This window comes from Leptodactylus fuscus, chromosome 7 (assembly GCF_031893055.1).
Source record: "Leptodactylus fuscus isolate aLepFus1 chromosome 7, aLepFus1.hap2, whole genome shotgun sequence".
Lineage (NCBI taxonomy): Eukaryota > Metazoa > Chordata > Amphibia > Anura > Leptodactylidae > Leptodactylus > Leptodactylus fuscus.
In genome coordinates, this window is record NC_134271.1 from 143,286,960 (window position 1) to 143,533,732 (window position 246,773).

At 42.9% G+C, this 246,773-nt stretch overlaps 2 protein-coding genes across 3 annotated transcripts; both read left to right on the forward strand.

Moving 5' to 3' along the window:
• The first annotated feature begins 2,138 nt into the window (after positions 1-2,138).
• KIRREL1 (kirre like nephrin family adhesion molecule 1) lies at positions 2,139-206,637 on the forward strand. The gene is made up of 15 exons (XM_075283208.1): positions 2,139-2,540; positions 170,702-170,848; positions 176,340-176,489; positions 179,074-179,234; positions 180,421-180,571; positions 186,672-186,777; positions 188,925-189,073; positions 191,135-191,262; positions 193,063-193,189; positions 196,258-196,358; positions 200,187-200,385; positions 201,780-201,887; positions 202,304-202,443; positions 203,802-203,876; positions 205,514-206,637. The coding sequence occupies exons 1-15, from the start codon at positions 2,489-2,491 to the stop codon at positions 205,982-205,984; spliced, it is 2,265 nt and encodes a 754-aa protein (XP_075139309.1). The 5' UTR covers positions 2,139-2,488; the 3' UTR covers positions 205,985-206,637.
• A 25,436-nt stretch (positions 206,638-232,073) lies between these two features.
• On the forward strand, positions 232,074-239,128 carry APH1A (aph-1A gamma-secretase subunit). 2 transcript variants are annotated; one of them, XM_075283234.1, is made up of 7 exons: positions 232,074-232,200; positions 233,333-233,503; positions 234,055-234,128; positions 234,213-234,335; positions 235,101-235,228; positions 235,331-235,454; positions 237,251-239,128. In XM_075283234.1, the coding sequence occupies exons 1-7, from the start codon at positions 232,088-232,090 to the stop codon at positions 237,313-237,315; spliced, it is 798 nt and encodes a 265-aa protein (XP_075139335.1). In that variant the 5' UTR covers positions 232,074-232,087; the 3' UTR covers positions 237,316-239,128. The 2 variants fall into 2 exon arrangements, with proteins under 2 accessions (XP_075139335.1, XP_075139336.1); XM_075283235.1 differs by having other exon boundaries at positions 237,298-239,128.
• The last annotated feature ends 7,645 nt before the right edge of the window (positions 239,129-246,773 follow it).

Consider the following 246,773-nt stretch of genomic DNA (forward strand, 5'->3'; position numbering starts at 1 on the left):
ACATGAGCGGATGATGATCTAACGGAGATGTCACACTGACTCAGCCGCCCGTCACTGTACGCAACGTACAGACTACAGAAGACCAGACTCGTCCTGGCGGAGAAATGTGACGCGTCAAAGACAAGGATTAGAAGTGAGGGAGGGCTTGTCTGCAGAGCTCACAATCTAATTGCATCACAACCACAGTCATTAACTACCTCTTGCCTGCAGAGCTTACACTCTACTATCGTCTGGTGCCTCAACCACCACATTATGAGGCAGATGTTGATTGTTTCTTGCCTGCAGAGCTTGCACTCTAATGTTTTCTGCTGCCTCAACCCCCCACATTATAAACCAGTTATTAACTATTTCTTTCCTTTTCTTTCTTGCACTCTTATTTTGTTCTGTTGTTTCAACTCCCCACATTATAAGCCAGTCATTAGCTACGTCTTGCCTGCAGAGCTTGCACTCTACTGTTGTCTGCTGCCTCAACTCCCCACATTATAAACCAGAGTTATTAACTATTTCTTGTCTGCAGAGCTTGCACTCTAATGTCTTCTGCTGTTTCAACTGCCCACAATATAAGTCAGTCGTTAACTATCTCTTGCCTGCAGAGCTTGCACTCTGTTGCCTTTTGCAGCTTCAACTCCCCACATAAGCCAGTCATTAACAACCTCTTGCCTGCAGAGCTTGCACTCTAATGTTTTCTGCGGCCTCAACCTCCCCCACATTATATGCCAGCTATTAACTATTGCTTGCCTGCAGAGCTTGCACTCTAACGTCTTCTGCAGCTTCACTTGCCCACATTATAAACCAGAGTCATTAACTACGTCTTGCCTGCAGAGCTTGCACTTTATTTTCTTCTATTGTCTCAACTCCCCACATTATAATCCAGCTATTAACTATTCCTTGCCTGCAGAGCTTGCACTCTACTGCCTCTTGCTGCCTCAACCCCCCACACTATAAATCAGAGTTATTAACTATTTCTTGTCTGCAGAGCTTGCACTCTACTGCCTTCTGCAGCTTCAACTCTCCACATTATAACCCAGCTATGAACTACGTCTTGGCTGCAGAGCTTGCACTCTACTATTGTCTTGTGCCTCAAACACAACATTACGAGGCAGATATTGATTATTTCTTGCCTGCAGAGCTTGCACTCTAATGTCTTCTACTGCCTCAACCCCCCACATTATAAATCAGAGTTATTAACTATTTCTTGCCTGCAGAGCTTGCACTCTACTGCCTACTGCTGTCTCAACCCCCCCCCACACACACACACACACATTATAAGCCAGATATTAACTATTTCTTGCCCGCAGAGCTTGCACTCTATTGTCTTCTGCAGCTTCAACTCCCCACATTATAACCCAGCTATGAACTATGTCTTGCCTGCAGAGCTTGCACTCTACTATTGTCTGGTGCCTCAAACACCACCTTACAAGGCAGATATTGATTATTTCTTGCCTGCAGAGCTGGCACTCTATTTTCTTCTATTGTCTCAACTCTCCACATTATAAGCCAGATATTAACTATTTCTTGCCTGCAGAGCTTGCACTCTATTGTCTTCTGCTGCCTCAACCCCCCACATTATAACCCAGCCACGAACTACCTCTTGCCCGCAGAGCTGGCACTCTACTGCCTCACCCCTCGCATTACGAAGCCGGAGGGATTAACTCTTTATCGTCACTGCTGCCGCCTTGCCGTCACTTTTTACAGACTCCGCATTAAAAGTTTCAATCACGTAAAATACAGCAGAACAAAAAAAAAGCAGTTCCTTCCAGCCCGCCCTGACCCCAAGAGCTTGCCATCTAATGAGCGCGCTGTCTAACAATAAGCAACAAGTCGGATAAAGCCTCCGTCTATAGGACAATCTCTATATGAGCCCTGAAATCTCTCCTCCAGACAAGATATGGAATGCTGGAGGGAGGAGGGAAGGTGCGGTGGGGGAGGGGGGATCAAAAAAAAACACAAAAAAAAAAGCCTCCCAACATAAGTAATTGTAAAATTCCCAAATTCCTTTCTTCACATCAGCAGATCCTGGGCCGGCTCCCCCTCTCCCGGCCGCCCCCTTCTCAGGAACTTTTTTTTTAAAAAAAAAATTTCTCTTTCTGTTTTTTTTTTTCTTCTGCGAGTTTGTTTTTGTGGTGCAGGGAGAGAAAGGGAAAAATGTGCCAGAGACAGAGAGTTTAGGAAAGTATGTTCCCTTCCCTCCCCCTCCTGCCAGTGGAATGGTTCATTCCCCTACTGGATCCATCCTCTCATTCCAAGACTTTTTTTTGTGCATGAGAGAAGAGAGAGGGAGAGAGCGAGAAAGAGAGCGAAGGAGAGAGAAGTAAGGACTGGAGGTTTGCTGTGGAGGCGACGAATTCTTCCCCCCCTTTTTGGCCGTTCCGCTCACACATCAGCCCTTTGTCTGGGATATGTCGTCTTAGGAAGCCCCGAGGAGCAGCCACTTGGATCCACAATCCTTGCCAATTGTCATTTAACTCCGGGAGACAAGGCAGAGAGCATGCTGGTTCTTGTCGTATGGATATTTACGCTGCCCAGCTCACTTTGCCAAGGTAAGAACCCCTTCTTTCTTTTTCGTAGAGTCCGGGGACCCTCAGAGAATACAGGGTGCCCCCTATGGTTATGGGTGATTAGTAATACCCCCATAGCCTAACGTACATAGCACGTAGCCCTGGTGTCCAGAGTGCATAGTAGCTGCCAGGGTGACTCGTACCCCCAAATCTTACGAGTACCCTCATCGTCCAAAATAGTCTTCAATGAATGTTAAGTATCGATGTACCCCATGAGTTAAGGGTTAACGATAGTTACCCAAAAGGAATGGAGCGCTGCTTTAACAGTGATATCCCTTTAATTGGTATGTATTGTAAGTACCCCATCAGTCCCCCGATTGTCTGAAGAAAATGGATGGTACCCCAATAATTTAGGAAGATGGTTGACTTCCCAAAGGGTCTGGGGTGATGATGGGTATCACTAGGGTCTAGGGTGAGCCCCCTCCCCTGTAGTCCTGTAGTCTGGGGTGAAGGTAGATCAGGGTGAGCCCCCTCCTCTGTAGCCCAATAGTATGGGGTGATGATGGGTATCACTAGAGACTAGGGTGAGCCCCCTCCCCTATAGTACTGTAGTCTGGGGTGATGATAGGTATCACTATAGTCTAAGGTGAGCCCCCTCCTCTATAGTCCAGTAGTCTGGGGTGAAGGTAGACCAGGGTGAGCCCCCTCCTCTATATAGTACCGTAGTCTGGGTTGATGGTAGGTACCACTGTAGACCAGGGTGAGCCCCCTCCTCTATATAGTACTGTAGGCTGGGGTGATGGTAGTTACCACTGTAGACCAGGGTGAGCCCCATCCTCTTTAGTCCAGTCTTAGGGGATGGTAGGTACCACTGTAGACCAGGGTGAGCCCCCTCCTCAATAGTCCAGTCTGGGGTGAAGGATAACCCCCACTTTACCCCCAACTCTCCAGTTTAGGGTGAACGATAGCCCCAATACAACATGAGCCAATGCTATAAGAAAGCAACATGTACCAGAACTGTGTACTGACTGCCGTATCCCCGTAGAAGTGCTGTATACTGTGCTCTCCGGGAGCGTATAGGCAGCACTGAATGGGGAAGATACAGAGATTGTAGAAGAAACAGATGTGTCACTTGTTCCTTTCCTCTCGCCTCTGGCTTCACACTTGGGGAGGGGGTTGTTTTCTCCTCGCAATGCTGGGCTGGCAACTTTAGGCTGGTGCAGGGCTGATGTGAGCAGATTTCTGCCCGTTGTGCTGGGGGCAGATGTTGATTTAATAGAGAACCGCAGACATGGCTAGAGAATGGATGAGCGTGGCATGAGTCAGGGCTACAAGGGGTTGCGATTTAACCCTTGTGGTGGTGAGGGACTGGCTGCAAAAACAGATGCTTGCTGATGTCACTGCCGTCTCTATGCATGCACAGTACGAGATGGATTGGGCTGCTGCAGAACCTCCTCCGAGGCAGAGCTGTCAGTTCCTCCTCGACTTGTTGAATGAAGCTTGATGGAGGGGATTCCCAAGAGCTGGCACAGCACCCATGTGACTCGCGCCCGCACCACAACCTCCTGCAAAGCCGTCAATCTGGCCTCTACTTGTTGAGCGTTGATGGACAGCTCTGCTTCCCAAGAGGCTCTGCAGTAGACGAAGGCATTGTGTGCGGAAGGGGACTTGGATGCCGTCCATCGTAACGTCAAGAAGAGTTGACTGCGCGTATTGTGGATTTGCCCCGGTTGCTGCAGCTCATTCATACTCCACGCGGAGCTGTTGTTTGTGTTTTTCGGCACATCATATTAACACGTCGTCTTCCTAAGAGCGGGTTGCCAACCATTCTTGGACAGTCCGTAAAGAAAGACTTGATATGTTGGCAATTTTCTTGGATTCTGGTGGAGCTTGTACAGATTATTGTTATAGAGCCATAGACCTATTTCACTTGCCATCTGTAGGGTTCATTATGATTGTGGTGATTTTTGGAGAAGTTATCCAGGTTGGCACCTCTGGCTCACAGAAAGACAAAAGTTCATGAAGTTCAACCTAATCCTTCCAAAAGAAGCAAAAACCCATAAAAATCCCTCAAAATATAAATCCGTCGCTATCTCGATCTACCCAAGATTGATCATAAAAGGGGTTGGAAAGGGGAAGAACCCTAAAAAATGGTGGTGATTTTTGTATAAGTTATCCAAGATGGCGCCTCTAGTTCTGAGGGTCACAGAAAGACATAAGTTCCTCCTAATATTTTCACGCCTTGTTGATCCAGAGGAAGCAAAAATCATAAAAATCCCTCAAACCCCCAAAACATAAATCCACCGCCCCTAAATCCTTTATCCCTATCTCGCGTTGCCCCTGGAAAAGGGAGGAACCATAAAAAAAATGGTGATTTTTGGATCAGTTGTCTCTTTTTCTGACCCTCCGAACCAGAGGTGCCAACATGGCCAAGTTCATGAATTTCCACCTATTATTTTTATGCTCTGTTGGTCCAGAAGAAGCAAAATCCATTAAAATGGCCCAAACCCCCCAAAGTATAAATCCCGTTCCCCATCTCGCCATCGTTCAGACTAAAAGTAATGAAAGGTTCAAAAAAATATATACGTTGGATAAGTTGTCCATGTTGACATCTCGGATATCGGGTCCTCGGAGAAAGATTCAAGTTCATCAAGTTTTGGGTTGTAGTAATGGAAAGTGGGACAACTTTTTTACAAAATGTGATTTTTGGATAAGTTCCAAGTTGGCAACTCTGGTTTGGTGGTTGGTGAAAGACAAAAGTTCATGGTGTGTTGATTCGGAAAACAAAAACCATAAAAGAAGACCCAAAGTATAAATGTATCGCGCCTATCTCGCCACCTTGCAGAGTGACGTAACTGAAAGTGCAAAACTAGGGAGGAATTAGGAGATTGTGGTGATTTTTGGAGAAGTTGACCAGGTTGACACCTCGGGTTCGGTGGTTGGTGAAAGACAAACGTTCATGGTGTGTTGATTCAGAAGAAGACAAAAACCCAAAGCATAAATATATCGTGCCTATCTCGCCACCTTGCAGAGTGATGTAACAGGAAGTGTAAAACTAGGGAGGAATTAGGTGAATGTGGTGATTTTTGGAGAAGTTGTCCAGGTTGACACCTCAGATTCGGTGGTTGGTGAAAGAAAAACGTTCATAGTGTGTTGATTCAGAAGAAGACAAAAACACAAAACAAAAATATATCGCACCTATCTCACCATCTTGCAGAGTGACATAATGGGAATTGCAAAATTAGGGAGGAATTAGGGGATTGTGGTGATTTTGGAGAAGTTGTCCAGGTTGACACCTCGGGTTTGGTGGTTGGTGAAAGACAAACGTTCATGGTGTGTTGATTCAGAAGAAGACAAAAACACAAAACAAAAATATATCGCGCCTATCTCGCCATCTTGCAGAGTGACGTAACGGGAAGTGCAAAACTAGGGAGGAATTAGGGGATTGTGGTGATTTTTGGAAAAGTTGTCCAGGTTGACACCTCGGGTTCAGTGGTTGGTGAAAGACAAACGTTCATGGTGTGTTGATTCAGAAGAAGACAAAAACCCAAAGTATAACTATATCGCGCCTATCTCGCCACCTTGCAGAGTGACGTAACGGGAAGTGCAAGATGAGGGAGGAATTAGGGGATTGTGGTGATTTCTGGAGAAGTTGTCCAAGTTGGTTCAGATGATCAGAGAAAGATAAAAGTTCAGGATATGTTCATGTTGTGAAATCCAGAAGAAGACAAAAACCATAGAAATCCCCTAAACGGCCAACGTATAAATCTCTTTCCCCTATCGTGAGTATCATAGTGTCAGAGGGAGGAACTGTTTTTGGAATCAGTTGTCCATGTTGGCACCTCTGGTTCGGATGGTCGGAGAAAGACACAAGTTCGTGAAGTTCTACCTAGTATTTTCATGCTGTGTAGACCCAGAAGAAGACAAAAACCATAAAAATTCCTCAACCCTCAAAGTATAAATCCTCACCCCTATCTCACCATCTCGCAGAGTGATAGTAACAGGACATGCAGGAAGAGGGAGGAATCACACAGAGAGTTTTCCTTCCTCAATATGATATGAGGGGAAGTTTCCAAACTGGTACATGTCCACCCCCCAGATGTGCCTCCGCTCTGCGTCCTGTCCTCTCTTGCAGAAGGCCACATTGCTGGCTCTGTAACGTACAACTCCCACGTTCTTCTCTGTCCACCCTCAAACACAGCTGGCTGCTTCCTTAGCATCTTGCAACATCAGTGCTGAGCCGCTGCTTGTGCCATGGCGGGAGGCGGGGGAGGGGGGGTAGTGTGCTGCTCAACAACAAAAAAATAAAACCTTCACACTATCCTGTTTTCCAGTTGCATTGTGTGAATTGTGAGAGATAATCTGTACAGTAATGCTTTGAATAGAAGGGGGGTTTAATCCTTGACCCAAGAGCTTGCAATCGGAGGATTGGTTGCTTTGATATATGCACGGTACGGTCTTTTTGTTTTTGGATATAGTTGTAGCTACATCATCATAGTTCACCAGGGTTTACAATCCTAGATCACTCGGGTTTCCAATCCTAGATCAGCAGGGTGTACAATCCTAGATCACTAGAGTTTACAATCATAGTTCACTGGGGTTTACAGTCCTAGATCACAAGGGTTTACAATCTTTGTTCACTAGTGTTTACAGTCATAGTTCACAAGGGTTTACATAATTCACTAGGGGTTATAGTTCACTAGGGTTTACACTCTTAGTTCACCAGTGTTTATAGTTATAGTTCACTAGTGTTTACAGTAGTAGATCACTAGGGTACACAATCATAGTTGACTAAGGTGTACAATCATAGTTCACCAGGGATTACAATCATAGTTCACTAGGGTTTACATAATTCACTAGGGGTTATAGTTCACTAGTGTTTATAGTCATACTTCACAAGGGTTTACAGTCACAGTTCACTATGATTTACAGTAATAGTTGACTAGGGTTTACAGTCCTAGATCACTCGGGTTTCCAATCCTAGATCACCAGGGTGTACAATCATAGTTCACCAGGGATTGCAATCATAGTTCACTAGTGTTTACAGTCATAGTTCACTAGCGTTTACATAGTTCACTAGTGTTTATAATCATAGTTCACTAGGGTTTACAGTCATAGTTCACTAGGGTTTACAGTCATAGTTCACTAGGGTTTACATAGTTCACTAGTGTTTACAATCATAGTTCACTAGGGTTTACATAGTTCACTAGGGTTTACAGTCATAGTTCGCTAGGGTTTACATAGTTCACTAGTGTTTACAATCATAGTTCACTAGGGTTTACATAGTTCACTAGTGTTTACAGTCATAGTTCACTTGGGTTTACATTCTTTGTTCAATAGGGTTTACAGTCATAGTTCACAAGGGTTTACAATCCTAGATCACCAGGGTGTACACTCTTAGTTCACTAGTGTATATAGTCATAGATTGCTAGTGTTTACAGTCTTAGTTGACTAGGGTTTACAGTCATAGTTCACTAGCGTTTACATAGTTCACTAGTGTTTACAATCATAGTTCACTAGGGTTTACAGTCATAGTTCACTAGGGTTTACAGTCATAGTTCACTAGGGTTTACATAGTTCACTAGTGTTTACAATCATAGTTCACTAGGGTTTACATAGTTCACTAGGGTTTACAGTCATAGTTCGCTAGGGTTTACATAGTTCACTAGTGTTTACAGTCATAGTTCACTAGGGTTTACATAGTTCACTAGGGTTTACAGTCATAGTTCACTAGGGTTTACATAGTTCACTAGTGTTTACAATCATAGTTCACTAGGGTTTACATAGTTCACTAGTGTTTACAGTCATAGTTCACTTGGGTTTACATTCTTTGTTCAATAGGGTTTACAGTCATAGTTCACAAGGGTTTACAATCCTAGATCACCAGGGTGTACACTCTTAGTTCACTAGTGTATATAGTCATAGATTGCTAGTGTTTACAGTCTTAGTTGACTAGGGTTTACAGTCATAGTTCACTAGGGTTTATAGTCATAGTTGACTAGGGTTTACAGTCATAGTCCACTAGGGTTTACAGTCATAGTCCACTAGGGTTTACAGTCATAGTTCACTAGGGTTTACAATCTTTGTTCACTAGGGTTTACAGTCATAGTTCACTAGGGTTTACATAGTTCACTAGGGTTTACAGTCATAGTTCACTAGGGTTTACATAGTTCACTAGGGTTTACAGTCATAGTTCACTAGGGTTTACATAGTTCACTAGGGTTTACAGTCATAGTTCACTAGGGTTTACATAGTTCACTAGGGTTTACAGTCATAGTTCACTAGGGTTTACATAGTTCACTAGGGTTTACAATCATAGTTCACTAGGGTTTACATAGTTCACTAGGGTTTACAGTCATAGTTCACAAGGGTTTACAATCCTAGATCACCAGGGTGTACACTCTTAGTTCACTAATGTATATAGTCATAGATTGCTAGTGTTTACAGTCTTAGTTGACTAGGGTTTACATTCATAGTTCACTAGGGTTTACAGTCATAGTCCACTAGGGTTTACATAGTTCACTAGTGTTTACAATCATAGTTCACTAGGGTTTACATAGTTCACTAGGGTTTACAGTCATAGTTCACAAGGGTTTACAATCCTAGATCACCAGGGTGTACACTCTTAGTTCACTAATGTATATAGTCATAGATTGCTAGTGTTTACAGTCTTAGTTGACTAGGGTTTACAGTCATAGTTCACTAGGGTTTACAGTCATAGTCCACTAGGGTTTACAGTCATAGTCCACTAGGGTTTACAGTAATAGTTCACTAGGTTTACAATCATGGTTCACAAGGATTCACAACTTCTTTTTGGGCTTCTGTGGGCTTGCCACAGTTGACATTTGCCCATAGCAGTGATTTTACTGTGCCATGATAACCGCATTAGAGGGCCACAGATTGGGCATGGGCACCCACAATCCTAGTGCATGGACTAAATTGACACCCTGGCATTGATAGCCTTGGCCTGTGAATGCACTCAGGAGTATCTAAGCTAGTTTGGCTATACATTGGTCAACATCCTCACAGTGCACAAGATTAGACTGACATCTTAGTGCCTCCAATTCGGCACCGACATTGACATTGTCCAAGAGTTAATACTCTTTATAGTAAACTTCAGGGGGGCACTTATTAACCCTCGCACAGTGCCAGTATCACCAGTGAGGGGTGCCATGCACTGCTTCTTAACAAGCCTTGTCTAGATTTTGTTATATTCTGTCGGACAGGATCATTTGCTCTCCCCGGCCCGGTTTTAATAGCCGTGGGCCACGGATGCACACAATCTGCACTACAATACCAGGATTAATCCTTCCTTCACGCCTGGCAGGCCGTAGGGCTCAGCCTGGTATCATTTGTTTGCCAATGCTTTTGAGTCAGCCGCCAACAGTGCAGCTCCACATCTGGCACGGTATGTTGGGATTTGTAGTTCCACAGCCCCTGCATAGCAATGCCTGCCGTAGGTGACGCCATCAGAAAAACAAAATCCCTCAGCTTGAGGGCAAATATCCAAAGCTGTAAGTGTAATGAAATCCATAGCGGGTGCGAGGCCGAGCATGTATGGAAGGTGGCAGCAATCCGGCCACACACTCCCTGATGAATATCTATTGATTTTCTTGTATTTTGCACAGAAAGTTGTTCTGTAATGTAGAAGCTCAACGTGGATAAAAAATGTGAGTGCAGCTATCACCGGGGGCGGGGTATGCGGACAGCTCTGATCTCAGGACTGCGAATAGTTAATCATCTTCTGCTCACCACAGGAGGCTTATCTAATATCTGTCCATACATCTTATCCATCTATTATCTTCTATCTATCTCCTATCTATCTATCTATCTATCTATCTATCTATCTATCTATCTCCTATCTATCTATCTATCTATCTCCTATCTATCTATCTATCTATCTATCTATCTATCTCCTATCTATCTATCTATCTATCTCCTATCTATCTATCTATCTATCTATCTATCTCCTATCTATCTATCTATCTATCTATCTATCTATCTATCTCCTATCTATCTATCTCCTATCTATCTATCTATCTATCTCCTATCTATCTATCTATCTATCTATCTATCTATCTCCTATCTATCTATCTATCTATCTATCTCCTATCTATCTATCTATCTATCTATCTATCTATCTCCTATCTATCTATCTATCTATCTATCTCCTATCTATCTATCTCCTATCTATCTATCTATCTATCTATCTATCTATCTCCTATCTATCTATCTATCTATCTATCTATCTCCTATCTATCTATCTATCTATCTATCTATCTATCTATCTATCTCCTATCTATCTATCTATCTATCTCCTATCTATCTATCTATCTATCTATCTATCTCCTATCTATCTATCTATCTATCTATCTATCTCCTATCTATCTATCTATCTATCTATCTATCTATCTATCTATCTATCTCCTATCTATCTATCTATCTATCTATCTCCTATCTATCTATCTATCTATCTATCTATCTCCTGTCTATCTATCTATCTCCTATCTATCTATCTATCTATCTATCTATCTCCTATCTATCTATCTATCTATCTATCTATCTCCTATCTATCTATCTCCTATCTATCTATCTATCTATCTATCTATCTATCTATCTATCTATCTCCTATCTATCTATCTATCTATCTCCTATCTATCTATCTATCTATCTATCTATCTATCATCTATCTATCTATCTATCTATCTCCTATCTATCTATCTATCTATCTATCTATCTCCTATCTATCTATCTATCTATCTCCTATCTATCTATCTATCTATCTATCTATCTATCTCCTATCTATCTATCTATCTATCTATCTATCTATCTCCTATCTATCTATCTCCTATCTATCTATCTATCTATCTATCTCCTATCTATCTATCTATCTATCTATCTATCTATCTATCTCCTATCTATCTATCTATCTATCTATCTCCTATCTATCTATCTATCTCCTGTCTATCTATCTATCTCCTATCTATCTATCTATCTCCTATCTATCTCCTATCTATCTATCTATCTATCTATCTATCTATCTCCTATCTATCTATCTATCTATCTATCTATCTATCTATCTCCTATCTATTTATCTATCTATCTATCTATCTATCTATCTCCTATCTATCTATCTATCTATCTATCTATCTCCTATCTATCTATCTATCTATCTATCTATCTATCTATCTATCTCCTATCTATCTATCTATCTATCTATCTCATATCTATCTATCTATCTATCTATCTCCTATCTATCTATCTATCTATCTATCTCCTATCTATCTATCTATCTATCTATCTCCTATCTATCTATCTATCTATCTATCTATCTCCTATCTATCTATCTATCTATCTATCTATCTATCTCCTATCTATCTATCTATCTATCTATCTATCTATCTATCTATCTCCTATCTATCTATCTATCTATCTACCTCCTATCTATCTATCTATCTATCTCCTATCTATCTATCTATCTATCTCCTATCTATCTATCTATCTATCTATCTATCTATCTCCTATCTATCTATCTATCTATCTATCTATCTATCTCCTATCTATCTATCTCCTATCTATCTATCTATCTATCTATCTATCTATCTATCTATCTCCTATCTATCTATCTATCTATCTATCTATCTATCTATCTCCTATCTATCTATCTATCTATCTATCTCCTATCTATCTATCTATCTATCTCCTATCTATCTATCTATCTATCTATCTATCTCCTATCTATCTATCTATCTATCTATCTATCTATCTCCTATCTATCTATCTATCTATCTATCTATCTCCTATCTATCTATCTATCTATCTATCTATCTATCTCCTATCTATCTATCTATCTATCTATCTATCTATCTCCTGTCTATCTATCTATCTCCTATCTATCTATCTATCTATCTATCTCCTATCTATCTATCTATCTATCTATCTATCTCCTATCTATCTATCTCCTATCTATCTATCTATCTATCTATCTATCTATCTATCTATCTCCTATCTATCTATCTATCTATCTATCTCCTATCTATCTATCTATCTATCTATCTATCTATCTATCATCTATCTATCTATCTATCTATCTCCTATCTATCTATCTATCTATCTATCTATCTCCTATCTATCTATCTATCTATCTCCTATCTATCTATCTATCTATCTATCTATCTATCTATCTATCTCCTATCTATCTATCTATCTATCTATCTATCTATCTCCTATCTATCTATCTCCTATCTATCTATCTATCTATCTATCTATCTATCTCCTATCTATCTATCTATCTATCTATCTATCTCCTATCTATCTATCTATCTATCTATCTATCTATCTATCTATCTATCTCCTATCTATCTATCTATCTCCTGTCTATCTATCTATCTCCTATCTATCTATCTATCTCCTATCTATCTCCTATCTATCTATCTATCTATCTATCTATCTATCTATCTATCTATCTCCTATCTATCTATCTATCTATCTATCTATCTATCTCCTATCTATTTATCTATCTATCTATCTATCTATCTATCTCCTATCTATCTATCTATCTATCTATCTATCTCCTATCTATCTATCTATCTATCTATCTATCTATCTATCTATCTATCTCCTATCTATCTATCTATCTATCTATCTCATATCTATCTATCTATCTATCTATCTCCTATCTATCTATCTATCTATCTATCTCCTATCTATCTATCTATCTATCTATCTCCTATCTATCTATCTATCTATCTATCTATCTATCTATCTCCTATCTATCTATCTATCTATCTATCTATCTCCTATCTATCTATCTATCTATCTATCTATCTATCTCCTATCTATCTATCTATCTATCTATCTATCTACCTCCTATCTATCTATCTATCTATCTCCTATCTATCTATCTATCTATCTCCTATCTATCTATCTATCTCCTATCTATCTATCTATCTATCTATCTATCTTCTATCTATCTATCTATCTCCTATCTATTTATCTATCTATCTATCTATCTATCTATCTATCTCCTATCTATCTATCTATCTATCTATCTATCTATCTATCTCCTATCTATCTATCTATCTCCTATCTATCTATCTATCTATCTCCTATCTATCTATCTATCTATCTATCTATCTATCTATCTATCTCATATCTATCTATCTATCTATCTATCTCCTATCTATCTATCTATCTATCTATCTATCTATCTCCTATCTATCTATCTATCTATCTATCTATCTCCTATCTATTTATCTATCTATCTATCTATCTATCTATCTCCTATCTATCTATCTATCTATCTATCTATCTATCTATCTCCTATCTATCTATCTCCTATCTATTTATCTATCTATCTATCTCCTATCTATCTATCTATCTATCTCCTATCTATCTATCTATCTATCTCCTATCTATCTATCTATCTATCTCCTATCTATCTATCTATCTATCTATCTATCTCATATCTATCTATCTATCTATCTATCTCCTATCTATCTATCTACCTATCTATCTATCTATCTATCTATCTCCTATCTATCTATCTATCTATCTATCTATCTATCTCCTATCTATTTATCTATCTATCTATCTATCTATCTCCTATCTATCTATCTATCTATCTCCTATCTATCTATCTATCTATCTATCTATCTCCTATCTATCTATCTATCTATCTATCTATCTATCTATCTATCTCCTATCTATCTATCTATCTATCTATCTATCTATCTATCTCCTATCTATCTATCTATCTATCTATCTCCTATCTATCTATCTCCTATCTATCTATCTATCTATCTATCTATCTATCTCCTATCTATCTATCTATCTCCTATCTATTTATCTATCTATCTATCTATCTATCTATCTATCTATCTATCTCCTATCTATCTATCTATCTATCTATCTCCTATCTATCTATCTATCTATCTATCTATCTATCTATCTATCTCCTATCTATCTATCTATCTATCTATCTCATATCTATCTATCTATCTATCTATCTATCTATCTATCTCATATCTATCTATCTCCTATCTATCTATCTCCTATCTATCTATCTATCTATCTATCTATCTATCTCCTATCTATCTATCTATCTATCTCCTATCTATCTATCTATCTATCTATCTATCTCATATCTATCTATCTATCTATCTATCTATCTATCTATCTCATATCTATCTATCTATTGTCTATCTATCTATCTATCTATCTATCTATCTATCTATGTCTCTCTTATCTATCTATCTATCTATCTATCTATCTATCTATTGTCTATCTATCTATCTCATATCTATCTATCTATCTATCTATCTATCTATCTATTGTCTATCTATCTATCTATCTATCTATCTATCTATCTATCTATGTCTCTCTTATCTATCTATCTATCTATCTATCTATCTATCTATCTATTGTCTATCTATCTATCTATCTATCTATCTATCTCCTATCTATCTATCTATCTATCTATCTATCTATCTCCTATCTATCTATCTATCTATCTATCTCCTATCTATCTATCTATCTCCTATCTATCTATCTATCTATCTATCTATCTATCTGTCTCCTATCTATCTATCTATCTATCTATCTATCTATCTATCTATCTATCTCCTTTCTATATGCTGTAAGGTAACACTTGTCTGTAGTGTTTATGACCCCATACTGCAGTAGAATAGCCCATGTGTGAATACAGGCTGATGTTCGGAGTCGCAGCCAGCACTGGGAAGTGATCACAATGTGGAGTTTCCTTTGTGACTTCTATTATTTCCTATGGAGAGTCTTGAGAAAAGGAAAACTGGCAGCTTATCAACAATAAGAGCCTGACATCCTGATCTGTACATGACAGGGCTGCAGAATACTGTAGACACCTCTGCTGTAGGGGGCGCTGCTGAGTCGCTGTATCTATACAGTGTGATACTGCTGAGCTGGTGTATCTAGGTCTATTGTGTGTGATACTTTATACTGAGCTTATATTTACCATCTTGGCATGTGATACTATCGGCTGACCCAATGTATCCAAGCCAGTCCTGTGTGATACTGTCTGTTGAGCTGTCTATCTAAGCCTATTATATGTAATAATGTCTGCTTAGTCAGTGTATCTAAGCCTATTATATGTAATAATGTCTGCTTAGTCAGTGTATCTAAGCCTATTATATGTAATAATGTCTGCTGAGTCAGTGTATCTAAGCATGGCATGTGTGATACTTTCCGCCGAGTCAACGTATCTAAGCCAATCATGTGTTATACTGTCTGTGTATCTAAGCCTATGAGATGTGATGTGTGCTGAATCAGTGTATCTAAGCATGGTATGTGTGATACTTTTTGTTGAGTCAGTATATCTAAGCCTATCATGTATGATACCATCTATTGAGTCTGTGTATCTAAGCCAATCATGTATAATACTGTGCTGAGTCAGTGTATCCAAGCGTATAATTTGTCATACAGTCTGTTGAGGCAGTGTATCTAAGCCAATTATGTTTTATACGCTGTTGGCCCAGTGTATCTAAGCCTGATTCATGTGATACTGTCTGAGCCAGTGTATCTAATCCTGCCATGTGCAATACTGTTGGATGAGATGGTGTATCTAAACCTACGATGTATTATACTATGTGATCCACTAGTGTATCTAAGACTATCATGTGTGATACTATCTGCTGAGTTGATATATCTGAGCCTATCATGTGCAACACTGTCGGGTCCACTGGCGTATCTCAGCTTATGATATGTGATACCGTTTCGCACTACAACCCCCATCATTGTCTAACCCCTGTATTGTAGTCTGTCCTGGGGACATGTGTAGTAGGCCGGACACCCTGTAGGGTAGGGGGCTATGCTGGAGGTCGGGGGTCTAGGCTGGGGGTATACGGACTCTTAGACATAGAATGAAGTGTTTCTCTCGCTTAGTCATGTACCTCGGTACAATATTGTACAATACGTCTTGTATTTTGGTTTGGGAAGGGTTAATCGGATGGGACAGGAGCCATGTCTGAGGGAGGGAGGAGGGAGCGCACAGACTAGATGTAATTGGAGAGTGAAGTGGGCAGGAAAAGCACTTTTTTTTTTTCTTCTTTTATTGAAAGCGGTATGACACTTCTGAAGCAGATCCTGAGAGGATTGAATTCCTCCGGGATGGGGGGCTGGAAATCCAGTCTCCGGCAAAACACCGCCAACATCTCACATATTCTCATTATACCGCAGACTACTGAATCCATAACTTGTCACTAAGTCACACAAACTTTCCTCTGCAGGGATACTAGAAATCCCAGCAGGCCTTACGGGGCCGGGCCGGGGTATACGGAGGCTTGTAAGGCCACAGTCGTAACCCCTAGGCCGCCCCTTTTATATTAGGGCATCGGTAGTGACGGTGAACTGGGTTGTTATAAAAAAAATAAGTCGTCAGACTCACGCGACATACTTCCTCGACTGTTTGAAGTCGGGGGGGGGGGGGGGCTTTTTTTGTAGGGGCTATAATATGGACGTAGAATCGGTACCGAGCCCCCAACTATAATGAGGAATGCCTTATGGGCCCCCTATGGCTCCAAGGCCCAGGTACGTTAGGCCTCTTCTCACAGTTCAGGCCCGAAGGACGTAATTTACAAAAAGTTTCTCCCGTTGGAGTTCCCCTTTAAGATCATAGTTGTTTATATTGTATTTTTTATTTGTTGTCGTATCACTTTTTTTGTTCTCCCGTTTCCCGCCTACCGCGCTCGGTAACGCACACTCTCTCCGCATTGCTGAACTCCCCATCGGCTTCTCTTGTGCCGCTTTTAATCCTGGTGGAACTAAGAGCTTCTCCGAGTGGAATTAAATTACTCAGCGAGTGAAATTTGGTTGATTTGTAGTTCTGTGCCAGACAGCCGCTTAAGGGATGGCTGCCAAGAAGTGATTTGTGAAATAAGAGAGAACCCTTATTTTATACTGCAAATATGCCGACTCCTCCCTCTTTAGGGTGGTTGCACCTTACGTATTATAAAACCCTAGTTCCACCGATGGCCAAACATCGTTGACTGGGCTAATGTGACCTAACCACTCTCCTTAAGTACTGACCCTTAACCGTGCCGCTAAAACCAATCTCATACCGTTTCCACTCCCTCTTGACCCTCTGGGGTTGTTGTCATGTCTCCACCACTTTTGGGCACATGGCGCGCCTCCTGTTCTGTGACCTGAGCAAGCAATGTAATAACCGCATTCCTCTATCGGGACATGACCAACACAAAAAGTAACCGAGCATTACGCCAGGCCCGGGAGATTTGCCCACTCTTCCGGGAATCCGGGAGGTCCCTCTTCAATTTAGAAACCTCCTGGACGTTTCTGGAGAGTTGGCAAGTATGAATTTTAGTTCCTATTGACTGAACGATGGGACATCTGGAACATGACTTACCATTTACTTTTTGTTGACCTCATGGATAGTGTAACCCAGTGGAACAGAATGAACTTTTTGGCAATCCACAATTTATTGGTCTCTTAAAGTGGCCATAGGTCTTAGATGGTTCTTGGTCGAACTTCAAACTTCCCTATAACACATACATCCTTGGCTTAATGGTTAATGGTGGCTTATCTTCCTTCAAAACAAATGAGCATGGTGAAATCTAACATCTATGACCCTTCAGTCCCTGATATTTGGAGGAGACAGGACCCCCTCATATATGTTAGATGGTTAGCAGGTTCCAAAATCATCAGAGTCAACTTGTGCATGGCTACTCTTTGAAAACCATGCCCTTTTAGGAATGTATGGAAATACTGGTTACCCGAAAGGTAGGCATCAGCACTTGGTGGTGCTATGGCAAGGTGTCTACTCCCTGGTGGGACAGCTGGATAGTGTCCATATTTTGATCCTTGATGATACTGTATAATAGCATCCTTTTCATGTGTAAGATTGATAGCTAATACTCGGTGATAATACGGTACTGGGTCCACTCCATGGTGGACCAGTTGGGTAGTGTTTCGTCTTGGTCCTTGGTGATATCTTGAGATAACATCCTTTCCATGCTCATTCTTGAAGAACATACTAGCTCTTCCTGCCACCGTTGGATTACCACCACTCCTAGGTGACTCTGTGGGAGAGTATCCATCATTCGGTGGCCTGATGATATAGTGTCACTCCTAGTGCCACAATTTTTTGAGAAATCAAGAGGTGAAATCATTTAGAAACTTATAGTCTTAACGATCCTGTGAAATAGTCTCAACTTGTTGGTATTTGCTCCTTGGTGACCCTGCAGGATAATATCTACCACTGTCTAGTGACCCTGAAAGAAACTGTCTACTCTCTGGTGACTGTCATCAATCAAGAAGGCTGAAATGTTTATCAATGGACTGCATTGATCATTGTCCCACTGGGCCATAGAATTGGAGTCTGTCTAATACAGTTGCCCTCACAACTAAGAGGGTTAAACAGTAATCAAAAACATGTTCGATGAAGATCAAACCATGTCATCCACTATGTAATTGGCACCCACTGATATACAGTACATTCCAAAAAGGTTGGTTAGTCATCCACTTTGTGGTAGAAGATGAGGTCAACAAAAATAGGATTCTGCTTTTCGTTAGTCTTTCATAGTTGAGTACTGGTTCTCATTAAGGAGACTCAGCTAAGGTATGGAGAATTTTTACAAGCAGTCCTCCATGGGCAAAAAGTAGGCCAACTAGCTCATGTCAGCCAAATGAAACACCCCTCAAAAAGAAGTAATCCCATCTGTGGACAACTTTTTGGGTATCTTGCTTCTCTAATGGTTCACTATAGGAGATATCTTAGGTGTAGTTCATGTCTACTGGCTTTCTTCAGAAAATGTACCCATTGAAGGCATGGTTTAGAATCACCATACTTTTTGTCCATGAAGTTAACCTTCATCGGTATGGATAGACCAACGGGCCATTGATTGACATAGTGTTGACTGAGGTTCCCCATATCCTCCAAATAAAATGATTTTGGAGGCCCATACTTCAACAACCCTTAGGAGAGAGACCGCAGCACTCTTCAAATTTGGGCATCTTCTGCTGCATCATTATTGTGTTAGAACCTGGAATCCTCTGGAGGATCCTAAATTACTCTAGTGGGTTGGTCCGACAATGTCCCACCATGACCGATCTTCAGGCCATTGACTATAGGACCAAAGGCAATGAAGATCCTAAATCACTCTAGTGGGTTGGTCCGACAATGTCCCACCATGACCGATCTTCGGGCCATTGATTATAGGACCAAAGGCAATGAGGATCCTAAATTACTCTAGTGGGTTGGTCGGACAATGTACTAACCATGACCGATCTTCAGGTCATTGAGGATCCTAAATTACTCTAGTGGGTTGGTCCGACAATGTCCCACCATAACCAATCTTCAGGCCATTGATTATAGGACCAAAGGCAATGAGGATCCTAAATTACTCTAGTGGGTTGGTCCGACAATGTGCTAACCATGACCGATCTTCAGGCCATTGAGGATCCTAAATTACTCTAGTGGGTTGGTCCGACAATGTCCCACCATGACCGATCTTCGGGCCATTGATTATAGGACCAAAGGCAATGAGGATCCTAAATTACTCTAGAGGGTTGGTCCAACAATGTACTACCCATGACTGATCTTCAGGCCATTGATTATAGGACCAAAGGCAATGAGGATCCTAAATTACTCTAGTGGGTTGGTCGGACAATGTCCCACCATGACCGATCTTCAGGCCATTGATTATAGGACCAAAGGCAATGATGATCCTAAATTACTCTAGTGGGTTGGTCCAACAGTGTGCCACCATGACCAATCTTCAGGCCATTGATTATAGGACCAAAGGCAATGAGGATCCTAAATTACTCTAGTGGGTTGGTCGGACAATGTACTAACCATGACCGATCTTCAGGCCGTTGATTATAGGACCAAAGGCAATGAGGATCCTAAATTACTCTAGTGGGTTGGTCCAACAGTGTGCCACCATGACCAATCTTCAGGCCATTGATTATAGGACCAAAGGCAATGAGGATCCTAAATTACTCTAGTGGGTTGGTCGGACAATGTACTAACCATGACCGATCTTCAGGCCGTTGATTATAGGACCAAAGGCAATGAGGATCCTAAATTACTCTAGTGGGTTGGTCCAACAGTGTCCCACCATGACCGATCTTCAGGCCATTGATTATAGGACCAAAGGCAATGAGGATCTTAAATTACTCTAGTGGGTTGGTCGGACAATGTACTAACCATGACCAATCTTCAGGCCATTGAGGATCCTAAATTACTCTAGTGGGTTGGTCCGACAATGTCCCACCATGACCGATCTTCAAGCCATTGATTATAGGACCAAAGGCAATGAGGATCCTAAATTACTCTAGTGGGTTAGTCCGACAATGTCCCACCATGACCGATCTTCAGGCCATTGATTATAGGACCAAAGGCAATGAGGATCCTAAATTACTCTAGTGGGTTGGTCCGACAGTGTCCCACCATGACCAATCTTCGGGCCATTGATTATAGGACCAAAGGTAATCTATTGGGCACCTGCCAAGCCCTTCATCGAAATCACAGCTATATTTTGACCTCCTAATTTAGGATAAGAACACCTGTAAGTAAAACATTAACGTATACAGGATGGGCAACAGGTGGCAGGTGCCTCTCCACAATGTGCCCCTCTCTCGTCTTTTTCGGCTCAGCGGGTGGTGGCGCGGTTTGTCTCTCTCTCCATATTAATCCAGTTTTTTTATGTTGAGTGCGGCTGTGTAGCTAAGCACCTGCATAAACAACCTTATTTCCTCCCCATTCCCAGCAGCAAACAAGAAGTCTTATTTTTTTCTTTTTTAAGCTTATTTTTGTATTTATTTTTGCTCCATCTCGCTCCCCTCCGTGTGACCAAGCAGCAGAATATTGAAATGTTTATCCTGGAGGTCTGATATGATAGAAGGGAGGATGAGGATAATAGGGGAGGTAATCACAGGAGGAGAGCGCGGAATAATAAGTGACTAACCCCATCCACGCTTCACTGAGCCGCGGAGAGCCAGAGACGTGAGGTTCTGCTACTGATATATCCCTGTTATAGGAGAGCAAGGCAAAGGCCAGACGATTCACAGACGAGGGGACCCGACACTCCAATCTAAAAAAAATTGTCAGCCCCAGGTTAAGATTAGTGACATCATCACTAGGGTGGAGCGATCGGGATCGGCCGGAAAATGATCGGAAATCGGATTTTGAAATCTCAAGATCGACTCAACCCTAAAGGTGACTTTTCCCATAGAGAAGCATTGACTAGGGTTGAGCGATCGGAAAAGTTCGGAATCCGATCGGCGATCGAGCAAATTTCACGATCGGGATCGGCTGGAAAATGATCGGAAATTGGATTTTAAAATCAATCCTGAAATCTCAAGATCGGCTCCACCCTAATAATCACCTACGTGATGTCATCTAATTTATCCAGCTGACCAATCCTAGAGGAAGGGGGTGCTGAGGGTCAAACAAGGGAACATTAAGCTTTTTTAATGAAATACTATATTTTATGTTTCACAAGCTAGAAATGGAAATTTCCAATTTTTTTTTCCACACAGCTCTGTTCCCAGTGATTTTATCATGTGTCATACAAAGGCCAAAACCAAAAATATTCATACTAGAATGCATGCATCCATTTGGTAGCTTTGTGTCCGCTGGCACTTTACGACGTCCGCTTTCTTTGAAGTGGGGACATCTGGCTCAAACCAGTTTATTTCCAGAACATCAGAGACTAAATATCATGTATGTATGGTGACCTTAAAGCTCGTGTGTCATGGAAAAAGCACAGATACCCCAATAGGGGGCAGTATTATAGCAGTTATACTTCTCAATGTGGCCTTACTATTCTAATAGTTATAGTCTTATACATAGGAAGTAGTATTATAGTAGTTATATTCTTGTACATAGGAGCAGTATTATAGTAGTTATATTCTTGTACATAGGAGTAGTATTATAGTAGTTATATTCTTGTACATAGGAGGTAGTATTATAGTAGTTATATTCTTGTACATAGGAGTAGTATTATAGTAGTTATATTCTTGTACATAGGAGTAGTATTATAGTAGTTATATTCTTGTACATAGGAGTAGTATTATAGTAGTTATATTCCTGTAAATAGGAGCAGTATTATAGTAGTTATATTCTTGTACATAGGAGTAGTATTATAGTAGTTATATTCTTGTACATAGGAGCAGTATTATAGTAGTTATATTCTTGTACATAGGAGTAGTATTATAGTAGTTATATTCTTGTACATAGGAGGTAGTATTATAGTAGTTATATTCTTGTACATAGGAGTAGTATTATAGTAGTTATATTCTTGTACATAGGAGTAGTATTATAGTAGTTATATTCTTGTACATAGGAGTAGTATTATAGTAGTTATATTCTTGTACATAGGAGGTAGTATTATAGTAGTTATATTCTTGTACATAGGAGTAGTATTATAGTAGTTATATTCTTGTACATAGGAGCAGTATTATAGTAGTTATATTCTTGTACATAGGAGTAGTATTATAGTAGTTATATTCTTGTACATAGGAGCAGTATTATAGTAGTTATATTCTTGTACATAGGAGTAGCATTATAGTAGTTATATTCTTGTACATAGGAGCAGTATTATAGTAGTTATATTCTTGTACATAGGAGCAGTATTATAGTAGTTATTTTCTTGTACATAGGAGGTAGTATTATAGTAGTTATATTCTTGTACATAGGAGCAGTATTATAGTAGTTATATTCTTGTACATAGGAGTAGTATTATAGTAGTTATATTCTTGTACATAGGAGCAGTATTATAGTAGTTATATTCTTGTACATAGGAGGTAGTATTATAGTAGTTATATTCTTGTACATAGGAGTAGTATTATAGTAGTTATATTCTTGTACATAGGAGTAGTATTATAGTAGTTATATTCTTGTACATAGGAGTAGTATTATAGTAGTTATATTCTTGTATATAGGAGTAGTATTATAGTAGTTATATTCTTGTACATAGGAGCAGTATTATAGTAGTTATATTCCTGTACACAGGAGCAGTATTATAGTAGTTATATTCTTGTACATAGGAGCAGTATTATAGTAGTTATATTCTTGTACATAGGAGGCAGTATTATAGTAGTTATATTCTTGTACATAGGAGCAGTATTATAGTAGTTATATGCTTGTACATAGGAGCAGTATTATAGTAGTTATATTCTTGTACATAGGAGTAGTATTATAGTAGTTATATTCTTGTACATAGGAGCAGTATTATAGTAGTTATATTCTTGTACATAGGAGTAGTATTATAATAGTTATATTCTTGTACATAGGAGCAGTATTATAGTAGTTATATTCTTGTACATAGGAGTAGTATTATAGTAGTTATATTCTTGTACATAGGAGCAGTATTATAGTAGTTATATTCTTGTACATAGGGGTATTATTATAGTAGTTACAGTATATTCTTGTACATAGGGGTAGTATTATAGTAGTTACAGTATATTCTTGTACATAGGAGTAGTATTATAGTAGTTATTTTCTTGTACATAGGAGCAGTATTATAGTAGTTATATTCTTGTACATAGGGGCATTATTATAGTAGTCATATTCGTGTACATAGGAGCAGTATTATTGTAGTTACACGCTTGTACATAGGACGCAGTATTATAGTAGCTAAATTCCTGTACACAGGTGAGCAGTACACTTATTGCTTCATTTTTAACTAAAAGTAATTTATCAATGGAATGACCCTTTATTACTTTCTACACCCTATTAACATAACGTCTATAGAGAATTATTTCACTCCTTTCAAACACATCAAAAACATATTTGCAGCAATGTTCTAAACACATGAATCTTTTATAGGTAATATGTATTCTTAGGTTGTGGTTTTATTTTACACCAAAGGCAATGAATTTATTTTCAAGTTGGGCGATCCCAGCGTGGAGGGTGGTGTGAGGGGTAGATGTTCAGCAGGAGATGGGATGTTGGAGTTCGGATTTACTAAGCAGACAGAATTCCTTAAGGCCTTTGTCTTTACGTGAACCTTAATGTGCACTGAAGCTTAGCGCTGGTCTGTGGTTCAGAAGCCGTATTAGGGGGATTGTTTAATATTGCAGAGGATTGGAGAGCATAGAGCAGAACTGAATGGGACGGTAATGATATACAACCATAAATTTGTGAAAGGTTGGCATTGAGGGAATAGAGTGAAGAAGGGCAGATATTACTGGCGGCAAGGAAGAAAAATACCATGTTAGTAAATGGCAGTGTACCACCTGTACATTATCCGCCACCATTGCCAATATTAAGATGGCTGCTGCCTCTATAAATCTCATTATATGAGGAGAAGGCTATTTTTTCTTGATTTTTTATCCTCACGTTCTAAGACTCATGACTTTGTTTTATCTTTCTGTCAAAACCATTTAGGGTATATTACTATAGTAGTTATATTCTTGCACATAGGAGGCAGTATTATAGTAGTTATATTCTTGCACATAGGAGGCAGTATTATAGTAGTTATATTCTTGTACATATGGAGTAGTATTATAGTAGTTATATTCTTGTACATAGGAGTAGTATTATAGTAGTTATATTCTTGTACATAGGAGCAGTATTATAGTAGTTATATTCTTGTACATAGGAGGTAATATTATAGTAGTTATATTCTTGTACATAGGAGGTAATATTATAGTAGTTATATTCTTGTACATAGGAGTAGTATTATAGTAGTTATATTCTTGTACATAGGAGCAGTATTATAGTAGTTATATTCTTGTACATAGGAGGTAATATTATAGTAGTTATATTCTTGTACATAGGAGGTAATATTATAGTAGTTATATTCTTGTACATAGGAGTAGTATTATAGTAGTTATATTCTTGTACATAGGAGCAGTATTATAGTAGTTATATTCTTGTACATAGGAGCAGTATTATAGTAGTTACATTCTTGTACATAGGAGCAGTATTATAGTATTTATATTCTTGTACATAGGAGTAATATTATAGTAGTTATATTCTTGTACATAGGAGCAGTATTATAGTAGTTATATTCTTGTACATAGGAGCAGTATTATAGTAGTTATATTCTTGTACATAGGAGCAGTATTATAGTAGTTATATTCTTGTACATAGAAGCAGTATTATAGTAGATATATTCTTGTACATAGGAGCAGTATTATAGTAGTTATATTCTTGTACATAGGAGCAGTATTATAGTAGTTATATTCTTGTACATAGGAGCAGTATTATAGTAGTTATATTCTTGTACATAGGAGTAGTATTGTAGTAGTTATATTCTTGTACATAGGAGTAGTATTATAGTAGTTATATTCTTGTACATAGGAGCAGTATTATAGTAGTTATATTCTTGTACATAGGAGGTAGTATTATAGTAGTTATATTCTTGTACGTAGGAGTAGTATTATAGTATTTATATTCTTGTACATAGGAGGCAGTATTATAGTAGTTATATTCTTGTACATAGGAGTAATATTATAGTAGTTATATTCTTGTACATAGGAGCAGTATTATAGTAGTTATATTCTTGTACATAGGAGCAGTATTATAGTAGTTATATTCTTGTACATAGGAGTAATATTATAGTAGTTATATTCTTGTACATAGGAGCAGTATTATAGTAGTTATATTCTTGTACATAGGAGGTAATATTATAGTAGTTATATTCTTGTACATAGGAGGTAATATTATAGTAGTTATATTCTTGTACATAGGAGTAGTATTATAGTAGTTATATTCTTGTACATAGGAGCAGTATTATAGTAGTTATATTCTTGTACATAGGAGTAGTATTATAGTAGTTATATTCTTGTACATAGGAGCAGTATTATAGTAGTTATATTCTTGTACATAGGAGGTAATATTATAGTAGTTATATTCTTGTACATAGGAGGTAATATTATAGTAGTTATATTCTTGTACATAGGAGTAGTATTATAGTAGTTATATTCTTGTACATAGGAGCAGTATTATAGTAGTTATATTCTTGTACATAGGAGCAGTATTATAGTAGTTACATTCTTGTACATAGGAGCAGTATTATAGTATTTATATTCTTGTACATAGGAGTAATATTATAGTAGTTATATTCTTGTACATAGGAGCAGTATTATAGTAGTTATATTCTTGTACATAGAAGCAGTATTATAGTAGATATATTCTTGTACATAGGAGCAGTATTATAGTAGTTATATTCTTGTACATAGGAGCAGTATTATAGTAGTTATATTCTTGTACATAGGAGCAGTATTATAGTAGTTATATTCTTGTACATAGGAGTAGTATTGTAGTAGTTATATTCTTGTACATAGGAGTAGTATTATAGTAGTTATATTCTTGTACATAGGAGCAGTATTATAGTAGTTATATTCTTGTACATAGGAGGTAGTATTATAGTAGTTATATTCTTGTACGTAGGAGTAGTATTATAGTATTTATATTCTTGTACATAGGAGGCAGTATTATAGTAGTTATATTCTTGTACATAGGAGTAATATTATAGTAGTTATATTCTTGTACATAGGAGCAGTATTATAGTAGTTATATTCTTGTACATAGGAGCAGTATTATAGTAGTTATATTCTTGTACATAGGAGTAATATTATAGTAGTTATATTCTTGTACATAGGAGCAGTATTATAGTAGTTATATTCTTGTACATAGAAGCAGTATTATAGTAGTTATATTCTTGTATATAAGAGACAGTATTATAGTAGTTATATTCTTGTACATAGGAGTAGTATTGTAGTAGTTATATTCTTGTACATAGGAGTAGTATTATAGTAGTTATATTCTTGTACATAGGAGCAGTATTATAGTAGTTATATTCTTGTACATAGGGGGCAGTATTATAGTAGTTATATTCTTGTACATAGGGGGCAGTATTATAGTAGTTATATTCTTGTACATAGGAGTAGTATTATAGTAGTTATATTCTTGTACATAGGAGTAGTATTATAGTAGTTATATTCTTGTACATAGGAGCAGTATTATAGTAGTTATATTCTTGTACATAGGAGTAGTATTATAGTAGTTATATTCTTGTACATAGGAGGAGTATTACAGTAGTTATATTCTTGTACATAGAAGCAGTATTATAGTAGTTATATTCTTGTACATAGGAGCAGTATTATAGTAGTTATATTCTTGTACATAGGAGTAGTATTATAGTAGTTATATTCTTGTACATAGAAGTAGTATTATAGTAGTTATATTCTTGTACATAGGAGCAGTATTATAGTAGTTATATTCTTGTATATAGGAGCAGTATTATAGTAGTTATATTCTTGTACATAGGAGCAGTATTATAGTAGTTATATTCTTGTACATAGGAGTAGTATTATAGTAGTTATATTCTTGTACATAAGAGTAGTATTATAGTAGTTATATTCTTGTACATAGGAGTAGTATTATAGTAGTTATATTCTTGTACATAGGGGGCAGTATTATAGTAGTTATATTCTTGTACATAGGAGTAGTATTATAGTAGTTATATTCTTGTACATAGGAGTAGTATTATAGTAGTTATATTCTTGTACATAGGAGTAGTATTATAGTAGTTATATTCTTGTACATAGGAGTAGTATTAGAGTAGTTATATTCTTGTACATAGGAGTAGTATTATAGTAGTTATATTCTTGTATATAGGAGGTAGTATTATAGTAGTTATATTCTTGTACATAGGAGGTAGTATTATAGTAGTTATATTCTTGTACATAGGAGCAGTATTATAGTAGTTATATTCTTGTACATAGGAGCAGTATTATAGTAGTTATATTCTTGTACATAGGAGCAGTAGTATAGTAGTTATATTCTTGTACATAGGAGCAGTATTATAGTAATTACATCCTTGTACCCAGGGAGTAGTAATATAGTAGTTCTATTTCTATCCACAGAAGGCCACTATAAAATAGTAATATTTCGGGCTAGTTGATAGTATGGACTATTTGACTTCTGAGTATATACATTTGCTCCTTGCTAGTGTTGATAGACATGATGACCTCATATAATTAGCTTCACACTTCTGTCATCCAAATCTGAAAGGAAAATGTAAATGCCCCCCCTCCACCCATAAGATCTTCCTGGCTTGTTTCAGACTCCTATATAATCCATAGTTACACTGGATTCATGACTGTTGCTGTAACTCCCTTTGCAAAACATTTGGAACCTAAGCAGTCTGAGACTTGTGGTGCTACTCTAAATCTACAAGATTCCATAGACTGCTTCTAAATCTACAAGATTCCATAGACTGCTTCTAAATCTACAAGATTCCATAGACTGCTTCTTCGGGGTTTATTTTACTATACTTTCTGTAAACTCATTTACTCGCTGCCATAACATGCTGAGCCTTGTAGTTCTTAAGTAGATACGTACGTCCTCTTTACATAGTTGTGATGATAATTATACCAGTTAGTTAATAATTCATGTCCGCCGAATCATTCCCGGAGCTCCTGCGGGCAATCTTTAGATTTTATTTACCTCTCAAAACTTCCTTAGGGTGCAGTAAATACATTTACGTTCTTGTTGTGTCTCGCGCCAAGTGTCAGCAGATTCCTGGATATATTTATCTAAAATACACAGAGCTGCGCGAGGATAAACTGTACTGTATAGCAGTGTGTGAACCTAATCAAATGAAATCCGCCATGTCCATCTACACCGCCAGAGACCAAGGGCTTCTCCATGTCTACCCCAGAGGTGGGATTAGTAAGGATCTACCATTCCCCAGACGATGCAGTCAAATCCCATGCAGGTTTTGTGTTTCCGTCAATTGCTCCAGAGGTTTTAACGCTGAAATTTCAAGACATTCGATGACAGTGGAAGAGCTTCTGTATCTCGGGGTGAATTTTTCAGAGGATGGGGTGCTACGTCATCATCAATAATTGATAATCAATTTAGGTGGGATATTATAGTGAGTGATCTGGTAAGGTCATGGGGTTAGGGTGGCCTTAACGGTCACATTAGGGGAATGAAGGATCAGGTTGTCGGATGCCGAATCAGGTCTCCGATGTCAACTCCTTGTTCCTCTTCCAATAAATAAGTCTGTACGTGGTAGTCCAGGATCCTACTGTAGACTTTCCAAAGTAGGTGGCGCTTGGCAAGTCTTCAGTCTTTGACTTCCGCCTTATTACTCATGATCTTCTTAGACCTTTAGCGACCTCCTTGCTTCCTATAGGGTGTATTTTGACTCTCAGCCAACAAAATGGCCATAGTCATCGTACAACGTCGATGCTATTATTACTCGTGATGAAAATGATGTTTTCTGACCGTAATGTGGTCTTTGCCCTTTGGTTGGTGGCGCCTTTCATGACTCCACGATTCCACCTTCTCTTCAGCGTGTCTTGAGCTTCTTCCCACTTCCTACCGGGCCATCGCTGTCCTTCCCGCACATATATCAGAGAGGCAGCGCGCACCTCGGAGTCTGCACTTATCTTATTTTTTCTCACGGTTAGTTTCTCCTCCAGGAGGTTGAGGATATGAATTATGTAATTGTAACAGGTGATTACCACATTGTGCAAATCTCTCGTTAAAGTACCTTCCACAATAGAAGCTGCCAGCCCTCCACTGTGCTGTTTTTGTAGCGTTTCGGTAAGCTTTCCCTGCGGCAGCTCAATGTTTGGATGGATAAGTGGAAGTATTTTTTGCCCTGCCGACAACCCTTTAACTGCTTGAACGCTGCGCAAGGCATTGTGGGACTTTGACAGGGGTCAGGGAAGCAGATAGCATGGTGAATTAGAGGGGCTCTACTGCGACGACTAAATCTGTCTAGATACAAATCTACAGTAACGTGAGATGGGTTCGCGAGAGTCTGGCTTTACTCTAGTTTCTTCTATTAGATTAGATAGTGAGGCAGCGGTATCTGATGGTGTACCTGCAGCCAAAAATGAAGACTTGCCAGTAATACTGTAGTTTGTTTTCCACTTCATGTAGCTGGTTGTCTGTATCGAGACTATCAATCAGTCGAACAGTCTTTAGAGACGTGACCTTTTAGCATCGCTTTGGCTTAATCGGAGCCTACCGTAAAGCAGGTACTAAAAAAGTACCAGGTACTTTTTTTTGGAACAACCCAGCCCTGCAGATAAATAGGTTAAGGTCGTCTAAATCAAGCCGTGTCTTTCCTCTGCTGCCGAGAAACACTGTTTTTATCAATATACAAGTGAGCTCTTTGGAGCAATGGCGCTTTGCCACTTACCTTTCAGGAGCAATGGCCATCCCCTCGTTGAACCAAAGAGCTCATTTCCATTTTGACAAAACCATCACTATTTGGACAACCGAGGCACTGATTCATAAGGAGAAAACACCAATTGATTCAGGTGACCCTAACCTAATCCACTTACAGCTGACTACAAACTCAAGATAGCTAGTTTGACCAATTCTCTCTACTGACCCACATACATGTTATTGGGCCATGTTAAAAATCCAGCTGTCTAATCCTTGACATGTCCTGTTAGGAGAGAGTCGAGGGGTCCCTGCCAAAACCCACTGGGTTGACCGACTTTGCTGCTTGCGGTTTCATAAGGAAGTAGCTGAAGACTTCAATCAGACATACTGGCGGACCCTTTAACATGTTGTTATGTCTTGACTCCGATGTTGAGAGAAAGAAGGGCTGAGCATGTTTCAATAGGCCCGATCCTTTACTCTCAGGGGCGATAAGTTGCCCACAAGTTGTCCCCTAAGGTGTCATTATTGTCCTTATTGAGAATGCGTCCACGCTCAGCCAACCTGAGTGTGCATGAACAATACTAGGTACAAAAAGACCAACAGGTCCAGTTGTGTAGGTCTTAGTGAAGAAGGAAATAGCTAACTTCTCCTCTTGCTCCAATATACCTGGACATTGGATCTTCACCAAATAAATGGCGCAATTACAGTGTCCATGTGGAGATCCAAAAACAGAGGTCTGAAGTCCGAAGTTTCCCTTTATCAGAGGTCCTTGGACATTTGGAGGATTCTCTGTGACTTGGCTGAAGATGGGGCCATAAACATGATGGATTTTTCGTAGTCAGTCAATAACCTTCCTGCTATAAGAAGTTAAGCAGATCTCCTTTAGAAGTGAGCCGGGGCGGTGGGGAGTGTGTGTGGCCGGAACTCATTGTGTACGGCTGAGTATTACTATAGCTTTTGGCTTTGTGTTGAATAGCTTCCTGCGGTTGTCCCACACAACGCCTGACTGATGTCACCTTTGTTTTATAATCAGCCGTATTCACAGGACCCTCAATGGCTCATTACCCGCAGCTGCCTCAAGAGCCTCTCATACAAGATGCCTTTTTATCACTTTAAGATCAGTATTTTTCAGCAATTTTTGTCATATTATCTCATAGAACCACACATCTCTATATCCCCCATCATGGAGCGCGTACTCCAGCCTATCATATGCGATACTGACTGTGGAGTCAGTGTATCCAAACCCGTCATGTGCAAGACCATATGCTCATCTGGTGTATCTAAACCTATCATGTGTGATACTGTCTCATCGAACCACACATCCCTATACTCCTTAATATCATGTGCGTACCCAAGCCTATCGTGTGTATCCAATATGGCTATTGTGTGTGATACAGTTTGCTGAGACGGTGTATCTGGGCCCATCGTGTGATACTGATGGTAGAGACGGTGTATTTAGGCCTATCATGGGTGATATTGTCTGAGGTGGTGTATCTAGGCCTATCATGGTTGATACTGTCTGCTATAAGTCGATGTCTCTAGGCCTATCATGGGTGATATTGTCTGAGTCGATGTATCTAGGCCTATAATGGATGATATTGTCTGAGCTGGTGTATCTAGGCCTATCATGGGTGATATTGTCTGAGGTGGTGTATCTAGGCCCGTCATGGTTGGTACTGTCTGCTATAAGTTGATGTATCTAGGCCTATCATGAGTGATATTGTCTGAGGTGGTGTATCTAGGCCTATCATGGGTGATATTGTCTGATTTGATGTATCTAGGCCTATCATGGGTGATATTGTCTGAGGTGGTGTATCTAGGCCTATCATGGGTGATATTGTCTGATTTGATGTATCTAGGCCTATCATGGGTGATATTGTCTGAGTCGATGTATCTAGGCCTATAATGGATGATATTGTCTGAGGTGGTGTATCTAGGCCCGTCATGGTTGGTACTGTCTGCTATAAGTTGATGTATCTAGGCCTATCATGAGTGATATTGTCTGAGGTGGTGTATCTAGGCCTATCATGGGTGATATTGTCTGATTTGATGTATCTAGGCCTATCATGAGTGATATTGTCTGAGGTGGTGTATCTAGGCCTATCATGGGTGATATTGTCTGAGGTGGTGTATCTAGGCCTATCATGGGTGATATTGTCTGAGGTGGTGTATCTAGGCCTATCATGGGTGATATTGTCTGAGGTGGTGTATCTAGGCCTATCATGGGTGATATTGTCTGATTTGATGTATCTAGGCCTATCATGGGTGATATTGTCTGAGGTGGTGTATCTAGGCCTATCATGGGTGATATTGTCTGAGGTGGTGTATCTAGGCCTATCATGGGTGATATTGTCTGAGGTGGTGTATCTAGGCCCGTCATGTTTGATACTCTCACACTTCTCTGTTTTTTACACGGCAAATGTAACTTGGGAGAAATCAATTCCAGGCAGTAAAGTATGCTTGTAATCCTATTAACACGGAGTAATCTTAAAATCCTAAAGTTTGCCGGAGGATGAAGAAGAAGATGTGAATAACAATGGCGGTATCCCTGGGTGGTCTGTTTTGGATGCATTCGGCGGCCTCACACATTGCCACGACTGACTAAACGTGTACGCCAATGACTATATTTGTGTGTACATGTGCGTATCCCACTGGTCATTCACCCTGCTGTCCTACTACATGGATGTCCTCTCCCAATGAAATTGGTGGATTCAGCCAATATTCATCAGGTGTGTCTGGGCACCATTAGCCACATCCTGGATTCCCCCACTCTTTGGTGGTACATTCCATCTTCTTGGTCTAAACAAGCCACACCTCTTTTGGGAATGAAGACTATCCCATTAGAACCAGGAACCTCAGAAGGAAAATATATTTACCGAAATTTATGGGGATAGTGTAAATAATATAAAATCTAAATATATGGTAATGAAGTCAAAGGGGCGTGGTTTAGATTAATGTCAAATGGGGTGAGGACTGGAACAACATTTTAAGGGGTTGTCTGTTTTGACTACTCCTTTTCAAAGTGTGATCCCTCCTAGAAGATGAAGATCTACCTTCTCTTGGTCTACTATCAATGGTAGTGGTATGAAAGAGTATTCAATGAAATACTGCAACAGCTGACCGCATTTTGGGGAGTCCCAATTCTCGGCCAAGCATGTGTGCATGTGAATGGAAGGGCTGAAAGGAATAACTTTTGGACGAATGAATATGGCTGACAGTTACTGAATATGTATGACCACCGTTAACGTCTATATCTGCTCTGAGGCACGCTTGCACTCACGAGCGATCTTCTGCATCATCCTCTATATAGATTTTGCTTGCTTTGGCATCCGTCGCTACGCCAGTTTCCTGGTGTCTTGATGCCATCATTAATCACCAGTCATTTTGAGCTCTCCCTCCTTTACAGCATACCCCCCAGTATGGCAGACCTGGCAGGAGATGCCTAGTATCGCTCTACAATGCCGTACTGTTTATTATGCCTGTACTCACATCCCCGCTGCTTCCTGCTGACGCTTTGCGCAAATAAAATCAACGGTAATTAGACTTCTTTTTGTCCCCAAACAAAGGCGGTTTAATGATAGTTGAGATAAGAGATGTTTATTAATATCCATCCTTGTGGATCTACAATGGACCTCCCTAATCGCCTCCTGCACGGAAGAAAACACACGGCCATCGCATTGGCTTGAAGATATCCCAGCCTTTGTTTTATGGTAGAATGGGCTGATTTCTGAACGGGGTTCTTCATCTATCTTCGGCTTTGATGTGCCGCTCACATGACTGGTGTCAGCATTCCTCCATGTCCTCGCTCTGTACGCACCTCTCTGTAGGCCACCTGCCCCTTCATATTAGCCTACCTTCTAATTCGCTGCTGGAGATTACAGTCCTGGCAGTCACATAGTAGCTAGGGTTGAGCGATCGGGAAAGATCGGATCCTGATCGTCGATCGAGCAAATTTCACGATCGGGATTGGCTGGAAAATGATCAGAAGTCGGATTTTCAAATCTCAAGATCGTCTCAACCCTACTGTATATATAATATACAATTAGGGTTGAGCAATCAGGATCGGGAAAGATCGGATCCCGATTGGCGATTGAATAAATTTCACGATTGGGATCGGCTGGAAAATGATCGGAAATCGGATTTTAAAATCGATCCTGAAATCTCAAGATCGGCTCAACCCTAACAGTAGCGACTCGAGCATCAGTCACACAATCCCACTGGAGTTCCATTCACAAGGAGGCTTTCGGGGGGCTTTTTGTACCCCTGATCATTGGGTGACCCAACAATTGGGCCCCCAATGATTGGACTCTTATCCCTGCGAATAAGGGATACATGTCTATAACAACATAACCCCTTTAAGGCCCTATTCACATCTGTGGTCGGGTTTCCGTTTGGGAAGTCCGCTTAGGGACCCCCCCAAATGGAAACTTATACGCATTAACAACATGCAGATGTGAACTGGGCCTTAGCTGTATGGCTATCCTTAAGTATATGTACATATTAGGGAGATTAAAGGGATTCTACCACTAAACTAACATTTTTTCTAATTACCACATTGAAATAGCCTTAAGAAAGGTTATTCATCTCTTACCTTTAGACGTGGTCTCCGTGGCACCGTTCGCAGCAATGGGGGCGGGCCCCAGCGCTCAAACCACTGCTGCCCGAGAGCTCACTCCAGCGCCGCCTCCATCTTCAGCTGCAACCCCGCCTCTTCTGTCTTCCATGTCGGTCCAACCTCCGACACCTGCGTAGTACGCTCCTGTATTGAACTACAAGAGCAAGAGGGGCCTCTCTTGCTCTTGTAGTTCAGTACAGGAGCGTACTGTGACCTCCCAAAAATGGCCACTGGCCGGCCGCAGTACGCTCCTGTATTGAACTACAAGAGCAAGCAGGCCATTTTTGGGAGGCCGCTCTTGCTCTTGTAGTTCAATACAGGAACGTACTGCGCAGGCGTCGGAGGTTGGACCGAGATGGAAGACAGAAGAGGCGGGGTTGCTGGTGAAAATGGAGGCGGCGCTGGAGTGAGCTCTTGGGCAGCAGTGGGGACGCCCCCATCGCTGTTTGAGCACTGGGGCCCGCCCTCATTGCTGCGGAGAGCTCATTTGCATACTGTTTAAAAACAGCATTTCTAAGGAACGGCGCGGCGGAGACCACGTCTAAAGGTAAGAGATGAATAGATTTTCTTAAGGCTATTCCGACGTGGTGATTAGAAAAAATCTTGGTTTAGTGGTAGAATCCCTTTAAAACGCAAGACAGTCTTAGTTACCCTTAGCCACCAATCCCAGCGCAGCTTTCATTTTGAATTCTACTCCTGAAAAATGAAAGCTGTGCTTTGATTGGTTGTTATAGGCAACTAAGTGTGTTTTAAGTATGTGATGAGTTCTTTATTGCGGGTGTGCAGTGTAGGATAACAGCCCCCAAAAACATCTAACATCATTTGATATGAATATATCTACGGCCGTCTGCCATCTTGAATTCCTGAAATTGACCATTATGGCCGACTTCTACGTAAATCTGTAGCAGTGAACAATTGAAACCCCGACCATCGGGTGGAGAGTCCCTTTAAGGCCATAAAAATGTGACAGGAGCTGTTTTTTGTGTAGCACAACCCCTCCCCTGCCATATAGCGGGATTTGTGGGGGCTGATATTAGCCATGACCCTTATTGACCCCGGCAAGATGCTGACAACAGTCAATCTCTGAACTTGTTAGACGCCGGCGTCACCCTTCACTTCATACCAAGCGAAGAATAGGCTCTCCTGGCGCGGTTATTAGAAAGCCTTCATATTTTTATTTTCTCAGCCTAAACCTCTTATCAACGGCAAACATGCTTTTATGAGCGCCTGAAATCCCCCCCCCCCCCCCCTTCTCCCCGGTGGCGTAACCCCCAGCATTATTTGTTTGTACACTGGAGAGTCTATAAAAGCCGCTTCTCGGTATGGAGATCTTTATTGTTAGGAAAGAGAGCGGAAAGGCAAGATGTGTATGGCGGCGGTGCGGGATTAACTCCTAATACACCAAATATTGATAATCCTAAAATATATAACCCATGTTGGAAGACTAAGAGACTCTGCTGTCCCGTAACATGACAAATAGGGGTCAGGGTACGTCCATTCCAGAGGGGCAGCCCATGTAAAGGCGTAGTGGGCAGCTAAACGTGTACTGACAGCTCAAACAGGTGCATGATTTGTAACAGGGCATCAGTCCGGCAGCTGCGTGAGCAGGACATGGTGAGGAAATTTATCAAACGTATCAAACATATCAGGTAGAGCGCGGATAAAACCGTATCAGGAAAAAGTTTGTTCGTTTTGGTGCAAATTTTTATATTTTTTAAAATTTTATGGAACAGATTTATTTAACACTAGCATATGCCCGCGATTTCGTCTGCGGATTGGTCTTGGCGCTGAGCCACTTATATTTAGCCAATTGCTGTTGTGGATGATCCGCCTGCTCCCGTGTCTCGGCTCTGCTACATCGAAGCATATGCGCAGCATACTCAGTTGTATGTATATCTCTGCATATGGAGAACGTAGTCAGCAGTGCTACAGCGCAGCTTAAGCTCTGCTACATCTGGCCATTTGGATTAGAGGGGTGTTCTTATGTCAGTGTCTGAGCAGCTTCTGTGTTACAAAGGGCTGAATGGCTGTTGCTGAAATTTGCCACAGTTCGATCAGCCTGCTCCCGCGTCTTGGCTCTGCTACATCGCTGCATATGCATAGGATACCCAGCTGTATGTTCGTTTGCATATGGAGAGCCTACAGAGGTGTGCTACAGTGCTGCGTAAGCTCTGCTACATCGGGCAATTGTGATTACAGGGGTTTGGTTATGTGACTGTCTTAGCAGCTTCTGTGTTACAAAGGGCTGAACGGATGTTGCTGAAATGTGCCAAAGTTCTCCCCCATCAGAGGCACAACAACACATTCCCTGTCGTATTCACTGAAACTCTACATCCGATATACTCCTCTTGCCCACACACAGCCTGCATGTTCTGTAGTATCCTGATCTTCCATTTTCATCAGCTTTCACACTGTTCAGCTTCATCCTATATAGCTCTGCCCACAAAATAGCATGTAACTCCGCCCACTGCCTAGCATGACCCTATCCTAGAATGGCTCAAGGTCATCACAGGTCCTTTAGTGTTGTGTGAATCTACATTCCTTCACTGCGTTCATGTAGTGATGTCATTTACCGGGATAAAAAGTAGCCTATGTTTTCATCGGGGTTCCTATCTATGTATGTGGCAAATTTCATGCAAATCCGTTCAGCCGTTTTTGCGTGATTGAGGAACAAACATCCAAACCCTCAAACTTTCACAATAGTAGGATTAGTTAATATTAGTAGGAATGATAGGAAGGATGTTTCACCTGCATCCAAACGGGGGCTCAGGCTCTAACACAATAAGGGTCCATTCTCACTGAGTTTTTTGGCGAGGATTTTGGCGCTGAATCCATGTCAGAATCCACGTGGGAAAAAAGTCTCCCCATAGAGTTCTATGGGTTCCGCTTTTTTTTTCCGCTAGCGGAAAAAAAGCTTCCTTCAGGCAGATTCCACCTGCGAAAACCAACGTAGTCAATGGGAGGTGGAAAATCCATGTAGCGGATTTTGGCACAGAATTTGCAAAAACCACGTGGAAAAAACGCTAGTGCTTTTTTTCAAGGTCCATACACTGTGTTGTAAGAAAAAAAACATGAACTAATTCCTGAAGCAGATTTTTTCCTCGCCAAAATACTCTGTTAATGGACCCTAAGGGTAAATTCACACAGAGTTTTTTGGACTGGAACCTGAGGCGGAGGCCGCCTCAGGTTACGGTCCATAAAACAGATAGCCGCGACTGAATTCCAGTGTACTGCATCGGCATCCAGTCGTGCGCCCTGCTCCGGATTAGACCCAATGAATGAGCCTAGTCGGGAGGAGGGAGTTTCTTCAGGCTGAATCGCGAGGCAAAACGGCTTGAAGAATGAGCATCTTGCTTATTGATCTCAATGGGAGCCATCTTTTTGGTCAGAATTTTGAGGCGAATACGACTTCAAAATCCTGATCAATTTTACTTCACTTCCACTCTGTCACGGTAAACATGGCCTACAAAATGGCCAGCTACAGAGTTACATAGCCAATCACAATCTTTTTATTTATTTTTTTCCACCTTGCCACTGGCCGGCATGCGGTTAAAATCCGGCTCTTCGTCCTTCCCTTGCCGCTGTTCGGGGAGGGGGTCAGTATACCATTTATTAGTCAGAGCAGAGAAGAGAATAATTTCTGGACGATGAGTAAGTACAAATGGCGCAGTTTGACAGCTCTTTCCGTGCGCTGCCGCCTGGCAGGGTGGCCCATTATTGTTTTTGTTACGGGAAGTCAACAGATAGATGCATTTATTTCTGTGGATTTTCTATATCACTGGTGCCATCATTGCATTGCAGCACAGTGAGCAGCACGCAGCGGGATAGCGTGTCCTTCCTCACAGCTGGTGGTGGGCACGGCACTCAGCAATCCCCTTTAATCACCGCGTCTCAGGATCTTTTTTTGTGTCAGGTTTTCAGCATTTCTTTGAACTCTGGAAGCTGGCGCCACCTATAACCATCTCCGATTTATCCCAGGTAAATGGCTTCCTTTTAATGGTTTACCAATATTCATCTTCTGCCTGTAAAACGGCAGCCGGGAGATTTTTTCTTAATCTGCTCTTGCGAAAAAAAATAGTAGACTGGACTGTTTCATCAAAATTGGTCCACAATTTCCTAGGCATTGGGTCAATCGATTTTCTAGGTTTGAAATTTGATATTGGTAAAATCTAGAAATTTTGGTAAAACAATTTCCGCATCTGACATGGTGTCTTCTTCTGGGTTATCCCAACCACTTTGATGACTGTCTTCACTGGGAGTTGGCAGGGACATAATGGAGGGTGTAGCAGGGTCCTGAGGCCCAATAGACCTTCTATGGATGGTGGGGCTTGTTTTAAATTTTGCGTTAGAGCCCAAGTGCTTCACGCCCTTGGATTGTTAGGTATGACAGGATACTATGGTTCGAGAGAACATAATCACATCTGGTGATGGGCCACGTCTTTTTGTAGTCTGACACCTTCAGGATAACGTTAGTTCGGCCAACAACTCTTTCTTCCCACCTTGTCATACACATGCACACGCAGTTAGGCCAATGATGGACATGTCCTCAGTGGAGAATTTGGAGTAAATGGTGCTGGACACCTTTGGTAGCATCAGATCAGGCATTTTGAAATCCAGTTGGTCCATCGTTCTCTGTCATGAAGAGTCAGGAGGTCCCTGCCGAGTCCTTCATTCCCTCAACACTTGATATCTGGCATTATTGGGGCATCCCTATATACATAATATCATCCGTTAGGCCTACCGAAATCAGCAAATTTGTCCATCTTCTATTGCGTATGAGGGCACTTGTAGCCTTATTGAACCAGGTTTAGCCATTTGTAAGGAAATTTTACGAATTGGGTTTGGCAATCTCACTGGGCACCTATATCCACTGTTGACCTGATGCCAATAGATAACATAGGGTAAGATTATACGTTATGGAATTTTTCCAAGAAGACCCAACTCTTGTAGATTGTGTACCCCATATAGGCATCACAATGTCTTTGTAGAATGGGAGGAAATCCACAAAATCACGGGGAGAACATATAAACTCCTCGCAGATGTTGTTCCTGGCAGGATTCGAACCCAGGACTCCAGCGCTGCAAGGCGTGTTCTTGCTGCAGGTTGACCACAGGTTTCACCGCTATACACTGATGGGTGAAATCTGAACTGAAAATGAGTGGTTTTTCTACATCAGGTTTGCGAATCAACAGCTCGATTGCTTGGGGTTTTTTTACACATGGAATTTTTCTGCTTCATGTGAATGGTGCTTACAAATCCCCAACTCCATGTATGGTACTGCAGATAATATGCACTGCCAATCTATACCAAATCCGCACTACATGAGGGTGAATTTAGCTCCTGTGATACTGGAGGGTGAGGATTGACTGACTCGCCTCACGCCTGAGAAAGATGGAACAGCTGGATAAATAGGATACGAAGCTGGAAAAGAGCAGAATCACATAATGACTGAGGAGAGTGTCCGCGAGAAGCCGATGATTGACACTGTAAAAGGACAGAGCCCCGTCTGCAAGAAAAAGGAGCAAACAGGGATCTTAAGACTCGGCAGAAAGTAGGTCATTAGACCCCTTCTCGTGTTCTGCTGTACATATCACACAATATCCAGCCTGTCTGTGGAGAACAGGGGTGCTGAGCCCATATAAAAAGCCATACACGTTATTTTAACCCTGTAGGTGATGGATCGGGTTGGTTATCCATTGTGGTCCTCCAGTATGAGTACCTTTTATAGGGTAGGGGCGCTAATTTATAGGAAGACTTGGCCTTCGTGTGCAGGGTAGATATCTCCATTGGTGTGTGTTGAATACCATCCTTACCATACTTCTCCCTCCTCCATTGCCGGCTTCAAGATTTGTGGGTAATATAAGATGCCCCACAACTTGGAGGGAGGAGTAATACACCCCAAAATCTACATCAAAGACATATGACCTAGTCAACTAGTGTGTATGTGTGTGTGTGTGTGTGTGTGTGTGTGTGTATATATATATATATATATATATATATATATATATATATATATTAGTTTTGTTTGTTTTTTTAACAATCCTGTAATATTCACTCTGGCCACTAAGCCTAATAAACCCCTACAAATGCCAATTCTGTAGGGTTTTTTTTTTTTTGCCACAGTCACCTCATTTACATCATAGACAGTATTACAATACAAGATAACACTCCTGAGCCACCATTGCAACCACTACTGACAATAGACAATGTCACAACTCATTTCCTCCCTGCACAGAGCATGTCTAGAAAACTCTCTCCAACTTCAGTGAGTCGACTCCTGTCTATTGCTGCCTATGGCCATGATTAGGCCGTAAAGCATATCACTAAATGCTGTTAACAGAACAGAGGCGACGCTCAGGCAAGATGGCCGCCCCGATAATTATTTTCAGAAAGCAGAATAAAAACATTTGGACAATCACAAAAATAAAAACAACTAGAAAAAAGTGATAGAGTTCACTGGTTAAGTAAATTGGTGATATATTCCTATTCTATAAGCACCGCCCCTGCTCACATACTGCATGAACATGCTAATTTGCATATCCCCTCCCCTGCTTAAGTCTTGCTGCAGGACATACTACATGCCCCTTGTGATATAATCATACAATCCTATCAGCTATAAATAAAATAAAAAAAAATTAAAAACTAAAAAACAGCAATTGCTTTTACTTTCGCACCCAACACTTTGCTTCATCCATAAATTTCTGATCTACTTATTACATTCTGTAAAGCATTTGGCGGCGTTTATTCCGTACGGAAAATAAATGACAATTTTCAAATTCTCCGGGGCCTCTTAATGGAGGAATATTAGTCAAACAATTTTTCTTTTGCTCCGTACGTGTCACAGAACAAATACAATTTAACATAAAAAAAAAAATAATGACATTTACAGAAAGCAGAGAAAATGTTCAATAAAATCCTCCATTTATCAGGAGCCGTATTTTGAGCGGCTGAAATGACGACGCCTTTAAGATGTCACAATTCTTAACATGAGCGGAACGGGGGGGGGGAGAGAAAAAAATCTAATTCGACGTGAAAGCTTCTTAGTTCAACTTAATTATTAAAAGTTTTCTTTTCTTGAAACTATAATGGATGGGAAGTTGTTTTTTTAGACGCGTGTATGCTAAATACTCCGGGGTAATTTAGAAGCTATCTGTATTATTAAAGGTTTATGCCAACCACTAGAGATAAGTGGTTAATTAGGAAGCTGGTAGGCTGGCAGGGGGCAGGCGGCGGAGCGGCAGGCGAGCGGTGACATCATCAGGATTCCAATAAACAGAAGTCTGTTACAACAAACAGAGGGCGCCTGTGGAAGATCAGCACGTGGCTCCTTTACTGCCCATTAGGGTTGAGCGATCGGGGTGGGAAAGATCGGATTCCGATCGGCGATCGAGCAACTTTCGTGATCAGAATTCCGACCCGATCGAGATCGGAGGTTATCTCAAGATCGGCTCAACCCCACTGCCCATGGATTGGGGGAATTCCGACCCGATCGAGATCGGAGGTTATCTCAAGATCGGCTCAACCTTACTGCCCATGGATTGAGGGAATTCCGACCCGATCTAGATCGGAGGTTATCTCAAGATTGGCTCAACCCTACTGCCCATGGATTGAGGGAATTCCGACCCGATCTAGATCGGAGGTTATCTCAAGATCGGCTCAACCCTACTGCCCATGGATTGGGGGAATTCCGACCCGATCGAGATCGGAGGTTATCTCAAGATCGGCTCAACCCTACTGCCCATGGATTGGGGGCTACATAACCCCTACTAATCATTTATTTTTGTTATTTTTGTTTCCATCACTTTTTCTGCTACAATTTTCAAAAAAGCTCCTTTTTGTAAAAAAAATATCACAAGTTTTGCCTCAAAAAGTTGCCAAAAAAAAATCGAATGATATAATATGTAAACTATTAGGAGGCATAGCCCCACCCGCCGTTGAATTGTACAGTGGTTTTTATTTCTCCTGCGCCAGCAAATCATCTCAAGTGTGTGTTTTGGACCCCTTACCTGCAGGGCTCCCTTTTGTACATGGCCGACACCCCCAAGATTCGTTTCAAGCTCGGATCCCTGATTTGTTTTGGTTCAAACAAGTTCGGATAGAACCGGAATTGAGATGATATAGAATAGTATAATAGGGGAGGTGTAGAAAATAAAAAACATCCATACTCACCTTCCTGCACCTCTTTTGGGCCTCCTTGTGTTTGACGCGTTTTCACAGTCTCCCTGGTGACATCACCCATCCGGGGTCACCGTTGAGGCCTTTGATTGGGTCTTAGCAGTGACATGAGCACACCGAGCATCTAGACACTCCCATATTACCGCTGTGACCCAATCACAGGCCTCAGCAGTGACTCCGGGGCGCATGATGTCACCAACTAGGTGATGGATAGTGCAAGGAGGCCCAAGAGAGATGAGGGTTGGTATGAATATTTTTTATTTTTCTTCGCCTTCCTTGGGCCTTCACTTATTATACTCTTGAAACCCCGGAGTGTAATTTATCACAATGTTTGTCACGGTTGCCATTTTAGTTCATCCGAGATGAATCCCCAAACAATTTGGGATATTCAGGTCAAACCCTGCTCGTGAGAGTGGATCACCCATCTCTACTTTACACTTAGGTCGGTTCATGTATCCAAGGGCTGATGAAGGGTGGAATGTCGAGAGGGAGGTTTTCCAGGACTGATACCCCTCAGTCTGATAGTTTAGCAGAAGATTTAGGCAGGGGTGAACTGACCATTTTCTACGTTCCATGGTCTTACTTGACAATTCTCTCAAAATATCCAGGAGGATTTGATGTTGGACCTCCCAGATTCATAGAAGATTTATGGTGGAATAGTCCCATATCCCCGGGCTCTCTCTTATTTCACGTGAGAAATGAGTACCTTATGGCCCAAAAAGGGGGCATGGCCAGAAAATTGTTTGTCACAAAAAAGGGATGTGTTATGTATAAAACGGGTATCCTATGGCCCTCAAAGTGGACAGGATCAAAATAGGGGTGGAGCGGACCATTCTCATAGAACCTCCAAGCCAAATGTTGACAAGTATCCCCATGGTCAATGTTATCAGGGTATCCTTGCAGGCCAGACGCCTTGGAGATCAAATGAAGAAATCCAAATATATTACTCATGAATCAATATAGGTCAAAGACGATAAAGTTGATCACTCACATGTTGACCAAAACTGATTTTGAGAGACTCGGATGACCGCCTGATGTGTATAACGCCTACAGACTCTCTCCCGATGGCAAATGTAGGGGGAAAGGAGGAGAAGGGAGTTGAGTTTCAACATGCCCGATCCTTTTTCTTTCGGGAGATAAGTCACCACCAGGGCTGGATGGAGAACCAGATACCTACAGATGTCTAGTAGGAACATCTCAGTCCGGGGTTCTTTTTTAATACCAAGAATACAATTATAAATATTAAATCCATGCTTGTATTTTATGATTTTCTAAGACCGGCGAGGGAATTTTATCCAAGTAATTGGCAGCTAGTTATGAGTGGCAGGTACAGAATGAATTTTGTGCAGAAAAAAATCCATACAATTTATAAGAGCCTAACCCGCACCGAATATTGATCTATGTCCTGCTCTACAAACCTGTCAGAGGCAAAGTGTACATGACGGGTCTCCCTCCAGTGATGAACCTGCCAGCATCTCCAGGTCTCCTGACTTCTCGTATAGGATCTCGGTCCCCGGCCCCCTCCTCATAGACAATAACCTGATGATTATTTGAATTGATTTACTCAAAGCAAAGTCTTTATTAAAATACAATGTTCCTAGATGGGATTATAGATTTTGTGGTTTACATCAGAATAAAGCAATTATTTGTTTTGTGGAACATCCGCTTGCTTTATGTCCATTAGGTTTAATGATCATATCCCATGTCCAGCCGTCATCTGATGGATGTCCTCATTCCCATACATAATGGAGGAATGATGGGGCTTCTTTACAACAGTTGTAAAGCATTCTAGTCTAAAATTTTGTGTGACATTCCTCTTAGTAAAACTCTAAAAATACTTCAGGTTACAACATAAATAGAAGGACTGAATGTAGTAATGGCAGCATAACTATATACAACAGATTTATAACTACAGAACTACTATAACTACTGCCCCCTATGTAAAAGAATATAATAGCTACAATATAATATAACTTATACAATACTGCTCCTATATACAAGAATAGAACTACTATAATACTACCTCCTATGTGCAAGAATATAACTACTATAATACTGCTCCTATGTACAAGAATATAACTACTATAATACTACTCCTATGTACAAGAATATAACTACTATAATACTGCTCCTATGTACAAGAATATAACTACTATAATACTGCTCCTATGTACAAGAATATAACTACTATAATACTACTCCTATGTACAAGAATATAACTACTATAATACTACTCCTATGTACAAGAATATAACTACTATAATACTGCTCCTATGTACAAGAATATAACTACTATAATACTACTCCTATGTACAAGAATATAACTACTATAATACTGCTCCTATGTACAAGAATATAACTACTATAATACTACTCCTATGTACAAGAATATAACTACTATAATACTACCTCCTATGTACAATAATATAACTACTATAATACTGCCCCTATGTACAAGAATATAACTACTATAATACTGCTCCTATGTACAAGAATATAACTACTATAATACTACTCCTATGTACAAGAATATAACTACTATAATACTGTCCCTATGTACAAGAATATAACTACTATAATACTACTCCTATGTACAAGAATATAACTACTATAATACTGCTCCTATATACAAGAATATAACTACTATAATACTACTCCTATATACAAGAATATAACTACTATAATACTACTCCTATGTACAAGAATATAACTACTATAATACTGCTCCTATGTACAAGAATATAACTACTATAATACTACTCCTATGTACAAGAATATAACTACTATAATACTACCTCCTATGTACAATAATATAACTACTATAATACTGCTCCTATGTACAAGAATATAACTACTATAATACTACTCCTATGTACAAGAATATAACTACTATAATACTACTCCTATGTAAAAGAATATAACTACTATAATACTGCTCCTATGTACAAGAATATAACTACTATAATACTGCTCCTATGTACAAGAATATAACTACTATAATACTGCTCCTATGTACAAGAATATAACTACTATAATATTGCTCCTATGTACAAGAATATAACTACTATAATACTGCCCCCCTATGTACAAGAATATAACTACTATAATACTACCTCCTATGTACAAGAATATAACTACTATAATACTGCTCCTATGTACAAGAATATAACTACTATAATACTCCTTCTATGTACAAGAATATAACTACTATAATACTACTCCTATGTATAAGAATATAACTACTATAATACTACTCCTATGTACAAGAATATAACTACTATAATACTGCTCCTATGTACAAGAATATAACTACTATAATATTGCCCCTATGTACAAGAATATAACTACTATAATACTGCCCCCCTATGTACAAGAATATAACTACTATAATACTACCTCCTATGTACAAGAATATAACTACTATAATACTACTCCTATGTATAAGAATATAACTACTATAATACTGCTCCTATGTACAAGAATATAACTACTATAATACTCCTATGTACAAGAATATAACTACTATAATACTGCTCCTATGTAGAAGAATATAACTACTATAATACTGCTCCTATGTACAAGAATATAACTACTATAATACTGCCCCTATGTACAGGAATATAACTACTATAATACTACCTCCTATGTACAAGAATATAACTACTATAATACTGCTCCTATTTACAGGAATATAACTACTATAATACTACTCCTATGTACAAGAATATAACTACTATAATACTGCTCCTATTTACAGGAATATAACTACTATAATACTACTCCTATATACAAGAATATAACTACTATAATACTACTCCTATATACAAGAATATAACTACTATGATACTACTCCTATGTACAAGAATATAACTACTATAATACTACTCCTATGTACAAGAATATAACTACTATAATACTGCTCCTATGTACAAGACTATAACTCCTATAATACTGTAATTTTGCAGCTATATGTAGATTGTATCTCCCTTAGTATATGAGAGCTGGCATGTTATAGCAGGGGTTTCTCAGTCTGCAGTCTGGCCCCTGTATAAGATAGTTAGGTAAATTATCTCCTACAAGAATTATCCTCTCCATCATTACAGGCCATTATCCGGGCCTAGAAGTACATCTCCGGAGCTCTCCTGGAGGATTCTGCGCCCCGTCTGATTTGATTTATGTAGGATTTAAAATTAATTTAAAAGTAGGTGTCAGTAATTCACTAACCCCCTCACTATTCAGCTACCCACAATGCACCGGGCTGACGAAATCTAGCCAGGCAAAGCGAGCTCAGAAGTACTCATTTGACAGATAACACTTTTTGTTTAGCCGCTAGCTATACGATAATATTTTATTGCCAAAACTTTTATGTATATCAGACATTATCACATATGATGGGCTTAGATACACCACTAGGGTTGAGCGATCGGGATCGGGAAAGATCGGATCCCGATCGGCGATCGAGCAAATTTCACGATTGGATCGGCTGGAAAATGATTGGAAATCGGATTTTGAAATCACAAGATTGGCTCAACCCTAAAAGTAACTATTCCCATAGAGAAGCATTTACTAGGGTTGAGCGATCGGTATGGGGAAAGATCAGATCCCAATCGGCGATCGAGCAAATTTCATGATCATGATCGGCTGGAAAATGATCGGAAATCAGATTTTAGAATCGATCCTGAAATTTCAATACACCACCTCAGCAGACTGTATCACACGTGACAGGCTTAGATACACCATCTGCGCTGCACAATTTCCCAGCAAATGATTACATGGTGAAATACAGCGATCTTTTCGGATGAGGTGACATATCGGTGTCTTCACAGACCTGGTCGTACGAGGTCGTACTATAATCTGTATCTTCCGATAATCCACACTCTGTACGGGGCTGAGGATGCGGATTACGGATCTTTTTTTTATATCTGATTTAATAGTCTATTTACTGACAACTGGCAGAAACTATTTAGAAGGCCGGTGACCCATCAGCGCCGCACCAGACCATGAACAAAGAAGATTATATTGCCCTGTGAAATGACATATACAGAGCTGTCTACGAGCTGCCGAGCCTCATGTCACATTTCCAGGAAAACCTGCCAGCCTTGCAGAAAAATAACAGAGGGATAATAAGAGAAAAGCTTTCACATAATAGAATCGGTGAGGACTGACGGTGCTCCTTTAAGACTTATCAAACACCCCCCCCCCCCCCCCCCCCCCCCCCGATCCCCCCGGGGACCGCCTATACATCACACAGGAATGGAGAAGCTTCGGCCAATATTTTTTGCCCATGAATTTTTATACTATTGGAAAAGGGCCGACTTTCACTTTTTGCTGAGCAGGTTTTCTGATCTAATATTTGGCATGTCTCGTACCTTGCATTATCCATTTAAAGTGACAGCACTTTAGTGATCCCGTAATATACGGCACCTCGACGCTAGCCAAATGATGATGGCAAAAACCGGCAACAAAAAGAGAGATTTCATGCTGTTAGTCGTAAAAAGCCAGCCGTCTTTATCTTACGATAATTAACGTTGTATTTTTTATGAGCTGAGATTATTCAGAGTCAGTCCGTAGTACCAGGCCCGGTGAGGCGCGAGATATTCGGTGTCTCATGCCTCGGTCAAGATCCATTGCGTTGTGTATCCGAAGTAGATGGGTAAACATATAGAGGACTGGTTCATTGTGCGGCCACCTTCTTGGGATAGATAACATAGCCCACGCCACCTCACGATCAGGTACCACACACAATGGCATTGAGACAGGAAAAGGATTTCATGTTATTCCTTTCATTTCCTGCTTAAAATTAATATTCTCGGTTTCAAGAGGATCATTATCTCGCACGCACTAGGCTTTGCCACAGAATCTCATTATAAAAACCAGCTCTGGTACCTCTGAGGTAAAGGGAAAAATGACTAAGCCTTTGGGTATTAATAGGTTGCGAGACATACCTCAAGGCAGTCACCGCCATTAGTGTACCACCTCCATCTCTTAAAGGGACCTCTTAGGGGTCAAAACGCAGTTCTCAAGTATCTTGACTGATCAAAATCGTACGGCACAAATATGGATTCCTCTATCTGGACAGAAGATCTTTGGAAACACAAAAATAGGAAACTAAGGGACGACTACATTAGACGAAAGTTGGCTTAACCCATCGAACCTCCGTTGAACATCCAGTCAGCGCCGCACCTCCCATGAGTCGACCTGAAGCAAGCGCTTCAGGCGGCGCTATGCCAGGGCCTCAGGGAGGGCGGCATTTTTGCTAACCTAAGCCAGTCCAGGACAAGCTGTCCTGGACTGGCTTAGCACCGAGCGGTGGTTTGGGGAGGCCACTGGAGCAGCGCTGCTCCAGCAGCCTCCCCTCACGCTCAGGCAGAGAGCAGGCAGTCTCCGGGCCTGCTCTCTGCCGGCGAACGGCGCTAAGCCCCGTCCCCTTCGCCACTCCCCTTCCGCTAAGCCACGCCCCCGCTCCACCACCTCCCCGGCGGGGGGGGGGGGGAGGCGGCTTTCTGTAGTTCGCCTCGGGCGGCGAAAGGGGCAGGTTCACCCCTGCATCCGACCAATAAAATGTTTGGATGAACACGTTGTCGAGTACATATTGTGTGTTTGTTGGTTTCGCTCATCGGGTTGATTTCTGGAGATTTTGATGGGGACATAAACATTCAGGCATATTAAGTTTCAAAGTTTCTGATCCTTTGTTCTAAAGAACGTCTGGCCAAACATGTATAACTCAAAGCCAGTACATGTGTATGGGGGGAATCATGTAAGATAACTGTAAGCCAATTAGGGCATTCAGCCATCAGCAATCACAAAAGTATGGCCAGCAGAAGTTTGACCGGTCCACAGATACGAGACATAAACTGGACACCAGATTGAGGAATGACTGTGATCAAGTTTTTGGGCCAAATGGATTTCCAATACATATGTCCATGGAGAGACACTTCTTGTATAGCATCGTAAAAATTGGCCACTAGTAACACAACTTCCGAGTACAACTAACAGTTGGCTGAAATACTCATTATTATTATTGTTTATTTATATAGCACCATTAATTCCATGGTGCTTTACATTTGGGGGTTACCTACAGTACACAAAATATACAGGTAGATATAATACTAACAATGACTGACTGGCACAGTGGGGTAGAGGGCCCTGCCCGCGAGGGCTTACAATCTATGGGGGAAGGGGGTAGAGACAGAAGGAGAGGGGGAGACAGTACAGATGGCAGTGCGGTGATAGTGTTATTGGAGGTTGTAGGCCTTCCTGAATAGATGAGTCTTCAGGGCCTTCTTTAAGACTGTGATTGTGGGGATCAGTCTTATATGTCTTGGTAAGGAGTTCCAGAGTATGGGGGATGCATGGGAAAAATCTTGGAGACAGTTGTGTGAGGAGCAGATGAGAGTAGAGCGGAGTAGGAGGTCATTGGAGGATCTGAGGTTACATTCATCATACAGATACATTTTTTAAGGCATTCTGTTGGTTTATAGGACATGGCCAATCATAGGTATAGCTATGAGAATGTTAAAGTAGCAGATGTACCTAGTCCATGGACCTGAGGAGACCATAAAAAGCCTCTATCACATAGTAGACAGTATTATAAATGACATGTAGTAGTGTGTTACTCAGTGGCGTAACTAAAGTCTTGTGGGCCCCAATGCAATCTTTTGTCCAGGTCCCTCTACCTCATCCCTACAGCGAATTCTTGATAGTGATGGTTATGGGAGATAAGTAGTTTAATCCACCTTAGTGTGGTTAGGGTAATCTGTGGATCTCCTTGGCATATGGGCCAGATGGAATCTCAATACTGATACCATTGCTTATGGACCCCTCTAAGGTTCCTGAGCCCTGGTGCAACTGCACCCTCTGCAAGCTATAAAAAAAACCATCATGAACTTGAATTTAGAAACATAAAATGGCATCCATAGTACATATAAACCTATATAAAGTGGAGGTGTTCTTCAATAAGATGGCGCACACGAAGCATACTTTGATGTTCTAGGTAAAGTTCTTTAATGTCCTACGAGTAGAGTAAACCTGTCCATAAAAAATAAAACGTCAATTGAACTTACAATTTTGGTAAAAAATGGCCAACCCTCTAATGCGTATGGATGTTACCCAAATTTTCTCCAATGGTAGATTGTCATAAGGGAAAGAAGGTTCGAGCTGTTCTCGAGATAAGCCACTGGCATCAGTTTATTCAGTCTCCCCATTCAGAACACGTCTACGCTTGGCTGAACCCAGCATGCATGGGCATGGGGAGGGTCGGGAGGAACTGCTGTTGACCAAATGAGCATTCGCAATTATCTACAACACCTAAGGATTATCTGTGTCTTGTTCTCAATAGCTTTCGTAAGATCCATCATATTCTCCAGCGATGCGAGGATAATTCTAAGCCTTGGTTTCCATTTAATGCCTAGGCCTTATTTTAATTCCACCTCATGACTGTCCTTTTTCTGTCCTCCTTAACGCTGGCCGGCTTCCGCCTGTGCAAAAAAAAAAAAACTTCTCTCTTCCTCGCCACTGAAATGTTGAGGATGAAGATAACTTGTGGATTATAGCTAACGCCTGATAAAGATTCCCCTAATTGCTTGGCTTACCTCGGTTTTATCATCAAAGCAAGGCGTTATTCCCTCTCCTGCCCTCCCCTCACTCTTTATTATCTCTTAATTAATCACTCTGGCTTCCACACTTAGCAGATAATTAGTGTCTCCTGGGCACCAGGCTCATTTTCATAACCTCCTCGCTCCAAGCCACAGAAAGACGGGCCCAGTAAGGTAGAAGCAAAGAAAAGCAGAAAAAAAAAAAAAGAATAAATCCAAACTGGAAAGCCATTCTTCATTGTGATTATTATTGTTATCCTAGAGACATCGAGAGCACAAGGGATATGTGTGTAGAGCGTGGGCTACTGAATGACGTATCTCCACCAGAAGTAGACATTCACATCTATTATGCCAGGCCTTTTCATCTTCACTTGCATCTGGAAAATCTTGAAGGCCAAGTAAACCAACCGTACAACGTTCTAGTCAAGACTTGATCTTGAAACTTCTCAGAGGAGATATCTTTGAAGGAATCATCCATCTCAATGGGTTGAGGAGGCACTTCAGTAGAGAGATCAAAGAATATTCATAGGTCACATGGTACATTCTGGTTCTCAGCTCTGGATGATGCATAGAATCAAGAAAATCTGCCACCTTGTTATCCTACAAATACTGAGAATCTAAGGGATGTTTGTGTAGAGCATGAGCTACTCCATGACATATCTACTCCAGAGGTAGACATTTATATTTATTATACAATACAATTTAGACCAGTCCTTTGTCATCTTCAATTGCATATGGTAAATCTTGAAGGCCAGCAAACCAAATTGTACAATGTTCTAGTTAAGACAAGGAGGCTAAGAATTGTCTAAGAAGATACCTTTGAAGGCATCATTAAGCTTAATGGGGTTGAGGAGGTACTTCTGTAAGGATTCAATAGGTTGAGGGGACACTTCAAAGAATATTCACGCACTACATGCTACATTCTGGTTCTCAGCTCTGCTGCCAATGGCCGTAGATGGGAAGATGCATAGAAACAGGACAATCTACTACCCGAAGGTATCATGTTATCACCGCACAGTGACTGGCCATGTGTCACTGGCCATGGCCATGTGTATTAGAAACACTAGTGGGCAACATAAAGGCATCCTTGTATTCTCCATTGACTACCTAACGGTGGACTCACACAAAGTACAGTTAATGAAAGTGGACAATCTCAACAATAACATTTTACAGGTGAAATTTATTGAATTATTTTATTAGCCAACCAACGACAGCCCATGATTATCTGGAAAGAAGATGTCCATGTTCGTGTTCAACATTTTCATCATATCGTTCCTAAGCCACTGCTTCCTTGAGAGAGTCTTTGCAGAATGATCCTCTAGATCCCTAAGAGAATGTTCCCGGGAGAGTAGTTAGCCCTTTGCCTGATGACATTGAAAATGTCAAGTTTCGACAATTTGGACAAAAATGTGTATGGCCACCAGTCATTTGTTCAACAGTTGCTTACCCATCAATGTGTATGACCATCTTAAGGGAACTATGGCCTCACTGGTGTATGTGAGATCATAAAACGAGACCGATGAGTTAGTGTACTGCTCGTGAACAAAATATTGTAATACTTTTTAGAACCTGACTTCTATTGTCGTTGGCTTGTAGTCATTGAGAACGTAGGAGACTCCAAACTGCTAGGTCCACGCTCTTAACAGCTGGATGCCGTTCATCTTGCCTTTTTGAAACAAGGCCAACTTGGTCAAGAATTCCATTGACCAAGTTAAATTCTCCAAGGGTGTGACTAATACGTTTTTGTCTTTCTCTTTTTTTGGTTTTTACGATGCCGTCCCGATAGAAGTGGAATTTTCGTGTTACACATCTATTCTCTTTCTCTCTTGGTCATTAGGAGAGGCTTGCTTCCCTCACCATCATCTCATTTACATGTTAATAGACATCATGTGGTCTCTCTCCACTCCGCAGGATAACTCAGACTTGTAGAGAGACCTCTTACTCTATAATGGCCTCCAACAGAGGCTTGAATTTTCTGATTGATTCGGAAAGCTTTTAAATGCGGATAAGTGGGTTTACCCCAATGCTCTTTAAGCATTGAACCGTCGGAGTGTGTGCATGAGTGTGGAGGACCTGGACCTGTTCCCTTGGAAACAGAACCACTTTTTCATTCACTAAGAGCTAAAATAGGCGATACAGCAAAAGGCTGATTTCCAGTTTTTTCGAATAGAATTTTCCAAATCTAACTCTTCCTAGTCCATATTTTCCAACCCTAAGACTTTTTCCAATCTCTCCTTCCATCATGGACTCTCTTCTTCTTCTTTTTTTCTTTTTTGTTTTTGACATCCCCTCCCGAGACCCATTCATTAATCGCTTCTTGTCCCCCTCTATTTTCCACTCATTTGTAGATAAGGAAAAAAATTACCGTATTTTTCGGACTATAAGACGCACCCAGGTTTTAGAGGAGAAAAATAGGGAAAAAAAATTTTCAGGCAAAAAATGGTAAAATATTTAATATATGGGAGTTGTAGTTTTGGAACAGCTGCAAGGCCACATTGACAGGTGACCCTGCAGCTGTACGGGGATGTATAAGGTGTTTTTTTTGTGGGGCCAGGTGTACTTTTTAGATATACCATTTTGGGAAATGTTTATTGCTTAGATCACCTTTTATTTAATTCAGAGGCAAAACAGAGAGAAAAACCCGGCGGTTTAGCACTTTTGATTTTGACGTTCACTGTACATAAAACTATTAGTAGACCGGGCATTTTCAGACACAGGGATACCTAATGTATATGTTTCACAGTAATGTTATACTTTTATATGTATTCTAGGGAAAGGAGGTGAACTTTTATTTATTTTATTTTTTATTATATTTTTTTAAGTGTTTTTTTTTTTTTTTTTACTATTTTATTATCCCCCGCCTAGGGGGCTTGAACCTGCAATCATTTGATTGCAAGTCCCATAGACGGCAATACAAGTGTATTGCCGTCTATGGGAGATTCTATACATTACTATCGCGGAGGGTCATAGACCAGCCGCGATAGTAATATATATCTATGACAGGCCTGGGAGCCTTCATTAGGCTCCCGGCTGTCATCGGAACAGGTCGGAGCCGGCCTGCATCACTAAAGGTATGGGGCCGGTGGGGACCGGCCCCGGGGCTAACTGACTGCCGGGACCTGCGGAGGAGGAGCGGATTTACAGCATGGCCGCGCTACTGCCACCGCTGGTTTTCTTCAGTGGCAGGAGCGTGGCAATCTGCAGGCCCGGGCAGCTAAGACCGTCCCCGGCATCTGCTGTAATAGACCGGCGGATGCCGGGGAGTGTCTTAGCTGCCGGGGCCTGCAGATTGTCACGCTCCTGCCGCTGAAGAAAACCAGCGGTGGCAGTAGCGCGGCCATGCTGTAAATCCGCTCCACCCCCCACATTCAGACTATAAGACGCACCCTCATTTTCCTCCGAAATTTGGGGGAAAAAAGTGCGTCTTATAGTCCGAAAAATACGGTACTTAAAGAAATGGAAGACATTTCTTTTCTTTTCTTTTTTTGTGCGTAAGGTCTAGTTTGAAGAGTAATGTCCTGTCATTGTTGCCTGGGAAACAGGCAGATTATATAAAACAAATGGAAATCAAAACGAGTGAAAGAGGCGATAAAGACGCCAAGTAGGGGGGCAAGAAAGACACAGTCAGCAAAAGAACAAAACTAATACTAGAAGGGAAAAAAAAAAAATTAGATCCAAACTTTTATATAAAATCCGTAGACTGGCGTATCGGGAGAAGGAAGGTCGTGTTGTCATAGGAACAGACAAGATGTAGAAATGGAAAAAAGTCAGCTCTGGGTATGTGTTGTAGAAGAAAACCACCCGAAAGGGGTTACAAGTGTTACAAGCAATAACAAAAACATCAGAGAGCAATTAAAAAGCCGGGGTTGTGGTCCGTGCCCTCCATTGTCTCCAGGAATTCATTACCGTCTTCATTACAGAATAATAAAACTCAGCGTGTTTTCCGTGCCGCCTCTTCCATTGTTCTATCTCTTATGACTTACGAAAGTCCATGTCTGAATGGAGACACAAAGGCAGGACAACTTGGTCAGAAATGCGTTTGGCTTCTGGTTTGATGTACTGGCAGACTGGTTGTCAAAGAGGCAATCCCATTAGTATATTCTTAATCCTGTCGTTGACTTCTATGACTACAACTTTTACTGGAGCTGAAGACTAATTTCTAGCAAGACCCAAACTTGCCTTAACCAGGTGACCACCGATAGAACAATTATGACCACAAATATCAGAATTCCATGGCTTCTCAATCGACTGACCATCTAAGGTGGGAGTCCAATTAAGACAGGATCCAATGTACCTGACCATTTGTTAGGAGGCCACCAGAAGTATCTAGCAGAAGTTTGTCACCCTTGTCAACACTGAGAACATATGCACTCTTGATCCAACATGGATAGAGAATGGAGGGAGGAAGGAAAGTGCGGTCATCTTAGGCATTTGCAAGACTTCTGGAGTTGTCTACGTCTTACGTAAAGAAATCCACCTAGGTTGAGGTTCAATGCACCAAGATTGACTTGCTTTTGGTATCTTCTGTACTCCTTCACTATGTCATTTGTCTTATGGTAATTTCTAGTGAAGACCACACTAGAAATGGCCATAGACATAATGTTTTTGTGTTCAGATCCTGCCAGGTTGGGTAGATTGTAGGCTAAGGACTAGGGTTGAGCAATCGTGTTTGGAAAAAAATCGGATTCTGATCGGCGATCGAGAAAAATTCGCGATTAGAATCCCAAAAACGATCTTTTTAGGTGAGATCGGTGATCATTTCCCACAATGCTTTGCTATCTAGTCTCCCATTCATTCTAATGGGAGACTAGCTAACATCTCTAGTAGCTACTTACCTGAAGAGATGGCTGGTCCGGTGCCCGGTCTTCTCGTTCTTCTTCGCCTCGCTGTCCCCTGCCTCCCAGGTTAGGAGAGTGTGGACGGGTTAGGAGAGTGTGGGCGGGTACTGGGAGGAGCGACGTCACGGCTCCCCACCTGTTCCCGCCCACACTCTCCTAAGCTACAAGCCCCGCCTTCCTAGCTCTTTAAACACTAACCTGGGAGGTGGGGGGCAGCGAGGCAAAGAAGACCGAGAACACCGAGCACCGGACAAGCCATCTCTTCAGGTAAGTGGACACCAGGGGGGGACTAAGTAGCCAGAGGATTTTAAAAAAATCCTCTAGCTACTTAGTGATTAAAAAAATTCACTACACAGCGCGGACTCTAACAATTAAAGCGTTCAATTGTTAGATTCCACGCTGTATAGTGAATAGGATTGCTTTTAAAATCCGATCTCCGGTTAGTAAAAAAATCCCATTGACTTGCGTTGGGATCAGAATTGGGATCGAGATCGGGTTCGAATGAAAAATGATCGGAAATCGGATTTCAAAATCAATCTTGAAAAGTCAAGATCTGCTCAACCCTACTAAGGACTGTTTTCAAAGGAACCAAAAATACTGCCATGTCGATGAACGAATTGGATCTGAAAGTGAAACAAATTGGAGTTGCCAAGGATGAGACTAAGGGGTCTGCTTTATTTCTCAAAATGGTGCCACTCTTGTCTCAGCCTCATTCACAGGAATGAGATGTCTCAGGAGGCACCGTCAGTGGATATAATTGGTCTTGTTTCTGGACAGAGAAGATCGTTTTATGGTCTATTCTTGGACATCCAAAAAAAATGCTTGAAATTTTTACAAATGTTCCAACAATTTTATTTGATTGAAGAGAGGTGGTCCCTTAATCCTTTAAGAAGAAGTTGTAGGCAACCGGCCTGTGGCAGGGAATTTCAATTCTTAAAGATGGTAGAATTAGGTCCACGCCCATCGCTGTCATGGTCGACTTACTCTAGCGAATGAGGTCTGGGAATTGGGGAGAAGGAATCAAATTAAAATGTAAAAATTCCATCCCGTAAGTGTGATCATTTATTAAATATGAACACGCTACACTGTATCTCTTTATGTTAAATCTCTGCATATCTAATATGCACAAAAGCTTCACATCAAAGCAGGCATTTTGGGGCGATAATATCCACCCTTGAAGAAAGTTCAACTTTTTTTTTTCATATTATGTACGTAATCTTCTCCTTCTTCTTACCTAAAAAAAATTGCAAATAAATTATACCTTGCTGCTAGAGAACAGGATGAGCTGCTTAATGTATCCTGACATAATTCTGTGCCGCTCCGTCCTGATATATAATGTAATGTTCTAGAGCTTCAGGGTTAGAACATCGCCTATCAAGAATATATCCAGCAGAGAGGTTGTATTAAAAAAAAATATGTCAAATAAGTCCTGGCAAGGGGCATATATTATCACCAGGACCAAGCGCAAATCGGTGCTGGTAAATAAAGTTAAATAAACTAAAAAGTTTTGAGAAATCTGTAGGAAACTTTATTTTGTGTTAAAGGGATTCTACCACTAAACCAACGTTTTTTCTAATGACCACGTTGGAATAGCCTTAAGAAAGGCTATTTGTCTCCTACCTTGCTCAGTCGCCTCCGGCCCGCCGTTCCATAGAAATACCGTTTCTTACCGGAATGCAAATGAGTTCACTCGCAGCAATGGGGGCGGGCCCCAGCGCTCAAACAGCAATGGGGGCGTCCCCATTGCTGCCAGAGAACTGTCTCCAGCGACGCCTCCATCTTCAGCTGCATCCTCCCCTTCTCTCATTGTCTTCCTTCTGAGTCAACTCTGATGCCTGCGCAGTTGGCTTTTCCAGTGAGACACAAGTAGAGCCGACTGCGCATGCCGGTCGGCGGCCATTTTTGGGAGGCTCTTACTCTTGTAGGAGTACAGGAGCGGCCTCCCAAAAATGGCCGCCGGCCGGCATGCGCACTTGGCTCTGCTGGTGTCTCACTGGCAGAGCCAACTACGAGGCGGTTGCAGCTGAAGATGGAGGCGTCACTGGAGACAGTTCTCTGGCAGCAATGGGGACGCCCCTCTGGTCCAGGAGGTGAAGGGGGGGATGTCTTATTTTCGGGGAAACAGGGTAGTATCTTTTTCTATCTGCTATGAGCTTGTATGGGTTCTTTCTTATAATATATTACTGTATTATCCATGCTGCTGTAACTCACTGAATTTTCCCATGGTGGGACTATTAAAGGATTATCTTATCTTATCACCAATGGCTTTGGCAGCTTTGGAACCAGACTGATAGGGGATCCTTGAAAGGCAAGAGTGTTTTGGGGTTTTTTTTCCTACAGCCGGCTGGGTACTTTTCTATAGATTTTTGTTGTTTTATGTTAACCTCAATTTCAGAACAAAATTTTAAAAACTCCAAAGTAAAATTCTACGTAAAACCTGGAGCAACTTCTTCACTTCTCGGCTTTGTTTCACTCATACTCATGCGAGACATTTTTTTTCTCTACATCTAGAATTCTGATCCTTTTCCTCTCACGGAGAGTAATTGTAGCACTTTATTACTTGGTCGTCCTATTTTTGGTATTTTTATAGTAAAATTGGAACAGAACTCTAGCGCACCATGAGGCCACTTTTTGAGGTGGCAGAAAATGGCGTCCTCCTGGGTCCATGGCTAATGGTCTGTGATTTAGGTAGCTTTATGAGTAGCCAAACTAGAAAAACAAGTATGAAGTATATATTTTTCTGCTCCAAAGAAGCCTCAGACTGGTTATTTAGGCCGCCCGGTTGCTTGTGCGTCCTTTTCCCCTGGCAGCCTGTTCTACCTGTATAATTTATACCTCAGAGTACATTCACCACTCGCAATTTCTATTTAAAGGTGCTGTGTCTGTGATGTCTTCCTGACACTCGACCACCATCTGCACACTTTACCCCTCCGGGAATTCCCTCATAAGACAGGTTCGACCGTAGGCGCGCGGTTTCCTTCGTTGTAAGATGAAAGTTTCCTTTTGAATTACCCACAAAGAAATAAAAAAACCGAAATTGCGTAATCCACTTATAAATTTTCACAAAAACAAGCAGGATCTCTCTTCGCCTTTCCATTTTCTTCACCTTTATTTTTTTACAGCATGAACTCGCCTTTGATCTCCGAGCTCCCCTATAAAATATTTGTGGGGATGGGAAATGAAAAATGAAGGCATTGTGAACGGGGTTTCTAAGATGTGTCGGCTGCAGGAGGATCAGAGACAGAGTGTCTGAGGAGTGAGGAGGTTTGTATAGAAGTAATGTCAGGAGGCGGCCATGATGTGATCAATGCAACTGAAATACACGGCTATGTTCACTAATATCCACGCGTTTCATGTACTGGGGAAATTATTCGAAGCTGTGTTCATTCAAGGATAGGTATAGATTTTGATATCCCACTGTCTTCGACACAGTTATGTTCCATTTTTGGAGTTTACTGGCACCGAATGCCGAGATTTATTTTATTTCTACTGGGAGAACAAAAACCTAACTGCAACTTGGGTGCACATTTTCACATCTTAAGGCCTACCCTTTTCTTGAGAAGTCTAGCCCAGTTCTATTAAACTCCACCCCATTCCAGATATGCCTCGCCCCTTACTTCTAAGTCCTGTAAACCCCATTCTCTTCCCGATCAACTTGGTACCTGTCTTCTAAGCCCTGTTCGCGATAAGCCTAGCCTATTTAATTTATGCCCCTTTCCCTTCAAGATAAGCCTAACCAGGGGCCACACGGTGGCTCAGTGGTTAGCACTGCAGCCTTGCAGCACTGGAGTCCTGGTGTTCAAATCCCGCCAAGGGCAAAAAAAAAAAAAACATCTGCAAGGAGTTTGTATGTTCTCCCCGTGTTTGCATGGATTTCCATCCCATATTCCAAAGACATACTGATAGGGAAAAATGTACATTGTGAGCTCTATGTGGGGCTCACAATCTACATAAAAAAAAAAAAAAAAAAAAAAAAAAAGATAAGCCTAACCACTTTCTTCTAAATCCTGTTCTCTTCACGACAAGCCTAGCTCGTTTCTTCTAAGTTCTGTACCTTCCTGATAAGCCTAACCCCTTTCTCCTAAACTCTGTTCCCTTCCTGATAAGCCTAACCCCTTTCTCCTAAACTCTGTTCCCTTCCTGATAAGCCTAACCCCTTTCTCCTAAACTCTGTTCCCTTCCTGATAAGCCTAACCCCTTTCTCCTAAACTCTGTTCCCTTCCTGATAAGCCTAACCCCTTTCTCCTAAACTCTGTTCCCTTCATGATAAGCCTAGCCCCTTTCTTCTAAATCCTGTTTCCGTCACGACAAGCCTAGCTCGTTTCTTCTAAACCCGGTTCCCTTCCTGATAAGCCTAACTCCTTTCTTCTAAGTCTTGCTCACGTCTCAATAAACCTAGATTTTTTTCTTCTAAGTCCCACCCTGCTCCCGATAAAGTTAACCCTTTTCTTCTAAGCCCCGCTCCCTTCCCAATAAACCTAACCCCTTTTATCGAAGCTCTGCTTCCTTCCTGATAAGTATAGTCTTTTTCTTCTAAGTCCCTCCCTACTTCCGATAAGCGTAGGCCCATTTTTCTAAGCCCTACTCCCCTATCGAGCAAGGAGAAAAGAGTGACTTAGACCCATGTGGTCCAAAGCATGTAGAACAGTTTTCGGCACAAACTAAAAGGGCTCTCTAGAAATCATACCAAACTTAGGGGTTGGACGTAAAACAAAAAAAACAAAAACATTCATGCCCACCTATCTCCTTTGTACAGTCCTGGTGCCCGTTCCCTAGAATGGTCACTGGTGAGGGCCAACTGACATGACTCAGGTACATCAGAGGTTCCACAACACTTGCTTCTGAGGTCACTGACTAGCTTCGGAGGTCATGTGAGCCCGTCCACTAACAGGCTGGCCTGGAACAAAAACAAAGAGATTGAGGACGGAGGCAGTGCAAAAAAGTTAAGGAGAATAGGTATGACTGTTTGGTTTTACACCCACCGAGTTTGGAATGTTTCCTGGAGAACTCCTTTAAGCCAGAATTCTGGCACATTCAGCTTAGTAAATCTGCCCCAGTATTCCCAAAATCCATAAAAACTAGTCCCTGACAATTTCAGTGGCCGCTTAGTGCAGAAGTAGTGACATTGCAGTAACACAATGCTTTGGTAACTGGCCACAATATGATGCCGTACCTTGTGACAGTCCTGTAATTTAGGCAGTTCTGGTCACGTTTCTCCTCCTCCTCAATTAAGGGTAAGCTCACATGGGGTTTTTTGCTTCCGGACCAAAAAAAACGGGTAGCCACGACTGAATGCCGGTGGACAGCATCGGCATCCAGTCGCACACTCTGCTCCGGAGCTCCGGATTAGTCCCAATGAATGGACCTAGTCGGGAGTGTCTTCTGACCAAATCGCCAAATCGGCCTGAAGAATAAGCATCTCGCTTTTTCCGGGACTTGACCGGCTCCCATTGATTTAAAAAAAACCTGACCAAAAATCCCCATGTGAGCTTACCCTAAACGGCTAACTCTCAGGAGGACCACCATAGTCAACGCACATGGATGGACCACTCCCGATACCAATGTATACATCTTTTTTCAAGGGTTGGAAATCTTGTTGCCAGATAATTGGCACAGTAGATTGTCCGTGGTGACAAAGATGGAACTTAAAACTTCCCGGCACGATTTTAGTGAGCACATCCTAAAAACGTGGGCGGCCAACCATCTACTGTCTATGGGGTACAAGCAGTAAGACGAAATATAAATTGGTGAGCAGATTCAACTTATCCTAGGTTTTCTCAAAAAGGTAACCGGCGCCACCGGTGTCTGGTCGCTCCTACATTGAAATGTAGAAGTTGGAGGTTTCAAAAATGTACGCCAGTCTCCGAAAAATAGCTTACAATTAAAGAGCTGAAGGGGGGGGAGCACATTAAACAAGAGTCACTTGTTACGCGACCACACATACTTGGCTAAAGTTGTTTTCCAGAACTGAAAAAAACCCAAGTGAGCGGGTCTCTTGTGATGTGAAGGATTGTATCTGATCTTAACCCTGTATTTGCCCCCCCCCCCCCATCTTATGGAGGCAACGTGACGGTACACACTGTGCACGACGAGAAGACGCCCGGCTTCTAATTGAAAGGCCACAGCCTCTATACAATATAGAAATATTTCCAGGCATTGCCTAGGAAACAATGCAAACCGCTGGAAAACGAGAGACAAAATACTCTTGTGCTGAACTTTCAAGGTTATTTTTTTTATTTAATATATATATATATATATATGGTAAAATTACAGCATTTTTATTTAACCCTTTCCAGCTGTTGCCACGTTTGTCAGAGTCTATTCGACTTACCAACTTTCTAGCTCCCAGCGGCCATTGCTCCGTCATGACTCCACGCTCAGCATGTTGTCAGTAACAACGTTCCAGCAAGTTATTTTAGATTTTTATTTTTTTTTGTTTCGGCAGCAAATTTGACCTCCAAAAGAGCAAAGTCAATGGAAGCTCCAGACACTGGTCTGCGTGATAAATCCGAAAGTTGGCAGACTGAAGGGTGCTAGTTAGCCCAAGGGGGAAGAAGCCTCCTGGGCCTGTAAAGACAGGATGGGGGAAAGTCTGGGGTTAATGACAAGGTCTCTGCAAGTCTTCCAGGAAGCCTAGCAGGAAATTCCTCAGATTCCTGGCTTGTGGGGTCATTATTGAGCAGAGGCTGCAGAGAGCGAGCGAGAAGGGGGGGAGAGCGGCGGGAATACAGACAGTAACAATACAACAGGGACTTATACAGGACGGGCAGAGAAGAAAAAAAGTGCGCCCTGTATAGTAATATATGCAAATGTAAAAAATATACGTTCCTGTCCTCGTCATACGTTCCAAGCCTCGTCATTGGAAAAAGTCTGCTCTGTGTTACAGGGGAGCGGAGTCTATGCATGAATATTTTTTTTGGTTTTGGTCATTGCTTTCCATGTCAGCTCTAACAAGACAGAGTAATTGGGGGCTGGCAGAATTTAAGTGCAGCTTTGGATGTGATTGGAGTTTTTTTTTTTTTTGCATATTTGCCAATTTTTGTAGATGTTGATTCGGGAGATCGGTACGAGGCGATAAAAATACTCAGGTGGGGGAGAATGACGCTCCTTTCTTGATATGGCATAGGCACAAATTGTGCTGATCGTACAACCCTTTTCGGGACGTGAACGGCAAAGAAAGTGCCAAAAGTCTTGATTATACTTGCGGAAGTCTGGGAGGTCGCCCATGTTTCGTGAGAATTGGTAAGTATGGCGCATCGTATATAGATCACGGATGGATCCTGACATTTGGTAAACTTTATCCACGTTGTGACGCGACGCTTGTGAGCACTGACTCAAAATGGGGCCCTACCGACCTTGTGGTATATTTAGGGCCCCAAGGGTCCAGGGCCTGGTAACGACTGCTAGCGCTGCAAACTTTATTGTTACGTCCCTGATCTTTGCTGGTAATGAAATATGCAAAGATGGAAAATTCGTAGAGTATCTTCTATTTGTGAACATACTCTTAGGCTAAGTTCACATGGGGTTCCGGTCCAAAATACCAAGATAGTTTGTAACCTCGATTAACACATAGGCTACTTTTTATCCTGGTAAATGACATGGCTTCACGACTGTTATGAATTTATGTTCACATACTATATTACACTGCTCCTGCAGCAGCCTTATCTTGGCCAGGGCTGTTATCTCTCTATGTAAACACTCACTAACCCCCAGTGGATTGTGTACATGCCTTTGCATATTATCTGATCTGCCCCAGGCAGTGCTGACACACTGGATGGGAAAACACCTTTAATCCAAATTGGCAGTTTGCCAATTTTAAACATGCCAGGAAAAAGGTAGCCAAAAGTCACAGAGGGGGATCATCGACGCCAACAACACGCTCATTATATGGCATCCCAGCGAGCTGCTAAGATGCCGGAACAATCACGGGCACAGCACGAGGACCAAGTTCAGCGACAGGCCAGCTTGACAGCTGTCGAAACGCCGGAGCAGGCGGATCATCAACACCAACAACAGGCTCATTATATGGCATCCCAACGAGCTGCTGAGATGCCGGAACAATCACGGGCACGGCGTAAGGAACAAGTTCAGCAACAGGACAGCTTAAGAGCTGCCGAAACGCCGGAGCAGGCAAATCATTGACAGCAACAATTTGCTGACTATAAAGCAGATCATTGACACCAACAACACGCAGACGAAGTTACGGGCAGAGGATAGTACCCTATAAATGTTATGGCTTCACCTCATTTCACCTAGCCTTAGCCTTAGCCTTAGGTAGAAGCCACTTCATGAAATGACATTCACTATAACTAACCCAGAAGTGAAGCCTGTGAGAAAATTAAAAAAAAAACCACCCACATGAAGGACAAAGACTTCACGACAAATAGGCAAGAAAACAGAAGTTGTCAGAAATTTCCAGATTCTTTCAAGGTTCGAGAATTTCACCTTCTAATCCTGCCGAGAAGTTCAAAATGTGCAAAATGTCTTTCAACCGAATGACAGCAAAAAAAAAAAAAAAAAAAATTATTAAAAAAAGGAAAAAAAAAAACTACAATAAAATGTTTACAGGCCGCATTAGTAATGAGGGAATACGAGTTCAAAAGTAAAAACTGGGTCGACATCTCCTTTAAAATGTTCTGCCGTGACTTTCAAAGTGGGAGAGAGGAAAGCAGCAGGAAATATTTTAAAGGGACATTTGCTAAAAAATCACTTGTTCAACTTCATTGTCAGGAATGACGGATGTTTTTTTCACAAAGACTCGTCCGCCAGGGGGCGCTATGATATAAAATGTAATCATTCAGTACTGATGTGTTCTGCACACAGGTTGGAGTCGCAACCGGAAAGTGAGTGATCTCACAAAGGTGATGTTAAAGAGATATTGTCGTGGGGTTTTTTGCGTGTGATACCGCCCTAACATGTGCTGCATCGTATCATGTTGAATCGTATCCTGTTTCCTATTAGTCATTTCTGTTAGGGTGGGTAGCGGCGATACATCCTCTGTGCATCACCTACACACATCTCATGGTTAGATAATATTGGGAAACGTACTGGGAATCGGTTTACATCGTGCAGAACTTGGCCGGTACACGGGGGCAATATAGTTAGGGCCTGAACATAGCATGGGGCAAAAGGAAATGAACTACATAGGGGTATCCACATCCTACTATGATATACTGTATCACTTATAGAAATCATAAACTGCTATTATATGGGTGCTGCATTTATGGAACACCATATATCAGTGTTATTTCAGCACTATTATGTGTGCACTGTATGGCAGTATTTTAAGGGTCCTGTACAGAAGATATTTTGTTGGCATTTGACATTATATGCTGGTATCATGTGGGTACTATGTTATTCGTATGACGTATATCAGTATTATTTTGGCACTGTTATGTGTACATGATATATCAGTGTTATTTTGGCCCTATTATATGTGCACTGTATGGCGGTATTTTCAGGGTCATGTCCAGGAGGTATTTTGTGGGTAGTCGAAACTGAATTATTTGAGAATTGCAATATTTTGACACTTTATATCAGTGTGATTTTGGCATTATTATGTATGGCCGTATTTTAAAGCCTAGTTCACACGGGCACGGGAATAGCGTATTTTGGTCCTGATTTTGACACGGGAAGCCGCGTCAAAATCGGGACCAAAATACACCTGCTGTGACTGACAGCCAAAATTAATGGGCCTAGTCCGGAGGGTGCTGCTGCGACTCAATGAGCCGCCGAATCCGCCTGAAGAAAGGGCAGCTCGCATGTTGCCGCTCACGGAAAAAAGATAGACCACCATTGTGAGGGGGCGGATTATGACGTGGATTCCACGCCAAAATCCGCCCCCTCTGTCCCCATATAAACGAGCCCTAAGGGTCCTGTACAGAAGATATTTTGTTGGCACTTTGTATATTGGTAATATTTAGGCACTGTATTATTTGATAACTACATAGTACTGATCTATGATCACAGCTTCATATTGACTATATAGCAGTATTACGTACTTGACAATGTATGTTTGTATTATATAGGCACAGTATTATTTGGAGAAGGTATAGCACTATTAGCTGTTTTCTGTATGACGACTTTTTGGGTACAGGTCAGGAGATACTGTATTTTTATGACACAAAGCAATGCATCTTGGTATTATTTAGACACGGTATTATTTCATGATATGTCCAATATATGGCAGCATGATGTATTTTGCACTGTATATATATATGGGCATGGTATTAATTGCAGACTGTATAGTACCGTTAGCTGTTCACTATATTTAGGCACTGTTTTATTTACTATATAGCATCATGCTGTATTCACTATTATGTAGTCACTTTACGGTACTATTACTTGGTACTGTTTGTTGGTTTCATCAAGACGCAATGTTATCTGTACACTGTATAGCACTCTTATCTGTTCATTGCATAGTAGTGTTATGTAATTACTTTATGATACTATTACTTGGTACTATATATTGGTATATCCAGAGGCAGTATTATCTGAACACTGTATAGCATGCTTATCTGTTCACTGTATTGCAGTATTATGCAGTTACCTTATGGTAATATTACCTTCATAAGCTGAGTATCTGGCCAAGCATGCGTGTCTTCTCATTGGGAAGACATCTGGCGGTCAAGACATCAAGTGGATCCGGCCAAAATGGACCAACCTTGGTCTTGTTTGCATCAGCCTTGAACCTACTTGAGCTTCTACCTTTTATCGGAAGGGTCTATAGATCTTTAGAAGATATTAACAAAGCCGACACAAAAGCAATTGACTTCTGCCCACATCTTGGGAACTGATCTCCTTGGAGACACGTCAGTCCATGTGATCCAATCTTATAGTACGGGAATATGTCCGCCATTAGTCATAGAAACTAGCTATATCTGTTCATATCGGTGTATACAGACACTTTTCACTAATCTCCAGCCAATCCAAGCATATATAGCTTTGGTATAATGTATGGCGTCACAGGCGGCTCCTTCTACTTGGTCACCGACCTCCCAGAATGACTTCCATGGAGACCATCAGTAGCCTCATTCTTCTCTGACGCCCCCACCCCCCTCCTGGTAGTGATTAGCAACTAGTCACTAAACTACTGGGTTCTTATCTTCAGCTCATTAGTTGTGAGTAAACCAGAAGCCATGGGGGGGGGGATGTGTATTACCCCCAGGCTGGGGCCAGGAAAACATTCTGCAACGCACTGGCTCCTCCATCCAGACTCCTGGAGAGAGACTGATTTATGGGTTACAGTCATGATGGAGGTGAGCGCAGAGGGGAGGCCGCACATTGTGAGGATTGTCAATAGGAGCCTCAGCTAATGAAACAGAGGGAATAATATAGAGAAGTCCTAAAGAGAGAGAGGCCGTAATCCTGGATAGCCGGTCATTTACTAATAGGACAAGGCCTAGAAAACACAGGACAGGATAATGACAGGCTGACACTTGGGGTACAGGACAAAGATACGCTGACACTTGGGGTACAAGATAATGATACGCTGATACTTGGGGTACAGGATAATGACAGGCTGACACTTGGGGTACAGGATAATGACAGGCTGACACTTGGGGTACAGGATAATGACAGGCTGACACTTGGGGTACAGGATAATGACAGGCTGACACTTGGGGTACAGGATAATGCAGGCTGACACTTGGGGTACAGGATAATGACAGGCTGACACTTGGGGTACAGGATAATGCAGGCTGACACTTGGGGTACAGGATAATGACAGGCTGACACTTGGGGTACAGGATAATGACAGGCTGTCACTTGGGGTACAGGATAATGACGCTGAAACTTGGGGTACAGGATAATGATACGCTGAAACTTGGGGTACAGGATAATGATATGCTGATACTTGGGGTACAGGATAATGAGAAGCTGATACTTGGGGTACAGGATAATGACAGGCTGATACTTGGGGTACAGGATAATGACAGGCTGATACTTGGGGTACAGGATAATGACAGGCTGATACTTGGGGTACAGGATAATGACAGGCTGACACTTGGGGTACAGGACAAAGATACGCTGACACTTGGGGTACAAGATAATGATACGCTGATACTTGGGGTACAGGATAATGACAGGCTGATACTTGGGGTACAGGATAATGGCAGGCTGACACTTGGGGTACAGGATAATGACAGGCTGACACTTGGGGTACAGGATAATGCAGGCTGACACTTGGGGTACAGGATAATGACAGGCTGACACTTGGGGTACAGGATAATGACAGGCTGTCACTTGGGGTACAGGATAATGACGCTGAAACTTGGGGTACAGGATAATGATACGCTGAAACTTGGGGTACAGGATAATGATATGCTGATACTTGGGGTACAGGATAATGAGAAGCTGATACTTGGGGTACAGGATAATGACAGGCTGATACTTGGGGTACAGGATAATGACAGGCTGATACTTGGGGTACAGGATAATGACAGGCTGATACTTGGGGTACAGGATAATGACAGGCTGACACTTGGGGTACAGGATAATGACGCTGAAACTTGGGGTACAGGATAATGATACGCTGATACTTGGGGTACAGGATAATGACAGGCTGATACTTGGGGTACAGGATAATGACAGGCTGATACTTGGGGTACAGGATAATGACAGGCTGATACTTGGGGTACAGGATAATGACGCTGAAACTTGGGGTACAGGATAATGATACGCTGATACTTGGGGTACAGGATAATGACAGGCTGACACTTGGGGTACAGGATAATGACAGGCTGATACTTGGGGTACAGGATAATGACAGGCTGACACTTGGGGTACAGGATAATGACACTGACACTTGGGATACAGGATAATGATACGCTGACATTTGGGGTACAGGATAATGAGAAGCTGATACTTGGGGTACAGGATAATGATACGCTGACACTTGGGGTACAAAATAATGACAGGCTGACACTTGGGGTACAGGGCAAAGATACACTGACACTTGGGGTACAAGATAATCACAGGCTGATACTTGGGGTACAGGATAATGACACTGACACTTGGGGTACAGGATAATGACAGGCTGACACTTGGGGTACAGGATAATGACAGGCTGATACTTGGGGTACAGGATAATGACAGGCTGATACTTGGGGTACAGGATAATGACAGGCTGATACTTGGGGTACAGAAGTGATGTATTCCATTGTCGGGCAGTATTCAGACCTTCCTTCCACACTACTATAATGCCCCCTGATAGATACAGGAGATGGCTACCTGGCTCTGTCTCTCCTAATTACAATCCTGACTTCCTCCGGTATAATTAATGCTGACAGGAAGTCATTTCTTTCTTACAAATATGCAAATTTCCCAGAGAGATAGAGCGGGGTGAGCACAAACACACCAATCAATGACAGATCTAATTGATTGTGTTATGAAGGCCGCGGCGGCAGGTGCCAGGTAGACGCCATGAACTCCGTTATTGATTATAGATCCGTTTATGGGATCAGAACATTGGACACCCCTGAGACTGGACAGGGGTTGTGTTGTCAGATTACCCGGATTATCAGAGCTCTATCATTTCTCCGAAGCATAACCCAGGACATATAGTAGCATATACAGTATATACACCTCTGCTCTGGGGACTGAAGAGAATAAATTTTAAAAAAATCGATATATCACGGCCTCCAGGTGGACACCATCAACAAACATGAAAGCACTTGACGATAGATTAACCCTGTCAACAGGAAGTTCCTAGTTCCTGCCGACAGCTGGTCGGAAGAGATGGACGCTGGCTGAACCTTGTCCATGTCCCTGTTCTGAATAGTGAGGAGCATTATGGGACTTATAGGGTTCCACTAAAACGCATCAACATGTTAGAATTACTTGAATGGGGCTGGAAACTATACAGTGGTTGCCTGAAACAGCTGAAGCGTCAGGTACATTCTGAACATCCCCTTTAACTCGGGCCATCTTTAGCTCTCATGGATCCCATGATCTCTCAAGTATCTGAAGAGAAAGCAAGTCTCCCAAGTATTACACTTCCACACCTCTCATCTTTCTCACTCTTCCATCTGCTCACCTTCATCAGGATCACGACTCCAGTTGGGCATGTCCGGTATAAATGGGTGGAGCCTAAGGAAGGTATCTTGTCTCCCTTTTGGATGTCCCTTCTCAAAAGTTTGCTACGCTTCCTCACTTCTCCCCTTCCACCACTTCCTTCTGTTCCCTGTGCTCATGAATGTAGCAGTGGCTCCTCGGGGGCGTGTCCTGAATAAATGGGGAGGGCAAAAGTCAGGATATTTTGTTTCCATCTTTAATCTTCCTTTTTAAAAGAGTGCAGTGTGTTAAAACACACCATAGTCTTTATGGGCAAACAGACTAGGATTCTTCCTTCTTCTTCTTCAGGTGGTTTTATCTGGTCTTCCCTTTGCTCCCCATCATCAGTACTAACACAGCGCCTCCTGGGGGCATGTCCTATGTATACAGGCAGGGCAAAACTCGGGAATTGTGTTTCCATCTTTAACATTTAAATCTTGGCCAGAACGGAGTACGCGCAGTATGTTTTAATTAGGGCACAAACTAGTTAAGACGCCCGTTGCGAAAGTTCGTCCCCTCTCCGCCACAAGAGGCAGCGCACAGCAGACGTTATGGGCCTGCCATTAATTAATTTGTGTAATAACCCAGCGAGGAACAATGGCTAATTGAAGCTTTTCTGAAGAAACAGCCGAGGATCTGTAATGATGGCTTGATAAGGAGACTTTCGCTTGCCGCTGTCTTTCTTTTCCTTTTCCGCTGCGATTCCCTTTTTACTTTGATTATTTTAATGAGGCCTTTTCTCAGAAATGTGACTTTTTTCGTGAAAATGAAAGGGGCAAGCAGATGGCGGATTTGGCCGTGCAATGATTCATCGGAGGTAGATCTGATTTAGCACGGGGGACGGCGTTACCTATGTCTGGGTCAGCTCTGTATAATCGCAGATCTGAAAGCGTGTTACAGTAATTGTTCATTAGGCGGGAGATGATGGAACGAAGACTTAATGGCAGAACATCATCCCCGTGCGACGCACGCAACGCTGTTTCCATTCTCTGTAGCTTCTGACGACAAGTTAATTTGCAAAGTAGTGAAGTCTTCTTGAAGGGAGTCTTGGAAAATGGAAGAAAAAAAAATGAACTGATTTAATTACACGGGATAAGAGCTTAATAGCATCACATTAGTCAGTGACTACATCAGGTTTGTTTCCTCTGAAGAGATGTGTAGAAATACTTGGAGGCGGCCATATTGTCTCTAACTGGGGGCTCTTCTTCCCTCGTTCTCCCTCCTTCCAAGGAAATCTCCTCACTGAGCTAAATATTATCTAAATTTCCATTATGTCCCCGTTTACATCCTCTTTAGATCTTCTAGATATGGAATCACATTAGTTACAGATCATATATATAGCGGCACTATAGTCTACTGCTAGTCCGCTATGTCTGATAGATCCAAGGCAGTGAAATGAAGAAATATTGTAATGTTCTCCAAGTCAGTTCTGAATGTGCTTTAGTTATCACAAAGAAATCTTTGTACATTTACCAGAAGGCAGAGAAATTCAAGGCTGATTTTTATTGGACCCCGGTAGAAAATGTCAAATTGCAGTTCAGTATGTGAGGACATCATGTTATAAAAATATATGCAGACTGAGAATCCCCTGCTATAACATGCCAGCTCTCATATACTAAGGGAGATACAATCTAAATATAGCTGTAAAATTACAGTATTATAGGAGTTATAGTCTTGTATATAGGAGTAGTATTATAGTAGTTATAATCTTGTACATAGGAGTAGTATTATAGTAGTTATTTTCTTGTACTTAGGAGCAGTATTATAGTAGTTATATTCTTGTACGTAGGAGTAGTATTATAGTAGTTATATTCTTGTACATAGGAGGCAGTATTATAGTAGTTATATTCTTGTACATAGGAGCAGTATTATAGTAGTTATATTCTTGTGCATAGGAGCAGTATTATAGTAGTTATATTCTTGTATATAGGAGTAGTATTATAGTAGTTATATTCTTGTATATAGGAGTAGTATTATAGTAGTTATATTCTTGTACATAGGAGCAGTATTATAGTAGTTATATTCTTGTACATAGGAGTAGTATTATAGTAGTTATATTCTTGTACATAGAAGCAGTATTATAGTAGTTATGTTCTTGTACATAGGAGCAGTATTATAGTAGGTATATTCTTGTACATAGGAGTAGTATTATAGTAGTTATATTCTTGTACATAGGGGGGCAGTATTATAGTAGTTATATTCTTGTACATAGGAGCAGTATTATAGTAGTTATATTCTTGTACATAGGAGGTAGTAATATAGTAGTTATATTCTTGTACATAGGAACAGTATTATAGTAGTTATATTCTTGTACATAGGAGCAGTATTATAGTAGTTATATTCTTATACATAGGAGCAGTATTATAGTAGTTATATTCTTGTACATAGAGGTAGTATTATAGTAGATATATTCTTGTACATAGGAGCAGTATTATAGTAATTATATTCTTGTACATAGGAATAGTATTATAGTAGTTATATTCTTGTACATAGCAGTAGTATTATATTAGTTATATTCTTGTACATAGGAGCAGTATTATAGTAGTTAAATTCTTGTACATAGGAGGTAGTATTATAGTAGTTATATTCTTGTACATAGGAGCAGTATTATAGTAGTTATATTCTTGTACATAGGAGTAGTATTATAGTAGTTATATAGTATAGTATATAGTAGTATATAGTATATAGTAGTTGTACATAGGAGCAGTATTATAGTAGTTATATTCTTGTACATAAAGGTAGTATTATAGTAGTTATATTCTTGTACATAGGAGTAGTATTATAGTAGTTATATTCTTGTACATAGCAGTAGTATTATAGTAGTTATATTCTTGTACATAGGAGCAGTATTATAGTAGTTAAATTCTTGTACATAGGAGGTAGTATTATAGTAGATATATTCTTGTACATAGGAGCAGTATTATAGTAGTTATATTCTTGTACATAGGAGTAGTATTATAGTAGTTATATAGTATAGTATATAGTAGTATATAGTATATAGTAGTTGTACATAGGAGCAGTATTATAGTAGTTATATTCTTGTACATAGAGGTAGTATTATAGTAGATATATTCTTGTACATAGGAGCAGTATTATAGTAGTTATATTCTTGTACATAGGAGCAGTATTATAGTAGTTATATTCTTGTGCATAGGAATAGTATTATAGTAGTTATATTCTTGTACATAGGAGTAGTATTATAGTAGTTATATTCTTGTACATAGCAGTAGTATTACAGTAGTTAAATTCTTGTACATAGGAGGTAGTATTATAGTAGTTATATTCTTGTACATAGGAGCAGTATTATAGTAGTTAAATTCTTGTACATAGGAGCAGTATTATAGTAGTTATATTCTTGTACATAGGAGGTAGTATTATAGTAGATATATTCTTGTACATAGGGGGCAGTATTATAGTAGTTATATTCTTGTACATAGGAGGTAGTATAGTAGTACATACATAGGAGCAGTATTATAGTAGTTATATTCTTGTACATAGGAGCAGTATTATAGTAGTTATATTCTTGTACATAGGAGGTAGTATTATAGTAGATATATTCTTGTACATAGGGGGCAGTATTATAGTAGTTATATTCTTGTACATAGGAGGTAGTATTATAGTAGATATATTCTTGTACATAGGGGGCAGTATTATAGTAGTTATATTCTTGTACATAGGAGGTAGTATTATAGTAGTTATATTCTTGTACATAGGAGCAGTATTATAGTAGTTATATTCTTGTACATAGGAGCAGTATTATAGTAGTTATATTCTTGTACATAGGAGGTAGTATTATAGTAGTTATATTCTTGTACATAGGAGGTAGTATTATAGTAGTTATATTCTTGTACATAGGGAGCAGTATTATAGTAGATATATTCTTGTACATAGGAGCAGTATTATAGTAGTTATATTCTTGTACATAGGAGTAGTATTATAGTAGTTATATTCTTGTACATAGGAGGTAGTATTATAGTAGTTATATTCTTGTACATAGGAGGTAGTATTATAGTAGTTATATTCTTGTACATAGGAGCAGTATTATAGTAGTTATATTCTTGTACATAGGAGGTAGTATTATAGTAGTTATATTCTTGTACATAGGAGCAGTATTATAGTAGTTATATTCTTGTACATAGGAGCAGTATTATAGTAGTTATACTCTTGTACATAGGAGGTAGTATTATAGTAGTTATATTCTTGTACATAGGAGCAGTATTATAGTAATATAGTATATTCTTACATATAAATCTTGTCAAAGTAGGCATTATTTTACTAGTTGCTACTGGTATAAATATTCCAGTTCTCACTTTGATGATAAAGCATTCATTCTTGTTACCCAGAGATTTTCTAGCAGTTTTCACATCTTCTCTTGACTTACCAGGGTGCGCCGATGAGAACAGGAGGAAAATGCTTCATGGATAAGATATGAAACACTTTCATTCATTTACTTTGGGGATGGTTTTACTTTCATAGATGTTAATATCAATTGTAACTGAAAATTGTGGTTTAAGAACACACAACACATTCCATTTTCCTCTTTTTTGTCTTCCTCACTTTTCGTCTCTCGCATATCTATTACAGCACACGACCTCATCTTACATTTCGTTGTGTAGATTTCTTAAATTCCTTTTGTCTGCAATTCATCACGTTCCCAGACAAAATATCAGTATGGCACACACAGGTTAAGGTCATCAGAACGTCGCCACCTACTGTTTAAAACTTGCCCTACAATGGAGGCTTCCATTCTTGATGTGTCTCGGCTGCTACTCCTAATATCTTGGAGGACGTGAATAAGGAGGATTTCACTTTTCATTCTAATCATCGCTCCCGCAGACGTACCCAAGGCTTTGTGCGGCCTTTGCGGATGATGGTGGGTAGCTCTAGCCCGGGGTATACACTTGAGCCAATTAATCAGCCCTTCATTTGTTAAGACATGCATAAAATTCCTGCAGGTATTTGTGGATCCTTCTAGAGAGAGAGAGACGTACAATAGCATCTTTTATTTCTCGGATTCCCGGACGGCCAAGTTTATATCATGGTTTCTCAGGTATGATCCAAGCCTGCTACAGGTCGCTGCTTGCTCAGCTGTCATGCCAGGGAAGTCTCCTGAGCTGGTGCTCCTGGTTGAGGTTTAGTGAACATGCCACTGATACTGTGCTACGGTACTTGGCTCCGAGCAGACTCTGAACCTGGCACCAGTCCAATCTTAAGTTCTCACTGAGTTCCCTAGAGAAATACGAGAGTCGGCGGCAGCATTGAGGATGTGAAGAGCCAGAGATGGTCTGCCGCCTCACAGAGCCTCATTAGGCCTTCACTGCAGACAAGTATATAGATTGAGGCCCCTACTTAATGTATATTGAGCTTTTATTATGGCAGATTTCAGACCACCAGATCTTGATAACTGCCGCTCTACCGATTCTGGCGCAGTTTGAATTTTTTCTCTAGCCCACACCATTCCCGAGCAATTATTAGAGTCCCTGTCTATCTGCTCCAGCCAAGGACCGCCCACCTGACAGCAGAGAGCCAAATTCACTGCACCGATTACTCAGGAATGGCAAGGGCTAGATAAAAAATTCTAATTGTGTCAGACTTGGTGGAGCAGGGCTTAATGGAGGACACAAAGAGTGTGGAGGAGATGAAAGGTTCCCTTTAAGTTGAGTCCATTTTGGGGAGAGCTCGATGACAATCAATATGGCTGCCGAAACAGTCTCCACAGCTCATATGGGCTGTGTACTGATCTCAGAGGGCTTGTACTGTTTCCATTTCAATTATATCATATTATACATATTAAAGCGGCTAAGATAGGCCAAGAATATCGGATCGGTGAGGGGCAATAGCGGTACAGGGTCCATTACACTGCCTTTTCTATACACAGTATGGAGTTGGAGGCAGCTGGCTCCATACCTTGCATAATGGCCGGCAGCTGGTATTGCAGCTCAGCCTCCATTGAAGGCAAAATGAGCTGAGCTGCAGTAGCAGCGCCTGACCACTATGCGGGTTATGGAGCCAACAGCTTGTGGCACCGCGCTGTGTATAGTATCGGGACTGGATGTACTCTCAAATAACTAATCCATGCGGGGGTTGACTGTTCTCCCCCAGGATTAGGATAGACCTTAAATAATGAAAATCCTTAATGACCCCTTTAATCGACCCCATAAATCTAACTATACCATATTTGCCAACTTTGGACATTGGGTCTGGACTGGATTTGAAAGTCCCTCATAGGATACCCCACCTTGGGGTTCCATTAACCATATCCCCTTTAGGCCAATTTTGCTGGGCCTGTAAATTAGGGAAATTTGTAACATCTGACAGCTATATGATATACAATCGGAGGGCAACTATTCATCCCGACCCCGCAAAATTCTGTTTAGTAAGTTATGGAATTCCACACGGCGTGACATCCTCAGGTATTTATTACCATATCCGATGTAGAGAAGGGAAATGCAAGGTAGAGAAGTGATGTGACAGCAAAACAGGAAGTGAAGACTTCACCGACAGGAAGTGACTGAGTGACATGTCCTCTCGATATAGGAAGTGGAGCAGGAGGTCCAATCCATTAATACTAATAGTGTCCATCAACGTCAGGCCGAGGATGCGGATAGGACAGGCAGATCTCAAATCTTCAGGATATTAACATTTGCTCTAGCCCTTTTATGCGATCTTATGTATCACACATTATAGGTTTAGATCAGATCAATAGATAAAAATCAGGTAACCAGACCAGTGGACAATATCACCGATACGCTATATTTTATATGACACAATTTGGTATGTAGGGTTAATAATAAATTATTATAGTATTAGGAAGATTCCCGTCCATTTTTTTCCTCCGAGTGCGAATTATCGGGCTCCATCTTGACGTCTGTATCCGCGGGCTCCATATTGTCAGTGTACACTTGGCTGGAGCCTGAGATAGGCTTGGCCTGTTCACCTGGTATCAGCGGGAAATAATGGAGCCCTCTTCTCTGAGACCTTTCTCCAGGAAGAGGTTTTTTCTGTCCCGCGGTCTATTTAGTTTATCTTTTGACCCCATCTCGGCATAGAGAGAGATAAAAAGCTGACGCTTAATAGAAACTGGGCTGTAATAGCTTCTGGAGGGATGAAAAGACACTGAATGCCTCACGTTTCAATAGGTGCCGGGATCTGGGACGCCGAGGCCATTTCCATCTGACTACCAATGATAGACTTACTCTGTATTGTCTTTTTTTATTTTATTTCTTAGTATTCTCTTCGCTGAGATCAATATGCGCTGGGTACAGTAAGGGCGCGGTGTTTCTTCCGATTTTCAGGTCCGTCGTAAGAACAGGTTAAACAGTAAAGATGGCAACACTGGATCCTAAGGGACCCTCAGACGCGGATGTGAATGTGGCCTATATACTATATATAATAATAATAATGGTAATAAGTGGACTGGTCACTACCTCCCAGCACATTCTTCTCCTGAAATACTTTGTGCTGCTGGGACTTGACTAATTTCGCTATGAATCTCCAGGCTGCTCTGTCTTCAATAACATTATCATGAGGGGACAGGTTATTTATTTGCCTTGGCAGCAGCTGCCTGGCACTGGTTACTAAAGTCAAAGGGCTTATCCGGAAAATAAAAAGTACTCGCAGTGTATTCATTTCAGTAGAGGTTCCTCCTATATAGAGATGAGCGAGTAGTGTTCGATCGAGTAGGTGTTCGATCGAATACTACGGTATTCGAAATACTCGTACTCGATCGAACACTACTATCTGTTTGAAATTTAAGGTTCGATGCAGAACCAGCATTGATTGGCAGAATGCTATACATTATGCCAATCAACGCTGGTTCTTCTCTTACCTTTCCGAAGTCTTCTCCACGCTGCGTCCCCGTGTCTTCTTCCGGGTGGAATTCACTCTGCCTAGGCATCCGGCCTAGACAGAGCCGACTGCACATGCGCGGGCATGCACGCGCATACACGCGCATGCGCAGTCGGCTCTGCTCAGGCGTCGGGCCTGGGCAGAGCTGCAAGCGCATGCGCAGTCGGCTCTGCCTAGGCCGGATGCCTAGGCAGAGTGAATTCCACCTAGAAGAGAACGCGGGGGCGCTATGCCGGGAGAAGACTTCAAGCAGAATCCAGCCCGACCGTCACTCGTGGACTTGGTAAGTATGATTTTATCAAATGTTGCCTACCCCTAAAACGAGCATTTCCCCCCATAGACTATAATGGGGTTCAATATCCGTTCGAACAGTCGAACAGTGTGCGGCTGTTCGAATCGGATTTCGAACCTCGGACATTTTAGTGTTCGCTCATCTCTACTCCTAACCAATATACAAGTTGCTCCCCCATCGTGACGATTCTAGGGATTTCCTAGTACTACCATGAAAGTCTTCTAGTTTGGCTCCCCTGATGATGTTCTGACTTTCAATCACATGACCACCTCTGCGCTACTCTAAGGACGATCAGGAAGAGTAGAGCGAGGTCGGAGGATCGGCAAGGGAGTCAAACTAGGAGACGTCTGCACTATTGCAGACTCTTAATCGGTAACTTGGACCTATCAGTAATTATGGCCTATCGGTAACTAGCGTCAGTCGTTAAATCACTGTATACCTTCTAGCGTTGTACCATCAGATGTAAAAAGATTTTTTATAATGTTTTTTGGAGTTAAATAAAGAAAAGAAATTTTTTAAAAAAATAAAATCTTCAGTCTGCTGTATTTCCGCTCTTGAACCTATATCGGTAACTAGGACCTATCGGTAATTAGGACCTATTGGTAACTAGGACCAGCGCCGCACCTCCCATGAGGCGACCTGAAGCGACCGCTTCAGGTGGCGCTATGCCAGGGCCCCGGGGAGGGCGGCATTTTTTGCTGACCTAAGCCAGTCCAGGACAAGCTGTCCTGGACTGGCTTAGGGTCACCGTCACTGAGCGGTGGATTGGGGAGGCCGCTGGAGCAGCGCTGCTCCAGCGGCCGCCCCTCACGCTCAGGCAGAGAGCAGGTCCTCTCCCTGCCTGCTCTCTGCCTGCTAAAGATGCTCGCGTCGCTCGGCCCTGCCCCCTTCCGCTCGGCCCCGCCCCCTTCCGCTCGGCCCTGCCCCCTCATCCGGGAGGGGGGGGCGGCTTTCTGACGTCTGCCTCAGGTGGCAGACACCAATGGTTCACCCCTGACTAGGACCTATCATAAGTAGGACCTATCGGTAACTAGGATCTATCGGTAAGTAGAACCATCTACTGCAAGTACTTTTTATTTCCCTTTAAGCTGACTGTCTACCAACTATACTACTTAATTCCAATTCTACTGAAATGTCACGGAAATATGGGAATTCTTCTAGACTCCCGGAGGAGGTGGAAAATCTCCCGGTCTCTCGTGGATCTCTTTTACTTTCTATGTGACATGGGCAGACCTTACCATAAGACCATGCTCTTTTTGGGAGTTTGCTAGTCAAGCACTTTTTTGAGACTTGAACAACACATTTTCGCAATAACATCAAAAAGGGACCATGGCCAAGTCCTTAAAGTGGTTGTCCAGAATAATCTGGTTTTGGCAAGGAGGCTGGGGAAGGTGGAGGAAAAAAAACCCAAAAAACATACTCCCCTGTCCCTGGCGCTGAAGTGTCTCCAACCACGGTCTATTTCTTCTCTGTTGGTCTTGTTCCAGTGTGAGTCCTAGCCACACGTGACGCTGGCCTCAGTGGTCATGTGAGGCTAGAACTTCCACCGTAGGAAGCTCTGGGGTGCTGCATGGACTGGACCACAGTAGGAGACACCGGAGCATCAGGGACAGGTGAGTATGTTTTGTTTCTGTTTTTTTTTCACCTTCCCTGGCCTCCTTGCCAAAAACGGTATATCCTGGATTACCCCTTTAACTTTACATGTATCCACTACATCTCACGCCACTGGAGCCACCGCTTTGTGATGTTGCACCAGGTCCGCTGTCACGGCCAGACTCTAGATTTAATATCCATCCCGGACTACTTTTTCTAATATCTTTTTAATTCTAACTAAAAGAGAATTTTTTACTATGAACCCTCTAAATCATCCTGGCGCCGACATGTCCACCAGACACGGCAGATTGAATTACCGGAGCGGCTCTAGCTACGCATGAACCCTGCCTAATTAGCACACCGGGGTGATATCATCTCGTACCCACTCCACGTCGGTTCCCAATCCACGAGGGTCCCCCTCCACTTCTACTCTCTTCTTCACGCCAGTCGTGAATATTGCAACGGGTTTCGCTGTCTCAGTCACGTTGGCGAAGCCGTCAAGGGATTAACCCGAGCTGTCAAGTGATCGCTTCTTCAGTTCAGATCAGAACTTTATTAGGAAAGATTTAATTTTCTATCATGCGCTCTCCTGCTGATGTAATGAGCACGGCCCGGCTTATCTGCGAGCTGTTAGTATCTATCAGAGATACAGCAAGGTATTGAAAGCACAGTGATGGATGGCGGCTCACCCCGGGTTACACGTGTACAGGTGTCACCAGGAAATCTACTGTACGTTCCAATTAATTATACGCCCATTGTGCTCGGGGATGTGACTGTTGAGCTGCATCCAAGGTCAGCAGCTGTGTGATATGTGAGGGAGATAAGAAGACGCTCCGCAGAGACGAAGCTGCCCATAATAACTGGAAGGAGATTGCCCACGATTATCATTGTGTGTGTGGAACGAACGTGCTAGATGGAAAATGGTTGCCCTGCTTGTTGGCAGAAATTGTTACTTGTCCATTACTGAAAGCTATTGTACATGTAACGCAACATGGCCATATCAATCGTTTTGATCACCAATGTATGGCCCAGCGTCCCCATAATGAGATTGTAAATTGACCCCTGTGTGTGGTCAGCTTCAAGAATAGGCAAATAAGGTCACCTTCTTTGGTGGAAAAAGGAAAACTTTCTCTAGCACCACCCTTTGGAAGGTAGGAGATACTCTAATTTGGCTTTAATCCTAGATCAGGTCATTAGGTTTCTAGAAAACCAGGCATTGATCTATAGGGAGCTACCTTCCGAAAGGTGGAACTAGAGCAAATTTTCCTTTTCCACCAACAAGAACTTATTAGTCTATTCTTTTCCTAAAATCCTGAGCATGGCATGTATGGTCTTGTAAGACTGCAGACCAAATGGTAGTTTCCTTAGGCATAAACGGTTCTCCTTCTGGCCCAAATCTATGGCCTCTCACCCAGCCAACTAGTACTCTATTGGTTGTCTCTTCCTAATGGAGGAAATATTTTGGTTAGGCTTCAATCCCAATCATTTTCACCAAGTTTGAGCTATAGAGCACAACCTTCCAAAAGGTGGCGCTAGAGCACGTTTTCCTTTTTTCCACCAAGGAGTACTTGTTTGCATATTCTTAGCATGGCCTGTATGGTCTTTAAGACACTGTGCACCAACTCTCCAACTGAAGCTCTTTTCATCTTTCAATAGATGCCCCACCACCGATTCCACTCCAGTTTGAAATATTGTCTCTAGCTCGCACCACTCGTGAGAAATCAGTGCAGTTAGTTTTGGTGCCTGATATGCTAACTAGACTCCCTAATGGTAAGTGGGTGGTGTCAGGCAAGAGAAGGCAAGGGGGCATGACTCTGAGCTCTGACACTAACTGCCTCTGATTGGAGTCACACCCTTTTGCCTGACACCACCCACATGACACCAGGGAGTCTAGTTGGCATATCAGGCACCAAAACTACCTGCTCAGGAATGCTGTGCACTAGAGAAAAAATTCCAACTGCGCCGGAATCGGTACAGAGGAGCCTATTAAACGATGTATAGAATTGGAGTTGCTAGAGGTAGTAAAAGGTCCTCTTTAAATTATTACAGTCAATTCTATAGCCCAAAGGGTAACTTGCTTAGGTAGAACTGGAAAGGATAGCCCTGAGCCGACATCACCACCCTCACAGCTTTTACGGCGTATACCTACTTGTGTACCTGCCGGATAGTTCATTCTCTGCCTCCATCAAACAGGCCGTTAAATGGCTTCTGCACATTGTATAAACCTCATTCTCAGCGAGCATATAAACTTCCAAGACAGAGCGTGATAATATTGAGTTACGACATGCGTCTGCGATTAAATCTCCCCTAGCAATTGCATCGCATTTACTAATGGAGCCGAGAACAGGGGATATCATTGTGTCCTATTTAACCCAGCGCTTTCCAGGGACACGCAATACGGCGCTATTATCTAACGGAACAAAAGAAAAATTATTTAAAAAAGACACTGAAACCTTTCGAGGAAGAAGAACAGGGATGAGCGCTGGTCAATGAAATCGCCAAGGCCGCGTGCTGACGGCTCCACGCACAACACCTTGCTCCCAGACTCCCATCACGTTGAGGGTTACTCCATGTCTGACCCCGGCTCTTACGACAATGCCGATGACGCTGAGTTAATTCCACCAAAGAAATTCCAATTATAGCATGTTACTGACCTCCATGTAGATTGACATTCCATTAGCTAAATAAGACCAATATTGCAATCACGGCGACAGCCCTGCCGGAGTCGGCCTGAGTGATAGCTGACAGCTATTGACAGCTTGTGTATTTCTTGGTAACAGATGGGCCGTCTTTACACTGTCGCACCTTGTACCCACTTGTATCTGATGGCTGTTCATTTATAGGGACATCTGTCTCTGTCCAAATGTGTAAGTCAGTCACAGGAAAAGCATCGCGGAGCCGGCCATAGCGGCAGCTATATAGCCACAGGTGGATGGCACATCCCATATTAAAGGGGAACTACACCTTTATCTTCTGACATTGATGGCGGCCCATGACTTATTGGTCACCATCTGTTGGGGATATTACTGGAAGATCCCAAAGATTTCGAGCAATTCAGCATGCCTGCGGAGAATTGGGATAGTACCATACAAATCGAAAACTAAGCAGGCAAAACTTTTGGTGCCCTTGTGGCCCCTTCATTCAAGGAATTGATGGGTTCCCATCTCATTCACTCTTACTGTTTTCTTCCAACTCTATGAGGGTACAGGACAATGTCGAGATCCACACGAGACAGTAGATAGAGATGGTGGAAATTTACTTTGTATGGCTTCCCATATTTTATAGACATGTCAAAAACTGGCATTACTGGTGGCCCATGAGCAAGGACCCCTGATAGAATGAACGGGTCGATGGCACTCTATAGCTCAGGAAGCCTCAGGTTTCCAAGCTCCACATGTACTGTTAAAAATACATGGGAGACCAGTTGGATCAGGACATATACATGGGTTCCCCTTCATTGTAGTCATTTTTGGGTCCTAGCTCATAGACCACCTGCTGATGCCACTTGGATCAGGACATATACATGGGTTCCCCTTCATTGTAGTCATTTATGGGTCCTAGCTCATAGACCACCTGCTGATGCCACTTGGATCAGGACATATACATGGGCTCCCCTTCATTGTAGTCATTTTTGGGTCCTAGCTCGTAGACCACCTGCTGATGCCACTTGGATCAGGACATATACATGGGTTCCCCTTCATTGTAGTCATTTATGGGTCCTAGCTCATAGACCACCTGCTAATGCCACTTGGATCAGGACATATACAAGGGTTCCCCTTCATTGTAGTCATTTTTGGGTCCTAGCTCATAGACCTCCTGCTGATGCCATCTTCTAACCATCTCATTGACATGTCAGAGAATTTCCACAATGAAAATTGAAGGCGAAGGATCATTTTGGAAATCGATGGGGTCCTTACACCATGACGAGTGAATCAAATTTTTTTCTTATGGGCCTAGTACTAATACGATGTTTTACACACCATGATAGAACGGCCAAGGGATCCCAGATAAGAAAACCCATCCTCCTCTGTTCAGGATCCTCATCTCTTGGCCAGAGTGAAAATTGGTCTTGGATGACCCGTCCTGTCAGATATCACATTGATTTGTATGGACACCGTGTAATACTTCATTTCTCCTGTGGTGTCACTGCAGGGAAATTGAACACTTACAACCAGGTTTCCATACCGATTGCAGGTGATGACTGGATATTTAAGGAGGAGGACACTGAATAACCTGAGGTAGGGGTTGTCTAAATTGGAGAACCCCTGTTTAGTAGACCTATTGTCCATCGAAAAAGAAGTTCTCCTTTAAAATAAAATAAAAAATCGGTTACGCCTTGTGGACAAAAGATGTTGAACGGACATTGGTACATGCTGACCTATTAAAGTTTATTACCGCGAATATTATTATCGGAGCGACCGATCTCGCTTTTCTAAGATCCTAACGGAGAGAAGATAATTTCCCTCACCAACCATCTTGGCGCCTTCTGAAGATGTAGATTAGAAGCCGTAACGAGACTTGCTCCCATAAGACATCACTGATTGAGAGGCAATAGACCTTATTTCTCCTATTACCGCTTGCTAGGCCATTTATATACATGTCATTATGTAAATAGGACATCGACTCCGAGAAAATATCGAAAATATAATCATCTCCTCTTCTGAATGAAATTGGCCCTGATTTACCACCAACATTAACGCTTCATATGCCACACGCCTTCCCCCCGGCGCCGTTCGTCATCCTCCGCTCTTGCTGGATTCGGTACAAGATGGCAGAAGAAGGCGCAGTCACAAAATTAACGAAATCTTTCACTAATTAGCGTTGATTAAAAAGTCTAATTACCCAATATAGTTCTGCATTTGGATATGGAAGACGAATGTCTCAATGTAGCTTGGCATATGTGAAGTGATTTTTGTTCAGTTGACTTGGCAGCGATTCTAGTGAATCCTTGTATTTGAGGTAGGAACGAAGGATGAAGAAAGGGCCCCGGAGCCAAATGACAATGGGCGATCCCTTCAATTGGTCATACCAGTGTCCTACCTCAGAACTTGCCACCTGCAAGGTGACCATACACTCCAGATACAGTAGCTGTCGGTCGAAGACTTGTTTGGCCAACAGCTCCACCTTCTAACACCCCCCATACACATGCATGTTTGGCTTGTCCACATGTGCATATTTTCTGAAGAAGGGAATAAACTGGTGCCAAACACTTCCAAAATCAACATGCTTGATCCTTCTTTCCCTTGATGTTTGCCATCAGGTTGGGACATCACCATGCACATCAAGATGATCATCTGGTCTCTGCAAAGTTGATGGATCTGTCCAACATTCATCCGATGTATATTGCCAATGCAACTTATATCATGGTCAAGATCATGGCCCTTGGAGGGGTTAACCTTTTGTAATGGGGGTAGATGATGCCATGGCCACTTGGGGAGAAAGATAGTTTGGTACAGGCCAAGAATTGGGGATTGAATTTATGCATCCGTCTATAAGGGCCATCTTATTCAGCAAAGATACCCAAGTTCTTAGACTTCTTCGAAACTTGATATGGTGGAATTTGGTACAAAGGATGTGAGTAGTAGGATAGTGGCAGTCTTCGATGACTGAGTTGATGGTGGATTTCCCTTTTCGTTCATACTTTGAAGATAAAATTTTGCCATTAGATCAAACTTTGAACCTTGATATCACCTTTAGGTCATACTCTGAAGGTCAATTTCCACTTTAGATAATTTGATATGTCACATTAAGACATCATGAAGCCCTTACTGGTGGACCCTCACATACTGATGGCTGAAGGGACCATCAGAACTAAAGCACAGTGAGAGATTTACATGACCACCAATTTCTAACATACCATATATACTCGAATATAAGCCGACCCGAATATAAGCCGAGGTCCCTAATTTTACCGCAAAAAACTGGGAAAACTTATTGACTCGAGTATAAGCCGAAGGAGGCTTTTTCAGCACAAAAACTGTGCTAAAAAATTTGGCTTATACTCGAGTATATACGGTAACTTACCACCAGTTAAGCCACCTGAACGCACAAGAAAAAAAGTCAACAAAATGGCCACTCTGGACTATTTCGGCCAAACATCATTTTAAAATTCTACATGAAAAATTCGACGTGAACAATCATGACGCCCAACAACAGACCATCTGAAAAGACGGTGATCCGCGGTGTTGGAAATTTTTTGCCATGTTCTTAATCATCTTGTTTTTTTTTAAAAAAAAAAACCCAAACCGGATTGGTCATACAAGCTATCCAAAGAACGACCACATTCTGACATTACGGGTTGGACTTGGGCATCTACCATAGTCAAGGATCCGATCGAGGTGGCGTTCTCCTTTAAATTAGGACGAAGCGATGGGCCTAATTGAAATCCCTGGAGCAGGAGCGTCATCGCGGGTTAATGTTCCCTCTTTTCTACCCCGTCAGGGCATACACAATGACGATCCCGGCAGCTATGAATGAATTGCCGGTGCTGTCGGCTTGCTCGGATTGTTATGATTTTATTCTGTTGATGCAATGAGAAATGTTTTTTCTCTTCATCTCTTCTTTCCATAGTGTAATTGCTGCAGCAGCGTGAATAGTCTCCGCTGTGCCGTTTAAGAAATGAAAAATAAAACATCTAAACATCTCCGAGAGAAGTATTCTTCCTCTCCTGTCAGATTCCTGCTACTTCCCTCGCACACTTAATTGCTCACAATAAAATTTACATATTCATTTTGCTGGCATTTCAGAAAAGCTGTTTTCTTTTTTTTTTTTTTTTTTTTTTGCCGGCATGTTATCAACCCTGCAAGCCACAAAAATATGAGCAAATCTGATTGAAATTCAAAATGGAGATTTCCTCTTTTTTTTTTCCCCTTCCCTTCCCTCTGTCTGTAACCCAGTAAGTGCCACGGGGGTCTCTTCATGTTGATCGAGCTGATGGCGACAGGTGAAAAATTTACGCAATTAAAACATTCGGCAAAACAGATCAACGTTTCGTCAAAAGCAACAGATGAAAGAAAAAAAAACATCAAGGAAAGACAGGAAAATATATAAATTTGACAAATGTTTGAAAGGAACAAGACGGAAGATCTGATGCTTGGAGGAGTCGCGAAGACGTGTGACAAAAACACTGCGGGTCTACAAAGGGAGAGAGAGGTAGACTGTCAGCCGTGTAGGGAACGCGGGGACGGGATGATGGGTTGGGTACAACATGTTTACTAGTCTTGTATTATTTGCACTTTGGTGATAGGATTGGACCATTCCATGGGCAGCGTCGTTGTTGTTCACACCAGTTAAAAACTTTTTGGGATGTCCCATTAGACACCAAGATGGTTATCACCCACCAGACCAGGAGACTTGTTCTTTTGTAAATTTGCTAAAAATTTTCTTCTGTTTTGGTGATGGCTTGTACAACATACACAGTATGGGTCCACCAAAATTGGGGGGTTCAACCAACATCTGTTGTAAAACCCTTAGGGTAAGTTCCCTTGTTTTTTGGTCAGGGTTTGGAGGCCGTATCCGCTTCAAAACCCTGACCAAAAAAGATGGATCCCATTGAAATCAATGGGAGCCACTCAGGTCTTTTTTTCCTGAGAAGAAGCGAGGCGCTCATTCTTCAAGACGAGTCACCTCGCAATTCAGCCTGAAGACAAACCCTCCTCCGGACTAGGCCCATTCATTGGGCCTAATCTGGAGCGGAGCGCGCGGCTGGATGCCGATACACTGCACCTGCTTTCAGTCACGGCTACCCGGTTTTTGAGGCCTCCGCCTCAGGTTCTGATCCAAAAAGCTCTTAAAATTTCGATGTTGGCCAAAAACTTGTTTGGGTAACAGCTATCCCACCCGACTCCCCCCATATGCTCAAATTAGGCCTAAAAATTTGGGTAAGGAATATTCAGTTCTTAGCAGGGCCCGTACTTCTATCCATAATGAGACACATACTGGCCTAAAAACGTTGTCAGTTGTCGACTCTAGCTGTACGAGCAGCCATGTTGGTTTTCAACCATCTTTATCGAAGACTATCCTAATTTCCAATTTGGAAGAAGTTTAGCACTTGCATTTCTAAGGGCGGCGAGAGGGATATGTGATATTTGTGTTTAGCCCCTCTCTAGTACGCGGAGTCCTGCGGCTACCCCTGAGGGGATAGGTTTTATGAAAGGGCCATAAGATACAAGAGGGGCGGGCGACATTCCTGGAGATGTTTAGGATTAGGCCTTACCAGAGCACATGATGGACTTGAGATTTCTCACGGCATTGTAAGGCCAGGACGGGTTACAATACGTAAGATACAAGAGAAAGCTACAAAACATGGAGGCAAATGCAAGGCAAGGTGGCAGACGGCATTGATAGTAGTGTGGATGTAAGGAAGCGCTCCGCTCATCACTAGGTCTGTGTATATCAACATATAGAAAACGCAGCCACACGTTAGGCTGGATCTACTTGGATACACCAGATAGGTTTAGATACACCAGCTCGGCAGACAGTATAGTGCAATGTAAGATTAGATACACCATCTCAACAGACGGCATAGCACATCCTAAGATTAGATACACCAGCTCAACAGACGGCATAGTACATCATAAGGTTAGATACTGCAGCTCAGCAAGAACAGGTTTAGATACACAGACTCCGCAGACACTATCACACATAACACGATTCGATGCAAACACTCGGCACATATTAGGATTGGATATACCGACTCTGCAGATAGAGTTGGTATATCTAATAGGCTTAGATACACCATATTTGCAGACGATATTTCACATGATAGGCTTAGATACACCTAAGTAGGATATAGTGTCGGATACTCACAGTATCACACATGATAGACCTAGATACACTGACGGAGCAGACAGTATCACAGGGATAGGTTTAGATACACAGGCTCAGAAGAGTTTAATACATAGGATTAGATACAAAGCACCGTATCCACATAATAGGTTTAGATATACGGATACAGTGGTTCAGTGGCTAGTATCACACATGATAAGCTTAGATACATCAGCTTAACAGACAGTATTACATGTGATAGACTTAGATACACTGGAAGAGAAGATAGTATCACACATTTAGGTTTAGTTACAGCTCGGAAGACTGTATCACACAACTCGCTTAGATACACAGCTCAGCAGATACTGTCATACATGATAATCTCTGGTACATCAAGGATGCAGATTTAGATACAGCACTCGTCAGATAGTATCATACATGACATACTTAGGTACACAGCTCAGCAGACTATCACACAGGATAGGATTAGATACACAGCTCAGTATACAGTATCACACAGGATAGGATTAGATACACAGCTCAGCAGACAGTATCACACAGGATAGGATTAGATACACAGCTCAGTATACAGTATCACACAGGATAGGATTAGAAGCACGGCTCAGTATACAGTATCACACAGGATAGGATTAGATACACAGCTCAGTATACAGTATCACACAGGATAGGATTAGATACACAGCTCAGTATACAGTATCACACAGGATAGGATTAGATACACAGCTCAGTATACAGTATCACACAGGATAGGATTAGATACACAGCTCAGTATACAGTATCACACAGGATAGGATTAGATACACAGCTCAGTATACAGTATCACACAGGATAGGATTAGATACACAGCTCAGTATACAGTATCACACAGGATAGGATTAGATACACAGCTCAGTATACAGTATCACACAGGATAGGATTAGATACACAGCTCAGTATACAGTATCACACAGGATAGGATTAGATACACAGCTCAGTATACAGTATCACACAGGATAGGATTAGATACACAGCTCAGCGGACAGTATCACACAGGATAGGATTAGATACACAGCTCAGTATACAGTATCACACATGGCAGACTTAGATACACAGCTCAGTATACAGTATCACACAGGATAGGATTAGATACACAGCTCAGTATACAGTATCACACAGGATAGGATTAGATACACAGCTCAGTATACAGTATCACACAGGATAGGATTAGATACACAGCTCAGTATACAGTGTCACACAGGATAGGATTAGATACACAGCTCAGTATACAGTATCACACATGAAAGGATTAGATACACAGCTCAGTAGACAGTATCACACATGACAGGCTTAGATACCTCAATACCGTACACCGTATTACACAGGATACTCTCAATTACATCAGCTCGTCGCACAGGATATGCTTAGATACGTCATCCCCTTTTCCATGCACTATAGTCGTCCATTTCCATATATAAGTCGTCCATTACAGTCCATTTTCTATGTGGCGGTGCCTCGGACCCCGCTGCTTTGTTTACTGTCAGCCATGATGGAGTTAAGCAGGCGGCAGGATTTTTCGATCCCATATTAGGTTAGGGAGTTTTGCGGCCGCGGCGATGATTCCTTTCGCTCCAGGCCGTTTGTTTAAAGTAAATATTCGATTGATTTCTATTACCTATTTCTCTAGGCGGCAAGTGGAGATTTTGTTTCATTCCTCGCTCGGCGGTGCGGCGGGGAGGCGGCTGACAGGATTGTGCGCTCCACTTCTCTCTCTCACTTCTTTCCTTCATTCTTGCCGGGCTAAATGAGTTTCTAATTGCAGATTGTTAAGTGTAATGTGTGCGTGGGACCCTGACAGCAACTCCCAGGGGCAATGGCCATAGAATCGCCTACTCATACCTGTCGCCCGCCATACAGGGCCACCCCGCAGGAGAGGGGAATATAGAGGGGCTCACGTCACGAAAACGTCCGCTGTATAATGTCTGTACCGCTATAATAGGGAAAAGGATCAGAAACAGTAACACAAACACAACAATATCATATAGTACATAAATAATACCGCCATACTGTGTCCGTAATAGAATTCTATAGAACACCATATAATAATGCTATCATCTTATACTACACCATATATATATATATATATATATATATATATACATATATATATATATATATAAAATATTATATATATATATATCTCAAAACAAAAAGCAGCCACACAGTGCCAAATAGTACTATAAATAACCATGCCACATGGTGCCCATTAATAATACCATATAGTCCCTGATTAATAATAGCACAATGCAATATTCTGTATAGGTAATATATTACTAGAATTCAATGTTTATAAATAATAGCTCCAGACAGTACCCAATTTATGCTGATACATAGTGCTCCATAGTGCCATATAGAGTATATATGTGATGGCTATACTATCCTTACTAATATTATAAATGTGAAAGTTTGTGTGTTTGGATGTTTGTCCCTCAATCACGGCCGAACGGATTACAGTCAGATTTCACACATACCTAGAATGGAGCCCGGAAGGAAACATAGGCGCCTTACCATCCCCGTAGGTTCCCGGTTTCCCCAACCGCAAGCACCGTTAGCACGGTTGGCGGAGGCTGAAGGACCCGAGATGACCGGGGTTGCGGGGGGTATGGGGGGGCCGGGGTCACGGGGGGCGGGGTCACGCCTGGCGGTGGGGGGAACAGGGTAGCAGATGGCAGGGGGGGAGGGGGGTGAGAGGGAAGAACGGGGTCACCAATGGGGGGAGGCTGGGGTGGCGGATGGAGGGGGCCGGGGTCGCAGGGGGGGAACGGGTAGCTGGGGTCGCGTTTCGGAGGAGGGAAGGCCGGGGTCGCGTTTGGCGGTGGGAAATGGGGAGGCCAAGGTGGGAGCGGTGGTCCCAAGATCGTGCATGTTGGGAAGGGGGGCCCGGGGTCGCGTGTGTAGGGAAGGGGGGCCCGGGGTCACGCGTGTTGGGAAGGGGAGGCCGGGGTCTCGGCGGTTGCAGGGCAATGGGGGCTGGCCGGGGCCGTGCTGCAGGTGTGTCGGGCAAGGCCGGGTATTGCTAGTATACTATAATATATAACCTATGTTATGGCCATACGATATACTTCGCTCAATACAGCCATACAGCTCATGAACAGTCACGCAGTACAGTGACCTACGTATGTAATATTAACAAATACATAAAAAATAAATACTAATATTAATAATACCATATATATAAATATATAAATGTATAATACTATATATTTATAATATTTAATTTTAATATGAATACATAAAAAAAATATAAATAAATATTATATAATAAAGTATTCAACACTGCCATATAGAATCAACAGAATAGTGCCATACGGTTCCTAAGTAAAACAGTGACCGTATAACTAAGCTTTTTTCTCTACAATACAGTTATGTATAATACCAACAAGCACTGCCTAAGTTATAGCGCTATACAGTGCCATGTAATGCCAGATAGTCAAGTGGCCATATACAGTAATAGTCTTCTATATACTGTATATTGTAATATAATGTCAGATATAATGGCACCAGATACTACCTAAATAGTGACATACAGTGCTTTATAATACTGCCATACGGTTCCCACATTATACAGTGTCCATGTAACAGTTCTCTACATATACCGTGTATAATACTGCCATGTATGATGGCACCAGATACCACCTATACAGTGATATATAATGCTCAATACCGCCATACAGTGCCCATACAACTGGGTTCCTAAGTCGTTCTACACGTGTGTGCCACGTATGACTTGATATATAAGCCACAGAGCACTGTGACTACCTAATTTTGTCGAAATGTACAAACTTTGGGCCCTGTACCTCTTTTGAAACATAAGCCTAAGGACTTTTTCTACGCCTCGTCTTTACAGTGAATCCTATAGCAAATAAACCTGATATATGGCGCCCACATTATACCACCATACAATGTCTATATAATAGTGCCATACAGTGCCCACATAAAGGTGCCGTATATTGTCCACTGTAAGTGGGGGGGGGGGGGGGCAGGGGTACGCCCCAGCAAACTGGTTCTGCATACCCTTGAAAGGATAATTGTTCAGCCCATGGTGCCGGCGACGTATTCTCCCATGTATTACGTCTCACCCCCAGCGCTGACCCGCTCCTACAGTGACTTCCATCAGGACCGCCGCTTCTATTCCCGGAGAAGTGGAAATCTCCCGTCCCTACATCAGCTGGATAATCGAGGTGGAATATTTGATGGTTCGGGAAATGAGGTGCTAAATTTGTTGTGAGATTGGTGTCACAGCCAATAAAGAAGTCGCCCAAGCTCCGGGACCGAGCGGCTTGATGAGAAATCATTAGGTTATTTCATGGAGGCAGAGATGTCAGAAGCATCAGAGGAAGAGAAAGGGGAAAGGTGAGTGACAGGCGGACATGATAGCAGGGGTTTAATGTAGTCAGATCAAAGGGACACTATGCATTGTGAACACACATCACGCCCCCATTTCCATAATGACACGTTACATAGCGGGATCAGAAGAGGACACTGCGACCGCTGACGTCACCAGGTGTCGGCACAGGCACGTGGTGAGGCCTCATCTACAGGGGCAGATATCAATACTAGTGTCGAGTGAATAGTATTATAGGAATGCGTGTAAGCGGCCGAATACCAAGGGGTTAAACGCATCGAATCTGTGACTGTTCGGCTGAAAATGATTCCTCGCGAGTTCCCCATTCACATGCATGTTTGGTTCTCAATAGGTAGATGTGGATCATCTAGTGTGGGAACAAAGGATTGAGCATACGGAAGTTCAACATGCCCGATCCTTCTTTCTTCTCAGCATAATCTCTTGGGTGAGAGCGGACACCACCTACATAAGATAGTTGGATGGTGCGGCCAAAATCAAAGGGTTCAACTCGACAACTTAAAGAGGTTTTTCAGGCAAACTGGGGTATGATAAAAATTGTCCTCCATTCTGGTGCTGGGTCCCGCGTTCCATCTCATGCCAACACGGTCCAGGCTCAGATCAGAGCTGCAGCCAATTACTGGCCTTGGCGGTCACATATTGGGTAATGGTGATGTCACTACTACTGTAGGATATCACCGGTACCCAACATGTGACTGCCATGGTCAGTGATTGGCCGAGGTCTAGGGTTGAGACGATCTTGAGATTTCAGGATCGTTTTTAAAATCCGATTTTCGATCATTTTCCAGCGTTTTCAATCGTGAAATTTGCTCGATCGTAGATCGGGATCTGATCTTTCCCAATCTCTGAACCTTAATGTTAACTTTTCCCACAATCATTGGCCACTAACGCGAGACTCGATCCCACCTAAAAAGATTGGGATAGCTATTCCAATCACGATTGTGAAAATTCCTCGATCACCGATTGGAATCCGATCTTTTCCGATCCCAACCCTACCGAGGTCACTTGAGCAACTTCTACCCTAACCAGCGCCAGTATGGAATGGAACAGGGGACTCAACGCCAGAATGGAGGACCCCAGACCCCTTGGGTTATCCAATTTGCCTGAACAACCCCTTTAAGACTTGGCATGGAGGGAAAGATTCATCTCTCGTTCAATATTCCATTTTCAGATGTTGCAAACAAGGCTAGGTTCACATCTGCATCGGGGCCTCTGTTTTGACACTCCATTGGAGTGCTCGTCTAAAGTCTTGAAAGCCCAACTTTTTCGTTAAAAAGAAAGAACCTCCGACAGACACCATAAGGACTTCATTATCATCAGTGGTATTCCTCTGAGTTATTCAGGTCCTCCGACAGACCAGATGACAGACCCTCAACGCTAGGGATAGCGGTATAAAGAAGAGGGAGCTATAAACATACACCAACTAAACCGAATATCCATTGGAGCTCCGGTCTACATGGTTCGAAATGAGGAAAATTTAAGTTTTTGGTGCAAACCTTCCCCCGAATTTCCATATATTCCATAAGATACTCATGGCCACCACTCCATTTATGGCGGCTCTATGCATCCTATGTAGAATCTGAGTGTCCGTGCAGCCGATTGATTATTGTGCACGGTGAGGCGGCTCGATTATTTATGCTAATCTTATTTATTTTAACACTATTGTGGCAGGATCCTCGAGGCGCTGTAAGTTAATTTGCCTTTCTCTTGTATTCATTAAAAATAATAAGTGCTTCAAACAATTCAGGAGGATTGGAAAATAAGAGTTTTATCTGGTACATAGGCCGTGTATAATGAGATGCGCACAGCTGCTCCTCCTGGGATACCCAAGGTACGATGGAAAGGAAAAGGAAATACTATTGTCTAAGGATAACAAAGGGGTTAATGGAAGGAGCTCCCCTATAATGGGAGAGTGGTATCTTAGAACCCCCTGAGATGTTACATGTCAATCATGAGGGGGATCAAGACTACCTAGTCTTACTGTACTGGTCAAATAAAGGCTTAAAGGGACTTGTCATGTTGAAAGTGTCGTCCAATCTGTGGGCACCATGTTATAGAGCATGAGGAGCCGAGCAGATTGATATATAGGTTTGTAGGAAAATATTCAGCATAACTTGTATTTCGATCATTTATACCTTTGCTTATTCTGGGCTTAAAAGTTCAGTGGGCGGTTCTACTCTGATCTCAGTAGACACCACCCACTGGACTCTTCAGTCCAGAATGACCATGTATAAATAACTAAAATACAAGTTCTTCTGGATCTTATAGCAAAAAACTATATATCGATCTACTCAGCTCCTCTTGCTCTATAACATACTGGATTGTAATTTCATGCAGATATGTTCCCTTAAAAAACCATATCGATAAAAATAGCGATATCTCGCACCAATTCACAAAGGGTTTCCGGTATCATTTGGTTTCCGGTGACCCGACCCTATCTGCGAGGATGGAAGATACGTTGGGTTCTGGTTTAAGGTGATCCTATATAAAGAGCTATGTGAGGTGTCAGTTCTCGAAAACCTATTCTCTACTTCCAAAATGTCCTAATTTGCTCTCTGGAAGGATCACCGGTGACATCATTGTCAGATGGCACCATCAGCGGTGTGGGCAATAAGCGGGTTAAACTGATAAGAGGGATCCTGTGTGACATTGTTCCCGGTGAATGGGTAATGGAAGACTTTGATTATTTCAGCTCCTTATCCGGCAGTCAGAAGCCAATTACCATATAGCGAAGCCGGGGAATGAGCGTATCTGGGGCTTGTCGTTTTATCTACCTATCAGTCTGACTCGAGAGCTGTGGTGAAGTCACACTGACATTTCAAAAAGGATTGTAAAGGTTCTCAAAGCTTTTACAAGGAAAAAAATAGAAAAAAAAGAGGAAATCACACACTATCTCTGCATAGAACTTCCACCAAAGCCAGAATGTGTATTATGGCCAATACTCGAACAATGCGGACATGGCACAGGCGCACAGCATATCCAATACATTCATTATCCAATAAGTGCACATTAAACAGACGGATCAGATGTCATATTACCTGTTATACATGTAACGTGACTCATAATGAGATCTCGCTGCGACGTACAGTCCATGGTCACGTGACATCACAGAATGCAATAATAAGCGCTTGTACTGGTAAATGTATGATGGAGGAAAGATCTCATGGTCTATATAACCCAGGAGGAGCTTCATGTAATGCGTATTATCGCACCCTGCTGAGTAATATATTGGAATGAGAAGAGTAGGGGGTATGGATGTGACAACTGCTATACAGTCCTATGAAAAAGTTTGGGCACCCCTATTAATCTTAATCATTTTTAGTTCTAAATATTTTGGTATTTGCAACAGCCATTTCAGTTTGATATATCTAATAACTGATGGACACAGTAATATTTCAGGATTGAAATGAGGTTTATTGTACTAACAGAAAATGTGCAATATGCATTAAACCAAAATTTGACCGGTGCAAAAGTATGGGCACCTCAACAGAAAAGTGACATTAATATTTAGTAGATCCTCCTTTTGCAAAGATAACAGCCTCTAGTCGCTTCCTGTAGCTTTTAATCAGTTCCTGGATCCTGGATGAAGGTATTTTGGACAAACAATTCAAGTTCAGTTAAGTTAGATGGTCGCCGAGCATGGACAGCCCGCTTCCAATCATCCCACAGATGTTCAATGATATTCAGGTCTGGGGACTGGGATGGCCATTCCAGAACATTGTAATTGTTCCTCTGCATGAATGCCTGAGGATTTGGAGCAGTGTTTTGGATCATTGTCTTGCTGAAATATCCATCCCCGGCGTAACTTCAACTTCGTCACTGATTCTTGAACATTATTCTCAAGAATCTGCTGATACTGAGTGGAATCCATGCGACCCTCAACTTTAACAAGATTCCCGATGCCGGCATTGGCCACACAGCCCCAAAGCATGATGGAACCTCCACCAAATTTTACAGTGGGTAGCATGTGTTTTTCTTGGAATGCTGTTTCTTTTTGGACGCCATGCATAACGCCTTTTTGTATGACCAAACAACTCAATCTTTGTTTCCAAAATGAAGTTGGCTTCTCCAAATGTGCTTTTGCATACCTCAGGCAACTCTATTTGTGGCGTACGTGCAGAAACGGCTTCTTTCTCATCACTCTCCCATACAGCTTCTATTTGTGCAAAGTGCGCTGTATTGTTGACCGATGCACAGTGACACCATCTGCAGCAAGATGATGCTGCAGCTCTTTGGAGGTGGTCTGTGGATTGTCCTTGACTCTTCTCACCATTCTTCTTCTCTGCCTTTCTGATATTTTTCTTGGCCTGCCACTTCTGGGCTTAACAAGAACTGTCCCTGTGGTCTTCCATTTCCTTACTATGTTCCTCACAGTGGAAACTGACAGGTTAAATCTCTGAGACAACGTTTTGTATCCTTCCCCTGAACAACTATGTTGAACAATCTTTGTTTTCAGATCATTTGACAGCGGGCTGTCCATGTTCGGCGACCATCAAACTTAACTGAACTTGAATTGTTTTGTAGAAAGAAATGGTCCAAAATCCCTTCATCCAGGATCCAGGAACTGATTAAAAGCTACAGGAAGCGACTAGAGGCTGTTATCTTTGCAAAAGGAGGAGCTACTAAATATTAATGTCACTTGTCTGTTGAGGTGCCCATATTTTTGCACCGGTCAAATTTTGGTTTAACCCCTTAAGGACCAGGCCATTTTTTGGTTTCGCATTTTCGTTTTTCCCTCCTCACATTTCAAGAGCCATAACTTTTTCATTTTTCAGTTCACAGAGTCACATGATGGCTTATTGTTTGCGGGACAAATTGTACTTTGTAATGGCATCATTCAATATGCTGTGCAATGTACTGGGAAGCTGGAAAAAAATTCAGAATGAGGTGCAATTGGAGAAAAAATGCATTTGCGCCATTTTCTTATGGGTTTAATTTTTACAGCGTTCACTGTTTGGTACAAATGACATGTTACCTGTGTTCTACGTGTCAGTACGAACGCGGTGATACCAAATTTATATAGCATTTGAAATGTTTTGATACTTTTAAAAAAATGATAAACTTTGCAAAATAGAAAAAAAAATTTGTGTCATCATGTTCTAACACCTGTAACTTTTTCATAATTCCATGTATGGAGCTGGTTGTGGTGTCTTTTTATGCGGGACAAGATGACGTTTCTATTGATACCATTTGGGGAAAGATCTGATGGTTTGATCACTTTTTATTCAATTTTTTATAGGAGGCAAAGTGTTGAAAAAAACGCTTTTTGGCGGTTTTTATTTTTTTTGCCGCTACGCCGTTCGCAGTACGGGATAAATGTTTTAATATTCTAATAGTTCGTGCATTTTGGAGCGCAGGGATACCTAATATGTTTATGTTTAATGTTCTTTAATTACTTTTATAGCTAATCTAGGGAAAGGGGGGTGATTTGAACTTTTATATTTTTTTTATTTTTTTAATACTTTTAAAAACTTTTTTTTTTCTTCTGTTACATTTATGATCAGACCCCTTAGGTACCTTGAAACCTAGGGAGTCTGATCGCTCATACTATTCACTGCAATACTACAGTACTGCAGTGAATAGCAGAATCCCAGCACTTCTATTAGACGATGCCTCTGGCCTCTGGCATCGTCTAATAGATCTAGTGCAGAGACAAGCCTGGAAGCCTTCAATAGCAACCGATCACCGCCCTCTTGTGACGTTCAGGAGGGCGGCGATCGGCGAAACATGGCGGCGCCCATGCCGCCTGCGCTGTTTACACACTGCGGTCGCGTTTGACCGCAGTGTGTAAAGGGTTAACAGCAGCGATCGGCTCGGGCACCGACCGCTGCTGTTATTGGCAGGTCCTGGCTGTATGATACAGCCGGCATCTGCCCTGTATGGAGCGAGCTCAGCGTGTGAGCTCGCTCCATACATCCCCATGCGACCCATGACGTACAGTTACGTCAAGGGTCGCTAAGGGGTTAATGCATATTGCGCATTTTCTGTTAGTACAATAAACCTCATTTCAATCCTGAAATATTACTGTGTCCATCAGTTATTAGATATATCAAACTGAAATGGCTGCTGCAAACACCAAAATATTTAGAACTAAAAATGATTAAGATTAATAGGGGTGCCCAAACTTTTTCATAGGACTGTAGGTGCAATGTCTCTAAGGGGCCCTGTCTTCTAAACCCATTCAGTCATGGCAGTCTGTAGAAATTCCTTTTAACAAAGTAAAGGCTTCAAAATTCATATTATGGGAAATGATACAAATATCGCCCATATGTTCAAGAATTTACATAATATAATACTGCCCCCTATGTAGGATATAATTACTATAATACTGACTCGTATGTACAAGAATATAACTACTATAATACAGCTCCTATGTACAAGAATATAACTACTATAATACAGCTCCTATGTACAAGAATATAACTACTATAATACTGCTCCTATGTACAAGAATATAACTACTATAATACTGCTCCTATGTACAAGAATATAACTACTATAATACTACTCCTATGTACAAGAATATACCTACTATAATACTGCTCCTATGTACAAGAATATAACTACTACAATACTGCCCCCTATGTACAAGAATAAAACTACTATAATACTGCTCCTATGTACAAGAATATAACTACTATAATACTGCCCCCTATGTACAAGAATATAACTACTATAATACTGCCCCCTATGTACAAGAATAAAACTACTATAATACTGCTCCTATGTACAAGAATATAACTACTATAACACTACCTCCTATGTACAAGAATATAACTACTATAATACTGCCCCCTATGTACAAGAATAAAACTACTATAATACTGCTCCTATGTACAAGAATATAACTACTATAATACTATTCCTATGTACAAGAATATAACTACTATAATACTACCTCCTATGTACAAGAATATAACTACTATAATACTGCTCCTATGTACAAGAATATAACTACTATAATACTGCTCCTATGTACAAGAATATAACTACTATAATACTGCCCCCTATGTACAAGAATATAACTACTATAATACTGCCCCCTATGTACAAGAATATAACTACTATAATACTGCTCCTATGTACAAGAATATAACTACTACAATACTACCTCCTATGTACAAGAATATAACTACTATAATACTGCCCCCTATGTACAAGAATAAAACTACTATAATACTGCTCCTATGTACAAGAATATAACTACTATAATACTACTCCTATGTACAAGAATATAACTACTATAATACTACTCCTATGTACAAGAATATAACTACTATAATACTGCTCCTATGTATAAGAATATAACTACTATAATACTACTCCTATGTACAAGAATATAACTACTATAATACAGCTCCTATGTACAAGAATATAACTACTATAATACAGCTCCTATGTACAAGAATATAACTACTATAATACTGCTCCTATGTACAAGAATATAACTACTATAATACTGCTCCTATGTACAAGAATATAACTACTATAATACTACTCCTATGTACAAGAATATACCTACTATAATACTGCTCCTATGTACAAGAATATAACTACTACAATACTGCCCCCTATGTACAAGAATAAAACTACTATAATACTGCTCCTATGTACAAGAATATAACTACTATAATACTGCCCCCTATGTACAAGAATATAACTACTATAATACTGCCCCCTATGTACAAGAATAAAACTACTATAATACTGCTCCTATGTACAAGAATATAACTACTATAATACTATTCCTATGTACAAGAATATAACTACTATAATACTACCTCCTATGTACAAGAATATAACTACTATAATACTGCTCCTATGTACAAGAATATAACTACTATAATACTGCTCCTATGTACAAGAATATAACTACTATAATACTGCCCCCTATGTACAAGAATATAACTACTATAATACTGCCCCCTATGTACAAGAATATAACTACTATAATACTGCTCCTATGTACAAGAATATAACTACTATAATACTACTCCTATGTACAAGAATATAACTACTATAATACTACTCCTATGTACAAGAATATAACTACTATAATACTGCTCCTATGTATAAGAATATAACTACTATAATACTACTCCTATGTACAAGAATATAACTACTATAATACTACTCCTATGTACAAGAATATAACTACTATAATACTACTCCTATGTACAAGAATATAACTACTATAATACTGCCCCCTATGAACAAGAATATAACTACTATAATACTGCTCCTATGTACAAGAATATAACTACTATAATACTACTCCTATGTACAAGAATATAACTACTATATTACTGCTCCTATGTACAAGAATATAACTACTATAATACTGCTCCTATGTACAAGAATATAACTACTATATTACTGCTCCTATGTACAAGAATATAACTACTATAATACTACTCCCATGTACAAGAATATAACTACTATAATACTGCTCCTATGTACAAGAATATAACTACTATAATACTACCTCCTATGTACAAGAATATAACTACTATAATACTACTCCTATGTACAAGAATATAACTACTATAATACTACCTCCTATGTACAAGAATATAACTACTATAATACTGCCCCCTATGTACAAGAATAAAACTACTATAATACTGCTCCTATGTACAAGAATATAACTACTATAATACTACCTCCTATGTACAAGAATATAACTACTATAATACTGCTCCTATGTATAAGAATATAACTACTATAATACTACCTCCTATGTACAAGAATATAACTACTATAATCCTACTCCTATGTACAAGAATATAACTATTATAATACTACTCCTATGTACAAGAATATAACTACTATAATACTACTCCTATGTACAAGAATATAACTACTATAATACTACTCCTATGTACAAGAATATAACTACTATAATACTACTCCTATGTACAAGAATATAACTACTATAATACTACCTCCTATGTACAAGAATATAACTACTATAATACTGCTCCTATGTATAAGAATATAATTACTATAATACTGCCTCCTATGTACAAGAATATAACTACTATAATCCTACTCCTATGTACAAGAATATAACTACTATAATACTACTCCTATGTACAAGAATATAACTACTATAATACTGCTCCTATGTACAAGAATATAACTACTATAATACTGCCCCTATGTACAAGAATATAACTACTATAATACTGCTCCTATGTACAAGAATATAACTACTATAATACTACTCCTGTGTACAAGAATATAACTACTATAATACTACCTCCTATGTACAAGAATATAACTACTATAATACTGCCCCTATGTACAAGAATATAACTACTATAATACTGCTCCTATGTACAAGAATATAACTACTATAATACTGCTCCTATGTACAAGAATATAACTACTATAATACTGCTCCTATGTACAAGAATATAACTACTATAATACTGCTCCTATGTACAAGAATATAACTACTATAATACTGCCCCTATGTACAAGAATATAACCACTATAATACTACTCCTATGTACAAGAATATAACTACTATAATACTGCCCCTATGTACAAGAATATAACCACTATAATACTACTCCTATGTACAAGAATATAACTACTATAATACTGCTCCTATGTACAAGAATATAACTACTATAACACTGCCATCTATGTATTGGAATATAAGATTTCCTATTATTCCACCACATTTTAGCACTGTCGCACTCTACATATAATCACCATTAGCTTAGTACACTTCCAACCACATACTTAGAATGTTATCATGTAAAATTAATCCTCCATTGCTGCGTCCCCCCATCACAGGCAGACAGCGAGGGCAGTAATAGGCGGTCGGGGTGATCACCTTTCTTGATTGTTAACCGCAAAAATTATTTTAACGCTTTAACCTTGTGCTCCGAGTGTGGAGAAGCTAAAACACACAGATGTAGATGTTACATCCAGAGCACCAAAGGTCTTCCGCGCCACCATCTCTAAATGTTTTTGCAGCTTTACCCGTAGCACACGGGCGCAGCAGTCAGAAGAGCGAGGGGTGACGGCGGGTCAGGGTAAGACCACTCTTCTGCCTGATAGACTTGCACTCATAAATACTGAAATTGATTTCCTCCGCTCGGTTTTCTTAAACCACCAGCTCTCCTCCCTTATCTTCCCTTCCAAAGCAGGCAGCTTTTTCTATTTCAATAGGTCACGGAACAAAGAAGAACATAGCACTGAGCAGAACGGAGTCTTCTACATGAGACTTCAAAGACAACCAGGGGGAACAGGCGTATAATATTCGAGCATTTAACAACGCCATCTGGGCTCCTCAACTCACAAGATGTTGTGACATTAACATTTATAGAAATCCTCCATATAAACACCGACGATGACATCAAAGAGTCATCTCCACCTAAGATGAGGAAAAAATCCCCCAAGTCCTTGAGTTGTCCTCTTCTGTCAGGTGGCTTAGTTGTCGGAGAGTTTTGTGACAACCATATACCTGTGTCCCCCACCTTTCCATATCACTTAAAGGGGTTGTTCAGGATTTGGGCTGGGGTGGTTGTAAAACAAAAATACAAAAAACACCTACTCGTCTATCCCCAGCAATTCATTGTCCAGTCTTGGTCACCATTGGTCACCATTCCCTTACATGACCACTGGGATCAGTAGGGAACCGATGGTGTATGTGAGTGACTTTATTGGTCGTGGCGGTCACGGAAGAGGGGAAAGAGAACCAATATTGGGCAACGGTGCGATGGGTTAAGTCCTTATGTTTGTTTTTTGTTTTACACCCACTGGCACCATTACCCATTGGCACCAAATTTTGCCCAAGGAACGACAAATGTCAGGTCTAAAAATACTGATGACCTATCCTAGTCAACAATATCAGATCGGTGGTGGTCCAATACTGGGTACATCCATCAATCAGATGTTCTTAGTATGTGACGTACAGAGAATGGAGCAGGAAGCAGACAGATCTACTCTTCATGTAGTGGTCAGACCAGGTTACTACAGATCAGATCTTGTTCCTTAAGCCTTACCTACAAGGAACTCCCTCCATAATATCCCTAAAGCATCCACTTTTGGACATAAACTCCACCTGTTTTGGAGTTGGTTAATAGGATTGTCCCGGGAAAATCAGTATTTTTGGAAAATATGATTCTTCTATTTTCCAAAAATACTGATTTTCCTGGGACAATCCTATGAACCAACTCCAAAAGAGGAGGAGTTTATGTCCAAAAGTGGATGTGTTAGGGATATTATGGAGGGAGTTCCTTGTAGGTAAGGCTTAAGGAACGAGATCTGATTTGCAGTAACCCGGTCTGACCACTACATGAAGAGTAGATCTGTCTGCTTCCTGCTCCATTCTCTGTACGACACCTACTAAGAACATCTGATTGATGGGTGTACCAAGTATTGGACCACCTGTTCTGTCATTGTTATCTTCACTGGTTTGGTCTTACACCAGAGACATGGAGACATGGACCCTTAATATGCCTTAATGTGTTTGGGTGGAGCCTAAGGCATCATTTGGTTTTTACCATTATCCCAGTCTAGGAGGTATGGACAGGGCACAAAAAAGTCATGGATTGGCAGTAGTAGAACTGATACAGTGGTAGTGTAGTCAAAAACAGAGCTAAGGGACATCATGAAGAGAGTGGCCAGGATGTGAAAAACCAGAGGACAACAAGGAAGAGCAGTCAGGGAAAGAGTCAAGGGTCATCACTAGGAAAATACTTAGGAGGCGACAGTCCAGAAGACGAGACAAGTAGTCAGGAACAGAGCCAAGATTCACTGAAATCTTGGGGTTGTCATCATGACTCTAGCCAGGATGCAACAAGCCAAAGCCTGGTCGAGAAAGGAGCCAAGGGTTGTCACCAGGAGAATGGTCAAGAGGCTACATGCCAGCAGACAAACCAAGAGCATAGTCAGGAATATAGCCAAGGGTCTAGGCCAGGAGTAAGAGAATAAGAACCAAGCAAACAATCCATTGGGTAAGGCAGGAGAAACATTCAGGAACAAGACTGAGGTCAGGGTTGATCAGGAGCCAAGGGTTGTCACCAGAAGAATGGTCAAGAGGCTACATGCCGGCAGACAAACAAAGAGCAAAGTCAGGAATATAGCCAAGGGTCTAGACCAGGAGTAAAACAATAAGAACGAGGCAAACAATCCACTGGGTAAGGCAGAAGAAACGTTCAGGAACAAGAATGAGGTCAGGGTTGATCAGGAGCCAAGGGCTGTCACCAGAAGAATGGTCAAGAGGCAACATGCCAGAAGACAACACCAGAGCGTAGTCAGGAACATAGCCAAGGGTCTAGGCCAGGAGTAAAACAATAAGAACCAGGCAAACAATCCACTGGATAAGGCAGAAGAAACGTTCAGGAGCCAAACATAGAAAGTAGCATCAAGTACATGAGCCAGGATAGGAATGAACCAAAGAGGCAATTAACCAACACACTCTTTTCTAGTTAAAAAAAAAAAAAGAAAAATAATGAAGGAGAATGGACAATCCCTTTAAGGTTTGTCTAGATCTCCCACTCCAATCACGTATTATTATTATTAATACAACCAAATGTTCCTTATACAGCTGAAGGATCATTGAGAACCAAGAAGAATTTGCTCTATATTTCAATCCAGACTATGAGCAACATTATATCACTCTTCACTAAGCAGGGGCGGGGCAGTGACAACCCAAAAAGGGGAGGTGTCGCCAATGAAAAAATGAGTATCGAAGACTGTAGTAAAATATAGTAAACGTATAACAGTAGTGGGAGCCTACTATATGCTAGCGAAGCGTTACAGTACGCTTATGACTTTGGTTAGAGTTGCCCTTTAAGAAAACAAAAATCTCAGTTCTGAACTTGTGGTGTGAACGGCGCAGTTAACTCGAAGAGACAGTTTTCAGAAACATTTTTAATCTTTTTCATTTTTTTTCTTTTGCCGTGACTTAAATCCATCGTCTTTGAAAATGAAAGAAATTATCCTTGCAAGTGACAGCTGCTAACACGCATCCTACATCGCATGCCCCTAAATATTTCATAACACCATATTGCACGCAAATTAAAAGTTGCTTAATTATTTAATCCTCCTATCTTTGTTATCCTTATTTTTATACATTTGGGGGAATTAACATTTAATGTCGTTTTTCGCCGAGCTCTTGCACACAATGAGCCAGAGAAGGAAACATATTGATTTTGGAGCAGGCCCCGCCGTCAAACGGATAGAACTGACCTGACCTCCCTTCTTAATCGCTTCAAAAAGTCAGCCCGCGTTCACTGCAATCTTATAACTGGGATTAATTATAACGATTAAATGTTCCAATTAGTGTTCCTAGGTAGAAGGGATTGACAAAGGTACCGGAAATCTATACAGCATGGAAGGGACGGAAGGGAAGAAAGAGGTAGAGATTGTAGGGAGAAAATCCCCCATGTAAAGGGCGGATGGATGGATGATGGATAGATAGATAGATAGATAGATAGATAGATAGATAGATAGATAGATAGGAGATAGATAGATAGATAGATAGATAGATAGATAGGAGATAGATAGATAGATAGATAGATAGGAGATAGATAGATAGATAGATAGATAGATAGATAGATAGATAGGAGATAGATAGATAGATAGATAGATAGGAGATAGATAGATAGATAGATAGATAGATAGATAGATAGATAGGAGATAGATAGATAGATAGATAGATAGATGATAGATAGATAGATAGATAGATAGATAGATAGATAGATAGGAGATAGATAGATAGATAGGAGATAGATAGATAGATAGATAGATAGATAGATAGATAGGAGATAGACAGATAGATAGATAGGAGATAGATAGATAGGAGATAGATAGATAGATAGATAGATAGATAGATAGATAGATAGATAGATAGATAGATAGGGTTAGATAGATAGATGATAGATAGATAGATAGATAGATAGATAGATAGATAGATAGATAGGAGATAGATTGATAGATAGATAGATAGATAGATAGATAGGAGATAGATAGATAGATAGATAGATAGGAGATAGATAGATAGATAGATAGATAGATAGATAGATAGGAGATAGATAGATAGATAGATAGATAGATAGATAGATAGGAGATAGATAGATAGATAGATAGGAGATAGATAGATAGATAGATAGATAGATAGATAGATAGATAGGGTTAGATAGATAGATAGATAGATAGATAGGAGATAGATAGATAGATAGATAGATAGATAGATAGATAGATAGATAGGAGATAGATAGATAGATAGATAGATAGATAGATAGATAGGAGATAGATAGATAGGAGATAGATAGATAGATAGATAGATAGATAGATAGATAGGGTTAGATAGATAGATAGATAGATAGATAGATAGGAGATAGATAGATAGATAGATAGATAGATAGATAGATAGATAGGGTTAGATAGATAGATAGATAGATAGATAGATAGATAGATAGGAGATAGATAGATAGATAGATAGATAGATAGATAGATAGATAGGACATAGATAGATAGATAGATAGATAGATAGATAGATAGATAGGAGATAGATAGATAGATAGATAGATAGATAGATAGATAGATAGATAGATAGATAGGAGATAGATAGATAGATAGATAGATAGATAGATAGATAGGGTTAGATAGATAGATAGATAGATAGATAGATAGATAGATAGATAGATAGATAGATAGATAGATAGATATGAGATGGATGAACTTGTTTACCCAAAATGATAAACCCCATCATGGTGCCCCCTGCAGGTAGTGAGTGGTTATTCTCCAGGGGTCCTTTCCACATAAGACACAAGTCAGTATCTCTGATTGTTTCTATGCAGATGTTATTGCTCAGGAATCCTCTTCCCTTCTAATAAGGCTTCTTATTTACTTTTGCCTGAGCCTCTTTAATGAGATTTGTGTATTGTGTTGCTCAGATCTGTGCAGTGTGTACAGGGCTGTATGACAGAGCACACGTGGTGGAGCAGCATACTATATATATATATATATATATATATATATATATATATATATACAGTATATATATATACGGCTTATTGATGGGGGTGCTGGTAATTCATTAGCTGTAATTGTGACCTGTGACTCGGCGTCCATAGAGATGTGATGGGAGTGATATTGCTTGTTCTTATTGCTTACACAATCTCCTGTCATTGGTGAGCAAAGTGATATCGGGACATGAGTCAATACCACCTGTCAGTGGCCGGCAAAGTTCATAGGTCAGTGCCCAGTGGTGATATGTCTTGTTTACAGGGGCTTTACCAATGATATGGAGTGGTATAGGGGGTTATATAGCTATGTATGGTGTAACAGGTAAATGCTGCCCCCTAAAGTCACCAACTGAAGATAGGCAAGGACCCACGCCGATCAGCTGTTTAAAGTGTATACAGCAGATGCAGCACAGCGCCGTACATTAGTATAGTGTCTGTGCTGGGTATGATAGCTCAGCCCATTCACTTGAATGGGACTGAGTTGTGAACAGGCCACATGACTGATGACATCACATGGGCTCAGTGAGCACCACTGCTACATCAAAAAGCTAATTTTGGGGGTCCCAGATTAGATAGATCAATGAATAAGTCCCAAAACCCTTTAAACTTTTGGTGCTGGACAACCCCTTTAAGTTTAAAGGGGTTGTCCGGCACCAAATTGATTTTTTATACTGATGCTGGATGCTCATCAGAATGTGATCTGTTGGGTCAGATATTCCCCGCCCCGCCTCCATCTTCGTCAGGAACGGCCTCTTCATTCTTTTCTTCCGGCAGTGTCTTCTTACTTCTAGGCGCATGCCCGCAGGCCCCGAGAAAATGGCCGATTACAATACTATGCAAGTGGCCATTTTCTCGTGGCCTATGGGCATGCGCAGTCAGCTCTGCCCAAGGCCGGAGGCCTTAGAAGTTACAAGCCACCGCCGGAAGAAGAAGCTGAAGATGACACTGCTGAAGAAGAGGAGGCAGCTCTGGAGAGAGTTCTCTCGCAGCATTGGGGACGCCTCCAGTGCTGTCTGAGCGCTGGGGCCTGCCCCCAGTGCTGTGAGAGAGCTAATTTACATACCGACAAGCATCAGGATTGTAGGCAAACGGCGGCACGGAGAAGGCGACAAAAGGTAGGAGACGATTAGCCTTTCTTAAAGCCATTCCGAAGTGGTACTTTGAAAAAAATCTCATCTGAATGATAGGATCCCTTTAAAGAGACATATCTGGGGCAAAAAAAAAAAACTCTCAAAAAAAGCAATAGCGTGTAAGTTATTTACTAAGCGACACAGCTGTAAGAGGTTGGAATGTGTTCTCCGTGTAGCCGTCTTATTGTACAACCCCGCTTTAGTAAATTTGTGTCATTATGTTTTTTTTCTTCGGTCCAAGCAATCTCTGTACTTACACGTACAATAAAGAGAAGCCCATGTAATATACTTGTGCGAAAATGAATTTCAAATCACCACCGAGAGTGCACAAACTTTAATACCTTCCATTTTTAAAAGGCGTGAAAAAAAAAATATTTTATTTTTTTTTTATTTTTATTTTTTTTGTTCAAGCAGCTTCTATTCATTAAAGCTAAAACGGTTATCCCGGGCCTCGAGGGAGCTTTGAAAACACTATAAAAGAAGGAAGAAAGGACAACACAAAAACAGAGATTGCAGAAAAAGCAATGAATAGAATGTCTGATACCTCCAGGACCAAAGGGAGAAACTGAATGGGCCTGGTTAACCCTTCAGGTTAATGAGATAGAGCTAAGCCGGCACCATCTTGGCCCAATGGCTGCCGCGCCTATTTACATGTTAGATAAGTTGGAGTAAGGATAATTCTTCATTATACTATAATAGTAACCAATGCCACGTGGCTGCCGCTAAAGCTGTCGAACATGTGGAATTCATCAAGATCAATAAGTAGTTTATTTATACTAATAACTAGACATATCACATATGGCATATTCTATGCCCATGATGGCGAACCTATGGCACGCGTGCCAGAGGTGGCACTCAAAGCCCTCTCTGTGGGCACCCATCTGTGGAACAGATTATACTGTGTGGGGCTAGTTTGCAGCAGAATACACTGTGTGGGGCTCACTGTGGAGCAAATTATACTGTGTATTGGCCACTGTGCAGCAGATTGTATTGTGTGGGGGGTCACTGTGGAGCAGATTGTACTGTGTATCAGTCACTGTGGAGCAGATTGTACTGTGTATCGGCTACTGTGGAGCAGATTGTACTGTGTGGGGGGGTCACTGTGGAGCAGATTGTACTGTGTATCAGCCACTGTGGAGCACATTGTACTGTGTGTGGGGGGGCCTTCACTATTTTAATCACATAGTATCTGTTTTACAGCAGACAAGTGATATTATTACAGACCATCTGTAACTGTCCACAATTGTGGATCCGCACAGTATTAAGGTTAAATTGCTGTGTTGGCACTTTGTGATAAATTAGTGGGTTTTGGATTGTAGTTTGGGCACTCAGTCTCTAAAAGGTTTGCCATCAATGTTCTATGCGCTCAGGTGTGGTTGGCTTCATTTTGGTTAGTGTCAAGAACCATAAAACATAACCAACCATCTATGGTTATAGGAATTATCCATGGAGTAATAAAGGTTACCAGTGCATTCGCTGCACTTCAGTCCTCTGGATCCCCAAAGTTAACTATGCGGAGGGCTGCTAGGGAGGCCAGAATTCTACTACCCCCCCTCCCTCCTTGTGACACTGTAACTAATATCACGTGACCGACTTCATTGTACTCAACAGGCCTGTGGCCCAAGTAGAAGGGAATCGGTGCCATCAGCGAGAGTTGAGGTGGCTGCAGCGGGCGACAGAGGAATAAGACTTCTGTCCTCCCCAGCTGCCCTCCTCAAAGAAAAGGAATAGAGCTCTGGGAGAACAAGGTGTATATTATAAAAAGAATAAACTTTATTATTCCCCAGATAACCCCTTCCATACCTATCACTTTTTTTAAAAAAAAAATTATTTTTAATAAAGTAACATGGCTTATTTTGGGGGGATCAGACATAGTAATGAATGATAAGCTTCGCTGGAGCAACCAATGTCAGACGGCTGCTGTAAAGGCATATATAATTATGGTATGGATGAAACTAAGCCAATATTCACACGGTCAAACATTTTTTAAAAACGACTAAATTAGCTCATAGAACATAACATATTACCATCGATTTTCAAAAATATACGCCCCAATCCTAACTTCATCTATTGTTCAAGTATTTGTGGTGAATTAAAGGTATATGCTATGGGAAATAAAGTTAAAAACCCATGGGTCAGATCTCCGGGGACGTTAGAGCAGATGATGGGACCGGGGAGAACCATTTGAAGACCTCGGTGTTGACCTACGATTTGTTTCCATGTGGTAATCGCATCATCGGTCAGGCCCCCCCATTCATAGGAAACAAACACAATTTGGCTTGTCTACCTAATTCAATATGTCCTTCCCTTTTATTGCATTTTGTGTTCTCCTCTGGATTTACTCTATGTTCTACGGGGCTGTTGCTTAAAGGAATAGTCCCATATTGTAGGATATGCCATCACTTTATGGCTTCTGGGTCCTCCAACAGTTCTGAGAATGAAATGGACAGTGGCGAATTAGTGCTGCAACCCTTTCACTGCTTTTCTCCAAAGAAGTGGACAAAACCCTAAAATCATCATTGGGTTACCCTTTATTCTCAGTGATGACATACTATAATTTGTAGAATTTATCACTGCTATGACTATACTAGAGGGACATAAAGGGGACTCACGTGATGCTGCTGCCCGTAGCCTTATATACAGAGGTCATACCTGTCCTGAACATTCCCCACTGGTGAATAATCTTTCTCACTGTAGAATGATGGACTTCAAATTGCTTATAAATGGCTTTAAACCCCTTCTCAGATTTATGGGCAGCAATAATTGCTTCTCTAAGATCATTGCTGATGTCTTTCCTCCTTGGCTTTGTGTTAGCATAAACCTTAATACTTCAGACCAGCCAACTGCCAAAACTTCTGCTTTTGGCAGTTGGCTGGAGCAAAGTCCAAGTCTATGCTCCTAAGGGATGAAAATATAGCTGAAGTTATGTCACCCTAGTGATCACATGACCACCTTTAATGAATGCAACAACCCAATGACCATTTTCTTCTATATTTTTGGATATCACAGATGGTTTCGAGCCATAGTCTCTAAATGAAGACAACTAAACATATGGGAAGACTCTGCGCTCCCTCTGCGTCCTCAGAATACTGTCTGATATTTTGTAATCTTATTATGAAAGGCTTCCAAAAAAATCATTACATGGCAACTGTTCTGAGCGTGTCATGTCTTATGCCCCAATCACATCCAAAGCTGCATTCAAAAACGTACTACCAGCACATATCCAGGTATAGTTAAGCTCTTAGGACTGTCGAAAAAACATGCCATGCCTGCCTATAGACATCACCAGGGTCTCGCGAGGTGGCACAGATGGCTGTACTGACTATGAGGCATTTCCTTGGACGATGCTCAAGACTAAAATCGGAATGTTGGCCAAGGATTTGCCCCATTCCATAGAAGCAGCCTGTATCCGACCTCGCTGCAGCAGGAGCCAGCCGCAATGATAATCGGAGGATGGCAGCCAACAAAGACGTCAAGAATGGTCAAGGGATAACAACATGCCAATGTCCCGGGAGCCTGTATTTTGTTGCCTCACTTCCCCAAACGTATAAAAGCAAATTACTACACGGCAAACAGTTGTGAATACTCGTGGTCCTGTAGACCTCGTAAAGACGGGGAGTGCGGAGGAACATAAAATCTGCATCCACAGACCAGATGGCACGATAGCTTTTTATTCGGATATGATGATTATTAACCATGCCAGTTGTGAAGAGAACCACTTTCTGTGCGACCCGGCCAAATCCTTTCCGTCACTCGTCGAGTGTAACCCGTTGGCTACCTGCAGAGAGGAGAACGTACCAGTGGCGATGCCATATTTACCGGGTGGATGATATAATGTAACCAGTACACATAGGTCCAGGGTTGGTCAAGCTAAAAGTTATGCCAGTATTTTGCTACAGGAGTTTTTGAGAAACTTAAAGGGTTCCTCACCGTTCCGGGGCACAAAAAGAAAAACTGGTCGTGAACCTTTACGAGTTGATTTGGTGATCTGGTAAAAGTTTACATACGTGTAGAGCGCAACGTAAACCACCGTACTGGTTGTTTTCAGAGTGTCTACGTATGTAGACCAGACATAGAACATCATAAAACTTGGTTAAAGATGGGCCTTTTAATTGACCTACAAAATACTCTCTTGGATTCTGCCAGATGGCGAACCATCATAGACCATCGTTGCCCTGACCCCAAATACCATTTAAGGGAACCATATGCAACCCCGAGTAGAATGCTTTCTTTTAAGTAGAGTTATGCTTTACTTCGTACATTTCCCCATACAATAGTTCACTCAGGCTTCAATATGGTCGCCTCCATTACAGGTAGAAGAGAAAAACCCTTTAAGAGGATGCAAGTGATCTTTTTATGGCGCTCTAGAAAAACGTAGATGCTAAAAAAGGAAAAAGAAGGATAAAAGTTGTAAAAACAATAAGAGGAGAGCCAGTGTTCTTCATAGGAATGGAGTCAGGAGGTAGAGAAGTGAAGGGGCTGCAAGTGCTATTGAAATACGAGAACATCCTAAGGCAGTTCAGGGCGAGATGGTAGAGCGAAGATAAAAGAAAACAACACAATAGCTTAATACAGCGTGGAAGAAATACAGTAAGCGATACCTCTTCTAGCCTTTTGTGCTTTGATTTGCTGCCAGCAACAACTTAACGGTTTTGTGTCACTATTTTGGCTGCCTTCGGCCATTTTGTATTCCTCTTTTAAAGGCGAAGTCCACTCAGCAATGGAGTGGTTGGTCGAAAAATATGTAAAGCTACAACAATGCCTGAAGAGATTTTGGACTTAAAGGGTTTTTTTTCAAAGGATATGTCATAACAGTCTTGGTAGACATGGGCCTTACTTCTAAAATGAGCCCCCAATACTTATCTTACAGAGAAGATTTTCAACTATGGTCAGGCTTTATAGAAAGAGCTGCGCTGCTTCCGTAGCTCCCGTGCACTTTTGTGGTTTGAGGGGTTGAAGGGTTTGTCTCATTATGGATACATCCACTGGACAGGAGATAAGTGTCCGATCACTGGGGGGCCCAATCTCCAGTGGATGTGGGATTGAAAGTTCTCCTAAGGCAGGGGTCCCCAATCGCCGGTCCACGGAGCACTAACAGGCTGCGGGGCATGTTGCACCGGTCCGCGTACCGTCCGCGAGATGTCAGCAGCTGCCCAGGGTTGAGCCAGGACCTGTCAGCCGGCTTCATTGACGCTTGGTTGTTGCTCATCGGGATAAGGTGAGCAAAGTGCGGGGTTGAGCCGGGACCCGGGATTCTAGTACTATGCAGGACATGCAGCGGCTCTTGGCTCCACCCCGCACTCACCTACCAAACTTTGGGCAACTAGTGTAGCTGTAGTGAGGGTGTAGTGAAGTTAATAGCAGCATTAGGAGTGATATCCATCATCAGTAGCCATCTTCATAACAGTGTCTGCCATCAGTAGCCATCTTCATAACCTGCAGTGTCCGTCAGTTTGCAGTTTCTCTTGTGTTTTCATATGTACATGATTCTAATCTACACCCCCATGCTTAACCCCGCCCCCAACCACACCCCTTCCCCGCCCTCACCACACCATTTCCCGCCCCCATCGGGCCATAGAAAAATTGTCTTGCTGAAACTGGTCCCTGGTGGAAAAAAGGTTGGGGACCACTGCCCTAAGGTATCCTTGTGAATTGAACTCCAGTGCACTTGTGTGAATGGGCCCCCTTGGATCTTACACTTATCTCCTCTGTCTGGATTAGGAATAAGTGCTCATAATGAGACAACCCCCTTAAGGAAACAGTGTAGCTCTGTGATTCCGTAATGCCCAACCATGGCTGAAAGTCTTCTGAGCGAGGTATCAGTCAGGTAAGTAGCGGGCCCAGAGGTTGGGGTTACTCATATTAAAGATAGGTGAAGGTCCCAGAAGAAGGGCCCACATCCATCTGTCATGTATGACATATCATGTGGATATCCCATAAATGTCTTCATTAAGATATTTTAGGTATCTCCATCCTCTTCAAGGCCATCTTGCTCCGTGGTTTCATTTTTTTTTCATATTCTGCTTTTTAAAGCACTTTCTACATCATACACCTTCTAGGTGTATATTCCAGTCTTCAGCTTTTGAGACAGGGACTACGACCACTGTCAGCCACGATAGTTTACATAGGCTTAATTTCTCTGTCACCTGATCACCTAGAGGTTTCTCAGATTTTTGGAATCTTCATTGCAGTCGTTCCTCCCATCCCCCTCATTGTGCAGAGACATCAGACAGACCAGAGACTCTGTGGTCCAGGTGTACGGCCACATACCAGAGATGTGGATTCTCTAAGACGTAATCCATTTGGCTAGACTAGAATGCAGAGTCTAAGGTCTTCAGTTCACCATTAATCCTGCAGGGAGGTATGCACTTTGCTGCAGGGAAATTTACAGGTCATGGTCCGTAGATTAGTCACTGACACAGTAGTAGTGCAGTCAAAAATGGAAACAAGGGTAGTTACCAGAGCAGACAAGACGAGAAAATTTAGAAGATGCAATAGGTGATTGGTCAGGAGCTAAGTCAAGGATCTAAACCAGGAGTAGAACATCAGGTACCAGACAGACAATCCAAGTAGTGAGACAGAGGCCAAGATCTAGGAACAGGACTACGTTCAAGATCAGGATCCAGGTGTCAAATCAGGAATAAGAGCACAAGGAAAGGGCCAGAACACGGAACGAACCCCACTTTAAATGGTGGCCGGACCTGGTATAATTTTCGGCTCAACTTACCTTAGTACTGGGACACCATTGTTAGACTAACATGGCCACAGGACAGGAAAAAATGCCATGGGAACGCTCAACAGAACGAAACCGAAGGGATATTTGGGTCCAAGATGGCTCATGACAAAGCAGTTTGTCCACCTCTAGTTGTGTCATGAATTTCCAAAAATACGGCATGGTGAGGGTGCACTGGGGCCGGGCTATCAGCTTCACCAAAAAAGTGGCATAAACGGTCTCTGAAACCCACGTCAGAAATAAGCTGTTGAAGTTTTTGGTGTGGATGAATGACCTGGCGGAGGCCTCATCAATCTCATCATGCTGAGTAATGTAGTTCAATGATGACATCACAGAGAGGAAGTAGCTAGCTTCTCCTCCGATTTAGGTTTAGAAGAAATCGACGTTGCAGGCTTCCTTGGACATAACTGTACGCAAGGAAAAGTGAAAATTAGGTTTATGGCCCAGTCTTGATCCTCCCGAATGCTCTTTTTCCATATCCCCATGATGTGATGGACTATTGTGTCACCTAGCCACAGTCCACTACGTGACGAGATAATTCCCGTGACATTAGGCCCTTCATTCTCTGTCGGCTTTCCGAGATTCATTCCTATAAAGTGCAGCTTTACGTAAATGTGCATTTAAGCAGAGAAAAAAAGATTTATAATCCTACGAGCATGACAGAGCAGAGGCTTTTTCTTCTTTTTCCTCCGATATGCAAGAGCGCAGTTAATTTCTTTTATGTACGGCCTTTGTTCGTGGACACGACGCCGGCCAACTCGATGGACAGGAGCCAAGACCTGAGCGAGAGTTGGAAGAATATTACTCGGGGGGTTATGGGGGTGACTGTGTAGCTCAAGTCACTGAAGAGACGTGTGGTCAGCTAAATTTGTCTTCTTCGTACAAAATGGCAGCCATTTTTCTGTCAGAAGAGTCTTTGGCATCAACGCAGACAGCGCCGTCTTGCCTTGCCACCTTTCTGCTATTAGGATGAAGCTCCCACTGTCTCTCTCTGTACTCTTTGGCACCCATTTTCCTGTCAGATGTTGGTGCATGCGACATGTAAACAACATAACTCCCGGTAGAACCTGTCAGCCAAGATGGCCGCCTTTTTATCTGTCAGAATCGCATTAGGCCCTCCACAGTTGTTTTTATTCACAGGACTCTGACGCGTCCCATTATTTCTTCAGCAACTTCAACATTTCGTGCGGTAGGAAATTCCCGCTGCTCGAGTCTGTCTTTTTTGGCGGCCATTTTTCTGTCAGAAGTTGCCAAGCCGACGATGCGTTATCCAATCCCGAGTTACCTCACAGCCGCTCGCCTAGCAGCGTGCAGCTGACTTAGCTGAAGGGCACGAAATAAACCGTGATGTACGGCTTTTTGTTTTGCGTGTCCTCGCCTCCTCTTTGTGATGGGTTTTTTCGCTCCTCTATCTCCGAGGGAAAGGAAAAAAAAAAAAAGGCAAACTTATTTCTCCGGACAGAAAATCATCAGCAGAACGACACATGCATTTACACACAAAAGCAGCTTAAGACGTCGCCATTCCCCGCCCCCCCAACATAAACCCGAAACAGCTGGAAATTAATCTTACACTGCTTTTTATTAGAATAAATCCAGCCCTCTCATACCTTGGTCTTGCCAAGGAGAAAAAAAAATCTACAGCTCAGGGCTAATCCCTGCAGAGAAATATCTTCTATTTTCAGGAGATTTTTTTTTTATTTTTTATTTTATTTTTATTTTTTTGCCTTTTTTTCCTACAGCCTAAGTGCTTAAATCAGGATTAATCCCCTCTCTTTGCTCACTCGGCGCCCCTCCCTCATCCTTTCCGTACAGTTCCTCTTCTTTCTCTGTATTTCTCACTGCAGAGTACAGATCGCCTCGGCCCGGACCTGGAAACGCGTGACTTCATAGGCCGCGACGTCTTTACGGGTCGACAGATCTTCCCAATGAGGTGTTATGTTTGGCCTTGTTGGAGGCTCACGAGTCTACGCGTGTTTTCAGCACCTCGGATCGCAGCGCTAAAAGGTGTTACTACCTGCTAGCAAAGTGCTGTGAAAATTAGTATGTAAATGAGAGGAAGATGTCGATGTGTAGTTCACTGGCTTCCATGGAGATTCGAGTGAGATGAATAGACCCCTTAAACATATACAGACCCCTAATAGAGATACCAGACTCCATTTACACCCCCCCGACCTCACCCAGCCAACATTGGGTTTGGTTTCTTTATTCCAGCAGCCAGCCCTCCATCTACACTGTCTACCAATAAGTATTTGGACACCCATGCAAATGAAGATATCGGCGGTCGTGATGTACGTTGCGCCTTCCGCCGTGAAATAGGAAACAGCATTGGCATTGGTCGCATGCAAGATGCTATGAAGCGCAAAGTTTTCCGATTTCAAGAAACGGGTAATTGTGGGGTACCACAGAAATGGTCGATCCCTAAGGGACATAGCTGCGAACTGAATTACCCAAAATCAAGAGTGGTCTATGTGATTACCAAGTGGAAGGTGAACGGTGATTGTCGGAATGTGCCCCGAGTCGGCAGACCCCCGAAACTGGGAGATAGAGACCGACGAGGGCTAGTGATGGGGTGATGGCTATGAAATGGGGTTGCCCACTAGCGTCTATTTTTATGGCGGAAAAAGGGGCTTGCCAGAGTATCCCCTGGTACTCTTACAAGACACTCCAAACCTGACAAGACCCCTCCCCGGGATGAGCAAAATGATCTGGATCAAAAGGGATTCAATACCAATTTTCCAAATGTTTGGGGCTTGGCCCAAGCCGTAATCTTTTAGGATTTATTACCCACAAAACACTATTATATTCTGGGTCTCCTCAGAATCCAGAGTAGAATAAGTGGAGGCCCAGTGGAGGTATAAAAAATAACAGATATACTCACCTTGCCTCAATTTTCCTTGGCATCTTCACGTCCCCTTCTGGCCTCTGGCTGACATCACGCACCCTGGGGTCACCATTGAGGTCCAATCACAGATCGTGGAGTGTAAAGTCTTTGGCCAAGCATATAATAATGATAGCACTTACGATTCGCGCCCAACAAGCTTGGCTGGAAGGATGAACCTTGAAATGAATCTTGTGAGGTTCACCCATGTCTACATCCAAGATTAGAACTCCCTGTATACAGACCCCAGACCACAACCCCCATTTATTATAACCCTGACCGGACACACCCTGTTTACAGACCCCAGATCAGCCATCCTTGTATAGAAATCCTAGATCGGACTTGCCTGTATAAAGACCATGCCAGATCCAAGCGCAGAAAGTTTTAGAGATGCATTTGGGCACCCTAGAGATATACTCTTTTATTGAAAGCCTCCAGGAAGTCGATTGTCAATTTGGATAAATCTCCTTCGATACGTCTTGAAAGGGACTTGCGCCCATTTGTACCCATGCTACAGGGATAGTCGTCTTTCTGGACTTCTGCTGTGTGTCACAACACAGAAATTTTTACCCTAAATTTTTGATGGAAAAAATTGAAAGTCCAAGACATTCCCTATATCTCATATCAACGTATTTAAAATGTATTTCGTATACAGATTTCAACGTGTTTTAAAAAAGATGCACAAAATTTTAAAAAAGAACGGGCATGATAAAAATAATAATGGAGAACCAATCCACCACTCTGGCACCCAAATGCCAGCACCTACCTCCACCATTAAGGGACTGATCTCAATTGTTGGTAATATACAGATGTGTATGTACTGGACTCCACAGGTATTAATGGGTACAAAAATCCCAAAAAGTGGAGTTACATTTTAAAAAGCAAAAAGGTGGAGGGGGTCACAGCAATTTTAGCCATCTGTATAGCTGAGACCAAATAAAAATCTTTTAAGAGCTTGGGAGGTGATAGCTGGGAATTGTAGCCATTATCACAGTGCTCCGAATGTTCGGTGAAATTCGAGCTTTTTGACTTTCACTAAAATCTAAAGCTAAAATGTCATTTTCTGAGCGATTACAAGGTGCCAGGTATGACTGCAAGGCAAGGGGGAAAAAAAACAACGCTTTTGTAAACGTGGCCAAAGCCAGTGGGTGTCCTGCACCAGTCCAACTCAGCAAGGTGTTTATGTAGTATTTTAAGGGGGGTCTCTGGTTATATGTAATTAAAGGACTTCCCAGGTTTCGTAATTGCTGAGCTAGCCTTGGGATTGGTCATCAATTGAAGATCTGTGATGGTTTGATACCTGGGATCCATGCCGATCGGCTGTTCTAAGAGACCACAGCCTTTGGACTCTCTTCTGGGAATATGGGTGTACACTAGGGTTGAGCGATCGGGATCGAAAAAGATTGGAATCTGATCGGCGATCGAGTAATTTTCACGATCGTGAACGGAATTCTGACCCAATCTTTTGCAGCGGGATCGAGATCGGAGGTTATCTCAAGATCGGCTCAACCCTAAAAGTGACTTTCCCCATACAGAAACATTGACTAGGGTGGAGGATCGGAAAAGATCAGATTCCGATCGGTGATTGAGCAAATTTCATGATCGGGATCGGCTGAAAAATGATCGGAAATCGGATTTTAAAATCGATCTTGAAATCTCAAGATCGGCTCAACCCTAGTGTACACTCTTCAACAACAGGAAGCTCCTCGAATTCTCATCAGCTTCAGACGTAAATCTGTGGTCCAAATTGTTCTAATTGATGTTCCTCACAAAGTTGTTGACGTTCTCCTCAGACACCAGAATGTCATAGATATACCATGGTTCAATGCCATGATTAAGGAGCTCACGCTCTGAAACATGTAGGCAAACGCTATTACAACATGTAGGTCAGTCTATCGTCTAATCATGCTTCGAATTTTTTCTTCACTTCCTGCACTGGTATTGCTGTATTTTATGAACATTTTTTCAATTAAAGGTTAAGTTTTATATACTTGGAGACCTCTGTGCTGGATTTTTACTATTTTGGATTTATACCAGATAAATAACTTCCACCGGCTGAGGTTCTCCGAGAAAATGATAGACCTAGAACAAATTTGCGTAAATTGGCACACAAGGGCTGCCCATCGTGATGTCCCTGAGATGGTGGTGGTAGCGTCCATTGGACATAAAGAAGTTTTTAGTCAAAGCTGAACTCCAAAACTTCCATCTCATAAATAATTTCTGGGGGGAGCTAGCAACGGCGGAGATCAGGAGATTGTCGGCCAATCCATCGACTCTGTCATCTATTTGTCCATAGCCCGACTCTGACTCCAACTTTTTCAAAAATAGTGAACAACCATGGTGCAAGAGATGCAACAAAATTCCTCTAGTTCACAAAAAACCCAGTGGCTAACTTTTTTTGTGACTTCCAACGGTTCAGCCATGATAGGGTCATAGGATATAGGTAGGCATTCCACCAAATGACACCTAGTCAACCAATTCAGATAGTAGGTGGCAGCCGCATGCTGTTTTGGAGCTACATAGGAGTGGCACCTAGCACCCACTACCTCAAAGGGACTCTCCTTGACTATAGGTAGGATAGGTCATCAAAAGTATATCAGTAAAGTTTGACCCCTGTTGATCAGTTGTTCAAAGAGCTTGTCATCGGAGGCCGATGACATCGCGTCCATTGGTCACATGACCATCTCACAGATCACTCCATTCAAATTAATGGGCTGAGCTGCAATACCAAGCACGGCCACTATGTAATGGATTTGGAAACCAGTGAAGAGGCCGCAATACTCAATATCGTAGGCCAGGAAAATCCTTTTAACCTCATGACTGGAACTTCGCATGGTAGGATGCCCAACCATACCTGCCGTAATCGTCATCTCTGGTGTAGAAGTGGTTAAGATCTTCCCTCTTGAGGATTCTCAGTTTTGCAATGACAGCAGACACTATCTCTGGCAGAAATAAAGCTTCAATTTATGCAGGAACTCTTTCCCAAGTCCACAGCCTGTCTCCATTCATCCCCCCCTCCTCCCGTCACTCTCATCCGCCCTAATGAATCCTGATCCTCTGGCGCTCCCAGACGCCTTTCCACAAAGAGCGAGGTTTTTTTTTCTTTTATTTTTGCCAAGCGCTGTACCTTAGCGCCATTTGCATAAGCCTGTCAGTTATATTTTGCTCCCGGTCATGTTTTTTCCAAAATGCTGAAGTGTATATATATTTGCACTTTACAGTTAAAAATGGTAGCGGCGAACGCTGAGGTTTGATAATTGACAGCACAAGAGCAATTCTGGATTCTTTTCCCCAAGAAACAAATGTATTTTCTCTACTAAGCATAAAGCCGGGCTAGACCTGACTGATGCATCGAGGCGGCTTACAGGAACCTGTCAAAATGTACAACAGGAGACTGGTCATTGGGAAAGTGATGTCTTCTCCAAGATATTCATCGGAAACATCTGACTTTCCATAATCCTTGTGGCTCATATACAATGCACAGTCCGATCTTGGTAACTATACAATACTGGTCAGTATACAAGGAGGACTGGAGTAGTGAGCAACCATAACTCCTACCAAGTGGAGCTTAAAGGGGTTATACATTATGAGTTGATCCTCTGTTTGACACCTTCAGTTCTGTCTAGCTCTGGAGGGCCTGTCCTAATAATCCATGGACTAATTTTTTCGACTGCGACTCGGCCGTAGAAAATGACTGCGGAGAGTGCGCCTTGCTTTGGACGATCTGTCCTGTCCTGTCTTGCTCAGACAACTCATTTATTTGAATGGATGCGGTGTAATACTTTGCTTACCCTGTGGTGGCACTACTGAGAAACAGCACACTTCATGCACAGATTAAGAGTGATCGCTGGAGGTTTCAGTATGGGGGCACTTTGCCAACCTTTCAACTCCGAAATAGAGAACCCTCATTATAGACAATTTCTGGTGGCTGGTAGGGTTGAGTGATCGGGATCAGAAGAGATTGGATTCCAATCGGCGATTGAGCAAATTTTACGATCGCGATTGGAATTCCGATCCCGATCATTTCCAGCAGGATCGAGGTCGGAGGTTATCTCAAGATCGGCTCAACCCTAAAAGTGACCTTTCCCATAGAGAAGCATTGACTAGGGTTGAGGATCGGGATCGGCGATCGAACAAATTTCATGATCGGGATCGGCTGGAAATCGGATTTTAAAATCGATCCTGAAATCTCAAGATCGGCTCAACCCTAGTGGCTAGTTCATAATTAAACCCTCCATTCTGGTGGCTACGAAGTCACTAAGACATCAAAATTTTTTAGTAGTCTAGTCGCCGATTACACATCAAGAGAATAGTTAGAAAGAGTGTCTCTTGCTCTGGAGGACCAACGTTCCCAAAACCAACTCAACCATGTAAAACCGGCCTTAGAAAGTGGTTACAAAGTGTGTGCATCAAACTGGAGAGCCTGTCCTGTCCAGCACTGCACAGACAACTAATTTATTTGAATGGACATGGTGTAATACTTCAATTGCCCTGTGGTGGCGCTGCAGAGAAAAAGCACACTTATTGTCTGGTTTCTCCACAAATAAAGTTGATCACTGGAGATACCAGCTAGGAAGATACTTTATGATCAATGTGAAGAGATACTTCCAACTCTAAAGCGATAACCCCTTTCATATATCATTTTGGGTGCTAGTTCACAATGAAAACCTCGGTTCTAAGCCCCGGTTCACATCTACGTTCGGGCCATTCCGTTCCGCTATCCACAAGTAGCACTTTTCTCTGCATTTTTCATGCCGAAACCATTTGCACCCCAATATAGTCTATGGGATCCAAAGGTTTTCTTAGATATCTGCTTTTTTATGTGGATAGGTTTCCGTTCGGGGGGCCCCCAAGTGGACTCCCTGAAACCCTGCTGTGAACTGGGCCTAAGACATCAAAAGTTTACACTAGTCTACTCAGAGATTATACAGACTACTCATCTGCTAAAAAGAGTGTCCCTTCATCTGGAGGACCTGTCTTGTCCTGCATATAATTGTATGGACATGGTGTAATACTTGACTTCCCCTGTAGTGGCACTGTAGAGAAACATGACACTTACTACACTACTTACCATAAAGTTTAGAATAGTCTACTCAGAGATTATAGAGACTACTCATCTGCTAAAAAGAGTGTCTCTCAATCTGGAGGACCTGACAATTCATATAATTATATGGACAGGGTGTAATACTTCAATTACTCTGTAGTGGCGCTGCAGAGAAACATCACACTCACTACACTACTTACCATAAAGTTTAGAATAGTCCACTCAGAGATTATAGAGACTACTCATCTGCTAAAAAGAGTGTCTCTCAATCTGGAGGACCTGACAATTCATATAATTATATGGACAGGGTGTAATACTTCATTTACCCTGTAGTGGGACTGTAGAGAAACATGGCACTTACTACACTACTTACCATAAAGGTTAGAATAGTTTACTCAGAGATTATAGAGACTACTCATCTGCTGAAAAGAGTGTCTTTCAATCTGGAGGACCTGACAACTCATAATTATACGGACATGGTGTAATACTTCACTTACCCTGTAGTGGCGCTGCAGAGAAACATCACACTCACTGTAATACTTACCATAAGGAGGGTATGAACCATGTGAGAACATTTTTCGGGGTAGGGGGAGGTGTTTCATCCGCGTAGGTCCTTCTGGGGCTACCAAACGAGATGATACTACATGAAGTAGAACGCGGAATACGTTGGCCCGATACATGAAGCCATTATTATTACTAGTATTGTTATTATATACCCTCCCGCAGTGACCCAGCCTGAGACGTCTCGCTCTTTGCACAGATCCAGACTGTGATATCATAGGAGAACCCTGGGAGCCTCCGTGTGTCTGGTTACAGCGATGCCCTCGGAGCCCTTGCTTCATTTCCACCAATGCACAGAGCTGGGTTTTGTAACAAGGCAATAAAAAAAGACAAAAAGAGCCAGAGACAATTCCCAGGATGGAGAGCCGAACGAGTTCTTGTTAGGAAATGGTTGTAGTTTCGCATTAGAGAACAACCACTCAGGGAACGGTTACACGTAAAGCTATTTTCCAAATCGGCTCCATCTATGGCTCTTACCATTTTTCTTTTACAAAATCATTTTAATCATTTGTCAGGGAGTATTTCGCGGCTGACAGTCGGCTGCGCTCCTAGGAGACGAGACAACGCCGGAGATACCAGTGTACCGCGCCGCTTTACGGAATATTATGCATCACTGATGAAGGATTTCTACGCCCGGCGTGAATACTTCATCATAATCGTAACGTAATAATGAAGGGAAGTGATGTCATCAAGGAACGTTAAAGGGGTTATCCAGACTTGGAAAACATGGCTGCCTCCTTTTTCTTCATCACAGGAAGTGACATCACATCCGCTGATCACATGGCCATTCTTCAGCTTGGGAAGTGATGTTACTTCCTGGGACAAAAAAAGCCAGCCATGTTTTCTAATCCTGGTAATCCCTTTAAGTGAAGCTTACTATTTCTTTTGCCATTAAAGGCGCCACTCCTATCCGTAGGTTTTGTCTGCTATTGCAATTCAGTGTCTTTGATCCCTTTAAAGATGAGGTGCAATACTGGACACAACCTGTTGGCAATGGTGGCGCTGTTTTTTTGTTTTTTTTTTAAGAAAGCTGTCTATGTTACACCACGGAGCAATTCAATAAGGAATCCATTTTGGTTGTCATTGAGGATTGAGAGTATTTTGATTAAAAAAAACTGTGAGGCAGTGAGTCCCTAGCAAACAGTCCGTCCTGACATTACTGAGGCCTACTCATGACTGAAGTAGCAACCGAAGGCATTTCTCAATGCCATAGTAATCAGATTTTTGGAAAATTAATATAGGGGGCCAACCCCTTTAAGGCCACAGAAATCTACTCATTAAAGGGGTTGTCCAGGATTTTTTATTTAGAGCCTATCTGATCGGTGGGGGTTAGGCAGATCGCCATAGAATGGATCGGGACCACTTCCAATGCCGTACTATACACAACACGGAGCTGGAAGCAGTTGGCTCTTTGGTCTGCATAGTGGCCAGATGGTGTAACTGCAGAAGTCAGAGTTGCAGTACTGATTCCCGACTATATAAGAAGCAGGGCAATCTACTTTCAAATAGTAATGGCTGATCTGTACAGGGGCCACTACTGAGCCAAAAAAAAAAAAAATCCTGGCCAACCCCTTTAAATACTTCACTGTAATCCGCGCTTGAGATTTTTCGGCCCAGCCCCACCCTTACGGTTATTGATAACCGTTTTCTATAAGCTCCGTCTTCTGTGGGTATTCAGCGAGAGGCCGCCGGTTACATAATTCGTCATCGCTTCTAATTAATATCCATCTACAGTCCGGTAATTAGGGAAGACCGATAGGGAGTCGTCTCCATCACTCTTAGCGTTAAGTCTCCGCTTCATCCTTCTTTTCGTGAATCTGCTGGATTGTAACCAACGTTTAACAGCTTTTTATACAGGTCCATTGCTTTTAAAGGTTGGAAAGCGCACTCCATGCTATAAATGATTAATATCGCTGTTACAGCTCGGCCCGTTCTCCTTCCTGGATTCTCTTGACAACCCCCAAGATAGAAACCCATCCATGTCAGCCGGTTAAAAGGTTTCACTGTAGCTACCGTTACACTCGTGCTAGGCGAGGCTTATCTGACTGCCTCCAACTACGTTGGGTTAACCCCTACGAGTTACTTAATACAACCGGTTTTACATTAGGTTTCATATTTAAAGGGGAAGTCCACTTTTGATTATCTAAAAAAAAAACAAAAAAAACGTGGATTAATAGTCGGGATCTTCCACCCAATTTTCAGTGCAAAGAGGGTGGGAGTATTAAAAGAGGTCTACGAAAACATGGCTGCTTTTTTCTTCACAGGAAGTGACGTCATGTCTGTTGGTCACATGATCATGCTGCAGCTTAGTTTCACTCATTTTAATGGGATGAGACATTGCCATGTGACCAATGGACGTGATGTCACTTCCTGAGAACCCCTTTAAGGTCTACAACAGTGGTCAACAAACTTTGTTGCACCAGGGTCCGGCATCAAGCAAGACTATGTTTCCATGACCTGGCAGGGTGGGGTAGGGGCCATTGGGCCTCACGCAGAGCGAACTGCAAATGCCGGCGGCCATTTTTTTGTGTACTGCGCATGCTTGTGTAAGCGGCCACAAAAATGGCCGACATCACCGAGGACTGCAGCGGAGCTGGGGATAGCTGGAACTCTGATTATTATACTCTGGGGTCTGGAAAGAGTATAATAATTGTTCATGAGTGTCCACAGTGGGGCATTAAACTGAGTGCAGGAGTCACTATGGGGCATAATAGTGTGCGCAGTGGCCACTATGGGGCAATAATACTGAATGTAGGGGCCACTATGGGGCATAATACTGTATGCAGGGGTCACTATGGGGCATAATACTGTGTGTAGGGGCCACTATGGGGCATAATACTGTCTGCAGGGGCCACTATGGGACATAATACTGTGTGCAGGGGCCACTATGGGACATAATACTGTGTGCAGGGGCCACTATGGGGGATAATACTGTGTACAGGGGCCACTATGGGGGATAATACTGTGTGCAGGGGCCACTATGGGGCATAATACTGTATGCAGGGGCCACTATGGGGCATAATACTGTCTGCAGGGGCCACTATGGGACATAATACTGTGAGTAGGAGCACTATGGGGTATAATACTGTGTGCAGGGGCCACTATGGGACATAATACTGTGAGTAGGAGCACTATGGGGTATAATACTGTGTGCAGGGGCCACTATGGGACATTATACTGTGAGTAGGAGCCACTATGGAGCATAATACTGTGCTCCATAATGCTCTATGGACGCGGTCGGTCAGGGCCTTCAGCGTCGGTTGGGGGGGGCATGTCAAAAGTTCGCCACGGGGCCCTAGTTATGCCACTGTAAGGGGGTGAGAGAGGGAGGGAGAGGGGAAGGGCATTATGGTAGTTGTAGGCTAGAAGCACAGGAAGCTTACTTATGTAAACAATTGCAGAAGATGCCAGGAGCTCCCATAGAAACCCAGAAATCACTCAAAGCACTGCTAAAGGTATATGGGTGCACTTATTAACCCATTAATAACACTAACAGATAAAAAATAATAATAATTTTTGTCTGGAAAACCCCTTTAAGTGTTCACAAAAAGATAACCATATAAGCCCCGCATTATTGGAAACTCCAGCACTCTTCCCCACTGCGGAGTCACACTGGGGCCATATAAATGCAGAGTTTTGCACTCTGCCTGACAGTATAGTGATGTAGTCAGTATAGATGAGATTACCTCACACTATAGATGAAATATTTAGTACAAGTGAGAACAATTAAACCAGTGAGATAATCATTAATGTCCGTATACGAGTCTGCAGAGCATCAAGAAACATCAACTTAATGCTCTCTCCATCACCGGCCACTTAAAAGTGTCAGGCGGGGGCTGCCAAATGTCAGTAGATATAAAGTGGACCTTTCGCTAACAAATCGGCTATAAGCTAATGATATCTTACAGACTTATGTGATGTAGCGGGTGCTTATCGTGCCCAATAAATGTTCCTCCCAATGCAATATTTTTTAAAACTAGAAGCTCCTCAGTCTTGACAAAAGAAGAAGAAGGAGCTGCCATATCCGACACTACCATTGGATAAGTACACTGATTTTTAGATGGCATCATGTATCGTCTCCTCAGAAAAAAAATTTGGGTTTAACAAGGGCACAATGAAGATTCTACTGGAAACACAACCATGGTTGGGATTCTAAATTTCAATATCGAAATTGTCTCAAGATTCGATATATTGCCAAAAGGCCATTTGATGTTCAGAAATGACCCATAATTATTGCGCCTTCCAAATATATAGTGGTTCCATCTTGTGAATCCAATTCAAATTCATTACCAATTGAATAAGAGGCATAACATTTGCAGAAGATTGCCCCACGAGTCCTTGGACAAAGACGTAGTACTGGAAGGACAACCACGGTTTGGATGGAGATCCTACATCTGAACAATGAAGTGTGTAATGTGTCTTAAGATTCAGTGTAGAACCTTATAAATAACAGGTCATTCAATATTCTGAATGTTCTACAGGATGACCTTTGAGGTCTAAAGACTATGTTTTCATTCATAAGAGTCCAATAAACGATTCCAGGGTCAACAATTTTAGAATAGAAAAGGACACTCAATGTTTTGGATTGACCCAAAACCATTACAACTTCCATCATGATGTCCTACTGAAGAACTACCCTTGACATCTCAAAACTATGTCTTCATTTCTAACCATCTCATAGTCAAAAAGTTATCATCCCGACGTAGGCCATTCAATATTCTGAAATGACTCTTTAACAACTGCATCTTCCAAACGCCTTGTGGGTCCATATGGAGGGCCTATTTAGAACTAATTTATTAAGAGGCACAATGGTTACAGTCAAATGTCCCATAAGCCATTGGGTAAGAGGTACTACTGGAAGGACAGTTATGGTTTGGATCAGTGGCGTAACTGCCGCCGTAGCAGCAGAGGCGCTGCCACAGGGCCCGGGACATTAGGGGCCCGGTGACAGCCGCTACCACTGCTATCATTATACTCAGGGGTCTTTTTGGCCAAGAAGAGGTAAGAAACATAAAAAACACTGTTACTTACCTCTCCACAATCGGCCTAGTCGTCTGACGTCTCATGACCCCGGTCTGTGTCCCGGGTCATGTGACGTCTGACATCATTGAAAATGGACTACTTCAGAGGCCGACAGCGTAGGAGCCGGGAGATAGATGAGAAATATTGTTTTTTTTATGTTTTTCTCCCCCTAGGTCTCCGATTATTATACTCTGAGTATAATAATTGTTTATGGCTGTCCACAGTGGGACATAATACTGTGTGCAGGGACCACTATGGGGTATAATACTGTGTGCAGAGGCCACTATGGGGGATAATACTGTGTGCAGGGGCCACTATGGGGAATAATACTGTGTGCAGGGGCCACTATGGGGGATAATACTGTGTGCAGGGGCCACTATGGGACATAATACTGTGTGCAGGGGCCACTATGGGGATAATACTGTGTGCAGGGGTCACTATGGGGGATAATACTGTGTGCAGGGGCCACTATGGGGATAATACTGTGTGCAGGGGTCACTATGGGGGATAATACTGTGTGAAGGGGCCACTATGGCGGATAATACTGTGTTCAGGGGCCACTATGGGGCATAATATGTGGAGGGGCCACTATGGGGGATAATACTGTGTGCAGGGGCCACTATGGGGATAATACTGTGTGCAGGGGCCACTATGGGGGATAATACTGTGTGAAGGGGCCACTATGGCGGATAATACTGTGTGGAGGGGCCACTACGGGGGATAATACTGTGTGGAGGGGCCACTGAGGGACATAATAGTGTGTGCAAGGGTCACTATGGGACATAACTCTGTGTTCAGGGGCCATTATGGGGCATAATACTGTGTTCAGGGGCCACTATGGGGCATAATATGTGGAGGGGCCACTATGGGGGATAATACTGTGTGCAGGGGCCACTATGGGGGATAATACTGTGTGAAGGGGCCACTATGGTGGATAATACTGTGTGGAGGGGCGACTATGGGGGATAATACTGTGTGGAGGGGCCACTACGGGACATAATAGTGTGCAAGGGCCACTATGGGGCATAATACTGTGTTCAGGGGCCACTATGGGACATAATAAAGCGCGCAGGAATGCGTAGGAGGGGATCGGTCGAGGGGATCAGTCGAGGTCTTCGGCGTCGGTGTCGGTCGGGAGGGGGGGGGCCATGTCAAAAATTCGCCACGGGGACCCGCCATTCCTAGTTACGCCACTGGTTTGGATGAAGAACCTATATTGGAATGTCAAAGTGTATGATATAGGTCAAGATTCAATATAGAACCTTATAATCGATATGCTATTCAATGTTTAGCTACGTTCCATCATGTTGACCTACTGGTGGATGACCCTTGAGGCCTTCATTAATGTTCTTCAAGACTATGCAGTCATTCTTATGTGTCTCATCGTCTAAACGTTATCATCCCGATATGAAACATTTCCAAAGTAAACAATCTTAGAACAGAATAGGCCATTCCCTGTTCTGAAATGACCCCCAACCGTTGCATCTTCCATCATGATGCTCCACTGGAGGACGACCCTTGACATCTCAAGACTGTATATTCATTCTTAACCATCTCATAATCCAAAAGTTATCATCCCGACATGAAACATTTCCAAAAGTGAACTATCTTAGAATAGAATCTCGAAATAATTTGCATCCTCCCCGCCAAAGTCTTACTTATCGAGTCTTCTGCAATTTCGCGTGACATCTGCTAACCACATTGAATGAAGACAAGGTTTTTTTTTTCGTAGACATGACAGGTCGCAAATGCAGAAAAGATTAATTTCTAGAAGGGGGGAAAAAAAAAAGAATAATAAAATTCTGGGCGATAACAGATTTCGTCGCGTACATGCTCCACTCTGGTGAGACGATAGACAATGTCTTACGGAAATAAGAGCTTGACGGGAAAGAAAAAAAACAAAAACTCGGTGCTAAAAACAAATATATTTGCAACAGATTGTACGTAGAGGGTTTGCAGTCCCCCGGGAGACGGGCAGCTTGCCTCAATCCTAGGTGAATTTCTTGCTGTGTGCGTCCAAGTCGTGTAGAGAAGATAAAAGGCTGGTTTTGTCCTCTCTAGACTACAGCAGTAACTGCCTTCTAATCACAGCCCCCGTGTTCAGAATGACCTTGTCAAGGCCCGCTACATACCGTACAATCTGGGTCTATTGTTGGCTGAGTGCGACAGGCCTGGACTTATTTGATGTGGGGCCCATACATCACGCAGCGCCGCTATTCTTTTGAGCTAAAACATGGTCTGTTTCAAATGGAAATAAAAGATGAGTCGGTGGCTGGTGGCGGGAACGTCGGATCACAGGTTACGCGTGCGAAGAAAGTCATTTTTGAAATATCGTTAAATATTTGTCTGGCCGCTTCCTTGTAAAAGCAGCTGTCACAATGAATTAGCATGCTGCGATCAAAAATACTCTTTGGAAATGGCCTGCATATCATGTTTGCTATTAGTCCCATCAAAGCTTCGTATTTAAACATATTTCGGAAAGTCTTTCTTCTTGTTAAAATTGTAAAAGACCCATATCTTGGTTAGAAAAATTACAATACATTTGCAAGCAGGACTGGCCTTGGCGCCTGCTGAGTATTATAGGAAGTGGTAGGGAGCGAGGACAATGCTAAAGTGGGGCACACGTTTTCGAAAGAGGGTCTCCAGTTCATGGTGGTTGACTGGAGAACATTGATGAGATGTTATCCAAGAGTAGACCCATACTTTGAACTGAGGACTTCAGGTCCAGTAACTAAGGTGGTGCAACGACAATGCTAAAGTGGGGGAACACGTTTTCGAAAGAGGGTCTCCAGTTCATGGTGGTTGACTGGAGAACATTGATGAGATGTTATCCAAGGGTAGACCCATACTTTGAACTGAGGACTTCAGGTCCAGTGCCTAAGGTGGTGCGACGACAATGCTAAAGTGGGGGAACACGTTTTCGAAAGAGGGTCTCCAGTTCATGGTGGTTGACTGGAGAACATTGACGAGATGTTATCCAAGAGTAGACCCATACTTTGAACTGAGGACTTCGGGTCTGTTGCCTAAGGTGATGCGACGACAATGCTAAAGTGGGGGCAAACGTTTTCGAAAGAGGTGGTTGGCTGGAGAACATTGACGAGATGTTATCCAAGAGTAGACCCATACTTGAACTGAGGACTTGAGGTCCATTGCCTAAGGTGGTGCGATGACAATGCTAAAGTGGGGGCACACGTTTTCGAAAGAGGTGGTTGGCTGGAGAACATTGACGAGATGTTATCCAAGAGTAGACCCATACTTTGAACTGAGGACTTGAGGTCCATTGCCTAAGGTGGTGCGACGACAATGCTAAAGTGGGGCACACGTTTTCGAAAGAGGATCTCCAGTTCATGGTGGTTGACTGGAGAACATTGACCAGATGTTATCCAAGAGTAGAACCATACTTGAACTGATGACTTGTGGTCCATTGCCTAAGGTGGTGTGAGGACAATGCTAAAGTGGGGGCACACGTTTTCGAAAGAGGGTCTCCAGTTCATGGTGGTTGACTGGAGAACATTGACGAGATATTATCCAAGAGTAGACCCATACTTTGAACTGAGGACTTGAGGTCCATTGCCTAAGGTGGTGCGACAACAATGCTAAAGTTTTCGAAAGAGGTGGTTGGCTGGAGAACATTGACGAGATGTTATCCAAGAGTAGACCCATACTTTGAACTGAGGACTTCAGGTCCAGTGCCTAAGGTGATGCGACGACAATGCTGAAGTGGGGGCACACGTTTTCGAAAGAGGATCTCCAGTTCATGGTGGTTGACTGGAGAACATTGACGAGATGTTATCCAAGAGTAGAACCATACTTTGAACTGAGGACTTGAGGTCCATTTCCTAAGGTGGTGCGACGACAATGCTAAAGTGGGGGCACACATTTTCGAAAGAGGTGGTTGGCTGGAGAACATTGACGACATGTTATCTAAGAGTAGACCCATACTTTGAACTGAGGACTTCAGGTCCAGTCTCTAAGGTGGTGCGGCGACAATGCTAAAGTGGGGGAACACGTTTTTGAAAGAGGGTCTCCAGTTCATGGTGGTTGACTGGAGAACATTGACGAGATGTTATCCAAGAGTAGACCCATACTTTGAACTGAGGACTTCGGGTCTGTTGCCTAAGGTGATGCGACGACAATGCTAAAGTGGGGGCACACGTTTTCGAAAGAGGTGGTTGGCTGGAGAACATTGACGAGATGTTATCCAAGAGTAGACCCATACTTGAACTGAGGACTTGAGGTCCATTGCCTAAGGTGGTGCGATGACAATGCTAAAGTGGGGGCACACGTTTTCGAAAGAGGTGGTTGGCTGGAGAACATTGACGAGATGTTATCCAAGAGTAGACCCATACTTTGAACTGAGGACTTGAGGTCCATTGCCTAAGGTGGTGCGACGACAATGCTAAAGTGGGGCACACGTTTTCGAAAGAGGATCTCCAGTTCATGGTGGTTGACTGGAGAACATTGACGAGATGTTATCCAAGAGTAGAACCATACTTTGAACTGAGGACTTGAGGTCCATTTCCTAAGGTGGTGCGACGACAATGCTAAAGTGGGGGCACACATTTTCGAAAGAGGTGGTTGGCTGGAGAACATTGACGACATGTTATCCAAGAGTAGACCCATACTTTGAACTGAGGACTTCAGGTCCAGTCTCTAAGGTGGTGCGGCGACAATGCTAAAGTGGGGGAACACGTTTTTGAAAGAGGGTCTCCAGTTCATGGTGGTTGACTGGAGAACATTGACGAGATGTTATCCAAGAGTAGACCCATACTTTGAACTGAGGACTTCAGGTCCAGTAACTAAGGTGGTGCAACGACAATGCTAAAGTGGGGGAACACGTTTTCGAAAGAGGGTCTCAAGTTCATGGTAGTTGACTGGAGAACATTGATGAGATGTTATCCAAGAGTAGACCCATACTTTGAACTGAGGACTTGATGTCCAGTGCCTATGGTGGTGCCTCACTTGGGGGCAACAGTAGTTACATATAAAATGAAAAAAAAAAAATTATTTTTGTTGCCCATCTTCTTTCCCTGGTGAGTTTTAGATGGAACCCACTGGATGGTGGCTTAGTAGCCACAATGCCCCTGCTGACTGTTGCTCTACCTATCGGCAGGAAATTTCTCCTCCTAGTTTCCCAAACACTCCTCATTTCAAGATTAAACCCAACCATTGGCCTGGAAGGAGATACCACCCTTGTCCAAATTATGTGGCCATTTGAGATGGATAATGAGGGACTATATGTCTAGTAGGTGGCTACTCAGTGATCCCAACAGAAGATCAAACTGTGCCAAAGCAGTCAAAAGTTGCAAATGGCTAGAATTCCTGCCACACATGGGGTACCAGGTGGGCAATACTGATCTAACAAATCCCAAACAGAATATGGTATGGCAATACTGATTGGAAGCAACACTTAAAAGCATCATTTCCATTGCGCTGAACCTCATTGAACTCCTGATACTATAACGTCAACAATTGTTGTAAGGTCATGCTGAAGATTTCACACATGCTATAAGTCCTGTGCATTTTCTTGTCCAGTCAGCTGGTATTTATTACCCTTTCCCTTAAAAACTGCAGCACAGACAATAAGATGAAGTACCTAATTTGGGAATCCTAAGCAAGTTAACCTCAATGGGAGCCGCTCGCTTCTATTTTCTGCTAGCTAGTAGCAAAGGAAAGAAGCGACTTGCCCTATCTTGTAGCGGACTCTGTGGCTGACTTAGCCGCGGCGTCCACGACGTGAGACTCCCTCCCGAGTCATTCGGGCCTAATCCGGAGCAGAATGCCGTAACGGCACGCCGGTGCACTGCATCAGCATTACGTCGCAGCTAGCCGCGCGGTATGTTCACACGCGGAATCCATTTTCCGCCGTGTGAACATACCCTAGAAGAGCCCATTTTGATACACACTAACTCGTGGGCAAAATGTAACTTTTTGAACCACTGTCTTTCCTATATGGTTGACTTTCTATAGAGGTGGAATCGAAACCATTCAATTCTAGATGGTTACGGTTTACTGCGACTTAGTCTCCAAGGCCCCCATGCAAATTATGGGTTGCCAACCTTTAATTTTCCACATAGAAAATGTACAGTAATTTGTACTTATTGCCGCCATTATGTGTGACAATTACATGGAACCTGCCAACACATTATAAGATCTAATTATGTTTAATACAGGTGCTCGCCTATAGGGTTAAATCGGGTGGGCAGAGACGCGGAGAAGCAGCGAGCGGAATAGTTGTCTTCCTCAGAACAGCACCAGAGTAACCTTGCCTGACTTCCTCTCTTGTTATAATAAATGTGCTCTCTGATGCCTGGGAAAGATAAAAAAGGCACATTTTCTGGTGTAATTGGGACAACTTTACACCAGCCCAGCGGCACATTTTATTAAGGACGAAATGTCAGGCTCCGCGCACAGTTCTCAGCACAAGTTATGCGCTGCCCTTGCTTGCTCGCTGGATGTTATAATTGCAATATTTTCTTGTGTTCGCCAGTCTATGAGCGGTAGCGCTCCTGTGATGAAGGAGGAAAACAAGAATCCCTCTGTCTTCCTTACACTTTAACCCCCTCTCTGTACCGCCGACACATCTCACAATAGAGGCACAAATTTATTTCTGAAATTACAGCAAACCTGCTGATATTATTCTGTGTGCAGGAAGAGTCCTCATTCAGTATGTGTGATAAACTACTACAGCTGTGTGTACCAGAATACTCTTATAGTATTAGAGTGGTTATATTCTTGTACATAGGAGTAGTATTATAGTAGTTATATTCTTGTACATAGGAGCAGTATTATAGTAGTTATATTCTTGTACATAGAAGCAGTATTATAGTAGTTATATTCTTGTACATAGGAGTAGTATTATAGTAGTTATATTCTTGTACATAGGGGCAGTATTATAGTAGTTATATTCTTGTACATAGGAGCAGTATTATAGTAGTTATATTCTTGCACATAGGAGGTAGTATTATAGTAGTTATATTCTTGTACATAGGGACAGTATTATAGTAGTTATATTCTTGTATATAGGAGCAGTATTATAGTAGTCATATTCTTGTACATAAGGGCAGTATTATAGTAGTTATATTTTTGTACATAGGAGCAGTATTATAGTAGTTATATTCTTGTACATAGGAGCAGTATTATAGTAGTTATATTCTTGTACATAGGAGCAGTATTATAGTAGTTATATTCTTGTACATAGGAGGTAGTATTATAGTAGTTATATTCTTGTACATAGGAGCAGTATTATAGTAGTTATATTCTTGTACATAGGAGCAGTATTATAGTAGTTATATTCTTGTACTTAGGAGGTAGTATTATAGTAGTTATATTCTTGTACATAGGAGCAGTATTATAGTAGTTACATTCTTGTACATAGGAGCAGTATTATAGTAGTTATATTCTTGTACATAGGAGGTAGTATTATAGTAGTTATATTCTTGTACATAGAAGCAGTATTATAGTAGTTATATTCTTGTACATAGGAGTAGTATTACAGTAGTTATATTCTTGTACATAGGAGCAGTATTATAGTAGTTATATTCTTGTACATAGGAGTAGTATTATAGTAGTTATATTCTTGTACATAGGAGCAGTATTATAGTAGCTATATTCTTGCACATAGGAGGTAGTATTATAGTAGTTATATTCTTGTACATAGGGACAGTATTATAGTAGTTATATTCTTGTATATAGGAGCAGTATTATAGTAGTTATATTCTTGTACATAGGAGGTAGTATTATAGTAGTTATATTCTTGTACATAGGAGCAGTATTATAGTAATTATATTCTTGTACATAGGAGTAGTATTATAGTAGTTATATTCTTGTACATAGAAGGCAGTATTATAGTAGTTATATTCTTGTACATAGGAGCAGTATTATAGTAGTTATATTCTTGTACATAGGAGCAGTATTATAGTAGTTATATTCTTGTACATAGGAGCAGTATTATAGTAGTTATATTCTTGTACACAGGGACAGTATTATAGTAGTTATATTCTTGTACATAGGAGCAGTATTATAGTAGTTATATTCTTGTACATAGGAGCAGTATTATAGTAGTTATATTCTTGTACATAGGAGCAGTATTATAGTAGTTATATTCTTGTACATTGAAGCAGTATTATAGTAGTTATATTCTTGTACACAGGGACAGTATTATAGTAGTTATATTCTTGTACATAGGAGCAGTATTATAGTAGTTATATTCTTGTACATAGGAGCAGTATTATAGTAGTTATATTCTTGTACATAGGGACAGTATTATAGTAGTTATATTCTTGTATATAGGAGCAGTATTATAGTAGTTATATTCTTGTACATAGGAGCAGTATTATAGTAGTTATATTCTTGTACATAGGAGGTAGTATTATAGTAGTTATATTCTTATACATAGGAGCAGTATTATAGTAGTTATATTCTTGTACATAGGAGGTAGTATTATAGTAGTTATATTCTTGTACATAGGGACAGTATTATAGTAGTTATATTCTTGTACATAGGAGCAGTATTATAGTAGTTATATTCTTGTACATAGGAGGTAGTATTATAGTAGTTATATTCTTGTACATAGGGACAGTATTATAGTAGTTATATTCTTGTACATAGGAGCAGTATTATAGTAGTTATATTCTTGTACATAGGAGTAGTATTATAGTAGTTATATTCTTGTACATAGGAGCAGTAGTATAGTAGTTATATTCTTGTACATAGGAGGTAGTATTATAGTAGTTATATTCTTGTACATAGGGACAGTATTATAGTAGTTATATTCTTGTATATAGGAGCAGTATTATAGTAGTTATATTCTTGTACATAAGGGCAGTATTATAGTAGTTATATTTTTGTACATAGGAGCAGTATTATAGTAGTTATATTCTTGTACATAGGAGCAGTATTATAGTAGTTATATTCTTGTACATAGGAGGTAGTATTATAGTAGTTATATTCTTGTACATAGGAGTAGTATTATAGTAGTTATATTCTTGTACATAGGAGGTAGTATTATAGTAGTTATATTCTTGTACATAGGAGGTAGTATTATAGTAGTTATATTCTTGTACATAGGGGGGCAGTATTATAGTAGTTATATTCTTGTACATAGGAGGCAGTATTTATCTTCTTGTCCAATAGGAGGCACTATTATATTAATGGTATTCTTGCCCAAAGAGGCCATCTATAATAAGTTCAGTTACTCCACTTCTAGAACATTTGAGCTATTGAGTGGAATTGCACTTTAAATCACCCAATCTATATATACATAATTCACCCCTAGAACAGATACTGAATTTGTCTCCTCGCCCTCATTTCTGTAGAATACCAGTATCACCGGAGAGGCAAAAGGACAAGAGAATATATGTCCTGACTATGTGTCCAGTGTGATATATGATCCTCGTACTTGCTGTTAAATTAAAAAAATCTGTGTTCACTGTGGCGGATACTTGCCATATATACTAATAGTGTTGTCTCCAGCACTTTTTTTCTTACATTAATGCCTCCAGAAGCGTGATTTCCCCTGAGGTCTGGTCAGCACATAAGCTCTTCAGCCCAGATAATTAGTAGCCGTACGGTTCTATATATCCCCATTCAGGGTTTCTCATTTAACCATTATTTTACGGAAAGGTCTGAGCTGTCTGAAATCCTTTTGTCCGAGGAGGTTGCGTCTCAGTCGGAGATCTTATCTCGTGCATCATTTTAAGGTCCGTCGCACATGATCACTAAGAGCGGAGCGTACAGATGTGCTCATTGTTACTTTGGTTATATATATATGTTTTCTTCGCTCTTCTGTTTTCTGCTTGGAAAGCTCGGCCCGTTGACGTAAATCTGGCTAACGATTCGCTTAGAACGGGGACAGCGCCTGATTAACAAGCTCCGAGCAGCCGGCAGAAAATGGCAAAGTACTAGAGCAAACAGCTCCGTGCGCAAATACTGGCTGAAGTGGCTGGTAGCGGGATCCTCCATAAATATTTTATCATCATTTTTTGTTTTCCAATATCTTCTTAGGTTTAATGGAAATATTAAGAAAATGGTTTGACCCGGTATGATAGATGGCGGAATATACTAATCTCACGCACAATGATAACCTGCTATATAATGTGCAGTGCAGACCGCGGTATGGGAAAGAAAGGATTGTTCTGAATTTACTGAGAATTTATCAATTTTATTCATTTATATAGCGCCAACATAAGCCGTAGCACTGAACCCAGATTGTTAGCGCTCACTGCCCCAATAGGGGTCACAATCTAAATTCTAAATGAACCTATCAGTATGTTTTAGGTGCCCAGTTGGGATATTTTTTTAGGGGATTGGTAAGTAAACACTGTTACATACTGAAATATAATCTAATAGGTAAAGGGAGAATTATACTGTATATGGGGGTGGGTGAAGAGGGCATTATACTGTATGGGGGCCACTAAAAGGGGCATTATATGGCCAGTAAGGGGAGCATTATAATGTGTCATGTCAGTAAAGGGAGCATTATACTGTGTAAGGGGCCAGTAGAGGGAGTATTATAATGTGTGAGGTCAGTAAAGAGGGCATTATACTGTGTAAGGCGCCAGTAGAGGGAGTATTACACAGTGTGAGGCCAGTAAAGGGAGCATTATACTGTGTATGGGGCCAGTAGAGGGAGCATTATACTGTGTGAGGCCAGTAAAGGGAGCATTATAATGTGTGATGTCAGTAAAGGGAGTATTATACTGTGTAAGGGGCCAGTAAAGGGGGCATTATACTGTGTGAGGTCAGTAAAGGGAGCATTATACTGTGTGAGGTCCAGTAAAGGGAGAATATACTGTGTGAGGTCCAGTAAAGGGAGCATTATACTGTGTGAGGTCCAGTAAAGGGGTTATTATACTGTGTGAGGTCCAGCAAAGGGGGTATTATACTGTGTGAGGTCAGTAAAGAGAGCATTATACTGTGTAAGGATCCAGTAGAGGGAGTATTACACAGTGTGAGGCCAGTAAAGGGAGCATTATACTGTGTAGGGGGCCAGTAGAGGGAGCATTATACTGTGTGAGGTCAGTAAAGGGGTTATTATGCTGTGTGAGGTCCAGTAAAGGGGCTATTATACTGTGTGAGGTCAGTAAAGAGAGCATTATACTGTGTAAGGAGCAAGTAGAGGGAGCATTACACAGTGTGAGGCCAGTAAAGGGAGCATTATACTGTTTAGGGGGCCAGTAGAGGGAGCATTATACTGTGTGAGGTCCAGTAAAGGGGCTATTATACTGTGTGAGGTCAGTAAAGAGAGCATTATACTGTGTAAGGAGCAAGTAGAGGGAGCATTACACAGTGTGAGGCCAGTAAAGGGAGCATTATACTGTTTAGGGGGCCAGTAGAGGGAGCATTATACTGTGTGAGGTCCAGTAAAGGGGCTATTATACTGTGTGAGGCCAGTAAAGGGAGCATTATAATGTGTGATGTCAGTAAAGGGAGTATTATACTGTGTAAGGGGCCAGTAAAGGGGGCATTATACTGTGTAGGGGGCCAGTAGAGGGAGTATTATACTGTGTGAGGTCAGTAAAGAGAGCATTACACTGTGTAAGGGGCCATAGAGGGAGTATTACACTGTGTGAGGTCAGTAAAGGGAGCATTATACTGTGTAGGGGGCCAGTAGAGGGAGTATTATTCTGTGTAAGGGCACTTAGGGTGTCCTTATACTCTGTGTGGATCCTAAGGGAGCATTATACTTTGTGGAGAGCACTAACGGGGCATTATATTGGATATCCAGTTAATTTGGTAGAAACTGATGAGATTACTGATGCATGGTGATGTCACCAACTACGTCTAAACAACTAAAAACACTCTGGCTCTCCCCAACTTTTTACTGACCCTTAACTACAAACTACCACTTTTTACCCTTTTTGAAAACCTTATGTTTCTTTGCACTTTTCTATAAAAATGACCCTTTTCCCTTACCATATAAATAGAACAAGACACTGGCCCCTGGTATATCGGAAAGAAGACACTAGTTGGCGTCCATTATTCAACAAACATTGAATAAAATTCTACAGATATCTTTTCAATTTGGTAGAGGCCGATGACAACACTGATGTATTGTGAAGTCACCAGCTTCTAATAAACCACAAAAAAACACAATATTTCACCCCAACCTTCTGAAATCCACTAATCCCCCATTTTACATATTCCCAATTTTCTTCCTATTTGAAAACCTTAAACTACTTATTGAAATATTTTTTTTTATAACATGAGTTTTTTTGTTCCTATAAATATAAATAGAATGAGACAGTAAAAAAAATGGTATCCATTATTCAACAAGCATTGAATTCCACAAATCTCATCCCAGGTTGGTAGAAACTGATGACATCATTGATGAATGGTGATGTCACCAGCCTCTACTAAACAGCTAAAAAAAACCTCTTGCTTACCCCAACCTTTTGCTCTCCACATTTTACAGACTTCAACTATTTTTTTCCAAATTGAGAACCTACTCTTTTTTAATTGGTTTTCCCTAATCTGGTAGAAACCAATGACATCACTGATGAATGGTGATGTCACCAGCTTCTACTAAACAGCTAAAAAACCACTATTGCTCACCCCAACCTTTTGCTCTCCACTAACCCCCCATTTTACAGTCTCCAACTATTTTTTCCAAATTGAGAACCTACTCTTTTTGAATTGGTTTTCTCCAACTCTGGTAGAAGCCGATGACATCACCGATGAATGGTGATGTCACCAGCCTCTACTAAACAGCCAAAAAAAATACTATTGCTCACCCCAACCTTTTGCTCTCCACCAACCCCCCATTTTAAAGTCTCCAACTATTTTTTTCCAAATTGAGAACCTAGTCTTTTTGAATTGGTTTTCCCCCAATCTGGTAGAAACCGATGACATCACTGATGTATAGTGATGTCACCAGCTTCTACTAAACAGCTAAAAACCCACTATTACTCACCCCAAGCTTTTGCTCTCCACTAACCCCTCATTTTACAGTCTCCAACAATTTTTTTCCAAATTGAGAACCTAGTCTTTTTGAATTGGTTTTCCCCAAATCTGGTAGAAACCGATGACATCACTGATGTATAGTGATGTCACCAGCTTCTACTAAACAGCTAAAAACCCACTATTACTCACCCCAAGCTTTTGCTCTCCACTAACCCCTCATTTTACAGTCTCCAACAATTTTTTTCCAAATTGAGAACCTAGTCTTTTTGAATTGGTTTTCCCCAAATCTGGTAGGAACCGATGACATCATCGATGAATGGTGATGTCACCTGTTTGGGCTAAACAGCTAAAAAAAACACTATTACTCACCCCAACCTTTTGCTCTCCACTAACCCCCCATTTTACAGTCTCCAACAATTTTTTTCCAAATTGAGAACCTACTCTTTTTGAATTGGTTTTCCCCAAATCTGGTAGGAACCGATGACATCATCGATGAATGGTGATGTCACCTGTTTGGGCTAAACAGCTAAAAAAACCACTATTACTCACCCCAACCTTTTGCTCTAAACCAATCCCCCATTTTACAGTCTCCAACTATTTTTTTCCAAATTAAGAACCCACTGTTTTTGTATTGGTTTTCCCCCAATGTGGTAGAAACTGATGATGTCATCAATGTATGGTGATGTCACGAGCCTCTACTAAACAGCCAAAAAAAAACCCAACAACCTTTTGCTCTCTACTAATCCCCCATTTTACAGTCTCCAACTATTTTTTTCCAAATTGAGAACCTGTTTTTGAATTGTTTTTTCCCCAATCTGGTAAAACTGATGACATCACTGATGAATGGTGATGTCACCCGATTGGGCTATTACTCACCCCAACCTTTTGCTGCTCTCCGCTAATCCCCCATTTTACAGTCTCCATTTTTTTCTAAATTGAGAATTTACTGTTTTTGATTTTTTTTTTATTATTTTTTTAGAAACTGACCTTTTTTTTCCCTATACATATAAATAGAACGAGACGGTTACAAAAAGAAAAAAAAAAGCTAACATTTTGTAGCGAGAGAGAGAAAAGAGAAGAGACGATGAAAAAAAAAAGAAGAGTATAGCACAGAGAGATTTAGTTCCATCTGAAAGCTGTCGACATGAATAAAAGGCTTTTCTTTGAACCTTGAGTTTAATAGCGAGAGGAGAGAGAGAGATTGGAGTTTGGAGCCCTAGGGTTTAATCAGAGCTTCATTTGATAAATACAGGGAGACAGAACCTACACAGTATGAGTGTTGATGCTTCGCTCCCTTCCCTGGTGCTGGCGCTCATTCTCCGGCTAGCCCTTTGTCTAATAAACCCTTTCCTCGCCCCCCGCTCTCGATACCCTCTACAACCCCCCCGCCCGCCATAATTTCATTTTTTATTCATGCCGAGGCTCACTGTATTCAAGGACTTTCCCTGTTCGCCTACAGTTAAAGAGGAACTCCGTCTACTTCCCCAAGACCGTTGAGTCTTTTTTTTCCAAAAAATTGGAAAGTTTTAGGAAAGAACGTGCAAATCTTGATGGGAAAAATAGGGAAAAGCCATTCTATTGCCGCCTATAGATCGGTACACGGCTTTCAGGAAGACTGGGGACGTGACCGGGGATTGCAGCCAAACCAGAACACCACCTACGCGTGTGTATACTCCATCGCGGCTGCCATGATGGGATGCCGATGCAGTGCACGGCATCCTGTCGCGGCTTTCCCCTCCAGATTAGGCCCAAATGAATGGGCCTAGTCCGGAGGGTGGTGTCGCGAGGGGGACACCGAGCCTGATTCAGTCGCGGAATCCACCTGAAGAAGGGGCAGCTTGCTTCTTTTTTCCGCTAGCGGGGCCTAAAGTGGGTTTTCTTCACCGAGGTTGAACATGAGGTTAACAGGCCTGTGTCCCCATGACAAAACTTCTGGCTATTTTTGAGGACCAATGAGAAGTTAGTTTGCATGTGCTCTTGTAAGAGGTGAAACACAAAATTGGATTGGTTGGTACCGGGCCCGACATCTTAGAGACTAGTTTTATACAGGTCACTGTACTTTAAGATGATTTCTGATACCGAACTATTGGCCTGTTACTATTCTAAAGGAAGGTTAGGCGGGTAGTATGACGTTCTGCAGCAGCTGAGGTCTGTATTATGATGTCCTGATGCAGCTGAGGTGTGTATTATGATGTCCTGATGCAGCTGCGATGAGTATTATGATGTTCTGCAGCAGCTGAGGTGTGTATTATGATGTCCTGATGCAGCTGAGGTGTGTATTATGATGTCCTGATGCAGCTGAGATGTGTATTATGATGTTCTGCAGCAGCTGAGATGTGTATTATGATGTTCTGCAGCAGCTGAGGTGTGTATTATGATGTCCTGATGCAGCTGAGATGTGTATTATGATGTTCTGCAGCAGCTGAGATGTGTATTATGATGTTCTGCAGCAGCTGAGGTGTGTATTATGATGTCCTGATGCAGCTGAGATGTGTATTATGATGTTCTGCAGCAGCTGAGATGTGTATTATGATGTTCTGCAGCAGCTGAGGTCTGTATTATGATGTCCTGATGCAGCTGAGGTGTGTATTATGATGTTCTGCAGCAGCTGCTGAGGTGTGTATTATGATGTTCTGCAGCAGCTGCGGTATGTATTATGATGTTCTGCAGCAGCTGCGATGAGTATTATGATGTTCTGCAGCAGCTGAGGTGTGTATTATGATGTTCTGCAGCAGCTGAGGTGTGTATTATGATGTTCTGCAGCAGCTGAGGTGTGTATTATGGTGTTCTGCAGCAGCTGAGGTGTGTATTATGATGTCCTGCTGCAGCTGCGATGAGTATTATGGTGTTCTGCAGCAGCTGAGGTGTGTATTATGATGTTCTGCAGCAGCTGAGGTGTGTATTATGATGTTCTGCAGCAGCTGAGGTGTGTATTATGATGTCCTGCTGCAGCTGCGGTTCGTATTATGATGTTCTGCAGCAGCTGCAATTTGTATTATGATGTTCTGCAGCAGCTGCGATTCGTATTATGATGTTCTGCAGCAGCTGAGGTGTGTATTATGATGTTCTGCAGCAGCTGAGGTGTGTATTATGATGTCCTGCTGCAGCTGCGGTTCGTATTATGATGTTCTGCAGCAGCTGCAATTTGTATTATGATGTTCTGCAGCAGCTGCGATTCGTATTATGATGTTCTGCAGCAGCTGAGGTGCGTATTATGCTCTTCTACAGCAGAAGTGTCATGGCGGCAGGTGTACGCCATCATCCTACTATGCAGTATATACAGCCTCCATGTACCTAGCTGTAGCACTGACTTATTATCCAGGTATTAGCACATATTAATAGTAGACACAGATGTCCAGATGCCGCGCTCATTTGCATATTCGCAGAATCTCGCACTGTAACTAGAACACCATCTGCTACGTGAGGAGACAATTGTTCTAACGACTTCCTATATGTCCCCTTAATAACGCCTGGCGGTCAGAGTGTATCTGTATAACCTGCGCGGCTGCCGCTACAGATCAGCGAGCATCAGCGCGTCCGGACGTCGAAAAATCCGTGAATAATTCAGCTGCTGCCGCGAGCCGCCAGGTCAGTACACAGGATGCCTTTTAGACAACAAAACTCCGTCAGTATCAACTTCTTCTTAGCATAATGTGTCGGAGGAAAGAACAAGAAAAGTGTTTTAACTCATTCTGGCGTGGCACAAAGGGCCGCGGGTTCACCGGTGGCTTCTTCCGAAAACGCGAAAATCAATCAGCAGACAAAAGCCTTTAGAAGAGGCCATTTAAGACGGATCTAGAAGGTTCCTCCGAGACGTGACAAAGCCAGTTCTTCTATAGTCGCTATATGTAGGACGTCATGGTGGTGACCCCTCACCTCGATAGGTGAGAAGGTCACATCAGTGGTCCGATTGGAAGAGGCCAAGGAGTCGTAAAAGAGGTCTAACATGATCCTAGTGAAGTATGTTGAGATGTCTCCTGCTGAGGTGTCCAGGGATGTCTCTATTGATTTCTCTAGTAATGTCTCTAATGGCGTCTCTTGAAATCTCAAGTGATCTTGACTCTGGAAATGACACATCAAGTGATGCACCCAAGTATCTTGAGGGTTTGTAGTCAAGGACCTGGTGATGTATGTGGTGGGAAGTATAGTGAGATACCTAATGGAGTCTCTAATGGATTATCTAGTGTTTTCTTTCGTAAGGTCTCTAGTGGTCTACTTAGTGATGTCTCTAGTAGGGCTGAGCGATCAGGATCGGGAAAGATCGTAGCAAATTTTACGATTGTGATCGGAATACCAATCCCGATCTTTTTAGGCAGGATCCAGGTCTCACGTTAGTTCCCACAATGCTTGGCTACTGGCCAAACATTGTGGGAAAAGCTAACATTAGGGTTGAGCGATCGGGATCGGATAAGATCGGATTCCGATCGGCGATCGAGCAAATTTCAGGATCGCGATTGGCTGGAAAATGATCGAAAATCGGATTTTAAAAACGATCCTGAAATCTCAAGATCGGCTCAACCCTAGTCTCTAGTGATCGAGGCCTCTGAATATGAAGGTATATACTGTTATCTCCAGAGGTGTACATAGTTTTCTCTCTAGTCGTGTGTTTCTATTGATGTCTTTAGTAATGTCTCCAGTGGTGGACTGTATCTAGTGATGTCTCTAACAATAGTGAACACATGAAGTCTCTGGTTGTAGAGATTGCTCTGGTAGCATACGTCTTCATCTGTAGTGAGCACATGAGGTCTCCAATTATGGTCATCTCAGTATATAGTGATGTCTCTAGTGATGTCTCTAGGGGTGTATCTAGTAATGTCTCTATCTATTGTGAACATATGAGGTCTATGGTCTTAGTAGTCTCAGTATGTAGTGATGTCTCTATCTGCAGTGATCACATTAGGCTTCCAGTAATGGACATCTTAGTAATGTCTGTCACTAGTGATGTCTCTATCTGTAGTGATCACGAGGTCTCTGGTTATGTCTCAGTATATAGTGATGTCTCTAAGTGTAGCTATTTCTTTCTCCAGTCACATTTCTTTCTACTGGGGTCACTAGTGATGTCTCTGGTAATATCACTAGAGTGTCGTCACCCATGACACTATGGTGATGATATCTCTGATCTATCTAGTAATGTCTCTGTAGTGCTCCGGTCTGGAGCAGTCTCAGCTGATACTAGTGATATCTCTGATCTATCTAGTAATGTCTCTGCAGTCTCAGCTGATACTAGTGTTATCTCTGATCTATCTAGTAATGTCTCTGCAGTCTCAGCTGATACTAGTGATATCTCTGATCTATCTAGTAATGTCTCTGCAGTCTCAGCTGATACTAGTGATATCTCTGATCTATCTAGTAATGTCTCTGCAGTCTCAGCTGATACTAGTGATATCTCTGATCTATCTAGTAATGTCTCTGCAGTCTCAGCTGATACTAGTGATATCTCTGATCTATCTAGTAATGTCTCTGCAGTCTCAGCTGATACTAGTGATATCTCTGATCTATCTAGTAATGTCTCTGCAGTCTCAGCTGATACTAGTGATATCTCTGATCTATCTAGTAATGTCTCTGCAGTCTCAGCTGATACTAGTGATATCTCTGATCTATCTAGTAATGTCTCTGCAGTCTCAGCTGATACTAGTGATATCTCTGATCTATCTAGTAATGTCTCTGCAGTCTCAGCTGATACTAGTGTTATCTCTGATCTATCTAGTAATGTCTCTGCAGTCTCAGCTGATATTACTGATATCTCTGATCTATCTAGTAATGTCTCTGTAGTTCTCCAGTCTGGAGCAGTCTCAGCTGATACTAGTGATATCTCTGAACTATCTAGTAATGTCTCTGTAGTTCTCCAGTCTGGAGCAGTCTCAGCTGATACTAGTGATATCTCTCAACTATCTAGTAATGTCTCTGCAGTCTCAGCTGATACTAGTGATATCTCTAGTCTATCTAGTAATGTCTCTGTAGTGCTCCGGTATGGAGCAGTCTCAGCTGATACTAGTGATATCTCTGATCTATCTAGTAATGTCTCTGCAGTCTCAGCTGATACTAGTGTTATCTCTGATCTATCTAGTAATGTCTCTGCAGTCTCAGCTGATACTAGTGATATCTCTGATCTATCTAGTAATGTCTCTGCAGTCTCAGCTGATACTAGTGATATCTCTGATCTATCTAGTAATGTCTCTGCAGTCTCAGCTGATACTAGTGATATCTCTGAACTATCTAGTAATGTCTCTGCAGTCTCAGCTGATACTAGTGATATCTCTGATCTATCTAGTAATGTCTCTGCAGTCTCAGCTGATACTAGTGATATCTCTGATCTATCTAGTAATGTCTCTGCAGTCTCAGCTGATACTAGTGATATCTCTGATCTATCTAGTAATGTCTCTGCAGTCTCAGCTGATACTAGTGATATCTCTGATCTATCTAGTAATGTCTCTGCAGTCTCAGCTGATACTAGTGATATCTCTGATCTATCTAGTAATGTCTCTGCAGTCTCAGCTGATACTAGTGTTATCTCTGATCTATCTAGTAATGTCTCTGCAGTCTCAGCTGATATTACTGATATCTCTGATCTATCTAGTAATGTCTCTGTAGTTCTCCAGTCTGGAGCAGTCTCAGCTGATACTAGTGATATCTCTGAACTATCTAGTAATGTCTCTGTAGTTCTCCAGTCTGGAGCAGTCTCAGCTGATACTAGTGATATCTCTCAACTATCTAGTAATGTCTCTGCAGTCTCAGCTGATACTAGTGATATCTCTAGTCTATCTAGTAATGTCTCTGTAGTGCTCCGGTATGGAGCAGTCTCAGCTGATACTAGTGATATCTCTGAACTATCTAGTAATGTCTCTGCAGTCTCAGCTGATACTAGTGATATCTCTGAACTATCTAGTAATGTCTCTGTAGTGCTCCGGTATGGAGCAGTCTCAGCTGATACTAGTGATATCTCTGAACTATCTAGTAATGTCTCTGCAGTCTCAGCTGATACTAGTGATATCTCTAGTCTATCTAGTAATGTCTCTGTAGTGCTCCGGTATGGAGCAGTCTCAGCTGATACTAGTGATATCTCTGAACTATCTAGTAATGTCTCTGCAGTCTCAGCTGATACTAGTGATATCTCTGAACTATCTAGTAATGTCTCTGCAGTCTCAGCTGATACTAGTAATATCTCTGATCTATCTAGTAATGTCTCTGCAGCCTCAGCTGATACTAGTGATATCTCTGAACTATCTAGTAATGTCTCTTCAGTCTCAGCTGATACTAGTGATATCTCTGAACTATCTAGTAATGTCTCTGCAGTCTCAGCTGATACTAGTGATATCTCTGATCTATCTAGTAATGTCTCTCTAGTGCTCCAGTCTGGAGCAGTCTCAGCTGATACTAGTGATGATACCTCCAGTAATCTGACTGATGATATGTACAGTCATGCATGTAGTAATGTCTCTAGTGTTTCCCGGGATGTCACCGCCAGCACTAGTCACGTAGCACGAGGATCCTGTCTTTGTTTATCACACGTTAATTGCTTGTGAACCCCACGTCCCTCCCTCTGGAGGCGACATCACTCCTGAAGCCAGAGGTGGCAGTTGTAGATTTTGATAATGACTTGCCGGATGGCCCGGCGCCGCCATCTCACAGAAGCTATGCAAATCAGCGCAATATCGTTTGTTTTCCTGGCCGGCTGTGCCGAGACGGGTAATGAATGCACCACACGAGTTACATGTTATTAATGGCCCGTCACACAACTGAGACACGGGGTGATTTCCATCCAACATCACCGGAGTGACGTCCAATAACAAGCAGCATGGCCTCCGCTTACCCGCCTCATCTGTGCCATTATCCTTCTAGTTATACATTCAGCTCACCTTATACCTGCGCTGCTCCGCCGCCAGCCGCCCCGTTATTTACAGCTGCAAATATGGCAGAAATGTCTATAGATCAATACTACAGCAACCCTACGTACATAAATCCACCGCGTACACAGAGGTACGAGGCACCGAGCGGCTCGCTGTGCTGTAGAAGTGTATCATGTGGTACAGCCTCAGAGAAATACACAACACTACATCAGCCATCATGGAAGGTATCCGCAGAGACAGCGGCCAGTGTACCCAATGTATCTAAGCCTAGAATATGTGATACTGTATGCAACCATAGGAGATACAGCCTGCTGGGTGGGTGTATCTAACTCTCGTGTGTATCTAAGCCTACCACATCTGACACTGTCTGCTGATCCAACGTATCCAATCCTATCCTGTGTGATATTATCTGCTGAGCTGTGTATCTAATCCTATCCTGTGTGATACTGTATACTGAGCTGTGTATCTAATCCTACCCTGTGTGATACTGTATACTGAGCTGTGTATCTAATCCTATCCTGTGTGATACTGTGTGCTGAGCTGTGTATCTAATCCTATCCTGTGTGATACTGTATACTGAGCTGTGTATCTAATCCTATCCTGTGTGATACTGTATACTGAGCTGTGTATCTAATCCTATCCTGTGTGATACTGTATACTGAGCTGTGTATCTAATCCTATCATGTGTGATACAGTATACTGAGCTGTGTATCTAATCCTGTCCTGTGTGATACTGTATACTGAGCTGTGTATCTAATCCTATCCTGTGTGATACTGTATACTGAGCTGTGTATCTAATCCTATCCTGTGTGATACTGTATACTGAGCTGTGTATCTAATCCTATCCTGTGTGATACTGTATACTGAGCTGTGTATCTAATCCTATCCTGTGTGATACTGTGTGCTGAGCTGTGTATCTAATCCTATCCTGTGTGATACTGTGTGCTGAGCTGTGTATCTAATCCTACCCTGTGTGATACTGTATACTGAGCTGTGTATCTAATCCTATCCTGTGTGATACTGTATATTGAGCTGTGTATCTAATCCTATCCTGTGTGATACTGTATACTGAGCTGTGTATCTAAGCCTACCATGCGTGATACGGTCTTGGCGGCCCACCCGGCACTTCTCTTCCCCGTAGCTATGACATTCTCACTATTATGACCTACTTATTAACATCTTCATCATCCACCACAAGCTAAGGAGCAGCCTGGAGCCTTGAGACGATGGCCCCCGCCGCCGCTGCCCCCACCGCCGCTGCCACCGCCGCCGCACAGGTTAAATGAAATAGTCCTTAAGTTTTGGCCTTGTCTGCAGGAGCTTTCAGAGACGTCTCGGCAGATATTCTTAAGCCGTTACAGACATGGCCGTCTTATTTTTGACGCCTCCAGATGCTGCGGTACAATAAGACAGCTCTGTGAAGATAACGCCGGAGGATTTTATTAAATAAAGAGCGGGCCGCTCCTTGGTCCTCGCCGTGGCTTCCCCTCCCGCAGTCTCATCATCTCGCCTCCGTATGTGACTTGCGTAGCCTCTCATTTTCTCTGTCTGTCTCTTTCCTCTCTCGTCACAATTACCCGGTGTTTAATCATCTTTATCTCTCTATCCAGTCACCTGCGCCGCGCCATTAAGAAGACGGAGCGACCGTGCTTGTCAAGCCCGCAGTTGTTGAATTTGCTGATTCTTGGCGCGAGTTGTGTAACTTTTTATTGTCAAGGCCAACAAGGTGGCAGTAATGGGTGGAGGGTCGATGGAAGGGAGCGCGTAGCCAAGTCTGGTCGAACGGGTGAAGAGGTCTTCTCCAATCTATCTCCTCGCTGGCCATGCTACTCCCTCCCCTTCCGCGTTGCTAAAACAGGTTACGTGATAATTCCCTGAAGCCAAGACGGACTCGAGATGGGTTCACGTCTTCTGATCTCACGAATGGAACCTTTGCGGGGTTTTGTGGGTATCCTATAGCCATTGTGCCACAATGGACATCACCTATCTTGGCCTCCAGCCACTAGAATGGGGTCTCAAACTCCCCAATTCCTCGTCACTACTCAACGGGTTACTCCACCCCATAGGTTAAAATGGTAGCAGGGAGAATATTCGGCCATCCATTGAGGCCGGGTTCCCACGGGGTATTTTGGTCAGGATCTTGGGACCGTATCTGCCTCAAGATCCTGACCAAAAAGATGGCTCCCATTGAAATCATTCTTCAGTCAGATTCGCGACATCCACCTGAAGACACTCCCGACTAGGCCCATTCATTGGGCCTAATCCGGAGCGGAGTGCGCGACTGGATGGCGGGGCACTGTACTGGCATCCAGTCGCAGCTACCCGTTTTCTTGGTCCGGAAACTGAGGCGGCCTCTGCCTCAGTTTCCGTCCAAAAAAACCCATGTGAACCCGGCCTTAGGACTCTGGTTGTAGTGGTCATTGTGGACCAAGTGGTAGACTATCAGATTAGTCAAATAGTCACGTGATTCATCCAACCAGGAGACATTGCCCCCTTCTTGACAACTTAAAGGGATTAAAATAACCTTAGATTAAATCGGTGGAGGTCCAACACCGGGGACCACCACAGATTGAAGTGGCCTTTTTGCAGCTCACTCCTATTTAACAGAATGTGGCTAAGCTGCAATACCAAGTACAGCCACTATACAAAGTAGGGCGCTATTCTAGGTAAGTTGTGAATAAGTTGCTGTGGTGTCTTCAAACACTTGATCGGTGTCAGACACCCACTCCAAGGATAGGTCATCAGTATTTTGGTCCTGGAGAATCCCTTTAAGTTCAGCTTCATGTGAGTAGGCTGAAAAGGCCTACAGAAGGTAAGATGGGGTAAATAAACACTTAGGAAACACAACAGCGCCCTCTAGTTCAGCAGAATTATTGCCTCCACCAGAGAAGGTATGAGGTGCTATGCCACACTCGCTCGCCATCCTCCCTTTAAGGAAGGTGGTAAAAAATGACCCAAAATTTAAAGTTTTGGAGGCAACTTGTGCAAAAATTTGCAACTTTTTCACGCCGTATATACCAAAAAAAACGGCGTACTAGACTTGATAAACTTCACCGACAGTTGAGTCCTTCTTCGCCCTATTAAGTAAATTCCGCTGCAACCATCGCCATCGACAGTCCCGCCTAATTCCAACACAGGCGAAGCCGTCTGTCCGAACGCTCCTTTGTCATACAGATAAGAGGACGGGGAGGATGAGACGTAACGAAGATGAAGACGACTTTGTGCAAGAGATCAAAGTATCTCCAAAGTGACTTGGATCGGAGGAATATTTAAAGAGACGTGACCTTTGTGTGGTGGTATTAGAGGCAGGAAAGGCGGTCAAACGCTAAAGTGAACTGACACGCGTCTCCTGGGTAATGAGGAGCTCGGGATGTTCTTCTAAGATGCCGAGAAGCGAACAGGCTGTGTTTTATTCCTTGTGTCTTTCTTTCATGGAAATCTCTATAGAAAATGGCATGAAGTCATGACTAAGATGACTCGTAAGGGTTGGCCAAGACATCTCGGAGCCTCAAAGACGGACAGGTTTTAGATTGGACGATCCATATCTTGGTTCCTGTAGGATTTCTAGCCTACCTCTACCCATCTGGTCCTGGAAAGATCCTAAAATTTGGTGTAACCGCAGCAGATTCTACCATGGCTTTAGATATTAAAATTTAGATATATAAAAATTAACCACACCCTTACTGTTTCCATGGGATTTAAGAGGTTAAGTAGTTGCCATGTGCTGTCAATCAAATGCCAAAAATTTCCAGCATGGCCGATCTACTTTTGATGTCAACAAGCCGCAATTGACCATTCGTGGCATCTACATGATCCACGGCTAACAAAAATCTAATGTGTGTGGTCGCCTTTCCAATCTTTGCAAGAAGAAGTTTTGGCAGTTTGCTGGTCTGGAGCTTCCCTTACTGTTTCCATGGGATTTAAGAGTAGTTGCCATGTGCTGCCAATCAAATGCCAAAAATTTCCAGCATGGCCGATCTACTTTTGATGTCAACAAGCCGCAATTGACCATTCGTGGCATCTACATGATCCACGGCTAACAAAAATCTAATGTGTGTGGTCGCCTTTCCAATCTTTGAAAGAAGTTTTGGCAGTTTGCTGGTCTGGAGCTTCCCTTACTGTTTCCATGGGATTTAAGAGTAGTTGCCATGTGCTGCCAATCAAATGCCAAAAATTTCCAGCATGGCCGATCTACTTTTGATGTCAACAAGCCGTAATTGACCATTCGTGGCATCTACATAATCTACGGCTAACAAAAATCTAATGTGTGTGGTCGCCTTTCCAATCTTTGCAAGAAGAAGTTTTGGCAGTTTGCTGGTCTGGAGCTTTTGTGTGTGTTAATGCAAAGGAGGAAAGACATCAGCAACGATCTTAGAGAAGAAAATGTTGCTGCCTATGAAATTCGGGAAGGGGGTTATAAGGCCATCATAGTACTCTGCGAAAAATTATTTTCAAGTGGAAAACATTTCTTAGGGCTAGTTGACACAGGGCACGGAATGGCGGATTTTTTTACTGATTGCGACGAAGGAAGCTGTGTCAGAATAGGACCAAAATGCGCCTGCCGCAACTGTTGCGGCTTCCCGCTCCGGAGTAGGCCAAATGAATGGGCCTAGTCCGGAGGGTGCTGCCGTGAGGCGGAAGCTGGGGCTGAATCCACCTGAAGAAAGGGCAGATCGATTCTTTTTTCCGTGAGCGGGAACATACCGTTCATGGAAAAAAGTAAGCTAGCGGTCTACATAGACCACCATTGTGAGGGGGCACATTCAGCACCAAAATCCACCCCCTCTTGCCCCGTGTGAACGAGCCCTTAGGATATCAGATGAGTGGGGGGTCTTACACTTAGCACCCCCACAAATCATCTGTTCAAATCAGTAGTAGTGCTCAGGGGAGCTCTGCTTTGGTGTCACAAACCATGTGACGTTACACTCATCGGCACAAGTCCTGTTTTCTGCTCAGTCCCATTCACATGAACGGGGCTGAGTCGCAATACCAAGCACTGCCACTATACAATGTATGGCGCTGTACTGCATAAACTGTGAAGAGGTTGAATCACTGCTGATTTTTAATGGTGCTGGGTCCCGGACCCCACCAATATGATATGGATGACCTAACCTAGTTATAGAACATCGATATCTAAGTCGCGGAAAAACCCCTTTAAGAGCCATTACTATACTGCTTGGCTTTGTCCATTAAATATGGCGTCTCCGCAGGTATTACATGTGCTGTAGATCCTGGCGCACACAAGAAGGATGTTAAAGGGAAGTGGCAATGATATGTGTAGGAACGACGTGACACCTCAGAAGATAGTTAGGATGAGGACGATAGATATTCTCCTGGCTCGCGATCGGGAAAGCTTAGAACATTTTTATTCATCTGCAATTCAGCTCCCAGGTGGAGCGCCTGTCTTGTTTGTGCTCTCCGCCAGCAGACAGGCACAAAGAGCAGCCATGATTTAAATGGGGGATGTGGGCAAGCAAGGAAGATATTCCCCTCAAGGGGGACACAAGACATAGCCTGAAAGCTGGGAAAATCGGAGGAGTTTTGGAGGGCGGGAGGGAAGCTGTCCTTGCTCTGAGGTGTGAAGTTTATTGCTGTAGATTTATATCTCAGCGCCGGGGAGCCATGTCTTACAGCTTGTTCTACGGTGGACGTCACCTCCATCTTAAAGGGGTTCTCCCACCGTATACAGGAGAAGAGCAATGGAGAGGCGGCCGCAAATCTTACCTATAGTATGAACATGTACAACAAGATTATAGTGACATTGGAAAAGAGACGTAGATGGAGATCTGAAACTCATGATTCTGATGGAGACGTGACAACTGCGGCCCCGAGACACAAGTGTCAGAGTGGTTGTCACAGCCCTCAGTATGACTGATGTATATGTGTGAGAGAAACTGAAGCAAGAGGGAGGCTATAAAATACCGTACTATACTACTACCATCTCTGTATTATGGTGCAACTGTTACATGGACATGATAGCAGTATTACAGTATATGGGCACAGTGGGAACTGTGTTTTGTAGTATGGTAGGTAGTTTTATATGAATATACGAGTATATATGGTACTATGACATCACTTTGTTTATTATCTCTGTACTGTGATATCACTGTGTGTATTATCCTGTACTGTGACATCACTGTGTGTATTATCCCTGTACTGTGACATCACTGTGTGTATTATCTCTGTACTGTGACATCACTGTGTGTATTATCCTGTACTGTGACATCACTGTGTGTATTATCCCTGTACTGTGACATCACTGTGTGTATTATCCTGTACTGTGACATCACTGTGTGTATTATCCCTGTACTGTGACATCACTGTGTGTATTATCCCTGTACTGTGACATCACTGTGTGTATTATCTCTGTACTGTGACATCACTGTGTGTATTATCCTGTACTGTGACATCACTGTGTGTATTATCCTGTACTGTGACATCACTGTGTGTATTATCTCTGTACTGTGACATCACTGTGTGTATTATCTCTGTACTGTGACATCACTGTGTGTATTATCCCTGTACTGTGACATCACTGTGTGTATTATCCTGTACTGTGACATCACTGTGTGTATTATCTCTGTACTGTGACATCACTGTGTGTATTATCTCTGTACTGTGACATCACTGTGTGTATTATCTCTGTACTGTGACATCACTGTGTGTATTATCTCTGTACTGTGACATCACTGTGTGTATTATCCTGTACTGTGACATCACTGTGTGTATTATCCTGTACTGTGACATCACTGTGTGTATTATCCCTGTACTGTGACATCACTTTGTTTATTATCTCTGTACTGTGACATCACTGTGTATATTATCCCTGTACTGTGACATCACTGTGTGTATTATCCTGTACTGTGACATCACTGTGTATTATCTCTGTACTGTGACATCACTGTGTGTATTATCTCTGTACTGTGACATCACTGTGTGTATTATCTCTGTACTGTGACATCACTGTGTGTATTATCTCTGTACTGTGACATCACTGTGTGTATTATCTCTGTACTGTGACATCACTGTGTGTATTATCTCTGTACTGTGACATCACTGTGTGTATTATCTCTGTACTGTGACATCACTGTGTGTATTATCCCTGTACTGTGACATCACTGTGTGTATTATCCCTGTACTGTGACATCACTGTGTGTATTATCCTGTACTGTGACATCACTGTGTGTATTATCCTGTACTGTGACATCACTGTGTGTATTATCCCTGTACTGTGACATCACTGTGTATATTATCCTGTACTGTGACATCACTGTGTGTATTATCTCTGTACTGTGACATCACTGTGTGTATTATCCTGTACTGTGACATCACTGTGTGTAGTATCCCTGTACTGTGACATCACTGTGTGTAGTATCCCTGTACTGTGACATCACTGTGTGTATTATCTCTGTACTGTGACATCACTGTGTGTATTATCTCTGTACTGTGACATCACTGTGTGTAGTATCCCTGTACTGTGACATCACTGTGTGTATTATCTCTGTACTGTGACATCACTGTGTGTATTATCCTGTACTGTGACATCACTGTGTGTATTATCCCTGTACTGTGACATCACTGTGTGTATTATCCTGTACTGTGACATCACTGTGTGTATTATCTCTTTACTGTGACATCACTGTGTGTATTATCCTGTACTGTGACATCACTGTGTGTATTATCTCTGTACTGTGACATCACTGTGTGTATTATCTCTGTACTGTGACATCACTGTGTGTATTATCTCTGTACTGTGACATCACTGTGTGTATTATCCTGTACTGTGACATCACTGTGTGTATTATCCTGTACTGTGACATCACTGTGTGTATTATCTCTGTACTGTGACATCACTGTGTGTATTATCCCTGTACTGTGACATCACTGTGTGTATTATCCTGTACTGTGACATCACTGTGTGTATTATCCTGTACTGTGACATCACTGTGTGTATTATCTCTGTACTGTGACATCACTGTGTGTAGTATCCCTGTACTGTGACATCACTGTGTGTATTATCCTGTACTGTGACATCACTGTGTGTATTATCCTGTACTGTGACATCACTGTGTGTATTATCTCTGTACTGTGACATCACTGTGTGTAGTATCCCTGTACTGTGACATCACTGTGTGTATTATCCCTGTACTGTGACATCACTGTGTGTATTATCCTGTACTGTGACATCACTGTGTGTATTATCCTGTACTGTGACATCACTGTGTGTATTATCTCTGTACTGTGACATCACTGTGTGTAGTATCCCTGTACTGTGACATCACTGTGTGTATTATCCCTGTACTGTGACATCACTGTGTGTATTATCCTGTACTGTGACATCACTGTGTGTATTATCTCTGTACTGTGACATCACTGTGTGTAGTATCCCTGTACTGTGACATCACTGTGTGTATTATCCCTGTACTGTGACATCACTGTGTGTATTATCTCTGTACTGTGACATCACAGTGTGTATTATCTCTGTACTGTGACATCACTGTGTGTATTATCTCTGTACTGTGACATCACTGTGTGTAGTATCCCTGTACTGTGACATCACTGTGTGTATTATCCTGTACTGTAACATCACTGTGTGTATTATCCTGTACTGTGACATCACTGTGTGTATTATCTCTGTACTGTGACATCACTGTGTGTATTATCCTGTACTGTGACATCACTGTGTGTATTATCCCTGTACTGTGACATCACTGTGTGTATTATCCCTGTACTGTGACATCACTGTGTGTATTATCCTGTACTGTGACATCACTGTGTGTATTATCTCTGTACTGTGACATCACTTTGTGTATTATCCTGTACTGTGACATCACTGTGTGTATTATCCTGTACTGTGACATCACTGTGTGTATTATCCTGTACTGTGACATCACTGTGTGTATTATCTCTGTACTGTGACATCACTGTGTGTATTATCTCTGTACTGTGACATCACTGTGTGTAGTATCCCTGTACTGTGACATCACTGTGTGTATTATCCCTGTACTGTGACATCACTGTGTGTAGTATCCCTGTACTGTGACATCACTGTGTGTATTATCTCTGTACTGTGACATCACTGTGTGTATTATCTCTGTACTGTGACATCACTGTGTGTAGTATCCCTGTACTGTGACATCACTGTGTGTATTATCTCTGTACTGTGACATCACTGTGTGTATTATCCCTGTACTGTGACATCACTGTGTGTATTATCCTGTACTGTGACATCACTGTGTGTATTATCCTGTACTGTGACATCACTGTGTGTATTATCTCTGTACTGTGACATCACTGTGTGTAGTATCCCTGTACTGTGACATCACTGTGTGTATTATCCTGTACTGTGACATCACTGTGTGTATTATCCTGTACTGTGACATCACTGTGTGTATTATCCCTGTACTGTGACATCACTGTGTGTATTATCCCTGTACTGTGACATCACTGTGTGTATTATCTCTGTACTGTGACATCACTGTGTGTATTATCTCTGTACTGTGACATCACTGTGTGTATTATCTCTGTACTGTGACATCACTGTGTGTAGTATCCCTGTACTGTGACATCACTGTGTGTATTATCTCTGTACTGTGACATCACTGTGTGTATTATCCTGTACTGTGACATCACTGTGTGTATTATCCTGTACTGTGACATCACTGTGTGTATTATCCCTGTACTGTGACATCACTGTGTGTATTATCCCTGTACTGTGACATCACTGTGTGTATTATCCTGTACTGTGACATCACTGTGTGTATTATCTCTGTACTGTGACATCACTGTGTGTAGTATCCCTGTACTGTGACATCACTGTGTGTATTATCCCTGTACTGTGACATCACTGTGTGTATTATCTCTGTACTGTGACATCACAGTGTGTATTATCTCTGTACTGTGACATCACTGTGTGTATTATCTCTGTACTGTGACATCACTGTGTGTAGTATCCCTGTACTGTGACATCACTGTGTGTATTATCCTGTACTGTAACATCACTGTGTGTATTATCCTGTACTGTGACATCACTGTGTGTATTATCTCTGTACTGTGACATCACTGTGTGTATTATCCTGTACTGTGACATCACTGTGTGTATTATCCCTGTACTGTGACATCACTGTGTGTATTATCCCTGTACTGTGACATCACTGTGTGTATTATCCTGTACTGTGACATCACTGTGTGTATTATCTCTGTACTGTGACATCACTTTGTGTATTATCCTGTACTGTGACATCACTGTGTGTATTATCCTGTACTGTGACATCACTGTGTGTATTATCCTGTACTGTGACATCACTGTGTGTATTATCTCTGTACTGTGACATCACTGTGTGTATTATCTCTGTACTGTGACATCACTGTGTGTAGTATCCCTGTACTGTGACATCACTGTGTGTAGTATCCCTGTACTGTGACATCACTGTGTGTAGTATCCCTGTACTGTGACATCACTGTGTGTATTATCCTGTACTGTGACATCACTGTGTGTATTATCCCTGTACTGTGACATCACTGTGTGTATTATCCTGTACTGTGACATCACTGTGTGTATTATCCTGTACTGTGACATCACTGTGTGTATTATCCTGTACTGTGACATCACTGTGTGTATTATCTCTGTACTGTGACATCACTGTGTGTAGTATCCCTGTACTGTGACATCACTGTGTGTATTATCCCTGTACTGTGACATCACTGTGTGTATTATCTCTGTACTGTGACATCACAGTGTGTATTATCTCTGTACTGTAACATTACTGTGTGTATTATCTCTGTACTGTGACATCACTGTGTGTAGTATCCCTGTACTGTGACATCACTGTGTGTATTATCCTGTACTGTGACATCACTGTGTGTATTATCCTGTACTGTGACATCACTGTGTGTAGTATCCCTGTACTGTGACATCACTGTGTGTATTATCCTGTACTGTGACATCACTGTGTGTATTATCCTGTACTGTGACATCACTGTGTGTATTATCTCTGTACTGTGACATCACTGTGTGTATTATCTCTGTACTGTGACATCACTGTGTGTATTATCCTGTACTGTGACATCACTGTGTGTATTATCCTGTACTGTGACATCACTGTGTGTATTATCTCTGTACTGTGACATCACTGTGTGCATTATCTCTGTACTGTGACATCACTGTGTGTAGTATCCCTGTACTGTGACATCACTGTGTGTATTATCCTGTACTGTGACATCACTGTGTGTATTATCCTGTACTGTGACATCACTGTGTGTATTATCTCTGTACTGTAACATCACTGTGTGTATTATCTCTGTACTGTGACATCACTGTGTGTAGTATCCCTGTACTGTGACATCACTGTGTGTATTATCCTGTACTGTGACATCACTGTGTGTATTATCCTGTACTGTGACATCACTGTGTGTAGTATCCCTGTACTGTGACATCACTGTGTGTATTATCCTGTACTGTGACATCACTGTGTGTATTATCCTGTACTGTGACATCACTGTGTGTATTATCTCTGTACTGTGACATCACTGTGTGTATTATCTCTGTACTGTGACATCACTGTGTGTATTATCTCTGTACTGTGACATCACTGTGTGTATTATCCTGTACTGTGACATCACTGTGTGTATTATCCTGTACTGTGACATCACTGTGTGTATTATCTCTGTACTGTGACATCACTGTGTGTATTATCTCTGTACTGTGACATCACTGTGTGTATTATCCCTGTACTGTGACATCACTGTGTGTATTATCCCTGTACTTTGACATCACTGTGTGTATTATCCCTGTACTGGGACATCACTGTGTGTATTATCCTGTACTGTGACATCACTGTGTGTATTATCCCTGTACTGTGACATCACTGTGTGTATTATCCCTGTACTGTGACATCACTGTGTGTATTATCTCTGTACTGTGACATCACAGTGTGTATTATCTCTGTACTGTGACATCACTGTGTGTATTATCTCTGTACTGTGACATCACTGTGTGTAGTATCCCTGTACTGTGACATCACTGTGTGTATTATCCTGTACTGTGACATCACTGTGTGTATTATCCTGTACTGTGACATCACTGTGTGTATTATCCCTGTACTGTGACATCACTGTGTGTATTATCCCTGTACTGTGACATCGCTGTGTGTATTATCCCTGTACTGTGACATCGCTGTGTGTATTATCCTGTACTGTGACATCACTGTGTGTATTATCCTGTACTGTGACATCACTGTGTGTATTATCCCTGTACTGTGACATCACTGTGTGTATTATCCTGTACTGTGACATCACTGTGTGTATTATCTCTTTACTGTGACATCACTGTGTGTATTATCCTGTACTGTGACATCACTGTGTGTATTATCTCTGTACTGTGACATCACTGTGTGTATTATCTCTGTACTGTGACATCACTGTGTGTATTATCTCTGTACTGTGACATCACTGTGTGTAGTATCCCTGTACTGTCACATCACTGTGTGTATTATCCCTGTACTGTGACATCACTGTGTGTATTATCCTGTACTGTGACATCACTGTGTGTATTATCCCTGTACTGTGACATCACTGTGTGTATTATCTCTGTACTGTGACATCACTGTGTGTATTATCTCTGTACTGTGACATCACTGTGTGTAGTATCCCTGTACTGTGACATCACTGTGTGTATTATCCTGTACTGTGACATCACTGTGTGTATTATCCCTGTACTGTGACATCACTGTGTGTATTATCCTGTACTGTGACATCACTGTGTGTAGTATCCCTGTACTGTGACATCACTGTGTGTATTATCTCTGTACTGTGACATCACTGTGTGTATTATCTCTGTACTGTGACATCACTGTGTGTAGTATCCCTGTACTGTGACATCACTGTGTGTATTATCTCTGTACTGTGACATCACTGTGTGTATTATCCCTGTACTGTGACATCACTGTGTGTATTATCCTGTACTGTGACATCACAGTGTGTATTATCTCTGTACTGTGACATCACTGTGTGTATTATCTCTGTACTGTGACATCACTGTGTGTAGTATCCCTGTACTGTGACATCACTGTGTGTATTATCCTGTACTGTGACATCACTGTGTGTATTATCCCTGTACTGTGACATCACTGTGTGTATTATCCTGTACTGTGACATCACTGTGTGTATTATCCCTGTACTGTGACATCACTGTGTGTATTATCTCTGTACTGTGACATCACTGTGTGTAGTATCCCTGTACTGTGACATCACTGTGTGTATTATCTCTGTACTGTGACATCACTGTGTGTATTATCTCTGTACTGTGACATCACTGTGTGTATTATCCCTGTACTGTGACATCACTGTGTGTATTATCCTGTACTGTGACATCACTGTGTGTATTATCTCTGTACTGTGACATCACTGTGTGTATTATCTCTGTACTGTGACATCACTGTGTGTATTATCCCTGTACTGTGACATCACTGTGTGTATTATCTCTGTACTGTGACATCACTGTGTGTATTATCCCTGTACTGTGACATCACTGTGTGTATTATCCCTATACTGTGACATCACTGAGCAGTGCGTTGTGTGAGCGCTGAAGGTCGCTGTTAGATCACATGTCTAAAACTGGGGTGGAGCTAAAACAACCAGCAAAAGTTAAAAATGCATAATGTATTAAAAACAACTAAACTGGTACAAAAAACAGAACAGAAAACCATCTGTGCAGTAACTTCATGTAGTTTTATACTGTGAAATCTGGCAATCTCGAGCCGTAAAATCAGCTTTGTGGGCCATACATCAGCGCTCGCCTAGAAATGTTTTATGTGCTACAAAATCAATCTGGTAAAAGAATCTGCCGAGACGTAATGAAGTGTGTGGTACAGAAGCAATTATATGCATGACGCCTATGTTACGCATAGCATCTGTGTTACGGACATGGAGACTGATTCATCGACACAATCAGCTTCTGGCCCCGGTCAGATCATGTTAGGAAGGAACCAAGTAAGATGGTGAAATTTTTGAATTTTTTTTTTAGATCAAAATTGTATTTGAATTTTTGAATTATTTTTTTTTAGACCAAAGTTGTGACAAACATATACCCCACCAACACAAACATTTTAAATCGCTCAAATGTCTCTTTCGGATTTGGAGGGACACACTTGTTGGGGTTGTCTCACCATTGAATATCATAGCTATTATACACATGATCCAGTGTAAAGATGTAACCTTTACTTACATGGTATGGCACCACCTGGTGTTCAAAGTGTAGAACAACGTATATGACCACCTAATGAGCAGAGTGCTGGTGGACGCACATGCTCAGATCTAGTCAATAGTGATCCATGGAAGCAAAAATTGATAAAAACTTAATTTTTCATGCTAAAAACAAAGCCTTTCGGGATATTTGTGTGAAAATAATTCACGGAATAACCCCTTTAAGTCTTTGGCCGTCTCCCACATGGGGCTGGCATTAGTCAATGGGGGCATAAAGCCGTTCTTTGTTCTAATAACTGATAGGCCCACCACTTGAATCACTTGCGGAATATTTGGGAACTTTTGAAACCATTAGAACATCTATTGTATCTGTTTCCGCCGAAATCAAAAGGATTTCGAACCCGTCAAGGAGAAAACACAATTTGGGGGTCACACTGTCTCCCCGTCTGTATAAAGAAGCGTTTGACTTCAGTGTGCGGCATGGAGTATTGTTCTAAACATGGCATTGTTCTCCAGACTGGTGGAAACATGTTAGTCCTTGACTCGCACGATCCCCACAAAGTTCTTTATAATAATACAATAAATTATCTGTGAGCTACCTCTGTGGCTCCCGGCTTTATAACACTGCGGCTCAGGAGTTGGAGAGAGAGAAAGATTCCTTAAAACCACATAATAATTCCTACTAGAAGGCACGCCGACGGCGGATCGGATTCTAGGCTGCTCATTTTCCTAAAGAAATTAGTTTATTGTCATGACTATATTTGGCTGTAGAACATTTTTCATAGAAATCTGACCACTAGGTGGCAGTGTGGTGTGGCTATAGAGTGTGCCAATATAGTTTGGGTTAATTTATCGTGTGGGATGGAGTAATACTTTACAATGACACCACTAAGAGTGAAACAAAAGTGAAGAGCCAGGAGTAGGACAACAAGTACCCGGTGAACAATCAAAAGGATTAGATAAAATTAATATCCAAGAGCAAGGCCGAGGTCAGGATCAGAACCAATCATCCTAGATCTAATATCCAGGAGTAGGACAACAGGTACCAGGTGAACAACCAAAAGGATTAGATAAAATTAATATTCAGCAGCAAGGCTGAGGTCAGGATCAGAATCAGTCATCCTAGATCTAATATCCAGGAGTAGGACAACAGGTACCAGGTGACCAATCAAAAGGATTAGATAAAATTAATCTCCAGGAGCAAGGCCGAGGTCAGGATCAGAATCAGTCATCCTCGATCTAATAGTCACCTATTGTAATGTGGACTCTCTAAGGCTAGACGCACCCTTTAGATTTTGGATTGCCAAGTTATCGTCCAAATGATGATGGGTTTGTTGGTACAATCGTTCCCACCATCAACATAAAAGCTGAACTGCTGGATCAGTGGGCCAGTTTAGTTGTTAAAAGTTGGCCAAAATTGGACTATCATGCCAAACACTAGCCACAGTCAGCCAAAAATTTCCAGCATGGCTGATCTACTTTTGATGTCGACCAGTCACAATTGACCATTCCTGGCATCTACATGATCCACTGCCTTTTCGGCCAACCATAATCTAATGTATATGGTCTCATTTCCAATCATAGTTTACCTGTAACTCTTGCAAGGAGGTGTTATCTTTGCCAAAATAAGATCCCGAGGACTACAGATACCAAAAGGATCAGACAAGGCCGAGGTCAGGATTGGAATCAATCAGGAGTCTATGAGATGCCTCAATAGCCCATGGACATCAAGTCAGCAGTCTAAGGTCAGAGCCAGGAGTAGGACAACAGGTACAAGAGCAATATCCAGGAACAAGGCCGAGGTAAGGATCGGAATCAATCAGGAGTCTAAGAGATGGTCACAGATTAGTGGCAGTGGTATAGATGGGCAATAGCATAGTCAGAAGTTGACTGGAGATCGGTCAGGACACAACTACCCATAGAACAACACAGGAGTGACGTCACGTCAGTAGCCAAAGGTCAGAGCCAGGAGTAGGACAACAGGTCCTGGAAGAGACAAGAGCAACATCCAGGAACAAGGCCGAGGTCAGGATCGAATCAATAAGGGGTCAATGTCAGAATCAATTGGCAAAGGAAAAGGAGTCAGGACAGGGTATGAACCTATGAATCAGCAGGCGGCGTGTGGCAGTATAATTTATATAGGTGGTTATCTCTGCATTCGACCCCTTTAATCTGAGCGGGGATGCCATCTGATAACTCCGTTGATGTTATCTTCTGATTCTTCAAGGTGAAAGTCCCCTTTAAGATACACTATAACAATATTTGATATTCGCCGCAGATACAAATGCTACTCCCTTCTACGTCCATCCTGATAACATGACGTGACAGATTGTTGCGGCTACGGCCATTAACCCTTCCTGTTCTCTCGGCCGCTCCTCCTGGTTCTGTAACTTTGATGGTGATCATAAAGGGTTACCGCGCAGAGTCTCCACGCCAAGTCCTCGCTTCCGCAGTACGCGGGTTTTTTTTATATCGTCAGTGATTTTTCTTTTCCACAATTAATTTAATTGACTGAGATAGGTAAGGAAGCGGAGCAAAGGGTGCACTCAAAGTATGCTTTTAGTAAATTAAACTTTTCGGGATCTGTAAATTAAAAAAATATATTTAGTGCTGCTAAACTTGTACGCTCCGAGAAGCGGCGGACGATAAAACTGTCCTATAGGTTAAAGGCGGAGATGGGAGAGACGTACAAGCTACTATGTGTCAGGATGGTCTTAAGGGGGCGGTCGTTCCTGGCAGTTATCTGCCCATTCTTGGTCCTTGAATACAACACCAGTCGTGGGTCAGGGTGACCACCGATGGTGGAAATGACTGGTAGTCACCGCTCAATGCCAGGTGTGTGTCGAGAAAGGCCAACCATAGGCAGAAGTGTGACCTGTAACGTATCAGCAGCTCTCGGGGCTGAAAGATTGTACTTCTCAAGTTTGATCTCTGGCAGGGGCACAACCTGCACCCGTCCGGAATCCAAAATGCCAAACAATGGCGCTTTATACTGGGAGGGATCGGGAGGGAGGTTTTTGGGGTTTTTTGCTCTGTTTAATGTGGGCGATGGTGTAATATATACCTGGGGGCACGTGTAACATTTGCAGCCTATACAAGGCTATGCTCGGTTATTAGGTGCCTGTCTGACACGCTACTGAACATGTGTCCAAAAACAAAAGCAAAAAATACAGAGCTGTCTCCTCTCTCAGTCTTAACTGCAGCTCTAGCATTATATTCATCAACCCGAAGGCTTACAATGAGCAGAAGTACAGGTCCCGCTGAGGGGGTACTGATAAAGTACCATTGCGTGTTCCTCACCATAATTTTATATTAGTTTTCATCTTTGTCAGTCTTAACTGCTGTTCTAGCATTATATTCATTAACCCGAAGGCTTCAAAGGAGCAGAAGTATAGGTCCCTCTGTGATTCATTGTGCAGCGCTGTGCGCTCCTCACCTGGTCTTATATTGCTCTTGATCTGTGTCAGTCTTAACTTCAATTCTAGCATTATATTAATTAACAAAAAGGCTTAGAATGAGCAAAAGTATAGGTTCTCTAAGAGACAGGTAGTGATACTGGCACATATAGTACGGTGCATCACTGAATTACCCTCACCTGGTTTTATAGTGCTCTCCATGTGACAGTCTTAACTGCAGCTCTATCATTGCATTCATTAGTCAGGGGAAATAGAATGAACAGAAGTATAAGTATCTCTGAGAAAAGTACTGATAAAGGACCATATACTATTGCACATCATTGTGAAGCATTGCACGTTCCCCATCTAGGCTTATATGGCTCCTCTTCTTTGCCAGTCTTAACTGCAGCTCTAGCATTACATTCATTAACCAGAATGTCTAGATTGAGCAGACGTATGGGTCCCTCTGAGATAGGTACCGACACTGGTACATACATCATTCTGCATCATTGTGCAGCACTACCCTTTCCTCGCTTGGTTTTATATCGCTCTTCACGTGTGTCAGTCTTAACTGCACCTCTAGCATTGTATTCACCAACCAGGGTGATTAGAATGAGCAAAGGTATAAGGAAATACCTCTGAAGTACATCATTGCATAACACTGTGCATTCCCCCCCTTCTTTGTCAGTCTTAACTGCAGCTCTAGCATTACATTCATTAACCAGGAAGCTGATATATAGATCCTTCTGGGGGGGTACTGATAAAGTCTCATATTTTATTGCACACCATTGTGTAACATTGCACGTTCCCCACCTAATTTTATAATGCTCATGTGTGTCAGTCTTAACTGCAGCTCTAGCATAGTATTCATTGAGTAGAAGTATGGGTACATGTAGATATATAATATTAAGACATTTTGCAAAAAAACAACAACATGCAATTGTTAAATTTACATTTTTTTTTTTTCACGTGTCCCCAAATTCCCTATGAGCGGTCAGGGTGAAGTCCTCCACAGCGGAGAGGCCTCCCAGGAACCCGTTGTAGCGCACGGTGCAATCGATAACCTGTTAGCCCCCAGGCAGCCAGCCGTTCTGTTTTTTAACCTCGGAGACTGAATCAAGCTGCATCTCTCTGGAAACATGACTGCTATTGATCGGCCCGAATGTTTCCTACAGGGGAGGGGGTGACTGCGTTTAGCCCTACAGTTAACGCCAATTACTCCCTGTGGGCTGCCTGCTGCCTGAGCCTGAAATGAAAGAGATCAGGCAGATTGCTGCCGCAGCACCTTGTTTCCCCCATCAAAATCCTCATTTCGGGAGCCTTCGCTTAGAAGATGTTCTCACTCAACATTCAGTCTTTGTTCCCCTATGAAATACTATTACTTAAAGGGAATGTGGCCCGCTCCCAACATATCAAGTCAGCCCCGCAGATAGATAGGGTAGGGTCACCCGAATCAAACGGTGCTTTCCCCTTGCGAATCGGTGCTTCCGTTGCCGAGATATCGCCAATTTTACAATATGCAAATGAGCTCTGGAAAAATGGCGGCGCCCTCGTTGCTCATTTGCATATGATAAAAAGGCTGATATCTCAGCAATGGAGGCTCCTATTCACAAGGGGAAAACACCGTTTGATTCAGGCGACCCTAACCTATCCATCTGCGGGATGGGATGCCATCCAATTTCTGGTGACAGACTCCCCCTTAAAGGGTTTTTTTTTTTCCCCAGAAGATTATAAGAATGTCATACGGCAATTGTGAAGTTCACGAGGGTCAACCCAAAGCACTGGGGGGTTGTGGTACCTCTAATCTCCCTGCGTTGTATCTCTGTAACTCATAGATGTTAGGTTACTTATCTCATGACATTTCGGATTTATTAATTCATGATGCGGGTATCATTGCTGGGTCACACGCTCGAGCTTGTGGTAACATCTGGGTCGCCGTAAGATCGATCGCCTCTGGTTTGGTCATCTATTATGTAGCGGCTGAATTTCATCCGCCACACAAAATTATATAGAGTCTAGGGGCCTAAGGGTTGCGATTAGAGTGAAGGAAAAGTCGCGCGTTGGCCTTAGCAAACAAATTTAATTCAATTTTTTTGTGTGTTTTATGTTTTTTTAGACCAAATTTTATTCTATGTTATGACATCACCTTCTTGACTTTTTCACATTTCAGCCCTACAGCCTCGTTTCCTCCAGGAACCCAGTGACCAGACGGTGGTAGCCGGGCAAAAAGTTGTCTTAACATGCGTGGTGCTCAATTACTCGGGGATTGTACAATGGACCAAAGACGGACTGGCGCTCGGACTGGGGAATCTAAAGAGTAAGGCTCAAATTTTTTAAAAAAAATTTTGTTCTTTTATTTAAATTTCAAAAATATTCCGTTGTAAAATTTCCAAAAACTTTTGACCCAGCCTGCTTTGTCGACCGACGTTTCCGGACTTTAAAGTGGCAAAGGGGGAAATGAGCGACGACCAGAATTTTTTCAAAAAATTGGACGGAAAACGAGGAATTCTAGCAAAGAATAGGTTAATGGCGGATTTGTTTAGAGGACGTACATGCTACATGGCGTCAAGAAGGCCCTAGCGAATACCTCGTACATCCCCGAGCCTTCCCCATCCATCAATTACTGCCTCTTCTGCCCCCGCCGCTCTACAAAACCGCAGGCAGCAATTTATCCCCCGGCCCTGCACACAGCTCCGGATTCTGCTGACTAACCAAAATTGCTCCAAATACTTCATTTTGTTGGCGTCCTGTTGACACAGTGATAGATGCCAAGAGCTCTGCAGCGCAGAGAGGCTCCGAACAGGGAGACCAGATAAGAGCCTGGGTTACATTTAGGTATAACCCATGTCTGACCCTCCCCTGCCGTGTGTCCGGCCTCAATGGACGCCTAAGATGACTATATTTATCCATATCTCTTCTGGGGGTGAAAAAACACATTTTAAGGACATTGCTATTTCTTGTATAGATGTCTATTAATGGATATTAGGTATTGTGTTCTCACATTATTATGCTTCACTTTTAGAATAAAGTGAACCACGGGCCTACACCGTAGATATGAATGTATGAAGATTACAGTAGAGTTAAGCAGGGGTGTGGCCCACAGCAACCAATCAGATTGCAGTTTGATTTTTCTAACCAGTGCAAGTAAAATATAACATAAGTTTTGATTGGTTACCATGTGCCTGCACTAGATTGGTTGGTTGCGAGGCGTTTTCTAAAGATTGATACCCTACCTAATAATCTGCAGTACCCAAGCTGGCCACTACACAGAGAATGGCACTGTCTCCTTTCTGTGTCATTCTCTGCTCATGTTCGGATGCCAGTAGTTGCTGTGAACAGATAGTCCGTGGGCATGGCAGGTGTGGAACTTCCACCAATCTTTAGTCTGGAAAATCCCTTTAAGTCGCTAAATTGGAGGGTTGTCAAACAAACTGAAATTTTATAGGTGACATGGGCACTTTATGTGGCAGTCACGTACCAAAAATGGGATGTAGGCACATTGCTTGCTCACCAAAAAGGGGAAGGACATTTATTAAAAAGGGGCGAGTCATAGCCCAAAAGTGGGATGAGGCAATGGTGAGAGGGACCCAAAAATTTTCTCCCAAATAAGAGCAATAAGAGCAATACCCTGCCAGTCCCATGGCGATGCTACCCTGGTATCCCCAACCTATCCAGCCCCGATCCCCGTTCTACAGTGATGAGTTCAGCAATCACTAGGGTTGAGCCGATCTTAAGATTTCAGGATCGATTTTAAAATACGATTTCCGATCATTTTTCCAGCCGATCCCGATCGTGAAATTTGCTCGATCACCGATCGGGATCCGATCTTTCCCGATCCCGATCGCTCAACCCTAATTGTATATTATATATACAGTGGGGTTGAGCCGATCTTGAGATTTCAGGATCGATTTTAAAATCCGATTTCAGATCATTTTTCCAGCCGATCCCGATCATGAAATTTGCTCGATCGGGATCTGATCTCTCCCGATCGCTCAACCCTAATTGTATATTATATATACAGTAGGGTTGAGCCGATCTTGAGATTTCAGGATCGATTTTAAAATCCAATTTCCAATCATTTTTCCAGCCGATCCTGATCGTGAAATTTGCTCAATCGCCGATCGGGTTCCGATCTCTCCCGATCGCTCAACCCTAATTGTATATTATATATACAGTAAGATTGAGCCGATCTTGAGATTTCAGAATCGATTTTAAAATCCGATTTCCGATCATTTTTCAAGCCAATCCCGATCGTGAAATTTGCTCGATCGTCGATCGGGATCCGATCTTTCCCGATTGCTCAACCCTAATTGCATATTATATATACAGTAGGGTTGAGCCGATCTTGAGATTTCAGGATCGATTTTAAAATCTGATTTCCAATCATTTTTCCAGCCGATCCTGATCGTGAAATTTGCTCAATCGCCGATCGGGTTCTGATCTCTCCCGATCGCTCAACCCTAATTGTATATTATATATACAGTAAGACTGAGCCGATCTTGAGATTTCAGAATCGATTTTAAAATCCGATTTCCGATCATTTTTCAAGCCAATCCCGATCGTGAAATTTGCTCGATCGTCGATCGGGATCCGATCTTTTCCTATCCCGATCACTCAACCTTAGCAGTCACATGTCATGATGGATCCCATCCCTGGAGACTTCCGGGGTTCCTGGAAAGTGTCAGCATGGATTGGCAAGATATTGGTGCGTATTACTCCTTATAATAATTTGCAAAAAATCTCATGGGGCCTGGACTACTGCAGGGGACCAGCCTGTCCGACACCATAGACCCCAATTGAAATTAGCCAGGATAATCTTATCAGAGTTATGAGGGGCAAATCGTGCAATGGCAGACGGATCATCTTATTTTATCTCGTGTCACCTATGCGTCATTTCCAAAAACACAACCACAGGAAATTCGCCTACACGGGAAGATATACATGAGCTCATAGTCATGATATGTAGCAGACTGAAACTCGTCAGCAAACAGGTAGAGCCACATTGTTACGCCAGTCTTTGCCCTTTTATGTTGCTTGGCCCCGTGTGGGCGCATCTGTAGGCCGGGGGGTTAGATATTCTCACACCCTGCTCTCCATATTTAAGATCTTTCCCACATGAAAGTATTGAAGGCGTCACCCTGACATCGGGTCGTTTTGGAGAAACGTAAAATATGTGACACAATGGTCCCATTAATATAGGTATCGCCCATGTAAACCGGGGGAAGACTTTTACTGGGCTGGACCTGCCCTGTCCTGCATTACACAGACATGCCATTGACATGAATGGACATTGTGTAGTACTTCAATTCACCCCATGGTGGCGCTGCAAGGAAACTAAACACATAAAATCAGGTGTCCCCATAAATTATAGCTTATTGTCAAGGGACCTTTCAAGAATCAGTGGCATCGAGGAAGCGGAGATATGGAGAGAAATTTTGGGGGTGAGATCACGTCTCCTATAGGGGGCAGCCAATAGATTTAACTGCAGTAATGCCTATCACATTATACAATGCATGTCCGCTATAATCCGTTTTTGCATCGGTCAGGGTAAAAGGCCAACGCAAACGATTACCGATAGATGTGTTCATCGGTGATCATCGGCAAATATGATCGAAGGGACGCGTCGCGAAAAATCAGCCTTGTGGCCCCATCATTCTCTACTAAGGATAAATGACACCGATAAGGCGCCGTTTCAGGTGATAGACTGGATTCTGCCTTCGAGCCACAACGCTCTATGACGGCCGAGCAACAAGACAAATGTCTGACTACAGACTTGGACGGTCAGATCAGGCCAGAGCCATGGCTGCAATGATGAGTCGGCTGCGGCATGTTCTTTATCAGCCAAGTGATATCAGAGACAATGAGCTTTCAGCCGGACTGAAATGACACCCCACATATAAAAAACATCCATCTCCCAGCTGTCTCCATACCTATAGCCTGGGCTAAACTAGTGTGATACTGCCACCTATAGACACCGAGAGGAACTGCATATATACACCAAAGGAGATAATGGCACGTCCAGACTCCGATAATTGTCGTCTATATAAAATTTCAGGGCAAATAAGAATGGGCTTGCAGGTGCCGCAATAACCCTGACCAAAAATCCACTCCAAATGTGTATAAGGAAGAAGATACGGTATAGTATGTCCATCGTCTGCGACACCTTATGTTCACGTAAAGGTGCATTCCCATCTGCATCGAGGTCTGTGTTCAGATCAGAGTTACAGTAAAAAAAAATTCTGCAAGCACAACTTTCTTGATGGTAAAAACAAGGGCCACCCGATAGACCCCATTACAGAATCCGTAGTGGTCCACCATTGTAACGTTTAGTCTATTCTTCCATTCCGACGATGGACCAGAAGAACAAACCAACATGGTGCAAGTATGAAAGCGCCCATAGATTAGGCTCCCTCGGGATCTGGTCTAGTCTGTCATTAGATGGAACCATTTTAACGCTTGGTCTGTTCTTCTACGCCTACGATAGGCCAACGCAACACAACCCTTAGATTGAGGTTCCTCAGGATTTGTTGTTGTCCTTTATTAGACAGATCTGTAATGTTAAGTCTATTCTTCCATTCCGATGACAGACCAGAAGGACGGCCCACACGGTTGCAGACGACCATGTGCGACAAGCTTGCCATGAATTAAAAGCATGGGCGGCACACGATGGACACGCAGATGTCCCCCATGTGCCGTCCATAGACAGGTCGTGCCTCCGCGGCCACTTTCATTAAAAGGATCCTAACATTAGAATCACTTTGTTTCTAACTAACACATAGGAATAGACTTAAGAAAGGCTATTCTTCTCCTACCTTTAGATGTCTTCTCCGCGCTGCTGTTCAGTAGAAATTCCGTTTTCCGTCTTTATGCAAATGAGTTATCTCGTAGCACTAGGGGCGGGCCCCAGCGCTCAAACAGCACTGGGGGCGTCCACAATGCTGCGAGAGAACTCTCCAGCACCTCCTCCATCTTGTTCAGGAACCGGCCTCTACGTGTCGTCTTCCGGCCTGACTTTCAATTTTCTACGCATGTGCAGATGGCTCTGCCAGCAGGCCTTGGACAGAGCCGACTGCACCTGCGAGCTCTTGTAGTAAACGGCCATTAAAAAATGGCCACGCGCAGGTGCAGTTGTCTTTGCCCGAGGCCCGCTGGCCGACTGCACATACGTAGAAGATTGAAATCCAGTCCAGAAGACGCCGTGTAGAGGCCGGGTCCTGAAGAAGATGGAGGTAATGCTGGAGAGTTCTCTCGCAGCATTGTGGACGCCCCCAGTGCTGCGAGAGAACTCATTTGCATAAAGACGGTAAACGGAATATCTACCGAATGATGGCACAGAGAAGACATCTAAAGGTAGGAGAAGAATAGCCTTTCTTAAGACTATTCCTACGTGTTAGAAAAAAAGGGATTCTAATGAAAGGATCCCTTTAAATGAATAGGATCTACTAAATAGGACAGGAATAGGACCGGTTCTATATTTTACCGCCCGGACTGTCAGCCCGCATACGGGACCATGAAATTCATGGTCATGTGTACAGGCCCATAGAAAAGAATGGGTCAGTGTGCCATCCGTGAAATACACTGAACATGGCCACTGTCGTCTGCCATCGGCCTTAGTTTGAGGTCTCTCAAGATGTGTTGTTGTCCGTCATTAGATGGATCCATTGTAATGTTTAGTCCTTTCATCCGTTCCAATGTTGGAGAAGAACGGACGCAAGCGTGAAGTCACCCCAAGATGATAGAGTTCTCCTTACGGTTGGCCGATATGTGCACAGTGAATTAAATATCTTCTCTCTCGTCTTTCTTCACAGTCTGGCCGCGCTATCAAGTTGTCGGAAACCCAGACTCTGGGCAATACAACCTGGAAATCACCAATGCCAGCATTTACGATGACGCCAATTTCGAGTGCCAAGCTACCGAGGCCGCCTTGAGATCCAAAGGAGCTAAACTGACCGTGTTAAGTAAGGATTTATAGATGTCCTCATTTCAGTGATGGAGCGCTGCTGTGTTTACCGCGCATCAGCAATCCTTAAAGCGTCCATAGTTAAAGAGTGATGACACTTTTTATTTTTCCCCCGCTGCCGTCAGACACCCATGCCGGGGGGGAAATATTGATCGGCTGAGTTGGATTTTTTTCGAGCCAGTTGTTATTGTTTCTACCTGGCGCCAAAGTACTTATGTAAAGTGAATGAAATATATGTTCATCCTGAGCTTCCGGGTTCATGAATAGTAAAAATCGGCAGCACTTGTAGGACATAAGTTGGCTAAGAGCTTCTGCAGCAGTTGGGGTTCTGCTACTTTAAGGTTTGACGTCGATGCTTTCTCACACCTAAAACGGCTTTGTGTTGACACAGTGGGTGCAGCTCCCACCCCACCTCGCCAGGTCGTCGTATTCGGTGCGATCCAGAACATGCTGTAGCCTGTACGGTGACAATTAGCAGTCAGCCAGGCAGAAAGGCTTCCAAGTGCTGCCCTCCCAGGAACAATCGAAAGGATGGAGAGCGCAACAAAGACTTCTTTGTCCAAAGTTTCTCCTTTGTGAAATCTCAGAATTCGTCTACCGCTCACCTATTTCACTGTACACAGCTCCCCGCAGTCACGAATCTTATTACCGACACCTCAATGCCCTATTTACTACTAGTAGACGGATAGTGTTTACTGGCTCTACCAGAGTCATCCCAAATACACTGATATTTAATGTAAAAATATAAACTTTATATCCATGTATTGTATGTCCTTAATATAATGCAAACTAAATAAGATACTACTATATCCACATCTGTATCAGAGGCTCCAATAAAAGCCCCGTCATAGATTCTATCATATATCATGAGGAAATAAAGCAGTTTTGGTATTTCTCCATCAAAACTATGATTACCTCTGAGAATCCAGATGGACTCCATTATAAATCAATAGAGTCAACTGTATGACACTGATATCCATCATGCAATGGATCAAAAAGAGCACCAAGGCCTCTAGTAAAAATATAACCTATAATGCAATGTTAACTACTATAATACCACTCTCTAGATACAAAAATATAACTACTATAAGACTGTCCTCTATGTACAAGAATATAACTACTATAATACTGCTCCTATGTACAAGAATATAACTACTATAATACTACTCCTATGTATAAGAATATAACTACTATAATACTGCCCCTATGTACAAGAATATAACTACTATAATACTGCTCCTATGTACAAGAATATAATTACTATAATACTGCTCCTATGTACAGGAATATAACTACTATAATACTGCTCCTATGTACAAGAATATAACTACTATAATACTACCTCCTATGTACAAGAATATAACTACTATAATACTACCTCCTATGTACAAAAATATAACTACTATAATACTGCTCCTATGTACAAGAATATAACTACTATAATACTACTCCTATGTACAAGAATATAACTACTATAATACTGCTCCTATGTACAAGAATATAACTACTATAATACTGCTCCTATGTACAAGAATATAACTACTATAATACTACTCCTATGTACAGGAATATAACTACTATAATACTGCTCCTATGTACAAGAATATAACTACTATAATACTACCTCCTATATACAAGAATATAACTACTATAATACTGCTCCTATGTACAAGAATATAACTACTATAATACTGCTCCTATGTACAAGAATATAACTACTATAATACTGCTCCTATGTACAAGAATATAACTACTATAATACTACTCCTATGTACAAGAATATAACTACTATAATACTGCTCCTATGTACAAGAATATAACCACTATAATACTACCTCCTATGTACAAGAATATAACTACTATAATACTGCTCCTATGTACAAGAATATAACTACTATGATACTACTCCTATGTACAAGAATATAACTACTATAATACTGCTCCTATGTACAAGAATATAACTACTATAATACTGCCCCCTATGTACAAGAATATAACTACCATAATACTACTCCTATGTACAAGAATATAACTACTATAATACTACCGCCTATGTACAAGAATATAACTACTATAATACTACCTCCTATGTACAAGAATATAACTACTATAATACTGCTCCTATGTACAAGAATATAACTACTATAATACTACTCCTATGTACAAGAATATAACTACTATAATACTACTCTTATGTACAAGAATATAACTACTATAATACTACTCCTATGTACAAGAATATAACTACTATAATACTGCTCCTATGTACAAGAATATAACTACTATAATACTACTCCTATGTACAAGAATATAACTACTATAATACTACTCCTATGTACAAGAATATACCTGCTATAATACTGCTCCTATGTACAAGAATATAACTACTATAATACTGCTCCTATGTACAAGAATATAACTACTATAATACTACTCCTATGTACAAGAATATACCTGCTATAATACTGCCCTCTATAGACAAGAATATGTGACTGGCGTATTATTATAGACATGGGAGGTGTGACAGTGTACAGTGTACTAGTCGTTCTTGTGTTATTCTGACGTATTCTTTCTATTTCCAGTTCCTCCAGAAGACCCTATTATTGAGGACGGCTCGAACGAAATCCTTCTTAGAGCTGGGACCCCAACTAACCTTACCTGCCGGGCAGAAAATGCCAAACCTGCAGCCTCTATAGAATGGTTCAGAGACGGGACTCCACAGGAAGGTGCTGTCACCAGCACGGTGAGTGGTAGCCCGGGGCCATGTATTCCTCTGTACTGTTCGGGCTGTGTCTTCCCTGATGGAAGGCTTTGTTCTTCGTGAAATCCTGCCCTATCGGTGTGATTCAGCCCTGTGGCAGACACACTGGCCCTGGAACGCACAGGAGATTTTGATCTGTACTGCAGAGCCGACATAAAAGGTCTTTGTGGAAGTGGATCTGTCTTCAGTTCTTCCAAAGACAGACATCTGAGGTGACCAGAGCCGCACTGTTGAACCTTCTAACAATGCCTCCTTTATTCCACACATAAACCGGTGGCCACCTCCATCTTTGTAACATATCAGAGCTGAGGAAAGTTCTATCACGCCTTTCTAATCAGTGTCGGAACGAACATTGTAGGTTCATGGAAACGGACTTAACACAAGCAGTTCCTCAGTAGAATAAAAATCTCTATTAATGTCCTACCACCCCTGACCGGACCATCGAAATAAGACTGGCAAGCAGCGTCAATCTTCTTCCGAGAAAGCCCAGATATAAAAATCAAGCAACATCTGTGACAGCTGGTTTTATTGGGGTCATCCACTGTTACCCGACAATGGTATGAACCAGTGTCGACCTGACGTTCCTTGGGTCTACCAGATAAAGCGATTCTTGGGGCCTACCCTTCAACAACCCCAAGACCAGTGATTCCCAAAGTGGTCCAAGTGGACCCCAAGTGGTCTCAGCCGTGACGCCCATCATTAGATCTAATCTTCACATTTTTTGACGAGTTTTGGGAATATGGTAGACATGTAGCAGCAGGGGGTCCAACGAAACCAGTAAAATTTTGAAAGTGGTCTACCAAAAAAAAAAAGTTTGGGAACCTCTGCCTTAGACTATAGCATCCTAAAAATTTGAAGATGGACCATTGTTGTGTTAGAGCCTGGGCCCACCGGAGGATCTTCCAGTCCAAAACAGTCCAAAACCCTATGAGCTCTGCAAAAAAAAGGTACTGTAAAAATGCCCCTCCAAGGTCTTTTATGGCCTTATAGAGGGCACAATGTTAAAAAAATAGAATGCCACTACCAAACCGACATCACAGGTTCAACCACGGACCTTGTGAAAAACATAGTAGAACTTTTCAGTCAGGTCCACCACCGTTATCAATGATGTGATTCTTATTCTGCCGTGACGTTTTATCGAAATGACCTCCTGACTTTCTCATTGCAGATGGTGTTGTCAGATGGAAAACGGGAGACCACCATGAGCTACCTACTGATCGTCCCCACTGACCAAGACATTGGCCGGGTATTTACTTGTAAGACGTCCAACTACGCCCTGCCAACTGGAAAGGAGACCTCAGTGAAACTGGATGTCCACCGTGAGTCCACCTTCTGTCATCTGTAGCATGTCCGCCATCTTTGTGTCTTCCGGCACTCCACACCTTACATTTCTCTTCTTTCACTTTACGTCCCCACTCTCGGTCGGGATTAGATTTCCCTACTATGGTGATAATTTAGCTTTCATATCACAGAACCCTTAAACATAAGCTGACCCCCCCCCCCCCATCTCCTCCAACCATGTCGTGTATCATGAGGTCAAGATCTCACGGTCATAACAAATAAGGACATCTCATCTATAGTCCCTATTATGCCATACAGACATCATGGAGTCGTGTTCTCCCCCCATTTCGGAACATTTGTGCTGTTTTTAGATGCCCATTTGTCGGAATGGTTGTCATGTTCTATCCATTTCCCCTGCAGCAAGCACATCTCCTTAAGGCTATGCTCACACTGCCGCTGTCTTCTCGCGGTGACACATACATCTCCATAGACTTACGTAGAATAACGTACGGCTGGAACCCAATTTGCACTGCGACCATTCCAGTCTGATATATAGAGACAGACGCTTGGTTATTACATAGGCCACTGAATTCCCGGAGCCTAGTTTTATTCTATAACATGCGGGTTCCCCTCCACCGACCAGTGACCTGCAGTAGTCGCCCCCCATTATGAGGCAGTGATTATCCTCAGCTAGATATATAATACAGTCCTATGAAAAAGTTTGGGCACCCCTATTAATCTTAATCATTTTTAGTTCTAAATATTTTGGTGTTTGCAACAGCCATTTCAGTTTGATATATCTAATAACTGATGGACACAGTAATATTTCAGGATTGAAATGAGGTTTATTGTACTAACAGAAAATGCGCAATATGCATTAAACCAAAATTTGACCGGTGCAAAAGTATGGGCACCCTTATCATTTTATTCATTTGAATACTCCTAACTACTTTTTACTGACTTACTGAAGCACAAAATTGGTTTTGTAACCTCAGTGAGCTTTGAACTTCATAGCCAGATGTATCCAATCATAAGAAAAGGTATTTAAGGTGGCCAATTGCAAGTTGATCTCCTATTTGAATCTCCTCTGAAGAGTGGCATCATGGGCTACTCAAAACAACTCTCAAATGATCTGAAAACAAAGATTGTTCAACATAGTTGTTCAGGGGAAGGATACAAAACGTTGTCTCAGAGATTTAACCTGTCAGTTTCCACTGTGAGGAACATAGTAAGGAAATGGAAGACCACAGGGACAGTTCTTGTTAAGCCCAGAAGTGGCAGGCCAAGAAAAATATCAGAAAGGCAGAGAAGAAGAATGGTGAGAACAGTCAAGGACAATCCACAGACCACCTCCAAAGAGCTGCAGCATCATCTTGCTGCAGATGGTGTCACTGTGCATCGGTCAACTATACAGCGCACTTTGCACAAATAGAAGCTGTATGGGAGAGTGATGAGAAAGAAGCCGTTTCTGCACGTACGCCACAAATAGAGTTGCCTGAGGTATGAAAAAGCACATTTGGACAAGGCAGCTTCATTTTGGAAACAAAAATTGAGTTGTTTGGTTATAAAAAAAGGCGTTATGCATGGCGTCCAAAAAGAAACAGCATTCCAAGAAAAACACATGCTACCCACTGTAAAATTTGGTGGAGGTTCCATCATGCTTTGGGGCTGTGTGGCCAATGCCGGCATCGGGAATCTTGTTAAAGTTGAGGGTCGCATGGATTCCACTCAGTATCAGCAGATTCTTGAGAATAATGTTCAAGAATCAGTGACGAAGTTGAAGTTACGCCGGGGATGGATATTTCAGCAAGACAATGATCCAAAACACCGCTCCAAATCCTCAGGCATTCATGCAGAGGAACAATTACAATGTTCTGGAATGGCCATCCCAGTCCCCAGACCTGAATATCATTGAACATCTGTGGGATGATTTGAAGCGGGCTGTCCATGCTCGGCGACCATCTAACTTAACTGAACTTGAATTGTTTGTCCAAAATACCTTCATCCAGGATCCAGGAACTGATTAAAAGCTACAGGAAGCGACTAGAGGCTGTTATCTTTGCAAAAGGAGGATCTACTAAATATTAATGTTACTTTTCTGTTGAGGTGCCCATACTTTTGCACCGGTCAAATTTTGGTTTAATGCATATTGCGCATTTTCTGTTAGTACAATAAACCTCATTTCAATCCTGAAATATTACTGTGTCCATCAGTTATTAGATATATCAAACTGAAATGGCTGTTGCAAACACCAAAATATTTAGAACTAAAAATGATTAAGATTAATAGGGGTGCCCAAACTTTTTCATAGGACTGTATATACACATACGCGCATTAGGCCAACATCCTTGTTGTTTCCCTCTGGGCCTGGACGTTTGCTCTCGTCTCATAACAAAATAGGCAATGCCCGTGCGATCAGCCCCCGCCACACTGCCACCCCCCACTGATGTCTATCCATGGCGGTGCAGGCCAGCATTTGCATAGATGTATGGCTGTGCGACTTAAAAGACAATTTACTTAATAGCATTTATGTAACCTGGGCTTATTCTCCATGCACAGCGTCCGACGCCAAATGAATGCAGATGAGGGGAGACAGACAATACATCTCTGTGATGGTGATTTAAGAGATTCTCAGCTATTTATCGCTGGCAGATAGGAAGGCCGGGCTGTAATCTCTACCTATCAGTCTATCACAGCAGACGGCGCACACTGACATCTACTGCTGCCCGCACCGCACACCTGATGTGTAATGTGCCAGTATATATACCCAGCGATTGCGGGTGACCCCGGGGTAATGACATCCAGAAGTGTCACCCACCAGTGGCTATGCTAAATGAGCCAGGACTTGTGGAAATGATACAGTGACCATCTACATACATTACATGTTGTGTTATACTCCAGAGCTATTCTGCTGGTACAGTCACTGTGTACATACATTACATTACTTATCCTGTATTATACTCCAGAGCTGCGCTCACTATTCTGCTGGTGCAGTCACTGTGTACATACATTACATTACTTATCCTGTGTTATACTCCAGAGCTGCGCTCACTATTCTGCTGGTACAGTCACTGTGTACATACATTACATTACTTATCCTGTATTGTACTCCAGAGCTGCGCTCACTATTCTGCTGGTGCAGTCACTGTGTACATACATTACATTACTTATCCTGTATTATACTCCATAGCTGCGCTCACTATTCTGCTGGTGCAGTCACTGTGTACATACATTACATTACTTATCCTGTATGATACTCCAGAGCTGCGCTCACTATTCTGCTGGTACAGTCACTGTGTATATACATTACATTACTTATCCTGTATTATACTCCAGAGCTGCTCTCACTATTCTGCTGGTGCAGTCACTGTGTACATACATTACATTACTTATCCTGTATTATACTCCAGAGCTGCACTCACTATTCTGCTGGTACAGTCACTGTGTACATACATTACATTACTTATCCTGTATGATACTCCAGAGCTGCACTCACTATTCTGCTGGTGCAGTCACTGTGTACATACATTACATTACTTATCCTGTATTATACTCCAGAGCTGCGCTCACTATTCTGCTGGTGCAGTCACTGTGTACATACATTACATTACTTATCCTGTATTATACTCCAGAGCTGTGCTCACTATGCTGCTGGTACAGTCACTGTGTACATACATTACATTACTTATCCTGTATTATACTCCAGAGCTGTGCTCACTATGCTGCTGGTACAGTCACTGTGTACATACATTACATTACTTATCCTGTATTATACTCCAGAGCTGCGCTCACTATTCTGCTAGTACAGTCACTGTGTATATACATTACATTACTTATCCTGTATGATACTCCAGAGCTGCACTCACTATTCTGCTGGTGCAGTCACTGTGTACATACATTACATTACTTATCCTGTATTATACTCCAGAGCTGCGCTCACTATTCTGCTGGTGCAGTCACTGTGTACATACATTACATTACTTATCCTGTATTATACTCCAGAGCTACACTCACTATTCTGCTGGTACAGTCACTGTGTACATACATTACATGACTTATCCTGTATTATACTCCAGAGCTGCGCTCACTATTCTGCTGGTACAGTCACTGTGTACATACATTATATTACGTATCCTGTATTATACCCCAGAGCTGCGCTCACTATTCTGCTGGTGCAGTCACTGTGTACATACATTACATTACTTATCCTGTATTATACTCCAGAGCTGCACTCACTATTCTGCTGGTATAGTCACTGTGTACATACATTACATTACTTATCCTGTATTATACTCCAGAGCTGCGCTCACTATTCTGCTGGTACAGTCACTGTGTACATACATTACATTACTTATCCTGTATTATACTCCAGAGCTGCACTCACTATTCTGCTGGTACAGTCACTGTGTACATACATTACATGACTTATCCTGTATTATACTCCAGAGCTGCGCTCACTATTCTGCTGGTGCAGTCACTGTGTACATACATTACAATACTTATACTGTATTATACTCCAGAGCTGCGCTCACTATTCTGCTGGTACAGTCACTGTGTACATACATTACATTACGTATCCTGTATTATACCCCAGAGCTGCGTTCACTATTCTGCTGGTGCAGTCACTGTGTACATACATTACATTACTTATCCTGTATTATACTCCAGAGCTGCGCTCACTATTCTGCTAGTACAGTCACTGTGTACATACATTACATTACTTATCCTGTATTATACTCCAGAGCTGCGCTCACTATTCTGCTAGTACAGTCACTGTGTACATACATTACATGACTTATCCTGTATTATACTCCAGAGCTGCGCTCACTATTCTGCTGGTGCAGTCACTGTGTACATACATTACAATACTTATCCTGTATTATACTCCAGAGCTGCGCTCACTATTCTGCTGGTACAGTCACTGTGTACATACATTACATTACGTATCCTGTATTATACCCCAGAGCTGCGCTCACTATTCTGCTGGTGCAGTCACTGTGTACATACATTACATTACTTATCCTGTATTATACTCCAGAGCTGCACTCACTATTCTGCTGGTGCAGTCACTGTGTACATACATTACATTACTTATCCTGTATTATACTCCAGAGCTGCGCTCACTATTCTGCTGGTACAGTCACTGTGTACATACATTACATTACTTATCCTGTATTATACTCCAGAGCTGCGCTCACTATTCTGCTGGTACAGTCACTACACCAGCATTACTTATCCTGTATTATACTCCAGAGCTGCGCTCACTATTCTGCTGGTGCAGTCACTGTATATATACATTACATTACTTATCCTGTACTGATCCTGAGTTACATCCTGTATTATCCCCCAGAGCTGCTCTCACTATTCTGCTGGTACAGTCACTGTGTACATACATTACATTACGTATCCTGTATTATACTCCAGAGCTGCGCTCACTATTCTGCTGGTACAGTCACTGTGTATTTACATTACATTACTTATCCTGTATTGATCTTTAGTTACATCCTGTATTATACTCCAGAGCTGCACTCACTATTCTGCTGGTGCAGTCACTGTGTACATACATTACATTACTTATCCTGTATTATACTCCAGAGCTGCGCTCACTATTCTGCTGGTGCAGTCACTGTGTACATACATTACATTACTTATCCTGTATTATACTCCAGAGCTGCGCTCACTATTCTGCTGGTGCGGTCACTGTGTACATACATTACATTACTTATCCTGTATTATACCCCAGAGCTGCGCTCACTATTCTGCTGGTGCAGTCACTGTGTACATACATTACATTACTTATCCTGTATTATACTCCAGAGCCGCGCTCACTATTCTGCTGGTACAGACACTGTGTACATACATTACATTACTTATCCTGTATTATACTCCAGAGCTGCGCTCACTATTCTGCTGGTACAGACACTGTGTACATACATTACATTACTTATCCTGTACTGATCCTGAGTTACATCCTGTATTATACTCCAGAGCTGCGCTCACTATTCTGCTGGTACAGTCACTGTGTACATACATTACATTACTTATCCTGTATTATACTCCAGAGCTGCGCTCACTATTCTGCTGGGTGATCACATACAATCATGTATTAAACCTATCATGTGTTCTTCCTCCTTGCAGACCCGCCCACCGTCACTCTGTCCATTCACCCCCAAACTGTACTGGAGGGTGAACGTGTCCGCTTTACCTGCATGGCCACCGCTAACCCGGCCATCAAGGGTTACAGGTCAGTATCTAATATTTACGTATATCAGATTACGCTTTGGCGCAGCCTTTTCCGATACGTCTTTCATATTTTGGCAACTATTCAGCTAAATTTTCTCAGACTCACAAGCCGGTGTTCATTTACTAATGGCTGAGCCGTTTTCCTCTGCAGCGGGGACATATTGGCTGTAGCCGAGCTCTGCCAACCGGTGTCGCTGCCAACAACGCCGACGCCATATTGAATAAAGTGCATCGCTGGAGAACCCAGCTCATCGGATTAATTATCAGAATGAGAAGCGGCTGATTTACCGACCTCCGCCTCAGCAGATTTCCTTCGCTACAAATAAAACGTCATCCTGTCATACTTTCTGGAAGATTTTTCAATATGGCGTCCGTGCGGCAGCTCTGACTGGAAGATGCTGCTTAGATACGCTACAGGATTTCTACTGAACGGCGGCGCAGAGAAGACATCTAAAGGTAGGAGAAGAATAGGCTTTCTTAAGGCTATTCATACACTTAAAGGGATCCTATCATTGGATTCCCTTTTTTTCTGCCTAACACGTATGAATAGCCTTAAGAAAGCCTATTCTTCTCCTACCTTTAGATGTCTTCTCTGCGCCGCCGTTCAGTAGAAATCCTGGTTTTCTTCTGTATGCAAATGAGTTCTCTCGCAGCACTGTGGGCGGGCCCCAGCGCTCAAACAGCACTGGGGGTGGTCTCCAATGCTACGAGAGAACTCTCCAGCACCACCTCCATCTTCTTCTGGAACGCCTCTCCCTGTGTCTTCTTCTGTCCTGGGATTCAATCTTCTAGGCCTCGGGCAGAGCCGAATGCGCTTGCCCGGGCTACAAGAAAATGGCCGCTTACGCAGTAAACTGGTGTAAGCGGCCATCTTCTTGTTGCCTGGGAATGCGCGGTCGGCTCTGCCCGTGGCCTAGAAGTTTGACCCCCCAGTGCTGGAAGAAGACGTGTGAAGAGGCCATTCCAGAAGAAGATGGAGGCGGCGCTGGAGAGTTCTCTCGCAGCATTGGAGACCGCCCCCAGTACTGTTTGAGCGCTGGGGCCCGCCCCCAGTGCTGCAAGAAAACTCATTTGCATACCAAAGAAAGGCTATTCCTACGTGTTAGGGATGATAAAAGGTATCCAATGATAGGATCCCTTTAAAGAAGACCTGTCATCTCTCTTGTCTGGTCTGTTTTACCAAAGAATTAGATTCTCCAGCATACTACAATTGCGGCGCCTTTTTTCCTAGCGCTTTGCATTGTGATATTCCTCTGTAACACCTCCTGGAAATGTAGGAATAACCAGGTTTTACCAGTAGGCTTACTCCCCTACATAACGACACTGCCCAATGAGAATGCCAGACTGTGCTGAGACACTCCCCAGCTCACTCGTAGATTTCCAGGAGGAATAACAAAGGAACGGCACAACACAAGACCCTCTAGACTTGCAATGTTAATGAGGTGACAGGTCCTCTTTAAGAAAGAGTCAGGGCTCCTATTGACTGAGGCTTTTTTTTTTCCATTTTATTTTGATGGTCTCTTTAACCTCCCCCCCCCCACGCGCGCCGCACTCCGCGGCGGCCCAGGCCATCAATCCCCCATGCGAATCGGCAGCAGCCGCAGCAGCAGTAAGTGTAGCAGAGGCGAGCCCTGGATGTCCATTAAACACCTTATCTGAGGAATTTAATGCCTTTTTATTTTACGATCCTGTTTACTGCCAACTGCTTCTGTTTTACAATCATGCATATTTAACCGAACGGGTGTATTAATGTTTTATTTATCGCTGCCTTCAAGAGCGCCTGTTATCCTTCGTGTTTGTGTAGTGTGGGCAATAAGTGGAGACGGGCTCCGCCGTGGAGAGGGGGGAGAGCAATCGCGCCAGCTCGACTATACCTTCAATTACCCTTAAAGACCGAGACGATTGTTTGGGTTTTTTTTACAAAAATTGGCCGTCGTGTACATCATTAGTCATTAAGGGGTTAAACAGACCTAACATCAACTATTCCAGGATGCCTAAGTAGTCCCGCTACCCTTTATTCAGTTTCTGAATAAAATGCCAGAACGGCAGTAAAGACTGACACAAGTAGAAAGGGGAAAAAATAAGCTGTAATTCTTATAATGTATCCTCATCTCCAAGTAACCTATAATATCGGATTTTATTCCTTAGGTGGGCCAAAGGGGGCGTAATCATCGAAGCGGCCAGGGAGAGCTCCTATGAGACGCAAGTGGATTACACGTTTTTCACGGAGCCGGTCTCGTGCGAAGTACATAATGAAGTTGGAAGCACCAACGTCAGCACCTTGGTGGATGTACATTGTAAGTGACGCGCATGCTGCTGTCGAACTACACTAACCAGCATGCCCTGTCCACTAGGGGGACATTTTTGATGTTCAGCCACCAGAGGGGTAGCTATAAAGGAAGCAGTCACACCTAGGCCCTAGTTCCTAAAGGAAACGAATGGATGCATAAACTTGGCCCCTCCAGGTGGGGGGGCCCTCTGACAGATTTCGCCTTGGGGCCTCATAAACTGGCAGTTGTACCTCTGTGTGACCACAGGGTGGCGACAGTGGGTAAGGCTTACTAACACTGTCATAAATTTGGCACATTTTTAGGCACCTTTTTATTTTTACATTAAACCTTTTTGGTCACCTTAAAGGGTGCGTCACCAAATCTCACCCCAGTCTACGGGTAGATAGGTTCCAGTCACCTTAACCAAACACTCTTTTCCCCATGTGAATCGGGGCTTCCGTTGCAAAGTTATTGCCATTTTTCTCATATGCAAATGAGTTCTTTGCAGCAACGAAACTGTTGTCACTTACCGCTCAGGAGCAATGGCGGCGCCCTTGTTCCTGAAAGAGCTCATTTGCATATGAGAAAATTGTCGATATCTCAGCAACAGAGGCTCCGATTCACAAGGGTGAAACATTGTTCGATTCAGATGACCCTAACCTATCTATCGGCAAGGCTGGGTTGGTATGTTAGATTTTGGGGACAGAGTCCCTTTAAGCCATGCCCCTTTTTCTTAAACCGCATCCCTTATAAAGGGAGGTACAAAAGAAAATGTGGTTTTCAAGGGATTATAACCTGAACAACACAGTATAAAGAAATTGGGCTAATTGGAGGGGTCCAACTACTGGGACATGAGAACGGGGGTCCGGAGTCACCCTACATGAATGTAACCGAAATCGGGTTCATGTGATTGATGGAGGTCCTGGAAGTTGTCAGAATTACATTCTTATTTGCATGACAATGGGCGCACTTTATTCTCTCGAGGACCTGGAACTTTTTTCAAAATTTTCCTTTCATGGAATAAATTTTCTGCTCATCGCTCATACTTGATAGTAAGTGGCCATACATTAAAGATTCCAGCAGTGGCCCACTGTGTTTGTGGGGTGGGAAGGGGGAAGAGGGGTCCCTAAAACCATGCCTTCTAAACATGGCCCCGCCACATATGGGGCCCCCTTACAGATTTCACATTCAGGTCTCCAAGTCCTTGCAGGTATACACCTGTAGACTACCATAGGTTGGTCACATGATTACGAAAACTCTCTTCTGCTTACGCTCAATGATAAATATGGCGCATCTTTAGACACCTTTGTCTAATTTTACTCATTTCAGACAAAATTTTCTTGTACCCACCTTTATGGCCCATCTTAAAGGGAGTGTAACACCAGAATTAAGCATATCCACCAGGCCTGTAGATAAATAGGTTAGGGTCACCTGAATGAAACGATGTTTTCCCCTTTCGAATCGGACCTTGCGTTGCTGAGATATCGCTGTTTTTGTCAATATGCAAATGAGATCTTTATCTCAGTAGAACAATGGCCGCCCCCTTGTTGCTTAACGAGCATAAGACAAAAATGGTGATATCTCGGCAACGGAGGAAGCGATTCACGAGGGGATAACACCGTTTGATTCAGGTGACTCTAACCTATGTATCTGTGGGGCTAGGTTGATATGCTGGGTTGTGGTGACAGACTCCCTCTAAGTCCCCTCACTCCAGATCAGCACTTTTCTTAGCTGTAATGCTGGAAGCCATGTTGTACTTCTCACAGGAAATAGAAAGCGCTCCTTAAAGAGGAAATGAGACCTTCTTTTGGAGAACTGATTAGAATAAAAAAAAGTACAATTCTGTTCCATTAGAAAACGCATTCCTTATTCTTTTGAAGACAGTGAGGGGATCCATCTCTCTGGTGATCCGCTTTTGATTTATAATGTTCTCTCGCTTTGGTACTATGGATGGTCATGAATAAGTAATGCTCAATACCCCTGACGTAGGACGAGGAGTTCTATTTTAAGAGCTTGCCTGAGCGAGTGCTTCACTTCATATGAACGCCTAGGGACCCCCACTAATGATGCCAACGCTTCTCTCAACAGTTCCCCCCAGAATTGTCGTGGAACCCAAACCTGCCATGACGGACATGGGCTCCGACGCAACACTGACCTGTATATGGACTGGAAATCCTCCGCTTACACTGACATGGACCAAGAAAGGATCAAATATGGTGAGTAAATCTTAAGGGGTTGAATGACCTACGGGACACAGCAGCACAGAGTATTTCTGTTCGGACCAGTGACATAAGTATGCTAGTGAAGAAAGGGCCGACATCATGATGTGAGGAGTGGAATGGAGACCTGTGATAGGTCACTATTAAAAGGGGGTTGTCCAGGACTATAATATATTGAACTAGCATCTGCCCGCGGGTTGGTGTTGGCGCTGAGCCACTTATATTTAGCCAACTGCTGTTGTGGATGATCCGCCTGCTCCCGCATCTCGGCTCTGCTACATCGCTGCATATGCACAACATACTCAGTTGTATGTACATCTCTTCATATGGAGAGCATACTCAGCTGTGCTACTGCACTGCCTAAGCTCTGCTACATCTGGCCAGAGGATTAGAGGGGTGTTCTTATGTCAGTGTCTGAGCAGCTTCTGTGTTGGAAACGGCTGAATGGATGTTGCAGAAATTTGCCATAGTTCGATCCGCCTGCTCCCGCGTCTTGGCTCTGCTACTTCACTGCATATGCATAGGATACCCAGCTGTATGTACATGTTTGCATATTTAGAGCCTATAGAGGTGTGCTACAGCGCTGCGTAAGCTCTGCTACATCAGGCAATTATGATTACAGGGGTTTTGTTATGTGACTGTGTGAGCAGCTTTTTTGTTACAAAGGGCTGAATGGATGTTGCTGAAATGTGCCAAAGTTCTCCCCCCTCAGAGGCAGAACAACACATTCCATGTAGTACACACTGAAACTGTACCCCCGATATAGTCCCCTTGCCCACACACAGCCTGCAGGTTCTGTAGTCTCCTTATCTTCCATGAGACTCCATTTTCTTCAGCTTTCACACTGTCCAGTTTCATCCTATATAGCTCCGCCCACAAAATAGTGTGTAGCTCCGCCTACTGCCTAGCATGATCCTATCTGAGAATGGCTCAAGGACCTGTGATGACATCATCACAGGTCCTTTAGTGTTGTGTGAACCTAAATTCCTTCACTACAGTAGTGTAGTGACATCATTTATCGGGATAAAAAGTAGCCTATGTTTTAATTGGGGTTCCTATCTATGTATGTGGCAAATTTCATGCAAATCCATTCAGCCGTTTTTTTGCGTGATTGAGGAACAAACATCCAAACACACAAACTTTAATAAGATGCTGTGACCTCTTAAAGGGGTTCTGCAGCCCCAAATCAAATTTTCATACTGATGACCGATCCACGGGATAGGTCATCAGTAAGTGATCTGTTGGGTCCAACACCTGGAATGCACACAGATCATCTGTACTAGTAGTCTCCAGGTGCTGGAAACTATTTGTGAATGAGGAGCACATGCAGCACAGCCCTTATTCAAATAATAGATGAAACACGGAAGCCCCATTCACAGTATAGTGGTGGTTCAGTGAACTGCAGCGTCATTTCCATCACTTCAAAAAACAATGCAGTCTGTCAACTAGCAATTTCCCACACCTGTTAGCTGCTAGACCAGCTGATCTGGACACATGATGTAAGCATAGAACTATTTCAACTGGGTTTTCCAGGGCCATTAATATGAGATTGGAGAAGGTCTGAGTCCCAGCACCCCCACTGATCATCAGATTGATGGGGCTGCAGTGTTCCACCAAAGTCTATGGACAGGCAGCTTCGGTAGCTGCAGTGTCTATTATTGCATTTCCATTCACATGTATTGCCGTGAACTGCAATATCAAAAAGTGTGGCGCTGTTTTTGGTGCCGATAGCTGAGCCCCGACTAATGTGATATCCTAAGTAGCAGAACTTTAGAAGTCTCAAATTCTTCTTTGCAGGTCCTAAGCAACAGTAACCAGCTCTTTCTGAAGTCTGTGAGCCAGGATGACGCAGGGCAGTACGTGTGCAAGGCCATTGTCCCCCGTATCGGAGTAGGAGAGAGGGAGGTGACACTATTCGTCAATGGTGAGTACTGTTACCCGGATATAACAGTTTCGTGGGTGGTTACTATAGATATTGCACCATACATAGGACGTAGTCCTGCAACGCCTGTAAACTTAGTTCTCACCCAGGACCCCCACAGATCAGCTGGTCACTTGAACACTGCGGCCTCTTCTCTGAATACCAGGAACAGCACCGTATGTTGTATAGTGGCTGTGCTCGGTATTGCGGCTCAGCCTCGTTCACTTAAATTGGACTGAGTTGCTGTATCATGCGACCAGTTATCATGACATCATCACCACAACCTCTTCAACAGCTGATCAGCAGGGGTTCCTGGTGTTAGACCACCACCGATCGCATGTAGACGAGCTATCCTGAGGATTTGTTAGATTGCATTTCACTGCCTGGAGCGTTGGTTACGCCGCCGACAGAGTCATCTCCCCATTGAGGATGATCAATGTCAAGGATATTGGGTGAGAGAGCAGTCACATAAACTGTACATAGGAAAACACATAGGATTGTTTTCGGGCATGGCGGACAGTAGCCCCATTCACGAAGTGATCTAGGTAGTGTCACCTCACCCTTACCCTGAAAGGGGTAAGAACCTTCCTTTTGCTCTGTCGCATACAGTCACGATACTTTTCTGGTGCCAACTACCCATTGGAGTTCATTGACAGACTTTGTTTTTCAACATTGACCTGTGACTATTCATTAACAGTTTCAGTACTGACACTCTGTCTACGATACGGCGTACTATGGCGAAAAGTTAGGGTAGTGTTTAGTGCGTCAATGCCGAGCTTATTGAGAAGAAACCCATTAATCCGCCAAAAAAAAAAAAAAAAAAAGAAAAATCCCAAAATGATCTCTGACCGTGGAGCTCGAGCCCTCCCAGAGTGACCTTTCATGAGAACTAGTGAAGTGAAGAAAGAAAGCGGCAACGTACGGGAAATGCAGCATCCATCAGGGTAATATCCACTTCGGTTAAACTGGCACAAGCAAATTATACGCAGAGATAAAAATCAGCAGATTGGACGATAAAACAAAGACAGATATAAAACAAATAGCGCATATTACGCCTAATGTGGTGGCAAATTCGGCAGGATTGCATTAATTCCCCCTGATGAGATAATGGGCATGAACATCGCCCTAATCTGTCTCACAAAGAGACGTCTGTCTGGCCCGACCACAGCCTTAAAGGCCCTTTTCATCAAAGCTGACCGAATATTCTACAAATCAAGGAATTCTCATATCTATATTGTTCCCGGGGGGAAAACAAGTTGGTCATTATCTGTAAAATGAGCCCCACAGCCCCTGTCGTTTCCGTAACTCCTGTAGAAGTGAATTTTTTTTCCTGACCCTAGTTTTGATCATCGCTTTGGGTACGGTAGTTCACCATACTATCGGCCACCTTTGAACCTGCTCAAGTTAGTTACGATTTCTAAAGGTTGTATGTATAAAGATGGGCAAACCTCGAAATTCGCAAATATTTCTAAGGTTTGTCCACCTGTTTCATTTTGGATGGAACTTGTTACTTCCGAAGCAGAAAAGCTATTAATATACTCTGTAGTCTATCCGTATATAATACTAGCAGTACCCACGACTTCGTCCGCGGCTCACTTCCAGCGGTGCCCGGCCCCGCCATCTCGTTGCCTTGCGTCCGCGGCAGACAACTTCCACACCATGGCACCCGCGGACCCCTGGCCCCACCCCTGCGCTCCCAGTCCCCCACGCTTATAATTTGGTATTTGCTGGTGTTTATGAGCCGCTGAGTGCCCCCGAAGCCCCTTCCCTCCCACTGGCCCCTGCAGCCTCCTCACCTACCACTTGTCCCCGGCCCCCTATCCCCCTTGCCCCTGCGCTCTTGCTCCATCCCGTGCCCCTGGGCCCTCTTCCCCACCGGTACCCACGTCCTGCACCCATGCCTCTTCTCCCCCGCACCCCCTCCCTCTGGCTGCAACCTCCCCCCCCCAACCCCCCCTTCCCCCATGGGGGCCCCCGGCCACACTCACCCACGGCCCCCAGTGCTCTGCTACATGGCGTGTCAACCCTGCTACATTGCAGCATACGCCGGTGTATGGAGGTACCTGCATCTGCGGGGCATACTGTGCGGGGCTGCAGCTTTCCCCTTACACGGCAATGTATTTACCAGGTGCAGCCGATACAGTGTTCGCGTAAGGCTGCCTGTCCAACCCTGTCCCAAGTAAGGCCGCTTGTGGGCTCCTCTCCCAAGCGTGCGTGTGCAGCCATTTTCTCCTGCATGCAGTCAGACCGATAGCTCCGCCCACTCAGCAGCGGCAGCTAATCGGGGAAGAGTTGAAGGGCCTGGGATGACATCATCTCAGGTCCTTCAGTTTAGGCAAACGGCAATTCAGCAGTTGTGGTGGCGAAATCCGGCCGTGTACCGGCAAAATAAGTAGCCTATGTATCATTCTGGCTGCCAATGTATGTATGTGTGCAATTGCAGGCAAATCCTTTTGGCCGTTTGCCCGTGATTGAGGAACAAGCATCCAAACACACATTTATAATATTAGTAGGATAAGTAAAGGCTCAAGAGAGGTAAATACTGATACTCACCTTCCCTCACCTCTCAAGGGCACCCTTGCAGCATCTGCCATTCCTTTGTGGTCTTCTTCAGTCATCTTCTCGCTTCTTCTGGCTTCCCAGGCGACATCATGGGTCTGGAGGACCACTGAGGCTTGTGATTGGGCCTCAACCATCACAGGGGCCACGTTGATGTCATGACATTGGAACACTTCACATGACTGTACTGCCCAATCACAGGCCTCAGTAGTCCCTGGGACCTGTGATCGTGATTTCACCAAAGAGATGACCAAAGAGGACCATGGTAAAGATCAGGAGAGGTAAGGGATGGCAAGCAACAGTGTTTATTATGTTCTGAAGAGATCTGTACGTATAAACGTGCTATTTGGTATTGAACCCCAAAAATTTTGTATTTGACGGAACTCAAAATTTTTGGAAAATTCACAACAAACTGGTCCATTTATTTGCCAACTGGTCCACTTCTGTGTCAGTCAGAAATATCTTTAAAGATTTGATCAAAAACATGACACCTCTGTCTCTTTTTCTTGAAGGTCCTCCAATGATCACCAGCGAAGGAGAGCAGTATGCCGTGCGAGGTGGAGTGGGGAAAGTGGAGTGTTTTATTGGAAGCACCCCACCTCCTGATCGGATTGTGAGTACATCTTTATGTCATCATAATTCATTCCTATTGTTTCCGTAAATGACCCTTACAAATGACCCGGTAGTGGCAAAAGTGTTGCAACCTTGATGGGATTGAGGACCGATCTTTCTATTGATGATCGAGTACGTCGAGCCTAAAGGTACTAACCTTTTGTGAACGAAGGGTCCTTGTAGCGGAGTCAAAAACAATACTATACATGGTCAAGAACAAATGAAGGATTTTCCATGAAGGGTGTCAATGGGAGATTCAGCCCCATAATATAATACTTTCCTTAGTGCACCCACACAGTATATTGTCCACTAAGTGTCCCTACACATTATAATGCCTCCTTAGTGGCCCACACATTATAATGCCCCCCTTAGTGCCCCCACACATTATATTGCCTTGTTTCCCTACACATTATAATGCCCCCCCTTAGTGCCCCCACACATTATATTGCCCTGTGTCCCTACACATTATAATGCCCCCTTAGTGCCTCCACACATTGTATTGCCCTGTGTCCCTACGCATTATAATGCCCCTTTAGTGCCCCCACACATTATATTGCCCCGTGTCCCTACACATTATAATGCCCCCTTAGTGGCCCCACACATTATATTGCCCTGTGTCCCTATACAATATAATGACCCCTTAGTGCCCCCACACATTATATTGCCCCGTGTACCTACACATTATAATGCCCCCTTAGTGGCCCCACACATATTTCCCTGTTTCTCCACACATTATAATGCCCCCTTAGTGCCCCCACACATTATATTGCCTTGTTTCCCTACACATTATAACGCCCACTTAGTGGCCTCACACATTATAATGCCCCCTTAGTGGCCCTACACATTATATTTCCCCGTGTCCCTACACATTATAATGCCCCCTTAGTGCCCCCACACATTATATTACCCAGTGTCCCTACACATTATAATGCCCCCTTAGTTCCCCCACACATTATATTGCCCTGTCTCCCTACACATTACAATGCCCCCTTAGTGCCCCCACACATTATAATGCCCCCTTAGTGCCCCCAAACATTATATTTCCTCGTGTCCCTACACATTATAATGCCCCCTTAGTGCCCCCACACATTATATTACCCAGTGTCCCTACACATTATAATGCCCCCTTAGTTCCCCCACACATTATATTGCCCTGTGTCCCTGCACATTATAATGCCCCCTTAGTGCCTCCACACATTATATTGAACTGTGTCCCTACACATTACAATGCTCACTTACTGCCCCACACACATTATATTTATCTCCCTATACATTATAATACCCCCTTAATTCCCTCACAAAGTATAATGTCCCATTTCAGCTCACACATTATAATGCCCCCTGGCCCCACTCAGAATGGGGCCTAGGGAGAATGCAGCAAGTATACTTCTCAATACTCAGTAGGGAGAAGCATTCTCACGGTTCAGACTCGGGGCCCCACAAGTGATGGAAGTGCCCATTGGTTTCTGGCGGTGCTCAATAAGGCACAACTATATTGGTGACCATCATTATCAACATTCAGGAGATTGATGGCCAAGCAGGGCCAGGAAGGGGGCAGTTTTAAACCTGAAAACACCCCCTTGTATACATCACCGCAGCCTGTGTGGTATATTGGAGGTCTCTGGATCCCCAGCGATTCCTCGGATCACTGTGGTTAACCACCCCATCGATGTTTACTCCTATACTCTCTGCAATGCCATAAATATGAAGTAAGCTGCCATATTGTACCTTTCACTGGAGCAGCAGACCTCAGTAAGCAATTCCAGGTCTGAACTCTACATGATTAAAGTTTCGACCACCCTTGGAGAGAAGGGGATATACGGCAATTATTTCTTTTATGGGCTTTGCTCCGCTGATGAATGATTATTCCAATAATCACATCTTGCTGAAGAGACAACGACCCAGCACTGGTGTACGCTTCATAACCCGTAGCCATCTCCTTAGCGATAGCGCCACCTATCTGGCTCTCGCAGTACTTCACTCCCCATTTTTGAGACAGGGGGACGTAAAGGATGAATAAACATATGCGAAGGTTTCAGATGCCAGAGCCCAGGCACAGATGAAGGCCGTGGTCGGTCCCACCTCTCCAAATATATATATATATATGTCTTTTTGCATTAATTAAAGTGTAGATTTGTGCTGCCTTCACAGCTGCCTCACCACACAGTCCCGAGGGAGACGCGTTCTCCAAACAGCATCCACTGCGGCTGAAATCATTTTATCACGGCTTACAAAATGAAGTGTTTAGCAGAGGAAGCGACTGAGGAGAATTCATTATAGGCTTTTCAGTGATTTGGATTTTCCAGTTAACTATTACACATCTGCGGAGCTCCACAGAGAAATTTCGAAGGTTCCCAAGGCTGCTCTATTAGAGAGGCCATTTAACCTGTGGTTATAAGATTATTGGGAAAGCACTGTATCTAACCACCTTGTCGGCAAGTGCATTGGAAAAATGACTATTAAGGAATATCTGTACCTCCGAGTTATCCTAAAATACCTTGGAGATATTAAAGTGTAAAGCACGAGGGGTAAGAACCTCAAAAACCAAAGCCTCCTTGGGTCTATCTGCCTTATCTTCTCCTATTTGCCTGACTTGAGACCAACTGGACTATGATGAAGTGGGCCTCCAAGTTGGGGGCCGAATTTTCACAGAATGCAGTCGAATGACACCCGGAGTGCTTTCCGTCTATGGGGCTTCCGTATTCCATTCCATAACAATGGAATAGGACCGGTTCTATAATCATCTGTGTTATCGGAATCAAATGGATCCAGAAGATCAACGGTTGTGTACATTGGCCCTTACTCTTATGTTTATAGCACGCTGGGTTGAAATCGCAGTCACAGAATCTGCCAAAAATTGGTGGAGAAAACAGTCCTACACCGAGGACTTTTTTCTCGAAAACTTTCAGTTTCAAAACGCCAGTCAGCCAAAAGACCTATTTATAGTTAATGGGGTCCAGTGGGCTTCTGTGTGAAACCCATCTTATATCATGTATATATTAATACATTATATATGTATTTATATTTGTTATACATCTTATATCAGTCTGCCCCTCTGTTATTCAGGTCCCCCAACGACTAGTGTGAACCCTACCATCTCTTGTTTGTCACAAGGACCATGCAAGATATGGTTTCCTTCTGAGGTCTAGGGTGTTAATTGTGTTGCCATCAATTTCCGCAACACAATCCAAACCCACCCCCCTTCTTCTGAATCTAGACTTGGGCTCTTTGGTGGATACGGTGTTGGTGGCCCAGATTGAAGGTAGGATCAAGATGGGCTCTCTCAAAGCTTTTGCAAGGGGAAGGCATTAATCCCTGTGTCTTACAATGCCTTCTGGCTTGTAGAGTTTTCGAAGGTCTGTAGGGGCCCATCCAATTTTGGAGAAGGTCTACTATAGACTGCCTTCTTGTGCATTTACTCTGTAGCACATTGCTTCTTATTTATGCACTTGGGTGAAAAATAGAACAAAAGGAATACAAAGGCCTCATAGACAATATTTTCTCTACAAAAATTTCCTGTGGATTCCTTCGAAAGTTCAAAAACATTGCGGGTGACTGACTTCCCAACACAACCTCGGTGATTATGTGATTTCCACTTTATTCTGTATATACAAATCCGCCTTCACGCGTTTCACAGGGTTGTAGTAAAAACTGTGGACAGTGATTGGAAGTCCCGGAATCATTATTGTTGGATTCTAGATACTTCTGTAGATTCCCCAGCTGTATAAATATGAGAAATATCCATCATCACCCATAAGATTATAGGCCTTTGCTTTTACCATGCACATGTGTAGTATTTTCCTGATGACTGATTTATTACAAACTTTAGGCCTGGGCATGGAAGGAGAAATATCTGGAGATTGGCACCATGGATAGGTATACTGTGGAACGGACTAAGACGGACAATGGCGTACGTTCTATCCTCACCATCAACAACGTCATGGAGTCGGATTTTCAAACCAGCTACAACTGCACGGCGTGGAATACCTTTGGATCAGGAACGGCTATCATCAAGCTCGTAGAGAAAGGTATGGATTTTTAAGTTCAGAAACTGGACATAGGTTTTCTTCACTACTTTTCATGCCACATTTGCCCTGTTTTGAGTCATAATGGAGGCGTCAGTGTTTTGGGGTGCAGGTGACTGGTTTGGGGATTTTCTGTTCTGCCCGATCTTTTTGTACTTCTATTATCCCTGTATATTTCCTTATGGCACTGACTAGTTGTTCAATATCCTAGCCTTGAAGGTGTTGTCCAAGAATTTGTAATTTATGATATCATTAGGATAGGCCATAAATATCTGATCGTGAATGGGCAATAAGGGGCCCTCACAAGGATCAGCTGTACAGGGCCACTTCTGACACCCATACTATGCACAACACAGGGCTAGAAGCGTTTGGCTCCATGCCCTGTACAGTAGCCTGGTTGTAGTACTGGTGTCCAGTCACTCACTATACAGGGATTGGAACCAACTGCTTCTGGCCCCATGTTGTGTACAGTACAGACAATGCCTTGTACAGATAATCTATGCAGAACCCGCCTATCGACTCCTCCCCACCCCCTCAGATACACAGTCCAGTCACATTAATGTGACCACCTGTCAAAATCCAAAATAACCACCTTTGGTAGAGCGGACCGCTACGAGACGTGCAGGAAGAGAGGGGATGTTGTACTGGGATGTTGAGCCATGCCGACTCCAGTGCCGTTGCCAGCTGCACTAGGTTACGCAGTTGAGCATCCATGGCGCGAACAACCCGATCGAGGTGGTCCCACAGATTCTCAATTGGGTTCAAGTCCGGGGAATTTGCTGGCCAAGGGAGTACGGTAAACTCATCCTGGTGCTCCTCGAACCACGCACATACACTGCGAGCTTTATGACACGTCGCATTGTCCTGCTGGTAGATGCCATCATCCTGAAGAAGAACAATTAGCATGTAGGGGTGAACATGGTCCACAAGGATAGATGCATACTTGTGTTGGTCCATCGTGCCTTCCACAATGATGAGTTCACTCAGATGGCACGTGCCTTCTGCGATTGGTTATTTAACGTTGATGTCAAAAGTAGGCGGTGGTCACATTACTATGACTGGACTGTGTATTTATGGCCTATCCTAAAGATAGACCATAAATTACAAATCCCTGGACAACCCCTTTAATGTGCTCATAAACCCTCAAGAACTGTCAACCAACCACTAGGCTGAGTATGCGTTTCAGACAAAAGAACTGGAGCTGAAACTTAACATGTGCAATCCGTCTTCTCCCAGTCTTCACCTGTCATGTGAAAGATGCAATTCACATAAAATAGTCGTGGGGAATCTTTCGCTAGAATGGGGGACTTTCGTTAAACGTGTCCTAAAAAAGTGCCTAAAAAAAACTACAAGCCCGTCAAGGTAATCATTGGTTCCACATTGTCTCTTTTTTTCAGAAGTGGTAGCGGTAGGGATCATTGCCGGGGCAACCATCGGAGCCGGGATTTTGGTCATTATCTTCTTTGTCTTCTTCATTTTCTTCCTCTACCGACGTCGTAAAGGCAGTGAGTACCAGTGTTAAAGTCTTCTGACAAATGTATGAGAAGCCCGTGGCTTTCCCAGCGGAGCCAATTAAGAGGCTATGCCATAGTTTGTGATAAGTGATGTATCCAATGACTGCACAGTTGCTCGGGTGCTTGTACGAGAAGAGACAGCACAACACTTGAATACTGAGATTCTGCTAAGATGGCATGTCAGTTTTTGTGGAGATGTTCTTGGAGAGATCATATGTTAGGACGAGAAAGGCAGGAAACCGCAAAAGCAAATAACATCCAAAAGTTTTATCATAGTTCTATCGCTGACAACAAAACTTTAGCCAACTCGGTCTGACTCATCTGAATAGTTTACATATTTGGTAATTAGAGACGTCAAAAGGGCATCCGGCTTCATTCATTAAGAACAATCACTTATTTCTCACCAGGCCGCAAGGATGTCACACTAAGGAAGCTCGATATCAAAGTGGAGACCGTCAATCGAGAACCTCTAACCATGCACCCTGACAGGGAGGAGGACACATCTAGTGTTTCTACCGCAACACGTGTCATGAAAGCCATCTATTCGGTAAGGAAAAGCGATTCTCATATTTTTTATACATCTACCAGGTGTTTGTCCATGTCTTACTTGACTACCTATTTCCAATTTTATGGAAGTTCAGCTTGAGTAGAGCGGTAGACGATTTCCACCGGTTGTGCTATCAACAATTTGTCATCCATGGATGGTTTGTGAAAGCTGTTGTTTAGGACAACAATGGCATCAGTCAGCGTAAAATCACGGATCAATCTCTGCCATAATGGGTTTCCATTGATGGGATACAGATATGTGGTTTGGTAGCTTGTCCAAAACAATCCAACACAATAGATCAACTTTTTTGCCATTGGCCGGCATCTGTCAATCTTCTTCATGTTGGACAGTTGCCCATCCAAAAATGTTGTCGTATGGCTAGCTAGAAATATAACATTATGGAGGTTTCCTAATCTGTTTTGGGGGCAGGTTACCTTCAAGGCTATGTTAAGAGATTGTTTCAGGTCTATGATGATCATTAACATTGTTTTGGTGTAGAACCCTTGATTACCAAGAGAATAAAAACTAATAATGACCTCACTGTTTTTGTGAGACTCTATTTGATGTAAGGATTTCTACACAAGGACTAAAAATATGACTGGCCTACTACAGGGTTGACATCAACATACATGACTTTTTGAGATCTTCACAGTCCATTCACATTAATGTGACCACCTGTCAAAATCCAGAATATCCCCCTTTGGCAGAGCGGACCACTGTGAGACGTGCAGGAAGAGAGGGGATGCTGTGATGATGATCACTGGGATGTTGAGCCTTGCTGACTCCAGTGCCATGGCCAGCTGCGCTAGCTTACGCGGTTGAGCATCTATGTTGCCAACAACCCGATCGAGGTGGTCCCACAGATTCTCAATTGGGTTCAAGTCCGGGGAATTTGCTGGCCAAGGGAGTACGGTAAACTTATCCTGGTGCTCCTCGAACCATGCACGTACACTGCGAGCTTTATGACACGTCGCATTGTCCTGCTGGTAGATGCCATCATCCTGAGAAAAAACAATTTGCATGTAGGGGTGAACATGGTCCGCAAGGATAGATGCATACTTGTATTGGTCCATCGTGTCTTCTACAATGATGAGTGCACCCAGATGGCTGATGGCACGTTCCTTCTGCGATTGGCTATTTAGCGTCGATGTCAAAAGTAGGTGGTGGTCACATTAATAGGACTGGACTTTGTAGTAGGCCTGGAACAAATTACCGACACCTCCGTCTTTTAGATGTTATAACAGATGGGATATTGTTTGTATAAAACCTATAGCCATAAACCTTTCAGATAATGTTGTAGATCTTTTACACAACTTCAGCAAGGAACTGGTAGTCTGACTCTTTTTGCTTATTTTTAGTCTTTTAAAGACGATGTGGACTTGAAGCAAGACCTACGCTGTGACACCATCGACAGAGAGGAGTATGAGCTCAAGGTGCGGCACCCCTATATTTTCAACCAATACAAATAAATTTATAATCCAAATATGGCACTTTCAGGATAGTTACCGCCTGACCCTGCACAAGTCTCGGAGCTGTGTAGCATTAACAAGATGATGCTGGTGGAATCTACCCGTGGCATCTTCTAGTCACAAGACTGTATCTTTGATTTGCACACTGTACTAAGCACGAACGAGTTGTCTGGCATGCAAGATCATCGAGTGATGTGTAATTTTTTGTGAAATGTGTAAATTATTCTGTGTTTAATACCTCTCTCTTTCTCTTCTTCTAACTTCTTCTATACCTTGGAGAGTGAAGCAAACATTACTATACAGTTGCATACTTTTAGGGATTAGACAAGTATTGCAGTTCAGTTCCGATTGTGACTTTTAAAGTGTTTGATGAAGATGGTTGGAAATCCCGATTACACTTCTGTGAAGTTAGGGGAGAAGGTGGCAACAGATTGTTGCAGGTGTATTGAGGACAACACGGTATAGGACACAGAGCAATTCTGTCTGGTAAAACACATGAACTTTAACTAAAGTCCAGTCATTCTGATGGATCATACCTTGGAAGTTCTGCCTTGACCCGTCGAGAAAATTTTTGAGCAAACTTGTGTGCAACTGTGTGGACTGTGCCTTCAGCCAATTGGAGTGGCCTTCACAATTCATATGGATTTACAAAACTGGTTCAACTGGACATTATGGACACAGACTTCTTACTGTGGATTGATCAAACGCTTCTCCTCCTTTATGTCGGATATGGAGCTTGGTGTACATTTCATCACCCATCCCGTGACCATCACTGCCAAAAACTTGGGTCTAGTCATCAAAGTCGTTCTTATTGAATGTAGTCACTCAAAGCGAGCCTTGTAAGTTGAGGAAATGAACAACATTGATATTCAGTAGTGTTGAACGAATAGTATTTGTCGAATACCTCGCCAGCATAGGAATGCGTGTAATCGGCCGAACACCAAGGGGTCAAACACATCAAATCTTCCAAGCGTTTAACCCCTTGGTGTCCGGCCGATTACACGCATTCCTATGCCGGCGAGGTATTCGACGAATACTATTCGCTCAACACTAATATTTAGGCGGTATAGTGTCGATCGATTGCCAACCTGTAACACTGACAGGACTTTTCTCATATAACACCAATACCGATGGGTTGTCCTTTCATCTCCATTGGTTCAACCTACAAAATACTTCCATCAAAACCCAAAATAATGGATAGAGTTTAACAAAAAATTTAGAAGACTTTTTGCTTTCGAGACTTTGATGAATAGACTTGGGCAGTTTCCATTTTTATATCTCTGTAACCAGGCATCACAACTGGGCTACCATGTTTTTATATACTGAAAGCTAATGTTTCTGTAAATGTCTGTAGTCCAAAGCAATTTTTGCATCAATGTCTTAATAAATGTATGCACCTGTATAGTGACACTTGCTTCACTGCGTATTTGAGCACATAAGTCTGTAAACACATAGCTGAGTTTTCAGAAACCGATCTCGACCTCTCTCAGGCTAGTCGCCCACTTTTCTACTTCTTTTCTTCCTTCTCAATAATCATTTTTCTTATTCTATATTCATGTCCATCATTATCTGCCATTGATCACGCTGCTCTTCTTCCCTAGGATCCAACCAATGGATATTACAACGTCCGGGCTCACGACGACAGGCCGAACTCCCGAACTGTGTTGTATCCAGATTACCGTAATCCTGGACCAGCACGTTTTGATGCGCGCCCTTCATCCCGTCTCTCTCACTCCAGTGGTTATGCCCAACTGAACACTTATAGTCGGGCTGCTACTTCAGATTATAGTACAGACCCAACGCCCACAGTAACACCGGCGACAACAGATACCACCAGTCAACTATCATACGATAACTATGAAAAATTTGGGACACATGGGTTTTCAGCTAATACTGGCTACCCAACATACCGACTTGGTTACACGCAGCCAACCACAACAGGTATGGATCGGGGACCATATGATACTTTTGATCCAGTCGGGAAGTTCACAGGTGCCACCAGGTTCTCATACACTTCCCAACATTCCGACTATGGACAAAGGTTTCAACAAAGGATGCAGACACATGTCTGAGGATTGTAAAAAAAGAAAGTAAAACTGGTGGGCTTAAAAGGGGAAATACCAGAGAGGACGACACTATTCAGTTAGATCTTCTCTCATCTAACATCTAAAGGCAAGAAAGGACTCCAGGAGGAGAAGCAAACGTGTCTTCTGATACTCAGGGACCTTAATGTCTTGATCTCAGAAGTCCCCAAGAAAACAGTCAACTTTGCCCGACCAGCAAAGCCCATTGGCTTTGACATGGAATATGATGCCAAACAGAAGGCTGGCCTTTTCGCACCTGATCATTCCTTGAATACCACTGATTTTTGCCATCTGGTGTATGGCATATGGTATGACTTAAAGGGTCAACTTGGTACCGGTGAAGGTTTTCTTTTTACTTTGATGAATTCCCCATACTCTTTTTGGGGCACGTCTGCTTTTTATTACTCTCTTCATTCGTCACCGAAAATCTGGTCTTACCATAGCAGGGTCTTTTTGTAGTTATACATTCCAACTGTTAGAAGAGAAGGCAAGATGGGTCATATTGTTATGTAACTTGTATGACATCTAAGGTCCTATCCTCTTGTAGAACAGGCTTTACAGTCTTGGCACGCGGACAGCCATTTTGGAAAGCAGAGAATGAGTAAATCGGACAATCAAAAAAATGGGAATTTTCATTCACATCTTTATAGGTTTTTTTGAGGTTTTTTTTTTACAAATTCCACTTATGGAGGGTTCTTATCTATGTACTGCTTTTGTCCAGCTCTTGGAAGGTATTGGTTTTCCTTTGCGGAGATCCAGCTAGTGTAGGAAGTCTTACGAGGAGAGCTAGTTTGCTGCTTTGGTCCTACATGGTCTACAATTCCCAACAAGCTCTGAGCCATATTACACTTTATATATTTTTAATACAATTTGTTTGAATTTTTGAGCACTTCTAAGTGAACATTACTCCATCCATGTGCATATTGTACATGTACTTAACATGAAGTCAATGGTATTCCAATTTACAACTATTTAATCCTTACCTTATATTCTTTGTCGTTAATTTCTAATCAGACCTTGATCTGTCCGAGTAGATCTCTAACATTGAGCTTCAGTAGGCAATAAGCGTTGCATCTCTGAAACTCCAGCATTGCTCTTTGGCTGAGAAAAATATTACTCAGGGATCAATGGTCCAATGGTGGTTGCTGATACAATGCAGTATTGAGTCTCGTGGACTTTCAGGTCCAGGTGGTACAAGGAGATCAAAAAATTGCTATGTAGATATGGTCATAGATATTGGAGTAAGATACTTTAGTATCTGGCAACTCTAAACATGGAGTAGAGCGTCCGCTTTGGGGAATATAAAGGTTTACAGGACTAGATTCCATATTAAAACTACAATCAACACAAGTTCTCATCGTAGTTGTATCCACACACGGTCAATTACATCAAGCAGAATTTACGTCCACAATACCCAACATTGATTTCTCATCATGATGGTGCTTGATCCACATCTCGTAATGGTAAAGCAATACTTTCAGAGGGAATACAAGAAACCCTTATTTTGTAGGTTGGATGTTCCTCACGTTCTTGTGACGACCACTAGAATTTTTGTCTCCAAAATTCTTCCAATTGGTATAACGGTTCATCAAATACTACCATGACACCCTTTGTTTCAGTTCTACCTAATACGACATTGTAATCAGGATCACTTTTTTCGTCTTATTCTGAAAGTCTTCTTAAATAGGAGTCAAAAATGTTTATTTTTATAGGTGTGTCCAAAAAGTTGTCTTAAAGGGTTTACTTCCAATATTTACCAAGAAAATTAGGGCATTCCTCTTGATATCAGTATATTGTGTTTCTACCACTTTCATTTCTTCCTCCTGTGCCTTGACACAATTGTTAAGGGTGGGTATTTAAAAAGAAAATGTTAAAAATAAAAAAAAGGAAAAAAAAAAACAAAAAACACCTGTATGTGCCAAGACCTGTAGATGCATGGTACTTTATATTTATTCATAGAAAGAAAAACAAGTCAGATTTTGATGCATAGTTTCCTCTTCACCCCATTCACATATATAAACACAACCACTTTATTCTGGAATTCTTAAAAAAAAATTAAAAATTAAAACAAAAACACATTTTGAAATTTGGAAAATAAATATTGATAGACGGCACTTACATTCAGAGTTAAAAGGAAGTTGTCTCTCTGATCTCAACTAAAGAACTGGTTGACCGAATGGTCGGGTATATTGACGACGTCTGCAGATTTTCTTTCGATAATATTTGGAAAAAAAATACCCATTTTTTTATGGTACAGTTGCATAAACTATTGCTGCTTCAGCCTTTACACAACCTCCATATCTACGTTACGATCTTTTATGTTTTGCCAAAGTCAATCAAGATAACACTGCTTAACCAATGCAAATTTGAAGCCAATTTCCACCATTCCAAAATTTACCCAATTTTTTAGTTTCCACCCTTAAAGTTTGTTAAACCCAAAACATGGTTAAGTAAATACGTATCGATTTCTTATCAAACTGTACATATAATTTTTTTTTCTTTTTCTTTTTTTTTACAATTTCAACCAAATGTATCTTTTGTACGAAATCTGTTCTTTTTGCAAACAGATCCTCGTAGGCAATCATTTTTGTACAGTACGTGTGTAAATATACATATATATTTTTTATATATCTTGTAAAACGTGAGAAGCATACACGAGTGACATTATCAGTATTATATTTTATGTTCTTCTTTTAACCGCACACCTGTTGACGTTTCTTGAGACAATTTTTTGTCAAGAAGATTTTTTTTTTTTTAATTTTCTTTCATTTGCTGTATTGAGATTTTTTTTTTCCATTACTCCAACAATACAATCTCATTTTGATATACTGTGTCACTGGTTGTTCTGATATTTTATAATTTGCATCTTTATTTAAAGGGATATTTAAAGGGAAAGCCACAAATAATGTATAGAATTAAATACAGTAAAATTCCTACAATCTGGTATCCATTTTTTTTTTGTCAACTCCGACAGTCTGAGACTAAATTGATCTTAAAAAACGGACCAAATGGACGTAAGAAATTAGAAGATTATACTTTAAAAACCTACTGGATGTGTTTACCCCTTTAAGAATTGAATTTTTTTTTTTGTTACGCCCTTCTGATTTAATGAATAAAGGAATTTTACTGTAAACTATTCATAATAAGGTGATTTACATTGTATTGTTATTTCAATGGGAGAAAAATAAAAAATGTGTTAAAGAAAACCAGGCCGTCACAATATACAAACACCTCCCCCCTATGGTAACCACGTATGTAACACTCTGATGCTCTGTTTAATAATAAAAGATTGCTACAAGCAATGTTTTTTATCTTCTCTAAAGCCCTCCCATGCTTATTTGCCAAGATCTCATGCAAGACTAACACTGGGTACCTACTATTCCACGATTTGGGTTGGTCCAGAAGCGAATTGGGGCAAAAATTAAAGGTTTTGTGCGAACTACTCTTATTACGGAGTTAGATCACATCAATATCCAGGGCCCGCAACAGGAGCAGGTCTTTGTCGACGAGTGTCTCGAGTCGAAGGTAAATAAATGTTTGTTTTTAAAACTTTATTGGAACCTTGTTAATAACGTGAATTCTGACCCTTTGCCATGAAAAGGATTGTTCAACCCCATCAAAGTCTCTCCAGGAAATGACCTATTGTTTAAAGGGATTCTACCATTAAAACCTTTTTTTGTGGATAAGATGTCAAAATAGCCTTTCGTCTCTTACCTTTAGACATGGTCTCCGCTGCGCCCTTCCTTAGAAACACCGTTTTTTACCGGTATGCAAATGAGTTCTCTCACAGCGATGGGGGTGTGCCCACCGCTACCAGAGAAGTGTCTCCAGCGCCGCCTCCTTCTTCGTCCGCAGCGTCTTCTTCCAGTGCAGGCTCGTAACTTCTAGGCCTTGGGCAGAGCAGACTGCGCAGGCGCACAGGCCACGGGAAAATGTCCGCTTGCACAGCATTGTTAGCGGTCATATTCCCATGGCCTGTGCGCCTGCGGAGTCTGCTCTGCTCAAGGCCCGAGGCCTAGAAGTTACGCGCCTGCGCCGGAAGAAGACATTGAAGATGATGCTGCGGACGAAGAAGGAGGCAGTTCTGGAGACATATACCTGACCCACCCAAAATATAATACCCCTCAGTGGCTCACAGTGCCTCTTTAGTGGCCCCATACAATATAATGCCCCTCAGTGCCCTATCACCCAGTAAACTGCCCCTACAGTGGCCCCATATAATAAAATGGCCCATCACACATTAATTTTTACCCCCACCTCAGACATTAGCCTGTCCCCCTCCAGTGGCCGCTTAGACATTAACCTGTACACCCACGTGGCTCCATCGTCAGGATGGTTGGGATATCAGTGGTTGGGTCCCCACAGAACAGCAATTTATCCCCCATTTTCATTACATAACCCCTTTAATAAATAATACAATATTTTTACCACCATTGGCATTCTTCATCTTGTTGGGCTTTTTTTTGAGGGTGGGCACAATTCTTTTGCCATGGGTCCCTATGACTTCCATATATGACCCCCCCCCCCCCCAGTGCTGCCGCCATTAAATGTCAAAATATCATTGCTAGAACAGGAAGAAGGGAGACCATCTAGGTAGTCGGAGAATTGATATTTTTGCTATTTGGTTGGACAAACCCTTTAAGCAGCCGATGTAAAAAATAGTAACATTCGCAAATCATCTTATTATAATTAAGTGGACCTTCGAAAACAAATATGGAAATTAATTTCGCCTTAGCGTGGTATTATACACTCGATAGCCGACTAATTAGAGAATTCAGAAGCGGATTAGGCAATTTTCCAGTCGGTAAACAATGCATGTTACATTATAGATTCATCTGAAAAAAAGGAGATAAAAAAATTAATGAGAGCGAGAAAAAAAAAAAAACAGGGTTATGGCCTCATTTGCATATAACTTATGTCTGTATTTTACAAATGGGAGTCATCATAAGAGATTCATGAGGAACGTAAGGAATATTAATGCCTACGAAACAAAAGCGATAGGTACTGCCCCCGCTACAACGTCAAGGTTAAGGTTGGGTAGAATTATCCCAAAAAAAAAAATCAAGGAGGTCACATGAGTTTTCCCTTATGAGATGCTTCACATAGCAGTGAATGATAAAAGCCAAGGGAAGATGGCTGTCATGTGAAAGCTTCCATCAACAATGGAGTTGATAAAGCCCATTATTAAGGTAACATAATAGATGAGGTTGGAAGAAGATACGGGTCCATCAAATCCAATCTATAACAACTACAGTGTTGTTCCAGAAGAATCCAAAAAAACAAACAAACCCAAGAGACGGATGCCAATTACCCGATGCCATGGGGAAAAGTTCCATCACACCTCCAAATCCAGCAATCGGTATAAATCGGTATAAAACCCTGGGTCAACTTCTCATCTTTGCAAAAATAGTACATTTCTACTGTGGAGGTGTCAGGAGTATGAAGACCTTGACTGGGTCTTGGACAAGTCAAAAAATACAAAAATCTACAAGATGTCCCCATAACCCTTTATTTGCTGACAAAATGACATACAGATAAGATAAGATAAGATAATCCTTTAATAGTCCCACATTGGGGAAATTTCAGCGTGTTACAGCAGCATAGTAATACAGATACAGGATAATATAGAGTAATATATTACAGACGTAGACACAGATAAGCTGAGAAGAGAAGATATACTAGGAGTCCATGGCAGCTAAGGAAAAACAGAAGAGAAAGAGGAAGACCTCATGGTCATCCTCATAATCATTAGTTCTCTGTGCGGAGAGCTCTTCGTTTGGTCTGATGTAGATTATACAGCCTGGTCGCGGTTGGAAGGAAGGACCTGCGATAGCGCTCCTTCTCACACTTGGGGTGAAGCAGACGGTCGCTTACAGTGCTGCCAAGTCCCATCAGGGTCCCATACATGGGGTGGGATTTGTTCTCCCGCATGGAGGTCACCACAGACAGTATCCTTCTGTCACCCACCACCTGTACTGGGTCCAAGGGGCTCCCCAGAACAGAGCTGGCCCTCCTGATCAGCCTGTCAAGTCTATTTCTGTCCCTGGTTGATATACTGCTTCCCCAGCAGGCCACACCGAAAAAGATGGCTGAGGCAACCACAGAGTTGAAGAAGGCCCTAAGAAGTGTCCCCCGGACTCCGAAGGCCCTCAGCCTCCTGAGCAGGTAGAGTCTGCTGTAGCCCTTTTTGTGCAGCGCCTCCAGGTGATCAGCCCAGTCTAGTTTATTGTTGAGGAGCACGCCCAGGTACTTATAGGTCCTGACTATCTCAATACATGTTCCTTGGATCTCCACCGGGGTCGGAGCACCTCTCCGTTTACTAAAGTCCACCACCATCTCCTTGGTCTTCCCAGCATTAATCCTGAGCTGGTTCTGCTGGCACCATTCAACAAAATCCCGGTTTAAATCTCTGTATTCCCTATCGTCGCCATCAGTGATAAGGCCGACTATAGCAGAGTCATCGGAGTACTTCTGTAAGTAACAGCTGGATGAGTTGTGCCTGAAGTCAGAAGTGTACAGTGTGAAGAGGAATGGGGCAAGAACTGTACCTTGTGGTGCCCCCGTACTACAGATCACAGTGTCAGACACACAGTCCTGGGCTCTCACATACTGAGGGCGGTTTGTCAGGTAGTCTAGTATCCAGTTGGACAGGTGATGGTCCACACCACCAAGGTCCAGCTTCTCCCTCAGTAGCTCTGGCTGAATGGTGTTGAACGCACTGGAGAAATCAAAGAACATTATTCTCACAGTGTTCCCGGGTTTCTCCAGGTGAGAGAGAGCTCTATGAAGAAGGTGTCCCTCCTTAGTTTTCCTCTGGACGCGATATATCCCAATAGGTGTCAAACAAGATGAACAACTCTGAAAAACAACAAGATTTCGCAAAATTCGGGGGCAAAGTGGTGGCTCAGTGGTTAGCACTGCAAATTTGCAGCGCTGGAGTCCTGGGTTGAAATCCCGCCAGGAACGACATCTGCAAGGAGTTTGTATGTCCTCCCCATGTTTGTCTAGATTTCCTCCCATTCTACAAAGACATACTGACCCGTCCTCTCCTGCCAACTATCGTCCCATCTCACTGCTTCCGTACGCCTCAAAACTTCTTGAGTAGCATGTCCACTCCGAACTCTCCTCCTATTTCTCATCCAACCTGCTCTTTGACAGACTTTAGTCAGGCTTCAGACTCCGGCACTCCACTGAAACTGCCCTAACAAAAGTCACCAATGACCTGCTAACTGCCAAAGCCAAGCGCCATTACTCTGTCCTCCTCCTCCTCCTCGACCTCTCTTCTGCCTTGGACACAGTTGACCACTCCCTCCTGTTAGAAACTCTCTCATCCCTTGGTATCTCAGACCTGGCCCATTCCTGGATCTCCTCATACCTCACCGACCGCACATTCAGCGTCTCCCACTCGCACACCACCTCCTCACCTCGCCTTCTCTCTGTAGGTGTCCCCCAGGGCTTCGTCCTAGGACCCCTCCTGTTCTCCATCTACACCCTTGGCCTGGGCCAACTCATAGAATCTCATGGTTTTCAGTACAACTGCTATGCCGATGACACCCAAATACACATCTCTGGACCAGACATGACCACCCTGCTGGCCAGAGTTCCAGATTGCTTAGCGGCCGTAGCCTCCTTCCTCTCCTCCCGCTTTCTCAAACTCAACATGTAGAAAACAGAGTTTATTATCTTCAGCCCATCCTGTATGGCCCCTCCACCTGACCCATCTATCAAAGTTAATGGAACCACAATTACCCCTGTCCCACAGGCCCGATGCCTTGGGGTAACCCTGGACTCTGACCTATCCTTCAAGCCACATATTCAAACCCTCAACACCTCCTGCCGCCTCCAGCTCAAGAACATCCACAGAATCTGCTACTTCCTCACCCAGGAAACTACCAAGATGCTCGTCCAGGCCCTCATAATCTCCCGCCTAGACTACTGCAACACCCTTCTCCATGGACTCCTAGCAAACACCCTCGCCCCCCTCCAGTCCACCTTAAACTGCGCTGCTCGCTTAATCCACCTCACCCCTTGATCTTCATCAGCTGCTCCCCTCTGCCAGTCCCTCCACTGGCTACCTATAGCCCAGCGAATTGAGTTCAAGCTACTAACACTAACATACAAAGCCATCCACAACCTGGCCCCTCCATATATCTCTGACCTAATCTCCCGCTACCTGCCCACATGTAACCTCAGATCCTCCAATGACCTCCTACTCCGCTCTGCTCTCATCCGCTCCTCACACAACCGTCTCCAAGATTTCTCCCGTGCATCCCCCATACTCTGGAACTCCTTACCAAGACACATAAGACTGATCCCCACAATCACAGGATTCAAGAAGGCCCTGAAGACTCACTTATTCAGGAAGGCCTACAACCTCCAATAACACTATCACCGCACTGCCATCTGTACTGTCTCCCCCTCTCCTTCTGTCTCTACCCCCTTCCCCCATAGATTGTAAGCCCTCGTGGGCAGGGTCCTCTACCCCACTGTGCCAGTCAGTCATTGTTAGTATTATATCTACCTGTATATTCTGTGTATTGTATGTAACCCCCAAATGTAAAGCACCATGGAATTAATGGTGCTATATAAATAAATAATAATAATAATAATAATAATAATAATAATACTGATAGGGAAAAGAAAATGTACATTGTGATCCCTACATGGGGCTCACAATCTACATAAAAAAAAAAAAATTCACATAATTCTGTCTATATCTGACCACCCAAAAGTGTGTGAAGGGTTTTGCTATGATTTATGGATTCATCAAACCCTCCCAGATCTGAATAATTTCCATCATGGACATGGTGTTTCCACTGTGAAGGTGCTAAGAGTATGAAGACCTCATCTTGCATAGACCTTCTTGGGCAAGTCACAAAATACAAAGCTCTACAAGATTTCCCCATAACCCTTTATTTGTTGATAAGGTGACATACACATGTCCTTCTTTAGCACAATATATACCAAGATGTGTAGCGCAAGAGGACCAGCTTTGAAAAAAAAAACAACACGATTTCGAAAACAATCTGTCGAGAAAAATCTATCATACGTCTGGCCACCAAAAGATTCTAAATTCGCAGAAAATTTCAGAGTAGACACGTCTCTACACCAAACCCTTCCAGGCATGAATCATTGCTATCACGGATATGGTGTTTCAACCATGAAGGTGCTAGGAGTATGAAGGCCGCATCTTGCATGGGCAAGTCACTAAATACTCTACAAAATTCTCCCATTGCCCCTTACTTGAGGAAAAGGTTACATACAGATGTCTTTCCTTACACCTGTGTGGAGCAAGATGACCAACTTTGATCCAATCTGTCGAGAGAGGTCTATCCTATATGTGTCGATGTCTGGCCACCAAAAGGTACTAAAGTCATGTAAACGTAATGGTGGACACCTCTGTACATCAAACCCTTCAAGATATGAACAACTGCCATCATGGATATGGTTTTTCCACGATGCGAAGAGTGTGAAGACCTCATCCTACACGGGTCTTCTTGGGCAAGTGACAAAATACAAAGCTCTACAAGATTTCCCCATAACGCTAAATTTGCCGACAAGATGACATCAGAAGTCCTTCCTCTTGGGCACAAGATATACTGAGATGTGTAGAGAGAGATGACCGACTTTGGAAAAAAAAACATGATTTCGAAACAAGCCGTCGAGAGAAATCTTATGACTAGAGATGAGCGAACAGTAAAATGTTCGATATTCGTTTCGAGTAGCCGCTCAATATTCGACTACTCAAATCGAATATCGAATCCTATTATAGTCTATGGGGGAAAATGCTGGTTTCAGGGGTAGGCAACATTCAATCAAATTACACTTCCAAGTCCACGAGTGAGGGTCGGGCTGGATCCTCCGAGAAGTCTTCTCCGTGCAGCGTCCCCGCGGCATCTTCCGGCTCTGAATTCACTCTGCCAGGCATCGGGCCTGCGCATGCCCGCACTACAAGAAAATATAGTGCGGGCATGCGCAGTCGGCTCTGCCCAGGCCTGATGCCTGGCAGAGTGAATTCAGAGTCGGAAGACACCGCGGGGAAGCTGCACGGAGAAGACTTCTAAAGGTAGGAGAAGAACCAGCGTTGATTGGCCGACTGTATAGCAGTCAAGTTCTGCATCGAACTTTTCCATTTGAATAGCGAGTGGTACTTGATCGAGTATGAGTATTTCGAACACCGTAATATTCGATCGAATACCTACTCGATCGAATACTACTCGCTCATCTCTACTTATAACATGTCTGGCCACCAAAAGGTTCTAAATTCATGGAAAATTAAGAGTAGACACGTCTCTACACCAAACCCTTCCAGGCATCAGACGTCTTTCCTCTTGGGCACAAGATATACTGAGATGTGTAGAGAAAGATGACCGACTTTGAAAAAAAAAAAACATGATTTCGAAACAAGCCGTCGAGAGAAATCTTATCATACGACTGGCCACTAAAAGGTTCTAAATTCGTGGAAAATTAAGAGTAGACACGTCTCTACACCAAACCCTTCCAGGCATGAATAATTAGTATCACGGATGTGGAGTTTCCACTAAAAACGAGCAGTACTTGGCATAAATACATAAATGATTTCCACTGCTGAAATAAATAATCTCCGAGGTCAAGGAACTCAAATATTCCAAGAGGACAAAGCCGAGTAAATCTTACGAATCCTCAGATAGATGTATTCTGCGGAGAAGCATGGCAGCGCCGAGTCTGGCCTCTCTAGACCGAATTTATCAGCCATTTCAGGTCATCGTAGTCTACTCCACGTCCCCCGAGGGGGCTCTGTGACGTTGAGGAATCATCTTGAGAAAATTGTAATGATGCTGACATCTAATGGAATCATTCTATAGCTTATTACATTCTGCCTAATGTGTATTTAGTGCAGAATTCTAATTACAAAGCGGAGGAACAGGCCCCCGGGAACTCGCTGGGCTGCGATCGGCATTAAACGGTCAGCATTTCTCCAGATGACCATTAATGCAGCCCCGGCTGTCAGCAGGAACGCTCTTATCTGTACATTTCGAGACGATTCCCGTGCCGTTAATTTCACGCTGGTACCTTGTAGGCCCGGGTTTATATTACCCACAAATCTTACATCATCATTTTCATGTCGGATTGCCGCAAACCGTTATTTAAAGGGCAGCCATTACATTAATAAAGTAACCGCATCGCTCCTCGTATTCGGAAGTGGAGATTCACAACGGGTGCTCGAGCCCAAGTTTGTCATTACCGGCAGCAGATATTTCAGTAGTCATTTATTAAACAGATACAGGTTTTGTGCGGGCTTAGGCTTGATTCACATCTGCGTGTGGGTTTCTGTTTGGGGGGGGTCCACTTGAAGACACCTCGAATGTAAACCTAATGCGCATAAAACAGCGGTTACCTAAGACAAGGACCCTATAGACCAGACCAGGGCATATCTGGCCCCCTGACTGATTCAGTCCGGCCTGCATAGCTTGACTAGGGAGGCGTGTCTTAGTGCCGGCAGGACAATGTAAGAAGATGGGGACGTGTGGTGTGTGTCCTAAGGTACTGAGAGGGGAGGGGGGGAGGTGAGATGCGGGGTGGAGTGTGTGTGTGTGTCTCAGTAATCTAGAGACAGAGATGGAAGGGGAATGTTATACTGGGGGCAGATATGGAGGGGGAATGTTATACTGGGGGAAGAGATGGAGGGAGAATGTTATACTGGGGGCAGATATGGAGGGGGAATGTTACACCAGGGGCAGAGATGGAGGTGGAATGTTATACTGGGGGCAGATATGGAAGGGAAATGTTATACTGGGGGAAGAGATGGAGGAGGAATGTTATACTGGGGCAGATATGGAGGGGCAATGTTATACCGGGGGCAGAGATGGAGGGGGGACATGAAATGGGGCAGATGAAGGGGGATATGAAACTGGTAGAGAAATGGAAGGGGGGACATGAAACTGGGGGTAGATGAAGGGGGCACTTAAACTGGGGGGACATTAAACTGGGGACAACTGGAGGGGGCATTAAACCGTGCAGGTAGCTGGAGGGGGACTTGTCTGCCTCTAGTTGCCTCCAGTTTATTGTCACCGTCCAGCTACACCTACGGTTTATTGTCTGCTTCCAGCTGCCCCAGTTTCATGTCCCCCTCTAGTTTCCACCTGTTTAAACTGGGGCACTAGGAGAGGGACTTCATAAAGTGGGGCAGTTGGAGGGGAAAATTATAATGGGGGACATATAATATACGGGTGACTGTAGGAGGATTATACTGTGTGGGAGCACATGAAAAGATGATTGAGAATGGGCGGGGTCAACATAAAAGTGGGTGGAGCTAAATTTGCCACAGCGCACATGGCCCTCTAGTTTCAATTTATGCAGCCCCATGGGAAAATTAATTGCCCAGACCTGCTATAGACCATAAAGTGGTCCGTGTGGTTTCCACTCAGTTTCCGCACAAAAAAATGCAGAGAGAAAAGTAGAGTTGACGTGAGACATAATAAATTTGATGGCTAATGCCTCTCGCCTTGCTCTCCACCCTGCTCTGAGAACTTTCACAAAAAGTGGTGAGGGATGAGCAGAATTATTATTATTTATTTACAGAATGAATGATGTGGCGCATACATCTAAGATGTGCCACAATTACACTCATCTACATGAGCAAACTGACTTAGATAGGTTAATAATTTCACCCCCCAATGTGTTATGGGAAACTCCAGTGAAAGCTGAGGGAGTCCAGGAAAAGTGGTCTTTACAGGGATCCTATCATTACAATGCAATTTTTTCTGACTAACACGTCAGAATAGCCTTAAGAAAGGCTATTCTTCTCCTACCTTTAGATGTTTTCTCTGGGCCGCCGTTCGGTATATAATCCAGTTTTCGTCGGTATGCAAATTAATTCTCTCGCAGCACTGGGGGCGGTCCCCAGCACTCAAACAGCACTGGGGGCGTCCTCAATGCTGCGAGAGAACTCTCCAGCGCCGCCTCCATCTTCTTCAGGAACGACCTTCAAACTTCTAGGCCTCGAACAGAGCCAACTCTGCATGCAAACAGGCCAGAAGAAAATGGCCGCTTACTTACTGTGTAAGCGGCCATTTTTCATGTGGCTGTCGGCATGCGCATTTGCTAAAGTCCAGTCCTGCTGGACTTAATTTTAATTCCCAAGGCCTATTTAAAGAATAAATTTAATGTCCATTTTTGCCTGGACATCCCCTTTAAGAATCACACAATTTACTTCCATGGGAATGCCATCTCACAAACACATTCCTAGATCACTCCTCATCAAGGGTAAGATACAATGACTTGCAAAAGTATTCGTACCTCTTGAACTTTTTCACATTTTGTCACCTTACAACCCTAAACTTGAAATTTACAGTAGTACCCAACACAAAGTAGCTGATAATTGTAATACTGTGTAAGCGGCCACAAGAAAATGGGTGCAGGCATGCGCAGTCGGCTCTGCCCAAGGCCCGATGGAAGAGCCGACTGCGCATGCCTAGAAGTTTGATACCCAAGACAAAAGAAGATGCGGAGAGAGGCGTTCCAGACGAAGATAGAGGCGTCCCTGGAGATTTCTATCGCAGCATTGTGGACGCCCCCAGTGCTGCGAGAGAACTCATTTGCATACAGAAGAAAACCGAAATTTCTATCAAATGGAAGCGCGGAGAAGACATCTAAAGATAGGAGAAGAATAGCCTTTCTTAAGGCGAATCCTACATGTTAAGGAGTAAAAATGGGATTCCAATGATTGGATCCCTTTAAACTTCTCCACAACGTTTTCTATCAGCTGTCTGGTGAGTTCCTTGGTCTTCACGATGCTGCTTATTCACTATTGTTCTCTAACAAACCATTGAGGCCTTCACAGAACAAGTGTATTTATACTGAGACTAAATTACACACACCCGGACTCTATTAACTCATTAAGTGACTTCTGAAGGCAATTGTGTGCACTGGATTTTATTTAGGGGTACCAGAGTACAGGGGGGCTGAAGGGTTTTACATGTCACACAATTAAAAAATTTAGAAAACCTTGTATCATTTTCCTTCCTCAATTTTCACCTACTTTGTATTAGTTATCACTGAAAATCTCAAATATATTTAAGTTTCTGATTGCAAGGAGACAAAATGTGAAAAAAATCAAGGGGTATGAATACTTATGCAAGCCACTGTATATTACGCAGATGCTGGATGTAGGAAAAATGAGCAAGCGAAGTATCTGAACGACTCCAGAACCAAATTCTAATGGTTGGAAAACTGGGCCAAACCAACTCCAAAATGGATGGTCTTCCAGGGGGTTCCAAGGACCCAAGGAAGGACAACCGATGTACATTAAAGGGACCCTATCATTAAAAGTCAATTGTTTTTTCCCTACCACGTCGGAATAGCCTTAAGAAAGGCTATTCTTCTCCTACCTTTAGATGTCTTCTCTGGGCCACCATTCGGTATACTGTATAATCTGGTTTTCATTGGTATGCAAATGAGTTCTCTCACAGCATTGGGGGCGGGCTCCAGCGCTCAAACAGCACTGGAGGCGTCCCCAATGCTGTGAGAGAACTCTCCAGCACTGCCTCCATCTTCTTCAGGAATGGGCTCTTCACGCGTCCTCTTCCGGGGGTTGGCTTCAAACTTCTAGGGCAAAGCCGACTGCGCATGCCAGCCGGCCATAAGAAAATGACCACTTATGACCACTGTGCAAACAGCCAATTTCTTGCGACCGGCGGGCATGCACAGTCGGCTTTGCCCTAGGTCTGAGGACTAGAAGTTTGAAGCTACCGCTAGAAGAAGACGCAAGGAGAGGCCGCTCCTGAAGAAGATGGAGGCGGCGCTGGAGAGTTCTCTCGCAGCATTGGGGACGCCCCCAGTGCTGCAAGAGAATTCATTTGCATACCGACAAAAAACGGGATTTCAATCGAACGGTGAAGCGGAGAAGACTTCGAAAGGTAGGAGAAGAATAGCCTTTCTTAAGGCTATTCCTACGTGTTAGGGCCAAAAAACTGACATTTAATGATAGGATCCCTTTAAAGATTATGGTAGAGCATGGAATGTGAAGGCAAGGTAGAATTGATGATAAATCTGGGGCTCTACCTTCAGAAGAAATGTGGAGCTGGCAAACATGGGGCTGGAGAATTGGTCCAAACGTTAAGTAGGGGGCCCTATTTGTATTTTGCTATGGGGCTCCACAGTTTTCGGTACAACATTTACCCAGAATTTTATACATCACATTTCACAGACTAGGCAAGACGGGAAGGACTGTAAAATATAAAAATGGGTTTAGCAAAATCTCTTGGAATACGAGAAGCTGTTTTAGGAAATCTCGAGATCCATCTGTGCCCCCAGCTCCTCCAGTGCCGGATTTAGTGCACAAATAAAAAATTTCACAATAATTTTAGCAGGCGCCGTCAATTCCCATGTAAAGCGACAGCATCATCAGGTTTTATATACAGAGAAAACAAGACCTGAATACTGAGAAGGAAGACGGAGGCTTGACGATACAACGGCGCCATCTTCAGGAGTCACATGTCCACTGCCGCAGACGCCACAAAGACAAATGAACGTGTTCGGAGTGATTTATTTGGCTTTATTAAGTTTAGTGCCCTTAAAGTGCTCGATGGTTATTTTTATGATTTACTGGATTCATAAAGGAAAGATTTTCATAACCACCCAATAAATATAAAGAGCAGAATGACAGGAAAAGCACCGGCCGTAAACTACACTCATCTCACAGTACAGCGTAACATAGGGACCTCCAGAAGGGGGCGCTGCGGCTGGTAATAGAATATATGTACAACTGGATTTTATATACATCCTACTAATAAAATAATCCTAAATGTAGAATTTATAAAACTATAAAATAAAATACATATAATTATATACATCAATTATAGTAGTTATATATTCTTGTACATAGGAGCAGTATTATAGTAGTTATATTCTTGTACATAGGAGTAGTATTATAGTAGTTATATTCTTGTACATAGGAGTAGTGTTATAGTAGTTATATTCTTGTACATAGGAGCAGTATTATAGTAGTTATATTCTTGTACATAGGAGTAGTATTATAGTAGTTATATTCTTGTACATAGGAGGTAGTATTATAGTAGTTATATTCTTGTACATAGGAGTAGTATTATAGTAGTTATATTCTTGTACATAGGAGGTAGTATTATAGTAGTTATATTCTTGTACATAGGAGTAGTATTATAGTAGTTATATTCTTGTACATAGGAGGTAGTATTATAGTAGTTATATTCTTGTACATAGGAGTAGTATTATAGTAGTTATATTCTTGTACATAGGAGGTAGTATTATAGTAGTTATATTCTTGTACATAGGAGCAGTATTATAGTAGTTATATTCTTGTACATAGGAGGTAGTATTATAGTAGTTATATTCTTGTACATAGGGGGCAGTATTATAGTAGTTATATTCTTGTACATAGGAGTAGTATTATAGTAGTTATATTCTTGTACATAGGAGTAGTATTATAGTAGTTATATTCTTGTACATAGGAGGTAGTATTATAGTAGTTATATTCTTGTACATAGGAGCAGTATTATAGTAGTTACATTCTTGTACATATGAGCAGTATTATAGTAGTTATATTCTTGTACATAGGAGCAGTATTATAGTAGTTATATTCTTGTACATAGGAGGTAGTATTATAGTAGTTATATTCTTGTACATAGGAGCAGTATTATAGTAGTTATATTCTTGTACATAGGAGCAGTATTATAGTATTTATATTCTTGTACATAGGAGGTAGTATTATAGTAGTTATATTCTTGTACATAGGAGCAGTATTATAGTAGTTACATTCTTGTACATATGAGCAGTATTATAGTAGTTATATTCTTGTACATAGGAGCAGTATTATAGTAGTTATATTCTTGTACATAGGAGGTAGTATTATAGTAGTTATATTCTTGTACATAGGGGCAGTATTATAGTAGTTATATTCTTGTACATAGGAGATAGTATTATAGTAGTTATATTCTTGTACATAGGAGCAGTATTATAGTAGTTATATTCTTTTACATAGGAGCAGTATTATAGTAGTTATATTCTTTTACATAGGAGCAGTATTATAGTAGTTATATTCTTGTACATAGGAGCAGTATTATAGTAGTTATATTCTTGTACATAGGAGCAGTATTATAGTAGTTACATTCTTGTACATATGAGCAGTATTATAGTAGTTATATTCTTGTACATAGGAGTAGTATTATAGTAGTTATATTCTTGTACATAGGAGTAGTATTATAGTAGTTATATTCTTGTACATAGGATCAGTACTATAGCAGTTATATTCTTGTACATAGGAGTAGTATTATAATACAGAGTCAAAGCAGGAGTCGGAGTCGGTGTGTAGAAAAACAGAGGATTTATAGATGGCAGTCTGGCCTACTGATTCCCCAGTCCTGGTATTAGATTAGTTATATTCTTGTATCCAACCCATTAAAGAAACTTAATACTTGATATAAATATAGTGGAAACACATGAAATGTCAGTTTTACTACTATACAGAAACAATGCTGGAGGAAATACTTAAGATGGCTACCTGCTCTACCACTACAATATTGCACAGTTAGGTTCTCCACACACATGTTCAGTCCATACGTCCAGGACGAAGACAGATTGAAGAGACAGAATGCTGCACAGATGACGGTACAATACCACCCATGACTGGTGGCGCAGTTTTATAAAATCTATTAGCACTGCCTTCATGATCCGGAAAGTTACTGTTTTTCATTACTAAGCGCACTTAGATCCCCGGTTCTCTTCTACTCTGGTGTTCACTATACACCAGCACGTAGCGCCATGACCAGTAAAGGACCAGGGGACTACGAGCAGTGACCACCTCGCTCATCACTGGTGTCCTGGACCTCCATATTGTGGACATAAAGAGTCACTATACTTTCTGTGGGGCGTATATAGGTATTGTACCGTGTGGGGGACATTATACGGTGTAGGGTCCACAAGGGGGTCTTGTATGTGTGTGAGGCATAAGGGGGAATTCTACAGTTTGGTGGCCTAATATGTTATACTGTAGGAGCACCATATGGTGGTATTATACTGTGTGAGAGCACTTACACTTAGGAAGTTACCCTGTGCTGTGTTTGCCAATTTTCTAATACACATCCAGACTAAAGTAGCGCCTCCTGCAGTCTGTTACAAGCATGGCAGTGTGCTGTACAATGGGGCCTTACATTAGAAATGATGATTATCAGGTTACTCACCGATATAACACGTCCATCGAGAAGCGTCCGTCGGTCTTCTCAGCAAGATGGCCGCCCTAACAATGGAAAGTGTAGATGGGATGAGACACGACTGACACACAATGGCGATAGGTTTAATCTACATAGACACGACCATAGTGTTTTTTAAAAACAGATCCGATTTCTATCCGTGTCATACATAAAAAGACTTGTATGATCCCATACACTTATATGGGCCACAAATACAGACAGCGATAGGACATTCTCTATATGTAGTGGAAGGTTTCTACGCCCTGACACTGATGTTAGGTTCACAATAGTGTTCGGGTCTCCATTCTTGGGGTCTGCTTGGGAACCCGAAAAACGGAAACCTAACCATATTGGGTCCGTCAGGTTTCCGCAGAGAGAAAAGTCTTGTCTTGGATTCAGGGACGGAAACCATAAACAGAGTTCAATACGCTGAGGTGAATCCAGCCTGATCCGTAAAAAAGACTACGGACGTGTGTATGCGGCCATAGAAATAAATGGGTCCTTATAATATCCACAAATACAGATCTGTAACTGCGGACAATGCGGCATACAACGCCATATGTGTGTGGAGCTTTATAGGAATACTATAGGTCCATACCTCCCAACCGTCCCGGATTTCGCAGGACATTCATGAATTCGCTGTCCTGTCCCGTGGTCGGCGGGACGTATGTCCCGGTTTCAACTCTCCGGACGCAGATCTGAGTTGAATGCACATGCAAGATGAATCCAGTAGCCGTTGCACTCTGGCTAGTGGATGTGTACGCGCGATGTGATGACGTCACAACTATGTGAGAGAGAGAGACTGCGGAGAGAGCGGCGGGGGAGCGAGGGAAGGTGAGTAGAAGTGATTTTTTTTGTTAAACATTGAGGTGGAACATAAGGGAGGGGGAACGGCATGAAACTGGGCAGAGATGGGGGGACATGAATCTGGGGGCGGAGATGGAGGGGACATGAATCTGGGGGCAGAGATGGGGGGACATGAATCTGGGGGCAGAGATGGAGGGACATGAATCTGGGGCAGAGATGGAGGGGACATGAATCTGGGGGCAGAGATGGAGGGGACATGAATCTGGGGGCAGAGATGGGAGGACATGAATCTGGGGGCAGAGATTGGGGGGACATGAAACTGGGGGCAGAGATGGGGGGACATGAATCTGGGGGCAGAGATGGAGGGACATGAATCTGGGGGCAGAGATGGAGGGGAGATGAATCTGGGGGCAGAGATGGGGGACATGAATCTGGGGGCAGAGATGGGGGGACATGAATCTGGGGGCAGAGATGGGGGGACATGAATCTGGGGCAGAGATGGGGGGACATGAATCTGGGGGCAGAGATGGAGGAGGGACATGAATCTGGGGGCAGAGATGGGGTGACATGAATCTGGGGGTAGAGATGGAGGAGGGACATGAATCTGGGGGCAGAGATGGAGGAGGGACATGAATCTGGGGGCAGAGATGGAGGGACATGAATCTGGGGGCAGAGATGGAGGGACATGAATCTGGGGGCAGAGATGGAGGGACATGAATCTGGGGGCAGAGATGGGGGGACATGAATCTGGGGACAGAGATGGGGGGACATGAATCTGGGGGCAGATATGGGGGGACATGAATCTGGGGGCAGAGATGGAGGAGGGACATGAATCTGGGGGCAGAGATGGGGGGACATGAATCTGGGGGCAGAGATGGGGGGACATGAATCTGGGGGCAGAGATGGAGGAGGGACATGAATCTGGGGGCAGAGATGGGGGGACATGAATCTGGGGGCAGAGATGGGGGGACATGAATCTGGGGGCAGAGATGGGGGGACATGAATCTGGGGGCAGAGATGGGGGACATGAATCTGGGGGCAGAGATGGGGTGACATGAATCTGGGGGCAGAGATGGAGGAGGGACATGAATCTGGGGGCAGAGATGGGGGGACATGAATCTGGGGGAAGAGATGGGGGGACATGAATCTGGGGGCAGAGATGGAGGAGGGACATGAATCTGGGGGCAGAGATGGGGGGACATGAATCTGGGGGCAGAGATGGGGGGACATGAATCTGGGGGCAGAGATGGGGGGACATGAATCTGGGGGCAGAGATGGGGGACATGAATCTGGGGGCAGAGATGGGGGGACATGAATCTGGGGGCAGAGATGGAGGGGACATGAATCTGGGGGCAGAGATGGAGGAGGGACATGAATCTGGGGGCAGAGATGGAGGGGACATGAATCTGGGGGCAGAGATGGGGGGACATGAATCTGGGGCAGAGATGGAGGGGACATGAATCTGGGGGCAGAGATGGAGGGGACATGAATCTGGGGGCAGAGATGGGAGGACATGAATCTGGGGGCAGAGATTGGGGGGACATGAAACTGGGGGCAGAGATGGGGGGACATGAATCTGGGGGCAGAGATGGAGGGACATGAATCTGGGGGCAGAGATGGAGGGGAGATGAATCTGGGGGCAGAGATGGGGGACATGAATCTGGGGGCAGAGATGGGGGGACATGAATCTGGGGGCAGAGATGGGGGGACATGAATCTGGGGCAGAGATGGGGGGACATGAATCTGGGGGCAGAGATGGAGGAGGGACATGAATCTGGGGGCAGAGATGGGGTGACATGAATCTGGGGGTAGAGATGGAGGAGGGACATGAATCTGGGGGCAGAGATGGAGGAGGGACATGAATCTGGGGGCAGAGATGGAGGGACATGAATCTGGGGGCAGAGATGGAGGGACATGAATCTGGGGGCAGAGATGGGGGGACATGAATCTGGGGACAGAGATGGGGGGACATGAATCTGGGGGCAGATATGGGGGGACATGAATCTGGGGGCAGAGATGGAGGAGGGACATGAATCTGGGGGCAGAGATGGGGGGACATGAATCTGGGGGCAGAGATGGGGGGACATGAATCTGGGGGCAGAGATGGAGGAGGGACATGAATCTGGGGGCAGAGATGGGGGGACATGAATCTGGGGGCAGAGATGGGGGGACATGAATCTGGGGGCAGAGATGGGGGGACATGAATCTGGGGGCAGAGATGGGGGACATGAATCTGGGGGCAGAGATGGGGTGACATGAATCTGGGGGCAGAGATGGAGGAGGGACATGAATCTGGGGGCAGAGATGGGGGGACATGAATCTGGGGGAAGAGATGGGGGGACATGAATCTGGGGGCAGAGATGGAGGAGGGACATGAATCTGGGGGCAGAGATGGGGGGACATGAATCTGGGGGCAGAGATGGGGGGACATGAATCTGGGGGCAGAGATGGGGGGACATGAATCTGGGGGCAGAGATGGGGGACATGAATCTGGGGGCAGAGATGGGGGGACATGAATCTGGGGGCAGAGATGGAGGGGACATGAATCTGGGGGCAGAGATGGAGGAGGGACATGAATCTGGGGGCAGAGATGGGGGGACATGAATCTGGGGGCAGAGATGGGGGGACATGAATCTGGGAGCAGAGATGGAGGAGGGACATGAATCTGGGGGCAGAGATGGGGTGACATGAATCTGGGGGTAGAGATGGAGGAGAGACATGAATCTGGGGGCAGAGATGGAGGGACATGAATCTGGGGGCAGAGATGGAGGGACATGAATCTGGGGGCAGAGATGGAGGGACATGAATCTGGGGGCAGAGATGGAGGGACATGAATCTGGGGGCAGAGATGGGGGGACATGAATCTGGGGACAGAGATGGAGGGGACATGAATCTGGGGGCAGAGATGGAGGGGACATGAATCTGGGGGCAGAGATGGAGGGGACATGAATCTGGGGGCAGAGATGGGGGACATGAATCTGGGGGCAGAGATGGGGGGACATGAATCTGGGGGCAGAGATGGGGGGACATGAATCTGGGGGCAGAGATGGGGTGACATGAATCTGGGGGAAGAGATGGGGGGACATGAATCTGGGGCAGAGATGGGGGGACATGAATCTGGGGGCAGAGATGGAGGAGGGACATGAATCTGGGGGCAGAGATGGGGTGACATGAATTTGGGGGTAGAGATGGAGGAGGGACATGAATCTGGGGGCAGAGATGGAGGAGGGACATGAATCTGGGGGCAGAGATGGAGGGACATGAATCTGGGGGCAGAGATGGAGGGACATGAATCTGGGGGCAGAGATGGGGGGACATGAATCTGGGGACAGAGATGGGGGGACATGAATCTGGGGGCAGAGATGGGGGGACATGAATCTGGGGGCAGAGATGGAGGAGGGACATGAATCTGGGGGCAGAGATGGGGGGACATGAATCTGGGGGCAGAGATGGGGGGACATGAATCTGGGGGCAGAGATGGGGGGACATGAATCTGGGGGCAGAGATGGGGGGACATGAATCTGGGGGCAGAGATGGAGGAGGGACATGAATCTGGGGGCAGAGATGGGGGGACATGAATCTGGGGGCAGAGATGGGGGGACATGAATCTGGGGGCAGAGATGGGGGGACATGAATCTGGGGGCAGAGATGGGGGACATGAATCTGGGGGCAGAGATGGGGTGACATGAATCTGGGGGCAGAGATGGAGGAGGGACATGAATCTGGGGGCAGAGATGGGGGGACATGAATCTGGGGGCAGAGATGGGGGGACATGAATCTGGGAGCAGAGATGGAGGAAGGACATGAATCTGGGGGCAGAGATGGGGTGACATGAATCTGGGGGTAGAGATGGAGGAGGGACATGAATCTGGGGGCAGAGATGGAGGAGGGACATGAATCTGGGGGCAGAGATGGAGGGACATGAATCTGGGGGCAGAGATGGAGGGACATGAATCTGGGGGCAGAGATGGGGGGACATGAATCTGGGGACAGAGATGGAGGGGACATGAATCTGGGGGCAGAGATGGAGGGACATGAATCTGGGGGCAGAGATGGAGGGGACATGAATCTGGGGGCAGAGATGGAGGGGACATGAATCTGGGGCAGAGATGGAGGGGACATGAATCTGGGGACAGAGATGGAGGGGACATGAAACTGAGGGCAGAGATGGAGGGACATGAATCTGGGGGCAGAGATGGGGGGACATGAATCTGGGGACAGAGATGGGGGGACATGAATCTGGGGGCAGAGATGGGGGGACATGAATCTGGGGGCAGAGATGGAGGAGGGACATGAATCTGGGGGCAGAGATGGAGGAGGGACATGAATCTGGGGGCAGAGATGGAGGAGGGACATGAATCTGGGGGCAGAGATGGAGGAGGGACATGAATCTGGGGACAGAGATGGGGGGACATGAATCTGGGGGCAGAGATGGGGGGACATGAATCTGGGGGCAGAGATGGGGGACATGAATCTGGGGGCAGAGATGGGGTGACATGAATCTGGGGGCAGAGATGGAGGAGGGACATGAATCTGGGGGCAGAGATGGAGGAGGGACATGAATCTGGGGGCAGAGATGGGGGGACATGAATCTGGGGGCAGAGATGGGGGGACATGAATCTGGGGGCAGAGATGGAGGAGGGACATGAATCTGGGGGCAGAGATGGGGTGACATGAATCTGGGGGTAGAGATGGAGGAGGGACATGAATCTGGGGGCAGAGATGGAGGGACATGAATCTGGGGGCAGAGATGGAGGGACATGAATCTGGGGGCAGAGATGGAGGGACATGAATCTGGGGGCAGAGATGGAGGGACATGAATCTGGGGGCAGAGATGGGGGGACATGAATCTGGGGACAGAGATGGAGGGGACATGAATCTGGGGGCAGAGATGGAGGGGACATGAATCTGGGGGCAGAGATGGAGGGGACATGAATCTGGGGGCAGAGATGGAGGGGACATGAATCTGGGGGCAGAGATGGGGGGACATGAATCTGGGGGTAGAGATGGGGGGACATGAATCTGGGGGCAGAGATGGGGTGACATGAATCTGGGGGCAGAGATGGGGGGACATGAATCTGGGGCAGAGATGGGGGGACATGAATCTGGGGGCAGAGATGGAGGAGGGACATGAATCTGGGGGCAGGGATGGGGTGACATGAATTTGGGGGTAGAGATGGAGGAGGGACATGAATCTGGGGGCAGAGATGGAGGAGGGACATGGATCTGGGGGCAGAGATGGAGGGACATGAATCTGGGGGCAGAGATGGAGGGACATGAATCTGGGGGAAGAGATGGGGGGACATGAATCTGGGGACAGAGATGGGGGGACATGAATCTGGGGGCAGAGATGGAGGAGGGACATGAATCTGGGGGCAGAGATGGAGGAGGGACATGAATCTGGGGGCAGAGATGGGGGGACATGAATCTGGGGGCAGAGATGGGGGGACATGAATCTGGGGGCAGAGATGGGGGGACATGAAAATGGGGGCACATATGGGTGGATATGAAACTGGGGGCAGAGATGGGGGGACATGAATCTGGGGGCAGAGATGGGGGACATGAATCTGGGGGCAGAGATGGGGTGACATGAATCTGGGGGCAAAGATGGAGGAGGGACATGAATCTGGGGGCAGAGATGGGGGGACATGAATCTGGGGGCAGAGATGGGGGGACATGAATCTGGGGGCAGAGATGGAGGAGGGACATGAATCTGGGGGCAGAGGTGGAGGGGACATGAAACTGGGGGCAGAGATGGGGGGACATGAAACTGGGGGCAGAGATGGGGGGACATGAATCTGGGGGCAGAGATGGAGGGGACATGAATCTGGGGGGCAGAGATGGGGGACATGAATCTGGGGGCAGAGATGGGGGACATGAATCTGGGGGCAGAGATGGGGGGACATGAATCTGGGGGCAGAGATGGGGGGACATGAATCTGGGGGCAGAGATGTGGGGACATGAATCTGGGGGCAGAGATGGGGGGACATGAATCTGGGGGCAGAGATGGGGGGACATGAATCTGGGGGCAGAGATGGGAGGACATGAATCTGGGGGCAGAGATGGGGGGACATGAATCTGGGGGCAGAGATGGGGGGACATGAATCTGGGGGCAGAGATGGAGGGGACATGAATCTGGGGGCAGAGATGGAGGGGACATGAATCTGGGGGCAGAGATGGAGGGGACATGAATCTGGGGGCAGAGATGGGGGGACATGAATCTGGGGGCAGAGATGGAGGAGGGACATGAATCTGGGGGCAGAGATGGGAGGACATGAATCTGGGGGCAGAGATGGGTGGAGGACATATAATGTACGGGTGACTGTAGGAGGATTATACTGTATGGGGGGGCACATGAAAAATGAATGTGAATGGGTGGAGTCAACATAAAAGTGGGTGGAGCTAAATTTGTCGCAGCGCGCTGTGCGTTTTATCCCTCTTTCCGTTCTTCAAAAGTTGGGAGGTATGTAGGTCTACAGAAAAGGTATAATGGGAGCCCCCGCTGCCCATGGTTGTGGTGGGGGGACTACATTATTAGGGAACACCAACAGCTACAGCTGGTTATAGGGGCTCTCTAGTTCAAAGGAGGCGGCATGGGGGCCATTACTATTATTAGGTTGGAAGACTTGGATGCCATTTTGGTCTGTGAGGTAAAATGGCGCCATTATAATAAGAAACCGCCTTCAAGAGTGATTATAATATATATATATATGTGTGTGTGTGATGTGATATACTGTATATATATATATATATATATATATATATATATATATATATATATATTCTATATAGGGGTGTACAGACACACCCAGACATATGGCCCTGTACCCCTCAGTATAACAATGTCAGTGAATGGTATGTATTAGCTGTACATGACATATTACTGTATAGACGTCCATGACATGATGGAGATGATGCCTGAGGGGCCCCTCACCTGCCGCAGCCGCCGCCTATCAGCCACCCAATGGAGGACTACATCTCCCGGCATGCCTCAGGCCGCCGCACGTTACGTGACCCCGCTTTGTAGTGCTGTCCCTAGCCGGCCTCCGTACAGGGGAGGCGGAAGTGGCGCTCCGGGAAGATGGGGCTGGCCGTCTTTTTCGGTTGCACCTTTGTGGCCTTCGGGCCGGCTCTGTCGCTGTTTATCCTGACGATCGCCGGGGACCCGCTGAGAGTCATCATCCTAGTGGCCGGGTATGGTACTGCAGCGGTGTGTGGGGCCAGGCTGCCTTAGGATTTGGGGCTGGGGTCCCTTTATGTTTTGTTATAGGACGGGCTGCGATGTCTGTAATGTATGTCTTAGGTGGTGAGGGGGGTGAAGAAGTGCCCACGGCAGCACAGAGTGTTTTAGGAGAGTCATTGTTTCTCAATAGTGTATAGAGGCTGGTGAAAAGAACAGCGCCCACAGCAGCACAGAGTATTTCAGGAGAGGCGTGTGCTTCTTTGTTTTTGGATCTCTGCAGGCAGCTAGTGGGAAAAGCAATGTACACAGCAGCACAGAGTATGTCAGGTGGAGTCATGTCATGTGATAGGGCAGCAATGGATCTCTGCAGGCAGCTAGTGGGAAAAGCAATGTACACAGCAGCACAGAGTATGTCAGGAAGTGTCTATACTTATCTAGGGGACGGGGTTCTGTCCATGTGACACAATCCGGACAGGGCAGTGTCATGTGATGAGAGTAATGGAGGCAAGCGCAGTAGTGGGTGGACACAGCAGCACAGAGTATGTCAGGAGGAGTGGGGTCATGTCATGTGATAGGGCAGTAATGGATCTCTGCGGGCAGCTAGTGGGAAAAGTGGTGTACACAGCAGCACAGAGTATGTCAGGAGGAGTGATGTCATGTGATAGGTCAGCAATAGATCTCTGCAGGCAGCTAGTGGGAAAAGCAATGTACACAGCAGTACAGAGTATGTCAGGTGGAGTCATGTCATGTGATAAGGGCAGTAATGGATCTCTGCAGGCAGCCAGTGGGAAAAGCAATGTACACAGCAGCACAGAGTATGTCAGGAAGTGTCTATCCTTATCTCGGGGACGGGGTTCTGTCCATGTGACATAATGAGGACAGGGCAGTGTCATGTGAGGAGAGGAATGGAGGCAAGCGCAGTAGTGGGTGGACACAGCAGCACAAAGTATTTCAGGAGAGATGTTTGTGTATGTCAGAGGTTTGAGAAGACCTTGTGGGTGAGCAGAGTACACAGCAGCACAGAGTATCTCAGGATACTAGTGGCTTGCTTTGATCTATGTGCCGGTATAGTGATGTTATCATCATGTGAACAAGCTTTATTGACAATAGACATAATGTGACGTCTCTCTCTCTCCCCGGCAGCTCGTTCTTCTGGCTGGTGTCCGTCCTCTTCTCCTCTCTGATCTGGTTCATCTCCGTCCAGGTCAGTGACAGGAATAACTCCAGTCTCCAGTACGGACTGTTAATATTCGGGGCGGCCATCTCTGTCCTGCTACAGGAAGCCTTCCGATACGCCTACTACAGGCTGCTCAAGTAAGTGCCGCCCGCAGCAGCCAATCAGATGAGACGTGAACCGTGGGGGGGGGGGGGGGAGTCTGCTGGCTGGCTGTGAATAGCACCTGAGGGCTTACTGCAGGGTCACGTGACCAAGGGGTTAAAGCCTTAAAGGGGTCTTCCAGGCTTATTCATTGATGACCTATCCTTAGATCATCAATATGTGATTGGTGGGGGCCGCCGCAGATCAGCAGAGCGCGCAGCATTCGAGTAAATGGCCTCTTCATTGAATACCAAGTACGGCGCAGTATATTGTATAGTGGCTTGGTAATGCAGCTCAGTCCCATTCACTTGAATGGGACTGAGCTACTGCCGTACCGTATGTTTGATAAACGTAAGCTGATTGTTGGACCCCCAGTGGTTACGAAACGCCTGGAAACTCCCTTTAACTAACTTTTCTTCTCACAGCTGAGGGTTTGGTACAGTTGCATACAGTTATAGATGTTACCTGCGCTGCGCAGCTCTAGGGAAAGGATCAGGTCAGGATAGATTTTAGGATGATCACGGCTGCCCCTTCTCTCCCCCTGCAGGAAGGCGGATGAGGGTCTGGCCACCATCAGCGAGGATGGACGCTCTCCCATCTCTATCCAGCAGATGGCGTATGGTGAGCCGATCCTTCTAGGTGACGGGATGGGGTCAGGGGTCACCTCCGGGTTCTCCTCTTACGCTTCTGTCTCATCTCCCGCAGTGTCCGGCTTCTCCTTCGGGATCATCAGCGGCGTCTTCTCCGTTATTAATATCCTGGCGGACGCGGTCGGTCCCGGTATCGTGGGCGTTCACGGAGATTCTCAGTATTATTTCCTAACTTCAGGTAAGTTCTCCGTTCCAGACCTATTTGATTTTCTACGGAGCCCCCTTTGTGCCACCACTAGGGGGAGCTGAGGATCGGAAGATTAATCATTGACTTGTTCCATTTAAAGGGATTGTCCGGGGCTGTGATATCCAGTGCTGTGGCCTCTTCACTGCAGCACTCACCAAGCACAGCGCCGTACGTTGTATAGTGGTTGTGCTCGGAATTGCAGCTCAGCCCCATTCATTGGAATGGAACTAATCCACTTCGTGGTCATGTGACCGATTAATGTGATGTCACTGGCCCGAGAAGAGGAAGAGTCCAAGCACGAAAATTACCCCCCACCATAACGGTACAGCCAAGGCCGGCACTATAGATGTGACACATTGGCGGTGCCTAGCTGATTGTGTCCAGGCTCAATGTTTTTTATGGCCCATGAATACATGATCGGTAGGGGGCCAACACCCGGCCCCTGTGCTGATCAGCTGTACAGAAGCTCCATTGCAGTCGGGCACTATCACTGCAGTTCCCAGTGACATCAATGAGCGCTGAGCTGTGGTGACGGTGCCCGGCCGCAATACAGTGGATTCAGCTTTCTGCTTGCATATAGGGGGTCCATACAGCTGATCGGTCCGGGGGCTCGCCGTCGACCTCCGACCTACAGGATGTTGTATGGGCTGATCAGACCTCCTAATTCCAAAACGAAAAATGGGAAGGGGTGACGTGTGGCCTAATGGGGGAACCTATAGTGACTGTACATCTCATGTCCGCCATTGCTTCCTGCAGCATTCCTGACCATGGCGATTGTATTCCTGCACACCTTCTGGGGTATCATCTTCTTTGCAGCTTGCGAAAAGCGGAAACCGATCCACATTGTGGGCGTGGTCTTCAGTCACCTGATTACCTCTGGGTTGGTGAGTCGGGGTCCTGTGTATGTTGTCAGGGCATGCTGGGAGTTGTAGTGTCACCACACTGAGGTTTTTGATGAATTCCCTCTGATTTCTCGTGTTTTGCAGACATTCCTGAACCCGCTGTACGAGGCCAGCCTGATCCCCATCTACATCATCACGCTGGGCATGGGAGTCTGGGCCTTCGTGGCCGCCGGTGGCAACCACCACAACATACGCAAATGCCTTGCTTGTAAGTACAGTGCAACCTGATCTACTGAGTGCACTTACTGTCAGGAATCCCACTAGTGTGAGGTGGCTGATAACAGGGAACACTAGAGTGCATGAACTGATAGACTAGGGCTCGCCTGTATTTGGTGTCAGTGCCTCGTCCTATCCAAGACCTACGTGTAGGAGTCATTCCGTGTTAGGCGGAGACTTGAATCCTGGTACAGACCCCGGGGGTCTCACAGCTGCTGAGGGTCTGGTGTCAGGTGAACACCCCATGCACATGACAGAGCATGCTTTCATCATGCATTCAGGTCTATGGGGGGCTTCCGATCCACTCCAACAGGATAAGACCTGGAATGGACCAGAAGCCCCTATAGACATGAATGCAGAACAAAATACATTCGGATCATACAGCCATTCTGTTCTGATGACATGGAGTAGGATAGGCCCTGCCCTATAGTAACCTGTGTCAACCGAACGCATATAAGACCCCGTAGATCTGCCCTAAAATTAATTTATAAGACCTTTAAAGGAATCCGTCATTAGAATCCCTTTTTTTCTGCCTAACACGTAGGAACAGCCTTAAGAAAGCCTATTCTTCTCCTACCTTTAGATGTCTTCTCGACGACGCCGTTGGGTAGAAATCCAGGTTTTCGTCGGTATGCAAATGAGTTCACTCGCAGCAATGGGGGCGGGCCCCAGCACTCAAACAGCTCTGGGGGCGTCCCCAATGCTGCGAGAGAACTCTCCAGCGCCGCCTCCATCTTCTTCTGGAACAGCCTCTCTGCGCGTCTTCTTCCGTCCTGGGTTTCAATCTTCTAGGCCTTGGGCAGAGCCGACTGTGCATGTCCACGGCCACAAGAAAATGTAAGCTGGTGTAAGCGGCCATTTTCTTGTGGCCCGGGCATGCACAGTCTTCTTCTAGGCCCGAGGCCTAGAAGATTGAAACCCAGGACGGAAGAGGACATAGGGAGAGGCCAGTTCATGAAAAAGATGGAGGCATTGCTGGAGAGTTCTCTCGCAGCATTGGGGACGCCACCAGTGCTGTTTGAGTGCTGAGACCCGCCCCCAGTGCTGCGAGAGAATTCATTTGCATACCAACAGAAACCTGAATTTCTACCAAACGGCGGCGCGGAGAAGACATCTAAACATAGGAGAAGAATAGACTTTCTTAAGGCTACATGTTAGTCACAAAAAATTGCATTTTAATGGTAGGATCCCTTTAAAAAAAAAAAAAAAAAGTTTTGATATTCCCGCAAACTGACATCAGCAGTTGGGGCATTTCTCCTATAAGGGTAAGTTCACACGGGGGATTTTGGTCAGGCCGTATCCGCCTCAAAACCCTGACCAAAAAGACGGCTCCCATTGAAATCAGTGGGAGCCGGTCAGTTCTGTTTGTTCCGGCTCCCGGAAAAAAGAAGCGACATGCTCATTCTTTCAGACGGACTCGCCTCGTGACGTCCCCCTGAAGACACTCCCTCCTCCTGACTAGGCTCATTTATTGGGCCTAATGTGGAGCGGGCGAACGGCATCCACTCACAATTACCCGTATTTTGGTCCGGAACCTGAGTCAGCCTCCGGATCCAGACCACAAAACCCCCTGTGAACTTACCCTAAAAGTCACATTGATATATTCATATATAGCGCCCCCCTCTGCTGCCTGCCAGTCATGTGCATACTATAAGGGGGGACCATAGTAAGGACTCCCCTTCCTGCAGGCAGCACCCCTCTCCCCAGCCCCCTCCCCTTGCAGGATAAGCCTGCGCCCGAGCCGCTTATGGCTTAATAGGTAAAACAGAAACCGTTTTGTTTCTGCAGGCAAACGTCAGGAGAGTAACCAGGTTATGGTCTATTCTGCTCTTCAGGTGCCCACTGAGGACTGAGGCCCGCTCAGCTGCCGTGCAGCCACCTACAGACATTAACTGAGTCACCATTCAAGTGCTCCTCTCTCCCAGAAGCCGGCCCCCCTTTTCTACTCCTCCCCTCTGCCCCTCCCCCCCCCCCCCGTCATACGATAAGACGGACCTGTTCCTCGTCCTTAGGTTCCTTCGGTTTGGCCTCCAGCTCCTTCCGTCCTGTGTGCCGGCTCTGGGCCTACTCAGGCTGTGGGGGCAATCTGGAATTGCTCATCATGTATTGAAAAACCAGTACAAGTGGTCAAACTCGCCAGCGGCCCGCGCGCTGCTCTACTGGGATCCTCAACCGGTCTACGGCGTTTTTTTAGGGGGTTTTTTTTTTTCGGAAGGAAGTGAAGAATGGTTTGGTCCGAGGAGGTCTTTGGCAGGTGAAGGAGGTTCTTTGGACCTTCGATTTTTTTTTTTTTTTTTCCGCCTTTTCCAGTCCTTTTTTTTGTACGCCAGGATGTAACGACTACAACTCTCATCTTACTGCAGGATGATCTGTCCGCACTGACCTACTAACAGTACTTACCGAACCTCAGAGATGTGTCAGGAGGTATTATGGTGCCACATTAAGTTTTTTTTTAGTTCATTGAATCTTTAGCTGCTTGGTATCTAGATAGATATATGTATAATTTTTGAGAGAGGCAAACTAAGGCCCTTAGACAGTAGCCCAGTTTCCATTTTGAAAGGCTTATTCGAAGGGTTAAATCGGCATAACATGTTGACCGACTTTGTAAATATTTTTGCTTTACTGTTTTTGTGCCAATTCCTAACTGTTGCGACTTCTGCACCAATCGCATCCAAAGCTGCTTTCAAAATTCTATTGGGTTCAACAGACTACAGTTTAGCCCAGCCCCGTTGTCAGTCAGGTGACCTGCGTAGCCGTCACCTGCTTCAGTGCCATGTTTGATACAGGAAAACGGTAGAATTTTGAATGGCGCTTTACATGGGATCGGAGAAGAAAATCCACCTCAACATCCGTACAAGAGGAGTAAAGCGAAGGGTTTATAAAGGTGCTCAGCAGATTTGTCATATGAAAATTGATAAGTAGAGTTTTCCTTTAAAACCTGTTAAAGGGGTTGTCCAAGTTTACAAAAACGTGGCAACTGCCATCCAAAAACAGCGCCACCTCTGTGCACAGGATTTGTAAGGTATTGCAGCTCAAATCACTTTAAGTGAATGGGGCCTGCAGTACCATACACAACCTGTGGACTGGGGTGGAGCTGTTTTTCGTATAAAGTGTATATTTTTCTAAACCCCTTTAAATTGAGGCGGCGGGAACTACTGGCTACGTGTAGAGGGCGCCATGTTTGTTCGTATCGTTAAAAAGGAGACGTTTTGAGCGTTTCCCCCTAAAATATATTTTTTAACAAAAAATCCACCAATGGCCCATGAGTCTGGTAAGGAGTGACCCTTACCAGACTCAGCGACCATAAATAAGGCCCACAGGAAGGGGCGCTCTCTATATACTGGCCATAAGCTCCGCCCAACCAAATGGTTCAGATGGACAATCCCTTTAACCCTTCAGCGGCCAGTGTGCTACAGGCTATATGGGCTAATCTCAAGCTGCCACGTAGGTGTTGTGGGTGGTTTTGGGAGGTTTTTTGTTTGTTTTTTTTTGTCTTTGAGAAAATCCAAAGAATTTTTGTTGTAGTTTTCCGCAGCCATTATCCGACTATGCATTGCAGGGTTTACGGCCTCGTCCTGTCAGCAGCGAATGAACATGTACAAAGTGATCACTACTGTTTTTACAGTCCTGCAATACATTTCTCCAATAAAGACGAATTCTTGGTTATGTTGTGTATTCATGTGTGAACAAGGCCCAAGGAGGAGCAAGTGCTGAGAGCAGAATAGTGAGCGCAGCTCTGGAGTATAATACAGGATAAGTAATGTAATGTATGTACACAGTGACTGTACCAGCAGAATAGTGAGCACAGCTCTGGAGTATAATACAGGATAAGTAATGTAATGTATGTACACAGTGACTGTACCAGCAGAATAGTGAGCGCAGCTCTGGAGTATAATACAGGATAAGTAATGTAATGTATGTACACAGTGACTGTACCAGCAGAATAGTGAGCGCAGCTCTGGAGTATAATACAGGATAAGTAATGTAATGTATGTACACAGTGACTGCACCAGCAGAATAGTGAGCGCAGCTCTGGAGTATAATACAGGATGTAACTCAGGATCAGTACAGGATAAGTTATGTAATGTATGTACACAGTGACTGTACCAGCAGAATAATGAGTGCAGCTCTGGAGTATAATACAGGATAAGTAATGTAATGTATGTACACAGTGACTGTACCAGCAGAATAGTGAGCGCAGCTCTGGAGTATAATACAGGATAAGTAATGTAATGTATGTACACAGTGACTGTACCAGCAGAATAGTGAGCGCAGCTCTGGAGTATAATACAGGATAAGTAATGTAATGTATGTACACAGTGACTGTACCAGCAGAATAGTGAGCGCAGCTCTGGAGTATAATACAGGATAAGTAATGTAATGTATGTACACAGTGACTGTACCAGCAGAATAGTGAGCGCAGCTCTGGAGTATAATACAGGATAAGTAATGTAATGTATGTACACAGTGACTGTACCAGCAGAATAGTGAGCGCAGCTCTGGAGTATAATACAGGATAAGTAATGTAATGTATGTACACAGTGACTGTACCAGCAGAATAGTGAGCGCAGCTCTGGGGTATAATACAGGATAAGTAATGTATGTACACAGTGACTGTACCAGATGAATAGTGAGTGCAGCTCTGGAGTATAATACAGGATAAGTAATGTAATGTATGTACACAGTGACTGTACCAGCAGAATAGTGAGCGCAGCTCTGGAGTATAATACAGGATAAGTAATGTAATGTATGTACACAGTGACTGCACCAGCAGAATAGTGAGCGCAGCTCTGGAGTATAATACAGGATAAGTAATGTAATGTATGTACACAGTGACTGCACCAGCAGAATAGTGAGCGCAGCTCTGGAGTATAATACAGGATAAGTAATGTAATGTATGTACACAGTGACTGCACCAGCAGAATAGTGAGCGCAGCTCTGGAGTATAATACAGGATAAGTAATGTAATGTATGTACACAGTGACTGCACCAGCAGAATAGTGAGCGCAGCTCTGGAGTATAATACAGGATAAGTAATGTAATGTATGTACACAGTGACTGCACCAGCAGAATAGTGAGCGCAGCTCTGGAGTATAATACAGGATAAGTAATGTAATGTATGTACACAGTGACTGTACCAGCAGAATAGTGAGCGCAGCTCTGGAGTATAATACAGGATAAGTAATGTAATGTATGTACAGAGTGACTGTACCAGCAGAATAGTGAGCGCAGCTCTGGAGTATAATACAGGATAAGTAATGTAATGTATGTACACAGTGACTGTACCAGCAGAATAGTGAGCGCAGCTCTGGAGTATAATACAGGATAAGTAATGTAATGTATGTACACAGTGACTGCACCAGCAGAATAGTGAGCGCAGCTCTGGAGTATAATACAGGATGTAACTCAGGATCAGTACAGGATAAGTTATGTAATGTATGTACACAGTGACTGTACCAGCAGAATAATGAGTGCAGCTCTGGAGTATAATACAGGATAAGTAATGTAATGTATGTACACAGTCACTGTACCAGCAGAATAGTGAGCGCAGCTCTGGAGTATAATACAGGATAAGTAATGTAATGTATGTACACAGTGACTGTACCAGCAGAATAGTGAGCGCAGCTCTGGAGTATAATACAGGATAAGTAATGTAATGTATGTACACAGTGACTGTACCAGCAGAATAGTGAGCGCAGCTCTGGAGTATAATACAGGATAAGTAATGTAATGTATGTACACAGTGACTGTACCAGCAGAATAGTGAGCGCAGCTCTGGAGTATAATACAGGATAAGTAATGTAATGTATGTACACAGTGACTGTACCAGCAGAATAGTGAGCGCAGCTCTGGAGTATAATACAGGATAAGTAATGTAATGTATGTACACAGTGACTGTGCCAGCAGAATAGTGAGCGCAGCTCTGGAGTATAATACAGGATAAGTAATGTAATGTATGTACACAGTGACTGTACCAGCAGAATAGTGAGCGCAGCTCTGGAGTATAATACAGGATAAGTAATGTAATGTATGTACACAGTGACTGTACCAGCAGAATAGTGAGCGCAGCTCTGGGGTATAATACAGGATAAGTAATGTATGTACACAGTGACTGTACCAGATGAATAGTGAGTGCAGCTCTGGAGTATAATACAGGATAAGTAATGTAATGTATGTACACAGTGACTGTACCAGCAGAATAGTGAGCGCAGCTCTGGAGTATAATACAGGATAAGTAATGTAATGTATGTACACAGTGACTGTACCAGCAGAATAGTGAGCGCAGCTCTGGAGTATAATACAGGATAAGTAATGTAATGTATGTACACAGTGACTGCACCAGCAGAATAGTGAGCGCAGCTCTGGAGTATAATACAGGATAAGTAATGTAATGTATGTACACAGTGACTGCACAGCAGAATAGTGAGCGCAGCTCTGGAGTATAATACAGGATAAGTAATGTAATGTATGTACACAGTGACTGCACCAGCAGAATAGTGAGCGCAGCTCTGGAGTATAATACAGGATAAGTAATGTAATGTATGTACACAGTGACTGCACCAGCAGAATAGTGAGCGCAGCTCTGGAGTATAATACAGGATAAGTAATGTAATGTATGTACACAGTGACTGCACCAGCAGAATAGTGAGCGCAGCTCTGGAGTATAATACAGGATAAGTAATGTAATGTATGTACACAGTGACTGTACCAGCAGAATAGTGAGCGCAGCTCTGGAGTATAATACAGGATAAGTAATGTAATGTATGTACACAGTGACTGTACCAGCAGAATAGTGAGCGCAGCTCTGGAGTATAATACAGGATAAGTAATGTAATGTATGTACAGAGTGACTGTACCAGCAGAATAGTGAGCGCAGCTCTGGAGTATAATACAGGATAAGTAATGTAATGTATGTACAGAGTGACTGTACCAGCAGAATAGTGAGCGTAGCTCTGGAGTATAATACAGGATAAGTAATGTAATGTGTGTACACAGTAACTGTACCAGCAGAATAGTGAGCGCAGCTCTGGAGTATAATACAGGATAAGTAATGTAATGTATGTACAGAGTGACTGTACCAGCAGAATAGTGAGCGCAGCTCTGGAGTATAATACAGGATAAGTAATGTAATGTATGTACACAGTCACTGTACCAGCAGAATAGTGAGCGCAGCTCTGGAGTATAATACAGGATAAGTAATGTAATGTATGTACACAGTCACTGTACCAGCAGAATAGTGAGTGCAGCTCTGGAGTATAATACAGGATAAGTAATGTAATGTATGTACACCGTGACTGTACCAGCAGAATAGTTAGCGCAGCTCTGGAGTATAATACAGGATAAGTAATGTAATGTATGTACACAGTGACTGTACCAGCAGAATAGTGAGCGCAGCTCTGGAGTATAATACAGGATAAGTAATGTATGTACACAGTGACTGCACCAGCAGAATAGTAAGCGCAGCTCTGGAGTATAATACAGGATAAGTAATGTAATGTGTGTACACAGTAACTGTACCAGCAGAATAGTGAGCGCAGCTCTGGAGTATAATACAGGATAAGTAATGTAATGTATGTACACAGTGACTGCACCAGCAGAATATTGAGTGCAGCTCTGGGGTATAATACAGGATGTAACTCAGGATCAGTACAGGATAAGTAATGTATGTACACAGTGACTGTACCAGCAGAATAGTGAGCACAGCTCTGGAGTATAATACAGGATAAGTAATGTAATGTATGTACACAGTGACTGCACCAGCAGAATAGTGAGCACAGCTCTGGAGTATAATACAGGATAAGTAATGTATATACACAGTCACTGTACCAGCAGAATAGTGAGTGCAGCTCTGGAGTATAATACAGGATAAGTAATGTAATGTATGTACACAATCACTGTACCAGCAGAATAGTTAGCGCAGCTCTGGAGTATAATACAGGATAAGTAATGTAATGTATGTACACAGTGACTGTACCAGCAGAATAGTGAGCGCAGCTCTGGAGTATAATACAGGATGTAACTCAGGATCAGTACAGGATAAGTAATGTAATGTATGTACACAGTGACTGTACCAGCAGAATAATGAGTGCAGCTCTGGAGTATAATACAGGATAAGTAATGTAATGTGTGTACACAGTGACTGCACCAGCAGAATAGTGAGTGCAGCTCTGGAGTATAATACAGGATAAGTAATGTAATATATGTACATAGTGAGTGCAGCTCTGGAGTATAATACAGGATAAGTAATGTAATGTATGTACACAGTGACTGTACCAGCAGAATAGTGAGCGCAGCTCTGGAGTATAATACAGGATAAGTAATGTATGTACACAGTGACTGTACCAGCAGAATAGTGAGCACAGCTCTGGAGTATAATACAGGATAAGTAATGTAATGTATGTACACAGTGACTGTACCAGCAGAATAGTGAGCGCAGCTCTGGAGTATAATACAGGATAAGTAATGTAATGTATGTACACAGTGACTGCACCAGCAGAATAGTGAGCGCAGCTCTGGAGTATAATACAGGATCAGTAATGTAATGTATGTACACAGTGACTGCACCAGCAGAATAGTGAGCGCAGCTCTGGAGTATAATACAGGATAAGTAATGTAATGTATGTACACAGTGACTGTACCAGCAGAATAGTGAGCGCAGCTCTGGAGTATAATACAGGATGTAACTCAGGATCAGTACAGGATAAGTAATGTAATGTATGTACACAGTGACTGTACCAGCAGAATAATGAGTGCAGCTCTGGAGTATAATACAGGATAAGTAATGTAATGTGTGTACACAGTGACTGCACCAGCAGAATAGTGAGTGCAGCTCTGGAGTATAATACAGGATAAGTAATGTAATATATGTACATAGTGAGTGCAGCTCTGGAGTATAATACAGGATAAGTAATGTAATGTATGTACACAGTGACTGTACCAGCAGAATAGTGAGCGCAGCTCTGGAGTATAATACAGGATAAGTAATGTAATGTATGTACACAGTGACTGTACCAGCAGAATAGTGAGCGCAGCTCTGGAGTATAATACAGGATAAGTAATGTATGTACACAGTGACTGTACCAGCAGAATAGTGAGCGCAGCTCTGGAGTATAATACAGGATAAGTAATGTATGTACACAGTGACTGTACCAGCAGAATAGTGAGCGCAGCTCTGGAGTATAATACAGGATAAGTAATGTAATGTATGTACACAGTGACTGCACCAGCAGAATAGTGAGCGCAGCTCTGGAGTATAATACAGGATAAGTAATGTAATGTATGTACACAGTGACTGCACCAGCAGAATAGTGAGCGCAGCTCTGGAGTATAATACAGGATAAGTAATGTAATGTATGTACACAGTGACTGTACCAGCAGAATAGTTAGCGCAGCTCTGGAGTATAATACAGGATAAGTAATGTAATGTATGTACACAGTGACTGCACCAGCAGAATAGTGAGCGCAGCTCTGGAGTATAATACAGGATAAGTAATGTAATGTATGTACACAGTGACTGCACCAGCAGAATAGTGAGCGCAGCTCTGGAGTATAATACAGGATAAGTAATGTAATGTATGTACACAGTGACTGTACCAGCAGAATAGTGAGCGCAGCTCTGGAGTATAATACAGGATAAGTAATGTATGTACACAGTGACTGCACCAGCAGAATAGTAAGCGCAGCTCTGGAGTATAATACAGGATAAGCAATGTAATGTATGTACAGAGTGACTGTACCAGCAGAATAGTGAGCGTAGCTCTGGAGTATAATACAGGATAAGTAATGTAATGTGTGTACACAGTCACTGTACCAGCAGAATAGTGAGTGCAGCTCTGGAGTATAATACAGGATAAGTAATGTAATGTATGTACACAGTCACTGTACCAGCAGAATAGTGAGCGCAGCTCTGGAGTATAATACAGGATAAGTAATGTAATGTGTGTACACAGTGACTGCACCAGCAGAATATTGAGCGCAGCTCTGGGGTATAATACAGGATGTAACTCAGGATCAGTACAGGATAAGTAATGTATGTACACAGTGACTGTACCAGCAGAATAGTGAGCACAGCTCTGGAGTATAATACAGGATAAGTAATGTAATGTATGTACACAGTCACTGTACCAGCAGAATAGTGTGTGCAGCTCTGGAGTATAATACAGGATAAGTAATGTAATGTATGTACACAGTCACTGTACCAGCAGAATAGTGAGTGCAGCTCTGGAGTATAATACAGGATAAGTAATGTAATGTATGTACACCGTGACTGTACCAGCAGAATAGTTAGCGCAGCTCTGGAGTATAATACAGGATAAGTAATGTAATGTATGTACACAGTGACTGTACCAGCAGAATAGTGAGCGCAGCTCTGGAGTATAATACAGGATAAGTAATGTATGTACACAGTGACTGCACCAGCAGAATAGTAAGCGCAGCTCTGGAGTATAATACAGGATAAGTAATGTAATGTGTGTACACAGTAACTGTACCAGCAGAATAGTGAGCGCAGCTCTGGAGTATAATACAGGATAAGTAATGTAATGTATGTACACAGTGACTGCACCAGCAGAATATTGAGCGCAGCTCTGGGGTATAATACAGGATGTAACTCAGGATCAGTACAGGATAAGTAATGTATGTACACAGTGACTGCACCAGCAGAATAGTAAGCGCAGCTCTGGAGTATAATACAGGATAAGTAATGTAATGTGTGTACACAGTAACTGTACCAGCAGAATAGTGAGTGCAGCTCTGGAGTATAATACAGGATAAGTAATGTAATGTATGTACACAGTGACTGAACCAGCAGAATAGTGAGCACAGCTCTGGAGTATAATACAGGATAAGTAATGTAATGTATGTACACAGTGACTGCACCAGCAGAATAGTGAGCACAGCTCTGGAGTATAATACAGGATAAGTAATGTAATGTATATACACAGTCACTGTACCAGCAGAATAGTGAGTGCAGCTCTGGAGTATAATACAGGATAAGTAATGTAATGTATGTACACAATCACTGTACCAGCAGAATAGTGAGTGCAGCTCTGGAGTATAATACAGGATAAGTAATGTAATGTATGTACACAGTGACTGTACCAGCAGAATAGTTAGCGCAGCTCTGGAGTATAATACAGGATAAGTAATGTAATGTATGTACACAGTGACTGTACCAGCAGAATAGTGAGCGCAGCTCTGGAGTATAATACAGGATGTAACTCAGGATCAGTACAGGATAAGTAATGTAATGTATGTACACAGTGACTGTACCAGCAGAATAATGAGTGCAGCTCTGGAGTATAATACAGGA

Coding starts and splice junctions, on each gene's coding strand:
- KIRREL1 (XM_075283208.1), top strand. CDS start 2,489: ATGCTGGTTCTTGTCGTATGGATATTTACGCTGCCCAGCTCACTTTGC. Junction 180,572..186,671: donor AGTGAAACTGGATGTCCACC/GTGAGTCCACCT, acceptor TCCTCCTTGCAG/ACCCGCCCACCGTCACTCTG. Junction 196,359..200,186: donor CCCCACCTCCTGATCGGATT/GTGAGTACATCT, acceptor TACAAACTTTAG/GCCTGGGCATGGAAGGAGAA.
- APH1A (XM_075283234.1), top strand. CDS start 232,088: ATGGGGCTGGCCGTCTTTTTCGGTTGCACCTTTGTGGCCTTCGGGCCG. Junction 234,129..234,212: donor TATCCAGCAGATGGCGTATG/GTGAGCCGATCC, acceptor CATCTCCCGCAG/TGTCCGGCTTCTCCTTCGGG. Junction 235,229..235,330: donor ACCTGATTACCTCTGGGTTG/GTGAGTCGGGGT, acceptor CGTGTTTTGCAG/ACATTCCTGAACCCGCTGTA.